At 51.2% G+C, this 279223-nt stretch overlaps 12 protein-coding genes, 6 long non-coding RNA genes and 2 pseudogenes across 31 annotated transcripts; 9 read left to right on the plus strand and 11 right to left on the minus strand.

The window, feature by feature from the left end:
• Positions 1–4565: 4565 nt before the first annotated feature.
• Positions 4566–5512, minus strand: LOC134562306 (olfactory receptor 14A16-like). The gene has a single exon (XM_063419691.1). The coding sequence runs from the start codon at positions 5496–5498 to the stop codon at positions 4566–4568; it is 933 nt and encodes a 310-aa protein (XP_063275761.1). The 5' UTR covers positions 5499–5512.
• A 12062-nt stretch (positions 5513–17574) lies between these two features.
• LOC134562307 (serine/threonine-protein kinase pim-1-like) lies at positions 17575–19726 on the plus strand. Its single transcript, XM_063419692.1, has 5 exons — positions 17575–17763; positions 17893–17943; positions 18147–18513; positions 19165–19344; positions 19599–19726. The coding sequence occupies exons 1-5, from the start codon at positions 17575–17577 to the stop codon at positions 19703–19705; spliced, it is 894 nt and encodes a 297-aa protein (XP_063275762.1). The 3' UTR covers positions 19706–19726.
• A 2755-nt stretch (positions 19727–22481) lies between these two features.
• Positions 22482–23455, minus strand: LOC134562446 (olfactory receptor 14J1-like; annotated as a pseudogene).
• A 20448-nt stretch (positions 23456–43903) lies between these two features.
• On the minus strand, positions 43904–47269 carry LOC134562471 (uncharacterized). Its single transcript, XR_010083179.1, has 3 exons — positions 47196–47269; positions 45929–46208; positions 43904–45841 (listed from the first exon to the last, which is right to left on the minus strand). It is a non-coding gene; the product is annotated as an uncharacterized LOC134562471 (long non-coding RNA).
• Positions 47270–53200: 5931 nt separating this feature from the next.
• Positions 53201–58676, minus strand: LOC134562400 (IgGFc-binding protein-like). The gene is made up of 6 exons (XM_063419781.1): positions 58410–58676; positions 57279–57771; positions 56254–56453; positions 54926–55300; positions 54241–54522; positions 53201–53341 (listed from the first exon to the last, which is right to left on the minus strand). The coding sequence occupies exons 1-6, from the start codon at positions 58485–58487 to the stop codon at positions 53339–53341; spliced, it is 1431 nt and encodes a 476-aa protein (XP_063275851.1). The 5' UTR covers positions 58488–58676; the 3' UTR covers positions 53201–53338.
• On the minus strand, positions 58676–72562 carry LOC134562308 (IgGFc-binding protein-like). The gene is given in 14 exon segments (XM_063419693.1): positions 58676–59004; positions 59467–60031; positions 60535–61911; positions 62613–62944; positions 63311–63452; positions 64028–64209; positions 64423–64990; positions 65370–65950; positions 66600–67170; positions 67543–68147; positions 68511–69081; positions 69300–69634; positions 69721–70929; positions 72520–72562. Coding segments are annotated over 14 exon segments (7404 nt in total). The 3' UTR covers positions 58676–58681.
• A 2515-nt stretch (positions 72563–75077) lies between these two features.
• Positions 75078–83949, minus strand: LOC134562458 (uncharacterized). Its single transcript, XR_010083161.1, has 3 exons — positions 83435–83949; positions 81806–81881; positions 75078–78022 (listed from the first exon to the last, which is right to left on the minus strand). It is a non-coding gene; the product is annotated as an uncharacterized LOC134562458 (long non-coding RNA).
• LOC134562410 (uncharacterized) lies at positions 80834–83118 on the plus strand. 3 transcript variants are annotated; one of them, XM_063419799.1, is made up of 5 exons: positions 80838–80886; positions 80996–81039; positions 81396–82144; positions 82542–82690; positions 82792–83118. In XM_063419799.1, the coding sequence occupies exons 1-5, from the start codon at positions 80878–80880 to the stop codon at positions 83038–83040; spliced, it is 1200 nt and encodes a 399-aa protein (XP_063275869.1). In that variant the 5' UTR covers positions 80838–80877; the 3' UTR covers positions 83041–83118. The 3 variants fall into 3 exon arrangements, with proteins under 3 accessions (XP_063275870.1, XP_063275869.1, XP_063275871.1); XM_063419801.1 differs by having other exon boundaries at positions 82615–82690; positions 82792–83116; XM_063419800.1 differs by lacking the exon at positions 80996–81039 and having other exon boundaries at positions 80834–80886; positions 81400–82144; positions 82792–83117.
• LOC134562460 (uncharacterized) lies at positions 83630–111084 on the plus strand. Of its 3 annotated transcripts, none has more exons than XR_010083163.1 (3): positions 83630–83766; positions 85198–85360; positions 107201–111084. It is a non-coding gene; the product is annotated as an uncharacterized LOC134562460 (long non-coding RNA). The 3 variants fall into 3 exon arrangements; XR_010083164.1 differs by having other exon boundaries at positions 109328–111084; XR_010083165.1 differs by having other exon boundaries at positions 109676–111084.
• Positions 111085–111222: 138 nt separating this feature from the next.
• LOC134562399 (toll-like receptor 13) lies at positions 111223–120907 on the minus strand. 2 transcript variants are annotated; one of them, XM_063419780.1, is made up of 2 exons: positions 120795–120907; positions 111223–119951 (listed from the first exon to the last, which is right to left on the minus strand). In XM_063419780.1, exon 2 carries the CDS (start codon positions 119927–119929, stop codon positions 116660–116662), a length of 3270 nt encoding a protein of 1089 aa, XP_063275850.1. In that variant the 5' UTR covers positions 119930–119951; positions 120795–120907; the 3' UTR covers positions 111223–116659. The 2 variants fall into 2 exon arrangements, with proteins under 2 accessions (XP_063275850.1, XP_063275848.1); XM_063419778.1 differs by having other exon boundaries at positions 120739–120873.
• Positions 120908–121180: 273 nt separating this feature from the next.
• Positions 121181–129688, plus strand: LOC134562461 (uncharacterized). 3 transcript variants are annotated; one of them, XR_010083167.1, is made up of 4 exons: positions 121181–122497; positions 123068–123176; positions 124371–124481; positions 124580–129688. It is a non-coding gene; the product is annotated as an uncharacterized LOC134562461 (long non-coding RNA). The 3 variants fall into 3 exon arrangements; XR_010083166.1 differs by lacking the exon at positions 124371–124481; XR_010083168.1 differs by lacking the exons at positions 123068–123176; positions 124371–124481.
• Positions 129689–133801: 4113 nt separating this feature from the next.
• Positions 133802–153244, minus strand: CENPA (centromere protein A). 2 transcript variants are annotated; one of them, XM_063419851.1, is made up of 8 exons: positions 153110–153244; positions 151515–151677; positions 139061–141505; positions 137650–137769; positions 136826–136953; positions 136195–136286; positions 134955–135032; positions 133802–134407 (listed from the first exon to the last, which is right to left on the minus strand). In XM_063419851.1, the coding sequence occupies exons 5-8, from the start codon at positions 136899–136901 to the stop codon at positions 134273–134275; spliced, it is 381 nt and encodes a 126-aa protein (XP_063275921.1). In that variant the 5' UTR covers positions 136902–136953; positions 137650–137769; positions 139061–141505; positions 151515–151677; positions 153110–153244; the 3' UTR covers positions 133802–134272. The 2 variants fall into 2 exon arrangements, with proteins under 2 accessions (XP_063275921.1, XP_063275920.1); XM_063419850.1 differs by lacking the exons at positions 137650–137769; positions 139061–141505; positions 151515–151677; positions 153110–153244 and having other exon boundaries at positions 133802–134421; positions 136826–137050.
• Positions 153245–153711: 467 nt separating this feature from the next.
• Positions 153712–156020, minus strand: LOC134562406 (formin-like protein 1). 5 transcript variants are annotated; one of them, XM_063419791.1, is made up of 5 exons: positions 155957–156020; positions 155803–155846; positions 154707–155455; positions 154179–154327; positions 153712–154077 (listed from the first exon to the last, which is right to left on the minus strand). In XM_063419791.1, the coding sequence occupies exons 1-5, from the start codon at positions 155963–155965 to the stop codon at positions 153718–153720; spliced, it is 1311 nt and encodes a 436-aa protein (XP_063275861.1). In that variant the 5' UTR covers positions 155966–156020; the 3' UTR covers positions 153712–153717. The 5 variants fall into 5 exon arrangements, with proteins under 5 accessions (XP_063275861.1, XP_063275860.1, XP_063275862.1 ...); XM_063419790.1 differs by having other exon boundaries at positions 154707–155451; positions 155760–155846; positions 155957–155994; XM_063419793.1 differs by having other exon boundaries at positions 153998–154077; positions 154179–154254; positions 154707–155451; positions 155760–155846; positions 155957–155981.
• Positions 156021–157362: 1342 nt separating this feature from the next.
• Positions 157363–180484, plus strand: LOC134562309 (IgGFc-binding protein-like). Its single transcript, XM_063419694.1, has 21 exons — positions 157363–157375; positions 157717–157746; positions 162246–163454; positions 163541–163875; positions 164094–164664; positions 165028–165632; positions 166004–166574; positions 167218–167798; positions 168178–168745; positions 168960–169153; positions 169871–170012; positions 170379–170710; positions 171410–171989; positions 172552–173150; positions 173654–174218; positions 174683–175275; positions 175914–176406; positions 177233–177432; positions 178387–178761; positions 179162–179443; positions 180344–180484. Exons 1-21 carry the CDS (start codon positions 157363–157365, stop codon positions 180344–180346), a joined length of 8841 nt encoding a protein of 2946 aa, XP_063275764.1. The 3' UTR covers positions 180347–180484.
• Positions 180485–191309: 10825 nt separating this feature from the next.
• LOC134562469 (uncharacterized) lies at positions 191310–194721 on the plus strand. Its single transcript, XR_010083177.1, has 3 exons — positions 191310–191387; positions 192375–192654; positions 192742–194721. It is a non-coding gene; the product is annotated as an uncharacterized LOC134562469 (long non-coding RNA).
• Positions 194722–220110: 25389 nt separating this feature from the next.
• LOC134562310 (olfactory receptor 14A16-like) lies at positions 220111–221034 on the minus strand. Its single transcript, XM_063419695.1, has one exon. It carries the CDS (start codon positions 221032–221034, stop codon positions 220111–220113), a length of 924 nt encoding a protein of 307 aa, XP_063275765.1.
• A 10190-nt stretch (positions 221035–231224) lies between these two features.
• LOC134562439 (olfactory receptor 14A16-like) lies at positions 231225–232157 on the plus strand. Its single transcript, XM_063419835.1, has one exon. The coding sequence runs from the start codon at positions 231225–231227 to the stop codon at positions 232155–232157; it is 933 nt and encodes a 310-aa protein (XP_063275905.1).
• Positions 232158–235431: 3274 nt separating this feature from the next.
• Positions 235432–240658, plus strand: LOC134562463 (uncharacterized). 2 transcript variants are annotated; one of them, XR_010083170.1, is made up of 3 exons: positions 235432–235876; positions 238824–238940; positions 240494–240658. It is a non-coding gene; the product is annotated as an uncharacterized LOC134562463 (long non-coding RNA). The 2 variants fall into 2 exon arrangements; XR_010083169.1 differs by having other exon boundaries at positions 235433–235923.
• Positions 240659–252392: 11734 nt separating this feature from the next.
• Positions 252393–268650, minus strand: LOC134562311 (olfactory receptor 14J1-like). The gene is made up of 3 exons (XM_063419696.1): positions 268644–268650; positions 268262–268449; positions 252393–253334 (listed from the first exon to the last, which is right to left on the minus strand). Exons 1-3 carry the CDS (start codon positions 268648–268650, stop codon positions 252393–252395), a joined length of 1137 nt encoding a protein of 378 aa, XP_063275766.1.
• A 3177-nt stretch (positions 268651–271827) lies between these two features.
• LOC134562441 (olfactory receptor 14J1-like) lies at positions 271828–274898 on the plus strand (annotated as a pseudogene).
• Positions 274899–279223: the final 4325 nt, after the last annotated feature.

The raw sequence follows: 279223 nt of genomic DNA on the forward strand, positions 1-279223 counted from the left end.
TGGGCTCCTGAACTGCCGGTGTGGCTAATCATTCTGAATCCTTACAAGCAGCCTTATGCCTTAATATTTCAATGGGACTCAGAAAAACAGACCCTCTGCTAGTTATCAAATGGGTCTTTTTGCCTAACAATATGCCCAAGATTATTTCCATGCAAGATGAACTTATGGCCATGTTGATTGTCAAGGCTTGTCAAAGACTGACCTCTTTGGCTGGGAAAGATTTTGATCGTATCTATCTCCTCTCACAATGTTTTATTTGAATTGGTTGCTACAGATGTTTGAAAAATTGCAAATTGCTTCAACAAATTACCCAGGGCAGATATCTCTCCATCTGCCTAAACACAAATTATTAAGTTCATCTTTTAATTTAATCCCCAAGCCAAAGAGAAGTGAGACTCCTTTGCAAGCTATGACAATATTCACAAATGGGTCTGGGAAAACCCATAAATCCGTGATTGTATGGAGGGACCCTGAAACTGGAACTTGGCAATCTGATATTGCTGTTTTTGAAGGGTCTCCACAAATAGTGGAGTTAGCTGCTGTGGTCAGAGTGTTTCAGAAATTCAGCACACCTTTTAATCTAATTACTGACTCCGCATATGTTTCAGGGATTGTACAGAAAGCAGAGAATTCTGTTTTCAAAAATGTTAAAAATTACATTCTTTTTTCCTGGTTAAAACTGCTGTTCTCCCTGTTAGACCAAAGGATGGCTCCTTACTTTGTGATGCATATCAGGTCACATTCCAATCTACCCGGCTTTCTCACGGAAGGTAATGCCCAAGCAGACTTGTTAGCCTTATCAGAGCAGCATGTTTTGCCTAACAAAATAGAGCAAGCTAAACTGAGTCACTCCTTTTTTCACCAAAGTGCTGGGGCTTTGGTAAGACTTTTTAAATTAACTCCAGCACAAGCCTCTAATATCATTTCTATATGCCCTGACTGCCAGCGTTGCTCCCTTCCTAATGTGAACACAGGGGTCAACCCGAGAGGTCTACAGAGCCTACAAATTTGGCAAACAGAAGTGACACACATTCCTGAATTCGACCGCTTGAAATTCTTCCATGCTTCTATTGATATTTTTTCAGGTGCTCTGTTTGCCTCAGCTCACACGGGAGAGACAGGGAAAGACACCTGCTGTCATTTCACTGCTGCCTTTGCCACCTTAGGAATTCCGCAACAGATTAAGACAGATAATGGACCCGCATACATTTCCCATAGAGTTGCAAACTTCTTCTTCTTATGGGGTATCACCCACAAAAGGGGCATAGCTCACTCACCCACAGGGCAATCAATTATAGAACATGCCCATGGCTCTCTCAAATGTCTTCTGTTACAACAAAAGGGGGGACCCGGGGACACTCCTGCTGAAAGATTATGCAAAGCCCTGTATGTTTTTAATTTCTTGAATTGTTCAATGTCAGACTTAAATCCCCCTATGACTAGGCATTTTACATCATCCACATCACTTTCCTGCAAGGAGAAACCACCAGTACTAATCCATGACCAACAACGGGTAAAATCCTTGGCCCTTACCCTTTGATCACCTGGGGGAGGGGCTGTGCTTGTATCTCCTCAGAAAAAGGACCCCGCTGGATTCCAGCAAAAAATGTGAAGCCATTCCGAGAACCTCTACCTACAGCTGACGGAGGCCAGGACGCCACCACCACCGAGCCCCCAGGAGAGGAGGAGGAGGAGGAGGAACTCCACTCAGACTGCAGTTGATGACATCCTTTGTTCTACCTAGAAAGGAAACTGTGAACTTTTGGGTTTGATGTCTGTGTAAAGGGTGTGGGAATTTGTGATATCACAGAGCCCTTTTTAGCAAAAACGTAATGTAAAACAGGTATAAAGCCATTGAATTTTTAGTTATAACTGACCACCAAAAAGGATAGTCCTTGAACGAGGACCAAAAGGGAATAAGCTAAAAAAGGGTTTTTTTTTTTTGCCACAACACAGTTCTAAACAAACAAACAAAGGCACCATGGAGTTAAATCAAATGCTATACTTATTAGCATTGCTTGCCTTTTGTAGCACAGCCCGGCCTGTTGATCAACCCAAAACAAATGTTTGGATAACTCTGGCCAATGCAGCCAAACAAGATACCTTATGCCTGGCCACTGCATCGCCAGAAAATCCATTTTCAACCTGTTTAGTCGGTTTGCCATTATACCAGAAACTACCAAAAGCATTGTACAGAGCTCAGATCCTGCTGATACATGGGATCAGGGGACTCCTCACCTTCTTATAACACCCTTGGAGCCACAAGAATTAGAACTCCTGGGTTCTGTAAAAATGGATTTTTCTGTTAATTTTGGTTACACAGGAAAAAATCAGCCTAAAGCTTGGGATGTTTTCCCCTACTATCCTGTGTATAAGAATCAGATCTTTTGGTGCAATTACACTTCTGGCAGCCCTTCTAAATCCAGTAACGCCCCACTGTGGCTGCCATCGGGAATGTTTCTGGTTTGTGGAGGTCAGGCCTGGGCTGCCTTCCCCTTTGCACATAAAGGGAGGTCCCTGTAGTTTGGGATGACTGACTGTGCTAACACCTAATGCGTCCATGATCATACAGCACAAATATCCCTGCAGAATAAGGCACAGTCTGCGTGCATTTGATGAATACTGCGATGATGAATTGTCTTTGTGGTCTGTGATCCAGATGAACTGGGCCTCTTTGCTTTAGCCAGGACTGGCTGCAAAAAAGGCCTTAATCCAATGAAATAAGGTAGCCTGCTGGCTGGCAAAGCAGACGAATGCCACCAGCTCCATTTTATCAAATTTATTAACAGATGTTGACAGTGTAAGGCATGCTACTTTGCAAAACCTCCTCCTGGCTTAAGGGCATGGATGTGAAGATTTCGATGGAATGTGTTTTATGAACCTTTCTGGTCACTCAGAATCTATCAATAAAAGCATACAACAGCTAAAAGACAGTGTGTTTAAACTAAAGGTAGAATCTGGATCTTGACTAGCTAATCTGTTTAGTGGCTGGGGTTTGACACCTTGGCTAAAACATTTTCTTAGGATAGGAATGCATGTAATGACTTTAATAATAATTGTATTAGTTATGATACCTTGCTTGCTTCAATGAGTTCAGAGATTAATTAATAAGGCCATTAAAGGAGTGTTTTTTGGTTGATAAAGGAAGGGAAGATATGAGGATACACAAGACAGAGAGAAGATTTGAAGATTACAGAAGATGGGATTAAACCTACTTATGGGAAGAGAGGAGATCCAATATAACTTCTGCAAGCAACGTTAATTGTAAAATGTATGAGTTGTCCGTATGATTTTTAATCTAATTATTGCAGTGGAAAATTATTGATGTTCCTGAAATGACATACAAGTTTTTGGAAAATTTCAGTAAAATCTAATTCTGATCACCGAATCAGTCTTCCTGTTTCTCTATCAATCGTCAATAAGGTAAAGCAAAGGAAATGCTCAGGGCAGTGTGGGGGTGGCTGCCAGGCAGCCTTAGCTCTCCGCAATAATGTCTGCAGTGGGACAGGAAACTCACAGCTAATGGGAACAAACTTTCTGGCTGACTTCAGAAGCAACCACAAACCCAAGTGGTTTCCCTCCTGTCCCCCAGCCCTTCCTGGCCCCAGGGGCTGATGGCATTTGTGCTCACTCAGGTTCATCTCCCCACACCAACACCATGGGGGTGCTCACGCCTGCTCTGGGCAGTGCAAACAGGGGCTCCTGAGGCAGTGCTGCCGTGTCTGTGCCTGCAAGGATGCAGCACCTGTGTGAGCTGGGGGAGAGGCCAGGGCTGCAGAGGGGGGATGTTGGTGGCAGGTGCATGAGGCTGCTCTGGGACGCTGCCCTGGGGTGTCCAGCGCAGTGGGGATGGATCAGCCCCTGCTCTGCTGCTCCTTCCCGTCTCCCCCAGGGACCTTGCAGAGCCCCAGCCATGCTGTTTGCCCCCAGCCTGCCCACTGCCAGCCTGGGGCTGCTGACGGGGCTTTTCTGTGCTGAGCATTGGCCTGGCCGTGTTGTGGAGAGAGCCTGGGCAAGGAGCCTGCAGCCCCCAGGCCCTGGCCTGAGGCGTCAGCGCTGCCCCAGCAGTGCCCATGGCCTGTCCCTGCTGCAGCCCCGGCACTGCCACCCCCAGCCCTGTGCCCGGCCCCGAGAGCACTCAGGCCCTACAGCAACAGCAGGGCCAGGAGGGCAGCGGGGCAGGGCCACGGCAGCAGCACTGGCAACACCAAGTGCTGCTGCTGCTGGGCACAGCTGCTGTGCCAGCACTGATCTGCCCCAGCTCTGCACACAGACATTGCTGCTGCAGCCACAGAGAAGGGAACAAAGGGGGGATCTCTGAAGAAAACTTTCAGGAGGTCTTTTAGTTCATTTAAAGCAACTGAGAATACAGCCCCTCTATGGCACAGTCTGTGGCCACAGCAAAGGTGGAGAGAAAAAACATCAGAAAGGACACAAACAATGACATTTCCTTGTGGACAACATTTAAAAAGTCAAACATAGAAAAACAACCTCCAAAATGACACCAGGAAGTAGTATCAAAGATGATTTTTATTACAAATTATTTACAGAAATTGGCCAGCAGTTTAATGTTTGTGAAATCGTCCAGTGATCAGTGTCCACACTGCAGCCTTGAGCTCCCGGTTCCTCAGGCTGTAGATGAGGGGGTTCAGGGCTGGAGGCACCACCGCATACAGAACTGACACTGACAGATCCAGGGATGGGGAGGAGATGGAGGGGGGCTTCAGGTAGGCAAATGTGCCAGTGCTGAGGAACAGGGAGACCACGGCCAGGTGAGGGAGGCAGGTGGAAAAGGCTTTGTGCCGTCCCTGCTCAGAGGGGATCCTCAGCACGGCCCTGAAGATCTGCACATAGGAGAAAACAATGAACACAAAACTGCCAAAATATAGAAAAGAATTTAGCATAAGAAGCCCAAGTTCCCTGAGTCTGGAGTGTGAGCAGGAGAGCTTGAGGATGTGTGGGATTTCACAGAAGAACTGGCCCAGGGCATTGCCATGGCACAGGGGCAGGGAAAATGTATTGGCTGTGTGCAGCAGAGCAGTGAGAAAGGCACTGGCCCAGGCAGCTGCTGCCATGTGGGCACAAGCTCTGCTGCCCAGGAGGGTCCCGTAGTGCAGGGGTTTGCAGATGGACACGTAGCGGTCGTAGCACATGATGGTCAGGAGGAAATACTCTGCTGAGATGAAAAACAAAAACAGAAATAGCTGAGAAACACATCCTGAGTAGGAGATGTTCGTGGTGTCCCAGAGGGAATTGTGCATGGCTTTGGGGACAGTGGTGAGGATGGAGCCCAGGTCGCTGAGGGCCAGGTTGAGCAGGAAGAAGAACATGGGGCTGTGCAGGAGGTGGCCGCAGGCTACGGCGATGATGATGAGGCCGTTGGCCAGGAGGGCAGCCAGGGAGATGGCCAGGAAGAGGCAGAAGTGCAGGAGCTGCAGCTGCCGTGTGTGTGCCAATGGCAGCAGGAGGAAGTGGCTGATGGAGCTGCTGTTGGACATTTGTTGAGTCTGGACATTCCAACCTGCAGAAAGAGGAAAGACAGTGACATTGGAGGTGACATTTCCCATAGGAGAGTCAAAGCCCTTTCTCATAGATCCTTCCCTGCCACTAAACACGTCCACCCATTTTATTGGTTGCTGGAGATCTGATTGCTGCTGGCCAATATTCAGTGAGGAGCAAGACCTTGACCTGCAGGACACTTGGGATTCTGCCATGACCCCCAGTAAGGGCAGGGACACAGTGAGGGCAAGGACCAGTCCTGGTGTTTGAATTTGGACAATAAATCTCCTTCTGAGGCACAGGCACTGCCAGGGTAAAGGGATGGGGATTGTAGGTGGTAAAATGAGAGATTCTGGTGCAGCTGGGGAGAACAGAGAGTCCAAAGAGGCAGGAGGATTTTCTGAGACTTAGTGCAGAATGAGGGGAGCTGCTCTGTCCCTGCAACCTGTTCCCAGCTGGCATAGAGTTGAACCTTTCCAAGCTTCACTCCTTTGTAACCCTGGAAAGCCAGGAGACCCTGCTGAGAGCAGAGGGATGCCTGGCACACAGAGTGGCTCTTGCCATTCCCAAAGTCAGGGAGAGTCAGCTCATTCCCAGCCTGCCAGCCTGCCCTGCCCAGAGCTCCTCAGGGCAGAGGGAGCTGGGACACCCCATTGCTGTGCTCAGCCTGCACAGGAGGAGCCCCAGGGCTGGGCCTGAGCCTGCAGCTGGAACTGCCATTCCCAGAGAGCCCCTCAGCAATGCCAGGAGCACCTGGGCAAGGCAAGGAGAGAGAGAGGCAGGCCCTGAGGAAAAGCCTTTCCCTGGCCAGCCCTGCACAGCCCCTGCCAGGCAGCAGCAGTGCAGGACAGTGGCCCTCAGGCCCTGGTCAGCAGGGAATGGGCACGTGGCAGGAGAGATGCCCTTCATCTCTGCTGCTGCTCTGCCGGCCCAGGAGGGCACTGAGGGCCCCGAGCCCCCGGGCTGAGGGCTGTGCTGGCTGGGAGGGGACAGCAGAGCTGTGCTGCTCAGGGCAGTGTCTGCCCTGCAGGGCAGGGCCGGCAGGTGCCACATCTGCCCTGCAGCAGGGCTTCCCTCAGCACTGCCTCCCTCCCTCCCTGCCCAGGGCTCTGCTGCTGGAGCTGTCCCAGCCCGAGCTGTTCCTGTGGCCCCGGGCTCCTTCCCTGCCAGTGCTGCCAGAGCCCAGCCCAGCCCTGGGCCAGCTCTGCCCTGCAGCTGCTCGGGGCTGCAGGGGTTAAAGAACAGCTCCCCCAGGCCTGGGCACCATGGAAAGGGGATGCTGGATGCATCTGGAGGCTGGGGAGGTGGAGGCACTTGCTGAGCTTCTAAGGAATCCTCAGTGTAATGGTTTCACTGCATCAGCGCCTGCTCTTGCCTGCACAGCTGAGTTTCAATTTTCACTAGTTTGACCAGTGGAGAATTGGGAGCACAGATTCAGGAAAGCAGAGACCCAAGCAGGAAACTCCTGCCCTAAATGTGCTCATGAAAATTCCCCTCAGAAATGACCTGGGCATGAGCTGGAGCTCTGAGCAGCCCTGGCGCACACAGCACCCTCTCCACAGCAGCAGGAGCTGCCCTGGCAGGAGTCATTTTTTGTACCCACATCTCCTCTCCAGCATCCAAGGGGAGCTGCCAGGCAGGCTGAGAGCTGCCCCTGGCAGGTGGCAGATGCCCTGGGCTGGCCAAGAGTCCTCAGGGCTGCAGCACCTGCTCTGCACCACAGCCCTGGGCAGCCCTGGCTGCAGCCCCAGCTTCAGCCCCTGCAGCCGTCCCTGGCAGCAGGAGCCGTCCTGCCCTGTCCCTCTGACGGTGCCCAGGGCAGCCCCGCTCTGGAGCACATCCTCCCCCAAAGCAGCAAGGGCAGCAGAGCCATCCTTACAGTCACCTCAGTGCTGTCCTGGCTCAGCTTCAGGAGATCCCTGGAGCCACACACTTACTGTGTCACAAGTGGGGAACATTTCTCCATGAAGAATCTCAGAATTGTCCTTCCAGTTTCTTTGAGCCTCTGTCTGCTTCATTCCTCTCAGGTACCTGCAGGCAGTGCCCTCAGCCCTGCTGGGCTGGGAGAGGAGCTGCTCCTCAGGAGAAATGGCTTTTTAAATCTTTTCTTGGTTTCCAGGAGCTGCCTCTGTGCCAGGAGCCCAGCCCAGCTCAGCAGCATGAACACAGCACAAAGATTTAATGAGCCTCTGGGGGCTTTGATATTTTTCACAGAAGACTCAGTCCCTGAGAGACTGTTGGAAAACTTTGTGAGAACTCAAAGTTAAATGTAAACCCCAAAGTTTTTAGAAGTTTTAATGTGTCCCACAAGAGACACAACTGAGTAAGTATCCCCATGTTCCAGCTAAAGAACGTTGCAGGCAGTGATGACAGGTGGGCACAAACAAGGCAAAGCTGTCTCTGATGCTGACCAAACCTGGATGTGTTTCAGGAATGCAAAGGGCCAAGGCCTGAGCCCCAGCCCCTGCCAAGGCAGATCCTGTCCCTCCCTCCTTGCTCAGGGCTCTTCCTGGGCCACTGGGATGTGGGGATGTGCAATGCCAAGGGCAGCACCATGGGGCGGCCCCTGCCAGGCTGCTGAGCAGGGACAAGGAGGCAATGAGGCCCCAGGCCTGCAAGGGTCACTTGTCCCCTCCTGATGCCTCAGGCCCAGGGCCAGCAGCCATGGCCCAAGTGCTGCAGGAGTTGGCTGTGTCAGGGCCTTTCAGCTGCTGCCCATGCCTGTGCCCTGTGCAGCCCAGGCTGTGCTACGGTGTCCCTGCCCTGCGCCTCTGTCCCTGCAGGCTGTCGGCATCCCCCGGCTGCCCCACCTGGCTGGGCCCTTCCTTTGCTGACAGCTCTGCGTCCTGCCTGCCTCTGCCTGGGCACACAGAGCCTTGGGCTGCTCCAGACTCCTGCTGGGGGATGTGTTGCACCACAGCCCTGCTTTGGGAGGGAAATTCCTTTTTTTTTGTTCCTAGTCTGGGCTTCCCCAGGTGCTCTTGGCATTAATCTTTTCTTTCTCTAGCTGTTCTCTACTATGTCAAAGGATCCACCATCTCTAAAACCACCCTTCGAGCACTCCCAGGTCTCTCGTCTCTTGTCCCCAGACTCCACTCCACTGAGCACAGGACTCCTTTGTGCCTGTATAATGATCTCGTGCATGAGGCCATGGGTGCCTTGAGAAGAAGGACAGTTCTTTTCTTTAGGATGGAAACCACAGAACCCCGGTGTTCTGAAGGCAAATGAGAGGCCACGGCAAGCCAGACCTGTCTATGCTTGCAGCTTTTGTCTAAAAATCACCCTTGGATATTTGTGTAGTTTTGGAGATGGAATTCCATTTCAGCCATGGTTGCCTGAACCAGAATGACAATTCTTCTCCATAGGAAGGAAAGGGCAGAGTCCCAGTGTTTCAAAGGCTGATTAGATGTAGCTGCAAGGGTGTCAAGGCCAGAAGACCTGTTTGTCTTGGCAACTTTTGTCTGGGAGCTATCCTTGGATAGATGGAATTTGGGAGACCAAATCCCAGTTTTGGGATTTTTTTCTGGACAAGGACAATTCTTTCCCATAGGAAGGAAAGTACTATCACAATATTTCAAAGGCAGATGGGAGCTGACCCTCAGCAAGCCAAGGGAACATAGACAGTCGTGGCAGCTTTTTTCTGGAAGCTGTTCTTGGATAGAAGGGATTTTGGAGGTAGATTCCAAATTTTGCCCGTGGATGCCTGGACTTGAAAGACTTTTTTGCATAGACAGAAAAGCACAGCCCTCCAGTGTTTTGAAGGCAGATGAGAGGTATCCCCTAAGAGGCCAAGGCCATCCAGAGCTGTCTGTCAGGGCAGGTTTCATATGGAAACAAATGTTGGATATATTCAAATTCAGAGGTAGAATCCCAGTTTTGGTCATGTACCTCTGGAGGAGGAGAAGAGTTCTTTCCTACAGGAAGGAATGTACAGAACTCCAGAGTTTCAGAGGCAGATGAGAAGCAGCCCTCAACATGTCAAGGGGTCAGCTGGACCAGTCAGGCTGCCCCCAGAGGCCAAGCCAACCAAACCTGTTCCATATCCTTGGATCCTTGGGACATGCAGTGTTACAATTGCCCCTTGGTTCCATCAGGTCCTGTAGTATCCTAACAGAACTTTGTTTCCATAAGGCCCAGCAATATCACAATGATCTCCTTGCCTCTGCAGTGGAACAATGGCACCTTTCTTCCATGAGGCATTGCAGTGTCAAAATGGTTTCCTTGGTCCCATGGGACTGCACAATGAAATAATGGCCCCTTGCTTCCATGAGTGCCACAATCACCCCTTGATTCTATTGAGTTCCCCAGAACCACAGTGACTCCTTGGTTCCACAAGGCCTGGCTGTGTCACACTGGCCCCTTGCTTTCATGGGGACCTGTAGTGTCATGATGGCCCCTTCCTTCCATGAGGACTCAGAATGCCAGAATGGTCTCATTGCTCCCATGAGGCCCTGCAGTGTCACAATGGCTCCTTGGTTCCACAAGGCCCTGCAGGGCCCCTTGATTCAATGAGGCCTCAAAGTTCCATAATGGTCTTGGTTCCACGAGGCCCTGCAGTTCCACAATGGCTCTTTGCTGTCACAAGAGGTTGAAGTCTCATTGTAGCCTCAGTGGGTTCCCCCACTGTGTCACAATGTCCTCCTTGGTTCCATATTGCCCCATTGTGTCACAATGTTCTCCTTGGTTCCACAGAGTCAGAATGTCCCCGTGGTCTCATGGAGCCCCACAGTGTCACTATGACCTCCTTGAGTCCATGAGGCCCTGCCATGCTGCAATGACCCCTTGGTTATACAAGGCCCTGCAGTGTCACAATGGCCCCTTGGTTCCAGTGGGTCCTGAAGGGTCATAATGGTCTCCATGGTTCCACGAGGCCCCACAATGTAACAATGGACTTCTGGTTCCATGTGTTTTCGTACCGCCAACAACAGTGTCCTTGGTTCCACAGTGTCACAATGGACCCTTTGTTCCATGAGGTTCAGTAGTGTAACATGGACACCTTGATTCCATGAGGTTCTGTAGTGTCACCATGGACTCCTTGGTTCCGTGGCCCTGCTGTGGAACAATGGACTCGTAGTTCCATGAGGTTCCGTAGTGTCACCATGGTCTCTTTTGTTCCACAAGGCCTTGCTGTGCCACAATGGCCCCTTGCTTCCATGAGGTTCCGTACTGTCAACAGGAATCCATTGTTTCTGCAGTGTCATAAAGGACCCTTGGTTCCATGAGGTGCCTGGCCTCCCACAGCCTCTCACAGACCCTTTCCCCTTCAAGGTGCCTAAGAGCCCCTCATAACCCCTCACAGCCCCTCATGGCCTCACACAGCCCCTCATGGCCCCTCACAGCCCCTCATGGCCCCACACAGCCCTTCATGGCCCCTCACAGCCCCTCATGGCCCCTCATGGCCCCTCATGGCCCCTCATGGCCCCAAATACAGGGCTCCTCCCAAAGGAGAAGGGGTCAGGCCCTGCTTGTTCTCCTTTTATTTCAGTCCCTTCACATCCATGAGTAAAGAAAGGCTGAAATGGAGCCTTTCCCCAGTGGTTCCCTCCAGGTTAATTGCAGCTGAAGCTCTGTGCTGGCGCTGGCCCCAGCGCCAACATCCCCGCAGCCCCCAGGCCTTTGCTGTCCCCTGTGTCCCTTCGCTGTCCCCGAGTCCCGCCCGGCTCTGGCAGCAGCAGCAGCCGCAGCGCAGCGGGCGCCGGCCCGGCCCAGCCGGGGCTCCCGGCCAGGAGCAGCAGCAGCGCCGGCCCCTTCCCGCCTGCTCCTGCCTCGCCTGCCAAGGGCCTTTTCCAGGTGAATTCTGGAGTAGGGCAACAATCACCCAGAAACAGCCCTGATTCCTCAGGGCCTGGCTGTGCTGCCCTGACCCAGCCTTCAGAGAAAGAAAGGATCGGGTTCCAGCGCTGTTTTCAGCACTGTTTTGCTCACCCTGAGGTGACAGCAGGAGGCTGCTGGTGCCTTTGCCTTGGGAATTTGAGATCATGGCTGCTCTTGTCTCTCTTCTGCTTGCCACTTGGATTTTACCTGTCAAACTACAATTGCCTCTTTTCATCGGTGCTACCCACATGCTCTCCTGATGGGGTATTTTGTTGCAGGCATCATGATTAGCGGATCTTGAAAGCTCAAAAGTCACAGAACACAAAGTCAGGGAGAGTTAAAGCCACACAGGCCACATTTGCAGTGCTCAAACACAGCTCCATTGCTGGTGCTGCGGAAAGGGAATCAACTGACAGAGGCCATCACAGGAATTGCCTCTGGAGTGTCAGATAAAATGAAAAAATCCACCAAGAGAAACAGAAACCAGAACTTACTGACTTCCTTCATTGTTTCTTCCAAGCAGCAGCAGAAAGTGGGGATCCCCAGAGGTATTTCCAGCTGCTGCTGACCCCAGCTGGAGCCCAGCCTGCTGCCCAGTCCCAGTGGAACCTGAGCCCAGCCCGGGGAGCTCCCGCAGTGTCGGGAGCTCAGCGCACGCGGGGCCAGGCCCAGAGCCCCGGGCACGGCCGCCGATTGCGGGGCAGCGGCACAGGCGGAATGTCCTGCAGCCCAAACCTCCTGCTCCTGCCACACAGCGCCCAGCCTTCTCCCCCTCCTCATCCTCTCCAGCACAGCACAAATTCCAGCTCGGAGAAGGCTTCCCAAGGCAGGGCTCAGGCTCCTCTTTCCCCCTGAGTGTCCCTGCAGAGGAACACGGCATCCTTCAGGCAGTTCCACCAGCTCAGGGTTCTCATTTCATGGGGGATCTGAGATGCAAATGGCCTTGTTAGCAAGGACTAAAGCAGAGGGAATGGATCAGAAGCTTTAGAAAAAATGACCTTTCTTGCAGACAAAGTTCACCAAGTCATTCCCTGCATTTCTCATTTTCAGATTTTTTCAGTCATCTACTGAGAGGTCCAGCTTGTTCTAGTGCTTTTCAGGAAACAATTATACTCTTGATTTATACCAGTACAAGACATGTAGAAGCATTTAAACTGAACACAGAAACAAACTCCCTGTCACCTCATTTTTATGTTCTAGATCACTTTCCTGATGTCCATGGTGGTGTTGGAATGATCATCACACAGCTCTCCACTTCTGGCTGCAGGCTCTGGAGATTCTTTCTCTGCATTCAGCCAGGCTTGTATTCCCTAACAATTCACAGAATCACAGAATGACTAGGTTGGAAGAGACCTTCAAGACTGAGTCCAACCCATGCCCTAATATCTTAACTAAACCTTGGCACCGAGTGCTATGGATGCTGACAATTGGACTGAATTCAGGTTTCAGGCTCTGCCAGGGTCTGTGAAAAAGACAGGTGAGCAACTTTCTCATTCTGGCCTGGGAAAATCTTAAGGAGGAAACCAAAACAATCCTGGGAAGTGAAAAACCATCAGCAGGTGTTGTTTTTCCCACATGTTTACTGGAAAAGGTGTTTACAAAAAGGGTGTAGACTCTAAGGACCAATCATATGAATTGTGCCAAAGTACTCTACAAATAGAGAATTTAGAAGAATAAAGATTGCTCTCATTTCATCATCATCTCAAGAGTCATGTCATTATTTCTATGCCATCCAAAAACTGTAACGACAGAGTAACACATCCAGTCTTTTTTAAACACATCCGGGGATGAGTGACTCCACCACCTCCCCGGGCAGACTATTCCAGTACTTTATCAACCATTCCATAAAAAACCTTTTCCTAATGTCAAACCTGTATTTCCTTTGTGCAGCATAAGACTGTGTCCTCTCATTCTGTCAGTTGCTGTCTGGACAAAGAGACCAAACCCCACCTGACTACAACTACGCTTCAGGGAATTGTAGAGAGCAATTAGGTCACCTCTGAGTCTCCTTTCCTCCAGGCTAAACAACCCCAGCTCCCTCAGCCCTTCTTAACAGTGTTTTTTTTCCAAGCCCCTCACCAGCCTTGTTGCCCTCTCCTGGACATGCTCAAGCATCTCAACGCCCTTCCTAAACTGAGGGCCCAGAACTGGACACAGCACTCGAGATGCAGCCTCACCAGTGCCCAGCACAGGGGAAGAATCCCTGCCCTGCTCCTGCTGCCCACACCATTCCTGATCCAGGCCAGGAGCCATTGGCCTTCTTGCCCACCTGCCCACACTGCTGCCTCATGTCCAGCCTGCTGTCCAGCACTGCCCCACGTCCCTTTCTGCCTGCCCACTGTCCAGCCACTCTGTCCCCAGTCTGCAGCACCGCAGGGGTTGTTGTGGCCAAAATGCAGGACTCAGCACTTGGACTTATTAAACTTCATCCTATTGGACTCTGCCCATCCATCCAGTCATTCCAGGTCTCCCTGCAGAGCCCTCCTACCTTTCAACAGATGGACACATGTTCCCAGCTTTGTGTCAGCTGAAAATTTGATAATGAAAGGCTCAACACACTCATCCATGTCATCAATAAAATATTGAACAGAAGTGACCCCAGCACAGACCCCTGAGGAACACCACTGGTGCCACCAGCTGGATGCAGAACCTTCACCACCACTCTCTGGGCCCGGCCATGCAACCAGTTCCTAACCCAGCACAGAGTGCTCCTGTCCAAGCCGTGGGCTGCCAGCTTTTCCAGTAGTGTGCTGTGGGAGACAGTGTCCAAGGCCTTGCTGAAATCCAGATAGACAACATCCACAGCCTTCCCTGCAGCCACCAGGTGGGTCACCTGGTCATAAAAGGAGACCCAGCTGATCAAACACAACCTTCTGCTCTTAAATCCGTGCTGGCTGGGTCTGATACCCTGGCCATCCTGTAGGTACTGTGTGATGACACCCAGGATAAACTGCTGCAGTGCCCTACTGGGTACTGAGGCCAGGCTGACTTGAGTTGTGGGATAAGGATTTAACAATTAAAACTGTAAAGCAGGTATGTTTTATTTCCAGCTGGAACACACGGGGGATTTTCCACCATACCTGCATACCTGGTTGAGACAGGTTTAAGGGTTAAATACACTCAGATCCCACAAAACCATCCCTCCCTGCCCGCCCATTCCCTGCCCACTCTCCACCTCCTTGCACTTCATATTATAATTAGTCTCTGGTGCCACACCTCCTGGTAGTGGCTGGCTGGAGTCTTCTGATGAAGTAAGAGGTCTTCCTCAGTTGTTCACTGTTTGACCTCTGTCTCTGGGCAGAGGTGCACTAATGGTTTGGCTAATTGCAAGGTCAGTTTGTCCTGGCCAAAACCAGGAGCCTGATTCTTACTGGTTTCTTTAGCCACAGGTTCTGCTTTATCAGGTTTTCACAATACCTAAGTCTTGCTTTACTGAGTTTTCACAATATACACAACATACATCTTATCTCTGTGGCCTTTACCTGTCAACTAAATCCTCATGTGTTCCGTTACAAGTCGTGTTTCTGATTTTACACGGTTGCTAAATAAGCTGTAAATTTCTGCTTCCCCTCCATCTGCTTAAGCACATTAAATGCTTCTAAGATTCTGAATTTTAGATAAGTTTCCCATATCAAACTGGCCTATAATTACCAGGATCCTCCTTTCTACCCTTCTCGTGTAGGGGTCACACAACACATTGGCCAACCTCCAGTCCTCTGGAACCTCAGCAGTGAGCCAGGACTGTTGGTCAGTGATGGAGAGCAGCTTCACAAGCTCATCTGCCAGCTCCCTCCTCACCCTGGGCTGGATCCCATCTGGGCCCATGGATTATGAACATCCAAGGGGCTCAGCAGTTCTCTGACTGCCTCCTCCTGGAGAACAGGGGCACCATTCTGCTCCCTGACACCATCTACCAGCCCAGGAGGGAGCTGTCCTGAGGACAAGCCGTCTTCCCACTAAAGACTGAGGCAAAGAAGGCGTTAAGCACTTCTGCCTTCTCCTCATCTGCAGTTCCTAAGTTCCCTCCCACATCCAGTAGAGAACAAAGGTTGGTCTTACCCTTCCTTTTTGCTGTTAATATATTTGTAAAAACATTTTTATTATCCTTTACAAAAGTTGCCAAAATGACTTCAAACTGAGCTTTGGCCTCTCTGATTTCTTTTGCTACGTGCCCTTGCAACCCCCTTAAATGCTTTCTGAGAGACCTGACCCTCCTTCCTAAAATGATACATCCTCTTTTTATTCCTTACTTCCTTCAAAATCCCCTTGCCCATCCAGGCTGGACATTTGCCTTGTCAGCTCATCTTTCAGCACACAGGGACAGTCTGTTCCTCTGCCCTCAAGATCTCTGCCTTGAAGCACACCCACCTTTCCTGGACTCCTCTGTTTTTAAGGGCTGCTTCCCAAGGAACTCTGTGAAGAAATCTCCTAAATAGGCCAAAGTCTGCTCTCCAGAAGTCCAAAGTAAAAGTCTGATGTTCTTCCTGATTTCACCATGAAATTACAGAGATTGAGAACTCTGTAATTTCATGATCCCTGTGCCCCAAGCAGCCTCCAACCACCACATCTCCCACCAGCCCTTCTCTGTTTGCAAACAACAGGTCAAACATAGTCCCTCCCCTGGTGGCCTCACTCATCAGCTGTCACAAAAAGTTGTCCTCCATCCACTCCAAAACCTTCCTGGACTGCCTCTTTTCTGCTGTATTAAGTTCCCAGCAGATGTCTGCTAGGTTAAAGTCACCTACAAGAACAAGGGCTGGTGATCCTGAAACATTCTCCAGCTGCTTCTAGAAGAAGTTGTTCACCTCTTCTTCCTGCTTGGGTGGACGATAACAGACTCCCAGTAGGGACCCCTGGTAGCCCATCCTGTTTTCTTAGGGTAGAACAGGAACAATGAAAATCTTACCAATGGCACAACTCCCCAGCCCACAAGGGGAAAGGAAAGAAAATGTTGTCAAATTCTCAAAACCTTTCTCCTGCTTTGCTGCAAGACTCCTGCAGCACACATGGTGTGGAAAGTCAAGAGAAGCTGCATTGGTGGGATATCTTGTGACAGAAGCTGCAACTCATTCTCCAGGAAAGGTTACATGAAAGAGCAGACAGGAATGTGGAGAAGATTCTGGGAAAGCTGAAACAGCTTTTAGGAAATAAAATGAAAGTGGAAAGAAACAATCCAAGATGTTTTTCTCTGTTTATTTATGTGCTCCCCTTTTCCATCTTAAACTACTTCTCCATTTCATTATTCCAAGTGGATCTCACCTCTAAGATCCATGACTAGTCAAGTTTTAGACACTGTAAAATACCATGAACTACATCCAGTTTGCCTTGCCCTGTTTTTCTTGGAAAGCAGTGCTGGAGACACAAGTGCAGTGCTTGGGTCAGGTACAAATTCTGCATTCAGGGAATGTGCTGTGACAGTGTCTGACCCTCATCAGGGTCAATGCACAGCAGCAGCCAAGGGGATTCCTCTGTCACTGTGCAGGAGTCAAGACTCTGGGTCTTGGCTGAACACGGCCAAGTTCCCGTGTTTGGACAGGCTCAGGGGTTGCCCTGGGGAGCGCTGGGCTCAGCGCGAGGCCAAGGGGGCAACGGAAAAAACTGACACGGAAGCAAATGGCCCTGGGGCTTCAGTTGCAGCAGCAGCAGCGGCAGCAGCAGCAGCAGCAGCAAAGAAAAAAGCGGCTTTGCCGATCAACCCGTGCTTCCCCTCTCCCTCTCCCACAGTCCTGAAACCTCTTCCAGTCTCCCTTTCTCGGTGTCCCCTCCTTTCCCAGTGTCCCTCTCCTCTTCCAGGCTGGGCCATGTCCCTGACCCGCCCTCAGCCCCAAGCGGGGCTGCCCCGTCCCTGCCCCCGGGCATCTCACCGTGGTCTCGCCTTCGCCCAGCTCTGGCCGTCATGGCTGGGGCGCTGCTTGGCGGGCATCAGTGCCTGGGGCTGGGGTGGCATCGCCGCCCTTTGGCTGCGCCTGTGCCGAGCCTGGCCCCGACCCCGGCCCCAGCCCCGGCCCCGGCCCCAGCACCGGCCCCTGCTCCGGCCCCGGCCCCGGCCCCTGCCCTGGACCCGGCCCCGGCCCCGGCTCTGGCCCCTACCCCGGCTCTGGCCCCTACCCCCGCTCCTCCCAGGGCCCGCAGGGGACAAAGGCACTGCGGTCACTCCCGCCGCCTCCGCTGCGGCTTCCCCGGCCCGAGCTCCTCCGTTCGGCAGAGCGGCTGCCGGCCCTGAGCCGCCGCTGTCCCCTTGCCAGGAGCGAACCCCTGGGGATGCCAAGCCCAGGCCGCTCTGCCCCCTCAGGGGCCGTTCCTGGCCCCGGGCCGAGCGCTGACAGCCGCGTCTCGCCGGCAGGGAAGGCGCAGCAGCCCCTCCAGGAGCAGAACCGCCTGGGGTCACTGCTGGGCCGCGGCGGCTTCGGCAGCGTCTGGGCGGCCACACGGATCTCAGACCGTGCCCCGGTGAGTGGCGGGGCCGGTGGCCAGTGGACGAGGAAGGGGCAGAGGAGGAGGAGGAGGGTGGAGGAGAAGGAGGCTGGGGCTGGGAAGGGCAAGCAGTGAGCTCAGCCTGCTGCTCCCCTTGCCTTGCAGGTGGCCATCAAAAGGGTGCCACTGAACCGCATCCAGCACTGGGGCAAACTGGTGAGTGAGCGGGGCATCGGGAGAAGCCGGACCGTGCCAGGTGGGGATGAGCAGAGGCCTGGCAGGGTGGAAGCTGCCAGGACGCCTGGAGGGAGAGCGAGTGTGAGGCCAGTGAAGGGCGCAGAGCATCCCGGGCTGGCTGAGGGGTCCCCGACCCCTGGCACGGCCTCAGCCCCACTGACAGCATCGTGCTCCTCCCACAGCCCAACGGCACCAGCGCACCCCTGGAGATCGTGCTGCTGCACAAGGTCTCCACTGGCTTCCCTGGTGTCGTCCAGCTGCTGGAGTGGATGGAGCTCCCCAGCGACATCATCATCACCATGGAGCGCCCGGAGTGGTGTCAGGACCTCCAGCACTTCATTCGGGCACGGGGGTTCCTGAGCGAGGAGGTGGCGCGGGAGCTGTTCCGCCAGGTGCTGGAGGCCGTGCGGCACTGCACCAGCTGCGGGGTCCTGCACCGCGACATCAAACCAGAGAACATCCTGGTTGACCTGGCCACCGGGCAGGCCAAATTGATTGATTTTGGCTGTGGCACCTACCTGCAGGACACAGCCTACACACGCTTTGCAGGTGAGCCCTTGCCGGGGTGTTGTCCTTGTTCTAGACATCTCCTGGCCCAACATGTCACAGCACAGCCTGGGTGTGGCACTGGAGATTCTCCCTTTCCCTGCCAGTCATGGCACTACGTTTTCCGCCCAGTTGCCTTTGAGCAGGTGTGGGTGTGGGTTCTAGCAGCTTCCAGCCCTGCTGGCAGCCTTTGCCAGCAACTCTGCCCAGGACTGGGGCTGGGGCTGGGTCAGCCACTCTGACAGAAACACCCGTGGCTGTGGGTAGCAGAGAGTGGGGGAGCCAGAACCTGTGCACCAGACAGTTTGGTGTGCAGGTGAGAAAGGGCTTGGACTGCTGTGCTAGCCCTGTTTGCTTTGGGTTCATAATGTTTTTGGGGCAATGCAGACAGGGAGGAAGAAGACATGGTTTTATCCAGCCCTGAGTGGGGTTTTCCTTGTCATGGTTGGGTCTTGCCAGGGCTTCCCCTGCCCTCTTCCAACACCAGTGGCTTCTTTTCCAACCCCTAAGTTTGCACACAAGTCCCAGGTGCTGGCCAGAGGGCAGCAGGTCACACCACGTGCCTCTGGGGCAGCCCCCCCATGCCCAGGGATGCTGGGGCCAGGCTCTGGGAGCAGCAGCATCCCCCTGATGAAATCCATCTGTATTCCATAGGAACACCATCATACAGCCCCCCGGAATGGAACAACTGTGGCTGGTACTATGGACAGCCAGCTACCATCTGGTCCCTGGGCATCCTGCTGCACCAGATGGTCTGTGGGGAGCACCCTTTCAGGAGGGGCCACAGGATCAGCTGGGACCATCAGCTCTCGCTGCCACCACGGCTCTCTCAAGGTGGATCCTCCTCTCTGGGCATGGGGGGAATACCAGTGCTGGGAGACAGCAGTGGGCTCATGAGCATCCTGCTCTGGCAGCTGCTGAGGAGGTGGCACATGTCCTTCTGTCCTGCTCTCCTCCAAAACAGGGAATTCCTGGGAAGTTTAGGCCCAGCTCTGAGCACATCCAGCATGGCCTGGGCATGGGAACAGTGGGGCAAAGTGGACAGGAGCCTTCTCCAACTGACCGGCAGTTTCTGGTTTCTCCCCCAGAGTGCCAAGATGTCATCAGGTGGTGTTTATCCATTCATGATGTGGACAGGCCTTCAGTAGAAGACCTGTTCTGTCATCCTTGGATGCAGGATATTCATCTGCCATAGAAGAAGGGAGAGAGCCACAGGCACACTTTGATGCAGGGCTCTGGTAAGTTCCAGATCCATACAATCCTTGGCAATCAGAAGCAAAGAAACCCAGACGTTTTTGTCCTGCCTGTGTCACTGCACAGGGCTCATCAGATGGGAACACACAGCCCCTGTGCTGGAGCTGAGCTGCTCTGCCCAGCACTGCTGGCTGCCATCCCAGCTGGTTTGGTTTGTCCTGGGTCACTGCCAGCTGGGGCCCTGGGCAGAACACTGACAGCCTGATATCACCCCAGGGAAGGAGAAGGAGCCCCTGGAAAAGCTGTGCCAGGTGGGGCTGCTGCTGCTGGAGACAGCCAGGATGACATCAAGGATGACATCCTCTTCTTTGACCAGGCCACCACAAAGCTGAGAATCATGGACTTCGATTCTGGCACCTTCTTCAAAGCCAGGCTCCACAGCGAATTTGCAGATGAGTGCACACGCAGGGGGATGCTCCCAGATTTGGGCATGTCACAGCCTGGCTGGGAAACAAAGGTTTTTCTTTGCTGGGGTGGATGCATTTGATTTTTCAGTGGGCTGCCAAGCTGTTTTTTGTCAGGGCTGGGGCCATGGGCTGGGGTGGGTATGAAATGGGAGTGGGCTCCTGACCCTCCCAACAGCCCCCCGTATCCACTGTGCCTTTTCCCTCATTTCCCCTTTTAGTCTGTAGTCTATTTTTGTTAATTTGCTGTTTGTTTTTCTAAAGGAAGCGTTCTAGGTGGTGTCCAGTCTGGATCAGGAAGTGCTTGGGACCAGCCGTGCCGTGGATGGGCCGTGCCCTTGGAGAAGGCTGAGGACATCGTTTGGGAGCAGCTTTTCTTCCAGCGGCGGAGGGCGTCAGGTGGGTCCCGTCTTCTTGGCCTGGGTGGGATCAGAGCTTTTGGGAGATGGCAGCCAGCACAGGAGCATCCTGCTGTGGGCAGCTGCTGAGGAGGTGGATGTGCCACGGCTGGCTGCAGGCTGGGCACATGTCCTGCCCTCCTGCTCTGCTGCCAAGGGCAGCAATGATGGGCAGCTCTGGGCACCGCTCTGGGCACGGCCAGCATGGCCTGGGCACTGCGGGCACTGGGACAAGGGGGACAGGAGCCTTCAGCTGACAGGCGGGTTCTGGTTTCTCTCCTTGCAGCTGGGTTCTGCGGGTGCTGAGGCTGCTCTGGGCTCTGCCAGGGCTCTGCTGGAGCTCAGCCCCGGGCCAGAATCAGCCAAGGAAGAAATGGTGTGACCTGCAGCAGAGACTTGCTTGAGCATTTGGGAAATGCAGCTCAAGTTTGCAGAGTGTACATCTCCGAGAGAAAACATCACACCCTCCAAAAATAAACTTGTTCAATAACTTCTGAAATGAAATCAGTCTGGGATGACTCCAAATGACATTTTTCAGCTTGCCCAAGCTGTAGTTCAGCCATTCTCTGAACATTTCTCTCTCCCACCTGCTTTTAAATTTCACAACTGCTCCCTCCTTTCCCCCAGTGAGTTCCCAGCTTGTCACGGTGCCTTTAAGAGAACTCAGTCTCTCTGCCTGCCTCGGCTAGCTCAGACACCGCAGCAGGCTAAAGTGTACAGCTAGGCAAGTCACGCAAGCCTGCTGATCCCTGTGAGTTCTTGTCCTGAGAGGCTGTGTGAGGCGGTGAAGAATGCTGACAACGACGGAGAAGAAGAAGGGAGGAGCCAGTCCGGTAAAAACAACAGATTTATTTGGGGGTCCCACAGAACCTCCTTACCACCTGCTGGATGCTCAAACTGCCCCCGAGGCTCTTCTGATCTGTCGTTTTATACAGCAGTGAAATGGGGTGTGGTAAGGAGGTTACAACCAATAGGTTTCAACTAAAGAGGTGGTAGAAACATGGGGTGACATAACCGAAACCAATCAGGGACAACAGGGAGGGGTTTACACAGACTATGAGAAAAGATTGACAAATAACTGAATAGCTACATGACTTTGGGGAATTACAGGAGAATACCAACAGGCAAAAATGGGGTACAAGGAACATACCATTGTACAATCAACCTGCACAAACCTAATAAACCATGAACTTAATTCCACACCACCACAGATGATCCTGCTCCCCAAGGGACGTTCCTATGTTGTGATGCTGTTTGCCCCCAGTCTGCGCACGGCCACCCTGGGGCTGCTGACAGGGCTTTTCTGTGCTGAGCATTGGCCTGGCCGTGTTCTAGAGAGAGCCTTGGCAAGGAGCCTGCAGCCCCCAGGCCCTGGCCTGAGGCGTCAGCGCTGCCCCAGCAGTGCCCATGGCCTGTCCCTGCTGCAGCCCTGGCACTGCCACCCCCAGCCCTGTGCCCGGCCCCGAGAGCACTCAGGCCCTACAGCAACAGCAGGGCCAGGAGGGCAGCGGGGCAGGGCCACGGCAGCAGCACTGGCAACACCAAGTGCTGCTGCTGCTGGGCACAGCTGCTGTGCCAGCACTGATCTGCCCCAGCTCTGCACACAGACATTGCTGCTGCAGCCACACAGAAGGGAACAAAAGCAGGATCTCTGCAGAAAACTCTTCTGGGGAGATTCATTAGTTTCTTTAATGCCAGTGAGAGCACAGCTCCTGACTGACACAGTCTGGGGCAAAAGAAAAGGTGGAGAGACAAAAGATGAGAAAGGGCACAAATAATGACATTTCTTTGTGGACAATATTAAAAAACTAATATAAAGATGAATCTCCAAAATGAAACTAACAAGAAGTATCAAAGATTCCTTTTATTAAAAATGATTTGCAAAAAATTGGCCAGTGATTTAGTGTTTCTGAAATCATCCAGTGATCAGTCTCCACACTGCAGCCTTGAGCTCCTGGTTCCTCAGGCTGTAGATGAGGGGGTTCAGGGCTGGAGGCACCACCGAGTACAGAACTGACACAACCAGGTCCAGGGATGGGGAGAAGATGGAGCAGGGCTTCAGGTAGGCAAAAAACCCAGTGCTGATAAACAGGAAGACCACAGCCAGGTGAGGGAGGCAGGTGGAAAAGGCTTTGTGCCGTCCCTGCTCAGAGGGGATCCTCAGCACAGCCCTGAAGATCTGCACATAGGAGAAAACAATGAACACAAAACAACCAAATGATAAAAAGGCACTGAACACAATTAGTCAAACTTCCTTGAAGTAGGATTGTGAGCAGGAGAGCCTGAGGATATGTGGGATTTCACAGAAGAACTGGTCCAGGACATTTCCATGGCAGAGGGGCAGGGAAAATGTATTGGCCGTGTGCAGCAGAGCATTGAGAAAGGCACTGGCCCAGGCAGCTGCTGCCATGTGGGCACAAGCTCTGCTGCCCAGGAGGGTCTCGTAGTGCAGGGGTTTGCAGATGGACACGTAGCGGTCGTAGCACATGATGGTCAGGAGATAATACTCTGCTGAAATTAAAAATAAAAACAGAAATAGCTGAGCAACACATCCTGAGTCGGAGATGGTGCTGGTGTCCCAGAGGGAATTGTGCATGGCTTTGGGCACAGTGGTGAGGATGGAGCCCAGGTCGCTGAGGGCCAGGTTGAGCAGGAAGAAGAACATGGGGCTGTGCAGGAGGTGGCCGCAGGCTACGGCGCTGATGATGAGGCCGTTGGCCAGGAGGGCAGCCAGGGAGATGGCCAGGAAGAGGCAGAAGTGCAGGAGCTGCAGCTGCCGCGTGTGTGCCAATGGCAGCAGGAGGAAGTGGCTGATGGAGCTGCTGTTGGACATTTGCTGTCTCTGGCCATGGGGAGCTGTTCATGGAGAGAAGATCAGTGACAGGTTAGGAGAAACGTCTTTCAGCAAAATCAAAGCCTTTTCCCACTGACCTGTCTCCTGTAACACAGGGACATCCTTTTGATTTTCTAACAGATTTTCTTTCATTTCCAAGGCTGTATCTCTGACTGGTGCTGGCTGAGTGGGACTTCAGGTTCAGGGTAACTACACACAGGGTTTTTATAATTCTGCCTTGCTGTGCAGAAGTTGGAGGGGGACAGGGACGTGTTCTGGTTTTCCACTTTGAAACCTTGTAAACACAGAAGGCCCTATTAACATCTGGACTCCCAGTGTGAAGAACAGGAATGGTAAAGGCTCCTCCAAGTGTTCTAGAGTTTTTACACCTCCACTTCCATGTCTCCTGCTGACATATTTTTGGATGTCAGAAACTCTCAGCATTTCTGCTGCTGCCCACAGGGAGAAGTGAGGTCTCTAAGGGAAGGTAGTGAGTGGAGAGTGAGGAGAGGAGGTCTGTTACCCTATCCTGTTCCAGGATTCTCTGGGCTTCCAACTTTCCCAGACACAGGATGATCACCCTCCCATGTTTCCTTTAAAAACCATCCTGACACTGCTAAGAACAGATGGATCCACCCCAGTCCACCAAATGTCCATCCTCTTCTCAAGGGCTCAGCCCCACATTTGGACCCAAGGACACACAGGGCTCATTCCACCAACCCAACAGCTTTTTCTCCATCACAGAACTTCTGTGTCTCACTGTGGGGCTTTCAGATAACACAAAGATGCTACAGGACAGGTTTACATCCTGGAGGGAATCTCAAAGCTTGGAAGGGAATCTCGGGGAGACTTCCAAGTGTCCTAATGATGGCATTGGACTGATGGAGATGGAGCTCCTTCCCTGGCTGCACTGACAGCATTGCCCACAGCCAGGCACTGGGGACAGCGTCACCCTGGGCCAGCTGTGCCCCTTCCCAGAGCCCCCCAGTGCCGGGCAGCTGCTCCCAGCCCTGTGCTCTGCAGAGGGAACTGGGCCCAGGGCTGCAGAGCTGCCCCACGGCTCTGCTGCAGCTCTGCCTGCACAGGAGGGGCTTCACACCCTGGACCCCAGCCCTGAGGGCAGAGGCTTGGCTGGGGGACAGGAGGGAGGGGCCTTGTTCAAAGCGAGGGGCTGCCTCTGCCATAACATTTCTGGGTTTTGTTTTCTCTTATTGCCTGATCTTCTCTCTGCTTCCTGGAAATTTTCCTCCTGCAGGTGTTTCCCTGTGCCTGATCTCTCCCTGCCAGCACTCACAGACCCCAAATCTCTGTGCACTCTCCTTGGCCCTACAGAAAACTGGCTGGGGGCAGGTTCTGTTTGCAGCTTGCAGAAAGGGCAAGTCAGGCTAACCCTGATGAGTCCAGCAAAGGGGATGCTGGTGCTGTCCTTGGGCAGTGGAGTGGCAAAAAGTACTTCAGGAAACTCCTGTAGACTTACAGAGCATCCAAAGCTACAATTCAGGTCTCTCAGATACTTGGCAAAATTAATAATTTTATAATATTTTATCCTTTTCATTGCATGGGAGAAGGAAGCTGGAAACAATCTCAGTAAATTTCCTTGTCTTTATAAAAATCTTTATCTTGGAAATATTCTGGAAGTGAGCTGAAGCTCTTAGCTTGTCCTCTACACCAGAGATAGTCTGATTTGTATTTACAGAATCCATAGTCAGTGAGATGTTCCAGCTTGAGGAGATCACTGCAGGAGCTGCAGCTGTATTGTCCTGCAACCAGAGACTTCCTGTGTCAAGGGCTGGGAATGATTCTCCCCCAGTCACTTCTCAGCATCTTCCCAGCCCTGACTGATCTCATCTCTCTGTGCCTTTGTGATATGCCCGATGTGCCCGCAGGCAGTCTCCTCAGCCCTGCTGGGTCTCGTGACAGGTAAGAGAATTATAAAATAAAGGCCTCATAAGACCAGGCCTGCTCTGCTAAATTGCCAAAGTTAGCCTGTCACTTCTTCGAAGTAATTTGCAAGTTTCCATGTGAAACTATTTTGAGAAGGAAAAGTGCCCTTAACACCACAATCTGTTCTGAGGGTGAAAAACAAATGCACCAGTGTACACAATAAGATTTGGCCCATGAGAACCCACAAAGGAAAAATGTAAACATATATAGAGAGATAAAATTTGATAGACATACACAATAGCCCTTACAGACCAATGAACTGAGTTTCACTGTATTGCTGACCAATTAAGTTTAAGACAGCATCTTCTGATATTTCCTGTAAATATGAGCTTTGTGAATAAAGTTTGGAGCCTTCTGAATCTTACTGTGTCACTCTGTGTGTCGTGACTGTCTCAACAGCGACAGCTGGGCTGTGCACAGGAGCTGCTCCTGGGCAGAGCTGTCTCTCTGCAGCGCTGCTCTTGCCAGGAGCTGCCTCTGTGCCGGGAGCCCGGCCCAGCTCAGCAGCACAGACACAGCACCAGGACTTCTCCTGTGGGTTGGGGGCTTAGTCCCTGAACATCAGTCCCTGAGAGAGAGTTGAAGAAATCTCTCAAGAATTCAAAGTCAGAATCAAACTCCAATGTTTCTTGAGGTTTGAATGGGTCCCACAAAGAGACACAACTAAGAAAGTGTCCCCAGGTTCCAGTTAGAGCAGAACAGTGCAGGCAGTGATGACAGGTGGGGACAAACAAGGCAAAGGTGTCTCTGATGCTGAGCAAACCTGAATGTGTTTCAGGAATGTCAAGGGCCAAGGCCTGAGCCCTGTGAGGAACGAATTCCCAGTGGGTATGAGGGCTCAAAAAGCTGTCCATGTTCGCTGCTGTGGCCCTGGGAGGGGGGCAGGGCTGTGTCTCTAGAACACCAGCCGCGGGGCAGCCACAGCCACTCCGTGCGGCCCTGACTGGCGCAGCTGCTGCTGACGAGAACCATGGCCGGGCTCTGGGCAGAGTAAAAAGGGGAGGGGGGAGGGGGGGGCACTGGAACCCCCAGCGTTTCCCAGGAAAGGGAAAACCCCGGTTGAGAGGGGTTGGGCCATCCCTGTCCTAGCCCCCATAGCAAGACAGCCGAGACAGCCACTCCATCCCCCCAGAGGAAAATGCAGAGCACCCATTAGCATATTAAAAGAGTTTGTGAGCACTCAAAATGCAACCCCCTCCTCCCAATTTGTGCCATCACCCAGCCTTTTAGAAAAATGGGGGGGTTTCCTTTTTGCAGAGAACCCCATAGCTGGGGTGATGCTGCTGTTCCTAAGGAGCTGCTGACCCCCCTCCCGGCTAGGCTAGATGTAGCCCCACACCTCAGCAAATTTGAGGATGAGGGGAAGCTGCCCTGTGGCATTCTCCTACCTCATTAAAATGTGAAAAGCAGCGGCTCCTGTCTAGATTGCCCGGTCATTGTTCACTGTAACTACCTTTTTCATCTGGGATACCCTCTGCTTCGACCAGGAAAAATGCATATGTATTTGTTATTGTTTATTATGCAAATAAAACTGACCCTGTGAATCCTGGGAGAGTTTTTTTAGAGGAACTGCACCCCAAGATGAGAAGCTAGATGCATCAGAGGAGACTTAGATAGTGCCCTGACTGAGGAAGGAGTGGACGCACCCCCTGGTCTGGTTTGAAGATTCACCATGACCTATGAGGAGTCTGAATGGAATGGGAGCTGGCCAGCTCAACTCCCAGAGACAGAGGATGGGAAAGTCTTGATGTTTTTCCATGAACTTAAAGAGCTGATGTCTGTTACTTCGCACTCCAGTGACAGACGCTTCCAACGCTCTGCTTTCTGGTGGTTGACCAGAGAGAGCTTTTAGCTGTTCCCCTGGAGACAAGGACTCAGCACCTACTGCGGGCAGCCGAGTGAAGAACTGCAACAGTACCTGCTCCTTCAGATTGCCACAGCAGTGTGAAAAACTCCTGTTGGACTCTACAATTCAGCTGATGACTTTAATAAAGAGCTGATCACTTTAATTAAGAGCTGAATATTAATAAAGGCATATGCCCTGTTATTTTCAAGCCCCAGCCCCTGGCAAGGCAGATCCTGTCCCTCCCTCCTTGCTCAGGGCTCTTCCTGGGCCACTGGGATGTGGGGATGTGCAATGCCAAGGGCAGCACCATGGGGCGGCCCCTGCCAGGCTGCTGAGCAGGGACAAGGAGGCAATGAGGCCCCAGGCCTGCAAGGGTCACTTGTCTCCTCCTGATGCCTCAGGCCCAGGGCCAGCAGCCATGGCCCAAGGGCTGCAAGAGTTGGCTGTGTCAGGGCCTTTCAGCTGCTGCCCATGCCTGTGCCCTGTGCAGCCCAGGCTGTGCTACGGTGTCCATGCCCTGCGCCTCTGTCCCTGCAGGCTGTCGTCATCCCCCGGCTGCCCCACCTGGCTGGGCCCTTCCTTTGCTGACAGCTCTGCGTCCTGCCTGCCTCTGCCTGGGCACACAGAGCCTTGGGCTGCTCCAGACTCCTGCTGGGGGATGTGTGGCACCACAGCCCTGCCCTGGGAGGGAAATTCCTCTCTCCTTGTTTTCAGTTTGGACCTTCCTCACTGCCCTTTGTGGCATCTTTTCTTTCTCAAGCTGTGTCATACAGTGAGGAGAGCTCCATCATCTCTGAAACCACCATTCAAAGCCCTTTCAGGCTACTCCTGCACTGTCCTCAGTCCTCACACCACGGAGCCCAAAGCCCTCAGTCTCATGGATCATGTGCTTGAGGCCTCCAAATCCCACCTGGGGAGATTTTTGTGTCCTTTCAAGGTCTTTTCAGAATAAAACATTGTGGTCATATATAATCCAAAAAAACCACTAATTATGGTTTTTTAGTTGCAAATGAAGGGGCAATGTCTTTAAAATGGTCAAGGGTAAATTTAAGTTGGATATCAAGGAAGAAATATTTTATGATGAAGGTGACAAGACTGAGAAACAGGCTGTCCGTAGAAGTCGATGTCCCATTCCAAAAAGTGTTCAAGGTCAGGAGCTTTGAGCAATCTTGTCTAGCGGTAGTTGTGTAGTTGTGCCTTCCTCCAGCCAGGGGCTGCAGTAGATGATATTTTAGGGCCATTCAAATTTAAAAAAATAAAAAAAAAAAAAAAAAAAATTTCAAGGGAAGTTCTGACACATCTGCATGAAAGGCTCACCAAGGGGTCAATGGCAGAGCTTTCCAGCATGACCTTGCCAGTTCTTGCCAGAGCATGGGGGGTTCTGCATCAGCGTCTGAGATTCATGATGGAAATCCACAAAGGGCATTTGGGGAATGTGCAAGATTTCCCATGAGATGTTTAAGAAAGGACCCCAGGAAGAGAAAGGATGGAGGATTAAGGCCATTTGCTGAGGAAAAGGCATGAGAAAACAGAGAGAAAGAAGGCTAAGAGGAGTTCATAATGTTTAAACAGGGTTTACACTGTTGGCTGGTCAGGACACTGCTTTGGCAGTGCCCTACAGCTGATCCCCACAGCCTGTGGCATTTTCCTGAACACTCCGTTTTTAAGAAGTTTTTGGGGTGAGGCAGCTCTATGCTCTTGGTATAGATGAGATCCAAATGTCAGATACTGGAGTGGGGACCACAAATCATCAGGTCCTGTGTCCTTTGGGGCCCAGGCACTGGTGAGACTGGTGTGTGTGCACACAGCACTGGTGTGTGTGGGGCTGGATATGACCACCAGGGTACATCAAACCAGAGCAACCAGCGAGCAGCAGAGACCTGGGAGATGCTGTGAGATCAGCTCCTGCAGGGATCCGCATGGTCTGGGTGTCTCTGCAGATCTGCATCTCATCCTGCCATGGCAGAGCACACAAACAGCCCCTCCCTGTGTCTCTTTCTCCGCTGACTGTGCTTTGGCCTGGCCAGGAAACCTCCTGAGGTCCCTCCCAGGAGGAGTCCCTGTGCATTTCCCTCCCTCCCCCATGGCTCTCCCCTTCCTGATGCAGCAGCTGTGAGGCAGCAGAGCTGGGGCAGTGCAGGAATAGGGCTGGCTCTGGCAGGGGCCATGTCAACAGGAGGTGACAGCAAACATAGCTTGCAAAGGGGAAGTTTAGAAATGGTGACTTTGTTGTGTTTAGGAAGGGAAAGCTTGGCTGGAGCATGTGAGGAGGATGAAATACAAAGGATGTTTGGTGAAATAGGGAAGTGTTCAGCCTGGCGATGAAGAAAGATTTTTACCCAGCTGCAGGGCTGGTGCAGAGCAGGGTGGCCATAAGCCCAGCTGGCCTCCCTGTGTGCCAAGGCTGGTTTGGTTGTGTAACAGAGGTGCCCCAGAATCAGAGCCCAGGTAGGGCCTCTCCCACCCTCCTCACCCTTCACCTCCCCAGGGATGGGATCCCTGTTGTGTGGGTTCTCTGATGTGCTGGGTGACCTCACAACACTTCTGGCCACAATGTCTGCTGAGGGCAGGCCAGGCTGCTGCAGCAATCACCATTCCAGCCATGTCCCCTAGGCCTGGCTCTCTCCCTTCCTCTGCCCCTGTCTTGTCTCTGCTGGGATGAGCATTTTTGTGATTAATATCTTGTTATGGGGCAAATTGCTTCCCAGTCAGGCTCCTGGAGCAGAAGTGGCTTCACAAGCAACATGTGAAAACTGAAAGACAAAGAGCAAATGGGACATTAGAGCAGGATGTGGTTGGAAAGGAGCTGTGTGGTCATGGGGCAGCACTTTTCTGGGGCCATTGTGGAGCACAATGGGTTGGATAACAACAGATCTGCCCAGAGCAGGTTGGCAACAAATTTGATCTGAGCATTTGCTGTATTAGGTTCAGAGCCCCTGGGCACAATGTTGTTTGGTCTGCTCATGTGGGTGTGGGAGCTCATCCTGTGCATATTCCCATCTGTGTTCCTCTCAGGGATCTTTTTCAGAGCAGGGAGAGGGATCAGGATTGCTCTGTTGTTGTACTGTGGGGTATCAGTTTATGATGTGAGAACACCAAGGGCACTGAGGGTCATTTGGGATGTGTATTCAGTGCTGCTCTCCTGCCCTTGCTTTGGCTGCTGCCTCTGGGACTCCAGTAACAATCGTACCCAGCCTGTGAGGTCTCGGGTGGATTTTTCCTGAGAAATACGGGCTTAGAGTCTTTTTTCCTCTGAATGCCTGTGCCAGAAGCAGAAGCAAGACTGAGAAGTCGCGAGCTCAGGTTTTTCCAGGTTGTTTATTGTCCTTTATCTCTAGATTTGTTCTGTGCCCAGCAAAGGTACTTGCTGTGACAAGAGCATGAGGTGACTCTCCCCCAGGTCGGGCGCACTGGACCTTTTTGTACCCTTTCTCTGACCCAACCATTATCCACAACGTATTCCTTATTTACAGTCTATTACCAATACCTGCTACCTATACTAAACATGTCACTTCTGTTCTACACCAATCCCTTGTGACCTACCACAGCAGAAGATGGGGGACAAGAACAAGAAGGAAGAAGAACAGGGCCACACCCTGATTCTTCCATCTTGCCTTCCCCATTAGCACACGGTGATAAACTAACTATTATTTATATCAAACTCTTGGGGTCTGTAAATCTTTGTGCAATGCTGATAATTTTCCCCATAGACTCAGATCAAAGACAGTGTACCTTTGGGCCCTGTATCATGGTCTCAGACCCCTCTGCCAGGGTCCCAAACCCCTCTGTCGGGGTCTTGGACCATCCAGGGCAGCCAGAGGGATGCCCTGGACTCTGACAGTGGGGGAACAGGGGAGGATGATTTTCCCCTGCCTTTCACCCCCTTTTCCTCCTTCAGGCCTGGTACAACTTTTGAGAATTTTGATTTTCCTTTGGGTGTTAAGGAAACTCTTTTCTTGCTGCTGAGTCTGCCAGCTCTCCCCAGTGTGGTCCACACCACGTTTAAAGTCAGAACAGAGATTTCTAGAAAGGTCATTCAGAGATCTGCCCTGAGGGTGGATAGTCATGAGTGGCATGGAATGTGGGAGGACAAGGGCCAGTATTTGGAGGACTCCTTTCCTCCAGTGGTTTAGAAGTTCACCCCTGAACAGTTACAGGACCCAGCTGAAGTGATAAAATACGTGAAGGAAAAATGCCACAGCAGCTCCAGAGAGATGAGAAGTGATGCAACCTGCTGGGCCCTGGCTGCTGGTTCTGGGACACTGCTGGTCACTGGACAGCACCTTCAAGGGGAGGAGATGGAAAGCAGAGCAGTTGCTGCTATAAAGAAGAAATCCAAGACCAAATTAGCACCAATCCTTTAGTGAGGGAGGAAGAGAAAAGCAGGTCTCTCACAACAGGAGGAAGAGTCAGGGCCAGAGACAACCATTCAATCCCTGTGCTCAGGTGAGCTGCGAGATGTGTGAAAAGACTTCAGCTGCAAGTTGGAAGAGTCCCTTGGTGACCCTGTTGCTCTGTGCTGGGACATCGCAGCTCCAATGTGGAACTGGATGTCAGTGAAGCCAAACAACTCTGATCCCTGTCCCAGGATTTGGGCATTGACCAGGTGTAAGGACCTGATAACAAGAAAAATACCTCAAAAATTGCTTTGTCATTGTGTCTGCTTATCGTAATGTCTTTGAACACCTGGAGACTAGGTCCCCCATGTCTCCCTTGTCCCCCATCCAACATCCTCCAAGTACCCTCTCCATGTCCCCCATTTCATGTCCCCCATCCCCCACATCCCTTTGTGTCCCTCATCCCATTCCCTCATATCCCCCATGTTCCCCATTTCATGTCCCCATCCTGTGGCCCCCATTCCATGTCCCATCTCCCATGTCCCTCTTGTCCTCCATCCCTTGTCTTCCATCTCCCATCCCCCACATCCCCCCTGTCCCTGTTCCATGTGCCTCATCCCACATCCTCCATATCATGTCCTCCATTCCATGTCCCATCCCATTGGTCCCACACCCTCCACGTCCCCCACCCTATGTTCCCCATTCCATACTCCATCCCTCCTCCCTGCCCCAGCCCCTGTCCCCATATCCACCCCTGTCCCCGTGGTGTCACCACGTCATAGAGGCCCCACCAAAGTCACAGTGCCACCAGCAGCATCAGTGAGCATCCTAGGGGACACAGCAGGAGCTAGTATGGTGTTGGGACATCCCAGACCCCATATCTCAATTCCGCATCCTCATCTCACATCCTGATCCCAAATCCCAAGGGAGTGCAGAATGAGCTCCCACCCTCCCACTGCCAGAAGGACCAAGGTGAAGCTCTGGGGGAGGACAGAAGTGGCTTCAACCACCACTCCTGAAGGTACTAGCACTCCCTGGATCGCCATGAGTGTCAGAATTTGTTGGGATCCTGACTCAGTTTTTCTCAATTTCCAGAGTGGAAGAAAATTTGGGATGCAGTGGCCAACTTCATCCTGGAACAGCTCCTGCTGCGGAACAAGGTCACCCCAATTCCCCTGCCATGTCCCCTCCTGGAGGTCAAGACACCTCTGGTTCATTCCAAAATCCCAAAGTTCCTCTTCCAGGGGGTTTGGATCCCAAAATCCTGAAACTCCTCTTGCAGGGGGTGCAGATCCCAAAATCCCACTTTCAGGGAACATGTATCCCAAAATCCTGAAATTCCACTTCCGGAGGGGAGCAGATCCCGAAATCCCCAAATTCTGCTTGCAGAGGGTGCAGATCCCAAGGTCCCAGTATTCCAAGTTCCACGGGGTGCAGACCCCAAAATCCCAAATTCCCATTTCAAATTACTGAAATTCTGCTTCCAGGGTGAAGCAGATCCCCAAATCCCCAAAATTCTGGTTGCAGGGGGTGCGAATCCCAACCTTTGGTGCCCTGGATGTGGTGCCCTGGCGGGTGAAGGTTGGGGACATGGAGGTGACAACACGGAGGCCAATTTTTTGCCTGGCCAGGAATTTGGTCCGGAGACACAATTTGATGGATGACTGCAAATTCTGGCGTGGTAGGACCATGGGGATTCTGAGGTGGACATGGATGGAGGGGGAGGGTTGAGGGAGGGAGTGGAAGATGGGGAGTTGAAAGGTGTGAGAGGAAACTAAAAAAATATGAGTATACCCTAAAGGTCTATGAGGAGATCCCAGAAACCACAAGGAGACCCCCAAACAACACAAGATCCCAAATATCATAAGCAGAACTCCCCCAAAAAACCAAGAGGAGATCCCAAAAAAATCCATTATGAGCCCCCAAAACCCACGAGGACACCCTAAAAAGCCCCATAAAAACAATCCAAAAATCTCAAGGATACCCTAAAAAACTGTGAGGAGACCCAAAAATACATTACAAGACCTCAGAAAAAGCCTGTGACAAGACCCAAAAAAAACATGAGACCTGAAAAAACCATAAGAAGACCCCAAAACCACAAGGAGATCCCATAAAACAATGAGGAGATCTCCCAAAAGACAGAGATACCCCATAACACCATAAGAAGTCCTCATAAAACTCATAAAATGAGAAGATGACCCAAAAAATCACAAGAAGACCCCAAAACCCACAAGAAGACCCCCGAAACCCATGAGAAGAATCCCTAAAACCCATGAGGAGACCCAAAAAAAACCTGCAAGGAGATGACCAAATTCACAAGGGGAACCCCCCAAAACATGGGGATACCCTAAACCCCTCCGTGATAAGACCCCAGAAAACCCCACAAGAAGTCTTCAAAAATCACAAGACCCTAAACTCATGAGGAGTCCCGAGAAATTTTGTGGAGACCCTAAACACCCCTATAAGACCCCAGAACTCACAAGGAGACCTCAGAAAAGCATGAGGAGACCCCCAAAATCATGAGGAGACCCAAAAAATGCACAGTAAGATCACAAAAAATTGAGAAAACCTAAAAACAACCACAAGGAAACTCCCAAAAAACACAGGAAGACCCCAAAAATCACGAGCAGACCCAAAAGTAGCATCAGATGACTTTTACACCCATGAGGATACCCCAAAAATCATGAGGACAACCAAAAAAGCACATAAATCAAGCAAGACCCCATAAATCACTGAGGAGACCCCAAAAAATGCAGGGACACCTCATAAAACCATGAGAAGACCCCAAAACCCATGAGAAGATCCTACGAAATGAAGAGAATACCCAAAAAACCCTATGAGAAGACCCCATAGAAACAAGAGAAAACCTCAAAACCCCAAAAGGATCCCACCCCCCCTCAAAAAAAACCACATGAGAAGGCTCCAAAACCCCTAAGGAGATGCCAAAAAACCTCAAAAATTAAGTAGATACCAAAAAACCCCCATGAGAATATTCCATAAACCCACAAACAGACCTCAAAAACTACAAGGAGTCAAAAAAAAACCCCCACAAGACCCAAAATCACCCTGAGAAGATGCTAAAACATCCTGAGAAATTTCAAAAAAAACATGAGAGGAGCCCAATAGCCATAAGGAGACCCCATAAAACCTTGAGAAACCCCCAAAACCCCACCAGAAAACCCCAAACCTCCAGAGGATACTCCAAATTGCCCCATCTTCCATGTCCTTCCAGGCAACCTGGATCCACTCCAGACGTTTGCAGTGGCAACAGTGATGGGACTGCCCCGGCACAGGGTGGAGGGCGCCCTCCAGGCCACCATGTCCCTCCTGTCGCGGTGCTTGGGGACAGGTGAGGACGTGGCCCTGGTCCTGAGGGACATTGGAGTCGTGCTGGTGGAGCAGCGCAAGGTCCAGATGAGGTTCTACCATAACTTCCTGGAGGCAGTGTCCGGGAAGGAGAACCTGGAAAAGGGTGTCTTCGAGGTGAGGGAGTTGAGAGGATGGGGGCAGTGGAGCAGGGTGATCCTTTGAAATTACCTCATCCATGGGGAGAAGGTCCCACCATCTTTGGGATTCTCAAGTCCCTTGGCCATGTTGAAGAGATCCCACAATTTTTGGGAACCCTTAACATTTCCTCATCCACATGGAGAAGGTCTCAATGTCTTTGAGGTCCTCTTTGGGCTTCTCCAAGGCTGAATTCCTCATCCATGAGGAGAAAATCCCAGCATTTTTGGTCTCCTTCAATAGCTGAGTTCCTCATCCACATTGAGAAGGTTCCACTATCTTTGGGGTCTCTGAGTCCCTTGGTCACGTTGAGGAGATTCCACCTTCTTTGGGCTCCTCCCACATTCCTTCATCCATGTTAAGGAGGTCCCATCATCTTTGGGGTCCTCTTTGATCTCCTACAATGCTGAGTTCCTAATATTTGGGGTCTTCCACCACTGACATCCTCATCCATGATAGGAAACTCCGGCCATCTTGGCACTCCTCCAGTGCTGATCTTCTCATCCATGAGAAGGTCCCACTGTCTTTGGGGTCTTCTAACATTGAGTTCCTCATCCCCATGGAGAATGTCCTATCCCGGTTCTCTTCTGCTGCAGATCCAGGAGCTCCTGGACATGGTGGTGCCTCAGGGAGTCCCAGTGGCTGCTCTGACCTCATTTGGCTCTGTCATCGTCTTCCCTGAGTGCGTCCAGGGGTGATCCTGAGGCTCTGGGATGGGACGGGAAAAGGGTCCAACCCAACCCACTCCAGGACTCCTTGGATTTAGAGGGCCTGGAATTCTGCCCTGGGAGGGTCTGAGGGATGGTAGATTTGGGGAAAATTTGTGGATTTTGGGAAAATGTGGGTGATTACAGGGAAATGGGGCATTTGGGGAAAATATGGTGGATTTGGAGGAAAGTAAGGAGGATTTGGAGGAAACCATGGCAGATTTAGGAAACTGGGGTTAACTTGGGGGGAAAAGAGGGATTTGGGGAAAAAAAAGATGGATTTGGGAAAGTCATGGTGGGTTTGGGAAAATGTGGTGGATTTGGGGAAAATGCGGATGATTACAGGGAAATGGGAGATTTGGGAAAAATATGGTGGACTTGGGAAAATGTGGTGGAATTGGGAAAAACATGATTTGGGAAACAAAGGCTGGATTTAGAGAAAATGGTGATTTGGGGAAAAACAAATATATTAAAGAAAATGTGTTGGATTTGGAGGAAAGCAAGGTAGATTTGGAAAAAATATGGTGGATTTGGAAAAAAAGAAGGCAGATTAAGGAATATGAGGTGAATGGAGTGGAAAATGTCATGGATTTGGGGGAAACTGTGGTTATTCCAGGGCGATCATGGTATTCCCCCCCAGGTTCAAGAGGGAAATGGTCCAGGCACCGCTTCCAAGGGCGCTGCTGCTCCAGAGCCTCCAGAACCTCTCCAATGAGATCCCACATCCTGGGAGGGAGTTTGGGCCACAGATCAGGAAAGAAGGGAAAGGCAAGAAAATTGGGAGAGACAGAAAAGGTAAAATTAAAAAAAAAAAGGCTGGGGGGGGTGTTGCATTCCATGGCAACAGTGATCATCATGTCCAGAGATACAGCCACCGGCAGGGAAATAGATGAGACAAGCCTCTTTTTGGTTAAGCAAGAGGATCCATTTTTATTTTCCCCCCGGACTGGGGAGGGGGAGGAATGAGTGGGAGGGAAGAATGGAAGGAGGAATGGAAGGGGCAGAAAAATGGAAGGGGCAGCAGGGGCCAAGTTGTGGGGGTTTATAGGGTGTTGAAGGGGCAAAGTTTTAGGGTTTGGGTCAAAGGAGGGGTGTCATGGGTTTGCACTAGCCAGATGCTAATGCAGCCATGAATATATGTTTTTCTTAACAACTACTGTGGGATGTGATCAAGAACAGAGCAGAGCAGGCCTAAAACTTGAAAACAGAAAAAAAAGTTTATTAAATTACACAAGAACAGAAATAGAAAAGAAAAAAACCTGAAACACACACACAAAAAAAAAAAGAAATGAAAACTTCTCAGAACATTTCTTCTCCTCCCTCAATTTCCACCCCTTACACGTTACCCTCCATAGACTAAAACCTTGGGTTTTAAATCAAACAATCACCACTCAAAAAAAAAATTAATCTTCAATTCAGCAAGGGAGAGAGAGGAGTCTCTCTCACACCACAGACTGCACCCTAGAAAACACAGGTCCACCCCTTATGTGTTTCTACGGCACCCATGGCACCATCTGGAGAAGTCTGCCGTGGTGACACTCTCTTTTCCATGTCCAGTGCTGTCACCACTGTCCATGGGCCAGAGCTGCATATAGGGCTCTTTTAAGGATGCTTGCATGCCAAGCTCTCCCCATCTTTCCCCTGGGGCCAAGGGTTTCCAGGAACAGAGATTTTCTCTTCTCTATTCTCTCCACTCTTACAGTGTCAGTCACTGCAGCAAAGTCGAACTGGTTGCATCCACCTAAATGCAGTTTATGTCCAAAGGGACTCAAGTTCAGTCTATGGCTAACATTATGCAAGAAAAGTCCAGCCTAAAAGCCATTCCTCTTCATCACTGCCCATCTGGGATTCCTTTCATCTTCCTTTGTCATCTCAGTCCCAGGCTGTCTCTCTCTCTCTTCTTACAAACCACCAGCCACAAGAATCAATGTCTAGAAAAGTTTTCTTCTGCCAAGAAAGGGTTAAGAGTTCCTGGCTCCCAGCAGGGTCGCGGACTCAAGACATTTCTACACAGCCAGGAACTTTTCTCTTCTCTCCCCCCCTGCTCTTTCTTTGCTGCCTGCTGCTGCCAATATCCAAAGCTCTGAAGCAGCAGAGCTCTCTCCTGGGTGGGGGGGCGCGGAATGGGGACGGAGGGCACCCCCACAGTCCTCCACCCTTCCACCTTGAAGAGGCCCCACATGGCTTTTCCCCTCCCCTCCATCACCCAGCCCCGCGAGCTGGGGGGGAAGGGGAGAGATGTGTGTTCATCTCGTCACTGGAAACAAAAAGAGGGCTACTCCCTCTGAAGTCCTTGCTTTTAACTCCTTGTGTTCTCAGAGGCGTGTCCAACTCCACAGTGGCCAATTCAGGTGTCAGCACAAAACCTGACCACTGATTGGTTTGCCCACAACTTCCTAGAAAACTTACTTCCTCCCCCCCCCGGCCAGGACAAGGGGTTAACACAAGGAGAGTAAGATCAGATTTCAGCCTCCTAGAAAAGGGGGGATTCCACAGGGGGGGATGCAAAGAAATAGGAAAAAAGAAAAAAAAAAAAGGTGGAATAGGAAAAACCGGAGAAATGGGAATTAATTGGGATAATAAAGTAAAAGAATGGGGGAAAGAAATAGGGAGAAATTAAGGAAAGAGGGAAAATAGCAAAAATGGGGAAAATGGGAGTTTTGGAGGATAATAAAGCAAATAAATGGAAGAAAGAAAAGAAATTGGGGAAAAAAATCAAGGAAAAAGGGAAAAAATGGGGGAAAAGGCCGAGGGGGAATGAGAGTAAAAAGGCAAAGAAATGAGGGAGATGCAAAGAAATGGATAAAAATGGGAAAGAAAAGGGGGAAAAGCAAAGGAATGGGGAAAGAAGAGAAATGTGAGGAAAAGGGGAAGAAATGTGGGGAAAAGAGGGGAAGAAATATGGGGGGAAAGGGAAGAAATAGGACAAGTGATGTGACCTCTGACTTGACCTCTCCTTCTCTGTTCAAGAGGCAGCTTCTGGAATATCAGGAGCAGAGGAACAACCTGATGAAGGGATTCCAAAAAGCAAGAAAACCCAGGAGAGGAACGGGAAGGAGAGGAAGTCAGAAACAGAACAGGGGAAGAAGGAGAAAGAGTCAAGAAAGCCAGAAACAAAACTGGGGGAAAATACGTCAGAAACTGAATTGGAGGGGAAGGAAAAATTGGGAAAGTCAGAAACTGAACTGGGGAAAAAGAAGTCAGAAACTGAATTAGGGAGGAAGGAGGAATCAGTAAGGTCAGAAACTGATTTGGGGAAAAAGAAGTTGGAAAAGTCTGAATCCAAAGGGATGAAGGAAAAGCCAGAAAAATCGGAAAACTTGGAAAAGTTGGAAACTAAGAGGAGGAAGAAGTCAGAAAAGTCCGAATCCAAAGGGATGAAGGAAAAGCCAGAAAAGTCAGAAAAGCCAGAAAAGCTGGAAAAGTCAGAAAAATCAGAAAAGTCGGAAAAGTTGGAAAAGTTGGAAAAGTTGGAAAAGTTGGAAATTAAGGGGAGGAAGAAGTCGGAAAAGTCTCCAAACAGGTGAGGCTGAAGGCTTGGGGACAACCTGGTGTCCCCCAGCTCAGGATGACCTTTCTCATTGGATTCTTCCAGGGATCATCCCAAGATTACAAAGGCCAGACAGCACCGGGACTGCTCGGGGCACTGGCGCCAAATGCGCACAGCCAAAGCTCCGCGCCCCAGAGGAGAAAGAGGAGAAGGAGACAGAGAAGAGGTGAAGAAGAAGGAGAAATCCAAGCGGATCCATCTTCAGGATCCCTGGAGCTTCCAAACACCGGTGATTGCAGTGCTGTCAACATCCAGCTCTGGCTCCAGCATTCCTGAGGATCCCGATCCCAAGGAGCCCCTGCCCAGCCCTTTGAGGCCAAAGACGATGAAGACAAGCATTGAGAACTTCTGGCCAGTGCTGGACACATCTCTGGAGTAGCTGGAAATCTCTGAGAATCTCTGTGAATCTCCAGCAACCATCAATAAATGCCTCTGGTTTGGGGTAGTTGAGGGACGACTGCAAGGATCTTCCTTTCCTCAAGGATCCATTGGGATCTTCCCAGTGTTCACACAGAATATGCCCTTTTTGCCCAAATCCTGTTGGATCCAAGTCCAAATCCCATTGGATCCAACCCAAAATCCCAATGGATACAATGCAAAATCCCACTGACCCCAACCCTGTCTTGTTTATCAGGGTATCCCATGGCCATTTGTGCCAGGAATTGTCACTGTGTCCCCCAGAGCCCCCACAGCTTGGAGGATATCAGTGGAGGTATGAGCTCATCTGGGACCCTGCAAGAGGGGAGCCAAAGCTGCCCCTTCCATTCAGGATTGAGGAGCGGCCACGTGGGTGATGGAGTGAGTGGCGCTGCTCAGGGTATTGCTGCCCTAGGGTTTTCAGCACTGCCACCCAAGCCTCCCTCCTCCTCCTCCCTGCTCCCTGCTCTCTGCTGCTCGGTCTCAGGGTTGTAGTTTTCCTGAGATTCTCCCTGGGGTTGCTGGCCCCAAGGTAATAAGGGTCTCCCAAGGTTGCTGTTCCCTAGGAGTTTCCCCTGGGTTGCTGTTCCCAGGGGTAATAAGGTTTTCAGTCTTCTCTTTGCCCTAAGTGTTACACACCAGAGGTAGAGACAACAAACTGAGTCCGCCGGTGCACATTTCCAAGGCCGTTTATTCTTCATTATCTCAGTCCTTTTTCAGCTCTGCCAAACACTTCCCTGGCAGGGTACCTTATCTTAGTTCTTTCTCTGCTCTGCAAGGTGTCTCCGCAGAGCAGGACACGCGGCGGACTGGACGGATCAGAGAGCCCCACACCTTATGTACGGTACCCCTGACCCAACCACTGTCCGAGATGTATTTTTTATTTACAAAATTTTACCAATACCTACAACCTATGCTAACATGTCAGTTCTACTCTAAACCAATCTCTAAAACCCAACTCAGCACAAGATGGGGGACGAGAACTAGAATAAGGAAGACAGGGGCCACTCCCCAATTCCTCCATCTTGTCTCTTCAGCCCCATATGCTAAGAATCCTAATTTCTATATTTATATTCTATAATAAACCATCCACTACTTATTTTAAATTCTTAGGATTTGTGATTCTTCCTGCATGTGAGTGTTCACTCCCATGGACAGGGATCAGAGGCAGTGTCCTCCTGGGACCTGTGTGGGTCTAACTGAGCCCCCTGTACAGATCCCAGACCCCCCTGTCCGGTCTCCAAACCCTCCAGGGTGGCCAGAGGGATGTTCTAGACTCCGACAACCCGGGAGCCCAGAGCCAGCGCATGCGGTGCCACCCACGGCCAGGGCCATTCCCATCAGGTCCTTTTCTCCGCCATCACCGCTGGGGAAGGTCCCGCCCCGGCACCAGAGCTCCCCCTGCTGGCCGCGAGACAGCGCCTGTCCCACCCCTGCCCCACCAGGGCCACCAGCGCCCCCTGCCGGGTGTGGCCAGAACTGCACCCAAGGGTGAAGGAGAGCCTGATGGATGGGGAACTCCTCATACTGTGTGGCTGTTTTTATATATATATTTATTTATATTTGCTAATGTGTTGCCATGAGGTTTTTTCCTGGTTTGCTGAGCATTCATATTAAAGGAGAAATGTGCAGTTTCTCACGCTTGTGAATGTAAACACAGGACCATGTTTTGTAAACACTGCCCTTGTTATGAATTCCTTCCCAAGGAGAAGGGGAGGTTGAATGACAGTCTCCTTGACCAATGTGGTGGGGAGGTGGGAATTCCTTCCTCCAATCCACAGGCCTCATAGGAAATGTATAAAAGTGAGTTTTTGTAAATAAACTTTGTCTTCTGCCCTGCATGCTCTGTCCACCCAGATCTGTCTCCCCAGTCTCATTTCTGGTTAGGCCTCGCGGTGATACTAGTGAAGAACTATTAATTCTCTTCCATATTTTTGCCCAAAAGCCCCATAATTTTGAAGTTATAATAATTTGGAGAGAGGAGGATTTCTTTCCATTCCAGGAAGGTTCCCACCTTCCTTGGCAGACACCTGTCTTTTAAACCAATACATTAATCAACCCAGTGACCTCACATAGCCCCTCCTCTGATGTCATACAGCCCCCTTTATAATGTCAGAGTCTGCTCTGAAAGAGAAATAAAGTAATTTCGTAGCCCACTTTGTGATGTCACTGTTGGGGGTTAGATTTGGTGGTTTTTTTCACTTACAGATTTTTTTTCCCATAAGTTTCCAAGAGGCCTTGATGACTACTTAGTCAGAACAAAAAGGGAGTACTTGAGGGACATGGCAGCACAAGGCTACACCTATTGTTTTTGAGTCCCTGGGAGTGACCCTCAGAGGGTAGAGATGACGAGCTTTGGGAAAGGTAAAAAGACAGCTGGGGGAGGGGAACTCACTCTTGCTTGCTCTCAGCATTGAGGAGGACAGTCAAGCTGCCCCCCATTGCAGGAAGAGTTTGCGGCCATCACTCTGCCTCTGTCTCGTCCTGGGAAATCTACCGTCATCTGCTCGTGTACCCGGGAATCCTGAGCTTGTTTCTCCTCCCCCCACCGCCGCTGCTTCTTCGGAGCTTTGAGGTTCCCCTGCTGCTCTGTAGCCCTGCACTGCCCAGCCCTGCCAGGACACCCCTGCTGCTCCAGCTGCCAGCACAGAGCTCCTCATCTCATCCACCAGCCCAGGACTTTCCTCCCTTCCAGCTTGGCCTCTCAGAGTCCTGCAGGGGCGCCGAGATCAAACTGCCCCGGGCGTTTTTGTGAAAGAAAGCCCTCAAGGTTCCTGGTTCTGTTTATTATTAATGCTGGAGTTGTTGCTTGTTTGTTTGTTGTTTTGTCATATATACTAGTAAAGAACTGTTATTCCTATCCCCATACCTCTGTCTGAAAGCTCCTTTTATTTTTTAAATTAGAATAATTTGGAGGGAGGGGATTCAAATTCTCCGTCTCTAGGGAGGTCCTGCCCCCTTCCTAGTAGATATCTGTCTTTCAAACCAAGACAGTCACACAGGTGCCCTGCATTGTCAAAATCTGCTCTATGATGCACACTGCTGCCCTGTGATGTCACAGCCTACTCTATGATGTCATAAAGCTACCCTGCAATGTCACTGCCTGCTCTGTAATATCACACAGCCTCTCCATTATGTTGTAGTTGCTCTGTGACCTCACAGAACCTTTTCTGGGACATCTATGTCACTTTTGGGGCAGGGTGGGCAGGCAGCCTCTGCATGCATTTGGCCCCCTGTGCCTGCAGGCCCCAGAGCCCAGTGGTGCCCAGCAGCTCCCACAGGCTGCAGAACCTCTGCACCACCCCCACAGACACAAGTGTCCATCCTCGTCCCGGCAGACCTGGCACCACCTCGAATCCCGGACGGAGCATGGCTCAGCAGGGCAGGAACCCCCGGGAGCCCCCAAACCCCTCCTGCCCCATGGGTGCCCACAGCAGCCCCAGGGCTGTGCCTGTGCCCGTGTCACCGCCCCTGCAGGTGCCAGAGCTGTGTTTCCCTCCTGGGGACGGGTCCCTGCACAGTCCCGGCTCTCCAAACCCCCAGGGGTGCCGCGGGGGTCTCACCTGGATGCAGACGCTCAGCAGGGAACTGTGCAAGGCCTGGGGGCTGTGGCACAGCAGGGACAGCCCCGGGGCACCTCCAGCCACCTCCAGCTCGCACACAGCCAACTGGGCATTGCCAAGGGCAGGTATGGCCATGGTCCCCCTCAGGGACACCCCAGTACTCCCTGTGCCCACCCCTTTGCCCACGGTGTCCCCAGTCCCCGCAGGTCCCGGGGTGCCCAGGGGGCAGGATAGGGACCCGCCCTTCCTGAGGGGATTCTGTCACCTCCCTTCCCCTGTCACCACCGGCTCGGGGATGCTCAGGGGTTCCCGGCACTGGTTTGCCACGTGCCCCAGGAGCCGGGCAGGGGCCACCTCCCTGCTGAAGGAGTGCTGGACACTCGCCCTCAGCCGGGAGTTCTCAGGGTTGTTGATTCCCTGAGATTCTCCTTGGGGTTGCTGTTCCCCAAGGTAATAAGGGTTCCCCCACAGTTGCTGTTCCCTGGGAGTTTCCTCTGGGTTGCTGTTCCCAGAGGTAATAAGGTTTTCAGTCTTCTCTTCACCCTAGGTGTTTCACACCGAAGCCAGAGACAACAAGTTGAGTCCAGCCGTTCGTGTTATCAAGCTGTTTATTCTTAATTATCTATCAGTTCTTGTCCAGCTTTGCAAGGCGTCCCCAGCAAAGCAAGACACGTGGCTGGACTGGGGCGGATCAGAGAGCCCCACACCTTAAGTATGGCAACCTTGACCCAACCACTGTCCGAGACGTATTTTTTATTTACAAAATTTTACCAATACCTACAACCTATGCTAACATGTCAGTTCTACTCTAAGCCAATCTCTAAAACCCAACTCAGCACAAGATGGGAGACGAGAGCAAGAACAAGGAAGACAGGGGCCACTCCCCAATTCCTCCATCTTGCTTCTTCAGCCCCATATACTAAGAATCCTAATTTCTATATTTATATTCTATAATAAACCATCCACTACTTATTTTAAATTCTTAGGATTTGTGATTCTTCCTGCATGTGAGTGTTCACTCCCATGGACAGGAATCAGAGTCAGTGTCCTCCTGGGATCTGTGTGGGTCTAACTGAGCCCCCTGTACAGATCCCAGACCCCCCTGTACAGTCTCCAAACCCTCCTGTACAGTCTTCAAACCCTCCAGGGTGGCCAGAGGGATATCCTGGACTCCAACAGGGAGTGACCATTTAGGAGAGGCACGAAGGAACGAACATCTCGCAGCCTGGGGCACTCCCCCTTCTGCGCCAGGGGGGGCGGCAGCCCCATGTCCCCCCTGAACTCCCGAGGGCTCCCCAAACACCCCCAGCTCCCCAGCACCCAGCTGTCCGCCTTGGGGAGGGTGACGAGCCGGTTCTCCAAGGAGCTGCCCTCCTGGCTCGCCCGCCTGCTCGGTGCTGATGACGGGGATGTCGCACAAGTGGTAGCGCTTCTGTGGGGACACTGCAGCCACCAAGCTCCCTATTGCGTGGGACCCCCGCTACTGCCACCACCAGCACCTCCGAGCCACTGCAGCTCCAGGACACGCCGCGCTCTCCAGCAACGGCCATGTCTGTGCCAGGATCCCGGGCAGGGCACATGCAGTCTCCTCGCTGCGAAGGCACTGGAGCCGCTCCAGGTCCAGCAGGGACTGCAGCTTCAGGTGGGGCCTGTCCCTGCAGCAGCCCTCAAACTCCCACAGGGATTTACTGCAGCGGTGGTGGAGGCGCTGGAGGAGGAGGAAGTTGTGCCTCTGGATCTGGCTCCAGAGCGGCGCTGGAGACGGGAGGCACAGGTGAGTGGTGGGGTGTCTCCAGGGATGTCGGGCTGTCACCAAGGGTGCCCAGGTTGCCCCTAGGGATGCCAGAATGTCCCCGTGGGTGTCAGGCTCTCCCAGCGGATGACAGGGTGTCCCTATGGATCCCAGGCTGTCCCCAGGTGTACTAGGCTGTTTTCATGGATGCCAGACTAGCCCCAGGGGTGGCTGGTGGTCCCTACGGCTTCTGGGCTATCGCAGTGTCACTCCGTCCCCATGGGTTCTAGGCTGTCCCCAGGGGTGCTAAGCTATCCCTATGGGTTCCAGGCAGTCCTGATAGGTTCCAGGCTGTGCCCATGGGTGTCACTCTGTCTCCATGTGTTTCAGTCTGTTCCAGCAGGTGCCAGGCTGTCCCCATGGATATCACACTGTCCTCATGGGTGCCAGGCTGTCCAGTGGCTGCCAGACTGTCCTGATGGATGCCAGACTGTCCCAAGGGTGTGACACAGCACCCATCTTGGCAATCTGGGGTGCCCTGCGCCCACTGTGGGAGTCCCACAAGCAGCTCCAGGTGAGCCAGGTAAGAGGATCCAAATCCTACAGGCACCAGTGGGTACTGCATGAGGAGGAGGAGGAGAAAGAGGAGAAAGAGGAGAAGGAGGAGAAGGAGGAGAAGGAGGAAGAGGAGAAGGAGGGGAGAAGGAGGAGGCAGCCTGGCAGGGCTCACTTGGGCAAAGGAATAATCAATGACAAGGTAGTCCAGGACAGGGCTGGCCCAGTCGTTCAGCAGCTGGAAATGGTGGGACTGTCCCAGTCCACACTAGCTGGAGAAGAAGAACCTGATGGGGACAGCAGAGGGATCTCAGCACTGTAAGTAATCCCAGTAAGCCCTTAGAGAGTCCCAGGGAGCTGGGCTGGGGCTGTACCTGATTCTGGACATCATGACCTGGCTGTGGGACTTGCTGATGCAGCAGAGACGGTTGTGGAGGGGAAGCAGCAGCTCAGATTCTCTGTGACCAGGGTGAAGAGTGGGTGGCACACAGGCAGCACGCCTGAGGACGGAGACTGGGGCTGGGGCTCCCAGCAAGGATGGGCACAGAACCCTGAGCCCCCAGCCAGGACCTCAAGCCCATGGCTGGTACCCCAAGCCCACAGCCAGGACCCCAAACCTATGGCTGGGATCTAGAGGAGTCATGACCAGGAGTCCTGTTGAAGACAAGCACAGGATGTAAAACCCACAGCCAGGACTCCAAGTCCACAGCTGGATTCCAAGACCCCCCGTTGGGGACAAGTACTGGAAGCCCTCCTTGCCCGCACCACCACTGCTCCTGACCAGGTACTGGCCCCTCTGGCAACTACAAGACAGTGGAGTGTCTGAGGGGGTTCCAGGGAGTGTTGGGGTCCCCCTGGATCCTTCTCCCTTCAGCACCCTAAAGCAGGATTGAGGTTGAGGGGGTTCCAGGGAGTTTTGGGGTCCCCCAAAGGCCCTGCCCCCCTCTGCACCCCCCTCCCTCCCTCCACAGTCCATGCTCTGCCTGGTCCTTGACATCTCAGAAATGACCACAGGGGTGCCAGGGTTGTTCTCAGCCTGTGCCTCCAGCAGGACACTCAGGTGAGGACAGGGGTCACCCCATGCCAGGGGACCCTGGGGAGGGGGTGCAGCCCCTGCCCCACAGATCTGGGGCTGACGGGGCCCCGTGCCCAGCATGGCCTCCACCACCATCAGCACCTTGGCCACCGGCACCGCTCAGGACTTGGTGAAGCCACGGCTGCTGGCGCTGTCCCCATGGGAGCTGACACTTATCTCTAAGGGGCTCTGGGAGTGCCACCAAGCCAGGACGTGCCAGGCCGTGCCATCCTGTAGTAGGAACAGGATAACTTAGATCATAAGGCAGAGCTATCCACAGCTGGGCCTCAGACCAGGCCTCAGGCCAGGGCCTAGTAGGCCTAGTACATCCAGCATACATAGTTACCAGATAAGGTTATCTGGTACTGGGAATGTGTTAAGGTAGGGGTGCTACTAGCATGGAACAGTTACTGGGAAGACACGGTAGCTACCTTAAACTGCAATAGCTTACATACTTCTGTATGTCCACTGCCTATCACAGTGCACCTGCTAACTGTAAACTATTCACTCTATATAAAACCCGACATCTCGCGGAATAAAGGAGGAGTACGTGCTGCAAACCATACTGGTTGGTCTCACGTCGCTCTAGTCCCCGGTCTCACCAGAGCTCGGCTTCACCATCCAACTAGTGACACACCATTCCACCCCACTCTGTGATCCAAGAATTGCTGCTCCTCCCTGTTGTGAGGCAAAAGTTGGAAGTTGATTTTCTCCCGGTGGCATTGGCCAAGCCCTGAGTCAGGGCAGGACCTTTCCCTGGAGCTCTGAGGGCGCTGGGTTTGTTCAGCTGCAGCAGAGCAGACGCAGCTCAGAGCTCCCCGGGGGCTGCGGCTCCTCCCGAGGGGCAGCGCGGGGGCAGCTCCGACCTCTGCCTCGGGGGAACAGGGACAGCACCCGAGGGAAGGGCTGGGGCTGGGCCAGGGCAGGGCTGGGCTGGAGAGCAGCAAAAGCTTCTTCCCCAGAGGGGCTCAGGCACTGACCAGGCTCCCCAGGGAATGCTCACAGCCCCAAAGCTGCCAGAGCTCCAGGAGCCTTTGGACACTGCTCCCAGGGATGCACAGGCTGGGATTGTTGGGGTGTCCTGGACAGTGCCAGGGGTTGGACTCGATGATCCTGGTGGCTCCCTCCCAGCTCAGCCCATTCTGCAATTCTCACCCTTTGGCTCAGCCTTTGTGTCCCTTCAAGGCACTGGCAGAGATGTTGGGCTGGGGACCAGGGCAGCCTCAACATTCCATCCCTGGAGACATTCCAAGGGAAGTGTCCAGACCCCTGTCCAGTCAACAGCTCTGCAGCATCACAATTGCCCCTTGGTTCCATGAAGCCCCATAGTATCACAACAGATCTTTGTTTCCATGAGACCCAGCAATGATCTCCTTGGCTCCACAGTGCCACAATGGTCCCTTTTATCCATGAGGCTTTGCAGTTTCAAAATGGTTTCCTTGGTTCTATGGGACTGTACAGTGACACAATGGCCCCTTGCTTCCATGAGGTCTCAGAGTGCAACAATAGTCTCCATGATTCCACAAGGTCCTGCAATGTCACAATGACCCCTTGGTTCTATTGAGTTTCCCAGGATCATCATAGCCTCTTGGTTCCATGAGGCCTGGCTGTGTCACCCTGGCCCCTTGCTTCTATGAGACCTTGGAGTGTCACAGTGGTTTCCTTGGTTCTGTGAGTCTCTGCAGTGTCATAAATGTGCCTTGGTTCCATGGGAACTCACAGTGTCAGAATGGTCTCCAGGATTCTATGAGGCCCCATGGTGTCACAATGGGCTCCTTGGTTCCACAAGGCCCTGCAGAGCCCCTTGATTTAACAAGGCCTCAAAGTGCTCTAATGGTCTCCAGGATTCCATGTGGCTCCACAGTCACAATGGTCTCTTTTGATTCCACAGTTTCTTGGTTCCATGAGGCCCTGAAGTACAGAATGGTGCCTTGACTCCATTGGGCCCCTCACTGTTACATGAGTTCTTATTTCTTGGAGCCCTATAGTGTCTCCATGGACCCTTGGTTCCATGAGGTTCTGTAGCGTCATCGTCATCTCTCATTGTCTCGTCCATAAGGCCTTGCTGTACCACAATGAACCCTTGGTTCCATGAGGTGCCTGGCCTCCCACAGCCTCTCAGAGACCCTTTTCCCCTTCAATGGCTCTCACAGCATGTTATGACCCACGACGGCCCCTCACAGCCCCTTGCAACTCTTCATGACCCCTCACAGCCCCTCGCAGCTCATGGCCCCTTATGAACCTTCATAGCCTCTAACAAACCCTCAAGGCACCTCATAACCCCTCACAGCCCGTCATGACCCCTCACAGCCCCAGGCACGGGGCTCCTCCCAAAGGAGAAGGGTTCGGGCCCTGCTTGTTCTCCTTTTATTTTGGTCCCTTCACATCCATGAGTAAAGAAAGGCTGAAATGGAGCCTTTCCCCAGTGGTTCCCTCTGGGTTAATTGTAGCTGAAGCTCTGTGCTGCCGCTGGCCCCAGCGCCAACATCCCCGCAGCCCCCAGGCCTTTGCTGTCCCCCCGTGTCCATTCGCTGTCCCCGAGTCCCGTCCAGCTCTGGCAGGAGCCATGATGCCCAAAAACCAGGCAAGAAAACAGTACTCCATAGTATAAGGCCTATAAAGACACTATTCGTTTATTCAATGCCAGGAGTGAGGGGCTTTTATACTTTTTTTATTTAATGTGCAGGTTATACTTTTCTAACCTTCATATTGTAACATATTTTCTAATCACGTGATTATGTAAACCTTGTTGTCATCAGATTAGGGACGGTGATGGACGACAACACAAAACTCCAATCTTCTTCAGAGGGCATATAGCAGTTTATTAGAAACACACTCCTTTTATACAGCACTTTGGTACAATGAATATGATTGGTCATTTAAAACAACACCCCTTGGCTCTTATTTCCAAGTAAATAACAAGTTAGAAAAACACCAGATGTCAGAAGTGGGATATCTACAAGGATTGTTTGGATTCCTCATTATGATTTCCCAGGCCAAAGTGAGAAAGCTGTGTCCTTGACTTTCTCACAGGCTCAAGCTAGTCCCTGAAGCCTGAAAACCTCTTATTTGACCACTGTTAGATCTCATAAAGCCTTTGTAGCACATGTGCAGTTTCTGCATGAGGTGGTCGTCAGCCTCCTGGTGGTCATTTTGCATGAAGGGTCATAAGTTTTCCTTGGGCTTGAACTCCTCACCCCTGCTTCCTGTGCATGCTCTATGAGATTGTCTGGCAGACATCTCTGGGCTGCACAGATTGGGGGTCAGGAGGGGTCCAATCCATGGGGTCAGAGGCTCCGGAGCTCTCTGGGCTGCCTGGGTGCAATAGCACTCGAGGTACAGTGGCACCTCAGAGGGGCCACATCCTGTCACTAGCAGAAAGTCACAGTGCAGAGCAGCAGTTCTGAGTGGGTGATTGAGCTCATGGGTGCTTAGCCCAGCCCCAAAAAGGAGACAGGCTGGGGTCTACTCTAGGTTGGAATCCCAAGACTGATCCTGACCCCTTTATGAGGTGCCTTGGCTTGGGCCAAAGTTTGGGGTGAGTTGGGATGAGGGGAAGAATGAGGGGAGGGGAAGAATGAGGGAAGGGGAGGAAGGGGAGAGATGAGGGCATGGATGAGAGCAGAGCTCTGAGCTCCTGGTTGGTGTCAGAATCCAGCCCAGATGGCCAGGGCTGCATGCAGGTGGATGTTGGTGGGCATCATGCCCAAAGGAGCCTCCCCCTGGCTCACCCTTCCTTTGCAGTTCTCCACCAGCAGTCAGAGAGCTGAGGAAGCTGCAAAGATGGGAGCAGGTGCATAGGAGATGGCAACACCACCCTGGAGAATGCCCTCTGGGAGCTTTCCTCTGGGAGGAAAGTCCTCTGCTTGTCACAGTCACCAGGGAACAGCCCCAGCCTAAGGTGTCTCTGCTCTAGCAGCCTTCCCAAAAGCTAGTGGCACCTGCTGATTGGAGACTTAAGTGAAGCTCAGGGTGTCCCTGGGGAGAAAATGGGATTTACACACTTACCCTTCTCTGGGTGTGGAGGGGATGAAATGTCTTCTTGGTGGCTTAACCTGGCTCTGATCCTGTCTTTCAGGGGGTGAGGCATGCAGGCTCTGCCCTGGGGGCTGGCTGCTGGGCAGTACCAAGTGCTATTTGGTCTCTGATGCCTTAGTATAGCAAGCAAAGTGACGCAGAGCCCCCAGGCAGGTGCAAAGGAGGGCCACTTCATTGCAAAACCCAGGCCTTTTAAAGCCATTAGCAGTTACATTCGATTTAAGTGTAATAAATATAATTCAACCAATCACCATACACCACGATGTCATGGTTATATAACTTGTTTTGGTGCCTCCAGTTCAGCTGAGTCACATTCCCCGTACTTTTCTGCTTAGCTAAAGTAGCAGGCCTGAGCCATGATTTTACAAGGGTAACAAGGCCTTATTTTATAAGATTTTACCTATATGCAACACCTTAAGATTTTATTTTTTGTGTATTTGTAATCCTGTAATTCTTTAGTGTATAACTAAACTCCATGTATAATGTTAGCTACTGCTTTCCTATTTTAGTCAGACACTATGGATGTTGAAAACCTGATCAGAGAGAGAAATCAGGCAGCAACAGCAGAGTCTGAGTCTGTGTGAGATTAAGTCACAGCTTTCTCACACTGGCTTGGGAAAGTGTGAGGAGGAATCAAAAACAATCCTTAGAAGGTGAAAAACCATTAGCAGTTGGTGTTTTTCTAAGTTGTTATTTACTTGGATAAAATGGTCAAGGGGTGTTGTTCTGAATGTCCAATCATCTCTCTTTCTCAAGAACATCTATAAAAGAATGGAGAAACTATAAAGACTGGCTCTCTTTACCTTCTGAAAATGGAGAGTACGTGTCATTGTTTTCTGCCGTCTCTAATCAGATGACAACAAGACACAACAATTCCTCTCTAGGCCTGGGAATCCCTAGCATTAGGGGTGTAGTAAGGATACCTTACTGTCTCAGGCCCCGAGAGATGTAAACAAAAGTGAGCTGGGGGGAAAATACTTGGGGTAAATGACTTCATTACCTGAAGCTGCAATTGAGATATTAACCCCCAACATGCAAATAATCCAAACTTACAAAAGTGTGAAAATCATGACCCGTCGTTCATTTGGGGTGTAGTCCCTGGGGGGTTTAATCTGCCTGAAATGTACGTGAAGGCCCTTCAATAAACATAATCACTTTTTATTCTCTTAATTTTGTCTGGCCTCTGTTTTTAGGTAACCCCAAAAGGCTGGAGACAGCCCATAGATTGAGAGCCACAAGGACTGCAGGAGTCTGGGGGCCACACTGCTGATGCTATGGCACCAGAATGAGCTGGTGAAGGAACTGATGGCACTGGGGATGTGGGACAGGTCTCAGAGCTGCACCTGAGGGGTTGGTAGTGCCCAGGGAACGGTGAAGGTGTTCCCAGAAGCCTCCAGTCAAGTTCCCCATGCCCCTCCATGTCTCCCCCAATGTCCTGCATGTCCCCTGTGTCCGCTTGTCCTCCCTATGTCCCCCCACGTCCCTCATGTCCCCCCTCCATGTCCCCATGTCTCCCCATGTGCCCCATATCCCATGTGTCCTCACTGGTCCCCCGTATTTCTGTGTCCACCATGTCCCATAAGTGTCCCCATGTCCCATATGTCCCCATGTCCCCTATGCCCACCAGTGTCCCCACTCACTGCACTCCCATGGTCCCAGGCTGTCCCAATGCTGTGGCTGGAGCCACTTTATCCCCAGGGAGGGGACAGGCTGGGGGGTGGGGTGGTGACACCTCCCAGGGCCCCAGGCAATTCCATCTCTGCCCAGACCGCAACTGGGGGGGACTGGGATGGACTGGGCTGGGACACTGTGAGGGGGGGCTGGGATGTGCTGGGGGACACTGGGAAGGCTGGAGGGGACACTGGGGGGACACTGAGTGTGTCTAGGATGCGTTGGGAGGCACTGGGGAATGATGGGACATATTGGGGGACACTGCAAGGCTTAAACGGGCACTGGGGGGACACTTAGTGACACTGAGATGCAGTAGAAGGGACTGGGACAAACTGGGAGGCATTTGGGAACACCGTGGGGAATAGTGGGGGAGGACTGGAATGCACTGGGAGGGACTGGGGACAGTGGGGCTACACTGGGGTCAGCTGAGGAAGGCTGGAAGAGACTGGGGGGTAGGGGTGTGTTGTACTGGGAGAGACTGGGGATGCCGGGGGGCACACTGGAGGGGGCTGGGGGGTTGGGTCCTGGCATGTACTGGGAGGAACTGGGGATACTGGTGAGGGGTCCCCTCCAGGTGTGCCGCAGCGCACTCCTCCCACGCTGGACTCGGATGTCCGGGAACCCCCTCCCCCTCCCCGGCACCAAACATCCGGGTGCCCCCCCGCCCCTCCCCCCCCGTGGGACTCCGGCGTTGGGAAATATTGACCGACGGGGGGCGGGGGAAGGGGGGACACGGAACCGCCCGCGGCAGGACAGGGTGGGAACAGCCCTCCCCGCCCCACAACTGCCCCTCAGCACATTCTCACGCTCCTGTTTTCCCAGAATCCCCAGGATTTTATCCCCAGATCACCCGCAAACGGCATTTCCTCACAGGTTTTATTTTGGGGCGAAAGCACCGTTTGGGGGCTTATAAAAATCCGGGTTTTCCGGATCTGAGGCGGTTTGAGGGTGACGTCCGCGATGGGGCGCGGCCACTCAGGTGAAATGCCAATTTTCCACATCACTGGGTGGGAAGAAAGGCAAAAGGGGGATTTCGTGGCAGTTTCCCCCAGTTTAAGATCTTTCAGATCTTTCCTCCCTTTTCCGGTCTCTTTTCCTGCTTGTCGTCGTCCCCCCTTTCCCCTTCTCTGGTGTCTCTCTCTTTGTCCTCTTCCCTCCCCCTCCTCATCCTTCACATATTTTCCCATATATTTCTGGCCCCTTTCCCCTTTTTCTCTCTTTTCCCACTTTTATTTTTTTTTCCTCTTTCTTCTGTTTTCATACTTCTTCACACCCACCCCCGCCCCCGCCGCCTTTTTGGGTCCTTCACCCATTTTTTGTGTCCTTTCCCACCATTTTGAGCTTTTAATCTCATTGGGGGAGCTCTTTCCACCCTCCCCCCATCTTCTTTTTTTGATCTTTTTCCACTTGTTTCAGTTCATTTCCTCTTTGAGGGGTCTTTTCTCCCTTCCTTTGTGCTTTTTCCCCCCATTTCTGAGCTCCTTTGCTCATTTATGGGTCTCTTTTTCCATCCTTTGGGGTTACTTCCACCGTCTGTGCTCTTCCTCCCTTTTTTGGTCTCTTTTCCAGTATTTTGGGGTCCTTTACCCTGTTTTTTGCGCTCTTTCTCCAGTTTTGGTTCTATCTCCTGGTTTTGTTCTGGTTTTTTTTCTCTCATCTTTTTGAGGCTTTTTTCTCTCATCTTTTTGGGGCTCTTTTCTCCCTTTTGGGGAACTGTTTTTCCCCATTTGGTCTCTTTTCCATCTTCTGGAGCTTCTTTCCCCTTGTGGGGAGGCTCTTTTCCTCTTTTTTAGGCTATTTTCACCCGTTTTTTGGCACTGTTCCCCCTAGTGCCACCCCTAAGACAGCCAAATCCCCCCAGCCTAAGACACCCCTCCCCCAGTGTCCCCCAGTGTCCCCCACCTGGGTGAAGTCAGGTGCCCGCCAGGCCTCGGCCAGTGCCCGCGTGTCGCTCGTCACCGTCCCGTCGGGCCCTCGCAGGTCATTGCTGGTGGCACCGTCAAAGTCCCCGCAGAGGCCGCAGAGCGTTGCCCGTGCTTCCCTGGGCACCTCCACTGTCACCCCCGTGGCACCCAGTTCCACCAGAAATCCCGGGATCCGGCTGATCCGGAGGGTCGTGAGCGTCTCTGTGATGGCCAACGGCCCCGGGAGCTCCAAGGGCAGAGGCGTGGGGACCCCGTTGAGCTGCAGAACACCAAATTAGGGGAAAAAAGGCGATTGGGGGTGACACAGGGGTGAAGCAGAGTTGGAGGAATCGTGGAAAAGAGGGAGTTTGTGGAAATATGATGGGATGCATCAAGGCATGGTGGGGGTAGGATGAGGGACAACCCATGTAGGTGCTTGTCTGACATGAAACTGGGAGAAAAAAGAGCAATTTTGGTCAAAATTAAGGTAAGAACATTATGTGGTGCTGGTGGGATTGGACAACCCATGGGGATTCTTACCTGGTCTGAACTTAGGGAAAAAATACTGATTTTTTTTTTTTTTTTTTTTTTTTAATTAAAATGAAGATGAGGAGGACATAAAGGGTGCCAACATGCAGTGGTGACAACATTTTTGGGTGCCACCCAGGCTGGTGACAACTTACCCAGACTTTCCTGTTCCTCCGCACAGTGATGAGGCCATGGGGGGTGAAGAGGTGAAGTGCCACCACTGCTGGCTGGTCCCCAATGTCCCTGATGTCCCCAAGCAGCCGGAACCATGCAGGGTCCCGGGGGTTGCACACGCTGGCCACTATGTAGATGCCAGTGGCCAGGGTGGCCCCAGTGACACCGTCAAAGGTGACAAAGCGGGTGGCAGGGGACAGGGCACAGCGCCCCGGGTGTGCAATGCAGGTGCGGGTGCCATCACGGAGGCCGCAGGTGTGGCTGAAGGGACAAGTGAAGGGGCGGCACTGGAGGCCCCCGGGCCCCCGGCAGGTGCAGGACTGGGAGCAGTCAGGGGTCAGGATGGTCTCAGCAATCTGTTTTCCGTGGATAAAATGTGGAAAGTAGGGAAAAGTGGCCAAAAATGGCCAAAAAAATGGGGATGATGATGCTGTGAGGTGTCGTGGGAGGGGGGAAGGGGGCCCATGTCTCCCATATCCCCAATGGGTACCCATGGGGACCACCAGCATGTCCCCAGTGTGTGCCCATGCCCTCACACATCCCCATGTCCCCCATGGGGGCACACTGCAGGGACTGGGACACTCTAGGGGACACTGGGAACACTGGTGGAGACACAGGGGGACACTGGGACATGCTGGGAGACACTGGGAAGGACACTAAGTCCCCCCACTAAGGGACTGGGATACATTGGGAGGCACTGTGGGGGGAAGAGAGACAAACTGGGAGGGATTTGGAACACTGTGGGAGAAAGGGGGGGAGGACTCGAATGCCCTGGCAGGGACTGTGGACAATACAGGGAATACCAGGAGAGACTGGAGGGGAGGAAAGACCCTGGAGTAAAGGGGGGCGCACAGGGGGATGGACTTGGGGAAGTGGGGTACACTGGGGAGAAATGGTGACATGGAGGATGCTGGGGTGTACTGGGAGGGACTGGGAACACTTTGGGAGGCACACTGGAGGGACCTAGGGTCAGCTGGGGGAGACTGGAATGGATTGGGAGGAACTGTGTTGCACTTGGAGGGACTGAGGATACTGTGAAGCAAACTGGAGGGGACTGGGGAGACTGGGAACACTTGGGAACACCGGGGAGGGCACACTGGAAGGAACTGGAATGTACTGGGAGGGACTGGAGACACTGGGGGGCACTCGGGAGGGAACTGGAAAGGACTGGTAGAAAACCGGGGTGTACTGGCAGGGACTGGGAACACTGTGTGAGGCACACTGAAGGGACCCGGCATCAACATGGGGAGCCAGGAAGGAGCTAGGGCTGGAACTGGGCTGTACTGGGAAGCACTGGGGCCACACCCACCTGGAAGTAGCGCCCCTGGTGCAGGCAGCCGCAGGTCCCGGGGAGGACGCAGCGGGCCCCGTCGAACAGCAGCCCCTCGGCGCACTGACACCCCTCAAAGCAGCGCTCGCTGCACGGGGGCGGCGCCGACACACCTGCACAGGTGTGCTCACAGGTGCGGGCACACAGCTGGTAGCGGCTCTTGGGGGGGCAGGTGAGAGCTGGGAGAGGGAGGGAAAAAACAAATGCAGTCATTAGGGCTACTAGGGGATCATCAGGGGTCAACAGGTGTCTCCTGGGATCAATGCCGTCCCATCTTTGGGGTGGATGGTCTGATGGGGCTACCATTGTGGGAGCCTCACTGGTTGCACACGGTTCCACTGTGGGACACAGGCTTACTGTTTGGGGGTGGGGGGGAATGGTTTCCTTTGGGGGTGTGATTTGGGATATCCCTAGATAGGGGCTTAGCAATGTGGACATTTATACCTTTTTCCATGCAGGAACGAGCCCCTGCTCCATTCCACTCCTCTAGACCTCCAAAATCCCACCCCTGTTGCCATGAGTTTTTCCTGGTTTGCTGAGTGTCATATTAAAGGAGAAGTCCGTACCTTCTCACGCTCTTTTAATCTAAACATCAGCTATGTTCTATAAACATCGCCATTGTTTTTACATTCCCTGCTGGGACAAACAAGACTGTGTGACAGTCCTCTTCACCAATGTGGTGTGGAGGTGGGAATTCCTTCCTCCAATCCACAGGCCTCATAGAAATAGTATAAAAGTAGGTTTTTGTAAATAAACCGGGTCTTCTGCCCTGCATGCTCTGATGCACCCAGATCTGTGTCCCCAGTCTGTTTTCTGGTTAGGCCTCCACGGTGATACACCCCCATCAAAATTTCCACTCTGCAGGATTCCTGCCCCCATAAAAATTCTGACCCCTAAATTCCCATCCTCCCAAAACTTCACCACCCCAAATTCCCAACTCCATACCTCCTGTCACCTCAAATTCCCGACCCCCCCCAGAATTCCCGACCCCTCCATATACTCACGGCAACCCGTGGCCTCCCGCCACTCCCGGAGCGCGCCTCCGGCTGCCTGGCACGCGGCTGCGTAGCCCTGAAAGCCGGGGCAGGGGTCGCCCCCTCCTCCACACACCTGGTGCTCGCAGGTCCCCAGGTACGCGTGGGGCGGCACCGCGCCGTGACACCCCGCGAAGGGTCCCTCGGGGTCTGCCAGCACTGCGCAGCGCCGCGCCTGGGCCGGGGAGCAGCTTGGGCTGGGCGCCAGGCGGGTGCAGTTTTGGGGGGGGCTGTCCAGAGCCTCCCTGGCGGGGTCGTCGTCGTTGGGGTCCCCGTTGAAGTTGCCGCAGAGGCCCCGAGGGCGACGGGATGGGGGTGGCAGCGTCAGCACCACATACGCATTGCCGTCATAGAGGATTTTGGGGCCCCCCTGGACCTGGAGCAGCCGGTGGGATCCCACCTGCGCCACCCCCACCGCGCCCCCACGCAGCCACAGCGGCAGCAAGTGGCGCTCGCCATCCACCTGGGGGAGAAAGGGTGAGGATCCCGAAAGGGAAGCCGGACCACCAAAGGTGGGGTTAACCCCCCAAAATAAGGGTTTGCACCTCCAAAAACAGGGTTTGTACCTCCAAAACTAGGGTCTGGGCTTACTTCTGTGCACCTCAAATTCACGGTTTACATCCCCAAAAGGGAAGGTGATTACACTCCAAAGAGAGTTTTCAACCCCAAAATCATGGTTTGCACCCCAAACCCAGGTTTAGCACTCCAGAAATGGTCTGTACACCCCAGAGTGCACACCGAAGGTGGTGTGTGTACCCCAAAAGCAGCTCTTACACCCCCAAAGAACCCCTTTCCCCCTACCATGTCCTTCAAAACCCCCTTTTCATCCCCTTCTTTTTCACCCAACCCCTTTCTACCCCCAAAACAGGGTTTGTACCTGCCAAACCAGGCTTGCATCCCCAAAAGTGTTGTCCCCAAAACATGGCTTGCACCCACAAAACAGAGCATGCACCCAGTCAGAGCTTTCACCCTTAACCAGGCCTTTCCTCACTCCTGCACCTCCCAAAATCCCATTTCCATCCCCTTTTTTTTACCCCCCAACTATCTTTTTGCCCCCCAAACCTGGGCTTGCACCCCCAAGGCCCCAGGCCCTCCACTTACCGCCACCTCCCACTGCTGTCCCCTGTCCATCACCACGGTCACCCCGTGTGCCGTCACCGTCACCCGCTGCACGTGCATGTCCTCCTGCTCCAAGGCCACTGTGATAGGCTCCAGCTCTTCTTCAGGCTCACCCTTCTCCAACTGCAGCAGCAGGAGTGTGCAGGACCCCCCAAAATTCCCCAAGTGCCCATCGAAGGTGCTGTAAGCCCCTCCCCCCAAAACCTGGCACTGTCTGCAGGTGCGGGGGTGGCAGCCCAGCACGCCATCCTGCACTATGCACTCCTCATCACTGGAGCAGCCTGCAGTGGGGTGACACTCCAGCCCCCCATTTTCAGAGCAGACGCAGCGCTGAGTGCAGGGGGGCTCCGGGTAAAACTGCACCCCCTGGGGGTAGTAGCGGCCCTCCAAAACACAGCCACACTGGGGGAGGGCCACGCAGTGATCCCCGCTCCGGAAAAATCCAGAGGATCGCAGAAACAACCTTCAGAGCATGTGGAGGCATCAGAGCAGTCCTGAGGTCCAACTTCCCCTTGGCAGGTGGGGGGGCAGGGGGAGCCGCAGAGCTCATAGTGCTGATTTGGGGGACACACGGGGCCTGTCAGGAAGGGAGAAGGGTTGGGAACACCAAAACCCCCATGGATACAAAAAACAACCTCAAAACCCTCATGGACAACCCAAATACCCATCATGCCCCAAAACTCCCCATGCAGGCCCCAAATTCCCAGACTTCCCATGGACATCCTAAAACTCCCTTGTCTGAACACCAAAACCTCCCATCAAAGCCTTAACACCCCTCATGCAAATGCCAAACCCCCCATGGACACCCCAAAACTCCCTGCGTAGACCCCAAAACCCCACTCACACCCTAAAGCTCCCCCATGGAGACCAGCAACCCCTGGGGAACACCTCAAACTTGCCATAGACACCCCAAGCCCCCACAGACAGCCCCAACACCCCTTCTGCCTGCCAGACACCCCAAACTCCTTGCCTAACCTCTGTGTCCCTCCCTGCCTTCCAAAACCCCCTGTACTCTCCCGACCCCCAAGTCTCCCCATACTGCAGAAGGCAGCTGTGCGCCAGGGCCGCACGGCAGCGCCCTGGCTCTGGCACGCAGCGACGTAGGCGCCGATGGCCTGGCACACGGTGTCCTGGTGTCCCTCGTACAGGCAGGCGTCAAAGAGACAGTCATCCAAGTAAGGGGCGGGGTCGATGACATCGTGGCAGGCGGCAAAGGGCCCCCGTTTCTTCCCCAGCAGCCCGCAGTGCTTGTCCCCACGGTAGGCACGTTTCTGGGCGTCGCTGCACACCTGGCAGCCCTCACCGCACCCAGGTGAGCACCCAGGGACATCGCCGACCTTCCAGCTGTCCCCCAGGTGGGTCTCGTTGTCAGCACGGTGGCCATTGCGGGTAACAAAATCATCATGGGGGTCGCCATTGTCATTGCCACAGAGGCCGCAGACGGCACCGGCGTAGGTGTTGGGGATGATGACACGGGCGTAGCTGTACCAGTCAAAGGTGACAGTGACACCCACGTCAGTGTTGATGAAGCCATGGATGCCACGGAGGGACACCTGGAGCTGGTGGTTGTGGCTGAAGGGAAGGTCCAACAGGACACCATTAACCTGGAAAGAGAGTCGCAGGTGGCATGAGGTCCCACAATGAAGTTGAAACCCACCCAGGTGTCATAGAATGACCTTGAAGACCACGTAGATGCCACATGATGACCTTGAAACCCACCTGAAGACCATACAATGACCTTGAAACCTAACCCAATGCCATGGAATGACCCTGAAACCCACCCAGATGCTACACAAGGGCTTTGTAGCCCACCGAGACACTATGCAATGAGTTTGAAGCCCAGCAAGGGCTGATTTTGTAGCCCACCCAGATGTCACCTCAATGACTTTGAAATCCACCTGAATAGCATAAAAGGATCTTGAAACCCAATCAGATGACTTGAAATTACTTCGAAACCCACCTAAAGACCTTACAAGGACCTTGAAACTCCATCCAGGTGTCCTGTGATGACCTTGAAATGCACCTGAAGGCCATACCGTGACCTTGAGCCCTCCCCAGATGCCATGCAATGACTCTGAACCACTCCCATCATCTCCTTCATCCCTACCTTGACCTTCTGGGGATGTTCCTGGCTGAGGCTGAGGGTCATGTTGTACACCTCGATGGTGACCACCTTGGTGAAAGAGACCAGGTGGCTGCCACGGTGATTGTCCTCCACAGTGACAGCAAAGGGGATGAGGGTGGGATCAGTGGAGCAGAGCCCAGCCAACAGGTACACACAGGTACCCATGAAGTCATAGCGGCGCCCATCGAAGGTGGTGTAGTGGGGGTCACCAGTGGCCACGCAGATGGAGCGGCTGTTGGCCACGCACCGCCGCACGCCCTTCACCACCACGCACACCTCACCCGGCTTACACCCGGAGTCCTCGCACACCACCATTCCCAGCTCCGTGTCACACCTGCACCTGGAGCGACAGGTGTCATCACCCCAAAACTCCTCGCCAGGACGGTAGTAGCGGCCATCACGGGTGCAGCCACAGCGGGACACTGGCACACACTCTCCGCCACTGAGCACGTGACCGGTGTTACAGGCACAGGTCTCCATGCAGGGCTGGTCACAGGTGGCTGGACTGTCCCAGTCGGAGCAGGTGGCTGGACAGGCATTGCCACAGGGCTCATAGTGGCTGTTTTCAGGGCAAGGTAAGGCTGCAGGGGGAGGAAACTGGAGTGAGGGAGGGATTAGGGGAGTGGACAGCATTCAGTAGAGTGGGTGGGGATTGGGAAAGGGTCTCAAAAATGGAGAAGGGTCTGCAAAACAACAACTGTCTGGATTGTAAGGAGGAAGGTCTGGGAAATGTGTGAAGAGACTGGGACAAGCTGGATGAGGTCTGAGCCATGTGGCAAGCATCTGGGCCATGCGGCATGGAGTCTGGAATGCACAGAATGAGGTCTGGGACACAAGGATAAAGGCCTGGAACTCTGTGGCCAGAGTCTCAAAAATGCAGGATAGGGAGTGGGATACATCTAGGACGCAGTTGCGATAGAAGTCGTGAGGCTTCACTAAGTCATGACATGCTCTGAAGGGCCCCTGGAAGGATTTTTTGATGATCCCACAATACTGGTTCCCACCATAAAGCTCCTTCTTCTCATCACACACTGGGCATACTCCATCACAATAATCCCAACACATCGGGTCGTCGGCCTCAGAGTCAGTACTTTTCCAGCTTTTGGCCCATGTGACGACAGCAGTGATGTTGTCACCAGCCTCGGGGATGTCGTCGAGGGGCTTGAGTTTGAAATTCCCGCAGAGGCCGCGGACATGGCGGAAGTAGCTGCTGGGGAGGTCAATCAGGAGGTGCCAGTTGCAGTCGTAGGACACATGGAAACCAAAATCTGTCTCCAGAGCAACACGGAGCCCACTGGGACGGACCCGCACCTTCCCATCTGCCAGGAGCACTGGGAGCAGCGTCACCTCCCCATTCACCTGCCAATGGCCCAATATTCCCAGTTATCTCAATGTTTTATTCTCGACATACACCAATATTTTATTCCTAATGTGTCCTAATATTCTATTCCCCACATATTGCAATTCCTTATTCCCAGCATAGTCCAACGCTAAATCCCATCCTATCCCAACATTTTATTCCTGCCATATTTTATTACTGCCCTACCCCAACATTCTATTCCCACTATGATCTAGTATTTTATTCTCAAAATATCCAAACACTCCACAGTGTTTTCTTCCTGCTGTATCCCAACATTTTATTCCTGAAATACTCTAATATTTTATTCCCTAGACACACCAACATTTTATCCCAGTTTATCTCAACATCTTACTCCTGGCATATATCCTGCTTTATTGCTGACATATCCCAACATTTTATTCCCCACAAATCCCAACATCTTATTCCAATCTTATCACAGCACTCTGTTCCTGACACTTCCAAACATTCTATTCCTCGTATTTTGTTCCCGTCATTTCTCAACTTTTTATTCCTGACATATCCCAACATTTTATTCCCAAAATAGCCCAACATTTCAACAATCCGCCTCCCAGACCCAGACCAACTGATTTATCCCAAAATAACATTGGCACTGGCTGGATGAAGAAGGAGGTAGGGAAGAGCTGGATGAAGCAAAAAGTGGGGGGAAAAGCCCAAATTCTCACATTTCCACCCAACTCACCCAGACTTTTCCGTCGTCATTCCGGCGGAAGGAGACGCGTTGTCCATAGACGTCGACATTGACCAAAGAGACATAGGACACAGATTGGATCCCGCCACGGATGTCGTTCTTGGCCTCAACCCTGAAGGGCACCAGCCCAGGGTCATTGCCATGGGATTCGGCCATGGTGTAGGTGCAGGTTCCTTGGAAGTCAAAGTCAAGGCCGTCGAAGGTGCGGAAGTGTGGGTCACCCCATGCCCAGCACGTGGCAACCAGGGCTGGGACGCAGTGGGATTGGGCACCGCGGGGCCGGCAGCGCTCCTTGGGGCGGCAGCGCAGGGACTTGCAGGGGTCTGGGAGGGGAGGGAGAGCGGGATGAGCCGTGGGCTGGGTGAAATAGGAGACAAACACTGCAGGAAGCCATGGGTTGGGGGAAAGGGTGGGGAAAAAAGTGGGGGGAAGTCATGTGAGAGAGAAAACTGTGAGATGGAAAAGACCACAGAAGAGGAAAAATCATGGGATGGAAGAAACTGTGGGAGCAACCACAGAATGAACCATGTGAGAAATCATGGGATGGAAAACCATGGGAAAGGCCCTTAGTAAACGACACAGGATGCTGTTCCCTCCACCTCCCCTTCCCTTTTTTCCACAGTCAACCCCTCAAGCATCCCCAGATCCATTTTGCATCTAAAACCCCCTTTTCCCTTGTTTTTCCTCACTTTTATTGATGCATCCCAAGACCCCTTCCCGGATTTCACAGGATTCGTCCTCAGTGCAAGTGTGCTCATGGCAGGTAAGGCCCTGGCCAGGGACACAGGTGCAACACTGCTGGCAGTGATCCCTGAAAAGCATCTCATGGGGCTGTGGGGAGGGAGAAGGAAGAAAACAAAACACATGAAAATAGGGGATTAAAAAAAATGCAAAAAAAAAGGAGGTAAGTGCAGAAGAATAGGGAAAATAGTGAACAAGTTGCAAGGCAAAGTGATGTACAACATACCCTCCCTATAAATAGGGAAAAGGGGGGAAATGCAGGGAAAAAATACATAAATGTATAAAAAGAGGGGGGAAATGCTGGGGAAAAGCATAAGTATAGGAAAAATGTGGAAAATGCAGAAAAAAAATCCAAATGCATCCAACAGGGAGAAATACAGGCAATAAAAAAGATCTAACTGCCTAAAAAGAGAGGAAAAGAAAGAAAATGGAGGGGAAATATGACATAAAAACAGGGGGATGAAAACGGGGAAAATGCCAGGAAAATGAGACAGAAAAATAGGGGAAAATGCAAGAACTAAAGGTGTAAATGCAGAAAAACAAAAATAAAAGAAGGAAGAAGGAAAAGAAGGGGAAAAGGAAACAAATGTATAAAAACATGGGGGAAATGAAGGGAAAAAAAGACATAAATGCTTAACAACAGGAAAAAAGGCCAGAAAAACTACCTTATAGTATTCCCCATCCCTAAAGCATCCACAATACTTCTCAGGAATGCATCTGTGTCCATCAAAGACAAAGCCCAGGTGGCACTGGCAGCCCTCAGTGCATGTTTGGGGACAGGTGGTGGCATTTCCAGCACAGGTGTTGGTGCAAAGGGAGTAGGTGCTGTTGGCTGGGCAGGCAAGGGCTGGAATTTTCATGGAATCATGGATTAACTTGTATTGGAAGAGACCGTAAAGCTCATCCCATCACCATCATCCCTTGTCCTGTGTGTCTCCACTGTTACCCACACCCAAATAGGGAACATTCCCCACCTATGCCCCCCCAAACTCCAGTATCACTTGGAGATCTTCCCAACCCCAAACAGGGGACCTTTGCCCCTGTGCCCTCCCAAACTCACGGCAGAAGGATGGTGTCCTCCAAGTCCCCACAATGACTCCGGCATCTTGGCACACGGTGACATAGCTCTGGATATTCTGGCACAGGACATGCGTGTCCCCTCCTGTCATGCAGAGGTCATGGATGCAAGATTGGGAATATGGGATGGGGTCGATCACGCGATGGCAGGAGCCAAAGGGACCTTCAGGGGCCGTGAGAAGGCCACAATAGTTGGGTTTTTGGAGGACAGCCACTTTCTCCTCTGTGCAGGTGGGACACTCATCCTTGGCACAGGTGTCATCGCAAGGTGTATCCATTGTCTTCCATGCAGATCCAAAGGCTGTTGCATCTGGAGCATGCCGGCCACTGGAGAGCTGGAAATCATCACGGCGTTGGCCATTGTAGTTGCCACAGAGGCCACACACGCGCCCCATGTAGGTCTGGGGGACCGTGACCATCACATGCTGGATGAGGTCGTAGTGGACAAAGAGGCCAAAGTCAGTGTGGAGCAGGACACCTGTCCCATGTATGTAGACCTGGACCTGTCCCTTGCTCAGGATGGTGGGGAGGTGGTGGGAGATGGAATCCACCTGGGATAGAGAAGGAAGAGTCCTCCGGTGAGAAGGTGAGATGAAAAAATTGGGGAAAACACCTCCCAAACAATATTCTGACAGATTTGTGGACTCCACTTGGAAAGAAAAGTTCAGATGAGAATGGATTAGTCTTGGAGATGGGGTGAAGGCTCCCCTCACTGAGGAAACAGAGTTTTGAGACGGATGGAGGTAGAACATAAAGTTTAGGGAAAACACCTTCCAACCAAAGTTTCAATGCATTTACAGATCTTGCTTAGAAAGAAAAATTAGGGAGAGCATGGACTGGGCTTGGAGATGGGCTGAGATGTCCCTTCCATCAAGGAAACCCAATTTGGGGGGCATGCCATGAGATTTGGAACATAAAGTGCCACCTTACCATGACATCTTCCCCCCTTCCTTGTTTCAAGGTCAGGGTGACCCCATAGACTTCCACAGACAACGCTTTTATCCCGGAGACCTTCCCCTTCTGCCGTGCCTCCTTCTGGATTGTGACAATAAATGATGTCACATTGTCAACTGTGCAGGTCTGGGTGAGGATGTAGGAACAAGTACCAGTGATGTTGAAGGCCATCCCATCAAAGGTGACATAGGTGCGGTCACCTGTGGCCACACAGGTGCTGGATGCCTGCAAGGGACACTGGAAGACACCACTGATGACCTTCCCGGGGCCACCATCAGGACAGGTGGTATTTTGGCACTCCACAGTGCCATTGGAGAGGCACTGGCACATCTCCTGCTCTGTGGGGTGGAATGTCTCCCCCTCCTTGTAGTAGACTCCGTGGTGGCTGCAGCCACAGTGGGACATGGGGACACACTCGTCACCGCTGAGCATGAAGCCGTCCTGACATGTGCAGCCCTCGCGGCACCGCCCTGGGCACGTGGCAGAGTCAGCGCCGCAGGTGTGCTGGCAGGTGTGCGAGCAGAGCTCATAGGAGCTGTTTGAAGGACAGGGAATATCTGCCGGGAGACAATGGGATTCATGAGGAACCAGGAAATTCCAAGCCAAATCCTGCAAGTTTCCTGGAATTCAGGTGCAAACTTTACCAAATACAGAGGCTTTTAGCCCAGTTTCCTGACAAACCCTGTTTTCGTCCCTGTGGATGTGATTGGGGATATCATTGAATGATGATCCCATGATTATCTGATGACGATTCTATGATCATCCATAAGGAATATCCCAGCCCATTAAAATAGGAATTCTTATTGCTAAACCATGCGATTTCTCACATTTTTATGGAGAAAAATGTAACACTCCCTCAAAGGATTGGATTGCTCCACACTGGGTCCTCAACTGACCTCCAAACCGGATCCCTTCAAGCCAATTCCACTATTTTTAGTGCATTTTTTGGTGGCTGACCCTCTAAATTTGCCATTTTGTAGCCAACACCAGGAAACTGGAGATTTTGAGGGGGTAAATTATTCCAGCTGAGGCAAATTCTTCCTTAGGAAGGGTTTCATTTGAGTGGATTATAGGATCAACCAAGATTTTGGGTGGAATTTCCACTGGATTCCCACCCACCCGTGGGTTGTTTATACAGGGATTTGGAGCAGACTTGAGGATCCTTTGGATACTGCTGAAGGAAATCCTCCCATTATCCCAACTTACAGCAGAAATTATCTGTCCTCCACCTCCCAATGGACACACCAGCAGCCTGGCATGTGGTGGCGTAGAGGGCAATGATTGGACACATCCCTTCTTCCTGATCAGGGAACAGGCAGGAGTCATGGATGCAGCTCTGGAAGTACTGCTGGGCATCAACATGACCATGACATGCTCTAAAGGGTCCATCTGTTTCCAAAATAATTTCACACCCCATCCCAGATACTTCCTGTTGCAGCCGGGAAGATGCAGCAGTGCTGGAACATTCCACTGTTGACCTCTCACCACATCCTGGGACATCTGTGACCTTCCAGCTGTTCCCAAAGGCATCTGGGTCTGATGTCACATGGTTGTTCCTCATCATCATGTCATCACTGGCGGCACCATTGTAGCTCCCACAGAGCCCACACAGGGCGTTGGCAAAGCCACTGGGCACCGTGGCGGTGACGTGGCTGTACCAGTGGTAGGTAACAACGAGGCCAAAATTGGTCTCTACCACCGCGTCCTGCCCATCACGGTAGACAACAATCTTCCTTTCACTGTAGTAATATGGGAGATTGACCAACTGCTCATCAATCTGGGGAGAAAACCATAAAAAGTGATCAAGTTTGCAGTCTGATGGTAAACTATTTTCAACAGCTAGAGCAACCAAAATGTATCGATTGAATTAAATTTTGAATTGAATTAAATTTGAGATATAAGAGAATGAGAAGGTCCAAGTCCCAAGAGGAAGTCCACTTGATCAACCACTCATCGATCTGGAGAGAAAACCATAAAAATTAATAACATTTGGGTCTGATGGCAAATTCCAATTCTGCTTTCAACAGCTGGAACACCCAAATGACATTGATCTAATTACATTTCAGATTTAATCACTCATTAATGGTATGAGGTTTGGGATGAGGTGGAGAATGTGGTGGTAAGATAAGGGATCATTTCATAAACTCACAATGATTTTTCCAGGGTGGTCCCTGCTGATGCTGATGGTTTTGTTGTAGACTTTGACTGTCACCACACCGATGGATGATATGAGGTTGTCACTCCGGTGGCCATTCTGCACCAAGACCTGGAATCCCACCAAATTTTGGATGTCCTCACATAACCCAACCAACAGGTAGACACATGTCCCCTGGAAGATAAACCTCTTGCCATCAAAGGTCTCGTAGTGGGTGGCTCCAACAGCCAGGCAGACCCTAAAAATTTTGGGATAACAATCCTGGATCCCTTCCTCCACCCGGCATTCCTCCTTGGTGCCGCAACCGGAATCCCAGCACACCACCTGCCGCTGCACCACGTCACAAACGCAGCATTGGGTGCAGGTGACGTCACCCCGAAATTCCTCACCAAGGCCATGGAAGAGACCCCGAAAGACACAGCCACATTCAGAGGGGGGTATGCAGGTGTTGGCGTCAAGGACAAGGCCCTCATGGCACACGCAGGTGTCCATGCAGGTGGTGACTGCAGCACAGCTGGATGACACAGCAGGGATGTTGCAGGTGGCAGGGCAGGCGAGGCCACAGGTGCTGTAGGTGCTGTTGGGTGGGCAAGTGAGAGCTGGACAGAGAAGAAAACAGCGGTCAGGGTGGAGTGGCACACGGTGGGAGAGACTTCTTTGGCTATCTACACAGATATCCTGGAGTCTCCATGGATTTTCTGAAATCTCCACAGAATTCCTAGGCCTTCTACCTGGACTTTATGGAGTCTCTATGGACTTTCTGCTCAGATTTTCTAGAGATTCTATGGACTGTATGGACTTTCTGCATGGACTTTCTGGAATCTCCCTAGACTTCCATGGCCTTCCTGCTCGGATCTGCTGCCATAACCTTTCCCAGTCCATGATCCCATGGATCTTCAGTCCCACATTAATTAGGGTGCGCGCACCCCAAGGAGTATTTCACCCAACCAGCCTCTACTCACGACATCCCACTGCCGTCCTCCAATCGGAAACGTTGATCCCCTCCTCCTGGCAGTCATCGGCATAGATCTGGAGGGCGTGGCACAGCACGTCATGGCGCCCCTCATTGGCACACAGGTCATAGATACAGTTCTTCACATAGATATTAGGACTGATAGTGTCATGACATGACTGGAATGGCCCAGAATGTTGGGACAACTTCCCACACCAGGTCTCTGCCTTGTATATCACCTCCTGCTCCCATCTGCACCGCCCACAGTCACCATCGCAGGTGTCCTGGCAGCGGCCACTCTCACTGGCCACCTTCCAGCTTCTCCCCAGCTCCACAATATCCCACACCTGTATTCCACCAGGAGAATGACCGTCATCTCGAGGGTCCCCATTGTTGTTCCCACACATTCCACAGACTTTTCCAGAAAGAGTAGCTGGAAGCTTGATCACTACATGATCATCCCAGTTGTAGAGGACCTTCAGGTTGAAATTCAATTGGATCAACATGAATTTGCCCTTCTGGTAGATGCGGAGCTTCCCATGGGAGAGGGAGATGGGGAGGTGCGAGCGGTGGTTGTTCACCTGCAGGACAACAACCATCAACACAACCAAAACCCACCAAAATTGGGCAATACATGGAGTTTAAGAACACAGAGAGTGTTTTCATGCAAGGGTTACCTGCACACCAGAAAATCCTAGAATTATTTAGGAAAAGACCCTTGAGATCATTGTTAAACACATCATTTCAGTGCAACTCCATAAAACTACTTGGAATTTGGAATTACTTGGTTTTTGCTTACCCTCACCATCCCATTCTCTGACTGGGCAGCAGTGACAGTGATGTTGTCAACATGGATGGTGATGGAGCCAATGGAGGAAACTTTGGGGTTCTCCTTTTCCTCCTTTTTGACCTCAACAGAGAAGGCAGGAAGAGTGGGATCGGGATTGCAGATGGTGGTCAAGGTGTAGGTACACGTTCCCATGAAATCAAAGGTTTTTCCATCAAAACTCCGGCAGTGTGGCCCACCAGCGAGCCAACAGGTGGAGAAAGTCTCCTGCACGCACTCTGGTAGTCCATCCACCATGTCACACCTCTCCTCGCATACCAAATCCTCACAGGAGAGTGGTGTGGGGACTGAAAAAAAAGAAAAAACCCATGAATGGTCAACTGGACAACACCCAACCGCGGGGGTGGCTCAACAATGGACTGACTCTACTCACTGGCAGCACAGAGCCCAGGGAAGCCATATCCAGTGTGACTCTGGAACCCAAACACCAGGAGGCCAATAGGCACTTGCGAGTTCTCAGCACTCTGCATCGTTGCACTCACGGTGATGCTGGCCCAGGAGAAATCTGTGCCTGGAATGGCCTGCCATGCCACGGTGTTGTCTGGCCGATGGTTGAGGGTGGTGGTGGCAGTGGCAGTGGTGGGTGCAATCAGGATGGCATGGTTATAATGGCCGGGCAGGCTGCTGAAGCGGAACGCAGTGCAGTGGGCTGTGACAGGTGGGACAACAAGGAGGAAGGGATCTTGCCAAGATGACCCACTGAAGAAAAACACCACCTGCACTGCCACCACCGCACTGATGTACAGGTGCGAGTTACGGTTCACCACAAGTGTCTGCACCTCCCCTGCCACCATGGCCACAGTGGCATTCCCACTCCCGGTGTTGTAGGTGATGGTGTTGTCTTCATCCGTCACCACATAAACAAAGTCAATGTCTGTCTGCAGCGGGTTGGGTGGCACCATGTAGCTCCTCCCCCATGCTGTCATTGGGAGGAGCTGCTCAACCACAAAATCAAAGCCAGCAGACACTTTGACGCAGGTGTGGCCACTGAGGACGGCCACAGGGGTGTCTGCCACCACGACTGTGCCAGTGAAGTCCTGGCTGCTCTGGAGCTGCAAGCTGTGGTAGGGCTGCAGGAACAGGCGGAGCACAGTGCCGGGGACATAGGTGGCCCCAGCATAGTGGAAAGTGGCAGTGGTGGTGATGCTGACAGCAGTGGTGGCAGCGCTGGCAGCCACCACAAACTCGGTCAGGCCATGAGTGTAGTTCCCAAGAGGTGTCACCACGTAGTACCTGGTGCCCAGACCCTCCATAGGCAGGAGGGCAGTGGCACCCACGGTGTAGCTCTTGGTGCTGACAGCCACCACGGAGATGTCAGCACTGGCCTGGACCACCAACGTTTTATGGGAAGTGCGGCTTCCAGTGAGTTCCAGGTTGGAGGGGAGAGGCAAGGGCACAGTGACATCTGGCCTCAGGGTGACATTCTGTGTGAAGAAGCTGCCATGAAGCATCACTGACACCTGGGTGTCAGCAGGGCCATAGGAGGTGAGCAGCAGCTGCAGGAGCGCACTGGGGGACTTGTCATCATTCTGTGGGAACACAGCCAGGAACTCCCGGCCCCGGTAGCTGGCACTGGAGAGCGCTGGGAAAATAGGTGGAAAAGGGGGCCAATAATTTTTATATTGTCTTGGGTTGAAAAATGTAACCAAAAATGTGTATTCTATTTTCATCTGTTGAAACTGGTTGGCAGATATTGTTCCTTAATTTTGTAACTCTAGGGGGGGAAGAGGGCGGATGCCTTCTGTTAATGGGACAGCTGATAACACCAGATAAGGCAGTGCTTCCTAATCTCTTCCTCTACCCATCCTCCTCCAAGGGATATCACCTGTGAATGGGCCGTTTAAGGCCTCTCACATGACTGATAACATTATTTCATTCCATTGTGAGATGCTCCACCCAGTGGGAGGAGCCAAAGCCTTTCCACCAGCATAAAGCCAGCAATCCCAAACTACAAGATAGCCGGTTTTCCACTGAATTCTCGGAGGAAGACCCATCTTGCCAGCACTGGACCCTTTTTTCTACAGGATCATCTCTACTTCACTGTCATGGGTTGGCGCTGGCCAGATGCCAGTGCACCCACGAGTATATATTTTTCCTAAGAACTACTGTGGGATGTGATCAAGAACAGAGAAGAGCAGGCCCAAAACTTGGAAATAGAAAGAAAACTATGAAACTACATAGGAACAGCAACAGAAGAGAAAAAACCTAAACACACAAAAAACAGAAATGAAAACTTCCCAGAACATTTCTTCTTCTCCCACAATTTCCACCCTTCTATGCTCAAACCTTTACACTTACATGTTCCCTTCCATTTCACTTGCTCAAACAAAACCTTGGGTTCTCAATCAAAACAGTCACCACTCAAAAAAGAGAACTAATCTTCAATTCAGCAAGGGAAAGAGGAGTCTCTCTCGCACCATAGACCCCCCAGCACAGGAAAAGGTCCACCATCCCGTGTTTCCATGTCACCCATGGCACCACCCGGAGAATTCTGCCAGGGTGACACCCTCCTTTCCATGTCCAGAGGTGTCACCACCATCCATGGACCAAAACCGCACACAGGGCTCTTTTAAGGATGCTTGGCCAAGTACCAAAAACCAGCCATCTTCTCATTTCGGGACAGCAGTCCACCCCATTTTCCCCTGGGGCTGAGGGTTCCAAGAACAGAGATCTTCATCTCTGAAGGCAGAGGGCACCACCACACCCTCTTCCTCTCTTCTCTGTTCGCTCCACTCCTACAGTGGCAGTCACTGCCACAAAGTCTTTGGCTCAAGCCAACTGTATCCACCCAAATACACTCTTAAATATGTTCAGGAGGATTCAGGTTCAGTCTATGGCTAACATTATGCAAGAAAAGCCCAGCCCAAAAAGCCACTCCATTTCTGCCCATTTGGGATTCCTTTCATCTTCCTTTGACATCTCAGTCCCAGGCTGTCTCTCTCTCTTCTCTCAAACCACCAGCCAAGAGAAATCAATGTCTGGAAAAAATTTTCTTCTGCCTAAGAGTTAAAAGTCTCTCGTTCCCTGCAGGGCCGCAGGCTCGGCACTCCCCCACGCAGCCGGGCACCTTCCCCCCCCAATTCCTTCTCCACTGCCAGCTGCTGCCAATATCAATTCCAAAGCGGCAATTTCTCTCTGCGGGGGGAGAGAGGGGAACGGGGATGGAAGGCACCTCCACAGTTCTCCACACTTCCATCTTGGATGAGGCTCTGCATGCCTCTTCCCCTCCCCACCCGCACCGAGCCCTGTAAGCTGGGCAGGGGAGGAGGATGTGTGCACTTCTGGAACCAGAACCAAAGAGGAAATCCTTCTGAAAGTCCTTGCTTTTAACCCCTTGTGTTCTCAGAGGCATGTCCAACCTCTCAGTGGCCACTCCAGGTGCCAACATTCAAACCTGACCACTGATTGGTTTGACCACAGCTTCCTGGAAAACTTACTTCCCCCTCAAACCAGGACATTCACACAATAACATTTGTTACTCCAGGAAGACTTATTTGGACTGCTTCCAATACCCTGACAACAGGGTGTCAGGTTGTATCTCTGTCTCTATCAGGGTTTTCTAGAACTTTTGTTTGCTTTTTGATTTTTTTTTCTGTACTACTGCATTTGTATTTTTTTAAATATTCCTAGTAAACAGCTGTTATTCCTATTCCCATATTTTTGCCTGAAAGCTCCTAATTGCAAAATTGTAAGAATTTGGGGGGAGGGGCTTTTTACATTCTCCATTCCAAGGGAAACTCCAGTTTTCCCTGACAGATACCTGTCTTTCCGTACCAAGATCTATATTAACCAAGAGGGTTATATAAAGGAGGTTTTAATATTTTTATATTGATTTTTTATATCAATCTTATGTGTTTATAGATCACTTTTCCTTTTTTTATAGTAGGAATTGTACTGAAATTACATTAAAGATATGACTGCAGTATCCAATTTATAGAGTCTATTTATATATAATCATAATAGAAATTAGATTTAGTTTATTATGTAACTAAACAACATTTGAATAAAACTATAGCTATTAATATATAAGTAGTAAAACCTTATTCATAAGTTCTATTAACAAATTATTTAAATGCATCCATATTAATGGTAAAAAATACTATCCCTAATACAATATTACTAGATATTTCTATTTTTATATCCCTTGTCATTCATGTATTACTAGTATTAGGTAATACACTTTAGTGTATTACTACTTATTAGCACACTGATACAATATTAATAATATAGGACTCATCTATCAGTCAAAATATGTCAATTACTTTTTTAGCCTGTTATTGTATGATTATACTTGTTATCAAGTATGTAACTTGGTTATACAGTTTTCTATGTTATTATTATACAGATCTATTAATCTTAACACTGTAATGTACAATACTTATATTTAAATATATAGTAGTGTTTTTTCCTATTATTTTGTACAAAATTTTAATAGAATATGAGCAAAGATTTAATCCAAACCATTACTATTAAAAATAATTTAAATAATAGTAACTGCTGTGATTATTGAATTTATTTATTAGTGGCTATGATTATGAAATTTATTTCAGTATTATTCATAATAGAAAATAAATTTGCCCATTATTTTTATAATTATATACAATAGTAGATAATTCATATTTTCTCTAAAAATATACAGATAATGATTTTAAATAATTTTATTTCTTGTTTTCATAGAAACACTTTGGGGAAAAAAAGGTAAAAATCAAGCAAAAATAAGCAATAAGGAGCAAAATTACAGTGGTAGAGAATATACTATAGACCAGAATAGAATTAATATACCAGGATATTATACTGTATTGCAATATAATCTACTATTATACGTAATTAATATAACAATTACAATAGTGGATATTACATTCTAATGCAATAACAATGTCATTCATATAATGTAATGCAACTGTATGTCATATTACATTGTAAAATAATCTAGAGTTGTATATAATGACATTTATAGTAATTTATATCTATTCTATATTTTATCATTATCTCTCAATAACAGGATATAGTTACATATAACAGCAATATATAGTATGCTATATTAATAAACACACTAATATATTTTATGAATATGAAATACATAAAACGTTGTTATATTTCATATCTTTATACATCCATATAAATATTTAAATAATTTTTACTGAATTTTCACAGAAATTTTTACTAAAAAATGCAAATCAAGAATAAAGAGAATAACAACATAATTCTAGAAGAACATATATTGTATTTCTTATATAACTACAGTAGGTATTATATTGTACATTCATATATAACTATTATAGTGTATGTATATTAATATATCCACAACATATAAAAGTATAGGTACATATTAATAAGACATTTTTGTCCTATTAATCAACATTATGTTATACAATTACGCTATTTAATTTTATTATTAGCCAAATTAAATTTTAAGTATTTTATATAAGTTAAAATGTATATAAAATATAAATATATATATAAGATATAAAAATATAAAACTAAAACCAAACAAATAAAAGATACTTTTAAAGGATCAAAAATATTTTCAGGAATTTTTTTATAATGCTACAAAACAATAAAATAGCCCTTTTTGCCCCAGAACAGGTTAAAAAGAGTGGGTATTTTCTCTTTTTTTTTTTTTAAAGAGTTTTTGAGATTGTCAGGGAAAAAAACATCAAAATGAAATAATAATTGATTAAAACTCGGTCTATATATAAAAGTCTATGATAAGGATTTTTTTTAATTAAAAAAAAAAAGGTAATTGGGGATGTTGGGTAAGAAAAGATAATTCTGCTATGTTTTTTTGAAAAAATGGAATTTGAGTGTTTTGGGAGAAAGATTTTGAATAAAGAGGTTTGACTGTGAATAAAAAATAGGATTAAAGCAGGCTTTCTGAAATAATGCATTAAAACGGGTTATTTTTTAAAAAGGGGGGATTTTGAAGAAAAATCAACAGGGAAATCAGCAATTGGAATTTTAAAAATTAGAACAGAGAGTGAGGGTTTTTTCTTTAAAAATGCTTAAATCTAAAACACTTCAAGAGGGCTTTTTTCCCTTAGTGAATAAAATTTTTAAAAAATATTAAAAAAAGAAAAAAAATTAGGGGAATAAATGTTTTTTTATTTAAAACACTACCTAAAATTGGGTTGAAAAGAAGTTTTAATGAAAATTACAAGAAAAACAGGAAAATGAGGAATAAAAAGGAGGGGGGATCTTTAGGAACCAACTGCTTTTATTAAAAAAGAGAAAATAAAAATACTTTTTTCATTTAAAAAACCTCTTAAAAATAGATTTTTTTCCCCAGAAAAATTACAAATCCAGCATATAGATCTTTGAGTTTTTTCTGGAGAAACACTAAAACTGATCATCAGAATTTTAGCTCAAAAAAACCCCAAAATACCCACAATCGAAAAGTAAACTGAAATTACCAGGACAAAGTGCACTTTTTTTTTTCTACAGGAAGTGAGGAAAAAGGGGATTTTCCATGAAAATTAATGTGGTGTTCCTGAGGGGGAAAAAAATCTAAAAGACTTTGCATTAAAAAATATTTAAAATGGGTTTTTTTGTTAAAAGTATTAACTCTACAGCTGAGAAGTTGTTGGAGTAAATGCAAAATGAAGGAAGAGGGGAATTTTTGGGCAATACCAAGCCCAGGGATTCAGGATTTCATTTTATGTGCTAAAAAGTTTGGAAATAAGTACTCAGTCCCTGGTAAGGTTATGGAGCAGTTTATATTGAGTGTGATAAACGCCAATCACTCGCTTTTGAAATTTATGAAAATTTAATAAAGAATAAAAATTGGTTACAAAAAAAATTAATACAATAATAAAAGTTCAAAAAGTTTTCAGAGACAGGACAAATAATGAGACAATAAGAGCAAAGAAGGTAGCCCGGGCCTACCGTCCCCCCTCCCTCCCAGACAAAGGCTGCGAAGGAGAAGGGCAACTTAGAGAGAAATTTCGGTCTTTTCTGCAACCTCCTCATTACTATGCATACTTTCCCTGGCGTCTGCAAGTCTGGTTTAAGTCTTTGAAGAGGTTACTTCTGTTGATAAGGAGCCATAAATTCTTCTCCACTAGAGGATTTCTTGTAACTGTTATCTCTGTACTAAAAACCTCCTGGTCATCTTTTCTTTCTTTTGAGCTAAAGAAAATATCTTACACACAAATTTTCTACTAAGACTTAATGTTAAAACTACATTTACTATATTATTTAAATGTTAATATTGCATAACTTTTCTACCTAGCATATTACATATAGTAAATATCTGTGTAGAGCCACACACACAATATGCCTTTTTCACATTGAGTATTATCATGCAGCACTTACAGGATGGCCAGGGTATCAGGCCCAGACAGCACGGGTTTAGGAGGAGTAGGTCATGTCTGACAAACCTGATCTCCTTTTATGACCAAGTGACCCACCTGGTGGATGTAGGAAAAGCTGTGGATGTTGTCTATTTGAGTTCAGCAAGGCCTTGCACACTGTCTCCCTCTGCACACTCCTGGAAAAGCTGGCAGCCCACAGCTTGGACAGGAGCACTCTGTGCTGGGTTAGGAACTGGCTGCATGGCCGGGCCCAGAGAGTGGTGGTGAAGGTTCTGCATCCAGCTGGTGGTCAGACACCAGTGGTGTTCCTCAGGGGTCTGTGCTGGGGCTGGTTTTATTCAATATCTTCACTGATGACATGGATGAGGGGATTGAGTCAATCATGAGTAAATTCACAGCTGACACTACACTGGGAGCATGTGTCCATCTGTTGGAAGGGAGGAGGGCTCTGCAGAGAGACCTGGAATGACTGGATGGATGGGCAGAGCCCAATGGGATGAAGTTTAATAAGGCCAAGTGCCAAGTCCTGCATTTTGGCCACAACAACCCCTGCAGTGCTCCAGGCTGGGGACAGAGTGGCTGGACAGTGGGCAGGCAGAAAGGGACGTGGGGCAGTGCTGGACAGCAGGCTGGACATGAGGCAGCAGTGTGGGCAGGTGGGCAAGAAGGCCAATGGCTCCTGGCCTGGATCAGGAATGGTGTGGGCAGCAGGAGCAGGGCAGGGATTCTTGCCCTGTGCTGGGCACTGGTGAGGCTGCACCTCGAGTGCTGTGTCCAGTTCTGGCCTCTCAGTTTAGGAAGGACATTGAGATGCTTAAGCACATCCAGAGGAGGGCAACAAAGCTGGTGAGGGGCTTGGAATAGCAGCCTTATGAGGAACGGCTGAGGGAGCTGGGGTTGTTTATCCTGGAGAAAAGGAGACTCAGGGGTGACCTTATCGCTCTCTACAACTCTCTGAAGGGTGGTTGTAGTCAGGTGGGGGGGGTCGGTCTCTTTCTCTGGGCAACAACTGAAAGAACGAGGGGACAGAGTCTCAAGCTGTGTCAAGGAAAATATAAGTTGGATATTAGGAAGAAGTTTTCCACAGAGAGAGTAATAAAGTACTGGAATGGCCTGCCTGGGGAGGTGGTGGAGTCGTCATTCCTGGATGTGTTTAAAAAAATACTGGATGTGGCACTCAGTGCCATGGTTTAGTTGAGGTGTTGGAGCATGGGTTGGACTTGATGATCTTGAAGCTCTCTTCCAACCGACTAATTCTGTGATTCTGTGAAAATCCAGGAAATCTGGGGATTTTGTGGTGAAAACAGGGGTTTTGCATACCACAGAAGGGAAGGAGAAGCCACCAGATCCCATGGTGTGCCATCCCTGTGAAAAACACTTAAAATCACTACAAATTGCTATGTTATGGGAAAAATCCATGTGAGTGCTGAAGTGTCTCCAGAAGCCTCAATTTACCCCCAAATTACCCCAAAATGCCTTTTATTACCCCAAAATGCCTTTTTTCACCCCATGGAAACCTCTTGGGAGTTATTTTGACCCCCACTGCCCCCAAATCCACCCCAAACATTCCAAACTCCAGGAATTTAGCCCAAATTTACCCAAATTTGGATACAAATGCTTTTTCCTCCCAAATTGCCCCATTTTGGGTCAAAATATTTTTCCCCCAATCCCCCTCTATTTTGGTAAAAATAGAATTAAACAGCTGAGGGAACCATCCCTCCCACCCCATCCTCCCCCCCACCTTGAGGCCGTATCAGTCTCCATCAGATTCACTCCAAAACCAGATGAATTTAAACCCAAATCACCTAGATTCATGCCAAAATGACGTTAAGATGCTGACACAGCCCTCCCACTAGCCCCTCCCCTTGATGCCTCCTCAATACTCCATTTCCACCAAATCCACATTAAAATGTGATGGAAAGGATGAATTTTTCCCCAAATGCCCCCAGCTTCAGTCAAAGTGGGTAATTTTTTGCCCAATATCCCCCAAATTTGGATCAAGATGGAGCTCAACATACAGGAAAACCCTTCATTCACCTTCTCCCACACAAACCCTCCCAAGTGCTCAATTTCGCCTCAAAAAGGGGTTAAAAATCCATCAAATTTTGGGCATGCGGGAAAAAATTTGAAATTTGGAGAAGTGCACAAAAAGGGCAAACTCCTGAGATTTCAGGAGGAACAGGCAAAAAAATTAAAAATGGGGGGGGGAAGTTTTTAAAACCTAACATTTTGGAAGAAAAAGGGTTATTTGGGGATCTTAAAAAGGTTAAAATTATGAAACTTGTAGGGAAAAGGGGGCAAAAGCCATAAAATTGGAGAAGGGAAAGGATAAAAAATCTGACATTTGGTCAGAAAAAAGCCTCAGTTTCCGCCCATCCCCAAACAATAAGGAAAACCAGGAATAAACAGGGAATTAAACCTCCCCAATCTTCCCCACTCACCAACCCCTTGGCTCTTGAATTCCTGGGATTCTGCAGACACGGACTGTTTATCCCAAAATCACTCTTTTTATACCCAAATAAAAATACCCAGGGTATTTTTTACTGCAGATTTGGGCAGATTCAGCAGAATTTCAGGATGGAGGGGAGGGGCCAAGGGGGCATGATCCACAGTTGCAGAGAATTTGGAGCTGGCAGCTGGATCCTGTCATGGATGGGATGTGACAGGAGTGAAACCCACAGAGTCATCCCTGAGTCCCACAGGGACGTTGTGACAGGTGTGGGACTCACAGGGATGTCACAACTGCTGTGGGACCCACGGCAATTATCCCAAATTCCCTGAACTCCCAGAATCACTGTCCCCATGGTACCCTCTGGCCCCATGACCTCGGGGGAAGGACACACCAAATCCAGATGTTTTTTACCCAAAATTAATGACTGGAGTCCCAGAGGGGAATCACAGAGAATGGAAAATTCGGGCCCAAATGACTGAAAAAGCTGAAGAAAATCAGCTGGAGCCAGGAGAGATGAGGGCAAACAGGGAATTAAAGGGCTTCTGCCTTAAAATGAGGACATAAAACTGAGGAATCCCAGAAGCCCACAGAGATCCTCAAAATTGTCCAGAGACAGACACCTCCCAAACTCATTCACACAACCACATCGGGATCCTCCAAAACTACCCGGGGACCCCCTCAGCCCTCTGAACTCCCCAAACCACAAGGTCCCTGCAGGTAGATGGGAGTCCCAGGGGGGCGTTGGGGGTCCCTGGAAGGGTTTTGGGCTTCCTGAAAAATGACAAGGAGAAGAGAAATTTACAGTTGCCCTGAAGGTGCTGGATGGAGCTTAAAGACTAACTGGCAAAAAAGATGAAAGGACGTAAAAGTATGCACAGTGGATCACAAGCATAGCTGCAGCCAGCGGAGAAATAGGTAATGAGGAATGTAGGGGGGGGGGTTGCATTAGGTACCAAGATGCAACAGCATGTACCCAAGGAAAATGTTCAAGTCACCTCTAATACAGAAGCATTCGTGAATATGACCACCAGAGACCCATTTGTGGTCCCTCCAGGACCATACCCTGTTGTAAAGTTTCACCACACACATCACATTAAAGGAGAAATCCTTCCGTGTGCCCTGCGCAGATAAAGAACGTCTGCTTTCTAATGCTTCAAGTTGTGTTAGAAAGTTTATTTTCAAGCCAATTTTGGTATCATTCCCTTGGATGGGCTTACGGATCTAAGGGAAGCTCAGAGTCCTGTCGGGATTTGGGGGTTTGCAGTTTCCAGGGGAGATCTAGCGAGCCCACGGCAGAGACTGGGTCAGCGGGACCTCAGCCCTCTGCCCCTTTAACCACGCCAAGGACCTCCCAAACCACATGTGGACCCCCTCGACCCTTCTGGACCGCCAAATCCCCTCCAGGACGCCCAGAAGCACACCAACCTCCCCCGACCCCAAACCTTTCCCTGGGGATCCCAAACAACCTCTCCGGGACCCTCGAAACCACCCCAGCGACCCCCCAAACTCCCTGGGCACCTCTGGGCGCCCCCAGACCCGCAATCCCCTCCAGGGACCCGCACATATACTCCAAGGATTCTCACAGCGCCTCCAGAGCCCCCAGGCCCCGCGGGACCCCCACAGCCCGCCCAGGGCCCCACCCCTCCCCCGCTCCCCGCCTCCCCCTTCCCCCGCCTCCCATTGGCCACCGGGCCCGCCCGTCCCCGCCCTTAACCAATCAGCGCCCGAGCTGGCAGCACTGGGGCGAAACCGAACCAGAGCGCGGGCGATGGAGCGGGTGAGGCCTGAGGGGTCCCGAGGGGGCCGAGGGGCGATCGGGGGGATCCCGGGGGGGAATTTGGGGGGATTCGGGGGGACCTGGCGACACTCCCCCATCCTCCCCGCAGAGGCTCAGCCTGGAGCAGCGAATGGAGCGTCTGGTGCAAAGGAGGTGGGAGAGCCGCCCGGTCTCAAGTGCCCCTCGGGATCCCCAAGTGCCCCCTGGAGACCCCAATCAGCTGCCCCGTTCCCTGAGTATTGTCCCCGATTCCGAGTGCTCCCTAGACCCCCAAATGCCGCGCTAGACCCCTAAGTGCCTCCCAATTCCCTCCCTTGCCCCATGTTCCCTAAGAACGCCTCGGGGACCCCCAACACCCGGTCCCAGGATGCTCCGGATCCCCCATTCTGCCCATAAGTGAATCCCTCAGCCCCTCAAATTCCCCCCGAGACCATTAGCCCCGCGGCGGGCTGTGCAGGGTCAGAATTCCGGGGGCCTCGTCCCTCCCCCAACTCTCTCCTCCCCCCCAGCCAGGCCCTGCTCAGGCCCCGCCCCCGCGGGCCAGAGAAGGCGACGCCTCCGCTTGGCCCCGCCCCCTGCTCGTCAATGCTCGATGACCCCCTCGTCCAATGGCGCTTGAGGCGGTGCCGAGGGGAGGAGCCAACGCTGGACACGCCCGTGGTGAGCAGGGCCCTGCTGGGCTCTGCTGCTCCCCAAGGTGCCCTGCAGGGGGCAGTGCCCTGGGAGTCACGTGACCCCCCTGAGGCGCCATGGCCGATCACGGGACACCTCCGCAAGCACCAGGGGGCGTCTTCACCCCAGGCGGTCTCCCAGGAACCCTGGGGGAAGGAGCCATGTTGGAAGTCACATGACACATGCAAGGCCCCCTGGCCAATGAGGAGCAGCTCTCTGGATACCCTGCAAGGGGCACTATACTCACAGTCACGTGACTCCCACGAGGCCTCCTGGCAAATCAGCAGCCGCTGCTGTGCATCTCTGCACCAGGGAGCGCCACCCTGTGGGAAGCGGGAGTCCCATGAACCTTTGCGGCAGGAGCCACTTTGGGAGCCACAGGACTGCCTCGGGGCTCTGCGCTGTGTGCCAGATTGGAGGCCATGTGACTCCCAGCGTGCCCTGCAGCTTGCAAGGGAGTCGCTTCCGGAGTCCCTCCGCCTGGGATGGCCAGGCCTCAGGTCACGTGACCGCTGTGAGGCCCCACAGCCACTCAGGAGCAGTGCTCGTGATGCCCTACAGGGGGCACTGTTGCAGCAGCCACTGGGTGAGGCACCAGAGGAGGCCTTGTGGGTCATGGGGTCACTTGTGGGTCATGGGGTCACTTGTGGGTCATGGGGGCCACTTGTGGGTCATGGGGTCACTTGTGGGCAAGGGAGCCACTTGTGGGTCATGGGGTCACTTGTGGCTCACAGGATCACTTGTGGGTCATGGGGTCACTTGTGGGCAAGGGAGCCACTTGAGGGCTGGGAGTCACTTGTGGGTCATGGGGTCACTTGAGGGCTGGAGGGCGCTTGAGGGTCATAGGGTCACTTGTGGGTCATGGGGTCACTTGTGGTCATAAAGGTCGCTGGGGGGGCTGGAGGTACCCTCATGGCCCAGGGTGGCCACTTGTGGGTCGGGGTCCCTTTAGGGGCTGATGGGGCCCTTGTGTGTTGGGGAAGCACTTCTGGCTCAGGAAGTCCCTTGTGGCTCTGGGCAAACACTTCTGGGACTGCCACCCCCTGTGACATGCAGGACCCCCAGGCCCTCTGCAGGACCCCCTCCTCTGGATGCTGCGATGCCACCGCCGAGCCATAAGGGGACGCCTTCGGTAGGACACAGGACACCCCCACCCCCAAATTTCAAGGGTCTGCCCTTGCACCTCCCTGAAATGCCCCTAATCCCCCTTTGTTCTCCTTCCCCCCCACCCAGGGCCATCGAGACCCTCCTGGAATGCCCACCTGGGTACCCTCAACCCATGGTGGGGCCAATAAAGCAGTGACACCCCAGAATTCCACCAGAGAGGTGCAGAGACTCCCCAAATCTCCTTCCTTACCTCCCCCACCTTTGGGATTGCCCCCAGTCCTCTCTCCCCCCATATGTCCCCAAGAGTATTTAGGGGTTCTGGGGGCTCAAAAGAGGGTGTTGGTGGAGTACTTGGTGTCTCTAGGGGGTCCATGAGGGTCTCTGGGGTGTTTGGAGGGCCTCTGAGGTTGCAGAAGGACTTTGGGGGGTGTATGGGGAGCACTGGAAATCAGAAGTGGTTGGGGGGGGGCACTGGGTGTCTATAGGGGGTCCAGAACAGGCCTGTGGAATTGGGGGGGTGGGGGGGGGAGGGGTGTTGGGGGAGGTCTGTGGAAGATGTTGGGGGTCCAGGAAGGGGTTTGGGGAGGACCCTGGGGCTTTGGGAGGGTCTTTAACAGTCCAGGGGTCTGTGGGATGGGTTGGGGGACCCAGGACAGGACTGGGGGGAGGGCAGTGGTCTGTGGGGACTAGGTAGTCTGTAGGGGCGCCTGGAGGGGATATTGGGCGTATCGGGCTAGGGAACCCCCAGACCCGTGGGGGCGAGGCTCACCTGTTTTCTTCACCTCCACGGCCGCCGGGGGCTTCTGGTGTCCCCCCGCCCCTGAGTGCGCTGTGGGGGGTCATGGGGGTGGGGGTCAGAAACTTTCCCCGAGCCCCCAGAAGCCCCTCCGGCCCTCTCCCGGCCGCCATTGGCCGCCTGTTCCGCGCCGGCTCGTTCACTGCCTGGACTACAACTCCCGGCATGCCGCGGGGCCTCCGTAGAACGGCTGCAGAGCCGGGACTGCGGGTCCCGTCATGCCCCGCGGCCCCTGAGAGCGCAGTCGGCGCCGGGAGTGTTCCCTAAGGACGGTCCCAGCCGCTCCCCAAGTGCTTCCCTGAACCGTAAGTGCTCCCCAGGGCCCCATAAGTGCCCCCAGTTTCTCTCTCTTTCTCTCTCCTGACCCTCAAGTGCGCCTCAGGATCCCTAAGTCCTCCCGCCCCCCCGTCCCCTACTTGCCCCCAAAATGCCCCCTACGTGTCCCCTCGGAGCGCCAAGTGCTCTGCAGCTGCCTTCCCGACCCCTAAATGTCCCTCCAGAGCCTTTAGTGATCCTACAAGCCCCCCTCAAGTGTCTTCTGGGAATTGGCGTCATGACGATGCTGTAGAGAAAGACCCTGACCCTGTCACAGTCTCAGCAACAGTTCAGCCTTTAATTAAAATTTGAATCAAAACTGCAATTGCCAATATAGGCGATGGACAAGCGTCCCCACTTCTTCGTGTCGCTCCCGTGGTCCCTCTTGGAGCCAGGGAAATTGCAGGAAAAACATTCCTGCATGTTGCACGTATCATAAATTTCATGGGAGTCGGGAACAGTCTACGTGGTGAGCTTCCCTGACAGGTGGAGATCAAATCCTGTCAGGTGCAGAAGAGGTGGGGAGGACATTGGGGACCTGAAGTATACATGTCTGTAGCCCCCCCCAACCCCAGAGACACCCTCCATCCCCTCCATCCCCTACAGACTCTCCCAAGTACCCTTAGAGTCTCCTCAAAATGCTCCATAGCCCCGCCATGAACACCCTATAAACGCTGAGGACCCTCCCAAACCTGCCTCTAAAGCCTCCTGAAGCCATCTAAAATATCCCATAGATCTGCCCAAATCCACAGCACTGCCCCACATTCCCCAAAAGGAGCCACCTCAGGTGGCCACAATTAGTCATGGAGTGCCTGAGCCACTTTTTGGGCTGCTATGTATGTAGGTATAAATATAGTAGAGATATAAAATGTAATATAGACAGGGGCCTCCAGGAGAGCTGGGAGGATCTTTATCAGGGGATAGGATGGAGGGTTTTCACCTGCCAGAGGGCAGGCTTAGATGGGATGTTGGGAAGAAATTCCTCCCTATGAGGTGGTGAGATCCTGGCACAAGTTGTCCAGAGAAACTGCAACTGCTCCATCCCTGGAAGTGTCCAAGGCCAGGTGGGACAGTGCTTGGAGCCACCTGGGATAGTGGAAGATATCCCTGCCCATGGCAGGGGATGGATCGAGGTGACCTTTGAAGTCCCATCCAGCCCAAACCCGCCTGGGATTCTAAAAGTGGGGGAGTCTGGGGTGGGTGACCTTGGCTGACCCCAGGTGCCCCCCCCAGCTGCTCCATCACTCCCACCTCAAAGAGACAGGAAGAGAAAACCTGATGAAAAAGCTCCTGGGGGAGATGGGTTGTGGGGCTGTGAGTCCCTCAGGAGCTGCTCCGGGTCCTTTTCCATGGGGCGAGTCCCTCAGGTGGAGGCACTTGGGACACAGAGGCAACACCTTCCTCACTCTGTTCTTCTCCAGGGCTGCAGGGGAATCTGCTCTGCACCTGCAGCACATCCTCACCTGGGGAGCTACTCAGGGAGGAGGGACAACAGCAGTGAAAGGGACCAAAGGAGGCATCAGCAGAACAAGAAACATTCCCCAAGCTCTAGCTGATGTCCAGTGAACTCAAATGGGAGATCAGGTGGGTTTGGTTTGAACCAGAAAGTGAATCTAAGAGTAAATCACGGATTTACTCCTATGTCAGGGAATTCTCTGGAACATGGATTTGCTGCTTTAAAATAGTGTTTTACTTTTCATCATTTGTCTAGGCTGTGTTATGCTCAGACAAGCTGTGAAAATTATGAGGTCATTGTTTCACCTTTTATAAATAAAGAGATGCTGCTGCTGCTGCTACTTATTTAGGCTTCCTTGCAGCACATCTGCAAGGCAGATACTTTGCTCTCAAGACTTCAGCTTGTGCAGAATTTACCCTTTCTTTGCTCACAATTTTCCCTCTTTTGAGCTAATACCAGTGACCATCACCTGAAATGGAGAGGCTTCTTCCCCCCTTAGTGAAGGGGGGTTTACTCGACCCTTGGTCAGTGCCTCAGGAAAGCTGAGACCCTTGTGCCCTATCTGTCAGTATCCCATTAGGGGAACCCTGCACTGAGCCAGCCTGTTGGATCAGGAGGTCTTCAGCTGAGTCAGGGAAAAGGAAGAGCCATCGGCAGCTCTTCCTCTTTATTGGAGTTTGTTCCCTGCTGCTGGCAACTACCAGTGCTCCAGAAGTAGTCACATTGATAGTTAATGGAATAACTCTTGTTATTAATATAAAATCGTGACAAGTTCAGTTTTGAAGGTTGGTGATAGTGCCTGACTGCAAAAATATACTTGTAGGACTATACCTACAAGCTTTAATCTCCAAGTGAATGCTCAGCACACACAGAGTATGATTCGTACCCAATAGGCATGCCAGTCGGGGAGAAGACAGCTTTAGCCTCTTGACTGATCCCAGCGGTTATGACTGAGTCTTCACCAACTTTTATCCCAGCCTTGACTTACTCTTACACAATTTCTTTGTGTTTAGGTGGAACTTGAGTAACTGAAATCAATATGTACCTGCATTACTGATGGGTGTAAAATCCTCTCACCTTGCTTTTAAAGATACAATCAAAAAGAATACAGAGCTCATGCCCAGTAAGGAGGGAGTGGTACTTCAAGGGTGGGCACCTTTGGGATGGAGGTGTGTGTTAATATTATTATTAGGCTTTAATGAAGCAAGTTCATCTAAGGAGAGGGATTTCACCATAGTTGCTGGCTCTGCATCAGGACATATGTCCCTATCTTACCTCGCTGACACATGGAATGTGGCTTATCAGCTACAAAGCACCATTGAGTTCCTGTCCCTGCAAGGATTTCCACAGAGCCTGCCTGTGGTGTCTCCATTCTGTCCCACCCTCCATTCTGTCCCCCTCAGCAGGTGTGTATGGATGGGGAATCATTTTGGAATAGTTTTCAAGCCCTGCCAAGTGCATTCCATCCAGGGAGCAGCAGCTGTTTTGCCCCATAATTTCCATGTGGTTATAACTCATATTAAGATGCCAATATAACTCCTCAGTTTCCTCTAATTGTGTCTTCAGCTACGTGTCCAGAGGGTCTCCAGTCATTTTCCCACATAATCCAGCCTGTGACTATTGTCACTCAAACTTCTCAATAGCTAGTGTTTGAGCATATTTCATGTTTTGAGATTGTGTGGATGGTTTACTAGAGCTGTAGTGCATGGATTGTTTAGTACTAATGGGGGTAGTCAGTACGTTCATTGTTTCATAATCATCCAAACTTTAACATACAATGCAATATTAGAACAAAAAGCTAAAGGGTTACTTTTAATAAAATGGCAACTGAGTGAAACATTCAGCTGAAAATTCTGGTAGCTGTAGGTGACAATCCAAAAAGAGTGTCTCATCATCAGTGTTCTCCATCTTTCTTCACCTACTTCATCACATGATGTATGTCTTCCATGTCATGATGGACATTAACCAAAGTCTTTTGCCCATTCTCTTGAGTTTGTTTCTGCAAACATCTTAGGTCTGCATGTTGTAACAGTTCCTTTACCAGTGTGAAGTTCATAACAATCAGCATAGGCTGTAAATCTTGAATCAGAGTGTAGATTCCAGAAATTGATAGGATATAACAGAAGCTAGAAAACTAAAATCTCATCCTGGAAACAAGTACAAATATTAGAGTGATTATCTACAGTAAGGTTATCTATAAATAAAAAATTGCAAGAAGTTCTCATGCAAGTGCATCCTTTACCAATATACGCAAGTACTGCTTCCAAGTTTTCATTGGGATGAATCTCAAAATGACAAACATTTTGCTCAGTGTCAAGACAAATGACTTGGGCCTTGATGGTGTTACTCTCACAAATGAATCCTTGTTGCTCTTGCACAATGTGTTGATATTGACTCTTTGCCATTGATTTCCATCTTTTGGGGCCTATAATCTATGCTCCAGAGGATAGAGTACAGTCCCATTGTGATTTAAATGTAATGCAATGATTTGGTACATTTCATTTACCAAAGCATTGCACATTGTTGACATGAAAGCTGTATCTGTGCTGCTCATGGGGTCATAGGTAAAACTGAGTGCATACCACCAGGATTGGAATTTCCTTTCAAATTTAATTGCATTGTCCAAATGACCTTTTGAATTTCAGTAGATAAGGTACCTTCTTTTCCTTCCCCTATGACTGCAGCTGTCATTGATTGCATCCACAGATGAGCTTGAATGCAGCTGAATGCCAAAGAGATAGTAGTTTGACTACACTAAGTACATCTATCATCAATTAATGGTCCTTTTCATTAATTCTCTCCCTCTGAGGTAGTATATCTGTCAGAAGCCATTGATTAATTCCCAAAGCCAAAAGGGAAGATCATAGAGGGTGCTGCAGTTTATTTAAGTAATTGTTAATTGTGACTAGTTTGTTTATTATTACTTCAGAGTCTATGCCATTTAGAACTCCCAATCCTGTTCCCAGTGTGAAAAATAAAAGTTCACTCTTTAGAATATGTTTTAAAGTTTAATAAGAGACAATGTCCAGTGCTGGGGTGTTCCTGGCTATTGGCCAAAGAACATGCCGGTAAATTAAGGCAGTGTTATCTATATACTTTTCTGAGGTGCATACATATAAGTTTCATGCATTATTCAAACATTCTTGTGAGTTTTTGGTGTTGCAGGAACTCTTTCTTGTTTTGGTTTTACACTCTAACTTATCTGCATGACATCCTGCAGATCAGGTCAATATATTTTATTTCCTCTTGTGGTTTTATCTTGTTGTTTCACACTTCCTTGATAAGAGGAGTTAGTAAGTTCTATAATTCTCTTCTTGTGCTCTTGTTTGTGCCACTGTTATCACTTGGTGAGGTCAGTCAGCAGCTATGGGAAACAACATAATTGCTTTATATTGTTCTCTTAATTACATAGAATTATTTTAACATTTTATGTTTGCTAAGGTTATAGTATAATACATTCATCACTCCACTATTTCCATAAGCTAACGGTGTATACATAGATGGAATATATTCATCACACTGCTATTTCTATGGGCTATACAGTGCATACTTAAAATGATAGATTATGTTCTATTAGCAAGCAGGTAGAAGGAGTTATAAATTGTGCCATATTTGAATACTTACAATCAATAACAACATGCAAAAGCTAATATATAAATACGAAAGCCAATATTGTAGGGTCATTCTTAACAGCAGGATGCCAGTCACATCCATCCTGGTTCAGCTGGATGAAGTGAGAACTCATTTTCACAACCATTTTGCAAGTGAGCAAGCTGGTTGGATTGTAGAAACATTATTGTGCATTAACAGCTTAACTTGTCTGAGAGACCGTGTTGGGTTAAGTAACACTTGCTATTGTCCTTTACTTTTGTTAAGGACCAATGTTACATATGTGAGAGACAGTTCCATAGGAGGTGGAGTTGTTGAAGGCTGAGTGGTTAAATTTTTTCTTCAACAATTTAGAATTGAAGACCCAAGCTTGACCGAGAGTTGAGCTCTCGTTAGTCACGCAGGCACAGGGCGGGGTTTTTCCTCCAGCGAGCGGCAGGCTGATTAAAAGAAGGCTCTAGGAAGCACGGTGACCTGGAGCGCAGTGACCTGGAGCAGGCAAATGGGCGTGACACGGCTCTGAGGGCATAGCACGGCAGTTTGTGCAGGCAGGGCAAGCAGGCAGGGCTGCAGGTTTCCTCCTGTTAGTGGGGTTCTTAATTTGCTGTTCTGTTGGTTGGTTGATTTTGGGGGGGGTGGTTGTTAGTAATGGTTTCTACACGATCAAAAACTGCAATTAGTAAAAGTGTATATAGCCAGGTAGAACCCTCCATAAAGGATGTGTCTGTCCAGACCCCTTTCTGTACAGAGTGTCTGAGCTTATCAGTGGTACCGGGGGCACTATAGAAGAAGCCTGCCTCTGGTGTGAACAAGTAGATGATCCTTTGCTGCTGGCTGAGTTTAGGGGGGAAGTTGAAAGACTAAGGAGTATTAGGGAAAGTGAAAGGGAAATAGATTGGTGGGGTTCTGCCCTTCCATCCTTGATGGAGACCCACCAGGAGTCAGAGGACTCCCATGCCTCCCACTGCCAGGCAATAGGAGGACACTTGGTCGATGAAGGGGAGTGGAGATGGGTCTCTACTCCAGTAGGTAATAACAATTCCTCCCGACCCCCATTACCTGCCCAAGTGCCACTTCAGAGTAGGTATTGAGGCCCTAGATCTAGAGGGTCAGCCAGATGATGTGGAAGAAAATTTTCTGCCCAGTGGGCCTCCCAGCTACACTTCATTTGTCAGACAGATCACCACCTCTAACATGAAAAGAAAAGAAGGGTAGTCATGGTAGGTGACTCCCATCTGAGAGGAATAGAGGGCCCCATACGTAGACCAGACCCAACCCACAGGGAGGGGTGCCTGTTGCCTCCCTGTGCCATGCGACTGAGAGATGGGACTTCAAAGGAGGGGTGCAAAAAGTAGCCCAAGCAAGAAGCCCAAGGAAAAAGAAATCAGAGACCTGAGCAAAAAGAAGTTGGAGTCTGAGTTGAAGTCACTGAAGTGCAAGCAAAAAGGGGTTGAAGTACTTTATTTTCCTCTCAGTTCAGTCTTATATACTGTTGCAGCTCCAAGCAGTTACAGCTCTAAGCAGTCACATTCTTAAGCAAGGATTTCCCACTAGTTACAGAATTAGCCTGCTGTTTGCGTTACTTGCAACCTTACAAAACTACATAGTTTGACGAACCTTGATATCTGCATATGCTGCACTTTCCCAGTTCTTCTCATGTCTGTGGGCACTTATCCCATGGCCTATATCTCACCAAGGCCAGGATATCATTAGGCTCCCTTGCGCTCTCTGTTCTGTCCCCTATTTGTTCTCCCATATCTCTGGGGCCCAGGTACAGGCTATTACTGAGAGTCTCCCTGGGCTGATTCAGCCCTCTGATTATTACCCACTGCTGATAATCCATGTTGGCAGTGATGAGATTGAAAAGAGGAATGTCAGCGCAATAAAAAGGGACTTTCGGGCATTTTTCAAGTGCTTGATAGGGCAGGAGCACAGGTACTGTTCTGTTCAGTCCCTTTGGTGGCACAGAAAAACAATGAAAGGAATAGAGAGACTACATTATTAACAAGTGGCTCAGGGGTTGGTGTCATCAGCAGAATCCTGCATTCTTTGATCATGGGGCAATGTTTTCAGCACCTGGCCTGCTGGAACTGGACGGGCTCCATCTCTCTGTTAAGAGCAGAAGGATTTTAGCTTATGAACTGGCAGAACTCATTGAGAGGGCTTTAAACTATGTTCAAAGGGGAGAGGGGATGCAACTGGGCTGTCTGGAAGCAGGCCCAAGGGTGGTAAACCTGAGTTAGAGGTGAAATCAGTAGCCCAGCTGAGGTGCATGTATACTAATGCTCGCAGCAGGGGTAACAAACAGGAAGAGCTGGCAGCCATGGTGCAACAGCAAAGGTATGATGTAGTTGCCATGATGGAAACATGGTGGGATGGACTCACATAGCTGGAGTGCTGCACTGAATGACAACAAGCTCTTCAGAGGAGATAGGAAAGGGAGAAGAGGTGGAGGGGTGGCCCTTTGTATTACGGAGGCTTTTGATGCCATAGGTATTGGAACTAGTGATGATGAAGTTGAATGCTTATGGGTAAGAATTAAGGGGACGGCCAAAAAGGCCAGCATCCTACTGGGAGTCTGTTATTGTCCACTCAACCAGGCAGAGGAGGTTTATTCTATAACCAGGAAGAGGACAAATTATTCTATAAGCAGCTGGAAAATGTTTCAGGATCACCTGCCCTTGTAGGTGACTTTAACCTACCAGATATCTGCTGGGAATGTAATACAGCAGAAAAGAGGAAATCCCGGAAGGTTTTGGAGTGTGTGGAGGACAACTTTTTGTCACCGTTGGTGGGTGAGGCCACCAGGGGAGGGACTATATTCAACTTGTTATTTGCAAATAGAGAAGGGCTGGTGGGAGATGTGGTGCTTGGGGGCTGCTTGGGGCACAGGGATCATGGAATTGTAGAATTCTTAATATTTGGTGAAATCAGGAGGAACATCAATAAGACTTTTACATTAGACTTCCTGAGGGCAGACTTTGGCCTATTTAGGATACTTATTCAGAGAGTTCCTTGGGAAGCAGCCCTTAAAAACAAACTAGTCCAGGAGAGGTGGGCATGCTTCAAAGCAGAGAACTTGAGGGCACAGGAACAGACTGTCCCTGTGTACTGAAAGATGAGCTGATAAGGCAAACGTCCAGCCTGGATGGGCAAGGAGGTTTTGAAGGAAGTAAGGAAAAAAAAGAGGATGTATTATCTTTGGAAGAAAGGTCAGGTCTCTCAGGAAGTATTTAAGGGGGCTGCAAGGGCATGTAGGAAAAAAAATAGGGAGGCCAAAGCTCAGTTCTAACTTAATTTGGCAACTCTTGTAAAGGATGATAAAAATGTTTTTACAAATATATAAACGGCAAAAGGAAAGGTAAGACCAACCTTTGTTTTCTACTGGATGTTGGAGGGAACTTAGGAACTGCAGATGAGGAGAAGGCAGAAGTGCTTAACGCCTTCTTTGGCTCAGTCTTTAGTGGGAAGACGGCTTGTCCTCAGGACAGCTGCCCTCCTGGGCTGGTAGATGGTGTCAGGGAGCAGAATGGTGCCCCTGTTATCCAGGAGGAGGCAGCAGAGAACTGCGGAGCCACTTGGATGTTCATAATCCATGGGCCCAGATGGGATCCAGCCCAGGGTGATGAGGGAGCTGGCAGATGAGCTTGTGAAGCTGCTCTGCGTCCTTTCCCAACAGTCCTGGCTCATTGGTGAAGTTCCAGAGGAGTTGGCCAGTGTGATACGCATTCACAAAAAGGGTGGGAAGGAGGATCCAGGTAATTATAGGCCAGTCAGCCTGACCTCAGAACCCAGTAGGGTACTGCAGCAGTTTATACTGGGTATCACCACACAGGATCTACAGGATGACCAGGGTATCAGGCCCAACCAGCACGGGTTTAAGAGGAGTAGGTCATGTTTGACCAACCTGCTCTCCTTTAATGACCAGGTGACCCGCCTGGTGGATGTAGGAAAAGCTGTGGATGTTGTCTATCTGGACTTCAGCAAGGCCTTGCACACTGTCTCCCTCTGCACACTCCTGGAAAAGCTGGCAGCCCACAGCTGGACAGGAGCACTCTGTGCTGGGTTAGGAACTGACTGCATGGCCAGGCCCAGAGAGTGGTGCTGAAAGTTCTGCATCCAGCTGGTGGTCAGACACCAGTGGTGTTCCTCAGGGGTCTTTGCTGGGCCCAGTTCTGTTCAATATTTTTACTGATGACATGGCTGATGGTGTTGAGTCTTTCATTAGTAAATTTGCGGATGACACTAAGCTGGGAGTGTGTGTCCATCTGTTGGAAGGTAGGAGGGCTCTGCAGAGAGACCTGGAATGGTTGGATGGATGGGCAGAGTCCAATAATGTTTGATAATTCCAAGTGCTGAGTCTTTCATTTTGGCCACAATAACCCCCCGCAACACTCTAGGCTGGGGATGGTGTGGCTGGACAGCAGCCAGGCAGAAAGGGACCTGGGGCAGTGCTGGACAGCAGGCTGGACATGAGGCAGCAGTGTGGGCAGGTGGGCAAGAAGGCCAATGGCTCCTGGCCTGGATCAGGAATGGTGTGGGCAGCAGGAGCAGGGCAGGGATTCTTCCCCTGTACTCGGCACTGGTGAGGCTGCACCTCGAGTGCTGTGTCCAGTTCTGGCCCCTCAGTTTAGGAAGAACGTTGAGACGCTTGAGCACGTCCAGGAGAGAGCAACAAGGCTGATGAGGGGCTTGGAACACAAATCCTGTGAAGAACAACTCAGGGAGCTGGGGTTTTTTAGCCTGGAGAAAAGGCACCTCAGGGGTGACCTTACTGCTCTGCAACTTCCTTAAGGGTGTTTGTAGTCAGGTGGGGTTTGGTCTCTTTCTCCAGGCAGTAACTGACAGAATGAGAGGACACAGTCTTAACCTATGCCAAAGGAAATATAGGTTGGATATCACAAAAAAGTTTTCTACAGAAAGTGTGATAAAGTATCGGAATGGTCTGCTTGGGTGGGTGGTGGTGTCACTGTTTCTGAATGTGTTTAAGATAAAGCCTGGATATGGCACTTTGGTGCTATGATTTAGTTGAGGTGTTGGGACTGGGTTGGACTCAATGATCTTGGAGGTCTCTTCCAACCTTGTGATTCTGTGGTTCTGTGATCTGTCCAGAGACACATTACAAGTGTTGGATGGAGTATTCTAAAGGTGTGCCACCACTCATGCTTAAAAGAGCAGGTATATATGTTGTTTCTCCCTTTGGCATAACTTGCAACACCTTTTCCTTTGACACAGTTTGTAACAGTAAGACTGTTGTCATGTACTTGGTGTTATTTTGAACTCGACATTCTATCAGGATGATGCCTCCTTTAATTCTCTTTAGAGATGGGAAGTGTTGATTTTCACTCTCATGTGTGGTAGTCCACTCCTGTTTGTAGAAGGTGATGTGCAGTACTACTGTAGATAAATTTAGGCCAGGTATAGGCATGTCAAAAAGCAGATATTCCTCTATCCATGGCCACCCTGTTGTACCCACATTCCACTATTTGGATTCTACAATTAAAAAATCAAATGATGGTTCTACACCCAGTTTTCCCTTGAACAAGATGTGAAGCAGAGGTTGTGTAAAAGTGAAATTGTACCAAAAATCTGATTCTGATTTCTGGTAACAACAATTGTTCCTTGGTTTAGTAAAATCGATATGGTATATTTTAATTTCAGTGGGGTTTTTTGATAAGACCCATCGACTGCTCCACAGCCTATTTTTATTCCTTCTCCAGGCATTGCTTGGAGTGCCAATATTCCAGAAATGTCATGGGTGTTAGGACTGGTCTTGATTCCTATGTCATCAGTTTTTTCCAATTCCCACTCATTATTCAGCTCTATTTACAACCATAACAACAAGGTTCAAAATGTCCTTATCTTTGGATGGAATCCCAACACTTGTGGTGTACTTAACATAAGCTTGAGACCATGGTCATTTGCACCTTGATTATGAGTTGGGAGGAATTGCATTGTCAGATCATAGAATAGTATCATAAATCCAACCTACCATCCTCTAAATTTATGTCTCCTGATAATGATGGATAGCAAAAATAGTGTCACAGCTAAAACCAATGACAGTATTTCTTATATACATTCAAGGCTGGTGTATCCTAATCCATCCATCCATGTGCAGTTCATTCAGCATTCCTTTGAAACAGAAAAGAAAGGAAATATACTTGGTTGAAAATGCAACCGGCAGTGTTAATTAAAAAGACAGTTTTGAGATTCAGGTGGAATCTCCACTACTTTACTAAGTGCTTGCCACATGACTATTGCAGCTTCCCCTACAGTTTATGGGGCCTCTCCTCCAATCAGATTGTTTGGAGAGAGTGAAACTGTTTGTAAAATTTTGGCAAGTGCAAAGTGCAATCCCAGAGGAATTGTAATACTCTTGTGGGAGTCTGTTAAAGGTGTAAAGAGTCTGTAAAGGGCACTCCTTTCCAGGCAAGCACAGATTTTGTTTTCACAGAATCACAGAATGACTAGGTTGGAAGAGACCTCTAAGAGACCCCCAACACGCATTCACTGACAACACTGAGCTGTGTAGTGCAGTCACATGCTGAAGGGAAGAGGTGGATCCAGAGAGACCTGGACACGGTTGAGAGGTGGATCTGTGCAAACCTTATGGAGTTCAAAAAAGCCAAGTGCAAGGTCCTAGACCTGGGTCAGGGCAAAACCAGGCACAGCTATGGGCTGGGTGGAGAAGGGATTGGGAACTCAGGGAGGTCGTGGATACCTCACAACCCTGCTAGTGTTCAAGGCTGGGTTGCGTAATGCCTTGAGAAACCTGTTCTAGTTGGGTGTCCCTGACCATGGCAGGAGGGCTGGGACTAGATGATGTTTAAGGTCCCTTCCAACCCTTAATATTCTATGATTACATGATTTCATGAAGTCTGATGCAAGAAACAGTGACAGAAGTCCCAGGTGGTCAATATCCGAAATGGTGAGGTCTCCTCAGGAGATACTCAGTATCAAGATCACTTGGAGAATGTTTTTATTATGACTTCTTTGAAATGAAAAACAATTTAATATTCCCTTTCCTAAAATGAAAAAATTCAGGGGCTGCACTTCAAAATCTTCCTTCATAACAACACTACAAATGTACTCGAATTAGCTGTACAAGCCTTGCAAACTTGAAGAAAATTGAAAAAAGAGAACTCCTGAGGGCTTTCTTGTATTTTATTGAGGCCTGTGGTAGATTTGGGGCTGAGTCTAGGACCCTCGGGGACTGAGAGAAGGTTGAAGAAGCTGCTGAAGGAGTCAGAAGCAAAACTCCAAGTCCCCTGGAGCATCCCTGGGCCCCACTGAGGGCAGGGAGTGCCCAAGGCTGCGCAGGGACTGCTGAGAGCAGATCCTTGAGGGCAGGATTGCAGGGAGCCCAAGGCTGTGAGCAGGGAACTGCAATGCTGAGCAAGGCCTGGGCTGGCTGGAGAGAGCAGAAAGGCCAAGCCCTGAGCCCAGGCTGGGACAGCAGGGCCTGTCCCTCGCAGGTGGCTCGGGTCTGTTTGTGGGGCAGGGGGATGGCAGGGGCAGCAAGGACAAATGGCATCAACCTGCAAGCCCTGCCAGCCTCCTCATGGAGGGCCAAGGCAGAGCCAAAGCGCAGGCCCTGAAAGGAAAGTTCCTTCTGTGGGGCTGCAGAGGCGCTGCCAGAGCCCAGGGGACAAAGGCCTGGGTGCCTGTGGCCCTGCCAGCCCTGCCCAGCCCTGGCCATCTCTCCTGCAGGCTGTGCCCCCTGTGCGTGCTGCTCCTGTGCCCTGGCCGGCTGCACTCGCCCATCTCGCTGTGCCCCCATCATTTCTCAACCCAGCATTTCTGGGCCCTCCCTGGGCTCCCTGCACCCAGCGCTGCCGGCTCCTGGCACACAGAGCCAGGCCATGGCCCAGGCTCATGCTGGGACACCTCATGAACCAAGATTCTACCCACTAAATTTGTTTTGTTTTCCCTCACTTCCAGTCTGAGCTTTCCAAGGTGCTCTTTGTGGAGGATTCCTTTTCTTCCCATTCCCTAGAATCCTCTGAAACCATCCTTCAAGCAGTTGCAGGATGAGCCCTGGGCCTCCTCTTCTGAAGGTGCAGCAGCCCAGGTCCCTCACCTTCTCCACACAGCCCCAAAGCCCATCCTGTCAGTCCTGCAGAGCCTCTGCAGCCCCTCCTCATTGCCCACAACAGGGAGCCCCACACCCAGGCACACTCGCCCGGATGTGCCCCCCTGGCCTGTGGTGCCTCTGGCAAGGGAACCAAAGTTGGATTCAAACTGTGAAGTTTCTTGTATGCTAATGGGTCCCACTGAGGGACACTACTGAGAAAACATCCCCAGAGCACAAAGTTGGAGGCTTTGACCTGCTGGCAGATCACAGGCACAGAATCACTGAATCAATAAGGTTGGAAAAGACCTTCAAGATAATCTAGTCCAACAGTCAATCCAACAGCACCATATGACACGGCTGGAAGAATCCCAGCTAGCTCTGAATCACAGCTCTGCCAAGGACCGATCCCAAATCTGCCAGCAAATTTAAGTAACTGTGCAGAACAAGGCTGTTCTTCTACAGCAACAGGTGTTGCGGTACCTAGACTTTGGAGCAAGGACTAGAGAAGACTTCTTTTCGTACGATTTTTTAGAGACCTTTATTCCCCAAGAGGGGATACAAAAATGAGCAAAGGAACAAAGCTCGCGCCCGCTTTTAAAACCGAGGGGTGGGGATGTGGAACAAGTAGGTGATTGGTCCCAGGACAGATGGACAGGGCTTTTTCCATAACAGAGGGCAGGGTCAGGGGAAAGATGGACAGCTGACTGAAGCTTCTAGGGACAGGGCAGGGGTAGGAGAGGTAGAAAAAGAGACAGAAAGGGTAACAGGCCTGGACAGCACCCAACTCATCGAGCCGGGGGAAACAGGGAAGAACCATTGAAATACAGAACTCAAAACCCACCACCACCACCATATCCCCAAGTGCCACATTCAGGCACCTCTTGAACTCCACCACCTCCTTGGGGAAATTTTTCCAATGATTGAACACTCTAACAGTAAAATGGTTTTCTAATATCTGATCTGAACCTCTCCTGGTCCAACTTAAAGCCATTTCCTCTCATCCTGTCATCTGAGAAAGGACAGAAGAGACTGAAGACCACCTGACTAAAACTTTTTTTTGGGCAGTTGTAGAGAGCAGTGAGGCTTCCCTTGAGCCTTCTCTTCTCCAGACTAAAGAATCCCAGTTTCCTTAGCTGCTCCTGGAAAGATGTGTTTTCTAGACCCTTCTCCAGCACCACTGCCTTCTCCGGACTTGCTCCAGCTCCTCAATGTCTCTCTTGCAGAATTTCTTGCCAGAACTGGGCACACAACTTGAGGTGGCATCTCAGTAGTGCCCAGTGCAGAGGGACAATCACTGCCCTGGTCCTGCCGGCCACACTGTGGCTGATCCAGGCCAGGTGCCATTGGCCTTCTTACCCACCTGGCAAAAAAGTCCAGCTGGCTCAAATCCAGCTGGCTGCAAACCAGAACTGCCAATTTCCTTCCTGTTGAGCAGCTCTCAAGCCACTCCTTCCCCAGCCTGGAGCATTCTATGGGGTTGTTGTGACCCAAGGGCAGGACTCAGCACTTGGCCTTGTTGACCGTCACACCATCGTCCTCAGCCCATCAATCCAGCCTGTCCTAATCCCTCTGCAGAGCCTTTCTGCCTTCCAGCAGATTCACACTCCCAAACAAGTTGGTGTCGTTTGTGAACTTAGTGTAGTGTTGTAACAAACAGATGGGATTCAGTTTCCTCATGCCAAAAAAGCCAAATCTTTATTGTATAGGTCATATTTTATAGGATTATCAGTAGGCACTACGTCAGATCTAATTGGTTAACAATACACTCAGTTCATTGGTCAGTACATGGTATTTTGCATATCAAACTTGTTTATTTTTAGTTAGTTTACATACTTTTTCACAGAATCACAGAATTACTAGGTTGGAAGAGAGCTTCAAGATCATCAAGTCCAACCCATGCCCTAACACCTCAACTAAACCATGGCACCAAAGTGCCACATCCAGTCTTCTTTTAAACACATCCAGGGATAGCGACTCTACCACCTACCCAGGCAGGCCATTCCAGTACTTTATCACTCTCTCTGTGAAAAACTTCTTCCTAATATCCAACTTATATTTCCATTGGCGCAGCCTGTGTCCTCTCGTTCTGTCAGTTGCTGCCTGGAGAAAGAGACCAAACCCCACCTGACTACAAACACCCTTCAGGAAGTTGTAGAGCGATAAGGTCACCTCTGAGTCTCCTTTTCTCTGGCATAAACAACCACAGCTCCCTCAGTCGTTTCTCACAGGGTTTGTGTTCCAAGTCCCTCACCAGCCTCGATGCCTCCTCTGGATGCGCTCAAATGTCCCAACGTCCTTCCTAAACTGAGGGGCCAGAACTGGACACAGCACTCGAGGTGCAGCCTCACCAGTGCCGAGTACAGGGGAGGAATCCCTGCCCTGCTCCTGCTGCCCACACCATTCCTGATCCAGGCAGGAGCCATTGGCCTTCTTGCCCACCTGCCCACACTGCTGCCTCATGTCCAGCCTGCTGTCCAGCACTGCCCCAGGTCCCTTTCTGCCTGGCTGCTGTCCAGCCACACCATCCCCAGCCTAGAGTGTTGCGGGGGGTTATTGTGGCCAAAATGAAAGACTCAGCACTTGGAATTATCAAACATTATTGGACTCTGCCCATCCATCCAACCATTCCAGGTCTCTCTGCAGAGCCCTCCTACCTTCCAACAGATGGACACACACTCCCAGCTTAGTGTCATCCGCAAATTTACTAATGAAAGACTCAACACCATCAGCCATGTCATCAATAAAAATATTGAACAGAACTGGGCCCAGCAAAGACCCCTGAGGAACACCACTGGTGTCTGACCACCAGCTGGATGCAGAACTTTCACCACCACTCTCTGGGCCCGGCCATGCAGTCAGTTCCTAACCCAGCACTGGGTTCCTGTCCAAGCTGCAGGCTGCCAGCTTTTCCAGGAGTGTGCAGAGGGAGACAGTGTGCAAGGCCTTGCTGAAGTCCAGATAGACAACATCCACAGCTTTTCCTACTGATTCTTATGGAACACATTACTTGTTATTACAGGTGCAACCTGTTTTTGTCTCCAAGAATGGGTTGTTGTGTCAATGGACTTTTCATTCTTCTAATTCTTTCTCATGGGAACTTTCAAACTGCTTAGCGTCACTTCGAAGTAACAGGCTAGCTGGTAATTTAGCAGAGCGAGGCCTGAGTTTATGAAGCCTTTCTTTTATATCTCTACATATCTGTTGAACTTCTTTCCTCTTTCCAGCTCCAAGGCCAGGATAAATATACACGGGAAACACAGATGTTGAGTTTGGTCTTGGAATGTTTATTATTTCTTATCTAAGTTACAGTTTCACGAGGTGTGAGCCCTGTCTAAGAAGGCAAGAAAATGGCCACTTCTAACTTGTTTCAAGGACTTTTAAACTATAAGCAAAACCAATTAAAACCGAACACCTAAGTTATTTTTATTTATAACCCAATTAAAGTTCATTCAATGTCCACAATGCGGGCTTTCACTAACCAACCAGAAAAGATCACCCAAACCCGAAAGGAGGAAGAAAAAAGTGAAGAAGAAGCACAAAGACAACACTCCAAATCCTCCATCTTAACTCATATGTATTACTATACACTAAAACCCTGAATCCTATGTTTCTAGGACTCTAACACCTATCTGCCACAGTGTGACTTCCACTTGATCCCCTCATCCAGATCATTAATAAAGATGTTAAACAGGACTGGCCCAAACACTGACCCCTGGGGTCACCCACAAGTAATCGGCTGTTATGGATAGAGTGGGAGCTTCAGACAAGCCCTGTCTTAGGCTAAGATTTTTGGATACAGCTTGAATTAGGTGGCCTGCACTTTAACTGCTCTGGCTCGCAAGTTCCAAGAGTGGCAGATCAGGTCTATTATAAAATGAGTTATTTATTGAATAGATAGGAGATAACAGACAAAAGCTCTTGAACAGAGTTACTTACTACACAGTATAAAACTACTAGTAAATTACATAAAACAGTGGACAACATAAAGGTACCTATATTAAAGCTAGGAAAGAAATAGTATCGATTAGGAGTCAATGTGATTTACTACTGAACTGGCAAGAGTGTGCACAGAATCCTTTCACTCAACCCTCGAGAGACTAACCACAAAACCAGCATTCCAACTGAGGGGAAAGCCCCACACATTTCCAGGGAATGTGCAGAAGACTTCTGCTTTGTGAGAGTTTGGTGTAGCTTTAATAGATTGTGAAGTAAAGTGTCTGTCAGAAATTCCAGTTTATCTTTCCACAATCTAGCTTCCACAGCAAGATGTTTATTGTTAGCTAGAAGTGTCACTTCCATGGCACCCGAATAACCGCAAGACAAGTGATCTTTAGTGATTTATTTCACGAATTAGCAAGCTCTTGTGGCAAGGGACATGTCCTGCTACACTGGCCCCAGCTGGATTAAGTTGCATTCCCCACCACTCTCTGGGCTTGGGCATCACCAGTTTATCACTCAGCAAACAGTTCCCTTGTCCAATCTGTGAGCAGTTAGCTTCTCCAGTGTCAAAGGCTTTACTGATGTCTAGAAACACACATCCACAGTCCTTCCCTCATCTACTGAGTGGGTCATTTTGTCACAGAAGGACCTGCCTCTCCCAAATGTGCACTGTCTATGCCTGATCCCCTGGTTATTCTGCACATGCTGTAGGATAGCACTCAGGGTGATCTGCTCCATGGCCTTCCCCAGTACAGAGGTCAGGCTGACAGGCCTGGAGTTCCCTGAATCTTTCTTCCAATCCTTCTCATAGATGGGCATCACATTTACTGATTTCCAGTCAACAGGAACTCCAGTTTACCAGAGCTGCTGGGAAATGAGTGAAAAAGGCTTGGCCAGCTCTTTCTCCAGCTCCCTCAGGTGCATGTCATCTCTGCCCGGGGACTTGTGTGTGTGTCTCATTGGCAGAGCAGGTCACTGACTGTTTCCTCCTGAATTTCAGGGGCTTCACTCAGCTCCCTGTCACCAACTTCCAGCCCTGGGAGCTGAGCATCCTCAGGAGAACTGGGGATGTCTTTAATTCATTTAATAATGAATTAAAGACTGAGCCATTTCCTCCTCCCTGACACAGCACTGCCCTCTGCACTCAGCAAAGGATGGAGACTTTCCTGAGCCCTCCTTTTGCTGCCAAGGGATTTATAGAAACTTTTCTTGTTATCTTTAATCACACTGGCCAAATCAAGTTCTAGTTTGGCTTGGGCCCTTCTAATTTTCTTGCTATATCACCTCACAACATCTTTGTAATCCCCTAAGTTTTCTGTGTCTCCTTCCAGAGGTGACACATGCTCTTTTTTGCCCTGGGTTCCTGCCTAAGTTCTCTCTTTAACCAGTCCAGTCATTTTCCCACACTGTCTTGTCTTATGGCACATGGGCAGAGCTTCTGGAGATTTAAAATTTCCTTTTAAAAGCATCTCCAGATTTCCTGGATTCCTTTTCCCTTCAGGACTGACTCCCAAAGGGCTCTGTCAATGAATCTTGTAAAAAGGACAAAGTGTGCCCTCCAGCAGTCCAAGGAGACAGTTCTGCTGCCTCCTCCATTCTATCCCCACAGTGGAAAACTATCATTTTTTGGTTGCTCTTCCCAAGACACTCCTGACTGTAACATCACACACCACTCATGAAATCACAGAATGGTTTGTGTTGGAAGGGACCTTAAAGAGCATCTACTTTCAGCCCTCCTGCCATGGCCAAGGACACATTCCACTAGATGACGTTGCTGCAAGCCCTGTCCAAACTGGCCTTGGACACTTACAGTGATGGGGCATCCACAGGTTGCCCATCTCTGGGTAACCTGTACTAGGGCCGCACTACCCTCACAGGGAAGATTTTTTTCTAGAGGCTGATCTAAACCTGCTGTCTATCTGGGGGAAGCCATTCTCCCTCATCCGGTCACTCCAGGCCCATAACCAGGACCCATGGCTGACACCAGTCCTGGAGCAGCTCCATGGAGATCCATTACTGCAGGTGGTTGCCGTGGGCACGAGCTTGTCGGAGTCCAGGACATCCCTCTGGCCGCCCTGGAGGGTTTGGAGACTGGACAGGGTGGTCTGGGATCTGTACAAGGGGGTCAGCCAGCCTCACACAGAGCCCAGGAACACACTGCCTCTGATCCCTGCCATGGGAGTGAATGCCCACATTGTATGAAGAATCACAAGCTGAGAGAATTCAAAATAAGCAGTAGTTAGTTTATCACAGAGTGTAAATGTAGAATCTAGGATTTTTAGTGTATGGGGTTGAAGAGGCAAGATGGAGGAATTGGGGAGTGGTCCTGTCCTTGTTCTTGTACTTTTCCCCCATTTTCTGCTGAGTTGTATCACAAGGATTGGTTTAGAGTAGAAATGACATGTTAACATAGGTAGTAAGTATTGGTAGGATTTTGTAAATAAAAAGTACGTTGTGGACGGTGGTTGGATCAGAGAAATGGTACAAAGGGTCCAGGACCCTCTGACCCACCCAGTCTGCCGCATGTCCTGCTCTGCTGGGGACGCCTGGCAGAGCTTAGGAAGAACTGAGAGATAATGAAGAATAAACAACCTTGGAAACATGCACTAGCGGACTCAGCTTGTCTTCTCTGGCTCCAGCGTGAGACCTTTTGGGCAAGAGAAGCTCGAAAGCCTTATTAACTCGGGGAACAGCAATCCCGAGGAGAATCTCAGGGAACAGCAACCCTGAGACGAGCTGAGGCCTGTAGCAGATCCTGTTGCCATGGCAACCATTTGTGGTCTTGTTCTGAGGGTCAGAGCATCATCCATGGACTCGCTCCTAAATTTTTTGCCTTGGCAACCAAGTCTTGGCCCAGCTGGGATCCTGGATTGCCATGTGTTCAAGACTGAAATATTAAATATCTTCATAAAGGACTTTCACCTATTATAGTAAAACTGTATTACAAAAGCTGCAGAGAAGACCACCAGACCCTGAATGGGGCACTGGCTGAGGCCCTACACTGCTCGCTGCTAAAGGTAAGATAAAGTAACAATTCAGGGCTGGGGACTTTCACAGAGCACAAGCCTAATAACTTCTGAGTGGAAACCATAGGCCCAGGGCTATCAGCTGCCAGATTCCAACAGACCCTCCCACAAAAGGGTGAGGGGCAGAGAGGTTTTGGGTGTATGATGAAAAAGTCTTTGGTGAGAGGCAGTTAGCACCAATCCTCTGCTGTGTAGAGGAGCTCAGCTGTGGGACCCTTTCACCCCAGGAGAAGCTGCATCTACATGAAGAACAGAGGGGTGTCATGGTCCACCTAAGCCCCTCCCCCCCACACACAAAGGAGTCCCCAGACCCTGCACCAGAGCACTGCAGCATGATGCAACAGATCCACGGTGTTGCAAGGGACAGTGTCAAACTGGCCCCCTGCAAGGGAGGCATGTGGGTGTTCCCACCTGCCCAAAACGTGTATTAATGCACCGGACTGTATACTTCTCAGTGTGGCATGGTGGTGTGGTGCAATGTGGCAGCATGGTGGCGACAGGGAGCCCTCACCACCTGTTGGAGTCTAGAACATCCCTCTGGCCACCCTGGAGGGTTTGGAGCCCAGACAGGGGGGTCTGGGATCTGTACAAGGGGGTCAGCCAGCCTCACACAGAGCCCAGGAGGACATTGCCTCTGATCCCTGGCCATGGGAGTGAATGCCCACATTGTATGAAGAATCACAAGCTGGGAGAATTCAAAATAAGTAGTATTTAGTTTATCATAGAATGTAAATGTAGAATCTAGGATTTTTAGTATATGGGCTTGAAGAGACAAGATGGAGGAATTGGGGAGTGGCCCCTGTGCTCCTTGTTCTTGCTCTCATCCCCCATCTTTTGCTGAGTTGGATTTTAGAGATTGGTTTAGAGTAGAAACGACATGTTAGCATAGGTAGTAGGTATTGGTACAATTTTGTAAATAAAAAGTACATTGTGGACGGTGGTAAGGTCAGGGGTACTGTACATAAGGTGTGGGGCTCTCTGATCCGACCAGTCCACTGCGTGTCCTGCTCTGCTGGGGATGCCTTGCAGAGCTGAGAAAGAACTAAGATAAGGTACCCTGCCAGGGAGGCCTGGCAGAGCTGAGAAAGAACTGAGATAATGAAGAATAAACAACCTTGGAAATATGCACTGGCGGACTCAGCTTGTCGTCTCTGGCTCTGGTGTGAAACACTTAGGGCAAAGAGAAGACTGAAAACCTTATTACCTCTGGGAACAGCAACCCAGAGGAAACTGCCAGGGAACAGCAACCCTGGGGGAAAACCTTATTACCTTGGGGAACAGCAACCCCAAGGAGAATCTCAGGGAAAATTAACCTTGAGAACCACCCACAAACATTGAGAGGAGCAATGAGACATCACTTGGACCCCCACAAGGGTGATATGTTTCTACCTAACCCCTGCCCTCTCTCCCTTTTTATCCATTTCCCTTCCCTTCACCCCACACACCTCTTTTCCTTCCTTCCTTCCTTCCTTCCTTCCTTCCTTCCTTCCTTCCTTCCTTCCTTCCTTCCTTCCTTCCTTCCTTCCTTCCTTCCTTCCTTCCTTCCTTCCTTCCTTCCTTCCTTCCTTCCTTCCTTCCTTCCTTCCTTCCTTCCTTCCTTCCTTCCTTCCTTCCTTCCTTCCTTCCTTCCTTCCTTCCTTCCTTCCTTCCTTCCTTCCTTCCTTCCTTCCTTCCTTCCTTCCTTCCTTCCTTCCTTCCTTCCTTCCTTCCTTCCTTCCTTCCTTCCTTCCTTCCTTCCTTCCTTCCTTCCTTCCTTCCTTCCTTCCTTCCTTCCTTCCTTCCTTCCTTCCTTCCTTCCTTCCTTCCTTCCTTCCTTCCTTCCCTCCCTCCCTCCCTCCCTCCCTCCCTCCCTCCCTCCCTCCCTCCCTCCCTCTCTCTGTCACTATTAAATATATCAATATTTTGGAACCAACAGCTAACCCTTTTGGTTTTAGTCAGGTTTTTGGGTTGATTTTGATCCTTTCTGGGTTTGATCCTCTTTCTTTGCACAGACTTAGTTTCCTCTGCTCTTCTGTGTTTATACCAGATTGTAACACGGTGGAAACCTGCACTAAGATTTGTTGCTATTGGATTGGGCCATGGAATTGTAGATTGCTTTGCAAGTGTCATGGTTTAGGAATGGTACTCCCCAATTCAATGCCCCCTCTGAAACTCTCCCTAACCAGATACTGCTTGCTTGCTCCGCCCTTTGCCTCCCCCTTCCTGCTCTGGCAGGATGAAGTTGAGAATTGAAGGCACAAAAAGTGAAAATTACAGGTTGAGATAAGAACTATTTAATGCAAACAGCAATGAGATAAGAAAACAAACAATAACTGCAACAATAATTATAAGAAAAGTATGCAAAAAATGGTAACTCACATTCCAAAGTGCTCAATGTGGACCGCAAGACAATTAACAATGGCAGAAAATTCCATCACGTTTTTCATCCAGAAGCCATACCCTTCTTCTTAGAGGCCAGAGAGAGTCCCTTTGCCCCTCCCCGACAAAAAGATGAGGTGGTATTGAAGCAGAACAAAGACTCCACAACCAAAGGTTATGAAGTAGCTGTGCTTTACTCGACACCCGGATCCACAAGGGATAGCTCCACCAAAGACGTGTGCCCCAAACAGAGCAGGCACTCTGTTCAAATACACTTAAACTCATCCATATTTATCATAGTTTCAACATTGCCTATACCTATTCAGAACTTATCCCCGCCTACTCTCACATTGTATGTTAATCAGCGTTTTGTGCTAATTAAGGTCTGTGCTTGTGCATTGTCTCCTAGTGGTCTTGGGCAGGGGTCACTGGATGAAGTAAAATAGTCTTCCTCGGGTGTCTGCTGGATGAACCCTGTCTTTGCGCAGGCCTTCTTGGTCTCTCGCTGTCCTCTAAGGCTCCTGGGCATAGTCTAAACTACAAATCCAGTTATTTCCAGGTTTTTAGCACTGGTTTCTGCTTATCAGTCTTAAACAAATGGACAAGGTCCTGGTTTTGTATGGCAAAGGACTATCTGTTTTTAACACACTTGATTACACACAGCAAATTATAATCTGTTTAAATTTAGTTATAAGTTCCCTATATCAGTATAGAAAGTGTTAAAGCCCTATCCAAAGCCAGGACAGTATCTACTCCTCTTTCTATACCACCTACTCATGCCCAGATCCTACACCTTCCAACTAAATACATATACATACATACATACATACATACATATATATATATATATATATATATATAAATATACACAAGCACAGGCATCATTTCCATTCTGAATGGCTGGGCCTCCAAGATCTCTGCTGAGTTCATTTAGTCCATGGCTCTGATTTTGTCCATCCTAGATGTCTCCCAGGGCAGGAGGGCTGTGACGCCGTTGGCTGGTTGCAGCATCAGGAGCTCATGACTGGTGTACTGGAGCTATCAATCTTCATTGGCTCTAGGACTTACGGCACAGTGGCAGTGTCATTCAGCACCCAGTGTTATACAATTCAACATCACGGACTGTTCTCACTCGAAGTCAAATCCTCCTGCATTACCCACAAAATGCACCAAGGTCCTTGAGCAAAGACTGTCTCACGATGGGTTTCCCTCTGCTTAAGGCAGGACGGATCCAAACAGTTTTCCTTAATCCATTTCTCATATGCACCACAGGAACTTTATTCCCTTCTGCAGTACATGGATGGTTTTTCTGGGCAGTGCCAGCTCAGTTGGTAGAGCCTGGTAGGTGTTCACTGACCAGGTGGCCTTTGCTAAGTGGAGTTCCTAATGCTTGAAGGCCCCACCCATTGCTTTCAAGGTGGTTTTTAACAGTCCATTGTACCATTGAGCTTTCCCAGGGCTGGTGTATGACAGGGAATGTGGTACACCCACTCAGTGCTGTGCTCTCTGGCCAAGGTGTTCATGAGGCTGTTTTTGAAGTTATGGGAATACACAAGACAGAGAGTCAAACAGACTTGATTAGCATAGCTAGTTTGATAACCAAGATGCCATGGCAGGAACAAACAGAACTGTGAAAATTACAGGAGATGGGATTATACCTGCTTACAGGAAGAGAGAAGATTCAATCAACTTCTGCAAGCAAAGAATTGTTGTAAAATGCATGAGTTTTCTGTGTGATTTTTAACCTGATTATTGTAGTAGAAATTATTAACCTGTTTGAAATAGTATACAAGCTTTTGGGAAACCTGAGTAAAATCGAATTCTGATCACCGAATCAGACTTCCCGTCTCTCATCAATTGCCAATAGAAGTAAGTCCCATTGTTTGAGTCAATTCTTTCAGCGATGCCACATTGCCACAGGGCTTGTTTTTCAAGGGTCAACATGGTGTTCCAGGCAGTGGCGTAATGCATGGGTATGGGTCTCCAGACATCCAGTTGTGCCTTCTACCATTGTCAGCAACTCTTGCCTTGGAGAGGTTGTAGCACTGTGATGCAATTGATCTGCCAGGCCTCCCCAGATTTATATTTCCACCATCGTCCCTCACACCACAGGGGTTTTATCCGCTTGCCCCTGCTTGATCTCAGCACACGTTTCACCGTCATGGATTACCCAGGATATAGTGTCCATGATTAAGTCCACCTCTCAGTCACAATGCATCTGTGTGATACATCTCTTCCCTGATGACCTTAGATGCCTAAGGGGCCTACTGAGCCAGAAATAACTCACCCTGGTGTGGCAAGTCCACATCCACCTAAGACACTTTAATCCTGGCAGCCCCGTCCCCTATCCATTGTTGTGATGCTCTTCACTAGCCAACTCTTGGGTGCATGAGCATCTGCAGGAGAGACTTTTACAGCCAACTTCTCTACCCAGGCAGCAATATATTGCCACAATTCAATAACCCAGATGGGTTTCTCTCTGCACTGCCAATTGGTCTTCTGCATTGTCCAGCCACCTCCACAGAGCATTGCTGCTATGTATGAGTCAGTGGCCATTTCTCTCATTCAGCGATATCCAGCAATATCCAAAGCCAGCTGGACAGCTTTCAGCTCTGCAACCTGACTTGATCCACCTTATCCTTCGGTAACTTCTGTGACTGATCACACAGGACTTCACAGGGCTGCTTTCTGTTTTCTGATGTAGCTGTACAATATCCTCTCCTGAGGTAACCTCTGCAAAGGCTACATGGGGCCACTAAGCCTGTCCCAATGAGGTGTTTTTGCCCTTCATTCCCAGTCAGGATCACTTCAGCTTCATTGCAATACAGTCAGCTGTTGGGATTCCCATCATCCCAGAAACAGAGATGGATTCTACCCCTACATATATTGATGGCATCTGGGTACATCAGGTGCTGGTGTCAAATAAAGCGTTATACTCTTGTGGTGCTGATGTACCTGCCCTCAGATCCACACTCCCCAACAGATCCAATGGTCCCTTTCCTCCACCTGGCTGGAGCCAGGGCCTCTTTAGTTCTGGTCACAGTACCCATTGCTCACTTCTTGTAAATATGACCTGGAGGTCCTTTCAGGAGGATCAGAAGTAACATCAGCCCTTCTATTCTGCCTGAGGACTTGCCCACTGGAAACTGGAGGAGATTTATCTTTGACAAGTTTTCTGTGGTGGTGTTCTTCCTCTCAACTCACCTGTGCTGCTGGGGCAGAGATGGGTTTTCAATTCCACTTCCTCGTGTCCTCTCCATGGTCACACAGTTAAAACCACAAGTTACTTCACAGTGTGTCTCCTCTCACCTGAGCAGGATTTTGGCTGCTCCCAATAGCAGAGACTCTGGTCCATACTGGCAGGATATGGGACATTTCCTCTCTAGTTTGCTTGAGTCTTTCAAATCTGTCAGCAGTGTTGAACACTCTTTCCACAGCCAATGCATAGATTGGTAGAGAGAAGAAAAGATGATCTTCTTATTGCCAAAGCTGGGTAGTCACCTGAAGCACTGTTTACTTTCCTTCTTTCATTGACATCACTGCCAATGATGGTATACAACGATGGTGCCCTCAATGCAAACTTCCACCACATGGACTGTGTGCCCTGGACCTCATCTGGATCTTCCTCCTTGCTGTGAAGACCCTGCTTCCTCCTCATCCCTCACTGAGCAAACTGATTTGGTCTTGGATTTCTTCTGTATAGGGGAAACTGCTCTGAACACATGTTGTTCCTGAGGTTCAGCTGCAATTGGAATGTCCACAGTGCCTGTTGTTCTGCTTTCCTCCTGCCCCCGAGGGTGCTGTGCAGTGATGAACATTCATATATTTTATCACTTTACCAGGGTCCCGTAGTTGTTCAGGCGTGAACTTCCAAACCACTGGAGCAGAGAAATCCTCCAAACACTAGCCCATGTCTATTGGGGTACACAGGACAGAGAGCACTACAGACTTAATTAGCATAGCTGGTTTGATAACCAAGATGCCTTGGCAAGAACAAACAGAAATTTGAAGATTACAGGATATTGGATTAAGTCTGTTGACAGGAAAAGAAGATTGAATCAAACTTCTCCAAACAAGATATGTTGTAAAATGTATGAGTTTGTATGATGTTTAACCTAATCACTGTAGTAAAAAATTACTAGCCGTCCTAGAATACTATATAAGCATTTAGAAATCTCAGTAAAAACTAATTCTGATCACTGAATCAGTCTTCCCGTCTCTCTACCAATTGTCAATACATGTCCTCCCACATTTCATACCACCCCTGACTATCCTCCCTCAGGAAAGATCTCTGAATGGCCTTTCTGAAAATTTCTTTTGTAATTTTAAACATGGTGTGGACCACACTGAGGAGATCTGGCAGACACAGCAACAAGAACATACTTAATACCCAAAGGGAGTTCAAAACTCAAAAGTTGTTGTACCAGGCCTGAAGGAAGAAAAGGGGGTGAAAGGCTGGGAAAAATCATCCTCCCTGTTCCCCCCTCCACAGGCTGGGCATAATTATTAATGGACGCCCAGAGGTAGCACCTGAGGGAAGGGCAGGAGAGCAGCACTGAAGACACATCCCAATTGACTCTCACTGCCCTTGTTGTTACCATGTCATAAACTGATATCCTACTGTACAGCAACAAAGCAATCCTGATCCTGCTCTGAAAAAGAGCATATGGGAATACATACAGGATAAGATACCACACCACATGAACAGACCAAACAACAATGGCTCTGCACATGATACAACAAAAGCTTAGATCACATTTGTTTTCAACTAGCTCTAAACAGGTCTGTTCTCTCAGATCTTTGTGCCTCACATTGGGCAGCAATTAAGGCTGTCATGTTTTAAGAACAGTATTCCATACTTTAATGCTGTAGTAGTTTCACGTTCACCTGTTTCTGTTTGCCAAATTTAGGATCGTGGTTTGAGTGTTTACTCTCTTTTTCCCTCTGTGAGATATGATCAGAAGAAGCAAAGCAGGCCCAAATCTTAAAAAGTGTAAAGATAGATTTATTAACACAGAGACACTAAAAGAAAAGAATGAGAAAATCAAAATGAAACTTTTAAAACACTCTTCCACCACAAGTGTACATTTTCCCCCAAACAACATAAAGAGACAAAACTTGTGATTTTCAGTCAGTTTCACCATTTAAAAATGATGTTTCTTCAGTTCTTTAGGGATAGTAGTCTCTCTTAGTTTACCATGGAATTTCCCCTACTGACAACCTAGAACAGTTCTCTTGTGGATTTGAACTGTCACAAAAACAGTCACCTGGGAAAAAAACCCTGTTTCTGTGAACTCTCCTCCCATTAGCAGTTTCCCAAGCTGCTTATGGACTCAAGTAGACTGCATATTGGAGTGTCACTTTTTAAAGATTAACAACTCCAAAGGCAAAAGATTCTTCATCCCAGGGAATAGAGATATCTTCTCACTTCTTCACTGGCACAGAGGGCTTCTCATCTCTCTTTGTTCAAGCATCTCATGGGATCACAATCACAAATTCCAATTCAGTATTACTCAGTCCATCACAGACACCTTTGCTAAAATCCACAAATCTAAACCATCATCTCCCCAAATGCATATTTTTCCCATGATTTAAAGGGATAATCTACATATAGGGTCTATTACCTTGGCTTGATAAGAGAAAGTCAGCTGAAAATGGCAAACTCCTCAATCCCTCCTCCCAAAAAGTCTTTTCATTCTCTCTCTCCAATGACTTCATGCTGTGTCTTCTCTACTCTGTCCCTTTTCTTCTCACTCAAAGGGAGGATTAGAGTTTTAAAAAGTTTCAATCTGTGTCAGGAAAGAGTTAAATCATGCTGAGAGTCTCTGTCTGTCTCCGTCTCCGTCTCTGTCTGTCTCTGTCTGTCTGTCTTTCTCTCTCTCTCTCCTTCTCTCTTGCTGTGGCTCATGGTGAGGCCGCACTGGGGGGAAGAGCCGAAAGGTTAGAACCCAGAGCGGCCAGGCAGTCAGGAATCATAAATGCTATAAAATGCCTCCTGCCTGCCCCTTTCAGTGATAATCGGGGCGGGCTCATCCCAACTGGGCCCATAGCTATTACCAGGGGGCTGGCAGACCTCTCTCCTGGCTCAGCCGGCTCCGGGGTAGACTTTAAAATTAGCTGATGTTAAGATGCAGCCTCTCCCTCCCCCAACCGGGAGCCAGTGGAGCCCCCAGGAAGGGGAACGGCAGGTCCTGGCCAGCCTGGGCCACTCCAACAGAGTGGCCCCGACTCAGTGTTACCTGCTGGAGAGACAGAAGGAAAAAGGGCTGCCTTGGACACAGTCTCAGCTTTATATGGGTATTCCAAAAAGTCGCATTCAGCTTCCTCATGTGAAATACAAAGTTGTGTTTCGTGTCAGGGAAATAAAAAGAATCTGCATAAATGTAATTGTAGAACACAGCCATGGGACAGTTATAAAGATGAGTTCTAATAAACAACCGAGGAAACCATGGAAGAAGGTTTTTGAACAAACCGTGCTTGCAATTACCTAATATAAATCTCAAGCTATTCTGTAATGTTATAAATGCCAATCCAGTATTCCAACTGAAAATAGGATTTGGTTTATTAAAAATCAAATTACAGAATTTCGGTAAAAAGCCCCAGCAGAGTTACGGTGACGATAAACCCAGGATCGTCAAAGGGTGAACTGGGACGCAGCCTCTAGCGCACTGCAGCCCCCCCAAAAGTTCACAAATTGGCCCCTTTTGGGGTCCAGGTTTTATACACTTTATTTTGCCCCTAGCATAAGATTTCCCCACAGTTTCTTTGTTTCCCGGGACTAGTTATTCAAAGTCATTGTCCTAGTTGGTTTGCTGAAAGGAGTTTCTTCTGGGAGGGAAATGTGCTAATTTTAGTCCTCAGCTGGGTGAATGAAAACTGAGATTTGTGAAAGGCGTTCTCCTCTGGAGGTAGGGGTGATGATGATGCTCTGATGGCTCTGCTGCCCATGGGAGGAGAACTGATTTCTTATCTTAATGTGTCTTCCTTTCTGATGCCAATCTCATCTTCCCGACATCTCATTGTTTCCTCCTGAATGGTGGTTACTGGGTGGTGCCTGCCTCAGAATTTCTTAATTCCGTGGTTGGCTGGAATTTAGGTTACACTTTATATTACATTTTACCAAACCATGATTTTAACATGTTATGATTCATAAAAACATGAATTAACCCACTGTATTTTCACATGTAAGAAGTGTCTTTGAATTATAACTTTTGAAGTTTGTTTTGTATTAAAGAATTTTAAACTGTAGTTTTAGAATGTAAAAAGGCTTTCTCACAGACTGGTAAAAAAACCATCCTGTATACGGAAGAAAAGATTTCAGCTTGCTGATTTATGGTTCCTGAAAAAGGAAAACTGAACATCACTATCAAAGACTGATAGACCTGGAAAACAGAAGCTGGACCCCACCACCTGGGATACATATCCTGGATGTACATCCTGGAATATTGTAATTTAAAATAGACCACAATAGGTATTGAATAATGATGTTAAAAACTGGAAATAGAAACTGCTGAGAAAAGCTTATGAATATGTATGAATATAGCCAATAAAATACCAGCAAGTCCAGCAATCGGTGTGCAGTTGGAAGGGAAAATCCTTCCACTGTACCCAGTGCACTGTCTTTGCTTACACTTTACTTAATAATTAAATTGTATTGTTTTAATTGTAAATTAATTATTAAATTGAATTGCTGCTTGCTATATTGGCCATGTCAAGCATCTAATTTCTAACACTCAGTGGTCAAACCATATGCCAGTAGGTAAGAATTGGCTTCTGAACCCTGTCTTTTCTGAAACAATTCCAAGGTCCTGACAGGGAACTGTTTCCACTTTAACTAAAAACCAAGTTGTGTTAACCCATGACAAATGCTTATACTGAAACCACACTTGCTCTTGCTTCCCTGCCTCCTCCAGCTGGAAGCTCAAAAGGCAAAGATCACAGTTTGACACAAGAATAATTTACTGGAAACAGCAATGAAATAAGAAAACAAACAGTAACAGAAACAAGATTAATGACAAAAAGTGTAAGACAAAGAATCTACATAGAAAGTCTGTGACCATACCAACTGTTCCATGCTTTCTCCTCACAGAAAGAATCCCTTCCTCTCAGAAGCGAGGGAGACAGTCCTTTTCTCTTACCCCTGGCAAATAAGATGGCATGAATAACCTCCTAGAAATAACCACAGCAACATCTCTCAGCTACTGCAAAAAAAATTAACACTATTTTAGCAACTCCGTCCTGGCTGAAACTTGGATGGCCATGCTGGGGAGGAGGCTTCAAAGGGAGGTTAGAAGATGGATGCAAACAAGAGGAATGAGAAGGTCTGGTAGCAGAAGCACCTCATGGGGAGAGACGTGGGAATGGGGCTGTCAGATTGTGCAGGGGAAGGTTCAAGGGTGACCTCCGCATCATAGCAGTGCTGGCTTGGCAACTCCTTTTGTCTCTGCTGCATTGAAGAGGCCAAAATGGAGAAAAAGTGCCCTAAAGGGGAGCGGGGAGGGTGATGATTTTTGCCTCATCCCAGCCCAGCCTGGGAGTGATCTCTGGCACAGGGGCTGCTGCAGGAAGCTACCCTTCCCTCCTCTCCTGCTCCACTTCCTCTCTCTCCTGTCCTGGGGACACAAGGGGTATAAAGATCCCAGGGTGCCACCTGCACAGTTCTTGACTGGCAGCAGATGTGACTCCAAGTTGTCACAGGGCCTGCAGAGCTGCAAGATGCCTCAGCCTGAGTGCCTGGGGCTGCTTGTGTTGGGGTGTCTGGCTGCCATGTCTGGGATGCTGATCTCTGTGCCCATTCTCTCCCAGCCCACATTACCAGAGCAGATCCTGGAGACATTGTTCAAGGGCAATAAAAACCAGTGGCAGCAAGGCCACCAAGGCCAACACCACCTCCTCCCACTCCCATGCCATCCTCCACATGAGTGCTGTTGGCTGTGGTATTGGTCCAATCAGTGCTGGAAATGAAGCTAGGAAGCTGCTGAGATCGACATCCCAGGGCTGTCCCACTCAGCACTGAGCTGGGAATCACACACCCCAGGACTGTGTCAAAGTGCTTCCCAGTTTCTTGGTGCAAGCTGGCCAGTGGATTTCAATTCCAGATGTGTACTTCCCTGAATTTGCAGAGCTATCACAGCTGCCTGGGCAGATGGGGGCTCTGGCTATCACTTCAGCCTGAACCTAGTGCCTCACCCATTGCTGCTTGCAGGGGAGTAATCCAGGGCCCTTGGAAACCCGACCAGCTCTACCATTCTCCACCACTAAAAACAGGAGTTGCTGATTCTTTTCCATAACTCTGTCCCTTCCTGCCAGATCCTTTCCCTGGCTTTGCTCCTTGTGTCATCTCCAGGTGTTTGGCTCATCCTCACAGCGTGCCAGGTTCCTCTCCTACTCCTGCCCCATCTTCCAGTGTGATCCACTGACCCATTCAATGGGAAATATGGAGCCCTGGTCCCACTGGTGCTGCTTGCTCCAACCAGAATCCCCAGGGGCATGTGGAGCCGTAGCTTCAGCCATCTCTGTCCGCACAGATCCAGGTGAAGCAGCAGGACCAACCCCACTGTTGGCTTTGCTGGGAATCTGCATGCGGCCAAGGTGAGCCTGAATGACCCAGTGTGCTTGGAGTGAGTCTAGGTCACCAAGGACTGGGAAGAGGCACTGTGAGAGGGACCAGCATCCATCACTCACTGCTGGTCCTCGAGAGTGTCATGCACCCACTGGCCAGAGGTAAGGGAAGGCTGTTCCTGGCCTGGCACTGCCAGGGTCTGGCTGTCTGGGGATGGGCCTGGGTGGGACATCCCTGAGCACCCCAGGGTCGAGAGCAGAGTAGACCTTCAGTCTCTCAAGACAGAGCAGGCAGAGCCACATCCCGCACCGGGGCAGCAGCTGATGCGCTTGCGGAAGGATGTTCCTGGGCGGCAGGTGCCACAGCTCCATGATAGCAGCCATGAGCCCGCAGCATTGGCCAGCCCAGACACCTGCAGCATGCTCCAGTTTGCCAGCCAAGCCAGGTATATCCTGCTGCCAGTGAGAATTGGGGGGAGTGAGGCAGGGACATGCCCGGGGCTTAGGAGCTTCTGAGTTGGGGGGCAGGAGGGTGCATGGTGGTATGGATTGGTGGGTGCTCCTGTATGCTGCCAGCATTCCCCAGCCCTGGGGTTGCCACTATGGGGAGAAGCGGCCAATTGAGCTGTGGCAGCCTGTGCCCAGGAAGGGCCAGATGTGCAAGAGCTGCAGCTCCTACGTGCTGGGAAAGGGAACTGAGTGATGAAGAATTTGCTGCAGCTGAACATTGAGGTCCATCTTGCCCTCCTCTTTTCCTCCTCCTCTTTCCCATTTTCCTCATTATCATCGTCCCAAATGCACATTTCTCAGAGCATAATCAGGGATTTTGGGACAAAATCACATTTTTTTGATTGGGAATGTCAATCCCAATTGGGATCCCCATTGCACCAGGGTGAGGTTCCTCTAGAGCAGCTGCTCTCTACCCCACAACCTTTCTCCCCCTCCCCTGTCTTCACCTCTTCTTCCTCCTCCTCCTCCTCCTCCTTCTTGTTACCTTCCTCCCCACTGTGCAGAGCACATTGCCAAGAGAAAAGCTGGTGATTTTGGGACAGAAAACTGCTTTTCTGAGAGGGAACCTCCATAGGGGTCCCAGTCCTGTCAGGGCAGTCTCCCTGCCTGCCCCCTGCCTTCCTCTCCTTCTCCTCCTCCACCTCCTTGCTGCCATCATTCCCACTCCACAGGGCACCTTCCCCAGGTAAAAAACGGTGATTTGGGGGCAGAAAGTTGCTTTCCTGAGGGAGAACGTCCCCAGGAGTCCTGGTTACATCAGGGCACCCTTCCTCCCTGCTCCTCCTCTCCCTCTCCTCCTCGTCCTCCTCCCCCCGGCTCAGGGCACACCTGAGCTTTGCCCAGAAGAGGGGCCGTGCAGGGGGCTCAGGGGGCCAGCGCAGGTGTGTGCGCCGCAGCAGCACACGGCGCATGCGGTGGAAAGCCGAGAGCTCAGCCTCAGGGATGTCCTCGAGAAAGATGAGGACAAGAACATCACGCAGCTCATCGAAGAGGCGATAGCTAGCCATCTGGATCTCCAGTGAGCACCACTCGCTGCGCAGGTACCCGCGGCTGACCACACACACTGTGTGCCGGCTGTTGTACACGGCATCCACAATGTTGTCCACTATGGCGCGGCCAGGGCGAAAGTCACGGTGGTGTAGGCAGAGCCGCAGGGCTCCACGCTCCAGCTCAGGCACCAGCTCCTCCAGCACCCACTGCTCATCCCCGGAGTTGTAGGACACAAAGGTGTCGTAGGTGTAGCGCCGCTGCTCCCGCCGCCAGCGCCCACGCGCCCACGCACGCAGCAGGAACAGCTGGTAGCGCAACCGCCAGTAACCACGGTGGTGCAGCAACGGCAGCACCAGCAGCAGCAGCACAGCTGGTGCCGTCCCTGCAAACAGGTACCGCCCCATGTCCAAGTAGCACACACGTGTGTCAAAGCAGTGCAGGTATGTGGAGGCCCCACCCATCTCACCACAGGTGTAGTTATACAGGTAGACCACCTGCACAGGCCCATGCGCCAGCCAGGCGGGCAGCCAGGCATTGGCACAGCTGCAACTCAGTGGGCACTTACGCAGGTCCAGGTAGTGCAGGGCGGGGAGGTGTGTGGCCAGAGTCACATCCAGTGCACGCAGTTCATTCTTGGCCAGGTGCAGCTCCTTCAGTTGCGTCAGGTTGCCGAAGACCTCAGGCCCAAAGCTGCGCAGTCCTGCATTCTCCAGGTTCAGGCTGTGCAGTTGGCTCAGGTTCTTGAAGATGCCAGCAGGCAGGTAGCCCATCCCGCCATTACTATCAGCCAGCGTCAGGAACTGCAGCTGCGCCAGGTCATCGAAGGCATCGGCAGGGATGGCCGAGAATGAGTTCTGTGACAGGTAGAGCGACTGCAAGGCACTGAGGCCCTGAAAGAAGCGTTGCGGGACTACACGCATCCCGTATGGTTGCTGCGCCTGCAGCTTCAGGTCGTAGAGGTTGTGCAGGTAGCGGAAAGGCGGCAGCTGCCGCAGGTGTCGGCTCAGGTAGCGCAGCATGTTGGCACGCAGGTCAAGTACACCCAGTGTCACCTGCACTGGCTGGAATGTGGCCGCCCTCACCTCCAGCAGCCTGTTGCGGTCCAGGTAAAGCCGGGAAAGCCGTGGGAGGCCCTGGAATGCCTTGGCGGCTAAGTGCCGCAGGTTGTTCCCACCCAGGTCAAGGGTCTGCAGGCGGTCAAGCCCCTTGAAGGCACCAGGGAAGAGCACGGCCACACGGTTATTGCGCAGGTTGAGATCTTCCAGCTGGCGCAGGTCGGCAAAGGAGCCAGGCAGGAGGTCGGTGAGCAGGTTGTTGTCAAGGCGCAGGTGTCGCAGGTCACGGAGTCCACGCAGTGCTGCGCGGTGCAACCGTGCCAGCCCGTTCACATCCAGCCGCAGCTGCCGCAGCGCTGGCACGTTGTCAAAGGCACCCGCACCAGCCACTAGGATGCGGTTGAAGCGCAGGGACATATTGTGCAGCTGGTGCAGAACCGGGGTCCCGTTGCATGACGGCAGACGCTGCAGCAAGTTATGCTCAGCCACCAGCTCACCCAGTGCTGCCTGCTGCTCCGGGCTCAGCAGCTGCCCTACGCAGCCCAAATGCCGCAGCCGATTGCCAGACACGTCCAGGGCACCCAGCACCGGACACTTGGCCAGAGACCCATTGGGCATTGCTTCAATCTGCAAGTGCTGCAGTCGCAGCCTCTGCAGCCGTGGTCCTGTTGCTGCTGCATGGCCCATGGTCAGCTGCTGGCACAGGTATTCCAAGTCCTCTGTGTCCATGTGTAGACCTGACACGTCCACATGGCGTGGGGAGATTCCAACTGTGTGCAGCAGCTGCACCACGTCCAGCGAGTTCCCAGCCAGGTGCAGGTGTGTCAAGTTTTGCAGACATAGGCGAGCAAGCAGCACAGGGTCCGAGATGTTGTTGTAGGACAGGTCAAGCACACGCAGCCCCGGCGGCATCACCCCAGGGGTGGCCCCTGAAAGAGCTCCCAGGGAGTTGTTGCAGAGGCGCAGGACCCTCAGCGTGGGCGGCAGCCCTGGCCCCAGTGTCGACAGCATGTTGCCACACAGGTCGAGCAGGTCCAGGTGTGTCAGATTCTGCAAGGCCATGGCCACGGGCTCCAGTGAACTGAGCCGGCCACCCCGCAGCCAGAGTGTGCTGAGTGCAGCCAGCGGCCAGAAAGCCCTGGGGGCCACCTCCTGTAGCGGGTTGTGGTCCAGCCGCAGTGTGCTCAGGTTGCCCAGCCCAGTGAACACATCTGTGGCCAGCACCGACATGTTGTTGTGGGCCAGGTCTAGGTGGGCCAGTGCTGACAGCCCCCAGAAAGCCCCCGGGGCCAGAAGTTCCAGCTGGTTGTGGGTCAGATCAAGAGTGTAGAGCCGTGGCAGATGAGCAAAGGCACCGGGGGGCACCTGGCGCAAGATGTTGACAGAGAGGTTGAGGGATGTGGCAGTGGGGGGGAGGTCCTCCACCGCAGCCCCCACGGTGCTCAGGAAGCGCTGGATGCAGCGGAACCGTCCAGGGTCCCATGGTGCCTGGATGCAGTTGCGGAAGCCGTAGGGAGAGACCCCTGCAGGCACCATCAGTAGCGTCACCAGCATCACCAGCAGTGGGGTGCACATCCTGACACACCCTGGGGAGATCCTGAATGCAGTGGGGGAAGAGAGGGATGAGGCGTGTCCTTGGTACCGCAGAGACCCCCCTTGAGGCCCAGGGACCACACTTGGGGCTCAGGGATCCCCACCACCCTAGGGATCCCCTTGCAACTCAGGGACCCCACCACCATCCCAAAGACCCCACTCAGAGCCCAGGGATTCCTTATGCACACCTCAGAGACCACCATAACCCCAATGTCCATACTCAGGGCCCAGAAACCCCTCATCAATACCCCAGAGACCATCAGAACCCCAGGTCCCCACTCAGGGCTCAGGGACCCCTCATCCACACCCCAGAGACCCCACCAGAACGCCAGGATCCTCATCCACACTCCAGGGACCCACCCACACACTCCAGGGATCCCCATCAGGGCCCAGGGATCTTCTTCAGGGCCAAAGAAGCCCCACACACCCCAAGGACCCCTCGCCCCCCACTCCCCAGGGATTTTGGGGACCCCCCCGCCCCCCATCAAGTTCCAACCGTGCCACTGCCTCCGCTTTGGGTGATTATGGGGTTAGAAAAGGGAAGTCTGGAGTATCACTTTTTGTCACCAGTGTCCCACCCATCTCTCTGTGACGTGACTGGGGGAAGCTCCTGCCTGGACAGATTTCGCGGTCCCCGGGGGCATGGCAGGGGTACGAGGCCACATAGCTGGATCATTCCCCCCGGTGCAGCCCCCCGGAGTCTGGGGGGTCCCTGGGACATCCCCCCACCCCATCCCCCTGCTGCCACGTGCTGCTCGTTGTTCCTGTTCCCCTTCCTCAGACTGAACCACCTGGTTTCGGTTCCTTCGGGGGAAATACTGGGCAGTACTGGGTTAGACTCTCTCACACTGGGTTGTAGTGGACTCTACTGGCCTGTACTGGGCTCTGCTGGGTTGTACCGAGACGTACGGGACTGCACTGGGCGCTCACGGGCCCCGCGGGCTGTACCGGGACAGCGGCGCGGCCCGACGGGGAGCGGGGGGCGTGGCCCGGGTTGGGGGCGTGGCCTACACGAGGACTCAGCCCTCGCCGGGGGCGTGGCCTGTGGGGGCGTGGCACGTGCGGAGTCGGGGGCGGGGCCAGCGCTGAGGGTGGGCCCTGTCGGGTGTGTGGGCGGCGGGCGAGTGAGGGGGCGTCGGGAGCGGGGGCCGTGTTTGGGTCTGGGGGGGTTAGAAGCAGGCTCGAGGGATTTGGAGGGCTGCAGGGACTGGGGGGCATGGGGGTTTGTAGGGAATCATGGAGGTGGGGGCGGGGGGCTGCACGGCCTGTGTTGTGCAGCGGCCGCAGCTTCCGCTACCTGCGTGAGCGCTGGTGGTGCGCAGCCTTCAGCAGATGGGGGGAGTGCCCCCCACCTCCCCCCCGGGAGGCCCCGGCCCCCAGGGCGATGGGCTGGAGCTGGAGCACGAGATGGCGCTGACCAACGAGGCCTCTTTCCGGACGGGCGCTTCGCGGCCCATGAGTTCTGTGCTGCCACAGACGTGGGGAAGGGCAGTGCGAGGGGGACTGGCGTACATCGAGATCGGGGGGTATACTGGGGGCTACGGGGGTCTGCAGTGTCTGGAGGGGGTGAAGAGATTGCTGTACATCAGGGTCTGGGGGTGTATTGGGAGTTATGGTGGTCTGGGGGACTGCAGCGATTGGTGTATTGCAATGGGGAAATAAATGAGGGTTTGGAGGGCCTTTTTGGTGTTTGGGGGGGTTGAAAGGATTGGGGTGCATCAGTATTGGGGGATATATTGGAAGTTATTGAGGTCTGAGGAAGCTGAAGGGGATGGGGTACATGGGGTTTGATGGTGGGGCTGTAATGCAGGAGATGTCTGTGGATACCCTGGTGGGTATTGGGGATCTCATGAGGTGAACCTATTTTTTTCCCACCCCCCACCTTCCCCAGGCACCCTGGAGACAGACATCACCTTCCTCCTCATCTTCATCGTCATCCTCTCCTTATACATCAGTGAGAGGCTGGGGGAAAATCTAAGCTTTGAGGGGGTCTGGGGGGAGGCGATGCTTTGAGAAGTCCTGTGCTCACACCCCCAGTCCCGCCAGATTTGGTCTGGGGATGGCACCTGCTTCACACCACCTACTAGATGCTCATGGTGACTGCCAGCATGGGGCGTGAAGGAGAGCTTGGGGGCTATGGGCAGGTTTGTGGGGGCCGGGGGCAGCTGCGGAGACTGGAGAGCATCAGGGTCTGGGGAAGTTATGTTGGGATTTGGAGGGTCTTCAGAGATTGGGAGGTGTTGAGGTCCGAGGGATGTATTGAGATTTAGTGGGGCTGGGGGTTCTGGGTGGGTTTGAGGGGGCTTTCACAGCAATGTATAGGGGTTATGGGGGTGCACAGGGGCACTTTGAAGTCATGGGAGGTGATGAGGGGCTTGTGGGAGTACAGGAGGTATGGGGCTGCACAGACCCTTGTGTGGGGGGTGTGAAGGAGGGGGGTGCCCAGCCCTCCCCATGGCCTCCTGCCAGCTGCTCCCCACCTCTCCCCCGGCAGCTTCCTCATTTTCGTCCTCATGCTCATCCTGCTGGGCAAGTGCTTTTCCATCACAGGTACCACGGGGGGTATGGGGAGGTGGCTGGGGGCCATGGGGGCAGCTGTCAGTCACTATGGGGCAGTCAGTGGTCCCTGTACAGCATTTGCAGGGGGGCTATGGGGTAGGCTTTGGAGTCTTTATGGGGCCACAGTGTTGGTCCTCTCAAGGGCCACATCAGACTGGGGAGCTCCATCTAGCTCCCTGTACAGCATCGCCCACATCACCTTGCTCAACTCCAAGGCTCAGGTGAGACCCCCACACTCACCTGTGTTTGTGCAGTTTGGAAAGGGTATGTGGGTATTTAGGGGGTATTTTGGAATGCAGGGGCAGTTCTTTGACCACAAGAAGGTACTTTGGAGAGGGGGGGGTGTCAGTTCTTTGACCTCCATCAGGCGCTTTATAATTGTGAGGTTCAGCTGAGACCCCTGTGTGTCGAGAGGTTTGCATGTACTCATTGAAGACTAGAAGCTGGGTAGTTGTATAAGAAGTCCTTTATTGCATCGTTAAATCAATCCCATGAAGGCAAAGTTATTAGAGTCCATTATTAGAGCAGTGTACAGAAGCCTTCTAACATAAAATTTCTAAGTCCCGAGCAGGAGCCACAACCACAGTAAAGGCATCAGTAGCCGGTGTCCCGTGAGCATCTTACCAGTGGCAGTCACAGCAGTAGCAATAACAGCAGCATCGGTGTTTTCGTGAGTCCTCTGTGTGTTTTCTCAAAGTAGTGTATTTTTATTCTATTTTTAGCCAATTAGGTACTTACATGAATTTACTATATTCTTGCTGGGCCAATTATAAGTTATGATTGATGTGCAAAGGCAAACGCAAATTCTTACACAAATTCTATGTATATAATTCTATCTGTTCCATCTAGGAATTTTCAGCAAGGCTACATTATTTTTGTTATGACTAGAATTTAACTAACTTTGCAAAGGCAATGTTACTGAATTATAAACTAGGCTTTAGGGCTTCTCTACTAGCTAATACAGGCACTTAAAATTCTCTATTTATTTAAAATCAAACTTGCATTTCTACTTCATGTCTGTGCAGATTTATGTATTCTAGTTTCTCCGAAGGTTCTAATTCAGTCCTCACATTTCTGGGCACTCCTGGGCCTGTATGGATTTTTCCCAGGGGGGTTCATACTCCAACACCTGTGCCCAGCTGTATTTGGGAAATATGGGGGCATTTGGAGTAATATGGGGTATTTGGATGGTGCTTGGCTTTGTGGGTTTTATCTTTGGGGGAGAGGCAGTTTTTTGACCCAGGTGAGGTGGTGTAGCCATACAAGTCAGCTGCTGGGCACAGGCTCATTGTGCTGCAGTTCAGGGCCTTCGGCTGGTTTTGCAATGCCATTGCCATCACAGTCACCATTGTCCTTGAGTACCGCTACTTCTACCTTCCCTTCTGGGGGCTTATGTCCAGGAGAGTAGCTGGAGGGCATCTCAGGTCTGTCACACAGGAGTCTCTTACAGGGGTCTCATGAGGGTCTCGCAGGGGTCTCACAAGGGTCACTCTCATAGAGGTCTCACAAGGATCTCCCAGGCAGAAGACTCTTCAAGGAAAAATGCCACTCAGTTTCCACTGGGCAAGTCCTCAGGCAGAATTGAAGGGCTGATGTTACTTCTGACCCGCTGGAAAAGACCTCCGGGTCCTGTTGACAAGAAATGAGCAACAAGTACCATGATCAGAGCTAGAGGGGCCCTGGCTCCAGCCAGGTGTGGGAAAGGGACAGTGGGGTCTATTGGACTGTGTGGATCCATGGCCTGGCACAGCACAGCCACAGGAGCACGAGGCTTTAGGTGACACGGGTGCACAATGTACCCCAATGCCATCGTGCAGGGGCAGAATCTGTCTCTGTTTCTGGGGTGATGGGGGGATCCCAACAGGGACTATACTGGAAGCTGAAGTGCTCTCGACCGGGCATGAGTGGCAGCAAAACTCCATTGTCACTGGCCTAGAGGCTCCATGTATCCTTGGCATAGATCACCTCAGGAGAGGTATTTCAAGGACCCAAAGGGGCATCATTGGGCTTTGGGGGAGCTGCTGTGGAGACAAAAGAAATTAAGACAGCTGAATCCCTTGCTTGGTCTTTCAGAGGACCCTTCTGCTGTGGGACTGCTGGGGGTTGAAGAACAGCAGGTATTGATGGCCAGCACAGCAGTGTCCCATTAGCAATGTGGTACCGACTGGGACTTCAGGACCCTGTCCATGAGCTGATCCGTGAACCGGAGAGCTGGGCGTGCTCAGCAAGACTCACCCTTCAATAGCCCCACACGGCCCCTGCCTGAGTCCCGTGGACAGTGGGCACTGACAGTGGACTGTCATGGCCTAAATGAAGTCACACCATCACTGAGTGTTGCCCTACTGGACATGTTGGAACTTCAGTATGACTGAGAGTCCAAGGCATCAAAGTGGCACCACAGCAGAGGAGGCTTTTGAGAAAGGGGAGAAGATAGCTCAGATCCTCCTGAAGCCTAGTTTTGCTATAAAACAGAGTAACGTTAAGAGATCTGCCCAGGAAATTCAGTTTTTGGAATTAAAATAGCAAAATGGACATTGTCAGATTCCAGTGGACATGGCCAACAAAATAGCAGCCGTGTCTCCACTGGCCAACAGGAAGGAAACACAGACTTTCCTGGCATTGTGGTATTTTGGAGAAGGTAGATTCCAGGTTACAGTCAGATTGTAAACCCTTTCTATCATGTGGCATGGAAGAAGATTGATTTCAAGTGGGGTCCTTAATAGCAACATACTTTTGAACAAATTAAAGAGATTGTTCCTGCGATAGTCATTGGACCAGTCATTGTGAAGGCCCATGGGCCTGCCACCAGGAGAGATACCGTCTTAGATTAGGGTGAGAAAAACCTTCCTCCCATGGGCCCTTGCAGCCACATGTTAATATTTCTTAGGTTTTGTTGTTCTGTTGATTTGTTAAGTTTATGTCATCCTGTTCAGCCTTCGTTCACTGTATATGCGCTCCTCCTAGAATGTTCCTCTTTCCCTTGGACCCATTGGGTTATTTTTGCCGCAATACTCCACCTCTGTGATCCTATTAGTCCCCCCAGTTACTAGCCAACCCTTTGCATCATTTTCCCCCATTCCTATTGGACCTTGACCCTCAGGTCTGATATATAACCCTGGATCCTTGGCCCCATTTTGGGTCTCATCCCTGGAACATATTTGAGGTTGGACCCACTATGCATGTGCTGATAATAAACAGCACTTGGATTTCCAAATGGGACCCCGTCTCCTCACCTTTATTGTAAGCCCTTTGTTAGCAGAGTGCACCAGGCCCCGAAGGCACAGGTCGCTCTCAGGGACATGCTATTGCACGATGCAACAATTCAGGACAGGACAAGATGTGGAAAATCACCACAGCCAGGGAGAATGGTCCATCCTGGAGCCTCTGGCAGAAGGGACTTGGAGAAGTTCAAGCACCACCCTGTGGTTCTTGAGTCTGGGATACCAAGGATCTAAGGCCTGCTACACCCCTACACCACACTGCAGATACTGGCAGCTTATGAGGAGATTCCATGTCTTTCAAAAGTGATTGGCACCAAAGCAGTTTTCACTGGCACCTGACTGCCAGTGTGGAGTTGGATGTTCAAAGGAAAAGGGATATTAGAAGTCATTACCAACTTGCCCAGAGGCAAAAATTTCAGCTTATCATCAGAAGAGGAGGAGGTGAAGGTGGCATGTGCTAAGGAGACCCTGGCTACCAGAAAATGAAAAGCATCACTCTCTCATATGGTTCCTGCCATATGTAGGGATGCATCAAAAATAGAAAGTTGCTGTATGGAATCCTACATGACTTGTAGAAGCCACTGAAGGACAAGATGGATCCAGTTAGGTTAAAGCTTAAAGCCATCTAGGTGACTTTGGATATGGCTGAATGAGAGAAATGGCCAACACCCTGCCTCTGTACTGACTCATGGGTGGTCCCCCTGTACTGACTCATGGATGGTGGCAAATGCTCTGTGGCATGGGGTGGCTGGAACCATGGGAAAAAGACAATTGTCAGCACAAGGGAAACCCATCAGGGCTGCTGGACTGGGGCAAGACATTGCTGCCCAGGGGAGAAGTTTGCTGTGAAAGTCCCTCCTGCGGATGCTCACATACCCAAGAGTTCGGCACTGATGAGCAGCACAACAAAGGACAGGGGTATGGGGCTGCGAGGATTAAAGTGTCGTAGGTGGGTCTGGACTGACCACACAAGGGTGAGTTATTTCTGGCTCGGTGGGCCCATGATGCCTCAGGTAACCAGTGTTTCAGAGGCAGATGACAGGCTGCCCAGGAGAGGTAAAGACCTTTCAGTCCTGCAACGTTTTGTGTGGGAGCAGTCCTTGGATGGGTCCAGATTTTAAGCTTGGCACCAAATTTAGGAAGGTTGGGCTCAAAAAATGAATGAAAGAACATTTCCTTGGGAGGAGAAACACCTCGTCCTACTGTGGGTACTGCAGATGATTGTCTGCCCAGGAAAGGAAAAGGCAAGCAAGACTTATCTCTCCAGACACCTATTCTGTTGGAGCAATCCTTGGACATATTCATTAGTAGAGGTGGTTTCCAAATTTCGCATATGTGCTCCTGAAAGGGAATGACACTGCTTTTCCTTGGAAAATAAATCTAGTCACATTGTTTCAGGACAAAAACATTTTGCTGGCCTTCACCTTCACCTGGCAGATGATCATCTGCAGTACCGTCATACAAAGTGTTTCCCTTCACAAGAATAGGCACTGTCATTCACATTGAAGAATCTACTTCTGGCATTTGGAGCTGAGTTCCAGTACTGAATCTAGGGATTGCTGTCACACCAAACAGACTGGGGCAGAAAAGCCTTGCTGGCATTTTCTTCCCCTTTCCACTTTATAATCTGTGGCTAGCTGCTTTCCTTTCCATGTAAAAATACTGTCATTTCATTTCAGGAGTCAAACACACAATTTTGTATACCACCTCCAGTACTGAGTATGTCCAAGGATTGCTCCCAAACAAAGGCTCCAGGACAGAAAGTCTTGCTGGCACATCTCTCCACTGGACAGATGATCATCTGTAGCACCACCATTAGGACTGGGAGTTTCACTTTTCTAGGAAAGGTACTGTCATTCACATTCAGGGCCTGAGTTCTGACGTTTGGATTCAAGCTCCAATACTGAATGTCTAAGGATTGCTCCCACACAAAAAAATGTGAGAACAGAAAGATGTTGCTGCAATTTACCTTCATTTTGCAGTTATCTGAACATCACCAGCAGGATTATGTGTTTGCCTTCCCAAGGAAAGGTACTGTCATTCATATTCAGGAGCACAGTTGCAGCATTTTGAGCCATGCTCCAATATGGAATACTTGCAATGATTATCTAACACAAAATGATCCAGGGCAGAAATGTCTTTGTGGCCTTTACCTCCTCTGGGAAGCATATCTGCACAAGAAACAGTGGGTTATGTCCTTTCCCTCCCATGGAAAAGCACTTTAATCCTCTTCAGGAGTATACCATCTTACTTTGGATACAACATTCCAGTATTAAATATGTCCAAGGATTGCTCCCACACAATATGTATCAGGTCAGGAAACTGTTGCTGGATTCTACCTCCCCGGGGCAGAATGTAATCTGCACTTTGAATCCTGGGTCTAGGTGTTTTCCTTCCCCTGTAAAAGTGCTTCAATCATCTCTAAGGAGCTCACCATTGAAATTTGGGTACCAGCTCCAATACTGAATATTTCCAAGGATTGCTCTCACACAAAATGTGGACAGACAGGTCTTGCTGGCCTTTATCTCCAGTGGATAGAGCTCCTGAAAGAAAATGAGAGTGCTTTACTGTGGGAAGGAAAGCATGTAGCCCCAGTGGTTTAGGTGCAGATTACAGGCGAAAGCTTTCTGACCTGGCAGGTTTTGTATGAGAGTAATCCTTGGTCATATATAATATCAGAGGTGGTATCCACATTTGAATGATGAGCTCCTGGATGAGAATGAGAGTTCTTTTCCATAGGAAGGAAAACATGTAGCCCCAATGTTTGTGGTGCTGATGAGAGGCTGCACAGGGGAGATAAAGGCCAGCCAGGACCTCTCTATCGTGGCATCTTTTTGGTGGGATCAATCCTTGGACATAATATTGGAATTGTTACCTAATTTGGGTAATGGGTAAAATCCCTGGACATATTCAGTTAATCGCACTTACATCTGAAAAGCATTTTTGATGTAGAATGCATGTACTAAGTTACCATACTTACTAGCTTAAATCAAAGAAGTGACTCCACCCCATGGGTTGAACATGTTAATGGGTGAACCAAATTTGGTTCCTGCTTGCAGTGATTCCTCCTGCAAGAACGATAAGCTGTACTTCGATGGTTAACTGTCAGAGTCCAGGGCATCCCTCTGGTAACCCTGAAGGGTCTGAGACCTGGGCAGGAGAGTTTGAAGACTGGACAGGGTGGTCTGGGGTCTGTACAAGGGGGTTAGACAGCCTCACACAGAGCCCAGGAGGACACTGCTTTTGATCCCTGGCCATGGGAGAGAATGCCCACATTGTACGAAGAATTACAAGCTAAGAGAATTCAAAATAAGTAGTAGTTAGTTTATCACAGAGTGTGAATGTAGAATCTAGGATTTTCAGTATATGGGGTTGAAGAGGCAAGATGGAGGAAATGGGGAGTGGTCCTGTCCTCCTTGTTCTTGTCCTTATCTCCCATTTTCTGTTGAGTTGGATCACAAGGATTGGTTTAGAGTAGAAATGATATGTTAACATAGGTAGTAAGTATTGGTAGGATTTTGTAAATAAAAAGTACATTGTGGATGGTGGTAGGATCAGGGAAACGGTGTTGTAGTTTAGATTTAGGGGAGTCCCCGGGGAGGGTTCCCCAGGAGCCCCCCGGGCTCTATATTCATTGGTTTGCATGCAGGCAGGCAAGGAGACTCTAGACGGCTGGTGAGGTGCTGATGAGATGAGGGTTTATTTGGAGTCTTACCCCAGGAAGGCAGAATGGTCACTGAGGGAGAGGGGAGAGGAGGGGGAGAGAGGGAAGGGGAGAGGGAAGGGGAGAGGAGCAGAGCCTCCGGAGGCCTCCAGGGCAAAGAGAGCGAGCCCTCTCCATTTGCACCCTTAACAGAGAGATTCAAAGTGGGCACAGATAGATCTTTAGGCCAATGAGGTTACAGATACACGATACTGCAGGGGAGGTTAGAGACTTGGGATGAATCATACAGTTTCCAGGGGGGAGCAAGAGCATACCATTTCAATAAAATGCAATTCCACAAAACGGTAAAAAAAGACCCTCTGATCCGCCCCAGTCTGCCACATGCTCTGGTCTGCTGGGGACACCTTACAGAGCTGAGAAAGAACTAAGAGATAATTAAAGAATAAACAACCTTGGAAACACTCACTGGCAGACTCAGTTTGTCTTCTCATGGCTCTGGTGTGGGACCTTTTGGGCAAGAAAAGCTCGAAAACCCTACATACCTTGGGGAACAGCAACCCCGAGGAGACTCTCAGGGAAAAGCTACCCTGAGAGTTAACTTGATCTTCAGTGAGGGTGTGCTGGAATCATTACTGATACCATTCCTGGAAAGAAAAACCAGTATGAGTCTCAGCAGTGTTATTGTCAACAGGTTACCCTTTAGTGGTTCAGGTGGTTTAATCATTTGAACTAATGACAAAAGTCCTTTTTCTCATTCAGAATCTCTCTGTTCCGTATTGTTAAATGTGGTTGAGTTGAATAGTGAATATTTCTTTGGTCTTTCACAATGTTAGGCCTTGACATTCCTCAGGAGGAATCTCAACTTCTACTTTATGAAGTGCTTGCCCTTGCTGCCCAGCAACTGCTGTTGCTGCTTCCCATGTTTTCAGGGGTGTCTCTGCAATTTGAGTTGTCCTCCATGGGTAGGGTGCTCTCCTAATTTGAGTTACCAGTTCCACAAAGTTTAGTACAGCAGCGATTGTAGATGTGGCGCTGGCATTCAACTGCCTGTAATAAACCATAAGCCACAACTGTCCATTCAGCCCTTTCATGACCCAGACCGTGAGACTGGCTCAGTTGGTCTGAGCATGGTGCTTGTAACACCACAGTTGTTGGTTCAATCTCTGTAATGGTCTATTTACTTAACAGCTGGACTTGATGATCCTTGTGAATCCCTTTCAACTCAGAATATTTTGTGGTCTGTGACATAATGGCAATGCCAACAGCAAACATTGGCTAAACACTGGCAACCTCTATGAGTCTGGATTGTGTTAAACTGATCACTGGCCACTTTCTCAGACAGGAGAGATAGGGGTGTGACTGAGTGATAGTACCTTTTTTCTCTAAATGTATCACCCCATCATCAATGCCCAAGCACACAGATGCTTATATTGTGGCTGTTAGGTTGGCAGTATTGGGTACTTCGGCTGCTAGTGGGGCCAAATTGGCCAGAACTTCAGAAATTCCACTTCTCCCTGCAGCAAAAATCCAGCACTGGGATACACTAGCAGTCCTTGGATCAGGAAGTGCAGGTGCCACATGGAATCAGCACAGTCTCTGGACTCCTTTTAGAGTTCAGGCTAATGTTCAAACATTAACATTGATTCACTGCCATCAGGCAGACAACAGTTTTGATAACTCAGAACATCAAAACCCCAAATATTGTCATTGTGATCTTTGATTGCGAAGCATGTAGTCAATATTCACTTCTCATCCTGGAACCATAAACAGGTAACATTTACTCCGTTTACTTCAGTGATTGTAACTCTTGGGACTGGGTCATACACCCAGCTTCTTGGCATCCTGCTTCATTAGTACTGAGTGTTGTGCTCCTGTATCTATTAGAAATGTAATTAATTGTTGACAAGAACCAACTGGAATCTGGATGTGTGGGTCATTAGTACATATGTATTCGTAGGATTCCACTTGTTGGATTTCAGTCTCACTTGGCTTGTGCCTGGAATGCTTTTGCAAATCAGCCGCCTGAATGGACTCTGTACAATACAGGGTGAATTGGTAGCTTGCTTAAGCATCACATTTGCCTTTTTTTTCAGTTTTCATATTTTCTTCCTGGAACTGTTTCTGCAACTGTTCAATTCTCAGTAACAGATAATTTAGCTGCTTTCTTACTAATTCCTCGCTCAGATCTTGTTTTTCTCTTCTATAATTTTCCCTTTTCAAATTCTCAAATAATTGTCTTTCCTTACACTCTGCTGAAGCAAGTAGGGTCCTAAGATTATCTTTCTCAATCTTAAGTTTATCAACTTGGATTCTCAGTTTTTCTCCATCTCAGAAGCCAGTGGTGACTTTGATACCTCATTTTCTGTCTTATTTTTGGAGAGCCTCCTTAAATGTTTACAGCTGCCAGCCCCCAGCTCTTGCAGCTTACTGAGGATGGTGAAAGTTGTTTCTAAGACTCCAATTAACAACATTAGCCTGTGGGGCCATAGTAATGATAGGTCTCTCAAGAGTTCCATCTCCCACATCAACATCTTTATCCTGCCTGTGGGAAGGGAGTGCAACTGTCCTTTTCCCCAGGCACTCCATTCCAGGCACTCCATTCTCCAGAGCAGCACTGGATAATTTATCACTTCCCGAGAAATTCCTTTCTGGAAGCCTTTCACTCACACTGCATTCCATTGAGCACTGGGACGCTACTGCTCCCGTTTGGGCAGTCTGCTTCCTTGCTGCGATTCCAGTCTCCTGGTTGTTGTTCTGTTTACTAATCATTGAGCGAAACCCATCCTTCTGCCATAGCTAATTAGCCCCAAAGATCTCTCTCCCCACATTAAGGGTCTTTTCCCTTGTCTTCCTCTCTGGGGGGTTAACACTTGCCTGAAGTGATCCTGTAATTCTGCCACAGTGCTTTATCATGTCCAGCAAAACTCTTAACCATGGAAGCCACATACCTGGATAACCAGTGCTGTAAGTGAGGCTGTCCTGGAATGTGCCTGGAATGCTTTTGCCACCTGAATGGACTCTGTACAATACAAGGTGAATTGGTATCTTGAACATCATTCATCAGTTGCAAACATGCTGCCTTCTGTACACTCTCTGTCCTATGATCTATGGTCAGGGTCTCGATCCTAAGCAAATCACTCCTCTCTGATGGATCCAACTTCCTGCCCAATAGGCAGTACTCTGAGTTAAAAACCACAGTTTTCTCTGGTCACCCATCACTAAAAATAATTCTGGCCCCCAAAAGCCTTGGGCCTCTGCCTCAGATAAATGATTCAATCACCCCGTCAGAGGCACTCTCCAAACATACCCAGTTTCTGATTCCCATATAAGTCTGCTATACTTTCCCTGAAACGTTGCTATCTTGACTGCTGTGTACTGCACAGTTTTAGTAACAGTTTGCAGACCCTGACTATCATCAAAAGTTTCATCTTTAAATAGGGGTTGTAATGTGATTTCCTCATTATCAGATGTACTGCTGCTTATAGGGTTGTTAGAGAGTGGGGTTTAGTCAAAGCAATTTTCCATCTTGTCCACAATTTGAGTTAACTTTCTTTGAAGGTTCAGTAATAAAAATATTCTCCACCAAGCTCAGCACCAGCATGTCTGGGGAAAAAAGAGGGCTGAGAGGACCCCAAAACGGGGGTATCCCAAAACAGGTGGGAGGGGGCTGGGCTGGGGTTTTAGGGGGGACATTTGGGGTCCCTGAGGTTTGGGGGGCTCAGAGGGTACCCCAAGATGGCAGGGATGGGCAGGCTTGAAGGGGTTTGGGGTCCCAGGTTAGGTTCTGTGTTCTGAGGTTTTAGACAGGTCTCCCAGGCATGGGGAAGTGGGAGGATTTGGATTTGAAGTCCCAGGGCAGGGTTGGAGTTGGGCGGGGTCCGTGGTGGGCACAGGCACAGCACCGGCCAAGCTGCAGCGCCCCGAGCGGCAGCAGAGGGAACAGCAGCCTGGAACGCACAAGCCCCGCCCCCTAAGCGTGCCCCCCCCCCGCCCACCCCTTAAGAGGGGACCATGCTGAAGCCCCACCCCCAAAACTCCGCCCATGGATGGGGAACCTCCAGAGCTCCACCCCCAAGGCCTGCACCACTATTAACATGGGGCTTCTGAGCCCCGCCCTCCACAGGCAGCCCTACCCACTGTTTGAGCACTGCCCCTAAAGCCCTGACTCTGCTCATAAAGCGAACCGCTTAAGCACCGCCCCCTAGGTGACCCCCCCCCCCCATCCCAGCCCCCACTATAAATGGAACCCCTTAGGCCTTAAGACCTTCCTAGCCCCCATCCAAGGTACCCTCTCCCAAAATACTCCCAGAGCCCCCTTCTGTGTGGGTTCTCCTCCCCTCCAGAGTTTCCCCCTGGGGTGCCTCACCCCCAAATCCCTTCCATCCTCTCTGGCAACAGCACCAAGGGGTCACAAACATTTATTAATTCACTGGGGTGCAGCAGAACTGGGAGGGTCTCCAGTAGGGTGGAGGTCCTGGATAGATTACCCTGGGACTGGCATTCTGATGAGGGGGTCCCAAGGGGATCACGGGTAGGGGTCGTCAGTAATCTGAGGGGTGCTGGACTAGGGAAGGGGACGTCCATCCTGGGATGGGTCCCTGAAGGGGTTATTGGGGATCCTGAGGTGGGGGTGTAATAGGGGGGTCTGTGGGGTGAGCCACATGGGGCGTCTCGGGGAAGTGGATCCCAAATCAGATCAGGCATGTCAGGACAGGGCCCCAGCTTGGAGGACCCAGCGTGGGGGAGGTCTCAGCATGATGGTCCCATAGGAGGTCCCAGTAAGATTAGGGTGTGAGATTGTCAGGAGAGAGCTCCAGGGTGGGGGTCCTGGTACAGGGCCCTAGGAGGTTGAGTCTCTGCAGGGGCTCAGAAGAGTCCCATTCAGACTCCTCCCCCCTCAAGTCCTCGCAGGCGCCGGGCCAGCTGCAGATCTTTGGGGAACAGGGTGACTCGGCGGGCGTGCAGTGAGCACAGGTACGCGTCTTCCAGCAGCCGCACGATGAAGGCCTCTGCCGCCTGTGTCCCAAAACCTGAGGAGGGGTCCGCAAAACCCCCCAGCATGCCCCAATCCCCACAGCTCCCCCCGGGGGCAGCGACCCCCTAAAACACACCCCCAGGGGATAGGGTCCCTCCAAACCCATCCACGGGCGACTGGGGTGACCAAAACACCCTAGTGACCCATTCCCATTCCGCAACAGACTCCAGAAATAAGGGACCCAAAGACCATGGAATCCTTCCCAGAACCTACTGACCTCTTCCAGCCCATGGAGACCCTCCTAGACTCCCCCTCAGCTCCCATCAGACACCCCCAACAAACCTCTCAGCCCCATCCAAGCACCCAAAGGAACTCCCCAGTCGCCCAGAGACACCCACAGACCCCCCTGTAGCACCCACAGAACCACCTCCCCCAACCCCCCTGGAAACTTTCTTAGCACCCATGAGATCCCTCTAAGCCCCCCTGCACACCCCTCTAAGCCCCCTGGACACCCCCACAGCACCCATAGGACCCCTTCAGCCCCTCTGTGACCCCCCCTCCACCATGCCTGGGCCCCCTGAGCCCTACCTCCTGCAGGGCCAGCAGGGCCATGCGCTGCCAGCGGTAATCGACCCCACGGGTGAAGAGCAGGCAGAGCTCCCGCACCTGCGGCAGGGAGGGGACGGGAAGGGGGCACATGGAGGCATCGGGGTCACAGGGAGCAGAAGGACGTCGGGACAATATTGAGGGGATATGGGGGCATTGGGGATACCCTGGGCTGGGGCCACCACCATGGTGACATGGAGATACTGCCTTGGGGACATCCCAGGGATCTGGGGACACCCTGGAGAAACTTTGGGGACGCTTCAGGAACACTGGGGACAGGAACACCTGGGGATACACTGGGGAGTGGAGATTTGGGAACATCATGATGGGGACACCCTGACACATGATGGAGACCCCAGGTGGGAGGCAGGGGTGAGTATCACTTTAGGAACATCTTGGGAACACCTTCAGCCATGGGAACACGGAGACACTCTCCTGGGGACAACCCGATGGGGGGAGGGGCACAGGGAACACCCAATCCATGTAGCCTCTGAAGGTTATGGGACACAAGGATGTCTGGAACCACAAAGGACATTGGGGGTTATGCAAGGATGTTTGGGGAGGACAGGTCCACCATGTCACGAGGATGGGGAGGGCAAGGACATGGGGAGGGCTGGAACAGGGATGAGGGGGGCCCTTGGGGGAAGGGGGTGGTCCTGAGAAGTCCCAGGGTGTGATTTGGAGTTCTGGGGGGTAACTTGGTGGGGTTTAGAGGGGGTTGGAAGGTCCCAATGGGTGTTTAGGATTGAGTCCAAGGGGAAGCTGGAGGGTTCAAGGTTGTATTTCAGGGTTCCCCAGGTGGATTTGGGGGTTGGATTTGAAGGGGTCCTAGGGATTGTTCGAAGGGTCCCACTGGGTATTTCAGGTAGTCCCGTGGGGAGCTGAAAGGTCCCAGGGTGGATTTGAAGGCTCTGGGGGAGGTTGCAGAGGCCAAGAGGGTTGATCTGGGGTGTCCTGGGATGGATTTGGGGCTCCCAGGAGAGGGGATCCAGAGTGGTTTGGGAGATCCCAGAGAATGCTGAAAGTCCTGGGGTGGATTTGGGGGGCCTGGAAGGGTTTGGGGTCCCAAAGTAGATTTTATGGGTATCTGAGATGATCTCTGTGGTCCCAGGGGAGTTTGGGAGTCCATGGGGGGTGTTGGGGAGGTTCTGTGGGGGAAATTGGGGTGTCCAGGGATTTTGGGGTGCAGGAGTGTTCATTGTGGGATGTGGGGGGTTCTCACCAGGCGGGCGAAGGGGCCGGGTCGCAGCAGCAGGCGGGTGCTGCTCTGGTACTTGCGGATCTCCTGCAATGCCCGCTGACCCGGGCGGCGCCCTGGGGGAGCATTGGATAGGGGCCTGTGGGGGCTTCAGGGCCTAAGGGGCACAGATGGGGGACTCTGAGGGAACATGAGGGGTATAGGAGATCTATAGGGCCTGGGAGGACACAGGGGGCTAAAGGAGATCTATGGGGGGCTACAGGGGCCAGGGGGAAGCTGTGGGGCTTATAAGGGATCTCTAAGATGTGGGAGGATATTATGGGTATGAGAGATCTATAGGGAGCTACAGTGATGGCCAATACAGGGGAGCTGTAGGAGACAGGGATGTGGGGGGTTATAGGGGACAGAGTATAGGGGGCTATAGGGGAGAGGGAGCGTGGGGTGACTGCAGGTGATGGAAAGGGTCTATAGGGCACAGGTATATAGGTATACAGAGTACAGGTTGGGGGCGGGGGAGAACAATGGGGGGGAGGGTCCGTAAGGGGAGCTCCATAGTGGGGTCCATAGGAGTGCTCTGGACGGGGGGCTAAAAGGGGTCTCGACGTGGGAGGCCCATAGGGGGTGTCCGTAAGGGGAGTCCCCGTCCCTCACTCACTGCGTGCCCGCGGCCGGGGCGATGGCGGGGCGGGGGGCTGGCCCCGGCGTCGGGGGGTGGGCTTGGGGCGGGGCATGGCTCGGCCGAGTCCACCGCGGTGTCAGGGCGATTCCAGGCGTCCGGCAGGGCTGGAGGAGACCCGGCGGCCGGGAAGGGGCGGTGAGGGCGGGCCCAGGTGTCCGAGTCCCCCGCGCCTCTCGCGCCTCTCCCGCCTCCCCCCACGCCCTCCCCTCCTGCCCCCCGGGATCCGCCGCCGCCCTGTTCAAACCTCCCGCCACGCAGTGCCTCTCGTGACGTCACTTCCTCCCGCGCGCCAATCGGGGCCACGACCGCTCTGCGCCGCCGGACCCCGCGACTCGATGGTGCAGCGGCGGGCGCGGGCTCATTAGCATAAATCTGCATGGCCCCGCCCCGAGCACCCGCGCCGTGGTGCTTCCAGGGTGCTTAGTCTCGGTTACCGTCCGAGTGTGAGCCCAGTCACTCCTAGTGTGGTTCCCGTTGCTCCCGGTCATCCGCAAAGTTCCAGTTATTCCCAGAGTGATCCCAATATGATTCCAGTCTCCCACCATATGATTCTAGTGCCTTCCAGTCGCTCCCAGTGTGAGTCCAGTATGATCACAACGGCTCCCAGTATGATCTCTGTCACACCCCCAATGGTCCCAGTCAATTCCTGTCCGTGCTGGAATGATCCCACTATGATCCCAGTAACTCTCAGTATGATACCAGTTGCCCCCAGTGCAGTTGCGGACATTCCCAGTATGAACACAGCATGGTTCCAGTTGCCCCCTGTATGATCCTAGTTGCCCCAGTTGTGGTCCTAGTACCTCTGACATGGTTCCAGCATCTCCCATTTGCTCCCAATGTGTCTTCAGTTGGCTCCCAACATGGTCGCAGTAGCTCCCTGTGCCTCCCAGTAACCAGTGGGGGTCAGTCAAGGTTTACAACTGTCCATGAAATACATTGGGAGAAGCAGATTGGGGGGGGTTGGTGAACCTATGGTGATGCATGTGGGCTTTGGCGTCTCTTGAGGGCATTGCCTCACAGACCTCCCAGTTTACCCTCAGTGTTCCCAGTGGGCCGCCCCACCCTTCATTTGACCCCATCAAGCCTCCCAGTTGCCCCTAGTTGTCCACCCAGGCCACCCAGATCCCCCTCAGTTCTTTCAGTGGGCCATCACACCCCCCATTTGACACCATCAAACCTTCCAGTTTCCAACACTAGACATCCCAGCTGTACCCCTATATCTTCCAATTCCTCCCAGTCCTCCCAGTGGGCCACCACATACCCATTTCTTGGAATCACTGAGTTTGAAAAATCCCTCCAAGACTAAGTCCAACCTCTAATCAGCTTCCACCTTATGACTCGACCATCACACTGAGTGCTACGTATAGTTGTTACTTGAACTTCTCTAGGGATGGGGACTCCACTACCAACTTGAAGAAATTTCTCCTGATGTCCAAATTGAACCTCCCCTGGCACAGCTTCAGGCCATTTCCTCTTGTCCTATCCCTGCTCCCTGGGAGCAGAGCCTGACCTCCCCTGGCTGTCTCCTCCTGTCAGTGAATTGTGCAGAGCCAGAAGGTGCCCCCTGAGCCTCCTTTCTCCAGGCTGAGCCCCCACAGGGGGGGCCTCAGCCACTCCCGCTGCTCCAGGCCCATCCCCAACTCCATTCCCTTCCCTGGACACGCTCCAGCCTCTCAATGTCTCTCTTGCAGTGAGGGGTCAGAACTGGGCACAGGACTCGAGGTGGTGCCTCCAATCAGTGCCCTGGGCCTGCCAGCCACACTACAGCTGATCCAGGCCAGGTGCCACTGGCCTTCTTGCCCATCTGGGCACACACTGGCTCAAATCCAGCTGCCAACCAGCAGCCCCAAATTCCTTCATGCTGAGCAACTCTCAAGCCATTTCTTTCCCAGCCTGGAGTATTCCATGGGATTGTTGTGACCCAGCACTTGGCTTTTTTGACCCTCACACCATTATCCTCAATCCATCGAGCTCTGCAGAGCTTCCTGCCCTTCAGCAGATCCACACTTCCACTCAAGTTGGTATGATCTGTGAACCTCCTGAGGGTGCCCTCAATCCCCTGCTCCACGTCACAGATGAAGATGTTGAACAGGACCAGCCCCAACACTGAGCCCTAGGGAATCCCAGCAGTGCCCAGTCCCAGCTGGCTGTGGCCCCATTCCCACCCCTCCTTGGCCTGGCCACCAGCCAGGTATTCCCAGTGAGAGGCACCTGTCCCAGCCAGGAGCTGCAGGTGCTCCAGGAGAGGCAGGGAGCTGGAGGCAGTGCCAAAGGCTTTGCTGAGCTTCAGGCAGACACGACCACACGTCCAACACTCACTGGGACACCTGGCGACAGCAGGAGACTAGGTGAGTCAGGCAGGACCTGCCTTTCCCAAGCCCTGTCTGTTCCCAGGGCCCTGGTTTTCTGGTCTGTGCCATGGGTTCCCCCCAGGGAATCTGTTCCAGGGCTGTCCCAGCACCAAGGCCTGGAGTTTGCTGGATCCTTCTGACCCTGGTCACAGTGGCTCCCAATCACCTCCAGTATGGTTCCAGTCATTCCCTGTATGATCCTAGTCACTCCCACTGTGATACCAGTATGATCCCAGCACAGTCCCAGTTGCTCCCATTCACTCCCAGTATGATTCCCCTTACTCCCTGTCACTCTCCAGCATGGTTCCAGTTGTTCCCTGTATGATCCTAGTTACCCTAGTTGTGATCCCAGTACCCCCCACCATGGTCCCAGTAGCTCCCAGTGCCTTCCTGTGGCCAGTGGAGCTCAGTTGAGGGTTGCAGCTGTTCCCCCCAGCTCGGGGAAAAGGACACACAGGTGATGTGGGGGGATATAGAGGGACATGGAGGCACTGTCCTGCTGTCACCAAAACTGCAGGAAAAACAAAAAGTCTCCAAAAACATTTTTAGTATTAGAGAATTAAGGCATTACTTTATTCTGGCCAGGATGTTGTTCTGGCCAGAATGTGCAACAGAAATAATTTCATCCACACATTGCTTGGGTTGTGCAGAGAAAACCAGTCCATCATACATGGCTGTTTACTATATTTTTCACATATTTACACAGTCAAAACCCAGAAAAATTCATTGGTTCAATGTTCCTAGGCCACAAGTTACAGAATACTTTGTATTTGGTTTCCTATTGGTTATTGATCAATCACTTTGCCTTCAATGCTAATTAGGTCCTCATTTTTTGTCCTCTTATTGATTTTTCCCAGACCAGGTGTCTCTGACACACTAGGAAGGATGTTCAGGCATTGATGGTCGCTCACCTCTTGTGCATCCTCTGGAAGCTCCCAGTCCATTGAGATGTCAAACTCATCAAGCCTTGCCTGGGGAACAGTCTCTTGAAAAGAAACTTCCATTCCCTTCCCCCTGAGCAATAACGAACAAAACCCCTGACTAAAGTTAGTTTAAAAATTTAGAAGTTGCATCATTTCCAACACTGCCTCTCCCCATGGACCCTCATTGCCACCCTGTATCCCCACGTCCCCCCATCTCCCTCATGTCACACGTGTCCCCAAGGTCCCCCATATGTCCCTCATATCCCACCTGTCCCCCCACATATCCCACTATGTCCGTATGTCTCCCATGTGTCCCCCATGTTCCCATCCTATCCCCCAACCCCAATGTTTGTGCCTGGTGGCAGGAGGTGTCCGGACTCTTTGTGGCCAGCTGGGACATCCTTTTAGTGGTCCTGTGTTCCTCTGGGAGACAAAAAATAGACGGGGGGAAGACCCTGAATATGGGGGGGCGGGGCAAAAAAGTGTGGCAAACGGATGGGGCAAAAGCATCCTTCCTCCATTACTATTTTTGGGACCCCGTCAATGGGACAGGGGACACTATAACCCTTCATGGAATGAATCCTCATCCAGGCATCTGGGCCCCTCTGCACAGGATTGGGGGACCCCCTCCCTCCAAATTAATGGCCTTGAGACCCCCACATGTAACTGATTTACATTCCTGGAACTGAGACCTTCCCCATGGAATTGGGACACACACCCCCTCCTCCCATGGGATTAGGGGACTCAATCATTGGACTGGACACCCCCTCCCCATAAGATTGAGACCCCTGAAAGTGGGACATCCCCCCCATGTGACTGGGCACAGAGCTCCATTATCAGCCCCTGCTCCCTCCTCACCAGGGACCCCCAGGGGCCCCATGGACCTGAAGGTAGCAGTAAGCAAGGTGGCCACCAAGCTCACCTGTGTGGGCAGGGGGCCATAGAGAGGCTAAAGCCCCATTTGGGGCAGCCTTAGGGCTGAGGACCCAAAGAGGGACCCCTGGGCTGGGAATCTGCTGACAGAGGAACAGAGAAGAATGCATTGGCAATGTCTATGGCGGACCATTTTGCTGCCTTGGACTCCCAGTCATACTGAAGTTCCAACATGTCCAGCAGGGCAACACTCAGTGATGGTGTGACTTCATTTAGGCCATGACAGTCCACTGTCAGTGCCCACTGTCCACGGGACTCAGGCAGGGGCCGTGTGGGGCTATTGAAGGGTGAGTCTTGCTGAGCACGCCCAGCTCTCCAGTTCACGGATCAGCTCATGGACAGGGTCCTGAAGTCCCAGTCGGTACCACATTGCTAATGGGACACTGCTGTGCTGGCCATCAGTACCTGCTGTTCTTCAACCCCCAGCAGTCCCACAGCAGAAGGGTCCTCTGAAAGACCAAGCAAGGGATTCAGCTGTCTTAATTTCTTTTGTCTCCACAGCAGCTCCCCCAAAGCCCAATGATGTCCCTTTGGGTCCTTGAAATACCTCTCCTGAGGTGATCTATGCCAAGGATACATGGAGCCTCTAGGCCAGTGACAATGGAGTTTTGCTGCCACTCATGCCCGGTCGAGAGCACTTCAGCTTCCAGTATAGTCCCTGTTGGGATCCCCCCATCACCCCAGAAACAGAGACAGATTCTGCCCCTGCACGATGGCATTGGGGTACATTGTGCACCCGTGTCACCTAAAGCCTCGTGCTCCTGTGGCTGTGCTGTGCCAGGCCACGGATCCACACAGTCCAATAGACCCCACTGTCCCTTTCCCACACCTGGCTGGAGCCAGGGCCCCTCTAGCTCTGATCATGGTACTTGTTGCTCATTTCTTGTCAACAGGACCCGGAGGTCTTTTCCAGCGGGTCAGAAGTAACATCAGCCCTTCAATTCTGCCTGAGGACTTGCCCAGTGGAAACCGAGTGGTATTTTTCCTTGAAGAGTCTTCTGTGGTGGTTAATTTTCCCTCTCAACTCACATACCTGTGCTGCCGAGGCAGAGGTGGGTTTTTCATCCCACTTCCTCATGTCTTCAACATGTTTGTGTGTGTTAGATAAGGAAAGGCAAATGGAAGATCTCGCGATGTCACGGAAAGATAAGGACCCTCCCCCCGTCTCTCCGGTGGTGACCCTTCCTAACCCCATTGGCCTCTCACCTTGAACCCTCCGCCCCCCCTCTGACGTAGTAAAGACCCCTTAGACTATTTAACCCCACGTGCTGATCCAATAAACGCCATTTGCCGTCCACCACATTGGTGTCAGCGTGTCAGTGGCCCGAGTAGCTCGGGGGACGTTGAGCTGCCGTGCTGGCTCTCTGAAACCAAGTCACCTGCCTTTCCATCGAAAGGCAACATTGTGGTGCCGAAACCCGGGAGAAAAAAAAACGCTCGGGAATCGGGAATTTCACCTGGACAGGAGCAGCGGCCAGAGCAAGACAAAAGATCTGACCCTAGGCGGACGGGACGCTGTCGGACCAGCCAATGGAAGCCATGGCGAAGGTCGTAAGTTCAATTCATAAACAGTAGGGAATTGAGTGCAAGCTCAAAGATTTTGAACTTGCTATGGCAAAGTTATTAGAGCTTGAGGTCGTCGAATGACCGGTAGATGTATTACATTCGGAGGTTTGGGGGAGGTGCACGGTTGCCCTGGCCGAGGATACTAAATCCATGGGCAGCGCCAAAAGCCTCAAGGCGTGGGGAAAGGTCGAGCAGGCTCTACGCAAGGCAATGGAGGAACAGGAGACCTGGAGCGCCGCAAGCGTATGCTTGCTAGCTACCCCCAAGCTGGGGGTGGGGGCTGCAATGCAAATGGCATCCGAAAATGATTTGTCCGAGGGTGGGGAACCGCGGGAACCAGGCATGCTTCCCCCCTCCCGGAGCCTGAGCCCAAACGCCCCAGTGCCGTCAGGGAACCCCCCAGCTCCCCCGCCGGACCCGCCAGCCTCCCCCTCGCCCACGGAACCTTCCCGAAAATCCACGGGTCCCCAAGGCGTCTCTTTGCCGTCAGCCGGCATTTCAGTGCCCGAGGCGCAGCAGCACGCGCAGATTTTCTGGGAGGGATTGGCGAGCGAGGCCAGAGACACCGAGCACGTGGCACAGGAGAACACGCGGGCGGCACCGCTGCCTTACGTGTTTGAAACTCGCGCCGGCGGCCGCGGGGAAAGGCGGGGTCTAGATGCTCTTAGTGGGGAAAGCCCGGAGCCGCGGGTGTTCGCAGACGCGCATGCGCGGGGGAAAGACGGGGAAGAGAGAGAGGAGCACGTGCTCAGACAGGAGCCGTGGGCTTTTGCTGGTGCGTACGAGCGGCAGGAAGGGGGAGAGTGCATGCTTGGAGTGGCGCCGCGGATTTCCGCGGCCACGTGTGCACGGGACAGTGGCAGAGAGCGCATGCGCGGTTCGGAGAGGCAGCTCTCCGCAGAGCCCTATGCACGGGACAGCGGCGGAGAGCGAGCGTTCAGCCGGGAGCTGTGGGCTCTCGCAGACGCGTGCATGCGGGGGAGCGGCGGAGAGCGGGCGCACGGCTCAGAACCGCGAGCTCTCGCAAACATGTATGCACAGGGAAGCGGCAGGGAGCGGGCGCTCGGCTCAGAACCGCGGGCTCTCGCAGACATGTATGCACGGGGGAGCGGTGGGGAGCGGGCGCTCGCCTCGGAACCGCGGGCTTTCGCAAACGCGCACGCGCGGAACAGCGGCAGAGAGAACACGCCCCATCGGGAGCTGTGTTCAACACTGCCACCATTTAAGGGAGAGACCTCCCCCCGCAGGAGGCAGGGCGAGCCCAGGGAGCAGGAGCGGCGCCACCCCCAAAGAGAGGGGCGGAGCCAGAGCTGGAGCCGCACGAAACGGTACCCGAACCCGGAAGTGCGCTGGCAGTCCGCTTCCGACTCTCAGTTAGACACCACCAGTGGCAGCAGTTCGGGAGAACTGTCAGACACTGACTGGGATTCAGAGACAGAGACAGAGAGGCTAGCAAAAGCTAGAGCAAAACCTAATAAAACCTTAAGCCGCTCCAGAAGGCGTTCACAATCCAAATTCAATGAGACTAATGATTTCTGTGTTCTAGTTGTGATCGCTCCTAGGGTCCTGTACCACTCAGACGAACAAGTGTGTCAACTTTTCGAAGAACCTGGCCGGCTCCACAAGCGAGAGATAATAACAGGTGTAACCATCGCGATGCTGCTCGGACTGGGAGCAGCCGGCACGGCCACAGGTGTCTCAGCCCTCGTGACCCGACACCAAAGACTTTCTCAATTACAAATGACCATCGATGAAGACTTGCAAAAGATCGAGAAATCCATCTCCTTCCTAGAGAAATCAGTTTCGTCGCTTTCAGAAGTCGTCCTGCAGAACAGGCGGAGACTGGACCTCCTGTTCATGCAACAATGAGGCCTGTGTGCCGCCTTGAAAGAGGAATGCTGTTTCTATGCTGACCATACAGGAGTTGTTAGAGACTCCATAGCAGAACTCTGAGACAGACTAGCCCAGAGAAAGAGAGACAGGGAAGCCCAACAGGGCTAGTTCGAGTCCTAGTTCAATCAATCACCATGGCTCACCACCCTAATTTCCACCCTGATGGGTCCACTGGCAATGCTGCTTTTAGCTCTCGCCTTTAGACCGTGCCTGCTAAACAAGCTAGTCTCATTTGTTCAAACACAGTTAGAACGGGCCAACATTCTGTTTGTAAGACAACAAATGCTGTGAGTCGAACTATGAACATTGCCAGTCGCGAGGTCTGCCTGATCTGCCTCGCAAAACCTACTCAAGTTCTCCAAACCCCCCTTGTTCTCCTTGTTATGTTTTAACTGCCTCATTTATTTGTGAGGGGGGGGGGGAGATGTGTGTGTTAGATAAGGAAAGGCGAATGGAAGATCTCGCGATGTCACGGAAAGATAAGGACCCTCCCCCCGTTGTTGCTATGGTTTTCGGACGGCACAGAAATAACAACATGACTCTCCATGATGGTAAAGATGAGAGCAAACTTTATTCTTCTACATTCTACTTTTATAGAGTAGTTCGGTACAAAGAACGTGATTGGTTATTCAGCGTCTACACCCTTTTGTAAATATTTCTTTCCAGTAAACATGTTGGAAAAACACCACCTGCAGATAGTTTCTCACTTCCCAAGGTTTGTTTGAATTCCTCCTTTAGATTTCTCAGGCTAACATGAGAAAGTTGCTCGCCTGCCTTTCACACAGACACTAGCAGAGCCTGAAGCCTAAATTCAGACCAATGTCAGGCCCACATCTCCCCCTTTTAGTTTTTGCTGAGGGTGGCGTCTGTGTCTGTGTCCTCTCCTGCAGGGCCCTTGCAAGAGAAAAAAGACAAACATGACACCAGAAGTCCCATTAGTAATCAACCAATTACTAAATAGAACTTTCATTGGGCACCAACTTAAATGGTCAGGGAAGTTCTGTGGCATTTGGTGTTGACCGTTCATAACCATGTCCATGCACCAGCGTCAAGCTTAGCTATTTACTAATTCTAATACAGAAAAAAACAAAACATCATTAGCCTGCTCAAAAATGGCAGTCTAATTTGTCAAGATCTATCACTCTAGGAATCATCCTTTCAGATAACAAGGGCTTTTTCTGCCTTTTAGCAAAGGACAGTGGTCCTTGCATTACACCTGCAACCGCAAACTGATTTAATTTTCCAATTATTTGGACAACCTGAGTTGACCCTTTTTTTTTTTTTTTTTTTTTTTTTTTTTTTTTTTTTTAAATGCAAAAATGCATGCGATGTTTGAAAGGGCAGAGACCCATTGCAGGATGTGCAGTATTGGACCATCGTTCACTCAAATGGCCCATGATATCTGTAGGATGTCACCTAGAAAAAAAGAATAAGAATAATAAAATTAATAAAATATCAATAAAAAGATATCTGACTCCAAAAAAAATCTACATGATCCCAAAGACCAGAAAGGCAAAAACCACAAAGTGAAATAACAGCCCTTAATAACTACAAAACATACACCGAAGGCACGTGAAATATTACCTAAAATACAACTACATCTATGTAGGAAACTTAAATGAAACAACATCTACTATAAAATTAAAACACATGAAAAGAAAAAGTCCATTGAGACAAGATGTTGATCCTTAGCATCACTGGATGTCTTCTTGAAGTCTGAAGCAGGGAGTGACTCGAGGATGATCGATGAAAACAGGACCATGCTGCTGACACAGGACTTCTGTTGTCTCCATAACTTCCAACCACATGGTCATCTTTGCAGTCTATGTGACAGCCACTAAGGCTATGCAATGTCCCTTTTCACTCCTCAGAGGTGATGGGTAAAACGACTGCTGAACCTGCTAATGATAAAACACAGGCACATCTTCTCCTTAAGTTAACAAACTTGTCAGGCTCCATTGTCTAAATTCAACATCCAGGTTTCATATTTACTCTTTCTTCAGGTTCATAACATAAATGTTACATTGTTACTTGTTATCTTTTTGATAATAATTTTGATCAGCCCAGGAACTGCAAAAGCTGAAGTGCTTCTTTTCCAGTGACAACCTGTTCATCCTTCCCGGGCAGGAATTCCAGGTTCACCTCAAAGATCAATTCAGCTATTATATTTAAAGGTCAAATTGTTGAGTCAAATAACTCATATGTAATTTTTGCTAAAACATCTGGGCAAACAGGCAATTCCCATCCAGAGAGAGCCAAGGCATGGCCAGTGCCCAGCTCTAACTGCAGAGGAATCCCTTACACCAATTTTAAAAACAAACTTCTTAAAAATCTTATAATAAGAAACTAATATAATAATTGACACCTCCTAAATTTGTCAGGGTAGAGATGCTCTGAGCTCAGCAGGCTCTTGAGATGGTCTGTGACCAGGATTGGAACTGCATCCCAAACCGTCGGGACAGAGGAAGCATTCTTACAAACTCAGATAACCTTATCTGGAAATCTGAAAATATTTAGAAAATCATGAATGCAAAGCTAGCATAGACAGCTAGAAAACAAGGAAAAATTCTTGGGTGACACGTGTCTTACAGGCAATTATAGACAAATAGCAAAGTACATGAGAAGAAGAAGCAGAAGCAGCAGCAGTAGCAGCAGCCGGCTGTAGAACTGTAATAACTTTATCATATCTGTGAATTCACATCAAATATCTTAAAAACTGAGATAACACTTAAAACTCATAACTGATGGTTATACTGTAGAATTATTAATAATACTTGTGTTATCTGCAAAAGGCAACAAAGGTTGCTTATTTGTTTTTTGTATTTCTTGTCATATTTCTTCTATTATGAACAGGCATTTAAGGCTCCAATTCTGTTCACAGAGACGCCTCGAGAAGAAATGTTTTGAGGGAGGGGGGGAGGGAAAAACCCAAACAAAATTCAACTGTCCCTCTAAAGGGAAAAGCTTCTGCTCACCTCAAAGGCGACGAAGCTATTTGGCCCTCCCTCAGTGGGGCTTTGGGGGCTCAAGGGCCCCAGGGCCGCCCCGCGGAGCTGGGGGAAATCCAAACAAACATGGCCCCCATTTTTCTGTAAAGGAAAAAGCTTCTGCTCACCTCAAAGGCGACGAAGCTATTTGGCCCTGCCCTGAGTGGGGCTTTAGGGGCTCAATGGCCCCAGGGCCGCTCCGCAGAGCTGGGGGAAATCCAGACAAACGTGGCCCCCATTTCTATGTAAAAAAAATTCAAGCGAAGCAACTCCCACAGCATTATCCGCTGTCTAGAGGAACGGCAAGTTCCTCGTGCCCTATTCGCAGCCAGCCGCTTGGCCCGCAGGGAAGGAGTGGGGGAGCGAACCCCGCCGCTCATGGCGGGGGGAAGGGGGAAAAGGAGCGAGGAGACCGCTCCTCGGTTCCTATGACGACTTGCTGTGCAAATTCACGCGGGAAGGAAATAGGGGGGAAACGGAGAGGGGACAACGGAGCGGTGCTCGGCGGGGCTCAGCCCGCCGCCGCCCTGCCGCCGCCTGTCTCAAGCGGAGAGCCGGTGGCCCCCCTCACCGCCCTGGGGGGAAGGGGGGGGGAACGAAGAGGCAAAGCTGCTCCAAGCCGCCCGTCTCAGCGGCACCGCGCGGGGAAGGGACCTGCGCGCCCGCCCGACCCGCGCGCCTGTGGGGAGGGGGGAAAACCGAGTACGGAAAAACGAGAGAGAGAGAGATTTTGCAGCCGCTGCAGCGCCTTGGAACAGGGCGGGAGAAAAACCGAGCGAGAGAGAGAGAAGGCAGGGAGATCGCATCCGTGCTGCCATGCCTCTGTCTCACCGCACCCCCACCCCGCACAAGGGAAAGAACAAAGTTAAAACACAGAGACACAAAGAAAGACAAGCCCTAAACTCACACAGGCAATCATAAAACAAGCACAGGTAACGTTAAAAGCATAAAACACTCATAAAGTGAACTTTTCGCCCTGAACACACAGAAGGATACAGAGGGATCAAAGGTTTTCGATCCCGGTCCCGTCCGCAGGCCAGATGCTGGGCCACGCCGAGGAGGAAAGGATCGTTGTGTCACACTCCGGGTCGGAATCTGACCAGATGTATCTTGGACGGGCTAGCATCTTTTAAAGTCACGGTACAGACTAGTCGCAGTGGATGATAGCGCAGGAACCACTGCCAGCCATCCGTGGTATGAAGAAAGGAGAAGGAAAAGCCAAGGAAGCGCCGTCTCTGCCAGCCGGGAGAGGCTTACAGACGCTCGCTTTGATCTCGGCCAGACAGAACCGAAAGAGGTCGGGGGAGTGCTGGGCAAGCTGTCGGCAGCGAAGAATTCCAGCTGCTCTTGTCAGGAAAGGCACAAGCTGTCCTCTCTCAGGAGAGGGGTTCCCCAGATTTTTCTGGAACCTCTGCCCGGCTGTCTTTTCTAGAAATTAAAGTCCAGCTGTGCTGGGTGCCGTCCGACCTGCTGTTTTTTGGCAGGATTGATCTTTTTCCATGGTCAGCAGGACCAGCATTCTTTAGAAAAAACGTGGAGATATTTCGCTTACCTCTCTGAGGAGGCAGGTAGAATTTTCAAGCTTTGCTGCATGAATCAGTCCCGGCTGCGCTGAACTTCTTCGAAACGTCAGGTCACCAGATGTTGCTATGGTTTTCGGACGGCACAGAAATAACAACATGACTCTCCATGATGGTAAAGATGAGAGCAAACTTTATTCTTCTACATTCTACTTTTATAGAGTAGTTCGGTACAAAGAACGTGATTGGTTATTCAGCGTCTACACCCTTTTGTAAATATTTCTTTCCAGTAAACATGTTGGAAAAACACCACCTGCAGATAGTTTCTCACTTCCCAAGGTTTGTTTGAATTCCTCCTTTAGATTTCTCAGGCTAACATGAGAAAGTTGCTCGCCTGCCTTTCACACAGACACTAGCAGAGCCTGAAGCCTAAATTCAGACCAATGTCAGGCCCACACCCCGTCTCTCCGGTGGTGACCCTTCCTAACCCCATTGGCCTCTCACCTTGAACCCTCCGCCCCCCCTCTGACGTAGTAAAGACCCCTTAGACTATTTAACCCCACGTGCTGATCCAATAAACGCCACTTGCCGTCCACCACATTGGTGTCAGCGTGTCAGTGGCCCAAGTAGCTCGGGGGACGTCGAGCTGCCGTGCTGGCTTTCTGAAACCAGGTCACTTGCCTTTCCATCGAAAGGCAACAATGTTCAAGCTGGTAAAACCACAGATTACCTCATGGTGTGCCCACTCTCTCTTGAGCAGGGGGCACTTGCTCCCTACAGACTCTGGTCTGTACTGGTGGGGCGCAGGGCACTTCTTTAAGTTGCTGGTAGTCTCCTTTAAATTGCTGGATGTCCTTTCCACAGATGCAGGCCAATAGGGTAAAAAAGATACTTTCCTCATATTGCCAGAGTTTGGTGACCAAATTACCCACTCTGTTCTCCTCCTTTCCATGACATCACTGCCAGTGAGTTGGTACGGTGATGACACCTCAGTAGGAACTTCCACCACACAGTCTGTGTCCACTGAACTTCCTCTGGATCTACAAGGGACAGTAGGTATGGACACAATCCTGTGCCACATGCCTTGGGATGATCCTGCCTGAGCAGGGAGGTTGGATCAGATGACCCACTGGTCCCTTCCAATGGAACTGATTTTCTGATTCTCTGAAAGCAGGAGCAACTCGCAAGTGATAATGGAGTATGGACAACTGGGGGCAAGAAAATTCTGCCAGTTACAGGGAGGAATGATGGCACAGGGAGCAAGACAGAGATACTGAGAGGAGTGATGGCACAGGGAGGAATGATGGCCCAGGGAGCGGGACAGGGACACAGAGAATAAAGCAGGAAGAGGAGCATGAGATAAACAGCAAGGATGACAGGGAGAAGGTTCCTCACTGGACTGCATAAAATTACATCACAGAACTGATCTGATTGCCTTCCACAATACGACAGTTCCTGGATGGATGAGGAGAGTGAAGTGGGGCCAGGCTCCCTTGGCAGCCCTTCGGAAGGACTCAGCAGGTGGGAAAGGTGGGCAGGAAGGAACCTCACCTGTCCTGCCCCCTCCCACAGGCCTGGGAGACACAAAAACCAGCTGAAAGCAATGCAACACTCAGTTCTGTTTCCTCCAAACTCAAACCTGGAGAAAACTCCATCCATCCCTTCAGGGACACAAATGAGGTTTCACCTCCCAAACCCCAAACATTTGGAGATGAGGAGATCGTGCCAGATCAGGACATATCCTTGGTTGATCTCCAGAGGCCCTTCCAACACCAACTATTCTTTTCACTGCTCAAAACACAGGCAAGGGCCTTAGCAACCACGTTTTGGGTAGTTTTCCTGAGCTTCAAAGGTTCCTGATCCTTTTCCTTTGCCATTTCAAAATCCTCACTTAAGGAAAAATGAGGTGTCAGGACCTGCTGGATTTCCCCAGATTCCCTCCCCAAACCTTGCAGCAGCTGCCAGGAGAGAACCTGACATGTCTGAATGAAAATAATTTATTTTTCATAAAAAACATGAAAAATGCTTTTATCACTAAATCCTCTAAGTCTTTCCTGCCACACCCCGTATCACTTCAGAACAGGGGATTTATTAACCTTAAAATCCTTGAGAAAAATAATGTTCACAGTTTAATTTTATTTTGGTGCAATAAAGATTCTGGTCTTGTAGGATTTGGTGATGGTCACTGGGAGTAGCCCAGCAAAGGAAAATTATGAGCATGGGAAAGGTAAATTCTGCACAAGCTGAAGTCTTGAGAGCAAAGTACCTGCCTTGCAGATGTGTTGCAAGGAAACCTAAATAAGTAGCAGCAGCAGAATCTCTTTATTTATAAAAGGTGAAACAATGACCTCTTGCATAACACAGCCTAGACAAATGATGAAAAGTAAAACACTATTTTAAAGCAGCAAATCCATGTTCCAGAGAATTCCCTGACATAGGAGTAAATCCGTGATTTACTCTTAGATTCACTTTCTGGTTCAAACCAAACCCACCTGATCTCCCATTTGAGTTCACTGGACATCAGCTAGAGCTTGGGAAATGTTTCTTGTTCTGCTGATGCCTCCTTTGGTCCCTTTCACTGCTGTTGTCCCTCCTCCCTGAGTAGCTCCCCAGGTGAGGATGTGCTGCAGGTGCAGAGCAGATTCCCCTGCAGCCCTGGAGAAGAACAGAGTGAGGAAGGTGTTGCCTCTGTGCCCCAAGTGCCTCCACCTGAGGGACTCGCCCCATGGAAAAGGACCCGGAGCAGCTCCTGAGGGACTCACAGCCCCACAACCCATCTCCCCCAGGAGCTTTTTCATCAGGTTTTCTCTTCCTGTCTCTTTGAGGTGGGAGTGATGGAGCAGCTGGGGGGGCACCTGGGGTCAGCCAGTGTCACCCACCCCAGACTCCCCCACTTTTAGAATCCCAGGCTGGTTTGGGCTGGATGGGACTTCAAAGGTCACCTCAATCCATCCCCTGCCATGGGCAGGGATACCTTCCGCTATCCCAGGTGGCTCCAAGCGCTGTCCAACCTGGCCTTGGACACTTCCAGGGATGGAGCAGTTGCAGTATCTCTGGACAACTTGTGCCAGGATCTCACCACCCTCATAGGGAGGAATTTCTTCCCAATATCCCATCTAAGCCTGCCCTCTGGCAGGTGAAAACCCTCCATCCTATCCCCTGATAAAGACCCTCCCAGCTCTCCTGGAGGCCCCTGTCTATATTACATTTTATATCTCTACTATATTTATACCTACATACATAGCAGCCCAAAAAGTGGCTCAGGCACTCCATGACTAATTGTGGCCACCTGAGGTGGCTCCTTTTGGGGAATGTGGGGCAGTGCTGTGGATTTGGGCAGATCTATGGGATATTTTAGATGGCCTCAGGAGGCTTTAGAGGCAGGTTTGGGAGGGTCCTCAGCGTTTATAGGGTGTTCATGGCGGGGCTATGGAGCATTTTGAGGAGATTCTAAGGGTACTTGGGATCTAATGAGGAGTCTGTAGGGGATGGAGGGTGTCTCTGGGGTTGGGGGGGGCTACAGACATGTATACTTCAGGTCCCCAGGGTCCTCCCCACCTCTTCTGCACCTGACAGGATTTGATCTCCACCTGTCAGGGAAGCTCACCACGTAGACTGTTCCCGACTCCCATGAAATTTATGATACGTGCAACATGCAGGAATGTTTTTCCTGCAATTTCCCTGGCTCCAAGAGGGACCACGGGAGCGACACGAAGAAGTGGGGACGCTTGTCCATCGCCTATATTGGCAATTGCAGTTTTGATTCAAATTTTAATTAAAGGCTGAACTGTTGCTGAGACTGTGACAGGGTCAGGGTCTTTCTCTACAGCATCGTCATGACGCCAATTCCCAGAAGACACTTGAGGGGGGCTTGTAGGATCACTAAAGGCTCTGGAGGGACATTTAGGGGTCGGGAAGGCAGCTGCAGAGCACTTGGCGCTCCGAGGGGACACGTAGGGGGCATTTTGGGGGCAAGTAGGGGACGGGGGGGGCGGGAGGACTTAGGGATCCTGAGGCGCACTTGAGGGTCAGGAGAGAGAAAGAGAGAGAAACTGGGGGCACTTATGGGGCCCTGGGGGGCACTTACGGTTCAGGGAAGCACTTGGGGAGCGGCTGGGACCGTCCTTAGGGAACACTCCCGGCGCCGACTGCGCTCTCAGGGGCCGCGGGGCATGACGGGACTCGCAGTCCCGGCTCTGCAGCCGTTCTACGGAGGCCCCGCGGCATGCCGGGAGTTGTAGTCCAGGCAGTGAACGAGCCGGCGCGGAACAGGCGGCCAATGGCGGCCGGGAGAGGGCCGGAGGGGCTTCTGGGGGCTCGGGGAAAGTTTCTGACCCCCACCCCCATGACCCCCCACAGCGCACTCAGGGGCGGGGGGACACCAGAAGCCCCCGGTGGCCGTGGAGGTGAAGAAAACAGGTGAGCCCCGCCCCCACGGGTCTGGGGGTTCCCTAGCCCGATACACCCAATATCCCCTCCAGGCGCCCCTACAGACTACCTAGTCCCCACAGACGCCCCCCAGTCCTGTCCTGGGTCCCCCAACCCATCCCACAGACCCCTGGACTGTTAAAGACCCTCCCAAAGCCCCAGGGTCCTCCCCAAACCCCTTCCTGGACCCCCAACATCTTCCACAGACCTCCCCCAACACCCCTCCCCCCCCCACCCCCCCAATTCCACAGGCCTGTTCTGGACCCCCTATAGACACCCAGTGCCCCCCCCCAACCACTTCTGATTTCCAGTGCTCCCCATACACCCCCCAAAGTCCTTCTGCAACCTCAGAGGCCCTCCAAACACCCCAGAGACCCTCATGGACCCCCTAGAGACACCAAATACCCCACCAACACCCTCTTTTGAGCACCCAGAACCCCCTAAATACTCTTGGGGACATATGGGGAGAGAGAGGACTGGGGGCAATCTCAAAGGTGGGGGAGGTAAGGAAGGAGATTTGGGGAGTCTCTGCACCTCTATGGTGCAATTTTGGGGTGTCACTGCTTTATTGGCCCCACCATGGGTTGAGGGTACCCAGGTGGGCATTCCAGGAGGGTCTCGATGGCCCTGGGTGGGGGGGAAGGAGAACAAAGGGGGATTAGGGGCATTTGAGGGAGGTGCAAGGGCAGACCCTTGAAATTTGGGGGCGGGGGTGTCCTGTGTCCTACCGAAGGCGTCCCCTTATGGCTCGGCGGTGGCATCGCAGCATCCAGAGGAGGGGGTCCTGCAGAGGGCCTGGGGGTCCTGCATGTCACAGGGGGTGGCAGTCCCAGAAGTGTTTGCCCAGAGCCACAAGGGACTTCCTGAGCCAGAAGTGCTTCCCCAACACACAAGGGCCCCGTCAGGCCCTAAAGGGACCCCTGACCCACAAGTGGCCACCCTAGGCCATGAGGGTACCTCCAGCCCCCCCAGCGACCTTTATGACCACAAGTGACCCCATGACCCACAAGTGACCCTATGACCCTCAAGCGCCCTCCAGCCCTCAAGTGACCCCATGACCCACAAGTGACTCCCAGCCCTCAAGTGGCTCCCTTGCCCACAAGTGACCCCATGACCCACAAGTGACCCTGTGAGCCACAAGTGACCCCATGACCCACAAGTGGCTCCCTTGCCCACAAGTGACCCCATGACCCACAAGTGGCCCCCATGACCCACAAGTGACCCCATGACCCACAAGGCCTCCTCTGGTGCCTCACCCAGTGGCTGCTGCAACAGTGCCCCCTGTAGGGCATCACGAGCACTGCTCCTGAGTGGCTGTGGGGCCTCACAGCGGTCACGTGACCTGAGGCCTGGCCATCCCAGGCGGAGGGACTCCGGAAGCGACTCCCTTGCAAGCTGCAGGGCACGCTGGGAGTCACATGGCCTCCAATCTGGCACACAGCGCAGAGCCCCGAGGCAGTCCTGTGGCTCCCAAAGTGGCTCCTGCCGCAAAGGTTCATGGGACTCCCGCTTCCCACAGGGTGGCGCTCCCTGGTGCAGAGATGCACAGCAGCGGCTGCTGATTTGCCAGGAGGCCTCGTGGGAGTCACGTGACTGTGAGTATAGTGCCCCCTGCAGGGTATCCAGAGAGCTGCTCCTCATTGGCCAGGGGGCCTTGCAGGTGTCATGTGACTTCCAACATGGCTCCTTCCCCCAGGGTTCCTGGGAGACCGCCTGGGGTGAAGACGCCCCCTGGTGCTTGCGGAGGTGTCCCGTGATCGGCCATGGCGCCTCAGGGGGGTCACGTGACTCCCAGGGCACTGCCCCCTGCAGGGCACCTTGGGGAGCAGCAGAGCCCAGCAGGGCCCTGCTCACCACGGGCGTGTCCAGCGTTGGCTCCTCCCCTCGGCACCGCCTCAAGCGCCATTGGACGAGGGGGTCATCGAGCATTGACGAGCAGGGGGCGGGGCCAAGCGGAGGCGTCGCCTTCTCTGGCCCGCGGGGGCGGGGCCTGAGCAGGGCCTGGCTGGGGGGGAGGAGAGAGTTGGGGGAGGGACGAGGCCCCCGGAATGCTGACCCTGCACAGCCCGCCGCGGGGCTAATGGTCTCGGGGGGAATTTGAGGGGCTGAGGGATTCACTTATGGGCAGAATGGGAGATCCGGAGCATCCTGGGACCGGGTGTTGGGGGTCCCCGAGGCGTTCTTAGGGAACATGGGGCAAGGGAGGGAATTGGGAGGCACTTAGGGGTCTAGGGCGGCATTTGGGGGTCTAGGGAGCACTTGGAGTCCGGGACAACACTCAGGGAACAGATTGGGGTCCCCAGAGGCACCTGGGGATCCCGAGGGGCACTTGAGGCCAGGCTGCTCTCCCACCTCCTTTGCACCAGACGCTCCGTTCGCTGCTCCAGGCTGAGCCTCTGCGGGGAGGATGTGGGGAGTGACGCCAGGTCCCCCCGAATCCCCCCAAATTCCCCCCCGGGATCCCCCCGATCGCCCCTCGGCCCCCTCGGGACCCCTCAGGCCTCACCCGCTCCATCGCCCGCGCTCTGGTTCGGTTTCGCCCCAGTGCTGCCAGCTCGGGCGCTGATTGGTTAAGGGCGGGGACGGGCGGGCCCGGTGGCCAATGGGAGGCGGGGGAAGGGGGAGGCGGGGAGCGGGGGAGGGGTGGGGCCCTGGGCGGGCTGTGGGGGTCCCGCGGGGCCTGGGGGCTCTGGAGGCGCTGTGAGAATCCTTGGAGTATATGTGCGGGTCCCTGGAGGGGATTGCGGGTCTGGGGGCGCCCAGAGGTGCCCAGGGAGTTTGGGGGGTCGCTGGGGTGGTTTCGAGGGTCCCGGAGAGGTTGTTTGGGATCCCCAGGGAAAGGTTTGGGGTCGGGGGAGGTTGGTGTGCTTCTGGGCGTCCTGGAGGGGATTTGGCGGTCCAGAAGGGTCGAGGGGGTCCACATGTGGTTTGGGAGGTCCTTGGCGTGGTTAAAGGGGCAGAGGGCTGAGGTCCCGCTGACCCAGTCTCTGCCGTGGGCTCGCTAGATCTCCCCTGGAAACTGCAAACCCCCAAATCCCGACAGGACTCTGAGCTTCCCTTAGATCCGTAAGCCCATCCAAGGGAATGATACCAAAATTGGCTTGAAAATAAACTTTCTAACACAACTTGAAGCATTAGAAAGCAGGCATTCTTTATCTGCGCAGGACACACGGAAGGATTTCTCCTTTAATGTGATGCGTGCGGTGAAACTTTACAACAGGGTATGGTCCTGGAGGGACCACAAATGGGTCTCTGGTGGTCATATTCACGAATGCTTCCGTATTAGAGGTGACTTGAACATTTTCCTTGGGCACATGCTGTTGCTTCTTGGTACCTAATGCAAAACCGCCCCTACATTCCTCATTACCTATTTCTCCGCTGGCTGCAGCTATGCTTGTGATCCACTGTGCATACTTTTACGTCCTTTCATCTTTTTTGCCAGTTAGTCTTTAAGCTCCATCCAGCACCTTCAGGGCAACTGTAAATTTCTCTTCTCCTTGTCATTTTTCAGGAAGCCCAAAACCCTTCCAGGGACCCCCAACGCCCCCCTGGGACTCCCATCTACCTGCAGGGACCTTGTGGTTTGGGGAGTTCAGAGGGCTGAGGGGGTCCCCGGGTAGTTTTGGAGGATCCCGATGTGGTTGTGTGAATGAGTTTGGGAGGTGTCTGTCTCTGGACAATTTTGAGGATCTCTGTGGGCTTCTGGGATTCCTCAGTTTTATGTCCTCATTTTAAGGCAGAAGCCCTTTAATTCCCTGTTTGCCCTCATCTCTCCTGGCTCCAGCTGATTTTCTTCAGCTTTTTCAGTCATTTGGGCCCGAATTTTCCATTCTCTGGAATTCCCCTCTGGGACTCCAGTCATTAATTTTGGGTAAAAAACATCTGGATTTGGTGTGTCCTTCCCCCGAGGTCATGGGGCCAGAGGGTACCATGGGGACAGTGATTCTGGGAGTTCAGGGAATTTGGGATAATTGCTGTGGGTTCCACAGCAGTTGTGACATCCCTGTGGGTCCCACACCTGTCACAACGTCCCTGTAGGACTCAGGGATGACTCTGTGGGTTTCACTCCTGTCACATCCCATCCATGACAGGATCCAGCTGCCAGCTCCAAATTCTCTGCAACTGTGGGTCATGCCCCCTTGGCCCCTCCCCTCCATCCTGAAATTCTGCTGAATCTGTTCAAATCTGCATGGTTTGGCTGTGGCCTGGGTATTTTTATTTGGGTATAAAAAGAGTGATTTTGGGATAAACAGTCCGTGTCTGCAGAATCCCAGGAATTCAAGAGCCAAGGGGCTGGTGAGTGAGGAAGATTGGGGAGGTTTAATTCCCTGTTTATTCCTGGTTTTCCTATTGTTTGGGAATGGGCAGAAATTGAGGCTTTTTTCTGCCCAAATGTCAGATTTTTTTATCCTTTCCCTTCTCCAATTTTATGGCTTTTGCCCCCTTTTCCCCACAAGTTTCATAATTTTAACCTTTTTAAGATCCCCAAATAACCCTTTTTCTTCCAAAATATTGGGTTTTAAACACTTCCCCCCCCATTTTTAATTTTTTTGCCTGTACCTTCTGAAATCTCAGGAGTTTGCCCTTTTTGTGCACTTTTTCTCCAAATTTCAGATTTTTTCCCTCAGCTGTTTAGTTCTATTTTTACTAAAAAAGGGGGGATTGAGGGAAAAATATTTTTACCCAAAATGGGGCAATTTGGGAGGAAAAAGCATTTGTAGCCAAATTTGGGTAAATTTGGGCTAAATTCCTGGAGTTTGGAATGTTTGGGGTGGATTTGGGGGCAGTGGGGGCTAAAATAACTCCCAAGAGGTTTCCATGGGGTGAAAAAAGGCATTTTGGGGTAATAAAAGGCATTTTGGGGTAATTTGGGGGTAAATTGAGGCTTCTGGAGACACTTCAGCACTCACATGGATTTTTCCCATACCATAACAATGGGAATTTGTAGTGATTTTAAGTGTTTTTCACAGGGATGGCACACCATGGGATCTGGTGGCTTCTCCTTCACTTCTGTGGTATGCAAAACCCCTGTTTTCACCACAAAACCCCCAAATTTCCTGGATTTTGTACTTATTTCCAAGCTTTTTAGAACATAAAATGAAATCCTTAATCCCTGGGCTTGTTCTTGCCCAAAAACTCACTTCTTCCTTAATTTTGCATTTTCTCCAACAACCTGTCACCTGCAGAGTTATTATTTTTAACAAAAAAACCCATTTAAAATATTTTTTTAATCCCAAATATTTTAGAATCTATTTTTTTTCCTTTCTATTAACACTGCATTAATTTTCATGGAAAAATCCCCCTTTTCCTCACTTCCTGGAGAAAAAAAAGAATGCACTTTGTCCTGGTTATTTGAGTTTACTTTTCAGTTGTGGGTTTTCTGAGGTTTTTTTGAGGTAAAATTGTAATGATCAGTTTTAGTGTTTTTCCAGAAAAAGCCCCAAAGATCTATATGCTGAATTTGTATTTTTTTCTGGGAAAACCCCCCCTATTTTTAGGATTTTTTTTTAAATGAAAAAAATCTTTTTATTTTCTCTTTTTTAATAAAAGCAGTTGGTTCCTAAAGACCCCCCCCTCCTTTTAATTCCTCATTTTCCTGTTTTTCTTCTAATTTTCATTAAAACTTCTTATCAACCTGATTTATAGATACTGTTTTAAATAAAAAACCTTATTTCCCCTAATATTTTCTTTTTCTTTTTTTTTCTTTTTTTTTCTTTAATTTTATTCACCTAGGGAAAAAGCCCCCTTGAAGTGTTTTAGATTTAAGCATTTTTAAAGAAAAAACCCTCACTCACTGTTCAAATTTTTAAAATTCCAATTGCTCCTTTCCCTGCTGATTTTTCTTCAAAATCCCCCCTTTTTAAAAAATAACCCATTTTAATGTATTTTTCAGAAAGCCTCCTTTAATTCTGTTTTTTATTCACAGTCAAACCTCTTTATTCCAAAATTTTCTCCCAAAACACTCGAATTCCATTTTTTCAGAAAAAAATACCAGAATTATCTTTTCTTACCCAACATCCCCAATTACCTTTTTTTTAATTAAAAAAAAATCCGTATCATGGACTTTTATATATAGACTGAGTTTTAATCAATTTTTATTTCATTTTGATGTTTTTTCCCTCGACAATCTCAAAAATTCCCTTTTTAAAAAAAAATTAGGAGAAAATACCCACTCTTTTTAATCTGTTCTGGGGCAAAAAAGGGCTATTTTATTGTTTTGAAGCATTAAAAAAAAAACCTGAAAATATTTTTGATCCTTTAAAAATATTTGTTTAGTTTACTTTTATATTTTTATGTCATATATGTATATATTTTATATACATTTTAACGAATATGAAATACTTAAACTTTAAATTGGCTAATAATAAAATTAAATAGTGTAATTGAATAGCATAATGTTGATTAATAGGACAAAAATGTCTTATTAATATGTACCTATACTTTTATATATTGTGGATATATTAATATACATACACTATAATAGTTATATATGAATGTACAATATAACCTCTACTGTAGTTATAGAAGAAATACAATATTTTATATATTCTTCTATAATTATGTTATTGTCATTATTCTTGATTTGGGTTTTTTAGTAAAAATTTCTGTGAAAATTCAGTACAATATTATCTAAATATTTATATGGATGTATAAAGATAGGAAATATAACAACATTTTATATATTTCGTATTCATATAATACATTAGTGTGTTTATTAATGTAACACACTATATATTGCTATTATGTGTAACTATATCCTGTTTTTGAGAGATAATGATAAAATATAGAATAGATATAAATTACTATAAATGTCATTATATACAACTCTAGATTATTTTACAATGTAATATGACATACAGTTGCATTACATTATGTGAATGACATTACCTTGTTGCGTTACAATGTAATATGCACTATTGTAATTGTTATATTAATTACATATAATGATAGATTATATTGCAATACAGTATAATATCCTGGTATATTAATTCTATTCTGGTCTATAGTATATTCTCTACCGTTGTAATTTTGCTCCTTATTGCTTATTTTTGCTTGATTTTTACCTTTTTTCCCCCAAAGTGTTTCTATGAAAACAAGAAATAAAATTATTTAAAATCATTATCTGTATATTTTTAGAGAAAATATGAATTATTTACTGTTGTATATAATTATAAAAAAAAGGCAAATTTATTTTCTATTATGAACAATACTGAAATAAGTTCAATAATCATAGCCACTAATAATGAAATAAATTCAATAATCACAGCAGTTACTATTATTTAAATTATTTTTAATATTAATGGTTTGGATTAAAGCTTTGCTGATATTCTATTAAAATTTTGTACAAAATAATAGAAAATAATAATAGAAAAAACCACTACTATATATTTAAATGTAAATATTGTATTAATAGATCTGTATAAAATAACATAGAAAACTGTATAACCAAGTTACATACTGGATAACAAGTATAATAATACAATAACAGGGTAAAAAGTAATTGACATATTTTGACTGATAGATGAGTCCTATATTATTAATATTGTATCGGTGTGCTAATAAGTAGTAATACACTGAAGTGTATTACCTAATACTAGTAATACATGAATGACAAGGGATATAAAAATAGAAATATCTAGTAATATTGTATTAGGGATAGTATTTTGTACCATTATTATTAGTTAATAATACATCATTTCATATTATTAGCATGGATGCATTTAAATAATTTGTTAATAGAACTTATGAATAAGGGTTTACTACTATATATTAATATCTATAGTTTTATTCAAATGTTGTTTAGTTACATAATAAACTAAACCTAATTTCTATTATGATTATATATAAATAGACTCTATAAATTGGATACTGCAGTCATATCTTTAATGTAATTTCAGTACAATTCCTACTATAAAAAAAGGAAAATTGATCTGTAACATATAAAATAGATATAAAAAATCAATATAAAAATATAAAAGCCCCCTTTAAAAACCCCCTTGGTTAATATAGATCTTGGTTTGGAGAGACAGGTATCTGTCAGGGAAAACTGGAGTTTCCCTTGGAATGGAGAATGTAAAAAGCCCCTCCCCCCAAATTCTTACAATTTTGCAATTAGGAGCTTTCAGGCAAAAATGTGGGAATAGGAATAACAGCTGTTTACTAGGAATATTAAAAAAATACAAATGCAGTAGTAAAAACAAACAAACAAACAAAAAAACCCAAACAAAACTCCTAGAAAACCCTGACAAAGTCAGAGATACAACCAGACACTCTGTTGTCAGGGTGTTGGAAGCCGTCCAAATAAGTCTTCCTGCAGTAATAGATGTTGTTCTGTGAAGTAGAGATGATCCTGTAGAAAAGTGTCCAGTGCTGGTGAGATGGGTCTGGTCTTCCTCTGAGAATTCAGTGGAAAACTGGCAGTTTTGGTGTTTGGGATTGCTGGTTTTATCCCGGTGGAAAGGCTTTGGCTCTTCCCACTGGGTGGAGCATCTCACAATGGAATGAAGTAATGTTATCAGTCATGTGAGGGGCCTTAAATGGCCCATTCGCAGGTGATATCCTTCAGAGGAGGATGGGTGGAGGAAGAGATAAGAAGGCACTGCCTTATCTGGTGTTATCAGTTGACCCATTAACAGAAGGCATCCGCCCTCTTCCCCCCATAGAGTTACAAAATTAAGGAACAATATCTGCCAACCAGTTTCAACAGATGAAAATAGAATACACATTTTTGCTTACATTTTTCAACCCAAGACAATATAAAAATTATTGGCCCCCTTTTCCACCTATTTTCCCAGCGCTCTCCAGTGCCAGCTACCGGGGCCGGGAGTTCCTGGCCGTGTTCCCACAGAATGATGACGAGTCCCCCAGTGCGCTCCTGCAGCTGCTGCTCACCTCCTATGGCCCTGCTGACACCCAGGTGTCGGTGATGCTTCATGGCAGCTCCTTCACACAGAATGTCACCCTGAGGCCAGATGTCACTGTGCCCTTGCCTCTCCCCTCCAACCTGGAACTCACTGGAAGCCGCACTTCCCATAAAACGTTGGTGGTCCAGGCCAGTGCTGAGATCTCCGTGGTGGCTGTCAGCACCAAGAGCTACACCGTGGGTGCCACTGCCCTCCTGCCTATGGAGGGTCTGGGCACCAGGTACTACGTGGTGACACCTCTTGGGAATTACACTCATGGCCTGACCGAGTTTGTGGTGGCTACTGGCGCTGCCACCACTGCTGTCAGCATCACCACCACTGCCACTTTCCACTATGCTGGGGCCACCTATGTCCCCGGCACTGTGCTCCGCCTGTTCCTGCAGCCCTACCACAGCTTGCAGCTCCAGAGCAGCCAGGACTTCACTGGCACAGTCGTGGTGGCAGACACCCCTGTGGCCGTCCTCAGTGGCCACACCTGCGTCAAAGTGTCTGCTGGCTTTGATTTTGTGGTTGAGCAGCTCCTCCCAATGACAGCGTGGGGGAGGAACTACATGGTGCCACCCAACCCGCTGCAGACAGACGTTGACTTTGTTTATGTGGTGACGGATGAAGACAACACCATCACCTACAACACCGGGAGTGGGAATGCCACTGTGGCCATGGTGGCAGGGGAGGTGCAGACACTTGTGGTGAACCGTAACTCGCACCTGTACATCAGTGCGGTGGTGGCAGTGCAGGTGGTGTTTTTCTTCAGTGGGTCATCTTGGCAAGATCCCTTCCTCCTTGTTGTCCCACCTGTCACAGCCCACTGCACTGCGTTCCGCTTCAGCAGCCTGCCCGGCCATTATAACCATGCCATCCTGATTGCACCCACCACTGCCACTGCCACCACCACCCTCAACCATCGGCCAGACAACACCGTGGCATGGCAGGCCATTCCAGGCACAGATTTCTCCTGGGCCAGCATCACTGTGAGTGCAACGATGCAGAGTGCTGAGAACTCGCAAGTGCCTATTGGCCTCCTGGTGTTTGGGTTCCAGAGTCACACTGGATATGGCTTCCCTGGGCTCTGTGCTGCCAGTGAGTAGAGTCAGTCCATTGTTGAGCCACCCTAGCGGTTGGGTGTTGTCCAGTTGACCATTCACGGGTTTTTTCTTTTTTTTCAGTCCCCACACCACTCTCCTGTGAGGATTTGGTATGCGAGGAGAGGTGTGACATGGTGGATGGACTACCAGAGTGCGTGCAGGAGACTTTCTCCACCTGTTGGCTCGCTGGTGGGCCACATTACCGGAGTTTTGATGGAAAAACCTTTGATTTCATGGGAACGTGTACCTACACCTTGACCACTATCTGCAATCCTGATCCCACTCTTCCTGCCTTCTCTGTTGAGGTCAAAAAGGAGGAAAAGGAGAACTCCAAAGTTTCCTCCATTGGCTCCATCACCATCCATGTTGACAACATCACTGTCACTGCTGCCCAGTCAGAGAATGGGATGGTGAGGGTAAGCAAAAACCAAGTAATTCCGAATTCCAAGTAATTTTATGGATTTGCACTGAAATGATGTATTTAACAATGATCTCGAGGGTTTTTTCCTAAATAATTCTAGGATTTTCTGGTGTGCAGGTAACCCTTGCATGAAAACACTCTCTGTCTTCTTAAACTCCATGTATTGCCCAATTTTGGTGGGTTTTGGTTGTGTTGATGGTTGTTGTCCTGCAGGTGAACAACCACCGCTCGCACCTCCCCATCTCCCTCTCCCATGGGAAGCTCCGCATCTACCAGAAGGGCAAATTCATGTTGATCCAATTGAATTTCAACCTGAAGGTCCTCTACAACTGGGATGATCATGTAGTGATCAAGCTTCCAGCTGCTCTTTCTGGAAAAGTCTGTGGAATGTGTGGGAACAACAATGGGGACCCTCGAGATGATGCTCGTTCTCCTGGTGGAATACAGGTGTGGGATATTGTGGAGCTGGGGAGAAGCTGGAAGGTGGCCAGTGAGAGTGGCCGCTGCCAGGACACCTGCGATGGTGACTGTGGGCGGTGCAGATGGGAGCTGGAGGTGATATACAAGGCAGAGACCTGGTGTGGGAAGTTGTCCCAACATTCTGGGCCATTCCAGTCATGTCATGACACTATCAGTCCTAATATCTATGTGAAGAACTGTATCTATGACCTGTGTGCCAATGAGGGGCGCCATGACGTGCTGTGCCACGCCCTCCAGATCTATGCCGATGACTGCCAGGAGGAGGGGATCAACATTTCCGATTGGAGGACAGCAGTGGGATGTCGTGAGTAGAGGCTGGTTGGGTGAAATACTCCTTGGGGTGGGCGCACCCTAATTAATGTGGGACTGAAGATCCATGGGATCATGGGCTGGGAAAGGTTATGGCAGCAGATCCGAGCAGGAAGGCCATGGAAGTCTAGGGAGATTCCAGAAAGTTCATGCAGAAAGTCCATACAGTCCATAGAATCTCTAGAAAATCTGAGCAGAAAGTCCATAGAGACTCCATAAAGTCCAGGTAGAAGGCCTAGGAATTCTGTGGAGATTTCAGAAAATCCATGGAGACTCCAGGATATCTGTGTAGATAGCCAAAGAAGTCTCTCCCACCGTGTGCCACTCCACCCTGACCGCTGTTTTCTTCTCTGTCCAGCTCTCACTTGCCCACCCAACAGTACCTACAGCACCTGTGGCCTCGCCTGCCCTGCCACCTGCAACATCCCTGCTGTGTCATCCAGCTGTGCTGCGGTCACCACCTGCATGGACACCTGCGTGTGCCATGAGGGCCTTGTCCTTGACGCCAACACCTGCATACCCCCCTCTGAATGTGGCTGTGTCTTTCGGGGTCTCTTCCATGGCCTTGGCGAGGAATTTTGGGGTGACCTCACCTGCACCCAACGTTGCGTTTGTGACGCGGTGCAGCGGCAGGTGGTGTGCCGGGATTCTGGTTGCGGCACCAAGGAGGAATGCCGGGTGGAGGAAGGGATCCAGGATTGCTATCCCAAAATTTTTGGGGTCTGCACGGCTGTTGGAGCCACCCACTATGAGACCTTTGATGGCAAGAGGTTCATCTTCCAGGGGACATGTGTCTACCTGTTGGTTGGGTTATGTGAGGACACCCAAAATTTGGTGGGATTCCAGGTCTTGGTGCAGAATGGCCACCGGAGTGACAACCTCATGTCATCCATCGGTGTGGTGACAGTCAAAGTCTACAACAAAACCATCAGCATCAGCAGGGACCACCCTGGAAAAATCATTGTGAGTTTATGAAATGATCCCTTATCTTACCACCACATTCTCCACCTCATCCCAAACCTCATACCATTAACGAGTGATTAAATCGGAAATGTAATTAGATCAATGTCATTTGGGTGTTCCAGCTGTTGAAAGCAGAATTGGAATTTGCCATCAGACCCAAATGTTATTAATTTTTATGGTTTTCTCTCCAGATCGATGAGTGGTTGATCAAGTGGACTTCCTCTTGGGACTTGGACCTTCTCATTCTCTTATATCTCAAATTTAATTCAATTCAAAATTTAATTCAATCGATACATTTGGTTGCTCTGGCTGTTGAAAATAGTTTACCATCAGACTGCAAACTTGATCACTTTTTATGGTTTTCTCCCCAGATTGATGAGCAGTTGGTCAATCTCCCATATTACTACAGTGAAAGGAAGATTGTTGTCTACCGTGATGGGCAGGACGCGGTGGTAGAGACCAATTTTGGCCTCGTTGTCACCTACGACTGGTACAGCCACGTCACCGCCACGGTGCCCAGTGGCTTTGCCAACGCCCTGTGTGGGCTCTGTGGGAACTACAATGGTGCCGCCAGTGATGATATGATGATGAGGAACAACCATGTGACATCAGACCCAGATGCCTTTGGGAACAGCTGGAAGGTCACAGATGTCCCAGGATGTGGTGAGAGGTCAACAGTGGAATGTTCCAGCACTGCTGCATCTTCCCGGCTGCAACAGGAAGTATCTGGGATGGGGTGTGAAATTATTTTGGAAACAGATGGACCCTTTAGAGCATGTCATGGTCATGTTGATGCCCAGCAGTACTTCCAGAGCTGCATCCATGACTCCTGCCTGTTCCCTGATCAGGAAGAAGGGATGTGTCCAATCATTGCCCTCTACGCCACCACATGCCAGGCTGCTGGTGTGTCCATTGGGAGGTGGAGGACAGATAATTTCTGCTGTAAGTTGGGATAATGGGAGGATTTCCTTCAGCAGTATCCAAAGGATCCTCAAGTCTGCTCCAAATCCCTGTATAAACAACCCACGGGTGGGTGGGAATCCAGTGGGAATTCCACCCAAAATCTTGGTTGATCCTATAATCCACTCAAATGAAACCCTTCCTAAGGAAGAATTTGCCTCAGCTGGAATAATTTACCCCCTCAAAATCTCCAGTTTCCTGGTGTTTGCTACAAATTTAGAGGGTCAGCCACCAAAAAATGCACTAAAAATAGTGGAATTGGCTTGAAGGGATCCAGCTTGGAGGTCAGTTGAGGACCCAGTGTGGAGCAATCCAATCCTTTGAGGGAGTGTTACATTTTTCTCCCTGAAAATGTGAGAAATCGCATGGTTTAGCAATAAGAATTCCTGTTTTAATGGGCTGGGATATTCCTTATGGATGATCATAGAATCGTCATCAGATAATCATGGGATCATCATTCAATGATATCCCCAATCACATCCAGAGGGACGAAAATTGAGGGTTTGTCGGGAAACTGGGCTAAAAGCCTCTGTATTTGGTGAAGTTTGCACCTGAATTCCAGGAAACTTGCAGGATTTGGCTTGGAATTTCCTGGTTCCTCATGAATCCCATTGTCTCCCGGCAGATATTCCCTGTCCTTCCAACAGCTCCTATGAGCTCTGCTCGCACACCTGCCAGCACACCTGCGGCGCTGACTCTGCCATGTGCCCAGGGCGGTGCCGCGAGGGCTGCACATGTCAGGACGGCTTCATGCTCAGCGGTGACGAGTGTGTCCCCATGTCCCACTGTGGCTGCAGCCACCACGGAGTCTACTACAAGGAGGGGGAGACATTCCACCCCACAGAGCAGGAGATGTGCCAGTGCCTCTCCAATGGCACTGTGGAGTGCCAAAATACCACCTGTCCTGATGGTGGCCCCGGGAAGGTCATCAGTGGTGTCTTCCAGTGTCCCTTGCAGGCATCCAGCACCTGTGTGGCCACAGGTGACCGCACCTATGTCACCTTTGATGGGATGGCCTTCAACATCACTGGTACTTGTTCCTACATCCTCACCCAGACCTGCAGAGTTGACAATGTGACATCATTTATTGTCACAATCCAGAAGGAGGCACGGCAGAAGGGGAAGGTCTCCGGGATAAAAGCGTTGTCTGTGGAAGTCTATGGGGTCACCCTGACCTTGAAACAAGGAAGGGGGGAAGATGTCATGGTAAGGTGGCACTTTATGTTCCAAATCTCATGGGATGCCTCCCAAATTGGGTTTCCTTGATGGAAGGGACATCTCAGCCCATCTCCAAGCCCAGTCCATGCTCCCCCTAATTTTTCTTCCTAAGCAAGATCTGTAAATGCATTGAAACTTTGGTTGGAAAATGTTTTCCCTAAACTTTTTGTTTTACGTCCATCCATCTCAAAACTCTGTTTCTTTGATGAGGGGAGCCTTCACCCCATCTCCAAGACTAATCCATTCTCATCTGAACTTTTCCTTCCAAGTGGAGTCCACAAATCTGTCAGAATATTGTTTGGGAGGTGTTTTCCCCAATTTTTTCATCTCACCTTCTCACTGGAGGACTCTTCCTTCTCTATCCCAGGTGGATTCCATCTCCCACCACCTCCCCACCATCCTGAGCAAGGGACAGGTCCAGGTCTACATACATGGGACAGGTGTCCTGCTCCGCACTGACTTTGGCCTTGTTGTCCACTACGACCTCATCCAGCATGTGATGGTCACGGTCCCCCAGACCTACATGGGGCGCGTGTGTGGCCTCTGTGGCAACTACAATGGCCAACGCAGTGATGATTTCCAGCTCTCCAGTGGCCGGCGTGCTCCAGATGCAACAGCCTTTGGATCTGCATGGAAGACAATGGATACACCTTGCGATGACACCTGTGCCAAGGATGAGTGTCCCACCTGCACAGAGGAGAAAGTGGCTGTCCTCCAAAAACCCAACTACTGTGGCCTTCTCACGGCCCCTGAAGGTCCCTTTGGCTCCTGCCATCGCGTGATCGACCCCATCCCGTATTCCCAATCCTGCATCCATGACCTCTGCATGACAGGAGGGGACACGCATGTCCTGTGCCAGAATATCCAGAGCTATGTCACCGTGTGCCAAGATGCCGGAGTCATTGTGGGGACTTGGAGGACACCATCCTTCTGCCGTGAGTTTGGGAGGGCACAGGGACAAATGTCCCCTGTTTGGGATTGGGAAGGTCTCCAGGTGATACTGGAGTTTTGGGGGGGCATAGGTGGGGAATGTTCCCTGTTTGGGTGTGGGTGACAGTGGAGACATGCAGGACAAGGGATGATGGTGATGGGATGAGCTTTACGGTCTCTTCCAATACAACTTAATCCATGATTCCATGAAAATTCCAGCCCTCGCCTGCCCAGCCAACAGCACCTACTCCCTTTGCACCAACACCTGTGCCAACACCTGTGCCGGAAATGTCACCACCTGTCCCCAAACATGCACTGAGGGCTGCCAGTGCCACCTGGGCTTTGTCTTTGATGGACACAGATGTGTTCCTGAGGAGCACTGTGGATGCTTTAGGGATGGGGAATACTATAAGGTAGTTTTTCTGGCCCTTTTTTCCTGTTTTTAGGAATTTATGTCTTTTTTTCCCTTCATTTCCCCCATGTTTTTATACATTTGCTTCCTTTTCCCCTTCTTTTCCTTCTTCCTTCTTTTATTTTCATGTCCTTACCTATATTTTTGCTGCATTTGTTTTCCTTTCTTTTGTATTTTCTTGCATTCACCTGTTTTCATGATTTTTTTTTCCTAGCTTAATGTATTTATATTTTAAAAATTAATTTCCCCCCATTAGAAATTAATTTCTTACTATTTTTCTGCATTTACACCTTTATTTCTTGCATTTCCCCCTATTTTTCTGTCTCCTTTCCCAGCATTTTTCCCCTTTCCATCCCCAAATTTTTATGTCATATTTCCCCTCCATTTCCTTTCTTTTCCTCTCTTTTTAGGCAGTTAGATCTTTTTTCTTGCCTGTATTTCTCCCTGTTGGATGCATTTGCTTTTTTTTCTTTTTTGCATTTTCCACATTTTTCCTATACTTATGCTTTTCCCCAGCACTTCCCCCCTCCTTTTATACATTTATGTCTTTTTTTCCCTGCAATTCCCCCCTTTTCCCTATTTATAGGGAAGGTATGTTGTACATCACTTTGCCTTGCAACTTGTTCACTATTTTCCCTATTCTTCTGCACTTATGTCCTTTTTTCTTTTTATCCCCTATTTTCATGTATTTTGTTTCCTTCCTTCTCCCTCCCCACAGCCCCATGAGATGCTTTTCAGGGATCACTGCCAGCACCGTTGCACCTGTGTCCCTGGCCAGGGCCTTACCTGCCATGAGCACACTTGCACTGAGGACGAATCCTGTGAAATCCGGGAAGGGGTCTTGGGATGCATCAATAAAAGTGAGGAAAAACGAGGGAAAAGGGGGTTTTAGATGCAAAGTGGATCTGGGGATGCTTGAGGGGTTGACTGTGGAAAAAAGGGAAGGGGAGGTGAAGGGAACAGCATCCTGTGTTGTTTACTAAGGGTCTTTCCCATGGTTTTCCATCCCATGATTTCTCCCATGGTTCATTCTGTGGTTGCTCCCACAGTTTCTTCCATCCCATGATTTTTCCTCTTCTGTGGTCTTTTCCATCTCACAGTTTTCTCTCTCACATGACTTCCCCCCACTTTTTTCCCCACCCTTTTCCCCAACCCATGGCTTCCTGCAGTGTTTGTCTCCTATTTCACCCAGCCCACGGCTCATCCCGCTCTCCCTCCCCTCCCAGACCCCTGCAAGTCCCTGCGCTGCCGCCCCAAGGAGCGCTGCCGGCCCCGCGGTGCCCAATCCCGCTGCGTCCCAGCCCTGGTTGCCACGTGCTGGGCATGGGGTGACCCACACTTCCGCACCTTCGACGGCCTTGACTTTGACTTCCAAGGAACCTGCACCTATACCATGGCCGAATCCCATGGCAATGACCCTGGGCTGGTGCCCTTCAGGGTTGAGGCCAAGAACGACATCCGTGGTGGGATCCAATCTGTGTCCTATGTCTCCTTGGTTAATGTCGACGTCTATGGACAACGCATCTCCTTCCGCCGGAATGACGACGGAAAAGTCTGGGTGAGTTGGGTGGAAATGTGAGAATTTGGGCTTTTTCCCCCACTTTTTGCTTCATCCAGCTCTTCCCTACCTTCTTCTTCATCCAGCCAGTGCCAATGTTATTTTGGGATAAATCAGTCAGTCTGGGTCTGGGAGGCGGATTGTTGAAATGTTGGGATATTTTGAGAATAAAATGTTGGGATATGTCAGGAATAAAAAGTTGAGAAATGATGGGAACAAAATACGATGAATAGAATGTTTGGAAATGTTAGGAACAGAGTGCTGTGATAAGATTGGAATAAGATGTTGGGATTTGTGGGGAATAAAATGTTGGGATATGTCAGCAATAAAGCAGGATATATGCCAGGAGTAAGATGTTGAGATAAACTGGGATAAAATGTTGGTGTGTCTAGGGAACAAAATATTAGAGTATTTCAGGAATAAAATGTTGGGATACAGCAGGAAGAAAACACTGTGGAGTTTGGATATTTTGGGAATAAAATATTGGATCATAGTGGGAATAGAATGTTGAGGTAGGGCAGTAATAAAATATGGCAGGAATAAAATGTTGGGATAGGATGGGATTTAGCGTTGGACTATGCTGGGAATAAGGAATTGCAATATGTGCGGAATAGAATATTAGGATACATTAGGAATAAAATACTGGTGTATGTCGAGAATAAAACATTGAGATAACTGGGAATACTGGGCCGTTGGCAGGTGAATGGGGAGGTGATGCTGCTCCCAGTGCTCCTGGCAGATGGGAAGGTGCGGGTCCGTCCCAGTGGGCTCCGTGTTGCTCTGGAGACAGATTTTGGTCTCCGTGTGTCCTACGACTGCAACTGGCACCTCCTGATTGACCTCCCCAGCAGCTACTTCCGCCATGTCCGCGGCCTCTGCGGGAATTTCAACCTCAAGCCCCTCGACGACATCCCCGAGGCTGGTGACAACATCACTGCTGTCGTCACATGGGCCAAAAGCTGGAAAAGTACTGACTCTGAGGCTGACGACCTGATGTGTTGGGATTATTGTGATGGAGTATGCCCAGTGTGTGATGAGGAGAAGAAGGAGCTTTATGGTGGGAACCAGTATTGTGGGATCATCAAAAAATCCTTCCAGGGGCCCTTCAGAGCATGTCATGACTTAGTGAAGCCTCACGACTTCTATCGCAACTGCCTGTCAGACCTGTGCCTGAGCAACGGGGCGAGATCGATCCTCTGCCAGGTGCTGGAGACATATGCGGCAACGTGTCGGAAGCATGGAGCCATGGTCCATGACTGGAGGACGCCATCGGGATGCCGTAAGGGCTGGGGTTGTCTTTGGGAAGGGAAGGAGGCAGAGTAGGCGAGGAGAGGCATGGAGTAAGATCCATCCTGGGTTGAAGCCCTCAAATCCCTCAGGTGATCCTCAGAAGTTCTCCAGAATTTTCTCCTGGTGTTCCAGCTGCTTCTTATGTCCCAGAAACCACCCCAACTTTCCAAGAATCCATCCCACCTTTTCCAGATCTTTCCCAAATGAGCCAGCCCCTTACCCTTGTGTCCCAGATGTATCCCACACCCTATCCTGCATTTTTGAGACTCTGGCCACAGAGTTCCAGGCCTTTATCCTTGTGTCCCAGACCTCATTCTGTGCATTCCAGACCCCATGCCGCATGGCCCAGATGCTTGCCACATGGCTCAGACCTCATCCAGCTTGTCCCAGTCTCTTCACACATTTCCCAGACCTTCCTCCTTACAATCCAGACAGTTGTTGTTTTGCAGACCCTTCTCCATTTTCGAGACCCTTTCCCAATCCCCACCCACTCTACTGAATGCTGTCCACTCCCCTAATCCCTCCCTCACTCCAGTTTCCTCCCCCTGCAGCCTTACCTTGCCCTGAAAACAGCCACTATGAGCCCTGTGGCAATGCCTGTCCAGCCACCTGCTCCGACTGGGACAGTCCAGCCACCTGTGACCAGCCCTGCGTGGAGACCTGTGCCTGTAACACCGGCCACGTGCTCAGTGGCGGAGAGTGCGTGCCAGTGTCCCGCTGTGGCTGCACCCGTGATGGCCGCTACTACCGTCCTGGCGAGGAGTTTTGGGGTGATGACACCTGTCGCTCCAGGTGCAGGTGTGACACGGAGCTGGGAATGGTGGTGTGCGAGGACTCCGGGTGTAAGCCAGGTGAGGTGTGCGTGGTGGTGAAGGGCGTGCGGCGGTGCGTGGCCAACAGCCGCTCCATCTGCATGGCCACTGGTGACCCCCACTACACCACCTTCGATGGGCGCCGCTATGACTTCATGGGTACCTGTGTGTACCTGTTGGCTGGGCTCTGCTCCACTGATCCCACCCTCATCCCCTTTGCTGTCACTGTGGAGAACAATCACCGTGGCAGCCACCTGGTCTCTTTCACCAAGGTGGTCACCATCGAGGTGTACAACATGACCCTCAGCCTCAGCCAGGAACATCCCCAGAAGGTCAAGGTAGGGATGAAGGAGATGATGGGGGTGGTTCAGAGTCATTGCATGGCATCTGGGGAGGGCTCAAGGTCACGGTATGGCCTTCAGGTGCATTTCAAGGTCATCACAGGACACCTGGATGGAGTTTCAAGGTCCTTGTAAGGTCTTTAGGTGGGTTTCGAAGTAATTTCAAGTCATCTGATTGGGTTTCAAGATCCTTTTATGCTATTCAGGTGGATTTCAAAGTCATTGAGGTGACATCTGGGTGGGCTACAAAATCAGCCCTTGCTGGGCTTCAAACTCATTACATAGTGTCTCGGTGGGCTACAAAGCCCTTGTGTAGCATCTGGGTGGGTTTCAGGGTCATTCCATGGCATTGGGTTAGGTTTCAAGGTCATTGTATGGTCTTCAGGTGGGTTTCAAGGTCATCATGTGGCATCTACGTGGTCTTCAAGGTCATTCTATGACACCTGGGTGGGTTTCAACTTCATTGTGGGACCTCATGCCACCTGCGACTCTCTTTCCAGGTTAATGGTGTCCTGTTGGACCTTCCCTTCAGCCACAACCACCAGCTCCAGGTGTCCCTCCGTGGCGTCCACGGCTTCATCAACACTGATGTGGGTGTCACTGTCACCTTTGACTGGTACAGCTACGCCCGTGTCATCATCCCCAACACCTACGCCGGTGCCGTCTGCGGCCTCTGTGGCAATGCCAATGGCGACCCCCATGATGATTTTGTTACCCGCAATGGCCACCGTGCTGACAACGAGACCCACCTGGGGGACAGCTGGAAAGTCGGCGATGTCCCTGGGTGCTCACCTGGGTGTGGTGAGGGCTGCCAGGTGTGCAGCGACGCCCAGAAACGTGCCTACCGTGGGGACAAGCACTGCGGGCTGCTGGGGAAGAAACGGGGGCCCTTTGCCGCCTGCCACGATGTCATCGACCCCGCCCCTTACTTGGATGACTGTCTCTTTGACGCCTGCCTGTACGAGGGACACCAGGACACCGTGTGCCAGGCCATCGGCGCCTACGTCGCTGCGTGCCAGAGCCAGGGCGCTGCCGTGCGGCCCTGGCGCACAGCTGCCTTCTGCAGTATGGGGAGACTTGGGGGTCGGGAGAGTACAGGGGGTTTTGGAAGGCAGGGAGGGACACAGAGGTTAGGCAAGGAGTTTGGGGTGTCTGGCAGGCAGAAGGGGTGTCGGGGCTGTCTGTGGGGGCTTGGGGTGTCTATGGCAAGTTTGAGGTGTTCCCCAGGGGTTGCTGGTCTCCATGGGGGAGCTTTAGGGTGTGAGTGGGGTTTTGGGGTCTACGCAGGGAGTTTTGGGGTGTCCATGGGGGGTTTGGCGTTTGCATGAGGGGGTGTTGAGGCTTTGATGGGAGGTTTTGGTGTTCAGACAAGGGAGTTTTAGGATGTCCATGGGAAGTCTGGGAACTTGGGGCCTGCATGGGGAGTTTTGGGGAATGATGGGTATTTGGGTTGTCCATGAGGGTTTTGAGGTTGGTTTTTTGTATCCATGGGGGTTTTGGTGTTCCCAACCCTTCTCCCTTCCTGACAGGCCCCGTGTGTCCCCCAAATCAGCACTATGAGCTCTGCGGCTCCCCCTGCCCCCCCACCTGCCAAGGGGAAGTTGGACCTCAGGACTGCTCTGATGCCTCCACATGCTCTGAAGGTTGTTTCTGCGATCCTGGATTTTTCCGGAGCGGGGATCACTGCGTGGCCCTCCCCCAGTGTGGCTGTGTTTTGGAGGGCCGCTACTACCCCCAGGGGGTGCAGTTTTACCCGGAGCCCCCCTGCACTCAGCGCTGCGTCTGCTCTGAAAATGGGGGGCTGGAGTGTCACCCCACTGCAGGCTGCTCCAATGATGAGGAGTGCATAGTGCAGGATGGCGTGCTGGGCTGCCACCCCCGCACCTGCAGACAGTGCCAGGTTTTGGGGGGAGGGGCTTACAGCACCTTCGATGGGCACTTGGGGAATTTTGGGGGGTCCTGCACACTCCTGCTGCTGCAGTTGGAGAAGGGTGAGCCTGAAGAAGAGCTGGAGCCTATCACAGTGGCCTTGGAGCAGGAGGACATGCACGTGCAGCGGGTGACGGTGACGGCACACGGGGTGACCGTGGTGATGGACAGGGGACAGCAGTGGGAGGTGGCGGTAAGTGGAGGGCCTGGGGCCTTGGGGGTGCAAGCCCAGGTTTGGGGGGCAAAAAGATAGTTGGGGGGTAAAAAAAAGGGGATGGAAATGGGATTTTGGGAGGTGCAGCAGTGAGGAAAGGCCTGGTTAAGGGTGAAAGCTCTGACTGGGTGCATGCTCTGTTTTGTGGGTGCAAGCCATGTTTTGGGGACAACACTTTTGGGGATGCAAGCCTGGTTTGGCAGGTACAAACCCTGTTTTGGGGGTAGAAAGGGGTTGGGTGAAAAAGAAGGGGATGAAAAGGGGGTTTTGAAGGACATGGTAGGGGGAAAGGGGTTCTTTGGGGGTGTAAGAGCTGCTTTTGGGGTACACACACCACCTTCGGTGTGCACTCTGGGGTGTACAGACCATTTCTGGAGTGCTAAACCTGGGTTTGGGGTGCAAACCATGATTTTGGGGTTGAAAACTCTCTTTGGAGTGTAATCACCTTCCCTTTTGGGGATGTAAACCGTGAATTTGAGGTGCACAGAAGTAAGCCCAGACCCTAGTTTTGGAGGTACAAACCCTGTTTTTGGAGGTGCAAACCCTTATTTTGGGGGGTTAACCCCACCTTTGGTGGTCCGGCTTCCCTTTCGGGATCCTCACCCTGTCTCCCCCAGGTGGATGGCGAGCGCCACTTGCTGCCGCTGTGGCTGCGTGGGGGCGCGGTGGGGGTGGCGCAGGTGGGATCCCACCGGCTGCTCCAGGTCCAGGGGGGCCCCAAAATCCTCTATGACGGCAATGCGTATGTGGTGCTGACGCTGCCACCCCCATCCCGTCGCCCTCGGGGCCTCTGCGGCAACTTCAACGGGGACCCCAACGACGATGACCCCGCCGGGGAGGCTCTGGACAGCCCCCCCCAAAACTGCACCCGCCTGGCGCCCAGCCCAAGCTGCTCCCCGGCCCAGGCGCGGCGCTGCGCGGTGCTGGCAGACCCCGAGGGACCCTTCGCGGGGTGTCACGGCGCGGTGCCGCCCCACGCGTACCTGGGGACCTGCGAGCACCAGGTGTGTGGAGGAGGGGGCGACCCCTGCCCCAGCTTTCAGGGCTACGCAGCCGCGTGCCAGGCAGCCGGAGGTGCGCTCCGGGAGTGGCGGGAGGCCACGGGTTGCCGTGAGTATATGGAGGGGTCGGGAATTCTGGGGGGGGTCGGGAATTTGAGGTGACAGGAGGTATGGAGTTGGGAATTTGGGGTGGTGAAGTTTTGGGAGGATGGGAATTTAGGGGTCAGAATTTTTATGGGGGCAGGAATCCTGCAGAGTGGAAATTTTGATGGGGGTGTATCACCGTGGAGGCCTAACCAGAAAACAGACTGGGGACACAGATCTGGGTGCATCAGAGCATGCAGGGCAGAAGACCCGGTTTATTTACAAAAACCTACTTTTATACTATTTCTATGAGGCCTGTGGATTGGAGGAAGGAATTCCCACCTCCACACCACATTGGTGAAGAGGACTGTCACACAGTCTTGTTTGTCCCAGCAGGGAATGTAAAAACAATGGCTATGTTTATAGAACATAGCTGATGTTTAGATTAAAAGAGCGTGAGAAGGTACGGACTTCTCCTTTAATATGACACTCAGCAAACCAGGAAAAACTCATGGCAACAGGGGTGGGATTTTGGAGGTCTAGAGGAGTGGAATGGAGCAGGGGGCTCGTTCCTGCATGGAAAAAGGTATAAATGTCCACATTGCTAAGCCCCTATCTAGGGATATCCCAAATCACACCCCCAAAGGAAACCATTCCCCCCCACCCCCAAACAGTAAGCCTGTGTCCCACAGTGGAACCGTGTGCAACCAGTGAGGCTCCCACAATGGTAGCCCCATCAGACCATCCACCCCAAAGATGGGACGGCATTGATCCCAGGAGACACCTGTTGACCCCTGATGATCCCCTAGTAGCCCTAATGACTGCATTTGTTTTTTCCCTCCCTCTCCCAGCTCTCACCTGCCCCCCCAAGAGCCGCTACCAGCTGTGTGCCCGCACCTGTGAGCACACCTGTGCAGGTGTGTCGGCGCCGCCCCCGTGCAGCGAGCGCTGCTTTGAGGGGTGTCAGTGCGCCGAGGGGCTGCTGTTCGACGGGGCCCGCTGCGTCCTCCCCGGGACCTGCGGCTGCCTGCACCAGGGGCGCTACTTCCAGGTGGGTGTGGCCCCAGTGCTTCCCAGTACAGCCCAGTTCCAGCCCTAGCTCCTTCCTGGCTCCCCATGTTGATGCCGGGTCCCTTCAGTGTGCCTCGCACAGTGTTCCCAGTCCCTGCCAGTACACCCCGGTTTTCTACCAGTCCTTTCCAGTTCCCTCCCGAGTGCCCCCCAGTGTCTCCAGTCCCTCCCAGTACATTCCAGTTCCTTCCAGTGTGCCCTCCCCGGTGTTCCCAAGTGTTCCCAGTCTCCCCAGTCCCCTCCAGTTTGCTTCACAGTATCCTCAGTCCCTCCAAGTGCAACACAGTTCCTCCCAATCCATTCCAGTCTCCCCCAGCTGACCCTAGGTCCCTCCAGTGTGCCTCCCAAAGTGTTCCCAGTCCCTCCCAGTACACCCCAGCATCCTCCATGTCACCATTTCTCCCCAGTGTACCCCACTTCCCCAAGTCCATCCCCCTGTGCGCCCCCCTTTACTCCAGGGTCTTTCCTCCCCTCCAGTCTCTCCTGGTATTCCCTGTATTGTCCACAGTCCCTGCCAGGGCATTCGAGTCCTCCCCCCCTTTCTCCCACAGTGTTCCAAATCCCTCCCAGTTTGTCTCTCTTCCCCCCACAGTGCCTCCCAATGTATCCCAGTCCCTTAGTGGGGGGACTTAGTGTCCTTCCCAGTGTCTCCCAGCATGTCCCAGTGTCCCCCTGTGTCTCCACCAGTGTTCCCAGTGTCCCCTAGAGTGTCCCAGTCCCTGCAGTGTGCCCCCCATGGGGGACATGGGGATGTGTGAGGGCATGGGCACACACTGGGGACATGCTGGTGGTCCCCATGGGTACCCATTGGGGATATGGGAGACATGGGCCCCCTTCCCCCCTCCCACGACACCTCACAGCATCATCATCCCCATTTTTTTGGCCATTTTTGGCCACTTTTCCCTACTTTCCACATTTTATCCACGGAAAACAGATTGCTAAGACCATCCTGACCCCTGACTGCTCCCAGTCCTGCACCTGCCGGGGGCCCGGGGGCCTCCAGTGCCGCCCCTTCACTTGTCCCTTCAGCCACACCTGCGGCCTCCGTGATGGCACCCGCACCTGCATTGCACACCCGGGGCGCTGTGCCCTGTCCCCTGCCACCCGCTTTGTCACCTTTGACGGTGTCACTGGGGCCACCCTGGCCACTGGCATCTACATAGTGGCCAGCGTGTGCAACCCCCGGGACCCTGCATGGTTCCGGCTGCTTGGGGACATCAGGGACATTGGGGACCAGCCAGCAGTGGTGGCACTTCACCTCTTCACCCCCCATGGCCTCATCACTGTGCGGAGGAACAGGAAAGTCTGGGTAAGTTGTCACCAGCCTGGGTGGCACCCAAAAATGTTGTCACCACTGCATGTTGGCACCCTTTATGTCCTCCTCATCTTCATTTTAATTAAAAAAAAAAAAAAAAAAAAATCAGTATTTTTTCCCTAAGTTCAGACCAGGTAAGAATCCCCATGGGTTGTCCAATCCCACCAGCACCACATAATGTTCTTACCTTAATTTTGACCAAAATTGCTCTTTTTTCTCCCAGTTTCATGTCAGACAAGCACCTACATGGGTTGTCCCTCATCCTACCCCCACCATGCCTTGATGCATCCCATCATATTTCCACAAACTCCCTCTTTTCCACGATTCCTCCAACTCTGCTTCACCCCTGTGTCACCCCCAATCGCCTTTTTTCCCCTAATTTGGTGTTCTGCAGCTCAACGGGGTCCCCACGCCTCTGCCCTTGGAGCTCCCGGGGCCGTTGGCCATCACGGAGATGCTCACGACCCTCCGGATCAGCCGGATCCCGGGATTTCTGGTGGAACTGGGTGCCACGGGGGTGACAGTGGAGGTGCCCAGGGAAGCACGGGCAACGCTCTGCGGCCTCTGCGGGGACTTTGACGGTGCCACCAGCAATGACCTGCGAGGGCCCGACGGGACGGTGACGAGCGACGCGCGGGCACTGGCCGAGGCCTGGCGGGCACCTGACTTCACCCAGGTGGGGGACACTGGGGGACACTGGGGGAGGGGTGTCTTAGGCTGGGGGGATTTGGCTGTCTTAGGGGTGGCACTAGGGGGAACAGTGCCAAAAACCGGGTGAAAATAGCCTAAAAAAGAGGAAAAGAGCCCCCCAACAGGGGAAAGAAGCTCCAGAAGATGGAAAAGAGACCAAATGGGGAAAAACAGTTCCCCAAAAGGGAGAAAAGAGCCCCAAAAAGATGAGAGAAAAAAGCCTCAAAAAGATGAGAGAAAAAAAACCAGAACAAAACCAGGAGATAGAGCCAAAACTGGAGAAAGAGCGCAAAAAGCAGGGTAAAGGACCCCAAAATACTGGAAAAGAGACCAAAAAAAGGGAGGAAGAGCACAGACGGTGGAAGTAACCCCAAAGGATGGAAAAAGAGACCCATAAATGAGCAAAGGAGCTCAGAAATGGGGGGAAAGAGCACAAAGGAAGGGAGAAAAGACCCCTCAAAGAGGAAATGAACTGAAACAAGTGGAAAAAGATCAAAAAAAGAAGATGGGGGGGAGGGTGGAAAGAGCCCCCCCAATGAGATTAAAAGCTCAAAATGGTGGGAAAGGACACAAAAAATGGGTGAAGGACCCAAAAAGGCGGCGGGGGGGGGGGGGGGTGTGAAGAAGTATGAAAACAGAAGAAAGAGGAAAAAAAAATAAAAGTGGGAAAAGAGAGAAAAAGGGGAAAGGGGCCAGAAATATATGGGAAAATATGTGAAGGATGAGGAGGGGGAGGGAAGAGGACAAAGAGAGAGACACCAGAGAAGGGGAAAGGGGGGACGACGACAAGCAGGAAAAGAGACCGGAAAAGGGAGGAAAGATCTGAAAGATCTTAGACTGGGGGAAACTGCCACGAAATCCCCCTTTTGCCTTTCTTCCCACCCAGTGATGTGGAAAATTGGCATTTCACCTGAGTGGCCGCGCCCCATCGCTGACGTCACCCTCAAACCGCCTCAGATCCGGAAAACCCGGATTTTTATAAGCCCCCAAACGGTGCTTTCGCCCCAAAATAAAACCTGTGAGGAAATGCCGTTTGCGGGTGATCTGGGGATAAAATCCTGGGGATTCTGGGAAAACAGGAGCGTGAGAATGTGCTGAGGGGCAGTTGTGGGGCGGGGAGGGCTGTTCCCACCCTGTCCTGCCGCGGGCGGTTCCGTGTCCCCCCTTCCCCCGCCCCCCGTCGGTCAATATTTCCCAACGCCGGAGTCCCACGGGGGGGGGGAGGGGCGGGGGGGCACCCGGATGTTTGGTGCCGGGGAGGGGGAGGGGGTTCCCGGACATCCGAGTCCAGCGTGGGAGGAGTGCGCTGCGGCACACCTGGAGGGGACCCCTCACCAGTATCCCCAGTTCCTCCCAGTACATGCCAGGACCCAACCCCCCAGCCCCCTCCAGTGTGCCCCCCGGCATCCCCAGTCTCTCCCAGTACAACACACCCCTACCCCCCAGTCTCTTCCAGCCTTCCTCAGCTGACCCCAGTGTACCCCCACTGTCCCCAGTCCCTCCCAGTGCATTCCAGTATTCCCCACGGTGTTCCCAAATGCCTCCCAGTTTGTCCCAGTCCCTTCTACTGCATCTCAGTGTCACTAAGTGTCCCCCCAGTGCCCGTTTAAGCCTTGCAGTGTCCCCCAATATGTCCCATCATTCCCCAGTGCCTCCCAACGCATCCTAGACACACTCAGTGTCCCCCCAGTGTCCCCTCCAGCCTTCCCAGTGTCCCCCAGCACATCCCAGCCCCCCCTCACAGTGTCCCAGCCCAGTCCATCCCAGTCCCCCCCAGTTGCGGTCTGGGCAGAGATGGAATTGCCTGGGGCCCTGGGAGGTGTCACCCCACCCCCCAGCCTGTCCCCTCCCTGGGGATAAAGTGGCTCCAGCCACAGCATTGGGACAGCCTGGGACCATGGGAGTGCAGTGAGTGGGGACACTGGTGGGCATGGGGGACATGGGGACATATGGGACATGGGGACACTTATGGGACATGGTGGACACAGAAATACGGGGGACCAGTGAGGACACATGGGATATGGGGCACATGGGGAGACATGGGGACATGGAGGGGGGACATGAGGGACGTGGGGGGACATAGGGAGGACAAGCGGACACAGGGGACATGCAGGACATTGGGGGAGACATGGAGGGGCATGGGGAACTTGACTGGAGGCTTCTGGGAACACCTTCACCGTTCCCTGGGCACTACCAACCCCTCAGGTGCAGCTCTGAGACCTGTCCCACATCCCCAGTGCCATCAGTTCCTTCACCAGCTCATTCTGGTGCCATAGCATCAGCAGTGTGGCCCCCAGACTCCTGCAGTCCTTGTGGCTCTCAATCTATGGGCTGTCTCCAGCCTTTTGGGGTTACCTAAAAACAGAGGCCAGACAAAATTAAGAGAATAAAAAGTGATTATGTTTATTGAAGGGCCTTCACGTACATTTCAGGCAGATTAAACCCCCCAGGGACTACACCCCAAATGAACGACGGGTCATGATTTTCACACTTTTGTAAGTTTGGATTATTTGCATGTTGGGGGTTAATATCTCAATTGCAGCTTCAGGTAATGAAGTCATTTACCCCAAGTATTTTCCCCCCAGCTCACTTTTGTTTACATCTCTCGGGGCCTGAGACAGTAAGGTATCCTTACTACACCCCTAATGCTAGGGATTCCCAGGCCTAGAGAGGAATTGTTGTGTCTTGTTGTCATCTGATTAGAGACGGCAGAAAACAATGACACGTACTCTCCATTTTCAGAAGGTAAAGAGAGCCAATCTTTATAGTTTCTCCATTCTTTTATAGATGTTCTTGAGAAAGAGAGATGATTGGACATTCAGAACAACACCCCTTGACCATTTTATCCAAGTAAATAACAACTTAGAAAAACACCAACTGCTAATGGTTTTTCACCTTCTAAGGATTGTTTTTGATTCCTCCTCACACTTTCCCAAGCCAGTGTGAGAAAGCTGTGACTTAATCTCACACAGACTCAGACTCTGCTGTTGCTGCCTGATTTCTCTCTCTGATCAGGTTTTCAACATCCATAGTGTCTGACTAAAATAGGAAAGCAGTAGCTAACATTATACATGGAGTTTAGTTATACACTAAAGAATTACAGGATTACAAATACACAAAAAATAAAATCTTAAGGTGTTGCATATAGGTAAAATCTTATAAAATAAGGCCTTGTTACCCTTGTAAAATCATGGCTCAGGCCTGCTACTTTAGCTAAGCAGAAAAGTACGGGGAATGTGACTCAGCTGAACTGGAGGCACCAAAACAAGTTATATAACCATGACATCGTGGTGTATGGTGATTGGTTGAATTATATTTATTACACTTAAATCGAATGTAACTGCTAATGGCTTTAAAAGGCCTGGGTTTTGCAATGAAGTGGCCCTCCTTTGCACCTGCCTGGGGGCTCTGCGTCACTTTGCTTGCTATACTAAGGCATCAGAGACCAAATAGCACTTGGTACTGCCCAGCAGCCAGCCCCCAGGGCAGAGCCTGCATGCCTCACCCCCTGAAAGACAGGATCAGAGCCAGGTTAAGCCACCAAGAAGACATTTCATCCCCTCCACACCCAGAGAAGGGTAAGTGTGTAAATCCCATTTTCTCCCCAGGGACACCCTGAGCTTCACTTAAGTCTCCAATCAGCAGGTGCCACTAGCTTTTGGGAAGGCTGCTAGAGCAGAGACACCTTAGGCTGAGGCTGTTCCCTGGTGACTGTGACAAGCAGAGGACTTTCCTCCCAGAGGAAAGCTCCCAGAGGGCATTCTCCAGGGTGGTGTTGCCATCTCCTATGCACCTGCTCCCATCTTTGCAGCTTCCTCGGCTCTCTGACTGCTGGTGGAGAACTGCAAAGGAAGGGTGAGCCAGGGGGAGGCTCCTTTGGGCATGATGCCCACCAACATCCACCTGCATGCAGCCCTGGCCATCTGGGCTGGATTCTGACACCAACCAGGAGCTCAGAGCTCTGCTCTCATCCATGCCCTCATCTCTCCCCTTCCTCCCCTTCCCTCATTCTTCCCCTCCCCTCATTCTTCCCCTCATCCCAACTCACCCCAAACTTTGGCCCAAGCCAAGGCACCTCATAAAGGGGTCAGGATCAGTCTTGGGATTCCAACCTAGAGTAGACCCCAGCCTGTCTCCTTTTTGGGGCTGGGCTAAGCACCCATGAGCTCAATCACCCACTCAGAACTGCTGCTCTGCACTGTGACTTTCTGCTAGTGACAGGATGTGGCCCCTCTGAGGTGCCACTGTACCTCGAGTGCTATTGCACCCAGGCAGCCCAGAGAGCTCCGGAGCCTCTGACCCCATGGATTGGACCCCTCCTGACCCCCAATCTGTGCAGCCCAGAGATGTCTGCCAGACAATCTCATAGAGCATGCACAGGAAGCAGGGGTGAGGAGTTCAAGCCCAAGGAAAACTTATGACCCTTCATGCAAAATGACCACCAGGAGGCTGACGACCACCTCATGCAGAAACTGCACATGTGCTACAAAGGCTTTATGAGATCTAACAGTGGTCAAATAAGAGGTTTTCAGGCTTCAGGGACTAGCTTGAGCCTGTGAGAAAGTCAAGGACACAGCTTTCTCACTTTGGCCTGGGAAATCATAATGAGGAATCCAAACAATCCTTGTAGATATCCCACTTCTGACATCTGGTGTTTTTCTAACTTGTTATTTACTTGGAAATAAGAGCCAAGGGGTGTTGTTTTAAATGACCAATCATATTCATTGTACCAAAGTGCTGTATAAAAGGAGTGTGTTTCTAATAAACTGCTATATGCCCTCTGAAGAAGATTGGAGTTTTGTGTTGTCGTCCATCACCGTCCCTAATCTGATGACAACAAGGTTTACATAATCACGTGATTAGAAAATATGTTACAATATGAAGGTTAGAAAAGTATAACCTGCACATTAAATAAAAAAAGTATAAAAGCCCCTCACTCCTGGCATTGAATAAACGAATAGTGTCTTTATAGGCCTTATACTATGGAGTACTGTTTTCTTGCCTGGTTTTTGGGCATCATGGCTCCTGCCAGAGCTGGACGGGACTCGGGGACAGCGAATGGACACGGGGGGACAGCAAAGGCCTGGGGGCTGCGGGGATGTTGGCGCTGGGGCCAGCGGCAGCACAGAGCTTCAGCTGCAGTTAACCCAGAGGGAACCACTGGGGAAAGGATCCATTTCAGCCTTTCTTTACTCATGGATGTGAAGGGACCAAAATAAAAGGAGAACAAGCAGGGCCCAAACCCTTCTCCTTTGGGAGGAGCCCCGTGCCTGGGGCTGTGAGGGGTCATGACGGGCTGTGAGGAGCCATGAGGGGCTGTGAGGGATTATGAGGGGCTGTGAGGGGTTACGAGGTGCCTTGAGGGTTTGTTAGAGGCTATGAAGGTTCATAAGGGGCCATGAGCTGCGAGGGGCTGTGAGGGGTCATGAAGAGTTGCAAGGGGCTGTGAGGGGCCGTCGTGGGTCATAACATGCTGTGAGAGCCATTGAAGGGGAAAAGGGTCTCTGAGAGGCTGTGGGAGGCCAGGCACCTCATGGAACCAAGGGTTCATTGTGGTACAGCAAGGCCTTATGGAGGAGACAATGAGAGATGATGATGACGCTACAGAACCTCATGGAACCAAGGGTCCATGGAGACACTATAGGGCTCCAAGAAATAAGAACTCATGTAACAGTGAGGGGCCCAATGGAGTCAAGGCACCATTCTGTACTTCAGGGCCTCATGGAACCAAGAAACTGTGGAACCAAAAGAGACCATTGTGACTGTGGAGCCACATGGAATCCTGGAGACCATTAGAGCACTTTGAGGCCTTGTTAAATCAAGGGGCTCTGCAGGGCCTTGTGGAACCAAGGAGCCCATTGTGACACCATGGGGCCTCATAGAATCCTGGAGACCATTCTGACACTGTGAGTTCCCATGGAACCAAGGCACATTTATGACACTGCAGAGCCTCATAGAACCAAGGAAACCACTGTGACACTCCAAGGTCTCATAGAAGCAAGGGGCCAGGGTGACACAGCCAGGCCTCATGGAACCAAGAGGCTATGATGATCCTGGGAAACTCAATAGAACCAAGGGGTCATTGTGACATTGCAGGACCTTGTGGAATCATGGAGACTATTGTTGCACTCTGAGACCTCATGGAAGCAAGGGGCCATTGTGTCACTGTACAGTCCCATAGAACCAAGGAAACCATTTTGAAACTGCAAAGCCTCATGGATAAAAGGGACCATTGTGGCACTGTGGAGCCAAGGAGATCATTGCTGGGTCTCATGGAAACAAAGATCTGTTGTGATACTATGGGGCTTCATGGAACCAAGGGGCAATTGTGATGCTGCAGAGCTGTTGACTGGACAGGGGTCTGGACACTTCCCTTGGAATGTCTCCAGGGATGGAATGTTGAGGCTGCCCTGGTCCCCAGCCCAACATCTCTGCCAGTGCCTTGAAGGGACACAAAGGCTGAGCCAAAGGGTGAGAATTGCAGAATGGGCTGAGCTGGGAGGGAGCCACTGGGATCATGGAGTCCAAGCCCTGGCCCTGTCCAGGACAGCCCAACAATCCCAGCCTGTGCATCCCTGGGAGCGGTGTCCAAAGGCTCCTGGAGCTCTGGCAGCTTTGGGGCTGTGACCATTCCCTGGGGAGCCTGGTCAGTGCCTGAGCCCCTCTGGGGAAGAAGCTTTTGCTGCTCTCCAGCCCAGCCCTGCCCTGGCCCAGCCCCAGCCCTTCGCTCGGGTGCTGTCCCTGCTCCCCCGGGGCAGAGGTCGGAGCTGCCCCCACGCTGCCCCTCGGGAGGAGCCGCAGCCCCCGGGGAGCTCTGAGCTGCGTCTGCTCTGCTGCAGCTGAACAAACCCAGTGCCCTCAGAGCTCCAGGGAAAGGTCCTGCCCTGACTCAGGGCTTGGCCAATGCCACCGGGAGAAAATCAACTTCCAACTTTTGCCTCACAACAGGGAGGAGCAGCAATTCTTGGATCACAGAGTGGGGTGGAATGGTGTGTCACTAGTTGGATGGTGAAGCCGAGCTCTGGTGAGACCGGGGACTAGAGCGACGTGAGACCAACCAGTATGGTTTGCAGCACGTACTCCTCCTTTATTCCACGAGATGTCGGGTTTTATACAGAGTGAATAGTTTACAGTTAGCAGGTGCACTGTGATAGGCAGTGGACATACAGAAGTATGTAAGCTACTGCAGTTTAAGGTAGCTACCGTGTCTTCCCAGTAACTGTTCCATGCTAGTAGCACCCCTACCTTAACACATTCCCAGTACCAGATAACCTTACCTGGTACTACGTATGCTGGACGTACTAGGCCTACTAGGCCCTGGCCTGAGGCCTGGTCTGAGGCCCAGCTGTGGATAGCTCTGCCTTATGATCTAAGTTATCCTGTTCCTACTACAAATTCCCCCTTTTTCTTTAGAGCTATCCAAACTGGGTCTGTGACACGGTTGGCTGCCTTAACATACACTATTATAAGCAAAGCACTACTTGAGTTACCCAAGAAAAACCCTAAGATCTTAGCTGCTAAAAGCAAAAGATGAAAGCACATTATATTCAGTCCTTGCTCTTCATTCATACACAGGTTCTAGATTAAAGTTTCAAATCATCTGCTGTCTCTTCTTCTTCTGCGTTGCCTGATGATGTATCACAGTTGCAGACTTCTCTGCTGTCACTGGGTAGTCCGGGTTACTTCTGTCAACGCAGCTGCAGTGATGCGTCTCTGTTGCTGTCTTCTTATCTGGTTCAGCTTTCGTTCGTATCTCATTGAGTCTACAGCTTGCAGAAAAGAAACGAAAACAGACCTGGTATGTGAATTAGCATTTTCAAAGGCAAGGAATAGAATAGAAGGTTTTGCGTACTAATGAAAGTGATAAGCGATTGCCAAACTATTTCTGCTATCACCCCAGAGACTGCAAACTGCTGAAACGCTTTTCTTTTGTGAAAGTCCTGATATCTTTCCCGGGCAAGATAACAGGTTTCCACCCCAAGCTGATTCAGCTGTCATTCTGATCGGATCAGATTATCAAGTTAAGATAACTTGCATATTATTTTTGGAGCAGAAACCTCTGGGCTTCGTTAACAAACAACATCTGTCCAATTTAAAATCAGAGTTTGGCCAGAACTCAAACTTTAAGTTGGAGTGATGTTTTTTTGTATATTTAAAAACAATCTCTAAAAACAATAAACACAGAATGCCTAAAATACAACAAACTGTCATAATATCATTACATAAAAGAGACACTTAAAATTTAAGATGAAAAATCGGTCAGATCACTCGGGAACTCGTCCTGTCTGGAACTTTTCTCGAAAACAGTTGAGTACCAATTGGAACAATCCCAGGATCAACACCTGATGGAAAAATCATCAATGTTGCTTCAGGTATCTCTCTCCAAGACCTTCTGAAAAACACTTAAAGATTTAACAAACTGAAATGCAATGTCTCGACTCACACAAGAGGTACCAAAACAAGCCCAAAATCTAATTTCAAGCGAAATGTGTAACACAGTTAAAAGAATCAAATGAAGCTTCAAAAGGACATGCTAAAACATTGCATAAAACATACAAGATTGATTACAAAAGAGACAAACTATATACTTAACATGACACTTAAGAAAAAATTCTGACTTGCACTTAACAATACAACCATATCTGTTAACAACATTTATAAAATATTTAGATGGCTAAAAAGATGAATAGAATCATTTAAAATGACAAATACTTGTTAGAAAACCCTATAGACAAATAACACAACATAAAAACTAGAACATCAACTTACAAATGCTACTAATTTATATACTTAACATGTCATCAAATTATATTTTAAAACTCTTATCTTTTAAAACTCTCATACACTAGGACAACTCACAACTAACAATACAATCAAAGATCTAACAATTTGCATCGTTTTAAATCTTCTTTATCAATGTTCTGTTATTATCATTTCAGTTAAAACTGTTTCCTTCTTTCCCCTCTCTCTCTCTCTTTTTTTTTTCTTTTTTTTTTTTCTTTTTTTTTTTCCCTTGGCTCAGTTTTTATTTTGATTTTTGGGGTTTTTTTGTGGTTACAAGCATCCTCCTGCCCAAGAAGATTGCTGGTTCTGCCAATTGTCTCTTGAGTTTTGGGTAGTACAAAATGCCATGAATCATGTTTCCAAAAGCTCTTATGCGGCTGACAAACGACAAACATGGACTTTACAAGTACAATTTCAGCCTGTAGATTACTTAGCTGTTTCAGGAAACATTATTCTCAACTCACTGGTTGTGGTCGAAGCTGGGAAGATTTGCTATTTGGAGAACCTGGGAGAAGGTCACTCAGCCTGAGAGAATTTGTGCCACATGACTTTGCTCAGCAGAAGGCTGGGCCGTCATGGCCCTGAATTCAAGTTACCTCTATCATAACTTATCTTGACCCCCTCAAAATTCACACTGACTGAAAAGTCCCACTGGCTAAAGCTCCCTACCCTTGTCCCATTCTGTCAGGCATGGGGACATCACGGCTCTCAACTCTCTCACTAGTGCCATCACTGAACAAACATACCACCACAGCCCTCAGGCTCTGAAACTCATCCCCTGGGCACACTACTGTGCTTCCCCATCGCTGCAGCGCAGGACATGCTCTCCTAGGACTAAGCCAGCACAAACTCTTTGAGAAATGACCTACTGGTCACTGCCTCAACCTGCCAAGGAGGGGTCATAAAACCAGATTCTCTCAGGCCATTCACTCCCCAACCTCAGGAGTGACAAAGCAGTAAAAACTAATGTGCAAGACAGCCTTCCCTCATCTCTCTCCCCCAGCACAGAAGACCAAACCCAAGAGCAGTAGCAAAGCCTCTCTGCACAAACAGATGTGTGAGGGGCTGGCTTCTGCCAGCTGCACCCACCTCTCTAGGCAGGACAACAACGCTGAGAGTTCTGAGATGAGGCTTTGTTCAGCTCTGAGCCATTCTCAAAAACAACTACTAGAAGACCTAGCAGTAAAGCAAGGGACCACTCCAACTGGAGCTGTCAGCTAGAGCCCTCTCAGCACCACTTACTCAAATGTAGCTAGCAGGGCACTAATAACTATTTTCATGTAATTTTAAATCTAGTTTCCTTTTTCTCTCTCTCTTTTTTTTTTTTCTTCACTAAACTTTACAAGTTAAACAACTATACCTTTTACAAACTATAAAGCACTCTTTAAATCAACTAACTCTTAAATCTAACATAAGTAAGTCTCAACAAAAATCTACAACTCTCATTAACCTTATAAACTCTATATGTGTGGTAACTCACTAAAAATTCATTACTAATTAAACTCCTTAACACTTAAATATAGGCTTAACCTTAACTTAAACTTATCAGGGCCCAGATCCTAAAAACAAACCTTAAAACTATATGTTTAACAATAATTACCTTAAACTCAAATTAAATCACACATAAATCAATTTTAACAACATCAAAATGTAGAAACAACTCATCCTTACACAGAGTTAATAACTCTAGCTAAAAACTCATTTCTATTCCATTTTTTGCTTTATCTTTTTCATGATAGGATGTATCCTTTTCACATTGTATTTCTCACACAATGATGGATGTGTTTACAATAGAGGGACAGATGACTATTTCTTCTTTTTCTGGTGTTTTCTTGCAATGTCCACGTGTTGTATGTTTTGACCATCTCTGTTTAACAATCTTGAAAGCTTCCTGGGTAATAGCATGACATAGGGTCGAGTTACGATGCTTGCTTGTCTTCAAAGACGGCACTGACAGGCTTTGCACTCAGCAAAGGGGGGGTTAAGAAGATGTCAGAGCCCAGTCCGTTGGCTAGTGCAGTTGATTGGCAGACTGCAGGGGCGTAGGAGCCTTTAATCGAGCTGATGGTGTACTGGCATTCTCATTAGTAGACATCTTGTTTATTATATTTTTAAGCGGGACAGATAAAAACAAGGCTCGGCCGGAAACACTACCGGTCGCTCCACTGCTGCCGCCCTGAGATCTGCCTCCTTTTCCTTGCTGCATCACTTGTGCCCTCCTTGTTCCGCCTTCGGCCCCTCCTGCCTTCTCATCTTTTGCACCGCCTCCCGGGTCTGGCAGCTGAGCCACTTCCTGGTTGTCTTCATTCTGCCGGAGAGCTGGAGAGAGAATTTCCTGCCCTCTCCCTGCACAGCTGGCCAGAGACGAACAAAGGGAGGGGCAAAGCGGAGCCGCATTCTCACCCTTGGAATGCGTGGAATGCATGGAATTTATACTGAAGCGCTTAGCTGCCTTATTCGTTTTCTTTTGTTTCTTTATCTTGGAGAGGGAAACAGAGGGACAGGGAGTTTGTTTTTCTCCGGCTAAAATTATGGCTTTGCTCTTTACAGCGAATGTTTGCAAGGTATTTATTGCTTTTTCCCAAATTACGCTTAACTCTGAACGTATCTTTGCTCATTTTCCCTGTAAAACTGCAACGTCCCATATTAATCCTCCTTTTTCCTTCCATCCTGCTTCACTAAAAGGAAGCGATGGCAGCTTTGGCTTTCGTTCTTTCTGAACCCATAGGGCTAGTTGTTCCATATTAGTTCTTATCTTATCGCCCCTCTGGGAGGCAATGGACGCTAAAAGCTGCATAGCAGCCAAGAAGTCCCGGTCCATGAATGAATCCATCCGCGTATATCGCTCTTACCTTCTCTCTGCTGACAGTAGATGGCACTGTCGCCCTTCTAAACAATCCAATCGACAGACACTCCCCGGCCTGCCCCGCAAATTCAGGATAGGAGTCCGCAAGCGGTACACACACCCCTAAATCAAGCGAGGTCTTCAGCATTTAAGCCTTATATCTCACAGCATCTAAGCCTTATATTTTCAGCATCTAAGCCTTATATTTCAATATTGATCCAGGGCTCAGTCTCTGAATTCGGGCACCAGGTGAAGCCGAGCTCTGGTGAGACCGGGGACTAGAGCGACGTGAGACCAACCAGTATGGTTTGCAGCACGTACTCCTCCTTTATTCCACGAGATGTCGGGTTTTATATAGAGTGAATAGTTTACAGTTAGCAGGTGCACTGTGATAGGCAGTGGACATACAGAAGTATGTAAGCTACTGCAGTTTAAGGTAGCTACCGTGTCTTCCCAGTAACTGTTCCATGCTAGTAGCACCCCTACCTTAACACATTCCCAGTACCAGATAACCTTATCTGGTAACTATGTATGCTGGATGTACTAGGCCTACTAGGCCCTGGCCTGAGGCCTGGTCTGAGGCCCAGCTGTGGATAGCTCTGCCTTATGATCTAAGTTATCCTGTTCCTACTACAGGATGGCACGGCCTGGCACGTCCTGGCTTGGTGGCACTCCCAGAGCCCCTTAGAGATAAGTGTCAGCTCCCATGGGGACAGCGCCGGCAGCCATAGCTTCACCAAGTCCTGAGCGGTGCCGGTGGCCACGGTGCTGATGGTGGTGGAGGCCATGCTGGGCACGGGGCCCCGTCAGCCCCAGATCTGTGGGGCAGGGGCTGCACCCCCTCCCCAGGGTCCCCTGGCATGGGGTGACCCCTGTCCTCACCTGAGGGTCCTGCTGGAGGCACAGCCCAGGAACAGCCCTGGCAGCCCTGTGGTCATCTCTGAGATGTCAAGGACCAGGCAGAGCATGGACTGTGGAGGGAGAGAGGGGGGTGCAGAGGGGGGCAGGGCCTTTGGGGGACCCCAAAACTCCCTGGAACCCTCTCAACCTCAATCCTGCTTTAGGGTGCTGAAGGGAGAAGGATCCAGGGGGACCCCAACACTCCCTGGAACCCCCTCAGACACTCCACTGTCTTGTAGTTGCCAGAGGGGCCAGTACCTGGTCAGGAGCAGTGGTGGTGCGGGCAAGGAGGGCTTCCAGTACTTGTCCCCAACGGGGGGTCTTGGAATCCAGCTGTGGACTTGGAGTCCTGGCTGTGGGTTTTACATCCTGTGCTTGTCTTCAACAGGACTCCTGGTCATGACTCCTCCAGATCCCAGCCATAGGTTTGGGGTCCTGGCTGTGGGCTTGGGGTACCAGCCATGGGCTTGAGGTCCTGGCTGGGGGCTCAGGGTTCTGTGCCCATCCTTGCTGGGAGCCCCAGCCCCAGTCTCCGTCCTCAGGCGTGCTGCCTGTGTGCCACCCACTCTTCACCCTGGTCACAGAGAATCTGAGCTGCTGCTTCCCCTCCACAACCATCTCTGCTGCATCAGCAAGTCCCACAGCCAGGTCATGATGTCCAGAATCAGGTACAGCCCCAGCCCAGCTCCCTGGGACTCTCTAAGGGCTTACTGGGCTTACTTACAGTGCTGAGATCCCTCTGCTGTCCCCATCAGGTTCTTCTTCTCCAGCTAGTGTGGACTGGGACAGTCCCACCATTTCCAGCTGCTGAACGACTGGGCCAGCCCTGTCCTGGACTACCTTGTCATTGATTATTCCTTTGCCCAAGTGAGCCCTGCCAGGCTGCCTCCTCCTTCTCCCCCTCCTTCTCCTCTTCCTCCTTCTCCTCCTTCTCCTCCTTCTCCTCTTTCTCCTCTTTCTCCTCTTTCTCCTCCTCCTCCTCATGCAGTACCCACTGGTGCCTGCAGGATTTGGATCCTCTTACCTGGCTCACCTGGAGCTGCTTGTGGGACTCCCACAGTGGGCGCAGGGCACCCCAGATTGCCAAGATGGGTGCTGTGTCACACCCTTGGGACAGTCTGGCATCCATCAGGACAGTCTGGCAGCCACTGGACAGCCTGGCACCCATGAGGACAGTGTGATATCCATGGGGACAGCCTGGCACCTGCTGGAACAGACTGAAACACATGGAGACAGAGTGACACCCATGGGCACAGCCTGGAACCTATCAGGACTGCCTGGAACCCATAGGGATAGCTTAGCACCCCTGGGGACAGCCTAGAACCCATGGGGACGGAGTGACACTGCAATAGCCCAGAAGCCGTAGGGACCACCAGGCACCCCTGGGGCTAGTCTGGCATCCATGAAAACAGCCTAGTACACCTGGGGACAGCCTGGGATCCATAGGGACACCCTGTCATCCGCTGGGAGAGCCTGACACCCACGGGGACATTCTGGCATCCCTAGGGACAACCTGGGCACCCTTGGTGACAGCCCGACATCCCTGGAGACACCCCACCACTCACCTGTGCCTCCCGTCTCCAGTGCCGCTCTGGAGCCAGATCCAGAGGCACAACTTCCTCCTCCTCCAGCGCCTCCACCACCGCTGCAGTAAATCCCTGTGGGAGTTTGAGGGCTGCTGCAGGGACAGGCCCCACCTGAAGCTGCAGTCCCTGCTGGACCTAGAGTGGCTCCAGTGCCTTCGCAGCGAGGAGACTGCATGTGCCCTGCCCGGGATCCTGGCACAGACATGGCCGTTGCTGGAGAGCGCGGCGTGTCCTGGAGCTGCAGTGGCTCGGAGGTGCTGGTGGTGGCAGTAGCGGGGGTCCCACGCAATAGGGAGCTGGGTGGCGGCAGTGTCCCCACAGAAGCGCTACCACTTGTGCGACATCCCCGTCATCAGCACCTAGCAGGCGGGCGAGCCAGGAGGGCGGCTCCTTGGAGAACCGGCTCGTCACCCTCCCCAAGGCGGACAGCTGGGTGCTGGGGAGCTGGGGGTGTTTGGGGAGCCCTCGGGAGTTCAGGGGGGACATGGGGCTGCCGCCCCCCCTGGCGCAGAAGGGGGAGTGCCCCAGGCTGCGAGATGTTCGTTCCTTCGTGCCTCTCCTCAATGGTCACTCCCTGTTGGAGTCCAGGATATCCCTCTGGCCGCCCTGGAGGGTTTGAAGACTGTACAGGAGGGTTTGGAGACTGTACAGGGGGGTCTGGGATCTGAGCAGGGGGGTCAGTTAGACCCACACGGATCCCAGGAGGACACTGCCTCTGATTCCTGTCCATGGGAGTGAACACTCACATGCAGGAAGAATCACAAATCCTAAGAATTTGAAATAAGTAGTGGATGGTTTATTATAGAATATAAATATAGAAATTAGGATTCTTAGTATATGGGGCTGAAGAAGCAAGATGGAGGAATTGGGGAGTGGCCCCTGTCTTCCTTGTTCTTGCTCTCATCTCCCATCTTGTGCTGAGTTGGGTTTTAGAGATTGGCTTAGAGTAGAACTGACATGTTAGCATAGGTTGTAGGTATTGGTAAAATTTTGTAAATAAAAAATACGTCTCGGACAGTGGTTGGGTCAAGGTTGCCGTACTTAAGGTGCGGGGCTCTCTGATCTGCCCCAGTCCAGCCACGTGTCTTGCTTTGCTGGGGATGCCTTGCAAAGCTGGACAAGAACTGATAGATAATTAAGAATAAACAGCTTGATAACACGAACGGCTGGACTCAACTTGTTGTCTCTGGCTTCGGTGTGAAACACCTAGGGTGAAGAGAAGACTGAAAACCTTATTACCTCTGGGAACAGCAACCCAGAGGAAACTCCCAGGGAACAGCAACTGTGGGGGAACCCTTATTACCTTGGGGAACAGCAACCCCAAGGAGAATCTCAGGGAATCAACAACCCTGAGAACTCCCGGCTGAGGGCGAGTGTCCAGCACTCCTTCAGCAGGGAGGTGGCCCCTGCCCGGCTCCTGGGGCACGTGGCAAACCAGTGCCGGGAACCCCTGAGCATCCCCGAGCCGGTGGTGACAGGGGAAGGGAGGTGACAGAATCCCCTCAGGAAGGGCGGGTCCCTATCCTGCCCCCTGGGCACCCCGGGACCTGCGGGGACTGGGGACACCGTGGGCAAAGGGGTGGGCACAGGGAGTACTGGGGTGTCCCTGAGGGGGACCATGGCCATACCTGCCCTTGGCAATGCCCAGTTGGCTGTGTGCGAGCTGGAGGTGGCTGGAGGTGCCCCGGGGCTGTCCCTGCTGTGCCACAGCCCCCAGGCCTTGCACAGTTCCCTGCTGAGCGTCTGCATCCAGGTGAGACCCCCGCGGCACCCCTGGGGGTTTGGAGAGCCGGGACTGTGCAGGAACCCGTCCCCAGGAGGGAAACACAGTTCTGGCACCTGCAGGGGCGGTGACACGGGCACAGGCACAGCCCTGGGGCTGCTGTGGGCACCCATGGGGCAGGAGGGGTTTGGGGGCTCCCGGGGGTTCCTGCCCTGCTGAGCCATGCTCTGTCCGGGATTCGAGGTGGTGCCAGGTCTGCCGGGACGAGGATGGACACTTGTGTCTGTGGGGGTGGTGCAGAGGTTCTGCAGCCTGTGGGAGCTGCTGGGCACCACTGGGCTCCGGGGGCTGCAGGCACAGGGGGCCAAATGCATGCAGAGGCTGCCTGCCCACCCTGCCCCAAAAGTGACATAGATGTCCCAGAAAAGGTTCTGTGAGGTCACAGAGCAACTACAACATAATGGAGAGGCTGTGTGATATTACAGAGCAGGCAGTGACATTGCAGGGTAGCTTTATGACATCATAGAGTAGGCTGTGACATCACAGGGCAGCAGTGTGCATCATAGAGCAGATTTTGACAATGCAGGGCACCTGTGTGACTGTCTTGGTTTGAAAGACAGATATCTACTAGGAAGGGGGCAGGACCTCCCTAGAGATGGAGAATTTGAATCCCCTCCCTCCAAATTATTCTAATTTAAAAAATAAAAGGAGCTTTCAGACAGAGGTATGGGGATAGGAATAACAGTTCTTTACTAGTATATATGACAAAACAACAAACAAACAAGCAACAACTCCAGCATTAATAATAAACAGAACCAGGAACCTTGAGGGCTTTCTTTCACAAAAACGCCCGGGGCAGTTTGATCTCGGTGCCCCTGCAGGACTCCGAGAGGCCGAGCTGGAAGGGAGGAAAGTCCCGGGCTGGTGGATGAGATGAGGAGCTCTGCGCTGGTAGCTGGAGCAGCAGGGGTGTCCTGGCAGGGCTGGGCAGTACAGGGCTGCAGAGTAGCAGGGGAACCTCAAAGCTCCGAAGAAGCAGCGGCGGTGGGGGGAGGCTGGAGAAAACAAGCTCAGGATTCCCGGGTACACGAGCAGATGATGGTAGATTTCCCAGGACGAGACAGAGGCAGAGTGATGGCCGCAAATTCTTCCTGCAATGGGGGGCAGCTTGACTGTCCTCCTCAATGCTGAGAGCAAGCAAGAGTGAGTTCCCCTCCCCCAGCTGTCTTTTTACCTTTCCCAAAGCTCGTCATCTCTACCCTCTGAGGGTCACTCCCAGGGACTCAAAAACAATAGGTGTAGCCTTGTGCTGCCATGTCCCTCAAGTACTCCCTTTTGTTCTGACTAAGTAGTCATCAAGGCCTTTTGGAAACTTATGGGAAAAAAAATCTGTAAGTGAAAAAAACCACCAAATCTAACCCCCAACAGTGACATCACAAAGTGGGCTACGAAATTACTTTATTTCTCTTTCAGAGCAGACTCTGACATTATAAAGGGGGCTGTATTACATCAGAGGAGGGGCTATGCGAGGTCACTGGGTTGATTAATGTATTGGTTTAAAAGACAGGTGTCTGCGAAGGAAGGTGGGAACCTTCCTGGAATGGAAAGAAATCCTCCTCTCTCCAAATTATTATAACTTCAAAATTATGGGGCTTTCGGGCAAAAATATGAAAGAGAATTAATAGTTCTTCACTAGTATCACCGTGAGGCCTAACCAGAAATGAGACTGGGGAGACAGATCTGGGTGGACAGAGCATGCAGGGCAGAAGACAAAGTTTATTTACAAAAACTCACTTTTATACATTTCCTATGAGGCCTGAGGATTGGAGGATGGAATTCCGACCTCCCCACCACATTGGTCAAGGAGGCTGTCATTCAACCTCCCCTTCTCCTTGGGAAGGAATTCATAACAAGGGCAGTGTTTACAAAACATGGTCCTGTGTTTACATTCACAAGCGTGAGAAACTGCACATTTCTCTTTCAATATGAATGCTCAGCAAACCAGGAAAAAACCTCATGGCAACACATTAGCAAATATAAATAAATATATATATAAAAAAACAGCCACACAGTATGAGGAGTTCCCCATCCATCAGGCTCTCCTTCACCCTTGGGTGCAGTTCTGGCCACACCCAGCAGGGGGCGCTGGTGGCCCTGGTGGGGCAGGGGTGGGACAGGCGCTGTCTCGCGGCCAGCAGGGGGAGCTCTGGTGCCGGGGCGGGACCTTCCCCAGCGGCGATGGCGGAGAAAGGGACCTGATGGGAATGGCCCTGGCCGTGGGTGGCACCGCATGCGCTGGCTCTGGGCTCCCGGGCAGCAGAGAGCAGGGAGCAGGGAGGAGGAGGAGGGAGGCTTGGGTGGCAGTGCTGAAAACCCTAGGGCAGCAATACCCTGAGCAGCGCCACTCACTCCATCACCCACGTGACCGCTCCTCAATCCTGAATGGAAGGGGCAGCTTTGGCTCCCCTCTTGCAGGGTCCTAGATGAGCTCATACCTCCATTGATATCCTCCAAGCTGTGGGGGCTCTGGGGGAAGCAGTGACAATTCCTGGCACAAATGGCCATGGGATACCCTGATAAACAAGACAGGGTTGGGGTCAGTGGGATTTTGCATTGTATCCATTGGGATTTTGGGTTGGATCCAATGGGATTTGGACTTGGATCCAACGGGATTTGGGCAAAAAGGGCATATTCTGTGTGAACACTGGGAAGATCCCAATGGATCCTTGAGGAAAGGAAGATCCTTGCAGTCGTCCCTCAACTACCCCAAACCAGAGGCATTTATTGATGGTTGCTGGAGATTCACAGAGATTCTCAGAGATTTCCAGCTACTCCAGAGATGTGTCCAGCACTGGCCAGAAGTTCTCAATGCTTGTCTTCATCGTCTTCGGCCTCAAAGGGCTGGGCAGGGGCTCCTTGGGATCGGGATCCTCAGGAATGCTGGAGCCAGAGCTGGATGTTGACAGCACTGCAATCACCGGTGTTTGGAAGCTCCAGGGATCCTGAAGATGGATCCGCTTGGATTTCTCCTTCTTCTTCACCTCTTCTCTGTCTCCTTCTCCTCTTTCTCCTCTGGGGCGCGGAGCTTTGGCTGTGCGCATTTGGCGCCAGTGCCCCGAGCAGTCCCGGTGCTGTCTGGCCTTTGTAATCTTGGGATGATCCCTGGAAGAATCCAATGAGAAAGGTCATCCTGAGCTGGGGGACACCAGGTTGTCCCCAAGCCTTCAGCCTCACCTGTTTGGAGACTTTTCCGACTTCTTCCTCCCCTTAATTTCCAACTTTTCCAACTTTTCCAACTTTTCCAACTTTTCCGACTTTTCTGATTTTTCTGACTTTTCCAGCTTTTCTGGCTTTTCTGACTTTTCTGGCTTTTCCTTCATCCCTTTGGATTCGGACTTTTCTGACTTCTTCCTCCTCTTAGTTTCCAACTTTTCCAAGTTTTCCGATTTTTCTGGCTTTTCCTTCATCCCTTTGGATTCAGACTTTTCCAACTTCTTTTTCCCCAAATCAGTTTCTGACCTTACTGATTCCTCCTTCCTCCCTAATTCAGTTTCTGACTTCTTTTTCCCCAGTTCAGTTTCTGACTTTCCCAATTTTTCCTTCCCCTCCAATTCAGTTTCTGACGTATTTTCCCCCAGTTTTGTTTCTGGCTTTCTTGACTCTTTCTCCTTCTTCCCCTGATCTGTTTCTGACTTCCTCTCCTTCCCGTTCCTCTCCTGGGTTTTCTTGCTTTTTGGAATCCCTTCATCAGGTTGTTCCTCTGCTCCTGATATTCCAGAAGCTGCCTCTTGAACAGAGAAGGAGAGGTCAAGTCAGAGGTCACATCACTTGTCCTATTTCTTCCCTTTCCCCCCATATTTCTTCCCCTCTTTTCCCCACATTTCTTCCCCTTTTCCTCACATTTCTCTTCTTTCCCCATTCCTTTGCTTTTCCCCCTTTTCTTTCCCATTTTTATCCATTTCTTTGCATCTCCCTCATTTCTTTGCCTTTTTACTCTCATTCCCCCTCGGCCTTTTCCCCCATTTTTTCCCTTTTTCCTTGATTTTTTTCCCCAATTTCTTTTCTTTCTTCCATTTATTTGCTTTATTATCCTCCAAAACTCCCATTTTCCCCATTTTTGCTATTTTCCCTCTTTCCTTAATTTCTCCCTATTTCTTTCCCCCATTCTTTTACTTTATTATCCCAATTAATTCCCATTTCTCCGGTTTTTCCTATTCCACCTTTTTTTTTTTTCTTTTTTCCTATTTCTTTGCATCCCCCCCTGTGGAATCCCCCCTTTTCTAGGAGGCTGAAATCTGATCTTACTCTCCTTGTGTTAACCCCTTGTCCTGGCCGGGGGGGGGAGGAAGTAAGTTTTCTAGGAAGTTGTGGGCAAACCAATCAGTGGTCAGGTTTTGTGCTGACACCTGAATTGGCCACTGTGGAGTTGGACACGCCTCTGAGAACACAAGGAGTTAAAAGCAAGGACTTCAGAGGGAGTAGCCCTCTTTTTGTTTCCAGTGACGAGATGAACACACATCTCTCCCCTTCCCCCCCAGCTCGCGGGGCTGGGTGATGGAGGGGAGGGGAAAAGCCATGTGGGGCCTCTTCAAGGTGGAAGGGTGGAGGACTGTGGGGGTGCCCTCCGTCCCCATTCCGCGCCCCCCCACCCAGGAGAGAGCTCTGCTGCTTCAGAGCTTTGGATATTGGCAGCAGCCGGCAGCAAAGAAAGAGCAGGGGGGGAGAGAAGAGAAAAGTTCCTGGCTGTGTAGAAATGTCTTGAGTCCGCGACCCTGCTGGGAGCCAGGAACTCTTAACCCTTTCTTGGCAGAAGAAAACTTTTCTAGACATTGATTCTTGTGGCTGGTGGTTTGTAAGAAGAGAGAGAGAGACAGCCTGGGACTGAGATGACAAAGGAAGATGAAAGGAATCCCAGATGGGCAGTGATGAAGAGGAATGGCTTTTAGGCTGGACTTTTCTTGCATAATGTTAGCCATAGACTGAAATTGAGTCCCTTTGGACATAAACTGCATTTGGGTGGATGCAACCAGTTCGACTTTGCTGCAGTGACTGACACTGCAAGAGTCAGACACTGTAAGAGTGGAGAGAATAGAGAAGAGAAAATCTCTGTTCCTGGAAACCCTTGGCCCCAGGGGAAAGATGGGGAGAGCTTGGCATGCAAGCATCCTTAAAAGAGCCCTATATGCAGCTCTGGCCCATGGACAGTGGTGACAGCACTGGACATGGAAAAGAGAGTGTCACCACGGCAGACTTCTCCAGATGGTGCCATGGGTGCCGTAGAAACACATAAGGGGTGGACCTGTGTTTTTTAGGGTGCAGTCTGTGGTGTGAGAGAGACTCCTCTCTCTCCCTTGCTGAATTGAAGATTAATTTTTTTTTTGAGTGGTGACTGTTTGATTTAAAACCCAAGGTTTTAGTCTATGGAGGGTAACGTGTAAGGGGTGGAAATTGAGGGAGGAGAAGAAATGTTCTGAAAAGTTTTCATTTCTTTTTTTTTTGTGTGTGTGTTTCAGGTTTTTTTCTTTTCTATTTCTGTTCTTGTGTAATTTAATAAACTTTTTTTTCTGTTTTCAAGTTTTAGGCCTGCTCTGCTCTGTTCTTGATCACATCCCACAGTAGTTGTTAAGAAAAACATATATTCATGGCTGCATTAGCATCTGGCTAGTGCCAACCCATGACACCCCTCCTTTGACCCAAACCCTAAAACTTTGCCCCTTCAACACCCTATAAAACCCCACAACTTGGCCCCTGCTGCCCCTTCCATTTTTCTGCCCCTTCCATTCCTCCTTCCATTCTTCCCTCCCACTCATTCCTCCCCCTCCCCAGTCCGGGGGGAAAATAAAAATGGATCCTCTTGCTTAACCAAAAAGAGGCTTGTCTCATCTATTTCCCTGCCGGTGGCTGTATCTCTGGACATGATGATCACTGTTGCCATGGAATGCAACACCCCCCCCCCCAGCCTTTTTTTTTTTAATTTTACCTTTTCTGTCTCTCCCAATTTTCTTGCCTTTCCCTTCTTTCCTGATCTGTGGCCCAAACTCCCTCCCAGGATGTGGGGTCTCACTGGAGAGGTTCTGGAGGCTCTGGAGCAGCAGCGCCCTTGGAAGCGGTGCCTGGACCGTTTCCCTCTTGAACCTGGGGGGGAATACCATGATCGCCCTGGAATAACCACAGTTTCCCCCAAATCCATGACATTTTCCACTCCATTCACCTCATATTCCTTAATCTGCCTTCTTTTTTTCCAAATCCACCATATTTTTTCCAAATCTACCTTGCTTTCCTCCAAATCCAACACATTTTCTTTAATATATTTGTTTTTCCCCAAATCACCATTTTCTCTAAATCCAGCCTTTGTTTCCCAAATCATGTTTTTCCCAATTCCACCACATTTTCCCAAGTCCACCATATTTTTCCCAAATCTCCCATTTCCCTGTAATCATCCGCATTTTCCCCAAATCCACCGCATTTTCCCCAAATCCACCACATTTTCCCAAACCCACCATGACTTTCCCAAATCCATCTTTTTTTTCCCCAAATCCCTCTTTTCCCCCCAAGTTAACCCCAGTTTCCTAAATCTGCCATGGTTTCCTCCAAATCCTCCTTACTTTCCTCCAAATCCACCATATTTTCCCCAAATGCCCCATTTCCCTGTAATCACCCACATTTTCCCAAAATCCACAAATTTTCCCCAAATCTACCATCCCTCAGACCCTCCCAGGGCAGAATTCCAGGCCCTCTAAATCCAAGGAGTCCTGGAGTGGGTTGGGTTGGACCCTTTTCCGGTCCCATCCCAGAGCCTCAGGATCACCCCTGGACGCACTCAGGGAAGACGATGACAGAGCCAAATGAGGTCAGAGCAGCCACTGGGACTCCCTGAGGCACCACCATGTCCAGGAGCTCCTGGATCTGCAGCAGAAGAGAACCGGGATAGGACATTCTCCATGGGGATGAGGAACTCAATGTTAGAAGACCCCAAAGACAGTGGGACCTTCTCATGGATGAGAAGATCAGCACTGGAGGAGTGCCAAGATGGCCGGAGTTTCCTATCATGGATGAGGATGTCAGTGGTGGAAGACCCCAAATATTAGGAACTCAGCATTGTAGGAGATCAAAGAGGACCCCAAAGATGATGGGACCTCCTTAACATGGATGAAGGAATGTGGGAGGAGCCCAAAGAAGGTGGAATCTCCTCAACGTGACCAAGGGACTCAGAGACCCCAAAGATAGTGGAACCTTCTCAATGTGGATGAGGAACTCAGCATTGAAGGAGACCAAAAATGCTGGGATTTTCTCCTCATGGATGAGGAATTCAGCCTTGGAGAAGCCCAAAGAGGACCTCAAAGACATTGAGACCTTCTCCATGTGGATGAGGAAATGTTAAGGGTTCCCAAAAATTGTGGGATCTCTTCAACATGGCCAAGGGACTTGAGAATCCCAAAGATGGTGGGACCTTCTCCCCATGGATGAGGTAATTTCAAAGGATCACCCTGCTCCACTGCCCCCATCCTCTCAACTCCCTCACCTCGAAGACACCCTTTTCCAGGTTCTCCTTCCCGGACACTGCCTCCAGGAAGTTATGGTAGAACCTCATCTGGACCTTGCGCTGCTCCACCAGCACGACTCCAATGTCCCTCAGGACCAGGGCCACGTCCTCACCTGTCCCCAAGCACCGCGACAGGAGGGACATGGTGGCCTGGAGGGCGCCCTCCACCCTGTGCCGGGGCAGTCCCATCACTGTTGCCACTGCAAATGTCTGGAGTGGATCCAGGTTGCCTGGAAGGACATGGAAGATGGGGCAATTTGGAGTATCCTCTGGAGGTTTGGGGTTTTCTGGTGGGGTTTTGGGGGTTTCTCAAGGTTTTATGGGGTCTCCTTATGGCTATTGGGCTCCTCTCATGTTTTTTTTTAAATTTCTCAGGATGTTTTAGCATCTTCTCAGGGTGATTTTGGGTCTTGTGGGGGTTTTTTTTTGACTCCTTGTAGTTTTTGAGGTCTGTTTGTGGGTTTATGGAATATTCTCATGGGGTTTTTTTGGTATCTACTTAATTTTTGAGGTTTTTTGGCATCTCCTTAGGGGTTTTGGAGCCTTCTCATGTGGTTTTTTTGAGGGGGGGTGGGATCCTTTTGGGGTTTTGAGGTTTTCTCTTGTTTCTATGGGGTCTTCTCATAGGGTTTTTTGGGTATTCTCTTCATTTCGTAGGATCTTCTCATGGGTTTTGGGGTCTTCTCATGGTTTTATGAGGTGTCCCTGCATTTTTTGGGGTCTCCTCAGTGATTTATGGGGTCTTGCTTGATTTATGTGCTTTTTTGGTTGTCCTCATGATTTTTGGGGTATCCTCATGGGTGTAAGAGTCATCTGATGCTACTTTTGGGTCTGCTCGTGATTTTTGGGGTCTTCCTGTGTTTTTTGGGAGTTTCCTTGTGGTTGTTTTTAGGTTTTCTCAATTTTTTGTGATCTTACTGTGCATTTTTTGGGTCTCCTCATGATTTTGGGGGTCTCCTCATGCTTTTCTGAGGTCTCCTTGTGAGTTCTGGGGTCTTATAGGGGTGTTTAGGGTCTCCACAAAATTTCTCGGGACTCCTCATGAGTTTAGGGTCTTGTGATTTTTGAAGACTTCTTGTGGGGTTTTCTGGGGTCTTATCACGGAGGGGTTTAGGGTATCCCCATGTTTTGGGGGGTTCCCCTTGTGAATTTGGTCATCTCCTTGCAGGTTTTTTTTGGGTCTCCTCATGGGTTTTAGGGATTCTTCTCATGGGTTTTGGGGGTCTTCTTGTGGGTTTTGGGGTCTTCTTGTGATTTTTTGGGTCATCTTCTCATTTTATGAGTTTTATGAGGACTTCTTATGGTGTTATGGGGTATCTCTGTCTTTTGGGAGATCTCCTCATTGTTTTATGGGATCTCCTTGTGGTTTTGGGGTCTTCTTATGGTTTTTTCAGGTCTCATGTTTTTTTTGGGTCTTGTCACAGGCTTTTTCTGAGGTCTTGTAATGTATTTTTGGGTCTCCTCACAGTTTTTTAGGGTATCCTTGAGATTTTTGGATTGTTTTTATGGGGCTTTTTAGGGTGTCCTCGTGGGTTTTGGGGGCTCATAATGGATTTTTTTGGGATCTCCTCTTGGTTTTTTGGGGGAGTTCTGCTTATGATATTTGGGATCTTGTGTTGTTTGGGGGTCTCCTTGTGGTTTCTGGGATCTCCTCATAGACTTTTAGGGTATACTCATATTTTTTTAGTTTCCTCTCACACCTTTCAACTCCCCATCTTCCACTCCCTCCCTCAACCCTCCCCCTCCATCCGTGTCCACCTCAGAATCCCCATGGTCCTACCAGGCCAGAATTTGCAGTCATCCATCAAATTGTGTCTCCGGACCAAATTCCTGGCCAGGCAAAAAATTGGCCTCCGTGTTGTCACCTCCATGTCCCCAACCTTCACCCGCCAGGGCACCACATCCAGGGCACCAAAGGTTGGGATTCGCACCCCCTGCAACCAGAATTTTGGGGATTTTGGGATCTGCTTCACCCTGGAAGCAGAATTTCAGTATTTTGAAATGGGAATTTGGGATTTTGGGGTCTGCACCCCGTGGAACTTGGAATACTGGGACCTTGGGATCTGCACCCTCTGCAAGCAGAATTTGGGGATTTCGGGATCTGCTCCCCTCCGGAAGTGGAATTTCAGGATTTTGGGATACATGTTCCCTGAAAGTGGGATTTTGGGATCTGCACCCCCTGCAAGAGGAGTTTCAGGATTTTGGGATCCAAATCCCCTGGAAGAGGAACTTTGGGATTTTGGAATGAACCAGAGGTGTCTTGACCTCCAGGAGGGGACATGGCAGGGGAATTGGGGTGACCTTGTTCCGCAGCAGGAGCTGTTCCAGGATGAAGTTGGCCACTGCATCCCAAATTTTCTTCCACTCTGGAAATTGAGAAAAACTGAGTCAGGATCCCAACAAATTCTGACACTCATGGCGATCCAGGGAGTGCTAGTACCTTCAGGAGTGGTGGTTGAAGCCACTTCTGTCCTCCCCCAGAGCTTCACCTTGGTCCTTCTGGCAGTGGGAGGGTGGGAGCTCATTCTGCACTCCCTTGGGATTTGGGATCAGGATGTGAGATGAGGATGCGGAATTGAGATATGGGGTCTGGGATGTCCCAACACCATACTAGCTCCTGCTGTGTCCCCTAGGATGCTCACTGATGCTGCTGGTGGCACTGTGACTTTGGTGGGGCCTCTATGACGTGGTGACACCACGGGGACAGGGGTGGATATGGGGACAGGGGCTGGGGCAGGGAGGAGGGATGGAGTATGGAATAGGGAACATAGGGTGGGGGACGTGGAGGGTGTGGGACCAATGGGATGGGACATGGAATGGAGGACATGATATGGAGGATGTGGGATGAGGCACATGGAACAGGGACAGGGGGGATGTGGGGGATGGGGGATGGAAGACAAGGGATGGAGGACAAGAGGGACATGGGAGATGGGACATGGAATGGGGGCCACAGGATGGGGACATGAAATGGGGAACATGGGGGATATGAGGGAATGGGATGAGGGACACAAAGGGATGTGGGGGATGGGGGACATGAAATGGGGGACATGGAGAGGGTACTTGGAGGATGTTGGATGGGGGACAAGGGAGACATGGGGGACCTAGTCTCCAGGTGTTCAAAGACATTACGATAAGCAGAAACAATGACAAAGCAATTTTTGAGGTATTTTTCTTGTTATCAGGTCCTTACACCTGGTCAATGCCCAAATCCTGGGACAGGGATCAGAGTTGTTTGGCTTCACTGACATCCAGTTCCACATTGGAGCTGTGATGTCCCAGCACAGAGCAACAGGGTCACCAAGGGACTCTTCCAACTTGCAGCTGAAGTCTTTTCACACATCTCGCAGCTCACCTAAGCACAGGGATTGAATGGTTGTCTCTGGCCCTGACTCTTCCTCCTGTTGTGAGAGACCTGCTTTTCTCTTCCTCCCTCACTAAGGGATTGGTGCTAATTTGGTCTTGGATTTCTTCTTTATAGCAGCAACTGCTCTGCTTTCCATCTCCTCCCCTTGAAGGTGCTGTCCAGTGACCAGCAGTGTCCCAGAACCAGCAGCCAGGGCCCAGCAGGTTGCATCACTTCTCATCTCTCTGGAGCTGCTGTGACATTTTTCCTTCACGTATTTTATCACTTCAGCTGGGTCCTGTAACTGTTCAGGGGTGAACTTCTAAACCACTGGAGGAAAGGAGTCCTCCAAATACTGGCCCTTGTCCTCCCACATTCCATGCCACTCATGACTATCCACCCTCAGGGCAGATCTCTGAATGACCTTTCTAGAAATCTCTGTTCTGACTTTAAACGTGGTGTGGACCACACTGGGGAGAGCTGGCAGACTCAGCAGCAAGAAAAGAGTTTCCTTAACACCCAAAGGAAAATCAAAATTCTCAAAAGTTGTACCAGGCCTGAAGGAGGAAAAGGGGGTGAAAGGCAGGGGAAAATCATCCTCCCCTGTTCCCCCACTGTCAGAGTCCAGGGCATCCCTCTGGCTGCCCTGGATGGTCCAAGACCCCGACAGAGGGGTTTGGGACCCTGGCAGAGGGGTCTGAGACCATGATACAGGGCCCAAAGGTACACTGTCTTTGATCTGAGTCTATGGGGAAAATTACCAGCATTGCACAAAGATTTACAGACCCCAAGAGTTTGATATAAATAATAGTTAGTTTATCACCGTGTGCTAATGGGGAAGGCAAGATGGAAGAATCAGGGTGTGGCCCTGTTCTTCTTCCTTCTTGTTCTTGTCCCCCATCTTCTGCTGTGGTAGGTCACAAGGGATTGGTGTAGAACAGAAGTGACATGTTTAGTATAGGTAGCAGGTATTGGTAATAGACTGTAAATAAGGAATACGTTGTGGATAATGGTTGGGTCAGAGAAAGGGTACAAAAAGGTCCAGTGCGCCTGACCTGGGGGAGAGTCACCTCATGCTCTTGTCACAGCAAGTACCTTTGCTGGGCACAGAACAAATCTAGAGATAAAGGACAATAAACAACCTGGAAAAACCTGAGCTCGCGACTTCTCAGTCTTGCTTCTGCTTCTGGCACAGGCATTCAGAGGAAAAAAGACTCTAAGCCCATATTTCTCAGGAACAATCCACCCGAGACCTCACAGGCTGGGTACGATTGTTACTGGAGTCCCAGAGGCAGCAGCCAAAGCAAGGGCAGGAGAGCAGCACTGAATACACATCCCAAATGACCCTCAGTGCCCTTGGTGTTCTCACATCATAAACTGATACCCCACAGTACAACAACAGAGCAATCCTGATCCCTCTCCCTGCTCTGAAAAAGATCCCTGAGAGGAACACAGATGGGAATATGCACAGGATGAGCTCCCACACCCACATGAGCAGACCAAACAACATTGTGCCCAGGGGCTCTGAACCTAATACAGCAAATGCTCAGATCAAATTTGTTGCCAACCTGCTCTGGGCAGATCTGTTGTTATCCAACCCATTGTGCTCCACAATGGCCCCAGAAAAGTGCTGCCCCATGACCACACAGCTCCTTTCCAACCACATCCTGCTCTAATGTCCCATTTGCTCTTTGTCTTTCAGTTTTCACATGTTGCTTGTGAAGCCACTTCTGCTCCAGGAGCCTGACTGGGAAGCAATTTGCCCCATAACAAGATATTAATCACAAAAATGCTCATCCCAGCAGAGACAAGACAGGGGCAGAGGAAAGGAGAGAGCCAGGCCTAGGGGACATGGCTGGAATGGTGATTGCTGCAGCAGCCTGGCCTGCCCTCAGCAGACATTGTGGCCAGAAGTGTTGTGAGGTCAACCAGCACATCAGAGAACCCACACAACAGGGATCCCATCCCTGGGGAGGTGAAGGGGTGAGGAGGGTGGGAGAGGCCCTACCTGGGCTCTGATTCTGGGGCACCTCTGTTACACAACCAAACCAGCCTTGGCACACAGGGAGGCCAGCTGGGCTTATGGCCACCCTGCTCTGCACCAGCCCTGCAGCTGGGTAAAAATCTTTCTTCATCACCAGGCTGAACACTTCCCTATTTCACCAAACATCCTTTGTATTTCATCCTCCTCACATGCTCCAGCCAAGCTTTCCCTTCCTAAACACAACAAAGTCACCATTTCTAAACTTCCCCTTTGCAAGCTATGTTTGCTGTCACCTCCTGTTGACATGGCCCCTGCCAGAGCCAGCCCTATTCCTGCACTGCCCCAGCTCTGCTGCCTCACAGCTGCTGCATCAGGAAGGGGAGAGCCATGGGGGAGGGAGGGAAATGCACAGGGACTCCTCCTGGGAGGGACCTCAGGAGGTTTCCTGGCCAGGCCAAAGCACAGTCAGCGGAGAAAGAGACACAGGGAGGGGCTGTTTGTGTGCTCTGCCATGGCAGGATGAGATGCAGATCTGCAGAGACCTGTCCAGGTCCTCAGAGTGGCTCATAAGGGCGGCAGCTGTGATTTCTCCACACAGAGCCCCACCACAATTGTCTCTCTGTGCACTCCTTGGCTGTCCTGAGCATTTTTCCCTGGAGCCTCCCTGCCCTGGATGTTTCTCTCTGTGCAGTCCTAAGCACAGCCCAGTAAAGAATTCAGGTGGTTTCCCAGAGGATGTTACTCTCAGAGTGAAGTGGCTTCAAGGCACTGTTTGTGCCACTGGCATTGTGCCAGCCCGAGTGCTGCTGATGGTGTTTGTGCTCCCTGGGCTTCATCTCCCCACACACACACGAGGCACTGCTGAAATCTCCTCAGCACACAGCAAACATGGACTGCTGGCCTGGTCCCTTGGTGTCCCTCCATGCAGGGACAAACAACCTCCTGCAGGTAAAGGTGAGATGCCTGTGCTGGCAGTGGTGGTTGCAGGGGCTGGTGTGGGACAATTGCACCTTCCCAGGCTGTGCCCAGAACAAAGACACAGCCCAGGCCCTGCTCTGCTGCTCCCTCAGCTCCATGCCAGCAGCTCTGGCTGTGCCAGGACACTGCTGTGTGCCCCCCTGCACACTCCCCCTCTGCCCCAGGCACTGGCTTTGCTTTGCCAGGGCATTCCTGGAGCACATTGCTGACAGCAGCTCTGGAGGAGAGCAAAGCCTTCCTGGCCTGCCCTCAGGAGATGCCCTTTGCTGCTGCAGCTGCTGTGCTGGAGCCCAGCTGTGTCCCAGCAGTGCCCATGGCCTGTCCCTGCCTGTGGGCACAGCAGGGACACGCAGCAGGACAGTGACCAAGCTGCCACAGCCCTGGGGCCTTACAGCCACAGAAGGGCTGGCAAGGAGAGGCTGCAGCTGGGAAGAGCAGCTGTGGCAAGAGGCAGGGCCATTGTCCCTGGCTGTGCTGCTGTGCTGGGAGTCTCTTCCTGCACCTCTGCTCACAGGCACTGCCCCTGCAGAGACACAGAAGGGCTCAGGAAGCATCTTGGACACACAGGGCAGAGCAGGACACTTTATTTTACATCAGTGCACAGTGATCATGGCTCCTCACTGTCTCTGCTTAACACAAGCATGGTAGACGTGGTTGTAGCAATACTGTAACTAATGGCATCCCCTTATGGAAAATGTTATCAAAAATTTAAAAAGAAAAAAAAAGGAAAATTAGAATACACCAAATAGAATAACAAAAAAGACAAATGGCACAAAGCAGTCTGGAATTAGGGGGCCTGGAATGAGTTCCATTTTGAATGCTATGCAGAAACAAACAGGCATTTTATTGTTTCTGAAAAGCACAGAGGGGTCATATTCCTCAGGGCATCCTCATGCTCCTGGTCCCTCAGGCTGTAGATGAGGGGTTCAGTGTTGGAGGCAGCAGCGAGTCCAGAAGTGACAGTGGCAGATGCAGGGATGGCCCCAGGCTGGCACAGGTGACCTTGAGGCTCTGCAGGGCCCAGGCCCAGCGGCTGTGCCAGAGTCAGGGCTGAGGTCACACTCTGTGGGCTGGGGCAGAGCCCAGGCACAAATCAGCCCTGGCCCAGCAGCTCTGCAGTGGTGGCCACCAGGCCGGGTGCCCAGGGAGCCTTCTGGCCATGGCCTGCAGGGAGCTGCTGCTGCTGCCAAGGTGCCTTTGGTGTGCCAGGCTCTCCCTGCACAGCTCCCAGCACGGCCCTCTGCCCTTGTGCCCGAGCCCTTCCCTGTCTTGGGGCTGGCCTGGGGCTGTTCCTGCAGCGGGGCCTGGCCTGGCCATGGCACAGCAAAGGCAGTTCCTGCTGCAGCAGGAGGCTCTGCCTGCAATGGGCTCAAACAACCCCAACAAGGCCCTGCTTGCAAAGCCCCCAGGGGGAAATGAAGAGCAGGGTCATGCTGCTTTTGGGGTGAATAATGCTGAAAGCAGCCTGACTCCTCCATCCCAAAGTTCCACATCCTGAGAGGGAGCTGAAGCTGTGGCAGAGCTGGTCAAATCCCCAGAGAAAGGAACTACCAAGGGACACCACTGAGAGCTTCTGCAGAGCTGCTGAGCTGGCACAGCCTGGGCACATCTGACTGACAGGGCAGCACTGCAGACTAGAAAAGCCCTATCCCAAATTTTCACTGCAGCATCTCCTGACATTTCCCTTCTTGGAGGGTGTGGAGATTCCTCCCTGGAGTGGGGACACCCCTCAAGGTCACTGCCTGAGGCTGAGCTAAAGACATTTTCCCATGGTCATTGGTCTGGGGCAGTGACACCCATCTCTACTTAATAACTGGATTTGCCTAAATACAATTGCTTCAAAATTGCTTCCTAGAGCACTATATTAAAATAGATATTACAGCTCCTATTCTGTAGAGTAAATGATTCTGATTAACACATTTTTGTCTAATCATCATCATCAGTCATATCCATATTTATATAAATACTTCTGGTTTGCCATCCGTAATGTTGTGGGACAAAGTTGTACAAAGATTCAATTCCACCTCTATAATCCTTTACACATAAATACTTGACAAAGTCTGGGGCTGGGATTGGATCCAGGCACTCCCAGGCTCCTCTCACAGAAGAAGTTTAGAAAGCCTGGGGCTCCTGCTTTGGGGGAGCTTGGGGGTATAATTGGGGTGTTGGGGCTCCTTTCTGCACCTCATGACCCAACAAGAGCCTCTCTACTAAACTGTGCCTGAAGCTGCCACTCTGCCCATGACAGGAACCCCTGTGAGTGTCTGTGACATCCCAGCTCTTTGGCAGCCTGGACACTCCTGGGATGTCCCCTGGAGCCCCTGTGAGTGGCTGTGACATCCCAGCTCTTTGGCAGCCTGGACACTCCTGGGATGTCACCCTGGAGCCCCTGTGAGTGTCTGTGACCTTGCTGTTCTTCAGGAGCACAAGGATGTCACCACTGGACTCCTGACACTGCCTGTGACAAATTGCCTCCTTGGCAGTGTAGAGACACCTCTGTTGTCACTGTGCAGCCCTGTGACTGTCACCTCATGACCCTTAGGAAGGTTAAGGACCCCTGGATGTCACCATGGAGCCCCTGTGACTGAGTGTGACCAAACAGATCTTCAGGAGCCCAGAGACCCCTCAGATGCCACCATGGAGCCCCTGTGCCTGCCCATGAGCTCACAGCTCTTTAGCAGCTGGAAACCCCCGGAATCTATTCAATCTGCCCCGCTGAGGAAGGATCCTCAGCAACTTGGAGGTTCCCTGATGAATTTTATTTCTCCACAGGCTTGTTCATTCTTCAGCTCTTCAGTTCAGGAATTCAGTGCAATAGACTCATTAAAATTTAAAAACACCCCAAACAAGACAAACCCCTGGGAAAAATTTAATTATAAGTCTTCAGTTCTTCTGTGGTTAATTGTATAGATTTCCAAAGTGTATTCAAAGAAAATGTACTATATTTTTCTAAATGCAGTGTGGTTTTTTTACTATTTCGTTTAGTTTTCCTGTTTATAGATTGATATCAGCAATCCTCAGGTAATATGATCAAGAGCACCTCCTAAGGCACTCTAAATAGATATGAAAATTAGGATCCTTCATGGCTGGCAATCAATCACAGTTTGTCCTTACCTCCATGCCACATTTCCTTCATCCAACCCCTGGGATTCAGAATAGCCTTGTACAAATCTAAGCTTTCTCCACTCAGGCTGTGCCTGCAGCTTTCAGCTCCTTGGCACCCACTCCCACCTGCTTTACTGGAAGAAGGAGCTGCCTGAGACACAGAGGGATGTTCATTTATTGTCAGCCAATAAAACCAAGGGAAGGCACAGTTCCATGAAAAACACAAGTCCAGCCAGTGACACAGACAGAAGATCAGGATTTCTTCTCCTTCCACTGTACAGTTCCAGGAAATTCCTGGTGTCTCCTGGTGGGAAAATATTGACATTTCTTAAAAGTACTGAAATGACCCAGCCAATGAAGATGTGCTTATGTACCTCACAAGCCGCAGATTCCCTACAGCTTTGCAGGGTTTCTGTCCCATCTGCTCTGCCCCAGTCTAAAACAGGGACCAGCATTGTCCCAGGATCAGTAGAGAGCTGAATTGGAAAGGACCTCAACAAGTCAGCAACCCTGGCTGTCAGAAACTGGGTCAGACCAAGTGGTTCAAGGCTTGATTTGGATGGATTGGAAAATCCCAAAGGACAGGGAGGAGGCAGCATCTCAGCACCTGGCTGAGCCCATGGGAACAAAGGTTTCCTCCTGTCCTGGCTGAACCTCCCCTCTTTCACCCCATCCTCATTGTCTTTTGTCTCCCACCAGGCCCCCTGGTGAAGAGCCTGGCACTGTGTTCTCCATCCCCTCCTGGGTGGCACTGCCAGGCTGGCATGAGGAGCCCCTCAGCCTTCCCTGCTCGGGGCTGGACAAGCCCAGCTCCCTCAGCCTCTGCTCACAGCCAAAGGGCTCCAGCCCCACCTTGGAGCCCTTCCCTGACCCTGCTCCAGCTGCCAGACATCTTTCCCGCCCTGGGGAACCCAAGCCAGGCCACAGTGCCCTGGATAATGCAGGTCCTTGATGTCCTGATGACACAGCCCAGCCCCTTGTGCCCGTGTCAGGCTCTGGGGTGGATCCTGTGGAACATCCTTTGGTGGAGGCTGTGGCTCCAGGGGCACCGGGGGGATACCGGGGGACAGGGGAGCCCACTGGGCATGAACAGCATTGGACTTGTCTGGGGGGAACTGTGAGGGGGGCTGGGGCAGAGTGACCAACCCAGTGACCTCACGCAGCCCCCTCTGATGTCACACAGCCCCCTGTGATGTCACAGCCAACTCTGTCACCTCATGTTACCAGATGATAAATGGTCTGCACCTGGTGAGCTCACACAATGCTTGTTCTCCAAAACTACTGGCCCATGGAAACCACACAGTGCCCACTGTGGTGGTCAGAGGCTGTTTGGGGCACGGTGGCCATGAAATATTTGAGTTTTCAAATATCCTGTGAAAGAAGGAGGGGCATCAACAAAACTTCTACATTGGACATAGAGAGAACAGATTTCGGCCTTTTCAGGATGCAGATTTGAGGAGTACCAAATCAGGTACTGACCCTTTTAAGGGAAACAGCACTTAAAAACAAGAGGGTCCATCAAGGATGGACACACTTCAAGACAGAAATAGTGAAAGAGCAGAAACAGCCTGTCCCTCTATGCAAAATATGAGCCAGCAAGGAAAAAAATTGGCCTGGCTGTGCATGGAGTTTTGCAGGAACTCAGGCAAAAAAAGAGGGTACTGTTGCCTTTTGATGGAAAGGCAGGCGACCTGGTTCCAGAAAGCCAGCATGGCAGCTCGACGTCCTCGAGCTACTCGGGCCACTGACACGCTGACACCAATGTGGTGGACGGCAAATGGCATTTATTGGATTAGCAGGTGGGGTTAAATAGTCTAAGAGGTCTTTACTATGTCAGGGGGGGGCGGAGGGTTCAAGGTGAGAGGCCAATGGGGTTAGGAGGGGTCACCACAGGAGAGACAGGGGGAGGGTCCTTATCTTTCCGTGACATCGCGAGATCTTCCGGTCACCTTTCCTTATCTAACACACACAGGGTACATCACATTTGGACAGAGGACCAGGAACTCAAAAAGGGTTAAAGGACGTCGCTTGGTGATGTAGAAAGAAAATTACAAAGGTGAAAGCTCAATTAGAGATTAACATGGCTGTTTTTTGAAGGATAATAAAAATGTTTTAATCCATACATTAATGGCAAAAGGAGGGGTAAGGACAACCTCCATTCCTTATTGGAGGTGGTTGCCCTGTGTCTTGGTTTGAAAGACAGATATCTGCTAGGAAGGGGCAGGACCTCCCTAGAGATGGAGAATTCAAATCCCCTCCCTCCAAATTATTCCAATTAAAAAAAATTAAAGGAGATTTCAGACAGAGGTATGGGGGTAGGAATAACAGTTCTTTACTAGTATATATGACAAAACGACAAACAAACAACAACTATAGCATCAATAATAAACAGAACCAAGGACCTTGAGGGCTTTCTTTTACAAAAGCCCAGAGCAGTTTGATCTCGGCGCCCCTGCAGGACTCCGAGAGGCCGAGCTGGAAGGAAGGAAAGTCCCGGGCTGGTGGATGAGATGAGGAGCTCTGCGCTGGCAGCTGGAGCAGCAGGGGTGTCCCGGCAGGGCTGGGCAGTGCAGGGCTACAGAGTAGCAGGGGAACCTCAAAGCTCCGAAGAAGCAGCGGCGGTGGGGGAAGGCTGGAGAAAACGAGCTCAGGATTCCCGGGTACACAGCAGATGACGATAGATTTCCCAGGACGAGGCAGAGGCAGAGGGCAGCCTGACTGTCCTCCTCTGCGCTGAGAGCAAGAGTGCTCTCCCCTCCCCCAGATCTGTCTTTTTGCCTTTCCCAAAGCTCATCATCTCTCCCCTCTGAGGGACACTCCCAGGGACTCATAAACAATAGGTGTAGCCTCGTGCTGCCATATCCCTCAAGTACTCCCTTTTTGTTCTGACTAAGTAGTCATCAAGGCTTCTTGGAAACTTATGGGAAAAAATTCTGTGAGAAGAAAAAAACCCAAATCTAACCCCCAACACCCTGTTTTTTCTGAGTTTTTTTAAAGCCTTCTACATGTTCATAAGATGGAATCAGTTCTTTAGTTTCTGTAAAATATTAAGGGTCAGTTTTTCACTTTCTCACACTTTGGACCATAAAAAACCTTTCTTGTTTTTGTTCACTGACCTTTGTCTACACATTTCTAGCCTGAGAATAATGTTGGTTGACAGCTGGTCTGGCCAGTGGGGTGAAGGGGTAGTAACTCCAGAAGCCAATCCATAACCAGACTCACAAATGTATAAAAATGGAAGAAATACACAGCCTTGCCCTCTTTTTGGGGAGCAGCTTTCACTGAAAACCTCGTGCCTCCATGTTGTTGTTTTGCATGCCGATTTCACAGGAAGTGATATGGTTACCAAAGATGAAGAAAAGGCTGAGGTACTTTACCACTTCTTTGACTCATTTTTCAATATAAAACAGGTTGTCCTCAGGACAAGTGTTCTCCTGAGCTTGTAGGGAGCAGAAGAGCCCCCCTGGAATCCAGCAGGAAGCAGCTGGGGACCTGCTGAGCCACTCAGATGCTCACAGGTGTCTCTGGGACCAGATGGGATCCGTCCTAGGGGCATGAGGGAGCTGCTGGATGAGCTCCCCAAGCTGCTCTCCATCATTGCTCCTCAGTCCTGGCTCAGCAGGGAGGGCCCAGAGGACTGAAGGTGCCAATGGGAGCCCATCCCCAAGAAGGGCTGGAAGGAGGATGTGGGGAACTGCAGGCCTGTCAGCCTGCCCTGGATGCCCAGCAAGGGGATGGAACAGATCCCCTTGAGAGCCATCCCAGGGCACCCCCAGGATGGCCCAGGGAACAGAGGCAGCCAGCGTGGATTGCAATATCTGCACTGAGGATCTGCAGGAGGGGATTGAGTCCAGCATCAGCAAATTTGCAGGTGACACCAAGCTGGGTGTGAGTGTGGATGTGCTGGAGGGTAGGAGGGCTGTGCACAGGGCCCTGCACAGGCTGGATCCAGGGCCCAAATCCAACAGGGTGAGGCTGAACAAGACCAAGGGCCGGGTCCTGCACTTTGGCCACAACAAGCCCTGCAGTGCTCCAGGCTGGGGACAGAGTGGCTGGACAGTGGGCAGGCAGAAAGGGACGTGGGGCAGTGCTGGACAGCAGGCTGGACATGAGGCAGCAGTGTGGGCAGGTGGGCAAGAAGGCCAATGGCTCCTGGCCTGGATCAGGAATGGTGTGGGCAGCAGGAGCAGGGCAGGGATTCTTCCCCTGTGCTGGGCACTGGTGAGGCTGCACCTTGAGTGCTGTGTCCAGTTCTGGGCCCCCCAATTTAGGAAGGACATGGAGGGGCTGGAGTGTGTCCAGAGAAGGGCAACAAGGCTGGTGAGGGGTCTGGAGCACAAGTCTTGTTAGGAGTGGCTGAGGGAGCTGGGGTTGTTTATCCTGGAGAAGAGGAGGCTCAGGGGAGACAAGGTGGTGTCAGGACACTGGTTGGACTTGATAGTCCCCAAGGTCTTTTCCAACCTTGCTGATTCTGTGATTCTCTGACACCACCCTTGCAGCAGTTGCAGGATGAGCCCTGGGCCTCCTCTTCAGCAGGTGCAGCAGCCCAGGTCCCTCAGCTTCTCCTCACAGCCCCAAAGCCCATCCTGTCAGTCCTGCAGAGCCTCTGCAGCCCCTCCTCATTGCCCAGAGCAGGGAGCCCCACAGGCAGACACAGCAGGGCAGATGTGCCCCCCTGGCCTGTGGTGCCTCTGGCAAGGGAGCAGCAGGAGGCCCTGCAGGAGCCTGCAGACAATTCCTGAAGCACTTGGAGGATGATCCTGTTATAAATGCCAATACGATATTCCAAATAAAATAATAATTTGTTTTATTAATAAAGATTGAATTACAGAATTTCGAGAAACCCAACAACAGCGGAGACACTTTGTTGGAGTCCAGAAGATCCCCCTGACAGCCCTGGAGGGTCAGGGGGCTGTACAGGGGTCTGGGATCTGTACAAGGGGGTCAGCCAGCCTCCCACAGAGCCCAGAAGGACTCTGATTCTGGCTTCTATCCATGGAAGTGAATGCTCACATGAAGGAAGAACCACAGATCCTAAGAATTTTGAAGTAGATAGTAGTTTGTTAGAGAGTATAAATATAGAGATTAGGATTCATAGTATACGGGGCTGAGAGGACAAGATGGAGGAATTGGGGAGTGGCCCCTAGTTTCCTTGTTCTTGTTCTCATCCCCCATCTTTTGCTGATTTGGACTTTAGAGATTGGTTTAGAATAGAACTGACATGTTAGCGTAGCAAGTTAGTATTGGTAATGTTCTGTAAACAATAAATACGTCTTGGACTGTGGTTGGGTCGGGGATACGGTACATAAGGTACGGGGCTCTCTGATCCGGCCCAGTCCAGGGCAGCCCAGCGCCAGTCCAACGGCGTGTCTTGCTTTGCTGGGGACGCCTTGCAAAGCAGAACAAGAACAGTTAGATAATATGAAATAAACAACCTTGATAACTTGAGCTGCTGGACACACAGTGTCGTCTCTGCCTTTGGTGTGAAACACTCAGGGCAAAGAGAAGACAGAAAACCTTATTATCTTGGGGAACAGCAACCCCAGGAAAATACCCAGGGAACAGCAACCCTGGGGGGAAGATTTCACCTCCTCGGGGAACGGCCGCCCCGAGGGGAATCTCGGGGAACATCAAACCCCGAGAACACTTGACGGTCTTTTTCCCGGGAAAATGCCAAGGGTGTACCGTGAGATACAGGGCCTGGCAGCCTGCTATCTCCCCCAACGGTTCACAAATTTGCCCGGTTCAGGGCTTGGTTTTTATACACTTTATTCTGCCCTCGGCAATATTTCCCCATATTTCCCTTTGTTTCCTGACTAGCTATTCAAATTCAAGAGTTTCCCGGACCAGGCTGAAAAGAGTTCTTTTCTCAGTTCAAATATTAATGTCCAATTTCTATAGATCCTTATGGTTGATGAATGATCGAGATATGGATGATAGTGCTTGATGGTCTGTGAGGGTGTCAACCAAGGTGTGGATCGCTGGGCCACCTTATCTTGATGAGTCTCCTCCCGGTACTCGAGAAGGCTGCAGGTTTTCCCGTAAATCCTTTGTTCCTTTCTGAATGGTGGTGCCTGCTTTTTCAGAGTTGTTAGTTTCACCATCTGATACAAGGTCTCCTAAAACATATACTTTACCCAATACATATTTATACAATATTATAGTTTTTCAATTTACCATAAGAACATGAATTAATCATTTCACATTTTTCACAATCCTGCTCCCCAAGGGATGTTCCCATGGTGCAAACTCAAAACTAAAATGGGGAGTTGGGCCTGAGAGAAAAGGGCAAACAGGGATGGGCTGTGTGCACGGGAGGGAACAGTGATGCTCAAAAGGACAAAATCTGGAACAAGAGAAAGAAAAGAAAGCCATGGTGAAGGAAGGCAATGCTCAGGGCTATTTGGAGGTGGCTGCAAGGCAGAGCCCTGGCTCTGAGTGACTTCTGCAGTTGGACAAGAAACTCATGTTCACTCATGGGAACAAACTTTCTGCCTGAATACAGAGGCCACGACAAACCTGGGTGCTTTCCCTCCTGTCACCCAGCCCTTGCTGGCCCCAGGGGCTGATGGCATTTGTGCTCACTCAGGTTCATCTCCCCACACCAACACCATGGGGGTGCTCACGCCTGCTCTGGGCAGTGCAAACAGGGGCTCCTGAGGCAGTGCTGCCGTGGCTGTGACTGCAAGGATGCAGCACCTGTGTGAGCTGGGGAGAGGCCAGGGCTGCAGAGGGGGGATGTTGTTGGCAGGTGCATGAGGCTGCTCTGGGACGCTGCCCTGGGGTGTCCAGCACAGTGGGGATGGATCAGGCCCTGCTCTGCTGCTCCTTCCCGTCTCCCCAAGGGACCTTGCAGAGCCCCAGCCAAGCTGTTTGCCCCCAGCCTGGCCACAGCCAGCCTGGGGCTGCTGACGGGGCTTTTCTGTGCTGAGCATTGGCCTGGCCGTGTTGTGGAGAGAGCCTGGGCAAGGAGCCTGCAGCCCCCAGGCCCTGGCCTGAGGCGTCAGCGCTGCCCCAGCAGTGCCCATGGCCTGTCCCTGCTGCAGCCCCGGCACTGCCACCCCCAGCCCTGTGCCCGGCCCCGAGAGCACTCAGGCCCTACAGCAACAGCAGGGCCAGGAGGGCAGCGGGGCAGGGCCACGGCAGCAGCACTGGCAACACCAAGTGCTGCTGCTGCTGGGCACAGCTGCTGTGCCAGCAGTGATCTGCCCCAGTTTTGCCTTGAATTTTCCTAGTTTTCTGAGCGTTCATATTAGAAGAGAAATGTGCAGTTTCTCACACTGGTGAATTGTAAACACAAGACCATGTTTTGTAAATATCAGCAATGTTATGAATTCCTTCTCCAAGAGAAGGGGAGGTTGAATGACGGCCTCCTGGACCAATGTGAGAGGAGAGGTGGCGATACCCTTCTCCAATCCATAGTCACCTTGCCACAGATATATAATAGCAAAATAAACTAAGGGGCAGCCTTCTGCCCAGCGTGCTCTGATGCACCCAGATCTGTGTCCCCAGTCTGTTTTCTAGCTAAGCTTCCACGGTGATACTCCAGCTCTGCACACAGACATTGCTGCTGCAGCCACAGAGAAGGGAACAAAAGGGAGATTTCTGCAGAAAACTTTCAGGAGGTCCTTTAGTTCGTTTAAATCAACTGAGAATACAGCCCCTCAATGGCACAGTCTGTGGCCACAGCAAAGGTGGAGAGAAAAAACATCAGAAAGGACACAAACAATGTCATTTCCTTGTGGACAACATTTAAAAAGTCAAACATAGAAAAACAACCTCCAAAATGACACCAGGAAGAAGTATCAAAGATGACTTTTATTACAAACTATTTACAGAAATTGGCCAGCAGTTTAATGTTTCTAAAATCGTCCAGTGATGAGTCTCCACACTGCAGCCTTGAGCTCCCTGTTCCTCAGGCTGTAGATGAGGGGGTTCAGGGCTGGAGGCACCACCGAGTAGAGAATTGACAGGGCCACATCTAGGGATGGGGAGGAGATGAAAGAGGGCTTCAGATGCGCAAAAAATGATGTGCTGATAAACAGGGAGACCACAGTCAGGTGAGGGAGGCAGGTGGAAAAGGCTTTGTGCCGTCCCTGCTCAGAGGGGATTCTCAGCACAGCCCTGAAGATCTGCACATAGGAGAAAACAATGAACACAAAACACCCAAGATCTAAACAGACACTAACAACAATGAGCCAAAACTCCCTGAGGTAGGATTTGGAGCAGGAGAGCTTGAGGATGTGTGGGATCTCACAGAAGAATTGGCCCAGGGCATTGCCATGGCACAGGGGCAGGGAAAATGTATTGGCCGTGTTCAGCAGAGCATAGAGAAAGGCACTGGCCCAGGCAGCTGCTGCCATGTGGGCACAAGCTCTGCTGCCCAGGAGGGTCCCGTAGTGCAGGGGTTTGCAGATGGACACGTAGCGGTCGTAGCACATGACGGTGAGGAGGAAATACTCTGCTAAAATGAAAAACAAAACCAGAAATAGCTGAGCAACACATCCTTCATAGGAGATGTTGCTGGTGTCCCAGAGGAAATTGTGCATGGCTTTGGGCACAGTGGTGAGGATGGAGCCCAGGTCGCTGAGGGCCAGGTTGAGCAGGAAGAAGAACATGGGGCTGTGCAGGAGGTGGCCGCAGGCTACGGCGCTGATGATGAGGCCGTTGGCCAGGAGAGCAGCCAGGGAGATGGCCAGGAAGAGGCAGAAGTGCAGGAGCTGCAGCTGCCGCATGTGTGCCAATGGCAGCAGGAGAAAGTGGCTGATGGAGCTGCTGTTGGACATTTCTTCACTCTGGGCATCATGGACTGTTGAAAGAAGACAGTGACGAGATGATATCATTCTATTTGAGTCAGTCCTATGTATTTGGAATCCTCTAATAATCACTTTTATTCCTGTGAATGAATTTTGCTAAACTTTTTTAAGTTCAGGTATCTGCTGCTACTTCGTTACTGCTACATCTTAAGCATTGCTCTTAGCCTGAAAGCTGGGGAGCCCAGATGGAAAGCAGAGCTCTCTGTGCCCCAGTGCACTGAGACCTGCTGGTCCCCACAGAGGTGCCCTTTGCTCATTACACCTCCCTCTATTTCAGGGTGATGGCACTTAAAAGTTTCCTGAAAAATAAAGTGGACTCTCTGAAAGTTGCAATTGAAGTTTGCAATTTCAAAATAAATTTTCCTAAATTCTTCTCACCTTTGTTATCTCTGTTGCCTGACACATGGGGATATCCAGGGTTGGTCTGTCTCTCTGCTGCCTGGAGTTGTGCCTACTGGGAGCTGTTTCTCTCTATCCAAGCCTTGTCCCTGCCAGTGTTCCCCGAGCCCAGCCCAGCAGAACCCTGGGGGCTCAGCTCTGCCCTGCACACCCCTCCCAGCACAGGGCAATGCCCAGGGGCATCTCCCTGGCACCTGGGCCTTAAGGACAGCTCAGACAAACACAGATGCTGCAAGCCAAGGTGCTCCTGCTGCTGTCTGTAGCTAGAGGAGGGTGAGGAGGCACTTTCTGGGGGAGATCTGAGGCACATCTGCTGATCCCCAGGGTGACACTGCAGGAGTGTCAGTGACACAGACAACCCTGACAGCCCCTTTCCCTTTCCTCCATGACAAAGCTGAGAGCAGCCCTGGCCATGCAGCACCATCTCCACAGCAGCAGGAATCTGCCCTGATGGGGGTGGCTCCTTCCACCTCCAACTTCTCCCCACAGTCCATGGGAGCTCCCAGGCAGGCTGAGAGCTGCCCCTGGCAGGTGGCAGATGCCCTGGGCTGGCCAAGAGCCCTCAGGGCTGCAGCACCTGCTCTGCACCACAGCCCTGGGCAGCCCTGGCTGCAGCCCCAGCTTCAGCCCCTGCAGCCGTCCCTGGCAGCAGGAGCCGTCCTGCCCTGTCCCTCTGACGGTGCCCAGGGCAGCCCCGCTCTGGAGCACATCCTCCCCCAAAGCAGCAAGGGCAGCAGAGCCATCCTTACAGTCACCTCAGTGCTGTCCTGGCTCAGCTTGAGGACATCCCTGCAGCCACAGACTTACCCTGTCAGAAGTGGTGAGCATTTCTCCACGAAGAAGCTCAGAATTATCAAAAGTTGTGAAGATTTCTCTGTGAATGATCTCAGAATTGTCCTTCATGTTGCTTTCAGCCTCTGTCTGGTTCACTGCTTTCAGGTACCTGCAGGCAGTGCCCTCAGCCCTGCTGGGCTGTGAGAGGAGTTGCTCCTCAGGAGAAATGTCTTTTTAAAGCTCTTCTTGGTTTCCAGGAGTTGCCTCTGTTCCAGGAGCCCATCCCAGCTCAGCAGCACAGACACAGCACAAGGACTTTAATGAGTCTCTTGGGGCTTTGGTGTTGTTTACATCAGACTCACTTCCTCAGAGACTGTTCAACAAACTTCTCAAGAACTCAAAGTCAGATAAAAACTCCAAAGTTTCTGAAAGTTTGATAGGGTCCCACTGAGAAAGTGTTGCTGGCTCAGTTATATCAAAAAACTGGTGGCAGTGCTGACAGGTGGGCCAGGCTGCTGAGCAGGGACAAGGAGGCAATGAGGCCCCAGGCCTGCAAGGGTCACTTGTCCCCTCCTGATGCCTCAGGCCCAGGGCCAGCAGCCATGGCCCAAGTGCTGCAGGAGTTGGCTGTGTCAGGGCCTTTCAGCTGCTGCCCATGGCTGTGCCCTGTGCAGCCCAGGCTGTGCTACGGTGTCCATGCCCTGCGCCTCTGTCCCTGCAGGCTGTCGTCATCCCCCGGCTGCCCCACCTGGCTGGGCCCTTCCTTTGCTGACAGCTCTGCGTCCTGCCTGCCTCTGCCTGGGCACACAGAGCATTGGCCTTGATACTGGAAGAGTTAATTCCATTTTTACTGTGCATTTGAACTTTTAGCACAGGAACAAGGCATGCAGGGCCTGCTTTCCCAGTGAGGATGGTTGGAACAGAACAAAACATCTGGCTCAAGAGTGCAGGGACAGAGACAACAGGGAGTGAATCTGGGACGTTCAGGTGGGTTTTATGGAAATGGGTAAATTGTAATACAAATTTAGCAACTGTATAAAAGCAATACATGTGTAGAATCATGTCCATGTAAGGTTAGGAGTTATCCCATGTTGGACCTCAGGCCTGTATAAAGGAGGCCCTCTGAAACACCAAGTTAGTGTTAAGGAGCCTTTTTCTGATATTTTGGACATTTGGTGACAGCAGAGGCTCACAGAACCAAGGAGTCAGCTGTGACACTCTGGAACCCCATGGAACAAAGGCTCCATTGTGCTGCAGTGGAACCCCCTGGAACCAAAGGTCCATTGTATCAGAGCAGGGCCTCCTGAACCGAGGAGAGCATTGCTGACACTGTGGAACTCATGGAACCATGGGGTCACTGGGATGGTGTGGGGCTGCCAAAGGAACCAATGGTCCAGTGTGACACTGCAGAACCTTCTGGAACCAAGGTAATCCTGTTATGCCAGGGAACCTCATGGAACAAAGGATCCATGTAGAGGAATTTTTAGAAGAGTGAGGTCATGATTTATTGATGGGGGTTTGAATAATCCCTGCTACCAGGGAACAGTATGAGAGTCTGTACTGCTCCTGTGCTGGTCTTGTAGGCCTTGAATTAATAAGAAAGTAGCAGTTGTAATAATTTAGTGTGCCTTCTCACGGATGCTTCCTCATGGATGCTGAAGATGTGTAACAACTTGTTAGGCCTTCTCATGGATGTAGAAAACAGAATGCTATTCATAAGGTAGAACAAAGGCAAACTATAGGCCAAAAAACGTGGCCCAATGAACAATCATTTAATGTCAAGGCATATGTACTTTTAGCCAATCACAACTGTTTAGCTGTGCTTGCTTTCCTGTCTGTAACCTGATAAAAGTGGAATAGAAGGAATAAACAGAGAGATCAAACCTGATCATGTTGATGCCTGTTTGATACTCAGCTCCTTTCTCACAACAGATCCATGGTGACACTGCAGAACTCAGAGCAGTGCTGACAGTGCGAAAGCTCATGGAACCAAAAGTCCATTGTGACCCTGCAGGGCCTCATGGAACCAAGGGGAGATGGAACAGATCTGGCTGGTTTGGCCTTCCAGGGGCCACCTGACAGGTCCAGCTGATCTTGGAATGCTGAGGGCTGACTCTCATCAGCCCCTGGAGCACTGGGGCTCCATGCTTTCCTTCCTATGGAAGAGAACCATCCATCCTTTTGCCCTGTCTGTGTACATAATAAAAAATGCGACAAAAGGATGAAAAACTGGGACTAATTAGCATAAAGAGGGAGAAAACAATAGCCAAGAGTGGTCAGATAATTACTGAAGGGAACTGTGTTGCTTAGAACCAATGAGCATTAACTTTTTTGGTTGCTAATAATGTATAACTATTTTAATATATATATTATATTAATTAATTATATTATATTAATTATAATATATTAATTATAATAAAATTAATATGTTTTAATATAAATATATATATAAATATAAAAAGACAGAATTCTTTTATTAGAAATAACAAATCTGCGATTATAATTTTGTTAATGTTTTCCTAAACTTTTTTTTAAAAGAAAAATGCATTTTTTTAAAATGTTTTTGAAGTTCTGTCCCAGGTGGGTGATGTCAGACATGGTGATGCTGGGGGTGAGGAGCAGATTATCCAAGCAGGGTCAGCCTGCAAGGGGCTCATTTTCTTTCATGCCCAGAGCTCCTAAGGAGACATTCAGCATCAAGATCACTTGGGGAATCCTTCAGTCACCTTTTCTCTGAACTGAAAAGTAGGAAAACAATGCCTCGATTGAAAAAGCCATGAGATGCACTTTGAAATCTTCCTCCTTAAGAGAACTCCAAACTAACTCAAATCAGCTGCACAAGCCCTGGAGACTCAAAGACCAATGGAGGAGGACAAGAGGCTTCTGAGGGCTTTCTGTATTTTCATCACCCCCACGGTCGATTTTTGCTGAGTCCAGGACCCCCAGGAACTGAGAGAAGGTTGCAGAAGCTGCTGAAGGAGTCAGAAGCAAAACTCCAAGTCCCTTGGAGCATCCCTGGGCCCCACTGAGGGCAGGCAGTGCCCAAGGCTGCGCAGGCACTGCTGAGAGCAGATCCTTGAGGACAGGATTGCAGGGAGCCCAAGGCTGTGAGCAGGGAACTGCAATGCTGAGCAAGGCCTGGGCTGGCTGCAGGGAGCAGAAAGGCCAAGCCCTGAGCCCAGGCTGGCACAGCAGGGCCTGTCCCTGGCGGGTGGCTCGGGGCTGTTTGTGGGGCAGGGGGATGGCAGGGGCAGCAAGGACAAATGGCATCAACCTGTGGGACACTCCAGATCCTCATGGAACCAAGGGCCAGTGTGACACTGTGGGAAGTTGTGGAACCAAGGGATCATCATGGCACTGCTGGGGCCCATGGAACCAAGGGGCCAGGGTGACTCTGTGAGGCCTCATGAAAACAAGAGGCCACTGTGAGCCTGCAGGGCTGTAACACCCCAGAAAACCTAAATGCTGGGGGGAACCAAAGGCTTCTTTACTTGCGTTTGCTACAAAGGAGGAACACCAACCAGATATTCTCAACATGGACAGATGCAAAGTATATTCTTGGCAGGAAGGGACCCATAAGGATCATCAAGGCCAACTCTAAATTTAATGGCCCACACAGGGATTGAACCCACAACCTCTGTGATGAGCACCACGCTGTAACCAACTGAGCTAAGAGGTCAGAGTGACACAAAATTTTACTGGCAAAACACAGACAATCAAGGAACTTTGGCAAAGGGTTTAATACAACATCCAGTTCAACATGAAACTCTTATCATAGCATTAACTTCATTAACTTAGCCCATGTGATCTAAAAACCTTTAACCCTTAAGATGATAAGGGTTAACCCAACAATGTCCCAGGTAAGTAGGATTAGAAGAAGAAGAAATGGAGAACAACCCAAAGACAGCAGATCTGTAGAAAGACACACATACAGGTACCAGCTGCTCGGGTTCCAGCGTCGCTCACAGAGGAGCCCCAGGAGAAGGCAGCAATCAGAGCATGGGCTGGCCTCGTGCTCCGGCTTTTAACCCCCTGGGCCTCCATTGACCCGCCCCTTGGGTGGGACTTCCAGTTGCTTGTCCAATCAGAGCCAGGGTAGGCAGCAGCGGCTATTGTGTGATTGATTGAGAGCTGAGCCAATGAGAGCTGGGATAACACTGCCCTTGCAGTGTGATTGATGGACAGCTCGGCCAATCAGAGCTGGGTTACCATACTGGCTGTGTATTGTGGTGCCCCATGGAATCAAGGCGACCATTGTGAAACTCGGGGTTCCCAAGGAACCAAGGGCCCGTGGTGACCTTGTGGAGCCCGTGGTGTCACAGAGGAGCCACTGTGACACAGCGAGGGTGCGTGGAGCCGAGGGGCCATTGTGACACTACAGAAGCAAAAGGGAACATTGTGACACTCCAGGGCCTCATGGAACCAAGGAGAGCATTGTGACACTGTGGGGTCCCACAAAACCAAGGGAACATGGAACAGCTCTGGCTGGCTGGGCCTCCTGGGGACCACCTGACAGGTCGGGGTGACCTTGGCATGTCGAGTGCTACTCCTGATCTGCCCCTGGAGCACTGGGGCTCTGGGCTTTCCTTCCTATGGGAGAGAACTGTCCTTCTCCTCCAGGGGCCCATGGCAAAAGACTGGGATTCCTCCTCCAAATTTCCTGATATGCAAAGATTGTTCCCAGATGAAATCTATCAAGACAGACAGATCTGGCTGCTTTGGCCACCCGGGGCCCATCTCTCATCTGCCTTTGAGAAACTGGAACCATATGCTTTTCTTTCTTATGGAGAAAAACATACATCTCGACCAGGTGCCCACAGCCAAAATTGGGAATCTGCCTCCAGAGTTCCCTATATCCAAGGATACCTCCCTTGGACAAAAGCTGCCAGGAGGGACAAGTCTGTCTGGCCTTTGCTTCCTGAGGGCTGGCACTCATGTGCCTGGGAAACACTGGGGCTCTGTGCTTTCCTTCCTAATGAAGAGAACTCTTCCTGTCCAGGCACCCACAGCCAAAACTGAGATTGGCCAAAATGCCCTGTGTCCAAGAATAGCCCCTGGATGAAAGGGTCCATGAGAAACACTGGCTGGCTTTGCCTAAGGGTGGCCACCTCTCATCTTCTTCCAAAAACGCTTGGACCACGTGCTTTTCTTATAGAAAAAAAAATCCATCTCGACTAGGTGTCCTTAGCCGAAATGGGGATTCCACCTCTAAAATTTCTTACATCCAAGGACTGCTCTTAAGTGAAAGTTGACAGTACAAACAGGCCTGGCTGTCATGGCCTCCCAGGAGCCAGCTCTCTCCTCTTCTGCCTTTGAAACATTTGGGCTCTGAGCTTTCCTTCCTGTGGAAAAGAACAGTCACTCTTATCTATGTGAAGAAACTGTTGAAACTGGGATTCCACCTTCAAAATTCCCTGTATCCAAGAGTTGTTTTCAGACAGAAGCTACCAGGACAGAGAGGTCTGGCTGGCCTAGGCCTCTGAAGGCTGCCTTTCATCAGGCCCTGAATCACCAGTGCTCCGTGCATTCCTTCCTGTGGTAAAAAACTGCCCTTCTCCTCTGGGTGTCTATGTCTGAAACTGGGAATCCACCTCTGAAATTCTGTATATCCAAGGGTTGCTCCCAGGCAAAATCTGCCAGTACTGTCAAGTCTGTCTGGCCTTGGCCTCTGGTGACTGCCCCTGCCACCCTGGGGCTGGGTTCTTTCCTTGCTGTGGAGATCACAGGGACACTGTGGGGACCTCATGGAACCAAGGGGATACTTGTGGCACCCCTGGAGCCCATGAAACCAAGGGGCCACGGTGACACAGCGGGGCTCCATGGAACCCAGAGACCACTGTGACTCTGTGGGGCCTTATGGAACCATGGAGACCATTCAGAGCCTTCAGGGCCCCGTGTGACCAAGGGGACATTGTGACACCTCAGGGCCTCATGGAAGCAAGGGACCATTGGGACACTGTGGGGCCCCTGGAACCGAGGGAACATGGAACAGGTCTGTCTGGCTTGGCCTCCCAGGGGCCACCTGACAGGTCTGGCTGATCTTGGAATGTCAAGGGCAGCCTTTCCTCAGCTCCTGGAGCCCTGGGGCTCCCAGCTTTCCTTGCTATGGAAAACAACTGTCCATCTTTTTAGATGCCTATTGGCAAAATTGGTACTATTCCTACAAAATTTCTTATAATTAAGGGTATATCCCAAAAAAAAATAACAAACCCTGCCAGCTCTGGCTGGCCTTGGCCTCTGGTGGTCACCTCTCATCTGCCCCTGAAATACTGGGGCTCTGTTCTTTCCCTCCTGTGGAAAAGAACCGACTTTCTTGTCCAGGGACCATGACCAAAATTAGAATTTGGCCTCCCAAATTCCATATATCCAAGGATTGCTCCCAGAGAAGAGCAGCCAGCACACAGAGATTGGTCCGGCCCTGTCCTCTGGTGATTTTATTAGACTATGAACAGAATGTTTTCAATTGCAAACACCTTGGAGAGTGCCCAGAGATACCCCAAGGTGGGGTTTGGAGGCCTCAGGCACACGACCACGTTATAGGGACGATGGAGCTCTGTGCTCGTTGGGTTGGAGGCTGAGGACAGTGGAGGAGAGCCATGAGAGTGTTTAAAGAGTGGTTTCAGAGATAGTGGATCCTTTTCACCTAGTGGAAAACAGCCAGAGAAAAATGAATTAATGCCAAGTTTAGCTGGGAAGGCCCAGACTGGACTCAAGGAGAAAGGAATTTCCCTGCCAGGGCAGGGCTGTGGTGCAACACATCCCCCAGCAGGAGTCTGGAGCAGCCCAAGGCTCTGTGTGCCCAGGCAGAGGCAGGCAGGATGCAGAGCTGTCAGCAAAGGAAGGGCCCAGCCAGGTGGGGCAGCTGGAGAATGACGACAGCCTGCAGGGAGAGAGGCGCAGGGCATGGACACCGTAGCACAGCCTGGGCTGCACAGGGCACAGCCATGGGCAGCAGCTGAAAGGCCCTGACACAGCCAACTCCTGCAGCACTTGGGCCATGGCTGCTGGCCCTGGGCCTGAGGCATCAGGAGGGGACAAGTGACCCTTGCAGGCCTGGGGCCTCATTGCCTCCTTGTCCCTGCTCAGCAGCCTGGCAGGGGCCGCCCCATGGTGCTGCCCTTGGCATTGCACATCCCCACATCCCAGTGGCCCGGGAAGAGTCCTGAGCAAGGAGGGAGGGACAGGATCTGCCTTGGCAGGGGCTGGGGCTCAGACCTTGGTCCTTTGCATTCCTGAAACACATCCAGGTTTGGTCAGCATCAGAGACACCTTTGCCTTGTTTGTCCCCACCTGTCATCACTGCCTGCAGTGTTCTGCTCTGACTGGAACCTGGGGAAACTTTCTCAGTCGTATTTCTCTGTGGGACCTATTGAAACTTTAAGAAACTTCAGAATTTCAATTTAATTTTGAGTTCTGGAGAAGTTTTTTGAACACTCTCTCAGGGACTGAGTCTCATGTAAACAAACACCAAACCTCAAGAGACTCATTAAAGTCCTTGTGCTGTGTCTGTGCTGCTGAGTTGGGCTGGGCTCCTAGCAGAGGGGCATCTCCTGGAAACCAAGAGGAGCTTTAAAAAGACATTTCTCCTGAGGAGCAGCTCCTCTCCCAGCCCAGCAGGGCTGAGGGCACTGCCTGCAGGTACCTGAGAGCACTGAAGCAAGCAGAGACTCAAAGAAACTGGAAGGACAATTCTGAGATCATTCATGGAGAAATCTTCACAACTTTTGGAAATTCACAGCTTTGTCATGGAGAAATGTTCACCACTTCTGACAGGGTAAGTCTGTGGCTGCAGGGATCTCCTCAAGCTGAGCCAGGACAGCACTGAGGTGACTGTAAGGATGGCTCTGCTGCCCTTGCTGCTTTGGGGGAGGATGTGCTCCAGAGCGGGGCTGCCCTGGGCACCGTCAGAGGGACAGGGCAGGACAGCTCCTGCTGCCAGGGACGGCTGCAGGGGCTGAAGCTGGGGCTGCAGCCAGGGCTGCCCAGGGCTGTGGTGCAGAGCAGGTGCTGCAGCCCTGAGGGCTCTTGGCCAGCCCAGGGCATCTGCCACCTGCCAGGGGCAGCTCTCAGCCTGCCTGGGAGCTCCCCATGGACTGTGGGGAGAAGTTGGAGGTGGAAGGAGCCACCCCCATCAGGGCAGATTCCTGCTGCTGTGGAGATGGTGCTGCATGGCCAGGGCTGCTCTCAGCTTTGTCATGGAGGAAAGGGAAAGGGGCTGTCAGGGTTGTCTGTGTCACTGACACTCCTGCACTGTCACCCTGGGGATCAGCAGATGTGCCTCAGATCTCCCTCAGAAAGTGCCTCCTCACCCTCCTCTAGCTACAGACAGCAGCAGCAGCACCTTGGCTTACAGCAGCTCTGTTTGTGTGAGCTGCCCTTAAGGCCCTGGTGCCAGGGAGATGCCCCTGGGCAGTGCCCTGTGCTGGGAGGGGTGTGCAGGGCAGAGCTGAGCCCCCAGGGCTGGGCTGGGCTCTGGGAGCACTGGCAGGGAGAAGACTTGTATAAACAGCTCCCATTAGGCACAACTCCAGGCAGCCGAGAGCAAGACCAAGCCTGGGTATTCTGTCCAACCACACAGAAAAAAAAGGAGAGAAGTCTTTAGGGAAATTTATTTTTTAATTGCAGCTTTCAGATAGTCCACTTTATTTTTCAGGCATGTTTTAAGTGCAATCACCCTGAAATAGAGGGATGTGTACTTAGCAAAGGGCATCTATGTGATGCTGGCAGGTCTGACTGCCCTGGTGTACAGGGAGGTTTGTTCTCCCTCTGAACTCCCCAGTGTTCAGGGTAAGAGAAATACTGAAGATGAGGCAGTAATTCAGAAGCAGCTGAAACACGAACTGCAAGAAGTTTAGAAAAGTTCCCTCAGAAGAAGAGAAGTGATTATGAGGGGAGTAAAAATAAAATAGCATAGGCTTGACACAAAGAAATTGGTCCCACTTTGTCAATGTCTTCCTTCAGCAGTTCACCATGCCCAGAGTTAAGAAATGTCCAACAGCAGCTCCATCAGCCACTTCCTCCTGCTGCCATTGGCACACACGCGGCAGCTGCAGCTCCTGCACTTCTGCCTCTTCCTGGCCATCTCCCTGGCTGCTCTCCTGGCCAACGGCCTCATCATCAGCGCCGTAGCCTGCGGCCACCTCCTGCACAGCCCCATGTTCTTCTTCCTGCTCAACCTGGCCCTCAGCGACCTGGGCTCCATCTGCACCACTGTTGCCAAAGCCATGCACAATTCCCTCTGGGACACCAGGAACATCTCCTACTCAGGATGTGCTGCACAGGTCTTTCTGATTTTCTTCTTCCTTGGGTCAGAGTATTTCCTCCTGACCATCATGTGCTATGACCACTACGTGTCCATCTGCAAACCCCTGCACTACGGGACCCTCCTGGCCAGCAGAGCTTGTGCCCACATGGCAGCAGCTGCCTGGGCCAGTGCCTTTCTCTATGCTCTGCTTCACACAGCCAATACATTTTCCCTGCCCCTGTGCCATGGCAATGCCCTGGACCAGTTCTTCTGTGAAATCCCACACATCCTCAAGCTCTCCTGCACCAAATCCTACCTCAGGAAACTTGGGTTTCTTGTGATTAGTGCCTGTTTATCATTTGTCTGTTTTGTGTTCATGGTTTTCTCCTATGTGCAGATCTTCAGGGCTGTGCTGAGGATCCCCTCTGAGCAGGGACAGCACAAAGCCTTTTCCACCTGCCTCCCTCATCTGGCTGTGGTCTCCCTGTTCCTCAGCACTGCAGCCTTTGCCTACCTGAAGCCTCCCTCCATCTCCTCCCCATCCCTGGATCTGGCAGTGTCAGTTTTTTACTCGGTGGTGCCTCCAGCCCTGAACCCCCTCATCTACAGCCTGAGGAACCAGGAGCTCAAGGCTGTAGTGTGGACACTGATCAACGGACGATTTCAGAAACACTAAACTTCTCACCAGTTTCTGCAAATTGCTTGTAATAAAAGTCATCTTTGATAGCACTTGTTAGTTTGGTTGTTGCGTCTGTTTTTTTTGTTTTACTTTTCAATGGTGTTTGTAAAGCAAGGCCAATGTTGGTGTCTTTTCTTTTGTTTCTCTGCATCATCACTTTGGCCTCATACTATGTCAATGAGGAGCTGTAGTCTTAAGTAGCTTTAAATGAGCAAAATGATCTCCCAGCAGAGTTGTCACTGGAGATCCCCCTTTTGTTCTCTTCTCTGTGGCTGCAGCAGCAATGTCTGTGTGCAGAGCTGGGGGCAGATCAGGGCAGATCAGTGCTGGCACACCCAAAAAAGGGTGAGCCTGTTTATTTCTTCCAGTTTTATACATTTGTGGGTCTGGTTATGGATTGGCTTCTGGGATTACTACCCCTTCACTCCACTGGCCAGACCAGCTGCCAACCTCTCAGGGTTGTTGTTTCCCTGAGATTCTCCTTGGGGTTGCTGTTCCCCAAGGTACTAAGGGTTCCCCCAGGGTTGCTGTTCCCTGGGAGTTTCCCCTGGGTTGCTGTTCCCAGGGGTAATAAGGTTTTCAGTCTTCTCTTTGCCCTGGGTGTTTCACACCGAAGCCAGAGACGACAAGTTGAGTCCAGTAGTTCGTGTTATCAAGCTGTTTATTCTTAATTATCTATCAGTTCTTGTCCAGCTTTGCAAGGCATCCCCAGCAAAGCAAGACACGCGGCTGGACTGGGGCAGATCAGAGAGCCCCGCACCTTAAGTACGGTATCTTTGACCCAACCACTGTCCGAGACGTATTTTTTATTTACAAAATTTTACCAATACCTATTACCTATACTAACATGTCAGTTCTACTCTAAGCCAATCTCTAAAACCCAACTCAGCACAAGATGGGGGACGAGAGCAAGAACTAGGAGGACAAGGGCCACTCCCCAATTCCTCCATCTTGCCTCTTCAGCCCTATATACTAAGAATTCTAATTTCTATATTTATATTCTATAATAAACCATCCACTACTTATTCTAAATTCTTAGGATTAGTGATTCTTCCTGCATGTGAGTGTTCACTCCCATGGACAGGAATCAGAGTCAGTGTCCTCCTGGGATCCGTGTGGGTCTAACTGACCCCCCTGTTCAGATCCCAGACCCTCCTGTACAGTCTTCAAATCCTCCAGGGCGGCCAGAGGAATATCCTGGACTCCAACACCAACCAACATTATTTTCAGGCTAGAAATATGCAGACAAAGGACAGTGATCAAAAACAAAAAAGGTTGATTATGTTCCAAAGTGTGAGAAAGTGAAAAACTGACCCTTAATATTGTACAGAAATTAAAGAACTGACTCCATCTTATGAACAAGTAGAACACTTAAAAAAACTCCAAAAAACCAGGAAACATCGAAATTGCTTGCTTCATTTGTTTTTTTTAAGACATATATTACATTATACTTTATATACACTATATCATGAATTATCCCAGGTTATTTTATCACACTCCCTAAATTTGCATCCTGAATTGGCCAAAGTCTGCTCACTGTAGGTCCAATGTAGAAGTTTTGTTGATGTCCCTCCTTCTTTCACAGAATATTTAAAAAATCAATAATTTCATGTTCACTGCAACCCAAACAGCCTCCTGACCTCCACATCTCCCACCAGCCCTTCTCTGTTTATGAACAGCAGGAGACAGAGCTTTCCTTGGCACTGGGAAGAAAAGGAAACCTCCCCAAAGTGCACCTTGCAAGGTTCAGCCAGAAGGTGAGGAAAAAGCAAAGTCCCTGCCAGGGCAGAATGTTGGTGCAGGAGGTGTCCCAGCGTGAGCCTGGGCCATGGCCTGGCTCTGTGTGCCAGGAGCCGGCAGCGCTGGGTGCAGGGAGCCCAGGGAGGGCACAGAAATGCTGGGCTGAGAAATGCTGGGGGCACAGCGAGATGGGCGAGTGCAGCCGGCCAGGGCACAGGAGCAGCACGCACAGGGGGCACAGCCTGCAGGAGAGATGGCCCCGGGCTGGGCAGGGCTGGCAGGGCCACAGGCACCCAGGCCTTTGTCCCCTGGGCTCTGGCAGCGCCTCTGCAGCCCCACAGAAGGAACTTTCCTTTCAGGGCCTGCGCTTTGGCTCTGCCTGGGCCCTCCCTGAGGAGGCTGGCAGGGCTTGCAGGTTGATGCCATTTGTCCTTGCTAACCCTGCCATCCCCCTGCCCCACAAACAGCCCCGAGCCACCCGCCAGGGACAGGCCCTGCTGTGCCAGCCTGGGCTCAGGGCTTGGCCTTTCTGCTCCCTGCAGCCAGCCCAGGCCTTGCTCAGCATTGCAGTTCCCTGCTCACAGCCTTGGGCTCCCTGCAATCCTGCCCTCAAGGATCTGCTCTCAGCAGTGCCTGCGCAGCTTGGGCACTCCCTGCCCTCAGAGGGGCCCAGGGATGCTCCAAGGGACTTGGAGTTTTGCTTCTGACTCCTTGAGCAGCTTCTTCAACCTTCTCTCAGTGCCTGGGGGTCCTGGACTCAGCCCCAAATCGACCGTGGGGGTGATGAAAATACAGAAAGCCCTCAGAAGCCTCTTGTCCTCCTTCATTGGTCTTTGAGTCTCCACGGCTTGTGCAGCTGATTGGAGTCAGTTTTGAGTTCTGGTAATGAGGAAGATTTCAAATTACCTGTGTCTTTTTTTATTTTATTTAATTAAGGGTGGGTTGGTTCTGTTTTTTTCTTTTCCCCACTTCAGAGAAGAGGTGACTGAAGCATTCTTCAACTGATCTTGATGCGGAATGTCCTTTTAGGATGTCTGGGCACAGAGAAGAAGGAGCCCCTTTAGGGCTGACCCTGTTTGGACAACCTGCTCCTCACCCCAACCTCACCATGTCTGACATCGCCCACCTGGGACTGACAGCCCACAAGATAAAATAATTATGCATTTTTTAAAAAAAAATACAATTCAATTAATTAGTTAATTAAAACGTTTTTTTTTCTTTTTTAAAAGACTATTCTAGATTATATTACTTTTTAAAATGTATATTAAAAAGTCCATATTTTTTGAAACAAAAAAAAATATTTGTCATTGGTTCTAAGTAACACATTTCCCTTCATTAATTCGTTGACCACTATTGACTATTGATTTCTCCCTCTTTATGCTAATTAGTACATTTTTTGTCATCTTTTGTCATCTTTTTTATCATGTTCTCAGGCAGAGTAAAAGAGGCCACTTTAAGAACCACGGAGACATTTCTGGGGCACATTTTGTGCAGTTTTGGGTCTGGGGAGGGAATTTGGAGAGAGCTGGAAGGTCTGGAGGCCACTTGGGGGCGCCGGGTGGGCACTTGCAGGGGCCCTTAGGGATTCTGTCGGACAATTCGGGGTCCGGGGGAGCACTTGGGGCTCCAGGGGGCACTTGGAGGTCAGGGAGGGGAATCTGGGGGCCCTTCGGGGTCCGGGCGGGCACTTGGGGGGCTCTGAGGGGGCTCTCTGGGGCGCGGGGCATGATGGGAGTTGTAGGCGCGGGTAGGACACGGTTGAACGGGGCCGCGGAGCATCACGGGAGTTCAAAGCACAGCGCCAATGGCTCTCAGGGGCGCGGGGCATGCTGGGAGATGAAGTCACGGCTGGAATAGCGCTCTACCGGCGCCGCGGAGCATGCTGGGAGCTGTAGTCCCGGAAGTGGCTCAAAACTGGCGTTTGGGGATCGGGAGACAATTCCGAGAGATTTTTTCTGTCCGAGCCGCCACTTCAGGTCCTCGAGGCGAACGTACATGGTTTGGAGCGTTTGGGTGTAACTCCGTAAGCTCTAACTGGGCTCTTTAGGGCGCGGGGCACGGCAGGGGCTTTAGGTGGCGAACTGTGTTATGCGGGGGGACAATAGGAGATGAATTCCCCAAGTTGCTACAAAGGGCATCTGTGGGGTTGGGAGCCCATAGAGTCATGGCATCCGGGACACTTTTGGGGGGTCCCGAATGGGCGTGGAGGGGGCACTTACAGATCTTTGAGGGTCTGGGGACACTTGTGGGACAAAGGGCGGGCGGATCCCGGGGGGGTGGGGGGGGGGGAGGTCTGTGGAGCGCGGGGCATGACGGGCGTTGTAGTCCCGCCTGCAACGGGCTCTATCGGGCCGCGGGGCATGACGGGAGATGGAGGCAAAAAGAAACATGGCGCCGACACCAGGCACCGCCTCTGAGTCTCCGGTCCCCGGCGCTGATTGGCTGCGGGCGGTGATGGGCGGGAGTCTCAGCAAATGGGAGGCGGTGGAGGCGGGAACAGCCCCTTCAACCACTCCAGTGCCTCCCAGTACAGCCCAGTACAACCCCAGTACAGCCCAGTACAACCCCAGTGCCATTCCAGGCCCTCCCAGTACACCCCAGGCCTTCCCAATACACCTGAGTTCATTCCGATTCCTTCCAGTTCGAGTTATCCACAGTACACCCCATTACCCCCACTCTTCCCCGCAGTGTTCCCAGTGTCCCCAATTTGTCCCAGTATTGCCCAGTACCACTCCCAGTATGTCCCAGTATGTCTCAGGGTACCCCCACAGTCCATCCCAGTCTGCCCAGATTCCCCCTCAGCATTCCCTGTGTTCCCAAATTGTCCCAGTCCTCCCCAGTGTCACTCCCAGTATGTCCCAGTGTCTCCCACAGCGTTCCCAGTGTCCCCCAGTATGTCCCAGTCCTCCCCAGTGTTTCCAAGGAAACTGGAACTGCTCACGGTTGCCGTGGCCCCCAAACCCAGCAGTGGGGTCAGTGCAGTGTCCGTGGGCACAGCCCCTTGCAGGGCCCAGGGCAGGTTGGGATGATGACCCACCCTCACAGCTGGCCCAGGGCAGGGCTGGAGGGGTTTTGGTGGCACCTTGGGCTGGCACACACTTGAGGAGTGGGTCTGTTTGCACTGGGGAAAATTAGGAGTTTTACATTGCTTCAAAAAATAGAAACCCCCTTTATTCCTGAGTGCAGGCAGCTCTCCAAGCAAAGCAGGTCCCAGGTGAGGGAGGACACACAGGATGGGCTTGGGCAATGTGCAGCAAGGTTGTCCACACTGGCTCAGACCTCAAGGCACAGCTTCTCTGAGCAGGCCAGGCCTCCTGAGGGGAGACCCTGGATCGGTGTCAATCACAGAACACTGCAATCACCTCTGCTATAAAGAGAACAGTATTAAAACACACCCTTTATATCAGGAATGTGTATTTCTTAGAAGATCTGTGAAATCTTTTTCTTAAAGTGTTTCTCCATGATTTCCTTATGAACTGCACCAGACCCCAGAGGGAAATCAAGGCAGAGCCGTGCTTTGTTAGGACCTTCTTGATCCCACTGAGCCCCGTGGTGCATTTGGTGCTGAGCCCTTGAACCTCAGGGCCTGAAAGGAGATTGCACAAACCTTTCCTGACAGGTCCTGTCAGTGCTGGCATTGTCAGAGCCCTTCCAGGGACTCACCTGCATTGCTCTGCAGCCAGAGCTTTCTCCCCTGATGGGCTCTCTCCTGTCCTCCCACCCCAGGCTACCTTTACCCTCTTTCTCCCTTCTGCTGCCTGCCCTTGCTGCCTGCGGGAACTGCCCTTCTCTGCCCTGTGTCCCCCTCCTCTGTGCCAGAGGCACTGGGAGAGCCCTTGCAAAAGATCCTGGAAACTGTGGGATGTGCCAGCCTTAGGAGACCCCTCCAGGAATGGAAGTTTAACTTTGCTACAGCCAGAGAATGATTGATGCAAACACTGTGCAGATTTCTCCCCTATTGAGAGCTCAGTCCCCCTCCCAGCCCAGGCTGCTCCCATCTCTCTGTGCCTCTGTGCTGTGCCCGGGGTGGCTGCAGGCAGTGCCCCAGCCCTGCTGGGCTGGAGAGGAGCTGCTCCTGGGCAGAGCTGTCTCTGCAGTGCTGCCCTTGCCAGGAGTTGCCTCTGTGCCAGGAGCCCGGCCCAGCTCAGCAGCACAGACACAGCACCAGGACTTCTCCTGTGGGTTGGGTGCTGGGTCCCTGAACATCAGTCCCTGAGAGGGAGCTCAAGAAATCTCTCAAGCATTCAAAGTCAGAATCAAACTCCAAAGTTTCCTGAGGTTTGAATGGGTCCCACTAAGAGACAAGACTGAGAAAGTGTCCCCAGGTTCCAGTCAGAGCAGAACACTGCTGGCAGTGATGACAGGTGGGCACAAAGAAGGCAAAGGTGTCTCTGATGCTGAACAAACCTGGATGTGTTTCAGGAATGCCAAGGGCCAAGGCCTGAGCCCAAGCCCCTGCCAAGGCAGATCCTGTCCCTCCCTCCTTGCTCAGGGCTCTTCCCAGGCCACTGGGATGTGGGGATGTGCAATGCCAAGGGCAGCACCATGGGGCGGCCCCTGCCAGGCTGCTGAGCAGGGACAAGGAGGCAATGAGGCCCCAGGCCTGCAAGGGTCACTTGTCCCCTCCTGATGCCTCAGGCCCAGGGCCAGCAGCCATGGCCCAAGTGCTGCAGGAGTTGGCTGTGTCAGGGCCTTTCAGCTGCTGCCCATGGCTGTGCCCTGTGCAGCCCAGGCTGTGCTACGGTGTCCATGGCCTGCGCCTCTGTCCCTGCAGGCTGTCGTCATCCCCCGGCTGCCCCACCTGGCTGGGCCCTTCCTTTGCTGACAGCTCTGCGTCCTGCCTGCCTCTGCCTGGGCACACAGAGCCTTGGCCTTGATACCAAAAGGGTTCATTCCATTTTTACTGTGCATGTAAACTTTTAGCACAGGAACAAGGCATGCAGGGCCTGCTTTCTAAGTGAGGATGGATGGAAGGGAAGAAGACATCTGGCTCAAGGGTGCAGTGACAGAGACAACAAGGAGTGAATCTGGGATGTTCAGGTGGGTTTTATGGAAATGGGTAAATTGTAATACACATTTAGCAACTGTATATAAGCAAACATCTGTAGAATCACGTGCCCATGTAAGGTTAGGATTTATCCCATGTTGGACCTCAGGCCTGTAAAAAGGAGGCCCTCTGAAACACCAAATGAGTGTTAAGGACCCTTATTCTGACATTTTGGGCATTTGGTGACAGCAGAGGCTCACAGAACCAAGGAGTCAGCTGTGACACTCTGGAACCCCATGGAACAAAGCCTCCATTGTGCTGCAGTGGAACCTCCTGGAACCAAAGGTCCATTGTATCAGAGCAGGGCCTCATGAACCAAGGAGAGCATTGCTGACACTGTGGAACTCATGGAACCATGGGGTCACTGTGATGGTGTGGGGCTGGAGGTGCAGCCCCAGCACTTGGGAGGGCTCCAGGGGTCACAAGCTCAGCTCCCACACAGAACTTGTGCACCCTGGGGTGCTTTTCTTGGCCCCTGCACGCTCACCCAGGCTGAGATGGACACTGATGGTTTCTCTGGAGGCTCTCCCAGCCCAGCCCAGCTCCCTGCAAGCTCTGCCAGCTGCCCTGAGCTCTGGGCAGCACCAAGGGCCTCTCCCCAGCACAGCCCTGCCGGCTCTGGCCCCACAGCTCTGCTCAGGCCAGGCTGCTCTGGGCAGGGCCCCACGGCCTCAGCCCCTGGAAAGGGCACAGCAGCAGCTGCAGCTCACACAGGACTCAGCCCCAGCCATGGGCAAGGGGCCTGGCCAAAGGAAAAGGAGGCTCCCTGTGTGCCCTGCTCTCCTCTGCAGGAGATGCTGAGAGCTCTGCAGCCCCTGCTGCCATCCCATCTGCCCAGGCCAGCACAAGAGCCCCGGCCTTGTGGCCCTCAGGAGCTGCTCCTGCTGCAGGCCCAGGGCCCATCCCAAAGCTGGGGCAGCCACAAAGCTGTGCCCATTCCTGGTCACTGCTGCCCTGAGGAGGATGGACCCTCAGCCACTTGGAGGGTGGGGATGAATTTGACTTTTCCAGAGGCCTCTTTTTTCTTCAGCTCTTCACTTGAGAACTTAGTTATCAAATGCTCATTAACATTTGTTCAAAACACGCAAACACAACAAGCCGCTGGGAAATAATTAAGTTTTCAATTCTTCAGTGATTAATTAGACAAATTTGAGAAGTTAAAAAAACTTCTCAAGAACTCAAAGTTAAATTGAAACACTGAAGTTTCTTGAAGTTTTAATGGGTCCCACAGAGAAACAGGACTGAGAAAGTGTCCCCAGGTTCCAATGGGAGCAGAACACTGCAGGCAGTGATGAGAGTGATGAAAATCAAGACCCTTCATGGCTGACAATCAATCAGACTTTCTCCCTAACTATGACCATGGCTCTGCCTCTGGTCAGGTGCAGTACATTAGGAAGGTTTTATACTACAATTATGGAGGAAGATTTCCAGAGCTTCAAAGGAATACACATTCCTGTTAGAAAGGGTGTCTTTTATTACTGGTTTCTTTGGAGCAGAGGTGATTGCAGCGTTCTGTGATTGACACTGATCCAGGGTCTCTCCTCAGGAGGCCTGGCCTGCTCAGAGAAGCTGTGCCTTGAGGGCTGAGCCAGTGTGGACAACCTTGCTGCACATTGCCCAAGCCCATCCTGTGTGTCCTCCCTCACCTGGGACCTGCTTTGCTTGGAGAGCTGCCTGCACTCAGGAATAAAGGGGGTTTTTAGTTTTTGAAGCAATGTAAAACTCCTAATTTTCCCCAGTGCAAACAGACCCACTCCTCAAGTGTGTGCCAGCCCAAGGTGCCACCAAAACCCCTCCAGCCCTGCCCTGGGCCAGCTGTGAGGGTGGGTCATCATCCCAACCTGCCCTGGGCCCTGCAAGGGGCTGTGCCCACGGACACTGCACTGACCCCACTGCTGGGTTTGGGGGCCACGGCAACCGTGAGCAGTTCCAGTTTCCTTGGAAACACTGGGGAGGACTGGGACATACTGGGGGACACTGGGAACGCTGTGGGAGACACTGGGACATGCTTGGAGTGACACTGGGGAGGACTGGGACAATTTGGGAACACGGGGAATGCTGAGGGGGAATCTGGGCAGACTGGGATGGACTGTGGGGGTACCCTGAGACATACTGGGAAATACCAGGACATACTGGGAGTGGTACTGGGCAATACTGGGACAAATTGGGGACACTGGGAACACATTGGGGAAGACTGGGGGACAATGGGTTGCACTACTGACGACACTGGGAGTAACTGGAAGGGAATGGGAATGAACTCAGGTGTATTGGGAGGGACTGGGCTGTACTGGGAGGGCCTGGAGGAGTTGAATGGGCTGTTCCCACCTCCGCCCACTTGCCGAGCCTTCTGCCAATCACCACTCGCAGCCAATCAGCGCCGGGGATCAGGACCCCGGAGGCGGTGCCTGCTGTCGGCGCCATCATTTTCTCTTTGCCTATAACTCCCGTCATGCCCCGCGCTCCACAGAACCCCGGTATCGCCCCCCGTGTGTCCCATCAGTGTCCCCCAGACCCTCCAGGATCTGTAAGATCCCCTCAGCGCCAGTTCGTGACCACCCAAAAGCGTCCTCAGATCCCCTGAATGCTCCAACCCCACAGATGCCCGTTAGAGCCGCTTCTGGGAATTCATCTCCTGTCATCTCCCGCGGCCTCAGAGCCCCTCATAACACAGTTCCGTGCCGGAAACTCATGCAGTGCCCCGCGCCCTAAAGAGCCCGGTAGAGCTCCACAAGCTCCTCCAAGTGCTCCCGAACCGTGTACATTCCCTGCTGAGGACCTGCACTCGCGGCTCGGACCCAAAAGTGTCCCCCAAGTGCCTTCCCCGATCCCCAAACGCCCTGTTCGAGCCACTTCCGGGACTACAGCTCCCAGCATGCTCCGCGGCGCCGGTAGAGCGCTCTTCCAGCCGTGACTTCATCTCCCAGCATGCCCCGCGCCCCTGAGAGCCATTGGAGCTGTGCTTTGAACTCCCGTGATGCTCCGCGGCCCCGTTCAACCGTGTCCTACCCGCGCCTACAACTCCCATCATGCCCCGCGCCCCAGAGAGCCCCCTCAGAGCCCCCCAAGTGCCCGCCCGGACCCCGCAGGGCCCCCAGATTCCCCTCCTTGACCTCCAAGTGCCCCCTGGAGCCCCAAGTGCTCCCCCGGACCCCGAATTGTCCGACAGAATCCCTAAGGGCCCCTGCAAGTGCCCACCCGGCGCCCCCAAGTGGCCTCCAGACCTTCCAGTTCTCTACAAATTCCATCCCCAGATCCAGAACTGCTGCAAATGTTCTCTAGAAATGTCTAAATGGACCTTAAAATGCCCCTTCTACCCTGTCTGATGACATTATAAAAAATACGACAAAAATACTTAAAATGGGAGTAATTAGCATAAAGAGGGTGAATCAATATCCAATAATAGTCAATGAATTAATGAAGGGAATTGTGTTACTTGAGACCAATGACCAATCAATCATTTGGTTGCTAAAAATTTTTAGGTTTTTAGAAATAAATTTAAAAATTGGGTGACAAAAATATAGATTAATTTATTATAAATAACAGAAAATCTATACTAATTTTATTTTTAATAATTAAATTTTATTTTAAAAGAAAAACGTGTATTTTTTCATGTTTTGGGAGTTCAGACCCAGGCAGGTGCTGTCAGACATGGTGATGCTGGGGGTGAGGAGCAGGTTCTCCAAACAGGGTCAGCCTGCACAGGGCTCATTGTCCTTCATGCCCAGACCTCCTAAGGAGACGTTCAGCATCAAGATCACTTGAAGAATGCCTCAGTCACCTTTGCTGTGAACTGAAAAGTAGGAGAACAATCCCTTGATTAAAAAGTCATGAGATGCACTTTGAAATCTTCCTCCTTAAGTGAATTCCAAACTGGCTCCAATCAGCTGCACAAGCCTTGGAGATTCAAAGACCAATGAAGGTGGACAAGAAGCTTCTGAGGTCTTTCTGTATTTTCATCAGGCCCACGGTGGATTTGGGGCTGAGTCCAGGACCCCCAGGCACTGAGAGAAGGTTGCAGAAGCTGCTTAAGGAGTCAGAAGCAAAACTCCAAGTCCCTTGGAGCATCCCTGGGCCCCATTGAGGGCAGGGAGTGCCCAAGGCTGCGCAGGGACTGCTGAGAGCAGATCCTTGAGGGCAGGATTGCAGGGAGCCCAAGGCTGTTGAAGTGAAGGAACCTCAGATTAAACTGGTTGTGTTAAAATGTTACTTAGTAGTTATAATTCTAAAGAATGTATTAAACCCTCAGCGCAAGAGTTGTAACTTTAAGTCTCTGTTAATTTGTTAATGTAATAGCCAGAGTTCAGAGCTTATATTAAGATGGTAGCATTTCCAAGTTGTAACTCCCAGTTTGTAACTCCAGTGATTCACCTGCACTAAGAACTGTGTTAAGCTGTTTTGCAGCATTGTACCCCTGACCCCTTTAGTCCAATCGTCCCTTCCTGCGCTGCCTCCGCTGCTCCTCAACCCCGAAGGCCTCAAAGGCCTTGTCCTTTCTACTCCACCTTCACTGCTGTCACTCTGTCACCATAGTCACAGACTCCACCTTCGCTGCTGCCACTCCAGCACAGACCCCGCCTTTGCTGCTGTCACTCTGTCGCCATGGCTACCCTTCACAGCCTGTCATGCAGCTGCCAGCTCCACCCTTAATGCAAAGACCTCACAGCTCCCAGGAGACATTGCTCTACTCAGAGGCCCAGTAGAGGTGAATAGACCTCCTGGGCAGCTAACCAGGACAAAAGAGCACCTGCAAGGAGCACCACTGAGCTGAGGAAACTACCCAGCTGCCAACGAGAGCCACTTCCTACCTCGCCCTCACTTGCACTCACTGGATGACCAAGACACCCCTAGACTAAACCAGCCACGGGGCGTTTCTTTGTGCTCTCCCGAGGACAGGAGCCCCCGACTGCAGCAATTATCGGCAGCAGCGGGTTCGACGGATGCTCCTCTGCGGCGCAGACTCTGAGGGAGCAGCGGCAGTGTGTGCAGCCCCCGAGCCCCCTTCCCTCTAATCCCTAAATAAAGGCCCTCAAGAACGGAGCAGAAGGTCTCCTGGCCCTTTTTCCCAACAACTGTCCCTGGCTGTGCTGCTGTGCTGGGAGTCTCTTCCCTGCACCTCTGCTCACAGGCACTGCCCCTGCAGAGACACAGAAGGGCTCAGGAAGCATCTTGGACACACAGGGCACAGCAGGACACTTTATTTTACATCAATGCACAGTGATCATGGCTCCTCACTGTCTCTGCTTAACACAAGCATGGTGGATACTGTGTGGGAAATGGATTTGCAGAGAATTCTCAAAGCCTGACAGAAGGCTCACAGAGTATACATCTGTATGCAAACTCTGATATAAAATCTGCTGACTTAGGAAGGCCATAGAATAGGACAGACATTGTTGAGAGAGAAATTGAACTAGAAACAAGTTTCAAATGAGGACCTTGCAAATAGACTAGATAATCTGGGGAAATAGATCTAAAAAAGATGTATTGCAGTAGGACCCACGTGAGGTATTTTTAAATAATTGGCTTAAAAAATTTCGAAGTGTTGTGTGGCAAAACTGATAGGCCAAAAAGCTCCTACAATACATGGTAATTAGAAAATAGTTCAGTTTCTGATTATGCTGGCATGAACTTTAACAGCTGTACTGTCTCACCCTTCTCATGAGACCGAAAATAAATAAAAAGGCTTTTAAAATGCCTCTCCAGAGCCCTGTCTCAGGGTGAGAAAAAGGGATTGTCCAACAAAAAGGATGTTGCAATACTGTGACTAATGGCATCCCATTATGGGAAATATATATTACAAAAAAGAAAAAAAAGGAAAACTAGAATACACCAAATAGAATAGCCAAAAAGACACAAAGCAGTCTGGACCTGGAATGAGTTCCATTCTGAATGCTATGCAGAAACAAACAGGCACTTCATTGTTTCTGGAAAGCACAGAGGGGTCATATTCCTCAGGGCATCCTCAAGCTCCTGGTTCCTCAGGCTGTAGATGAGGGGTTCAGGGTTGGAGGCAGCAGCGAGTCCAGAAGTGACAGTGGCAGATGCAGGGATGGCCCCAGGCTGGCACAGGTGACCTTGAGGCTCTGCAGGGCCCAGGCCCAGCGGCTGTGCCAGAGTCAGGGCTGAGGTCACACTCTGTGGGCTGGGGCAGAGCCCAGGCACAAATCAGCCCTGGTCCAGCAGCTCTGCAGTGGTGGCCACCAGGCCGGGTGCCCAGGGAGCCTTCTGGCCGTGGCCTGCAGGGAGCTGCTGCTGCTGCCAAGGTGCCTTTGGTGTGCCAGGCTCTCCCTGCACAGCTCCCAGCACGGCCCTCTGCCCTTGTGCCCGAGCCCTTCCCTGTCTTGGGGCTGGCCTGGGGCTGTTCCTGCAGCGGGGCCTGGCCTGGCCATGGCACAGGAAAGGCAGTTCCTGCTGCAGCAGGAGGCTCTGCCTGCAATGGGCTCCAACAACCCCAACAAGGCCCTGCTTGCAAAGCCCCCAGGGGGAAATGAAGAGCAGGGTCATGCTGCTTTTGGGGTGAATAATGCTGAACCCAGCCTGACTCCTCCATCCCAAAGCTCAACATCCTGAGAGGGAGCTGAAGCTGTGGCAGAGCTGGTCAAATCCCCAGAGAAAGGAACAACCAAGGGACACCACTGAGAGCTTCTGCAGAGCTGCTGAGCTGGCACAGCCTGGGCACATCTGACTGACAGGGCAGCACTGCAGACTAGAAAAGCCCCATCCCAAATTTTAACTGCAGCATCTCCTGACATTTCCCTTCTTAGGAAGTGTGTAGAGATTCCTCCCTGGAGTGGGGACATCCCTCAAGGTCACTGCCTGAGGCTGAGCTGAAGAGATTTGCCCATGGTCTGTGGTCTTGGAGAGTGATGCCCATCTCTACTTAATAGCTGGATTTACCTAAATACAATTGTTTCAAAATTGCTTCTGAGAGCACTATATTAAAATAGATGTTACAGCTCCTATACTGTGGAATAAATAATTCTGATTAACACCTTTTTGTCTAATCATCATCATCATCAGTCATATCCATATTTATATAAATACTTCTGGTTTGCCATCCTTATTGATGTGGGAGAAAGTTGTACAAAGGTTAAATTCCACCTCTATAATCCTTTACACATAAATCCTTGACAAAGTCTGGGGCTGGGATTCTATCCAGGCATCCCCAGGCTCCTCTAACAGAAGGAGTTTAGAAAGCCTGGGGGTTCTGGTTTGGGGGAGCTTGGGGGTATAATTGGGGTGTTGGGGGTCTTTTCTGCACCTCATGACCCAACAGGAGCTTCTCTATTAAACTGTGCCTGAAGCTGCCACACTGCCCATGACAGGAACCCCTGTGAGAGTCTGTGACATCCCGGCTCTTTGGCAGCCTGGACACTCCTGGGATGTCTCCTGGAGCCCATGTGAGTGTCTGTGACCTCGCTGTTCTTTAGGAGCACAGGGATGTCACCACTGCACTCCTGACACTGCCTGGGACAAATTGGCTCCTTGGCAGCGTAGAGACACCTCTGTTGTCACTGTGCAGCCCTGTGACTGTCACCTCATGACCCTTAGGAAGATAAGGACCCCTGGGATGTCCCCATGGAGCCCCTGTGACTGAGTGTGACCAAACAGATCTTCAGGAGCCCAGAGACCCCTCAGATGCCACCATAGAGCCCCTGTGCCTGCCCATGAGCTCACAGCTCTTTAGCAGCTGGAAACCCCTGGAATCTATTCCATCTGCTCTGCTGAGGATGGATCCTCAGAACCCTGGAGGTTCACTAATGAATTTTAGTTCTCTAGAAGCTGGTTCATTCTTCAGCTCTTCAGTTCAGGAATTCATTGCCATTAAATTTCAAAACACCCTAAATAAGAACAGCCCTTGGGAATAATTTAATTTAAGTCTTCTATTCCTCTGTGGTTAATTGTACAGATTTCAGTAGTGCGTTCAAGGAGAATACACCAGATTTCTTTAAATTGCCAGGACTTTTTGTCTATTTAATTTTTCTGTTTATACATTGATATCAGCAATATCTGGGTGATATTGATCCCCAGATCGTCCTAAGACACTCTGAATAGATATGAAAATCAAGATCCTTCATGGCTGGCAATCAATCACACTTTGTCTCTACCTCTACCCCACCATTCCCTCATCCAACCCCTGGGACTCAGAGCAGCCTTGTGCAGATCTGAGCTTTCTCCACCCCAGGCTGTGCCTGCAGCTTTCAGCTTCTTGGCACCAACTCCCACCTGCTTTCCTTGCAGAAGGAGCTGCCTGAGACACAGAGGGATGTTCATTTATTGTCAGCCAACAAAACCAGGGGGAGGCACAGTTCCATGAAAAACACAAGTCCAGCCAGTGACACAAATAGAGGGGGAGATCAGGATTTCTTCTGCAGTTCCAGGAAGTTCCTGGTGTCTCCTGGTGGGAAAACTTTGACATTTCTTCAAAGTGCTCAAATGACCCAGCTAATGAAGATGTGCTTGTGCACCTCACAAGCTGCAGGTCCCCTACAGCCCTGCAGGGCTCCTGTCCCATCTGCTGTGCTGCAGTCTAGAACAGGCACCAGCAGTGTCCCAGGATCAGTAGAGAGCTGAATTGGAAAGGACCTCAGCAAGTCAGCAGCCCAGGCTGTCAGAAACTGGGTCAGACCAAGTGGTTCAAGGCTTGATTTGGTGTGGATTGGAAAAGCCCAAAGGACAGGGAGGAGGCAGCATCTCAGCACCTGGCTGAGCCCATGGGAACAAAGGTTTCCTCCTGTCCTGGCTGAACCTCCCCTCTTTCACCCCATCCTCATTGTCTTTTGTCTCCCACCAGGCCCCCGGTGAAGAGCCTGGCTCTGTGTTCTCCATCCCCTCCTGGGTGGCTCTTCCAGGCTGGCATGAGGAGCCCCTCAGCCTTCCCTGCTCGGGGCTGGACAAGCCCAGCTCCCTCAGCCTCTGCTCACAGCCAAAGGGCTCCAGCCCCACCTTGGAGCCCTTCCCTGGCCCTGCTGCAGCTGCCAGACATCTTTCCTGCCCTGGGGAACCCAAGCCAGGCCACAGTGCCCTGGATAATGCAGGTCCTTGATGTGCTGGTGACACAGCCCAGCCCCTTGTGCCCGTGTCAGGCTCTGGGGTGGATCCTGTGGAACATCCTTTGGTGGAGGCTGTGGCTCCAGGAGCACCGGGGGGATACAGGGGGACAGGGGAGCCCGCTGGGCATGAACAGCATTGGACTTGTCTGGGGGGGGGAACTGTGAGGGGGCTGGGGCAGAGTGACCAACCCAGTGACCTCACACAGCCCCCTGTGATTTCACACAGCCACCCTGTGATTTCACACAGCCACCCTGTGATGTCACAGTTAACTCTGCATTGTCATAATCTGTTGTATGATGTCATACATCTGTCCTGTGATGTCACAGCTGTCTCTGTGCTGCTCTCTGATGTCATAACCTGTTCGGTGATGTCACACAACCACCATGTGATGTCACAGTTAACTCTGCAATGTCATAATATGTTGTATGATGTCATACATCTGTCCTGTGATGTCACAGCTGTCTCTGTGATGTCACAGATATGGCCTATGATGTCACATCTGCTCAATGACCTCACATAACCCACTGTGCAATGTCATACCCCACTCTGTGGCCTCATGTTACCAGATGATAAATGGTCTGCACCTGGGGAGCTCACACAATGCTTGTTCTCCAAAACCACTGGCCCATAGAAACCACACAGTGCCCATTGTGTAAGAAGGGGAACTGGAAGTTCACCAGCCTCAGTGTCCTGCCAGCTCAGCCAGGCCAACTGGAACATTGGGGTCTGTGACCACCAGGGACCACCAGAGAGACCCCCAGGACAGAAGAGTGCAGGCGAAAGGGGAGGGGAAATATGTTCATGATTTCAGGGAAACGATTATCATATGTTGTTAGTCTGGGACAATCAATGAACATGTATCCAAAATACAGGATATGAACAGAAACTTTCCTGTACTCAGCATGCACAGCTTTGGGAGGAGCTATCCCCCATGCTACTAGATGAATAAAGAATGCTGCTTCTTAAAGCTGCATTGGTGTTAAAGAGTTTTTTATTTTATTAAATTTTTGGTAACACTTGCACTGCCAAGGAAAGCTCTGTCTGCTGCTGTTCACAGAGAAGAGCTTGTGGGAGATCAGTGTTGGTCAGACACTGCCTGGGGTACAGTGACCATGAAATAATCAAATTTCCAGTATTCTGTGAAAGAAAGAGGGGCATCAAGAAAACTACACTGCAATTTCAGAGGGCAGACTTTGGCCTATTAAGGATGCAGATTTGGAGAGCACTCTATAAAGTACTGGCTTTTTAAAAGGAAGAAAACCCTACAAAACAAAGGGATCCAGGAAGGATGGACACATTTCAAGGAAGTAATCATAAGGGAGAAGGAGCAGCCTGTCCTTGTGTGCCAACAGATGAGCCAAAGAAGAAAATGACTTCTAGAAGACAAAGAAAAGGACTGGTTTTGCTGGGCATGGAGGTTTTGTAGAACCTCAAGAGAGAAAAAAAAAAAGGTGCATCACATTTGGAAAGGTCAGGTAACTCAGAAAGAGTTCAAGGATGATTTTAGGTCATGCAGAAAGAAAATTAGAGAGGTGAAAGGTCAATTGCAGCTAAATTTGGCCACTTCTCTAAAAAATAATAGAAAATGTTCATATAAATAAATTATTAACAAAACATGGGATAAGGAGAATCTCTACTCTTTTTTGGATGAAGTGCAGAATATAGTAATTAAAGATGAGGAAAAGGCTGAGGTAGTTTTCACTTTGTTCCCTCATTTTCAAAAAAAAACAGAGGTTGTCCTTAGGACAAGTGTTCTCCTGAGCTGGTAGATGGGCACAGGGAGCAGAAGAGCCCCCCTGCAATCCAGGAGGAAGCAGCTGTGGACCTGCTGAGCCACTCAGAGGCTCACAGGTGTCTCTGGGACCAGATGGGATCCATGCTAGGGCCATGAGGGAGCTGCTGGATGAGCTCCCCAAGCTGCTCTCCATCATTTCTCCTCAGTCCTGGCTCAGCAGGGAGGGCCCAGAGGCCTGGAGGTGCCAATGGGAGCCCATCCCCAAGAAGGGCTGGAAGGGGGATGTGGGGAACTGCAGGCCTGTCAGCCTGCCCTGGGTGCCCAGCAAGGGGATGGAACAGATCCCCTTGAGAGCCATCCCCGGGCACCCCCAGGATGGCCCAGGGATCAGAGGCAGCCAGCGGGGATTGCAATATCTGCACTGAGGATCTGCAGGAGGGGATTGAGTCCAGCATCAGCAAATTTGCAGGTGACACCAAGCTGGGTGTGAGTGTGGATGTGCTGGAGGGTAGGAGGGCTGTGCACAGGGCCCTGCACAGGCTGGATCCAGGGCCCAAATCCAACGGGGTGAGGCTGAACAAGACCAAGGGCCGGGTCCTGCACTTTGGCCACAACAAGCCCTGCAGTGCTCCAGGCTGGGGACAGAGTGGCTGGACAGTGGCCAGGCAGAAAGGGACGTGGGGCAGTGCTGGACAGCAGGCTGGACATGAGGCAGCAGTGTGGGCAGGTGGGCAAGAAGGCCAATGGCTCCTGGCCTGGATCAGGAATGGTGTGGGCAGCAGGAGCAGGGCAGGGATTCTTCCCCTGTGCTGGGCACTGGTGAGGCTGCACCTCGAGTGCTGTATCCAGTTCTGGGCCCCCAATTTAGGAAGGACATGGAGGGGCTGGAGTGTGTCCAGAGAAGGGCAACAAGGCTGGTGAGGGGTCTGGAGCACGTGTCTTGTTAGGAGTGGCTGAGGGAGCTGGGGTTGTTTATCCTGGAGAAGAGGAGGCTCAGGGGAGACAAGGTGGTGTCAGGGCACAGGTTGGACTTGATGATCTCCAAGGTCTTTTCCAGCCTTGCTGATTCTGTGATTCCCTGAAACCACCCTTGCAGCAGTTGCAGGATGAGCCCTGGGCCTCCTCTTGAGAAGGTGCAGCAGCCCAGGTCCCTCAGCTTCTCCTCACAGCCCCAAAGCCCATCCTGTCAGTCCTGCAGAGCCTCTGCAGCCCCTCCTCATTGCCCAGAGCAGGGAGCCCCACAGGCAGACACAGCAGGGCAGATGTGCCCCCCTGGCCTGTGGTGCCTCTGGCAAGGGAGCAGCAGGAGGCACTGCAGGAGCCTGCAGACAATTCCTGAAGCACTTGGAGGATGATCATGCTCCCCAGGGGACGTTCCCATGGTGCCACCTAAAGAAGTGAAATGATGAGTGGGGCCAGAGAGGAAAGGGAAACCAGGGATGGCCTCTTCACAGGGGAGGAGACAGGGATGGCAACAGGACACAAGTTGCATTAGGAAAAAGAAAAGAAAGCAAAGGTCAGACAAAGGAAATGCTATGGGCAGTTTGGGGGTGGCAGCTAGGCATCCCAACCTGAGTCTGAACAATGTCTGTGGTGGGACAGAAAACTCACAGCCCATAGGAACAAACATTTTGCCTGACTTCAGAGGCCATGAGAAACCAGAGTGGTTTCCCTCCTGTCCCCCAGCCCTTGCTGGCCCCAGGGGCTGATGGCATTTGTGCTCACTCAGGTTCATCTCCCCACACCAACACCATGGGGGTGCTCATGCCTGCTCTGGGCAGTGCAAACAGGGGCTCCTGAGGCAGTGCTGCCGTGTCTGTGCCTGCAAGGATGCAGCACCTGTGTGAGCTGGGGAGAGGCCAGGGCTGCAGAGGGGGGATGTTGTTGGTAGGCGCATGAGGACGCTCTGGGATGCTGCCCTGAGGTGTCCAGCACAGTGGGGATGGATCAGGCCCTGCTCGGCTGCTCCTTCCCGTCTCCCCCAGGGACCTTGCAGAGCCCCAGCCATGCTGTTTGCCCCCAGCCTGCCCACGGCCAGCCTGGGGCTGCTGACAGGGCTTTTCTGTGCTGAGCCTTGGCCTGGCCGTGTTGTGGAGAGAGCCTGGGCAAGGAGCCTGCAGCCCCCAGGCCCTGGCCTGAGGCGTCAGCGCTGCCCCAGCAGTGCCCATGGCCTGTCCCTGCTGCAGCCCCGGCACTGCCACCCCCAGCCCTGTGCCCGGCCCCGAGAGCACTCAGGCCCTACAGCAACAGCAGGGCCAGGAGGGCAGCGGGGCAGGGCCACGGCAGCAGCACTGGCAACACCAAGTGCTGCTGCTGCTGGGCACAGCTGCTGTGCCAGCACTGATCTGCCCCAGCTCTGCACACAGACATTGCTGCTGCAGCCACAGAGAAGGGAACAAAAGGGGGATCTCTTGTGAAAAGTCTGCAGGGAGATCCTTTTGCTCATTTAAAAGCCATGAAGGGCACAGCTCCTCATTGACACAGTCTAGGACCAAAGAAAATGTGGAGGACAACAACACAAGAAATGGAAGAAACAATGGCCTTGCTTTGTGAACATCACTGAAAAATACAACAAAGAAAAAAACCCCAATAACCAAACCACCAAGATGTATCAAAGGTGACTTTTATTAAAAGTGATTTGCGTAACTGGATGAGCAGTTTAGTGTTTGTGAAATTTTCCAGTGATCAGTGTCCACACTGCAGCCTTGAGCTCCTGGTTCCTCAGGCCGTAAATGAGGGGGTTCAGGGCTGGAGGCACCACCGAGTACAGAACTGACAATGACAGATCCAGAGATGGGGAGGAGATGGAGGGGGGCTTCAGGTAGGCAAATGTGCCAGTGCTGAGGAACAGGGAGACCACAGCCAGGTGAGGGAGGCAGGTGGAAAAGGCTTTGTGCCGTCCCTGCTCAGAGGGGATCCTCAGCACGACTCTGAAGATCTGCACATAAGAGAAAACAATGAACACAAAACCGCCAAAATATAGAAAAGCGCTAAGCATAGTGAGCCCAAGTTCCCTGAGTTTTGAGTGTGAGCAGGAGAGCTTGAGGATGTGTGGGATTTCACAGAAGAACTGGCCCAGGGCATTGCCATGGCACAGAGGCAGGGAAAATGTATTGGCTGTGTGCAGCAGAGCGTAGAGAAAGGCACTGGCCCAGGCAGCTGCTGCCATGTGGGCACAAGCTCTGCTGCCCAGGAGGGTCCCGTAGTGCAGGGGTTTGCAGATGGACATGTAGCGGTCGTAGCACAGGACGGTGAGAAGGGCAAACTCTGTTGCAATGAAAAAGGCGAAGAAAAAGAGCTGGATGACACATCCTTCATAGGAGATGTTGCTGGTGTCCCAGAGGGAATTGTGCATGGCTTTGGGGACAGTGGTGAGGATGGAGCCCAGGTCGCTGAGGGCCAGGTTGAGCAGGAAGAAGAACATGGGGCTGTGCAGGAGGTGGCCGCAGGCTACGGCGCTGATGATGAGGCCGTTGGCCAGGAGGGCAGCCAGGGAGATGGCCAGGAAGAGGCAGAAGTGCAGGAGCTGCAGCTGCCGCGTGTGTGCCAATGGCAGCAGGAGGAAGTGGCTGATGGAGCTGCTGTTGGACATTTCTTCACTCTGGCCATGGTGGACTGTTGAAAGAACACATTGACAAGCTGGGAGAGATTTCCTTGAGTCTATCCTCTGCTCTTTAATTAGGAATCCTCTCTAATCAATTTCTTTTCTTATGGGGGAATTTTACTAATGATTTCTGCTTTGGAGTTTGGGTTTGTGCTGCTGAGTTCCCACCTCATCTTCAGCCTTGCTCTTAGCCTGAACACAGGGAAGCCCAGACGAAGAAGAGAGCTCCCTGTGCCCCTGTGCACTTAGACCTGCTGCTCCCCACATAGGTGCCCTTTGCTCATTACACCTCCCCCTATTTCAGGGTGATGGCACTTAAATGTTTCTTGAAAAATAAAGTGGAATTTTAAAACCTGCAATTGAAAAATAAATTTCACTAAACTTTTCTCTTGCTTTTTTTTTTTTTTTTTCTTTTTCCTGTGTTTCTGGACAGAAAGGGATATCCAAGGTTGGTCTGTCTCTCTGCTGCCTGGAGTTGTGCCTACTGGGGGATGTTTCTCTCTATCCAAGCCTTGTCCCTGCCAGTGCTCCCAGAGCCCAGCCCAGCCCTGGGGGCTCAGCTCTGCCCTGCACACCCCTCCCAGCACAGGGCACTGCCCGGGGGCATCTCCCTGGCACCAGGGCCTTAAGGGCAGCTCAGACAAACACAGATGCTGCAAGCCAAGGTGCTGCTGCTGCTGTCTGTAGCTAGAGGAGGGTGAGGAGGCACTTTCTGAGGGAGATCTGAGGCACATCTGCTGATCCCCAGGGTGACAGTGCAGGAGTGTCAGTGACACAGACAACCCTGACAGCCCCTTTCCCTTTCCTCCATGACAAAGCTGAGAGCAGCCCTGGCCATGCAGCACCATCTCCACAGCAGCAGGAATCTGCCCTGATGGGGGTGGCTCCTTCCACCTCCAACTTCTCCCCACAGTCCATGTGAGCTCCCAGGCAGGCTGAGAGCTGCCCCTGGCAGGTGGCAGATGCCCTGGGCTGGCCAAGAGCCCTCAGGGCTGCAGCACCTGCTCTGCACCACAGCCCTGGGCAGCCCTGGCTGCAGCCCCAGCTTCAGCCCCTGCAGCCGTCCCTGGCAGCAGGAGCCGTCCTGCCCTGTCCCTCTGACGGTGCCCAGGGCAGCCCCACTCTGGAGCACATCCTCCCCCAAAGCAGCAAGGGCAGCAGAGCCATCCTTACAGTCACCTCAGTGCTGTCCTGGCTCAGCTTGAGGAGATCCCTGCAGCCACAGACTGACTGTGTCACAAGTGGGGAACATTTCTCAACGAAGAAGCTCAGAATTGTCCTTCCAGTTTCTTTGAGCCTGTCTGCTTCATTCCTGCTCTCAGGTACCTGCAGGCAGTGCTCTCAGCCCTGCTGGGCTGGAAGAGGAGCTGCTCCTCAGGAGAAATGTCTTTTTAAAGCTCTTCTTGCTTGCCAGGAGCTGCCTCTGTGACAGGACCCTGGCTCAGCTCAGCAGCACAGAAACAGCAAAAAAGCTTTAATTAGTCTCTATGGGATTTGGTTTTAATTAAATCAGACTCATTCCCTGAGAGAGTGTGCAGGAAACTTCTCAAGAAAGCAAACTTAAATTGAAACTCCGAGGTTTCTTAAAGTTTTAATGGGTCCCAGAGAGGAACACAACCGAGAAAGTGTCCCCAGGTTCCAGTCAGAGCAGAACACTGCAGGCAGTGATGACAGGTGGGGACAAACAAGGCAAAGGTGTCTCTGATGCTGACCAAACCTGGATGTGTTTCAGGAATGCCAAGGGCCAAGGCCTGAGCCCCAGCCCCTGCCAAGGCAGATCCTGTCCCTCCCTCCTTGCTCAGGGCTCTTCCCGGGCCACTGGGATGTGGGGATGTGCAATGCCAAGGGCAGCACCATGGGGCGGCCCCTGCCAGGCTGCTGAGCAGGGACAAGGAGGCAATGAGGCCCCAGGCCTGCAAGGGTCACTTGTCCCCTCCTGATGCCTCAGGCCCAGGGCCAGCAGCCATGGCCCAAGTGCTGCAGGAGTTGGCTGTGTCAGGGCCTTTCAGCTGCTGCCCATGCCTGTGCCCTGTGCAGCCCAGGCTGTGCTACGGTGTCCATGCCCTGCGCCTCTGTCCCTGCAGGCTGTCGTCATCCCCCGGCTGCCCCACCTGGCTGGGCCCTTCCTTTGCTGACAGCTCTGCGTCCTGCCTGCCTCTGCCTGGGCACACAGAGCCTTGGGCTGCTCCAGACTCCTGCTGGGGGATGTGTTGCACCACAGCCCTGTCCTGGGAGGGAAATTCCTTTCTCCTCATGTCCTTGTTCAATCCAAGTTCCAGCTGAGGGTTCGAAGGAAGGAAAGGATGGCACCACAACTTTCCATCTCGAAGCTAGCAGGGATGTGACAGCTCTTTTAACACAATCCCTCTTTTCCAATGGCACAATGTTCTTTCTAGGCTGAGGCTTTGCTTTAGCAAAGGAAAACTCCTGTCTCAGGCTCACCTTTCCTGCTCAGCCAGACACCTCAAGTTCCTCAGCAGAAGAGAATTCCAGACTTCACATGGGCTGGCACAGGAAGCGGAGATTTCCCCCTCAACAGATGCTCCCATTCCAGTTCTTGTATTGAAGCATCTCCTGTCCCTCAGTTTTGGTTTCCAATTGGAAATGCCAGTCCAGGAGCTCTGTTCATGCCCATCCACAGCAGGTGACACAAGGACAGGGCACTGGCAGTGTGACATTTGCAGGGAGCGCCTTCAGTGAGCGCTGGGGACTGGAACTCAGTGCAGAAAACACCTGGGGGCCTCCAAGGCGCCAAGGCAAAAGGAACAAAGTTTCATGTGTGGCCTTTCGAGGGAGGACCAAAATCTCTACTTTTCACCCCAAAATTCCATTGCCAGGTGTTCTACAGCCCCAAGAGGAGACCCCTGAGGGGCACTGAAATGAGCCCTCCTGTGGTGCAGGAGGGTTTGGGGCAGAGGAGGAGCTGCAGGAGCTGGGACACGGCTGAGATGCAGCTGCCCCAGCGGTGCCTCCGGGCTGGCAGGGCTGTGATCACTCAGGGTCAGTGGCTGGTCAGTTGTGATGACTGGACCCAGATGTGGACACTTCCCTTGGAGCGTCTCCAGGGATGGAATGTTGGGGCTGTCACTGTTGTGTCACACAGACAGGAATGCTGGGGCTGCCCTGCTCCTGCCCCACCCAACAGCTCTGCCAGCACCTGCAGGGGACACAAAGGCTGAGCCAAAGGGTGAGAATTGCAGAATGGGCTGAGCTGGGAGGGAGCCACGGGGATCATGGAGTCCAAGCCCTGGCCCTGTCCAGGACAGCCCAACAATCCCAGCTTGTGCATCCCTGGGAGCGGTGTCCAAAGGCTCCTGGAGCTCTGGCAGCTTTGGGGCTGTGAGCATTTCCTGGGGAGCCTGGTCAGTGCCTGAGCCCCTCTGGGGGAAGAAGCTTTTGCTGCTCTCCAGCCCAGCCCTGGCCTGGCCCAGCCCCAGCCCTTCCCTCGGGTGCTGTCCCTGCTCCCCCGGGGCAGAGGTCGGAGCTGCCCCCGCGCTGCCCCTCGGGAGGAGCCGCAGCCCCCGGGGAGCTCTGAGCTGCGTCTGCTCTGCTGCAGCTGAAAAAACCCAGCGCCCTCAGAGCTCCAGGGAAAGGTCCTGCCCCTGCCTCAGGGCTTGGTCAGTGCCACCAGGAGAAAATCAACTTCCAACTTGTGCCCCACAACAGGGAGGAGCAGCAATTCTTGGATCAGAGAGTGGGGTGGAATGGCATGTCACTGGTTGGATGGCACGGCCTGGCACGTCCCGGCTCGGTGGCACTCCCAGAGCCCCTTGGAGATGAGTGTCAGCTCCCACGGGGACAGCGCCGGCAGCTGTGGCTTCACCAAGTCCTGAGCGGTGCCGGTGGCCACGGTGCTGATGGAGGTGGAGGCCGTGCTGGGCACGGGGCCCCGTCAGCCCCAGATGTGTGGGGCAGGGGCTGCACCCCCTCCCCAGGGTCCCCTGGCATGGGGTGACCCCTGTCGTCACCTGAGGGTCCTGCTGGAGGCACAGCCCAGGAACAGCCCTGGCACCCCTGTGGTCATCTCTGAGATGTCAAGGACCAGGCAGAGCATGGACTGTGGAGGGAGAGGGTGTGAGGAAAGAGGCAGGGCACCTGGGGGAAAGCAAAACCTCTCTTGAACTCCCTCAACCTGAATCCCACTACCTCGGGAGTGCTGAAGGGCCCAGGGGGACCCTAACAGCCTCCCACCCCACTGCCTCAGGGGTGCCAGAGGGGCTGGTACCTGGTTGGGAGAAGTGATGGTGCCAGAGAGGAGGGGATCTTGTGCTTCTCTTGAACAGGAGGCCATGGTCATGGACTCTGGATTTCAGCTCTGGGCTTTAGGTCTTGACTGTGGCTCAGCGTTCCTTCCTCATTCTCACCAGGGGTCCCAGCCCCACTCTCAGTCTTTAGGTGTGCTGCCTCTGTGCCACCTGCTCTTCATCCTGGCTGTGAGGATCTGAGCTGCTTCTTTCCCCCCATCCACCTCTGCACCATCAATGAGTCCTGCAGCCAGGTGGTGATGTCCAGGATCAGGTACAGCCCCAACCTGGCTCTGATGGCTGATTGATGTTGTGCTCTCTTGGAGATTCAGCACTGAGACCCCTCTGCTGTCCCCATCAGGTTCTCCTTCCCCAGCTGGTGCAGACTGGGACAGTCCCACCATTTCCAGCTGCTGAACGACCAGGCCAGCCCTGTCCTGAACTATCCCATCACTGATTACCTTTTTTCCCAAGTGAGCCCTGCCAGGCTGCCTCCTCCTTCTCCCCTTCCACCTCTTCCTCCTCCTCCTCCTCCTATTCCAGTGCCCCTCGTTGCCTGGGGGCGTGGATCCTCTTACCTGACTCACCTGCAGCTGATCATGGCCAACCCACAGTGGGCATGGGGTACCCCAGGTTGCCCAGATGGGCACTGTGTCACACCCCTGGGACAGCCTGACAGCCCTCAGGACAGCTTGGAACCTGTCAGGGCAGCCTGGTACCCACAGACACAGCCCAGGATAACTGGGGACAGCCTGGCAGCCACTGGACAGCCTGGCACCCAAGAGGACACTGTGGCACCCACAGGGACAGCCCTGCATTGCTGAGATGGCCTGGCAGCCACGGCACAGCCTGACATCCCTGGGGACACCCCACCACACACCTCTGCCTCCTGTCCCAGGCAGCTGCAAGGTGCTGGTGGTGGCTGAGGCACAGGTCTCCCCCTTTTTGAGATTTTAATATCTGTCTGGTCCCTAGGTTTGTTTTCTTACCTGGAAATAGCTGCAGTATTGTCCCTAACGCGTAGCTTTTACTGCAGGTGAGCACAAATTAGGATAGCTGTCCTCCTGGACTCAAGGATTATCATTTATAGAAAGATGATAAAGGTGCTGGAGTTTGTGCCAGCTATGTTTGGTTTATGGTTTCTTCGTGGTACCCTGCATCCCAGTTACAGCAGCGTGTTTTGGGGATTTATTAGTAATTGCACCCAGTTTGTTAGAGGAGGAGTAGGGGATGAAGCTTTGCAACCTGTCCTTTCCCTCTTCTCTTTTGGATCTGTTACACCATTTTTTGAGAATGTTCAATTTCCCCTGAATATAACGGATCCCATTTTCCTGGTATTTCATCTAGTGAACTTCCTCTGTATGGTTTGTAGCTTCTGTAGAATGAGGGCTGAAATGTCCAGAGGAGCTGATGAGACCCCTGACCCAGAAGTAGACCCAGGTGTGCAAAATCCTGAGTGGTGTGGAGAATGGGAGAGAATGGGCCAAACCCTGAGGGAATTTTCTGACCCTACAGCCTGGGACTTTCCATGTGAACAAATTCAGAACCCAGACAAGGTGGGAAAATATTTGAAATGGAAGTGCCAGAATGATTCGAAACAGAAAAGGATCATTGCAATAAGCTGGGCCTTGACATATGCTTATGGCACACTGCTGGATACTGTAGGGCAGCAGATGGAGACAGGGGGGCAGGGAGATAAATCAGCAGCTACCCCAGTCACTCAGGCTGCAGCCAACAGCCCAGCTACTCAGGCTGTAGCTAAACCAGACAGTGAGCCTAAGCCAGCAGCTAAACCAGACAGTGAGCCCAAGACACTGGCAAACACTGTGGGAAAGAAGGGAAAGAAGCACACATGCAAAACTGACCAGTGGACAGTGATCCAGGTGAAGGCCCCTCAACACTTCCTGATACCCAATCAGAAGCTGAACCATCTGACACAAAATGAGAAGCCTAAAAAACTGACATAAATTCAGAAGCCCAACCAACTGGTAAAAGATCATGAGCCACTATTGAGTCCTTTTCCCTGAAGGGCCCTTGTGGCCTAGGGAAGGATTACACTCGATGACCCGATGAATCTATAATTAGTTGGTTAGTCCATCTTTGGGATGCTGCAGGCCAGGCTACAATTCTGGAGGGCACTGAAACGAGGCATTTGGGATCCCTGTCACAGGATCCCGTTATCGACCAAGGAATGATGAGGGAGGCTCACCCTTGCAGTCTCTGGGAACGGGTGCTGGCAAGTGTGGCACAAAGATATCTGTGTGCAGACCATCTCTAGATGCAGCAAACCCAGTGGGAGACCATAGAACAAGGGATTCAAGGCTTGAGAGAAATGGCAGTGGCAGAGATTGTCTTCTCAGATGACCTAAACACCAGGAACCCAGACTTGGTACCATGTACACCTGTGATGTGGTGAAAACTTGTATGACTTGGGCCACAGGAATACTCTTCTGCTTTAGCAATAATGAAGGGGGATGACACGGAGGAGACCGTGCTGGATATGGAGAAGAAGCTCCAAGGGTCTGCAGATGCTGTGCATGGCCCAACACATGCAAGAATGGCAGCTGTGGAAACACGTCTGCAGAAATGAGAAGACAAGAGAGAGGAGAACCACAAGAAACTGAGGGAGGAGATGAAAGAGGACATTCTCCAAATCTCTGCAGTAGAGATCAGAGGTTCTAGCACTAAATGCAGACCTCCTCCAATTAGGGAGAGAAGCTGCAGCCCATGAGCTGAGCTCCGGTCCTTCCTGCATGATTCTGGGGAAGACATGTGGAGATGGGATGGAAAATCTACTGCTGCTCTGACAGAACGGCTACATGAATTGTTGGAAGGAACAACTAAGAGAGGAAGTTCCAGCAAGAAGGAAGCTGTTCCAGTTACCCAGGGAAAGAAGGATAGCCAGGCTTAGAGGGGGCCTTCCTCTAACCCGGTAGAGGCTAGGGAAAAACTTTTTTTTTTAGATTGTGTGGACTCATTGGCCTGGCACATCAGAACCACAAAAATATGAGACCTTGCTTGACACTGGTGTGCAATGCACATTATTCCCATCAAGGCATGTCGAGACAGAATCTGTTTCTATTGCTGGTGTGACAGGGGATCCCAGGATTTTCCTTTGGTGGAAGCTGATGTGAACCTGACTGGAAATGAGGGGAAGAAACACCCTGTTGTGACTGGCCCTGAGGCCCCATGCATTTTGGGCACAGACTTCCTCCAAATGGGTATTGCAAAGACCCAAAAGGACTCAAGTGGGTGTTTGGGATAGCAGCTGTAGAGACAGAGGGTGTTAAGCAATTGAACACCTTGCCTGCACTATCAGAGAACCCATCTGCAGTAGCACTCCTGAAGGGGGAAGAGCATCGAGTGCCAATTGTCACTTCAACAGTGCATCACTGAGAGTTGTCCTAGGTTACAATATAAGATTGCCCCAAGTATGTATTCTATCACCATCTTCAGGAGCTGTTAAAACTAGGTGGGGCAGTGTTTCCCTTGCCCCTTCCCGCCAGACTATCTTCTGTTAATGGGCCCTCGAGGCCTTGTCCCATGACTCATAGGTAACTCCCTCTGGGAGCTCTCCATGTTTAATGGGCAATCAAGGACCCACTGCATGACTCATAGAATGAAACCATTCCATTGGGAGATGCTCTACCCAGGGTGAGGAGCCAAGCATTCCCACCTGGATATAATCTGGGATTTATGACAGCACAGCAGGCCTTACCCACTGGATTTCCAGAGGACAAGAGCTACCAGACCTTTCTACAGGATCACTGCTTCACCAAGACCGCTTCATCTGGACTGCTACCACCACCCTAACTAACAGGGTGTCAGGTTGTATATCTGACTCTGTCAGTAGTTTTATTTGTGCTACTGCTTTTATTTTCTTTTATTTTACTTTTTTCACTCTCTCTCCTCTTAAATCAGATTTCTGACTTGGAGTCTCTCACTGGTTTTGCTTTCAAACCAGCACAACAGTACAGAACATGCTGTGATGCCCATCCACAAGATGATCTGAGAGCTGGAGAGCCAAGGGGTGGTCAGCAAAACACACTCACCCTTCAACAGCCCCATCTGGCCTGTGTGCAAATCTGACAGAGAATGGAGATTGACTGTGGACTGCCGTGCCTTGAATGAAGTGACTCCAGCACTGAGCGCTGCTCTGCCAGACATGTTGGAGATCCAGGACATCTGCAGTACATTGATGACATTGATGGGCACACAACATCCCCTTTCCAGTGCCCCTCCCTGCCCTCTTTGCAGACTGGTTCCAGCTCTGCCCTTCCCAAGTGCCCAAGACACTCTGGGATGGCTCTGCCCTTTCCAAGGGCTTAGAGAGGGGTCCCACAGTGACCCTGCCCAGCCTTCTCCACATCCCTGACACCAAAGGCCTTTTCCATATCCCACAGTTCCAGGTCAGTACCCAGAACACAGCACAGCCCTGTCCAGGTCCTCAGAGTGGCTCATAAGGGCGGCAGCTGTGATTTCTCCACACAGAGCCCCACCACAATTGTCTCTCTGTGCACTCCTTGGCTGTCCTGAGCATTTTTCCCTGGAGCCTCCCTGCCCTGGATGTTTCTCTCTGTGCAGTCCTAAGCACAGCCCAGTAAAGAATTCAGGTGCTTTCCCAGAGGATGTTACTCTCAGAGTGAAGTGGCCTCAAGGCACTGTTTGTGCCACTGGCATTGTGCCACCCCGAGTGCTGCTGATGGTGTTTGTGCTCCCTGGGCTTCATCACCCCACACACACACGATGCACTGCTGAAATCTCCTCAGCACACAGCAAACATGGACTGCTGGCCTGGTGCCTTGGTGTCCCTCCATGCAGGGACAAACAACCTCCTGCAGGTAAAGGTGAGATGCCTGTGCTGGCAGTGGTGGTTGCAGGGGCTGGTGTGGGACAATTGCCCTGGGGCACCTTCCCAGGCTGTGCCCAGAACAAAGACACAGCCCAGGCCCTGCTCTGCTGCTCCCTCAGCTCCATGCCAGCAGCTCTGGCTGTGCCAGGACACTGCTGTGTGCCCCCCTGCACACTCCCCCTCTGCCCCAGGCACTGGGCTTTGCTTTGCCAGGCCATTCCTGGAGCACATTGCTGACAGCAGCTCTGGAGGAGAGCAAAGCCTTCCTGGCCTGCCCTCCGGAGATGCCCTTTGCTGCTGCAGCTGCTGTGCTGGAGCCCAGCTGTGTCCCAGCAGAGCCCATGGCCTGTCCCTGCCTGTGGGCACAGCAGGGACACGCAGCAGGACAGTGACCAAGCTGCCACAGCCCTGGGGCCTTACAGCCACAGAAGGGCTGGCAAGGAGAGGCTGCAGCTGGGAAGAGCAGCAGTGGGAAGAGGGAGGGCCATTGTCCCTGGCTGTGCTGCTGTGCTGGGAGTCTCTTCCCTGCACCTCTGCTCACAGGCACTGCCCCTGCAGAGACACAGAAGGGCTCAGGAAGCATCTTGGACACACAGGGCACAGCAGGACACTTTATTTTACATCAATGCACAGTGATCATGGCTTCTCACTGTCTCTGCTTAACACAAGCATGGTGGATACTGTGTGGGAAATGGATTTGTAGAGAATTCTCAAAGCCTGACAGAAGTTCACATAGTGTGCATCTGTATGCAAACTCTGAGATAAAATAATGCTGAGTTAGAAAGGTCATAGAATATGACAGACATTGTTGAGAGAGAAATTGAACTAGAAACAAGTTTCAAATGATGACATTGCAAATAGACTAGATATTCTGGAGAAATAGAACTAAGAAAGATGTACTGCAGTAGGACCCACGTGAGGTATTTTTAAATAATTGGCTTAAAAAGTTTCGAAGTGTTGTGTGGCAAAAACTGATAGGCCAAAAAGCTCCTACAATACATGGTAATTAGAAAATAGTTCAGTTTCTGGTTATGCTGGCATGAACTTTAACAGCTGTACTGTCTCACCATTCTCATGAGACCGAAAATAAATAAAAAGGCTTTCAAAATGCCTCTCCAGAGCCCTGTCTCAGGGTGAGAAAAAGGGATTGTCCAACAAAAAGGATGTTGCAATACTGTGACTAATGGCATCCCATTATGGGAAATATATATTACAAAAAAGAAAAAAAAGGAAAACTAGAATACACCAAATAGAATAGCCAAAAAGACACAAAGCAGTCTGGACCTGGAATGAGTTCCATTCTGAATGCTATGCAGAAACAAACAGGCACTTCATTGTTTCTGGAAAGCACAGAGGGGTCATATTCCTCAGGGCATCCTCAAGCTCCCGGTTCCCCAGGCTGTAGATGAGGGGTTCAGGGTTGGAGGCAGCAGCGAGTCCAGAAGTGACAGTGGCAGATGCAGGGATGGCCCCAGGCTGGCACAGGTGACCTTGAGGCTCTGCAGGGCCCAGGCCCAGCGGCTGTGCCAGAGTCAGGGCTGAGGTCACACTCTGTGGGCTGGGGCAGAGCCCAGGCACAAATCAGCCCTGGCCCAGCAGCTCTGCAGTGGTGGCCACCAGGCCGGGTGCCCAGGGAGGCTTCTGGCCGTGGCCTGCAGGGAGCTGCTGCTGCTGCCAAGGTGCCTTTGGTGTGCCAGGCTCTCCCTGCACAGCTCCCAGCACGGCCCTCTGCCCTTGTGCCCGAGCCCTTCCCTGTCTTGGGGCTGGCCTGGGGCTGTTCCTGCAGCGGGGCCTGGCCTGGCCATGGCACAGCAAAGGCAGTTCCTGCTGCAGCAGGAGGCTCTGCCTGCAATGGGCTCCAACAACCCCAACAAGGCCCTGCTTGCAAAGCCCCCAGGGGGAAATGAAGAGCGGGGTCATGCTGCTTTTGGGGTGAATAATGCTGAACCCAGCCTGACTCCTCCATCCCAAAGTTCCACATCCTGAGAGGGAGCTGAAGCTGTGGCAGAGCTGGTCAAATCCCCAGAGAAAGGAACAACCAAGGGACACCACTGAGAGCTTCTGCAGAGCTGCTGAGCTGGCACAGCCTGGGCACATCTGACTGACAGGGCAGCACTGCAGACTAGAAAAGCCCCGTCCCAAATTTTAACTGCAGCATCTCCTGACATTTCCCTTCTTAGGAAGTGTGTGGAGATTCCTCCCTGGAGTGGGGACATCCCTCAAGGTCACTGCCGGAGGCTGAGCTAAAGAGATTTGCCCAAGGTCATGTTTCTTGAGGAGTGACACCCATCTCTTCTTAATAACTGGTTTTGCTTCAAAACAATTTTTTCAAAATTGCTTCCTAGAGCACCATATTAAAATAGATGTTAGAGCTCCTATTCTGTGGAGTAAATAATTCTGATTAACACCTTTTTGTCTAAACGTGCTCATAATCAATCTTATCTGTATATTTATAAATACTTCTGGTTTGCCATCCTTAGTGTTATGGGACAAAGTTGTAAAAAGATTCAATTCCACAATTCAATTCAATTCAATTCAATTCAATTCAATTCAATTCAATTCAATTCAATTCAATTCAATTCAATTCAATTCAATTCAATTCTATTCAATTCAATTCAATTCAATTCAATTCAATTCAATTCAATTCAATTCAATTCAATTCAATTCCACCTCCACAATGCTTTAAAGATAAATCCTTGAAAAAATCTGGGGCTTGGATTGGATCCACGTACTCCCAGGCTCCTCTCACAGAAGTTTAGAAAGCCTGGGGCTCCTGCTTTGGGGGAGCTTGGGGGTATAATTGGGGTGTTGGGAGTCCTTTCTGCACCTCCTGACCCAACAGGAGCTTCTCTACTAAACTGTGCCTGAAGCTGCCACTCTGCCCATGACAGGAACCCCTGTGAGAGTCTGTGACATCCCAGCTCTTTGGCAGCCTGGACACTCCTGGGATGTCCCCTGGAGCCCCTGTGAGTGTCTGTGACCCCGCTGTTCTTTAGGAGCACAGGGATGTCTCCACTGCACTCCTGACACTGCCTGGGACAAATTGGCTCCTTGGCAGCGTAGAGACACCTCTGTTGTCACTGTGCAGCCCTGGGACTGTCACCTCATGACCCTTAGGAAGATTAAGGACCCCTGGGATGTCACCATGGAGCCCCTGTGACTGAGTGTGACCAAACAGATCTTCAGGAGCCCAGAGACCCCTCAGATGCCACCATGGAGCCCCTGTGCCTGCAGATGAGCTCACAGCTCTTTAGCAGCTGGAAACCCCTGGAATCTATTCCATCTGCTCTGCTGAGGATGGATCCTCAGAACCCTGGAGGTTCACTAATGAATTTTAGTTCTCTAGAAGCTGGTTCATTCTTCAGCTCTTCAGTTCAGGAATTCAGTGCAATAGACTCATTAAAATTTAAAAACACCCTAAACCAGACAAGCCCCTGGGAAAAAAAATAATTTGAAGTCTTTCATTCTTATTTGGTTAATTGTACAGATTACAGAAGTGTATTCAAAGAAAAAAAACCCTATATTTTAAACAATTTAGGGATTTTTTTTCCTATTTAGTTTTTTTTTCCTGTTTATAGATTGATATCAGCAATCCCTAATTGATATTGATCCCAAGCTCCTCCTAAGGCACTCTGAATAGATATGAAAATCAAGACCCTTCATGGCTGACAATCAATCACACTTTGTCCCTACCCCCACCCCACCATTTCCCCCATTCCAACCCCTGGGACTCAGAGCAGCCTTGTGCAAATCTGAGCTTTCTCCACCCCAGGCTGTGCCTGCAGCTTTCAGCTCCTTGGCACCAACTCCCACCTGCTTTCCTTGCAGAAGGAGCTGCCTGAGACACTGAGGGATGTTCATTTATTGTCAGCCAACAAAACCAAGGGAAGGCACAGCTCCATGGAAAACACAAGTCCAGCCAGTGACACAAATAGAGGGGAAGATCAGGATTTTTTCTCCTGCCATTGTACAACACCAGGAAATTCCTGGTCTCTCCTGGTGGGAAAGCTTGGACTTTTCTTCAAAGTGCTCAAATGACTCAGCCAATGAAGATGTGCTCGTGCACCTCACAAGCTGCAGGTCCCCTACAGCCCTGCAGGGCTCCTGTCCCATCTGCTCTGCCCCAGTCTGAAACAGGGACCAGCATTGTCCCAGGATCAGGAGAGAGCTGAATTGGAAAGGACTTCAGCAAGTCAGCAGCCCCAGCTGTCAGAAACTGGGTCAGACCAAGTGGTTCAAGGCTTGATTTGGTGTGGATTGGAAAATCCCAAAGGACAGGGAGGAGGCAGCATCTCAGCACCTGGCTGAGCCCATGGGAACAAAGGTTTCCTCCTGTCCTGGCTGAACCTCCCCTCTTTCACCCCATCCTCATTGTCTTTTGTCTCCCACCAGGCCCCCGGTGAAGAGCCTGGCTCTGTGTTCTCCATCCCCTCCTGGGTGGCTCTTCCAGGCTGGCATGAGGAGCCCCTCAGCCTTCCCTGCTCGGGGCTGGACAAGCCCAGCTCCCTCAGCCTCTGCTCACAGCCAAAGGGCTCCAGCCCCACCTTGGAGCCCTTCCCTGGCCCTGCTGCAGCTGCCAGACATCTTTCCTGCCCTGGGGAACCCAAGCCAGGCCACAGTGCCCTGGATAATGCAGGTCCTTGATGTGCTGGTGACACAGCCCAGCCCCTTGTGCCCGTGTCAGGCTCTGGGGTGGATCCTGTGGAACATCCTTTGGTGGAGGTTGTGGCTCCAGGAGCACCAGGGGGATACCGGGGGACAGGGGAGCCCTCTGGGCATGAACAGCATTGGACTTCTGTGGGGGGAACTGTGAGGTGGGCTGGGGCAGAGTGACCAACCCAGTTACCTCACACAGCCCCCAGTGACCTCACACAGCCCCCTGTGATGTCACACAGCCCCCTGTGATATCACACAGCCCCCTGTGATGTCACAGCCAACTCTGTGATGTCACAGACATGGTCTATGATTTCACATCTGCTCAATGACCTCACATAATCCACTCTGTGATGTCAGAGCCCACTCTGTGACCTCATGTTACTGGATGAGAAATGGTCTGCACCTGCTGAGCTCACACAATGCTTGTTCTCCAAAACCTCTGGCCCATGGAAACCACACAGTGCCCATTGTGTAAGAAGGGGAACTGGAAGTTCACCAGCCTCAGTGTCCTGCCAGCTCAGCCAGGCCAACTGGAACATTGGGGTCTGTGACCACCAGGGACCACCAGAGAGACCCCCAGGACAGAAGAGTGCAGGAAAAAGGGGAGGGGAAATATGTGAATGATTTCGGGGAAATGATTATCATATGTATGTTTTGTCCAGGACAATCAAGGAATATGTATCCAAAATACAGAATATAAACAGAAACTTTCCTGTAATCAGCATGCACAGCTTTAAGAGGAGCTATCCCCCTGTGCATCGAGACAAATAAAGAATTCTTCTGCCCGATTCTACATTGGTGTTAAGGTTTTATTTTTACCAAATTTTTGGCAACACTCCCACTGCCAAGGAAAGTTCTGTCTCCTTCTGTTGACAAACAGAAAAGAGCTGGTGGGAGATGTGGTGATTGGAGGCTGTCTGGGGTACAGTTGTTGGAAATAAATATTTAAAGGGTTAAAGAGTTAATCACTGTTTTTAACTATAAGAATGTTAAAGGGTTACTGTAGTTACTGTATTGTTATTCATAAACCCATGTTAAGTTTTAATGTGTTGCTGTTGATTGAAAGTTGGTCCCTACCGCGCTTGATGGCATCCCCCCCTTACCTAGTTGTACCCCTCCCCTGCTCTATTCCCCTGTACCCCATTCCTTGCCTGGCTGTGCCTGGGCCTCACCTCTGTCGGGAACCGCCTCGGCCGCTCCGCTCCCACTCCCAATGGTCCTCGTCCCTTCCGCTGCGCCGTCTCGTCACTTCGCCATTCTCGAATAGTGACCCCTGTGCCCACCCGTACTTCCAAATGGTGTCCGCGTGCCTCGAATATGCAAATGAACTGCGACGTGACTGCATTTAGAGAAACAATCCCTAGAAAAGAAAGAGCCAAAAGCAAAGAAAGCTTAATAAGTGACTCCCTTGGGCAGGGAAGAAGTAAAGCTCTCTCTCAGAGCAATTGGGGAAAGACACCCTAACAAACAGGGAACAGGGACAGAATGACAACCCCTCGACTGTGAGCCACCAGAGGTCGTCCTGATGTCTCTCGTGAGGAGGAAGCCCCGGACCTGCCATATTGGGCGGCAGAGCTGAAGGATTCCTCCTCCTCGACGGTGACCTGGGAGCAGCGGAGGGAGTGGAGCACAAACCCTTGAGCCCACACCCCAAGAGCTGAATTCAACAAAAGCCTTTTAAAAGGAGAAGAAGCTCTCCTGGCCCTTATTTCCAACACTCGTGTGGTTCTTTTCATGTCAACTATGACAACACGCCATTCCACCCCACTCTCTGATCCAAGAATTGCTGCTCCTCCCTGTTGTGGGGCAAAAGTTGGAAGTTGATTTTCTCCCAGTGGCACTGGCCAAGCCCTGAGGCAGGGGCAGGACCTTTCCCTGGAGCTCTGAGGGCGCTGGGTTTGTTCAGCTGCAGCAGAGCAGATGCAGCTCAGAGCTCCCCGGGGGCTGCGGCTCCTCCCGAGGGGCAGCGCGGGGGCAGCTCCGACCTCTGCCCCGGGGGAGCAGGGACAGCACCCGAGGGAAGGGCTGGGGCTGGGCCAGGGCAGGGCTGGGCTGGAGAGCAGCAAAAGCTTCTTCCCCCAGAGGGGCTCAGGCACTGACCAGGCTCCCCAGGGAATGCTCACAGCCCCAAAGCTGCCAGAGCTGCAGGAGCCTTTGGACACCACTCCCAGGGATGCACAAGCTGGGATTGTTGGGCTGTCCTGGACAGGGCCAGGGCTTGGACTCCATGATCCCCGTGGCTCCCTCCCAGCTCAGCCCATTCTGCAATTGTCACCCTTTGGCTCAGCCTTTGTGTCCCCTGCAGGCGCTGGCAGAGCTGTTGGCTGGGGCAGGAGCGGGGCAGCCCCAGCGTTCCTGTCTGTGTGACACAACAGGGACAGCCCCAACATTCCATCCCTGGAGACGCTCCAAGGGAAGTGTCCACACCCGTGTCCAGGCAACAGAACTGACCGGCCACTGACCCTGAGTGACCACGGCCCTGCCAGCTCGGAGGCACCGCTGGGGCAGCTGCATCTCAGCCGTGTCCCAGCTCCTGCAGCCCCTCCTCTGCCCCGAACCCTCCTGCACCACAGGAGGGCTCATTTCAGTGCCCCTCAGGGGTCTCCTCTTGGGGTTGGAGAACACCTGGCAATGGAACCTTGGGGTGAAAAGTAGAGATTTTGGTCCTCCCTAGCAAGGCCAGAAGTGAAACTTTGTTCCTTTTGCCTTGGTGCCTTGGAGGCCCCCGGGTGTTTTGTGCACTGAGTTCCAGCCCCCAGCGCTCACTGAAGGCGCTCCCTGCAAATGTCCCACTGCCAGTGCCCTGTGCTTGTGTCACCTGCTGTGGCTGGGCATGAACAGAGCTCCTGGACTTGCATTTCCAGGTGGAAACCAAAACTGAGGCACTGGAGATGCTTGAATACAAAAATTGGAATGGGAGCATCTGTTGAGGGGGAAATCTCCGCTTCCTGTGCCAGCCTATGTGAAGTCTGGAATTCTCTTCTGCTGAGGAACTTGAGGTGTGTGGCTGAGCAGGAAATGTGAGCCTGAGACAGACATTTTCCTTTTTCTTTAATTGAAGGTCCCAGAAACATCCAAATTAAATTTTAGCAACAATTTTTAATTCAGATGAGCATAATCATATTGAAATGAATACAAGCATATTTAGTTTAAGGTTTTTATATGGCATGAGCAAAACTAATTCAGGTACAGAGTGGGACCATTTCCCTCCTCACATACGAACCAAGACGATGCAATCTGGAGTTTATATCTAATAGGCTAATACATATAGATTTTTTTCCTGTAAATCGCCTTCTATTTCCAGTTCTTGAAATCTACATGTGCGCATACTCCCCTTGTTGCTAGGGGATCTTGTGTCATTCTGGTGGTCTTTTTCAGATGAAGGCTTGCAGTCTTCCTCATTGTCCTTCAAATAACCTAACAAGCTGTGTGTGCATATGAAGCATTGTGTCATGTAAGTAAGCATTATGTTCCAAAAATAATTTGGCAACCTGTAAATAAAGCTACAGCTTTAGAAGCCGTTTCAACTTTACTCATCTCAAGGACGAATCTTGGGCCAACTTTGTTCCTTCTCCAAGGCTAACTCTGTCTTGGGACATTACTGGTCTCAAACTACATCCTGCATCCTATTTTCACATATAACATCTGCAAAGGGGCCTATCTCCTTTGTAACCTAATTTCCCTTTTTGCTTTATAACAGTCATTTTCTAAAATATGGATATAGTTACAATTTTCATCAGTACAAATCATAATCCAGTTATAACACTTTGCAAAAGTGGCAAGGACGGACTGTGTTAAAAGAGCTGTCACATCCCTGCTGGGTTAGGCATGGAAAGTTGTGGTGCCATTCTTTCCTTCCATCCAGCCCTCAGCTGGAACTTGGATTGAACAAGGACATGAGGAGAAAGGAATTTCCCTCCCAGGGCAGGGCTGTGGTGCAACACATCCCCCAGCAGGAGTCTGGAGCAGCCCAAGGCTCTGTGTGCCCAGGCAGAGGCAGGCAGGACGCAGAGCTGTCAGCAAAGGAAGGGCCCAGCCAGGTGGGGCAGCCGGGGGATGACAACAGCCTGCAGGGACAGAGGCGCAGGGCATGGACACCGTAGCACAGCCTGGGCTGCACAGGACACAGGCATGGGCAGCAGATGAAAGGCCCTGACACAGCCAACTCCTGCAGCACTTGGGCCATGGCTGCTGGCCCCGGGCCTGAGGCATCAGGAGGGGACAAGTGACCCTTGCAGGCCTGGGGCCTCATTGCCTCCTTGTCCCTGCTCAGCAGCCTGGCAGGGGCCGCCCCATGGTGCTGCCCTTGGCATTGCACATCCCCACATCCCAGTGGCCTGGGAAGAGCCCTGAGCAAGGAGGGAGGGACAGGATCTGCCTTGGCAGGGGCTGGGGCTCAGGCCTTGGTCCTTTGCATTCCTGAAACACATCCAGGTTTGGTCAGCATCAGAGGCACCTTTGCCTTGTTTGTCCCCACCTGTCATCACTGCCTGCAGTGTTCTGCCTTAGCTGGAACCTGGGGACACTTTCTCAGTCATGTTCCTCTGTGGGACCTATTAAAACTTTAAGAAACTCCAGTATTTCACTTTAATTTTGAGTTCTTGAGAAGTTTTTTTAACACTCTCTCAGGAACTGAGTCTCATGTAAACAACACCAAACCTCAAGAGACTCATTAAATTCCTTGTGCTGTGTCTGTGCTGGTGAGCTGGAATGGGCTCCTAGCACAGACGCAGCTCCTGGCAACCAAGAAAAGCTTTAAACAGACATTTCTCCTGAGGAGCAGCTCCTCTCCCAGCCCAGCAGGGCTGAGGGCACTGCCTGCAGGTACCTGAGAGCAGTGAAGCAAACAGAGGCTCAAAGAAACTGGAAGGACAATTCTGAGCTTCTTCGTGGAGAAATCTTCACCGCTTCTGACACAGTCAGTCTGTGGCTGCAGGGATCTCCTGAAGCTGAGCCAGGACAGCACAGAGGTGACTGTAAGGATGGCTCTGCTGCCCTTGCTGCTTTGGGGGAGGATGTGCTCCAGAGCGGGGCTGCCCTGGGCACTGTCAGAGGGACAGGGCAGGACGGCTCCTGCTGCCAGGGACAGCTGCAGGGCCTGAAGCTGGGGCTGCAGCCAGGGCTGCCCAGGGCTGTGGTGCAGAGCAGGTGCTGCAGCCCTGAGGGCTCTTGGCCAGCCCAGGGCATCTGCCACCTGCCAGGGGCAGCTCTCAGCCTGCCTGGGAGCTCCCTATGGATGCTGGTGGGGAGCTGTGGGTGCAAGGAGTGACTCCTGCCAGGGCAGGTCCTGCTGCTGTGGAGAGGGTGCTGTGTGGGCCAGGGCTGCTCAGAGCTCCAGCTCATGCTGAGGTCATTTCTGGGAAGACTTTTCATGAGCACATCTGGGCAGGAGTTTCCTGCTTGAGTCTCTGCTTTCCTGAATCTGTGCTCCCAACTTTCCCTGGCTCAGCTTGGTGGAAATAGGAACTCAGCTGTGCAGGCAAGAGTGGGGGCTCAGGCTCTCAAACCATCACACTGAGGATTCCTGGGATTCAGCAAGTGCCTGCACCTCCCCAGCCTCCAGATGCATCCAGCATCCCCTTTCCATGGTGCCCAGGCCTGGGGGAGCTGTTCTTTAACCCCTGCAGCCCCGAGCAGCTGCAGGGCAGAGCTGGCCCAGGGCTGGGCTGGGCTCTGGCAGCACTGGCAGGGAAGGAGCCCGGGGCCACAGGAACAGCTCGGGCTGGGACAGCTCCAGCAGCAGAGCCCTGGGCAGGGAGGGAGGGAGGCAGTGCTGAGGGAAGCCCTGCTGCAGGGCACATGTGGCACCTGCCAGCCCTGCCCTGCAGGGCAGACACTGCCCTGAGCAGCACAGCTCTGCTCTCCCCTCCCAGCCAGCACAGCCCTCACCCCGGGGGCTCAGGGCCCTCAGTGCCCTCCTGGGCCGGCAGAGCAGCAGCAGAGATGAAGGGCATCTCTCCTGCCATGTGCCCATTCCCTGCTGACCAGGGCCTGAGGGCCACTGTCCTGCACTGCTGCTGCCTGGCAGGGGCTGTGCAGGGCTGGCCAGGGAAAGGCTTTTCCTCAGGGCCTGCCTCTCTCTCTCCTTGCCTTGCCCAGGTGCTCCTGGCATTGCTGAGGGGCTCTCTGAGAATGGCAGTTCCAGCTGCAGGCTCAGGCCCAGTCCTGGGGCTCCTCCTGTGCAGGCTGAGCACAGCAATGGGGTGTCCCAGCTCCCTCTGCCCCGGGGAGCTCTGGGCAGGGCAGGCTGGCAGGCTGGGAATGAGCTGACTCTCCCTGACTTTGGTAAGGGCAGGAGACACTTTGTGTGCCAGGGATCCCTCTGCTCTCAGCAGGGTCTCCTGGCTTTCCAGGGTAACAAGGGAGTGAAGCTTGGAAAGGTGCAAGTCCATGGCAGCTGGAAACAGGTCGCAGAGAAAGAGCAGCTCCCCTCAGCCTGCACTAAGCCTCAGACAATCCTCCTGCCTCACTGGATTCTCTGTTCTCCCCAGGTGCAGCAGAATCTCTCATTCTGATTCCTGCAATCCCCACCCCTTCACGCTGGCAGCTCCTGTTTCTTAGGAGGAGACTTGGTCCAAATTTAAACACCAGGTCTGGCCCCTGCCCTCACTGTTTCCCTGCTGTGACTGGGGGTCAGGGCGGACTGCCAGGTGTCCTGCAGGTCAAGGTCTGGATCCTCACTGAACAATGGCCAGCACCAATCAGGGCTCCAGAAACCAAGGGGAAGAAAGGTCTGTTTGACATAGAGAAGGGTGAACATGCTTAGTAGCAGGGAAGGCCCTATGAGAAAGGGCTTTGACTCTCCTATGGGAAACGTCACCTCCAATGTCACTGTCTTTCCTCCTTCTTCAGGTTGGAATGTCCAGACACAGCAAATGTGCAACAGCAGCTCCATCAGCCACTTCCTCCTGCTGCCATTGGCACACACACGGCAGCTGCAGCTCCTGCACTTCTGCCTCTTCCTGGCCATCTCCCTGGCTGCCCTCCTGGCCAACGGCCTCATCATCAGCGCTGTAGCCTGCGGCCACCTCCTGCACAGCCCCATGTTCTTCTTCCTGCTCAACCTGGCCCTCAGCGACCTGGGCTCCATCCTCACCACTGTCCCCAAAGCCATGCACAATTCCCTCTGGGACACCAGCAACATTTCCTATGAAGGATGTGCTGCACAGGTTTTTTTCTTTGCCTTTTTCATTACATCAGAATTTGCCCTCCTGACAGTTATGTACTACGACCGCTACGTGTCCATCTGCAAACCCCTGCACTACGGGACCCTCCTGGGCAGCAGAGCTTGTGCCCACATGGCAGCAGCTGCCTGGGCCAGTGCCTTTCTCAATGCTCTGCTGCACACAGCCAATACATTTTCCCTGCCCCTGTGCCATGGCAATGCCCTGGGCCAGTTCTTCTGTGAAATCCCACACATCCTCAAGCTCTCCTGCTCCAATTCCTACCTCAGGAAACTTGGGCTCATTGCTGTTAGTGCCTTTTTGGTATTTGGCTGGTTTGTGTTCATTGTTTTCTCCTATGTGCAGATCTCCAGGGCCGTGCTGAGGATCCCCTCTGAGCAGGGATGGCACAAAGCCTTTTCCACCTGCCTCCCTCACCTGGCTGTGGTGTCCCTGTTTGCCAGCACCTCATTTTTTTGCCTACCTGAAGCCCCCCTCCATCTCCTCCCCATCTCTGGATCTCTCAGTGTCAGTTCTGTACTCGGTGGTGCCTCCAGCCCTGAACCCCCTCATCTACAGCCTGAGGAACCAGGAGCTCAAGGCCGAACTGTGTACACTGATCACTGGACGATGTCAGAAACATTAAAATGCTGGCCAATTTTTCGGAAATAATTTGTAATAAAAGTAATCGTTAATGCTTCTTGTTGGTTTCAGTTTAGAAGTTCATCTTTATTTCAGTTTTTTAATACTGTCCACAAAGAAATATCATTGTTTTTGCCCTTTCTTATCTTTTTGTCTTTTCACTTTTTCTGAGGCCCCAGAATGTCTCAGTGAGGAGCTGTGCTCTCAGTGGCTTTAATAGAACTAATGAATCACCCCAGGAGACTTTTCACTGGAAATCCCCCTTTTGTTCCTTCTCTGTAGCTGCAGCAGCAATGTCTGTGTGCAGAGCTGGGGCAGATCAGGGCTGGCACAGCAGCTGTGCCCAGCAGCAGCAGCACTTGGTGTTGCCAGTGCTGCTGCCGTGGCCCTGCCCCGCTGCCCTCCTGGCCCTGCTGTTGCTGTAGGGCCTGAGTGCTCTCGGGGCCGGGCACAGGGCTGGGGGTGGCAGTGCCGGGGCTGCAGCAGGGACAGGCCATGGGCACTGCTGGGGCAGCGCTGACGCCTCAGGCCAGGGCCTGGGGGCTGCAGGCTCCTTGCCCAGGCTCTCTCCACAACACGGCCAGGCCAAGGCTCAGCACAGAAAAGCCCTGTCAGCAGCCCCAGGCTGGCCGTGGGCAGGCTGGGGGCAAACAGCATGGCTGGGGCTCTGCAAGGTCCCTGGGGGAGACGGGAAGGAACAGCAGAGCAGGGCCTGATCCATCCCCACTGTGCTGGACACCCCAGGGCAGCATCCCAGAGCATCCTCATGCACCTACCAACAACATCCCCCCTCTGCAGCCCTGGCCTCTCCCCAGCTCACACAGGTGCTGCATCCTTGCAGGCACAGCCACAGCAGCACTGCCTCAGGAGCCCCTGTTTGCACTGCCCAGAGCAGGCGTGAGCACCCCCATGGTGTTGGTGTGGGGAGATGAACCTGAGTGAGCACAAATGCCATCAGCCCCTGGGGTCAGGAAGGGCTGGGGGATGTGAGGGAAACCACTCAGGTTTGTTTTGGTCTTTGATGTCAGCCAGAAAGTTTGTTCCCATGAGCTGTGAGTTTCCTGTGCCACTGCAGACATTGTTGCTCAGAGCCAGGTCTGCCTGACAGCCAGCCCCAAACTGGTCTGAGCATTTCCTTTAGTTTATCTTTGATTTTTTTTTTTTTTCTTTTTTGTCCAGTTTTTTTCCTTATGCCCATCTCTATCCCCTCCCCTGCAGACAGCCCATCCCTGGTTGCCCTTTCCTCTCTGGCCCCACTCCCCATTTCAGTTCCTGAGTAGGCATCATTAAAATGTCCAATGGAGAGCAGGATCATCCTCCAAGTGCTTCAGGAGTTCTCTGCAGGCTCCTGCAGTGCCTCCTGCTGCTCCCTTGCCAGAGGCACCACAGGCCAGGGGGGCACATCTGCCCTGCTGTGTCTGCCTGTGGGGCTCCCTGCTCTGGGCAATGAGGAGGGGCTGCAGAGGCTCTGCAGGACTGACAGGATGGGCTTTGGGGCTGTGAGGAGAAGCTGAGGGACCTGGGCTGCTGCACCTTCTCAAGAGGAGGCCCAGGGCTCATCCTGCAACTGCTGCAAGGGTGGTTTCAGAGAATCACAGATTCAGCAAGGCTGGAAAAGACCTTGGAGATCATCAAGTCCAACCTGTGCCCTGACACCACCTTGTCTCCCCTGAGCCTCCTTTTCTCCAGGATAAACAACCCCAGCTCCCTCAGCCACTCCTCACAGGACTTGTGTTCCACACCCCTCACCAGCCTTGTTGCCCTTCTCTGGACACACTCCAGCCCCTCCATGTCCTTCCTAAATTGGGGGCCCAGAACTGGACACAGCACTCGAGGTGCAGCCTCACCAGTGCCCAGCACAGGGGAAGAATCCCTGCCCTGCTCCTGCTGCCCACACCATTCCTGATCCAGGCCAGGAGCCATTGGCCTTCTTGCCCACCTGCCCACACTGCTGCCTCATGTCCAGCCTGCTGTCCAGCACTGCCCCACGTCCCTTTCTGCCTGGCCACTGTCCAGCCACTCTGTCCCCAGCCTGGAGCACTGCAGGGCTTGTTGTGGCCAAAGTGCAGGACCCGGCCCTTGGTCTTGTTCAGCCTCAGCCTGTTGGATTTGGGCCCTGGATCCAGCCTGTGCAGGGCCCTGTGCACAGCCCTCCTACCCTGCAGCACATCCACACTCACACCCAGCTTGGTGTCACCTGCAAATTTGCTGATGCTGGACTCAATCCCCTCCTGCAGATCCTCAGTGCAGATATTGCAATCCACGCTGGCTGCCTCTGATCCCTGAGCCATCCTGGGGGTGCCCTGGGATGGCTCTCAAGGGGATCTGTTCCATCCCCTTGCTGGGCACCCAGGGCAGGCTGACAGGCCTGCAGTTCCCCACATCCTCCTTGCAGCCCTTCTTGGGGATGGGCTCCCATTGGCACCTCCAGTCCTCTGGGACCTCCCTGCTGAGCCAGGACTGAGGAGAAATGATGGAGAGCAGCTTGGGGAGCTCATCCAGTAGCTCCCTCATGGCCCTAGCATGGATCCCATCTGGTCCCAGAGACACCTGTGAGCATCTGAGTGGCTCAGCAGGTCCCCAGCTGCTTCCTCCTGGATTGCAGGGGGGCTCTTGTGCTCCCTGTGCCCATCTACCAGCTCAGGAGAACACTTGTCCTGAGGACAATCTATCCTTTTGTTGAAAACTGAGAGCAAGAAAGTGAAAACTTCCTCAGACTTTTCCTCATCTTTAGTTACTGTATTCCCCACTGCGTCCAATAGAGTAGAGGTTCTCCTGATCCCACCTTTTGCTATAAATTTGTTTATAGAAACATTTTCTATTATTTTTCACAGTAGTGGCCAGGTTAATCTCCAGTTGGACTTTTACCTCTCTACTTTTCTTTCTGCATTACCTAAAAAGGTTTTTAAACTTGACTGGATTTACCTGACCTTCTTTCCAAAGGTGATGCACTCACTTTTTTTCCCCTGGACTCCCACAAAATTTCATCGGCAGCTAGGCCAGTCATTTTCTTCTCTGGCTCATCTTTTGGCACAATGGTATACGCTGCTCCTTCTCCCTTAAGACTACTTTCGTGAAGTGTGTCCATACTTGGAGGACCCCTTTATTTTTAAGGGCTGTTTCCCCTAAAACAATTAGTAACTGATTCAGTGCTCTCCAAATCTGCATCCTGAGTAGGCCAAAGTCTGCCCTCCATAATTACAATGTAGAAGTTTTGTTGATGCCCCTCCGTCTTTTACAGAATATTGGAAACTTGATTATTTCATGGTCACTATACCTCAGGCAGCCTCCGACCACCAAACCTCCCACCAACCCTTCTGTGTTTCTGAACAGCAGTAGACAGAGCTTTCCTTGGCAGTGGTAGTGTCACCAAAAATTTGGTAAAATGAAAAACTCCTCAACACCAATACAGCCTTGAGAAGCAGCATTCTTTATTCAGCTGGATGCACAGGGGGATAGCTCCTCCCAAAGCTGTGCATGCTGAGTACAGGAAAGTTTCTGTTTATATACTGTATTTTCGCTACCTATGCATTTATTGTCCTGCATTAAACATACATATGATAATAATTTCCCTGAAATCATTAACATATTTCCCCTCCCCTTTTGCCTGCACTCTTCTGTCCTGGGGGTTTCTCTGGTGGTCCCTGGTGGTCACAGACCCCAATGTTCCAGTTGGCCTGGCTGAGCTGGCAGGACACTGAGGCTGGTGAACTTCCAGTTCCCTTCTCACACAATGGGCACTGTGTGATTTCCATAGGCCAGTGGTTTTGGAGAACAACAGTTAGACCACCAGGTGCAGACCATTTACCATCTGGTAACATGAGGCCACAGAGTGGGCTACGACATCACAGAGTGGGTTATGTGAGCTCAATGACATGCTGTGACATCATAGACCATGTCTCTGACATCACAGAGCCAGCTGTGACATCACAGGACAGAGGTCTGACATCATACAGCAGACTATGACATCACAGAGTTGGCTGTGACATCACAGGGCCTGTGTGACATCACAGGGGGCTGTGTGAGGTCCCTGCCCCAGCCCCCCTCACAGTTCCCCCCACAGAAGTCCAATGCTGTTCATGCCCAGCAGGCTCCCCTGTCCCCCGGTATCCCCCCGGTGCTCCTGGAGCCACAGCCTCCACCAAAGGATGTTCCACAGGATCCAGCCCAGAGCCTGACACGGGCACAAGGGGCTGGGCTGTGTCACCAGCACATCAAGGACCTGCATTATCCAGGGCCCTGTGGCCTGGCTTGGGTTCCCCAGGGCAGGAAAGATGTCTGGCAGCTGCAGCAGGGCCAGGGAAGGGCTCCAAGGTGGGGCTGGAGCCC

Source organism: Prinia subflava, chromosome 27 (assembly GCF_021018805.1).
Source record: "Prinia subflava isolate CZ2003 ecotype Zambia chromosome 27, Cam_Psub_1.2, whole genome shotgun sequence".
Taxonomy (NCBI): Eukaryota; Metazoa; Chordata; class Aves; order Passeriformes; family Cisticolidae; genus Prinia; species Prinia subflava.

What these genes read in the sequence shown, in the direction of transcription:
- LOC134562306 (XM_063419691.1), bottom strand. Translation starts at nt 5,498, where the DNA reads ATGTCCAACAGCAGCTCCATCAGCCACTTCCTCCTGCTGCCATTGGCA.
- LOC134562307 (XM_063419692.1), top strand. Translation starts at nt 17,575, where the DNA reads ATGCCAAGCCCAGGCCGCTCTGCCCCCTCAGGGGCCGTTCCTGGCCCC. An exon ending in TCCAGCACTGGGGCAAACTG is followed by an intron (nt 17,944 to 18,146) that starts GTGAGTGAGCGG and finishes CTCCTCCCACAG; the next exon opens with CCCAACGGCACCAGCGCACC. An exon ending in GCCACCACGGCTCTCTCAAG is followed by an intron (nt 19,345 to 19,598) that starts GTGGATCCTCCT and finishes TTTCTCCCCCAG; the next exon opens with AGTGCCAAGATGTCATCAGG.
- LOC134562400 (XM_063419781.1), bottom strand. Translation starts at nt 58,487, where the DNA reads ATGCACGTGCAGCGGGTGACGGTGACGGCACACGGGGTGACCGTGGTG. An exon ending in GACAGCAGTGGGAGGTGGCG is followed by an intron (nt 57,772 to 58,409) that starts GTAAGTGGAGGG and finishes TTTCTCCCCCAG; the next exon opens with GTGGATGGCGAGCGCCACTT. An exon ending in GCGGGAGGCCACGGGTTGCC is followed by an intron (nt 56,454 to 57,278) that starts GTGAGTATATGG and finishes TCCCTCTCCCAG; the next exon opens with CTCTCACCTGCCCCCCCAAG.
- LOC134562410 (XM_063419799.1), top strand. An exon ending in ACTGTTGCAGCAGCCACTGG is followed by an intron (nt 82,145 to 82,541) that starts GTGAGGCACCAG and finishes GTGTTGGGGAAG; the next exon opens with CACTTCTGGCTCAGGAAGTC. An exon ending in GCCATAAGGGGACGCCTTCG is followed by an intron (nt 82,691 to 82,791) that starts GTAGGACACAGG and finishes CCCCCCACCCAG; the next exon opens with GGCCATCGAGACCCTCCTGG.
- LOC134562399 (XM_063419780.1), bottom strand. Translation starts at nt 119,929, where the DNA reads ATGTGCACCCCACTGCTGGTGATGCTGGTGACGCTACTGATGGTGCCT.
- CENPA (XM_063419850.1), bottom strand. Translation starts at nt 136,901, where the DNA reads ATGCCCCGCCCCAAGCCCACCCCCCGACGCCGGGGCCAGCCCCCCGCC. An exon ending in GCCCCGGCCGCGGGCACGCA is followed by an intron (nt 136,287 to 136,825) that starts GTGAGTGAGGGA and finishes ATGCTCCCCCAG; the next exon opens with GGCGCCGCCCGGGTCAGCGG. An exon ending in CCCTGCTGGCCCTGCAGGAG is followed by an intron (nt 134,422 to 134,954) that starts GTAGGGCTCAGG and finishes ACCCCTCCTCAG; the next exon opens with GTTTTGGGACACAGGCGGCA.
- LOC134562406 (XM_063419790.1), bottom strand. An exon ending in ACTGTTGCAGCAGCCACTGG is followed by an intron (nt 154,328 to 154,706) that starts GTGAGGCACCAG and finishes GTGTTGGGGAAG; the next exon opens with CACTTCTGGCTCAGGAAGTC. An exon ending in GCCATAAGGGGACGCCTTCG is followed by an intron (nt 154,078 to 154,178) that starts GTAGGACACAGG and finishes CCCCCCACCCAG; the next exon opens with GGCCATCGAGACCCTCCTGG.
- LOC134562309 (XM_063419694.1), top strand. An exon ending in ACCACCCTGGAAAAATCATT is followed by an intron (nt 165,633 to 166,003) that starts GTGAGTTTATGA and finishes TTTTCTCCCCAG; the next exon opens with ATTGATGAGCAGTTGGTCAA. An exon ending in GGAGGAACAGGAAAGTCTGG is followed by an intron (nt 178,762 to 179,161) that starts GTAAGTTGTCAC and finishes GGTGTTCTGCAG; the next exon opens with CTCAACGGGGTCCCCACGCC.
- LOC134562310 (XM_063419695.1), bottom strand. Translation starts at nt 221,034, where the DNA reads ATGTCCAACAGCAGCTCCATCAGCCACTTTCTCCTGCTGCCATTGGCA.
- LOC134562439 (XM_063419835.1), top strand. Translation starts at nt 231,225, where the DNA reads ATGTCCAACAGCAGCTCCATCAGCCACTTCCTCCTGCTGCCATTGGCA.
- LOC134562311 (XM_063419696.1), bottom strand. An exon ending in CGAGGCGGTTCCCGACAGAG is followed by an intron (nt 253,335 to 268,261) that starts GTGAGGCCCAGG and finishes CACCATGGCCAG; the next exon opens with AGTGAAGAAATGTCCAACAG.